General features: G+C 39.6%; 2 protein-coding genes, 1 long non-coding RNA gene and 1 pseudogene across 4 annotated transcripts; 2 read left to right on the forward strand and 2 right to left on the reverse strand.

Moving 5' to 3' along the window:
* Positions 1-3,188: 3,188 nt before the first annotated feature.
* LRRC1 (leucine rich repeat containing 1) lies at positions 3,189-132,184 on the reverse strand. The gene is made up of 14 exons (XM_012441631.3): positions 131,774-132,184; positions 85,180-85,297; positions 47,738-47,816; positions 43,957-44,046; positions 30,726-30,782; positions 30,393-30,456; positions 29,939-30,013; positions 27,422-27,566; positions 24,560-24,678; positions 22,858-22,941; positions 13,256-13,371; positions 7,619-7,791; positions 6,573-6,709; positions 3,189-4,688 (listed from the first exon to the last, which is right to left on the reverse strand). Exons 1-14 carry the CDS (start codon positions 131,930-131,932, stop codon positions 4,530-4,532), a joined length of 1,575 nt encoding a protein of 524 aa, XP_012297054.2. The 5' UTR covers positions 131,933-132,184; the 3' UTR covers positions 3,189-4,529.
* A 12,080-nt stretch (positions 132,185-144,264) lies between these two features.
* LOC105709632 (peptide chain release factor 1, mitochondrial-like) lies at positions 144,265-160,388 on the reverse strand (annotated as a pseudogene).
* A 77,721-nt stretch (positions 160,389-238,109) lies between these two features.
* On the forward strand, positions 238,110-245,371 carry LOC135268361 (uncharacterized). The gene is made up of 3 exons (XR_010336714.1): positions 238,110-238,275; positions 243,809-243,973; positions 245,139-245,371. It is a non-coding gene; the product is annotated as an uncharacterized LOC135268361 (long non-coding RNA).
* A 23,292-nt stretch (positions 245,372-268,663) lies between these two features.
* Positions 268,664-288,090, forward strand: KLHL31 (kelch like family member 31). Of its 2 annotated transcripts, none has more exons than XM_012441620.3 (3): positions 268,664-268,901; positions 278,506-279,710; positions 281,396-288,090. In XM_012441620.3, exons 2-3 carry the CDS (start codon positions 278,539-278,541, stop codon positions 282,126-282,128), a joined length of 1,905 nt encoding a protein of 634 aa, XP_012297043.2. In that variant the 5' UTR covers positions 268,664-268,901; positions 278,506-278,538; the 3' UTR covers positions 282,129-288,090. The 2 variants fall into 2 exon arrangements, with proteins under 2 accessions (XP_012297043.2, XP_012297042.2); XM_012441619.3 differs by having other exon boundaries at positions 268,664-268,851.
* Positions 288,091-288,358: the final 268 nt, after the last annotated feature.

The following is a 288,358-nucleotide window of genomic DNA, read 5'->3' on the forward strand; positions in this document are numbered from 1 at the left end:
CATGCTCCAAGTCAGGCTGTACTAATTTATTTGTTCCAACAGGTTTTTCTCCCTGGATGATCCATGTCTTAAATTGACTCGTCCCTCCTGATACATGAAACCCTCCTCTGAGAGAAAGAAGACAGAACAATGCAAGAGGTGAAAAAAGAGATGTTATGAAAATCCGGGGTGAAATAGAGATAAGGCAAAATGAGCACTAGAGACCTCAGCTTAGAAAACCAAGGATATGACAAAGAGGGGGACATTTTCTGGAAAAGGAGACCCTTTTCTCAACCAGCTGTCTAATGGTTTCCTGGTTTGATCTAGTGTTACCTTCAGGATAGCTAGTTAGTAAGCCTGGTTAAAATGAGGAGGTTACCATGAGACCATTGCTACATCTACCATTACCTGCATAGGTAAGCACACAGGACAAATTAAAATCACCATCCATTACATAATGCAGGAGTCTCTATATAAAACCACAGGTGAAACAGTTTTCAAATGAAGTTTTCTCCATCAGAACTAGTGTGGGTCCTCATTCCTGAGAACACTACCCATCTGATGACACTCTGTTGGCTTGGCGGCAGGAACTGCAGAGCTTCTAATAACACTACTATAACAAGAACAACAGCATGACCTGTAATAGCAGCCACCCACTTCCTGAGAGCTTATGTTTTATGTATCCACTTAATCCTCACTCTAAGCCTATAAAGAGTATTACTGCCCCATTTTAGAGATGAAGTGCCCAAGGCCCAGAGGGATTAAACAGTTTGTCCAAACTTACATGGCAGGGCTGGATTCAAACCTATATCCATATGCATGATTCCACTGGCATGCTATGTTGACTCAAAAACTAACTCCAGAGCAGTTTTAGAAAGCATATTTGCTCGCTTTTCCAGAGCTTTGTTTTTAAATGCTGCATTGTGCAGTCACTTTCTTATAGATGTATTTTAAAACATGATATATGTTTTAAATACACACGTAACACATTTGGTTCCTTATAAATGCCTTAGTCTTGTGTTGCTAATTATTGAAGGTGAGTGATAGCTATAGCAGGGTCAATGATTCTACTTTTGTTATGTTTTGAATTTTCTTTTTTTTTTTTTGTATGTTTTGAATTTTCTATGATGTTATCTGTTTTTTTTTTTTTTTTAATTGGCTCTCTGGAAAATTGGATGAGGTAAGACAACAATAATGATGAGGTGAGATTTCAAGTCTCCATGGATGTCAGTGAGTGGCAGTGTCCCTAATCACCTTCTATTAATAAGCAGCTCCAATGCACAGTCTCTTGTTTGACAGCGCTGCTGCAGCCTTGCCACACACCAGCAGCACGTCCAGAGCAGAGCATCAGTCATTTTCTTTTTCTTTTTTCTGATACAGAGACTTGCTCTGTCACCCAGGCTAGAGTGCAGTGGCACAATCTTGGCTCACTGCAACTTCCACGTCCTGAGTTCAAGCAATTCTCCTGCCTCAGCCTCCTAAGTAGATGGAATTACAGGCGCATGCCACCACAGCTCATTTTTGACTTTAGAAGAGATGGGGTTTCACCATGTCGGTCAGGCTCGTCTCGATCTCCTGGCCTCATGATCCACCTGCCTCGGCCTCCCAAAGTGCTGGGACTACAGACGTGAGCCACTGTGCCTGACCAAGCGTCAGTCATTTTCACCAGGGCAAGATTGGCTGTTCAGAGTAACTCTCAGAATCAGAATTTTCCCAGCCTCCACCCCACTCACTAAGCATGTCTTGTTGGGTGTGGTAGATTTCACAGGTGATGGCAGAAGTGCTGCTGTGAGAGGCTGGTGCGAGTGATCCCACCTTGCCTGCTCACCTCATTGACAGCCAGCTAGTATGTTTTGAGACAGAAAGACTGGATCGGTCAGGACCAGTACTCCAAACTTTCCAGAAAACAAATATACAAACAATATCCAGGCAAACATTTTATAATTTCTTACCAGTCCCTCTTTTCATTATCAATGACTTTGATTATTTTACTTTCTTTCATTTTTTTGGCTATTTTACCCACTGAAACATAATTTTCTTGCTAAAAAGAAATAACTAGCTATGGGGAAAACAAAGTAGTTGAACAGGTCATACTAACCTCCTTTCCTGCTTTCACCTGTCACTCCCACAAGACAAACAGCTAGCCATACATACACTGTACTCCTCCCTTTCCTAAAGGAAGGGCTGGAGGGGGTGGGGGGGTCACTGACAGAGAAAGGTATCCTTTCACACAATCAAGTTTTTCTTATAACTACGAGAGGCACTTCTTGGAAAAAGCTTGGCATGTTCTCAAGGTAGAACTGTCTGGTTGGTCCTGTTTCCACTGTGAAGCTTCAGTTTGCTTCCAGCACCCTGAAGTTCCAGAGCATTGCAGTGTCACCAGCATAAAAGATTAAGATGAAAGTGACATTTCCCTCTCAAAGGAAGAAGGGAAACAAACAAAATCCCCCAAACTGAAAACAAAAAGCAAACCAAGTGAACATGAACTAATGGAGACAGGCCAAAGGAAATAAACTAGGCGCATGACATTTCCTAGGAAAATTTAAGCACACGTACACACCATTCTGACCACCTCCGGTCCACTAAAGCCATGATGAACTGATAGCAAAGGATGGGCTTTATATAAAAACAAACAAAACACGCCATGCACGTTCTAGTTGTTCTTCCACATCAAGACAATTCTCATTAAATAAAACCAATTTGCTTATATATAATATCAGTCCATGAGTTAGTGGCATCATCTTTATAAGCGTAAAACAAATTAGAGGATGTCAAAAATCTTAAAATAGAGACAAGAAAACTGGTATACACAGATTACGGAACAAGTATAAAACCGACTAGCCGAAACTCACATACGTGTTACGTACTTTCAGCTCCATAGTTTAAAAAATACACACATATTTACATACACACAGCCTAAACAGCCAAGTGAACCCAACAAATAAATGTATAGAAGTAAAAGAAAGTATTGTATTTGGTTGGTTGAAAATGGGTTTCTAAGAAGTACAATTGGCCAGATAGCCACAACCCAAAGTTATAAGCCAGAGTCAAAGGTAATTCTGGGTTCTGCCCTGTGTAAATGCAAGTGGGAGGTTACTCATAACTGACGGGTAATTTAGATATTTAATAGACCAGAGCACATTGTCAAAGAATTTGGCTACCTGCTATCACTTGAACATACAAAGTAATAATTTTTAAAAAGCTGTATGGCCAATGTCCAGGATGAATTTATTTCATGGAGAAAAAAAACAAAAAACAAAAAACATGATTTTCCTAGACACCACACAGTGACTGGCACTTTTCATTTCTCTTTTATCACAGCATACAAAAAAGAAATCAACAGAAACACACCAAAACTTATCTCAATATCCCTTAAATTAGCAGATTTAAAATTAAATATTGAAGCAGTATTTTGTGATACTTTGATTCAAACTCTATTTACAAATTAAATTGCACTTATAAAGATAGCAACATTTCTATTTTGATAGTAGGTTATTTTGCTTTATTGTGGCTGTATATCTGGATATAAAACTTTTAAAGCTTTCTTGAATAAAAATCATTATTTTGCAGTACATAATTTATATGCCCACTGAATGTCTGAACCAGTTTTCTCTTTTTGTACTTTTCTGCTCTATTTTATTTTACAAATGGCACATACCATCAGAGTAGGCAGAGTCTGACACTGAGCTCATTATGAGAGACTTATTCAGAAAAAGTTAAAGTATAAGAAGTAAAATATTAGCAGTCAAATCCTTTGGTTCATATTTTCAAAAAAAAAAAATCAACCGATATAATTACAAATCATTGATAATTCATCTTTTTGGTTAAAAACAAATCCACTGGGTAGGTTACTGATGAAAATGCAACACTGCTTTAAAATACGACATTTCTATTCTCATCTCACTGCTGAAAGATGCCATTGTTTACAACTGATTGGACATGACACAGGATACAGTAAGGCACAAGTGGATGGTACAATAAAAACAAATACTTTAGGACTTGTTTTTCTGCACAAATACTAAAATATGTACCGTTTTCAAGATAAAATAACAAAAAAGAAATACATATTTTTGTTATGAAATACCTATACAAAATTTTAAAATTTACACCATCTGAGCTGCCAAAAAAGGTTTAAAAAGTATCCATTTTTTCCCCATACATAAAACTATCTCTCATCAGTAGGTCCAAGGGAACGTGGGCTCAAAATGTCCCAGTACTTTATGGAAGGGAGGAGGATAAAAATTCCCCTTTCTGTTCTCCCTTACCCCAACATAAGACAAAAACAAAGGTCGGATGTTTACAGTAGTGTATTCTACTTATTACAAATAACTGAAATTTAAAAAAAAAATCATGCCGGGAGACCACTGGTGCGCTGACTGGCTGCGGGTTGAATAAGGCACTTCCTGGGAGACAGCAGCTTCCCCACACTCCACGGGAAGATGGCGCGCCAGGGCTTGTGAGGACAAGGAGCACGCGAGGCTCCTCGGAAGCAGACAGGAACGTCTCGACAGCAGAGGAAGACACAGGAGGTAAAACTTGGAGGTGAAACTCTACACAGAAGTGGTCACTCGGTCAGTGGCATGATTGACCTCGTTTTTGTTTGAGTCCAGTCCTTTAGCAGCATTCATGTCATTCCGTAAATTCTCCACTGTCTTTTTCATGTTCTTTAACTCCCCTGGGTGTGGGGTGGCTCGCCTTAGAAGGGTTCTCTAAAAACAAACAGTGGAGTGAGTGCTTTGGGTTTATTCCATTACTTTTTCAAAACATGCAGCTTCAAGGCACTGGCATTCCAATACAACTGTTACCTTTTTAGAAATTAAGAGTTAAAGTAGGTGGAAAAGCTTTCTTTGGAGTTATGTGGATTTATCAACTGCTCACTGATGGTTAATAGAAAGGGAAAGGGAAAGTGTTCCATATAACTTACCTAGTTACAACAGAAGGATTACTTTTAGAATACAAGAACACTTTAAAAAATATGAAATTACTGTAAAATAAAAATAAGTCTCCATAAATAGCAATAACATTTTTAAATTTAGGATATAATTGTAGGGTGTGGGGAAAGAAAAAGATAACAGAGTAAATACACATTTCTAAATTAGAGTCACTATAATGTTCTGCTATTACCCAAAGCAATTCTGGCTTCTTTCAACCCTTGAGGCATGGGAGTTAAAGAAAAAGGAAAGCAAGAGGCAAGCATTTCTTCTCTTATTTTGCAGTTGTGTGTACTATTTCTGTGACCTACTGATGAAAGTTCTCATTCTTCTAATAAAGACTGAAAGTTAAGTATCAGGGTATGAGTAATTTTTAAAATATTATTTAATATGTTACATGATCTTTAGCTCATAAAACAGCATGTACATCTTTTAAATGGCCTATCCTAGTTTGGGGGAAGCAAACTAGGTTAACAAAATGCTGGAAGAGGCAAGGAAGTAACTGATGATAATCACACTCTTAGAAGTCTTGAGGTAGGCATTAAAGAGTCATTGACAGTGAAGTGATTTTGTCACACCTAATTTGCTTATTGCCCTTTACTACTGTAAATGCCTAAAATCCCATTTGGTGACAGCTGGGATAATAAAGCTATAGGCAATAATATAAAAACTGCCTTTGTTTTGGGGGCTGCAAGTACTCCCTTTAAGCTCTGCTTATGAAAAATCTCAATTAGTACAAGGAATTTAAGAAGCCAAAGTCAACTGCTAGGAAGATGTCAAGCTTTCTCACCAACACCTAGAGATGCCGGATGTCTGAGAGACATTTTCAAGATGAAAGTAAGGGTGACTGGTAATTTCCAATTTCTGAACAAAAACTTGTTAAGTAATCCAACTAAGATCATAAGCCCTCTACAAGAAGGCGAAGGTGAGCTGGTTATATGAAGAAGACACAGAGGTCTGGCACTAAGTCAAATCATGGTGAATCGATGGAGTCAACATGGGAAGAGACAGCATTCACTAGGAACAATAAAAAAGAAAAGATTCTCCATGTTAAGAAAACAGTGGGAGTGGGAGGGGAAATTATCACAAATAAAGGAAAAGAAGCACCATAAAAGCAGCACAACACAATAAGAGGCCAGGTGCAGCGGTGCACACCTGTAGTCCCAGCACTTTGGGAGGCTGAGGTGGGTAGGTCACTTGAGTCCAGGAGCTGTAAACCAGCCTGGAAAACATGGTGAAACCCTGTTGAAAATTTTTGTATTTTCACCCTGGACAACATGGTGAAAATACCAAAATCAGCCAGGAATGGTGGCAGGTGCCTGCAGTACCAGCTACTTGAGAGGCTGAGGTGGGAGGATGGCTTGAATCCGGGAGGGCGAGGTTGCAGTGAGCTGAGATTACTCTACTGCACTCCAGCGTGGGCAACAGAGGGAGACCCTGTCTCAAAAAAGAAAAAAAAAAAAAAAAAACAACCAAGAGTTCTGTATGCCTCATTTACCTTTTGTGACTGAATACCTAGAATTACCTAGTTTTGTCTTGTAAAAAAATTCCTAAATGCTGAAGGCAAAGAAGAGAAGATACAAATTGAAAATAAAGAATATCCTTATTAGGTGCCATTCTCGATCTTAATTCTGAACTTCCACAGAATCTCCATTTCCATACCGTCTCGTTGTCTTCTTCATCTTTCTCATCCTCTAAAAATCGGATTGCACTGACTCTGTTGACAGCACGCTCATTCCAGGCTTCATCAGAGACATCATTTACCAAGCTCTCCAGCGCACCACAGCGAGGCAGATTCTCTGCAGTGACAAAGACCACATCAGCAGGGAACTGCAATTCATGTGACTGGTAAATGCTATCAACTTTGAGGCTGACAAGGCAGAATCTATATGGAGGACCAGGGGTAGAACACCAGAAATAAGGGGGAGCAAGTTTGGCTTTAAAAAACAAGCAAATACAGAATTCAATAAGAAAAAGAAAAAGGCCTGGGACAAGGTTGCCCCTTCTTTTTTAATGATGTATAATCGTATTTGAGATCATATCAAATATCTGCTAAATTAATGTTTAATATTTCATCACAGAATGTCATAATTTAGAGCCCCTTTTAAAATAATTATTTTATACAACTTCAAAACTGTTCTGACAGTGATGTGGCTGCACATGTTGGACTTTGCTCAGTAACACACTCTACCATATTTCTCTCTAGGGCCTGAAAGTCCTCCCCCTGGGACTCCCATTTCCTGAGGGCACTCTGGTTCTCCTCCACCAACCCCAGCTCTCAGCAAAGGGTTTACTACCATTTTGATGTTAATATGAATATTCTGTTTTGCCACACAACTTACAAAACAAAGATACAATGACTCAAAATAATTCACTGGCTTAAAAACGGTGTGCCAGAGGTATTAAGACTAATCCTCTGAACTATCACTCGGTTACCACTTTTTGAGGTATTATATTTTCAGCCTTAGCAATAACTCAAAACCAAAAGGCTGGTTATGGAATTTCAGACATGATAAACAGATATGAGTGGCCCTTCTTCTGCAAGGATGTAGGGTAACCGTCCCGGAAGAGTCCCACAATGGCCTCACCTGAGCTGGCTCTAGGTGCAGACTGGAAATAATACAATCACATGTGGAAGTAAGAGGCCTTATGGACAGACATTACTCATTCTTATGGCCCTGTGAATACTGTCCTTAAATTAAATTCACCTTGACAAGTAGGTTCAGAAGGCAGCTGAGGAAGTAAGACACAGGTTAAAACCTTCTCTCCTGTGGTGTAGTCTGTGTCTGTCTGGAATGTAAGCAGAGGCTGGGACTGGTTGTCAGATAGCCACAGAGCCTTCAACTTCAAGGCAGTCAGGGATAAAGGCAGATGCAACAACCTAATTTTTAAAAAAAGGAGACATCACAACCTCAAATTTTATAATCAAATCAATCCCTATCAATAAAATCAGGAAAAAAATTTAAAGGACCTTCCTGAGATCGGATTCAAAATGTAAAAATGATGTTATGTTAAGACACTTGACATACTCTTTGCAAGTGGACTCTTCAGTAGGTTCCTGTGCTTCCCTTTTTCCGCTCTCACTTCTCCCATTAGCACCTCCAGATTATAAGGCAAAAAAAAAAGAGGGGGACATTATAGGGCACATTTTTAGGGTCTTGTTCTAGGTTTCAATGTAAAGAGAGAAAAAACAAGTCAAGGTGATTTTGGAAGGACCCAGAGGGATGAGTTCTCTACCTCCGATGGCCACAGCCTCACTGACAGGGCTAGTGTGAAGCTGTGAAATCACCTGTTTCATCAGGAGCACTTAATGAATCAGGCCAAGAGGGAGTGCCTGGGGTGCTAAAGAGTTTAAGTTGCAGCCAAAATAAAAATTAAACACCACTTTGCATGGACTCCATTTGCTTTCTCTAGGGAGATTATTTCAGGTATTCTATTCTAAACCTTTATCTCTCAGTTTCTAGAGGCTCTTACTTCTCAGGTTCCTAGGTGACAATTAATATCTACATCAGACTATTTCAGTTTCAAATGAGGTAGTACGTATAAAAGTACTTTAAATGTTATAATATGGCACCTAAAGATTAGTTTTATATTTATGTTTGCACAAAGATTTCACAGACTGGCTGCAACCAGTAGAATCTATTTAGTAAAGATCATTGCCAGAAATCATAGGTGCACCTATATCCAGTTAACATTAGCAGGAAACCTCCTTATACATCTTACCAACAGATTAATAGTGAATTATCAGACACACATACCATCTGAATTGACAGAACTTATGGGAAATAAACTAGAACTCTCTAAAGATATGGAAAGAAGCTGCATTCCAATAATACGAACTAATCAGAGTAAAAGCTAGGCATAAACGGGTTAAGAGTATTAACAACAAATGCATTATTAGGAAACTGTTCACAGTAACAATACATTTTGCAAAAGATTTCTGGGTTAGTTTCAAATCTGAGAAAATATTTTCTTTTCCTTAACAATCAGTCCAGTAAAGGCTTAGTCCATCTCATGCCTATGTATTGGGCGCAATACTGAGGAAGTACTGTGAAGCTGTAACTTAAGTGGGAGTGAGGTTCTTAAGCCAGTGCATCCATGAGAACTGCACATGTTAGAGTACCCTTGGAAAGACCATGAATTGTACAATATTTCACTAACGAGAGCCATATTGGGTGAGAAATACATATTTTTAAATCCTAGAATCCACCCAGTGCCACCATGTGCTCATACCAAGAGAAGGACACCTGAGGGAACCTAAGGGAGCAGCAGATTCACAATTCTATGTCTTCTTACTCTGAGACATTTGTTCGTTAAGGGATAGAACTGAACTATCTTGTGGTTATACAAAAATTCTTTCTCCTCCTATCCAAAGGATGTTGCATACATATAAATTCAAATGTAAGGAAGTTAAAAACATGTATTTTCCAGGTTCTGTGACAGAATTTTTTTAAAATAGCCATTTTATACTGTTAAAGCTTCAAGTACATTAAACTCTTTTATTTTATTGAACAAAAATATAATTTCTTTTAACTTTTTCTCCTATATATTTTAAAAGAGGAATCAAGCTAACACCCACTAGAATGTTTAAAGTTTCAAGTATTGAGCAAGACACAGTCAGTATCTCTACCTGTCTTACTCATGAGAACACAGAGAAAAAAATCAAGACCTGAAAACTGGCACAAAACACAGATACTCAAACATGGTCATTGTAACTTCTCAGACTAATAACTGGCTTCTCAGCTGAATGTTAAAGCAGAGTATAAATAAGAGGCTAAATAAAGCATCAATAATATTAATAAATAACAGCTTCTAAGGATGACAAACCATATGACAAAAGCCAAATAAATTACTAGACTCTACAATAACAAATCTTATCATCATTAATGAGTTGCTTGAAACACCAGTTTTGCTGCAAAGAATCAAAGTGTCAGCTTGAATGTGACTGCTGTGACTGAATCCACACCACACATGAGCTGCCCACTGTCTTGTGGACAGAGGCATTGCCAGTGGTGTCCAAGAGAAAAAAAATGTCCTCTTCCCTGAACAGTCTGCCCACAGAGATTCTGCAGGCTGGCTGATCTTCTCACTAACTCACTACAGCCTGGGGGCGAAAAAAGACACACACAGGCTTTTCTGTCTCTCTTGGGTAAACTATTCCAGCTACAAGTCAGGAAATAGATGAAAAATATATTCCTGCTTTCCAAAGGAGCTAATAATACATTTTTGGTTTATTCTGGTACCTTCTGTACACTATACAATCAACACACAAGACACCACAGCCCTTAGGCATCTCTGTGTTCTATTTAGGACCACGTCCCCCAGAAATAAAAAAACGTGTGGTTACTATTCACGCCAGTGGTACAAGGACTAAAGCAAATGAATAACCATACTGTCAGTCTCTTGTCTCCAGTTATATCCATGACCAGCCCAGCCCCAACTGACCTTCCATGCCTGTGAACTACTACAGCAACTACTTTCTCAAATTTATTTAATATCTAAGCATGGCCTACTGATTAATATTAGCCAGTGACTGAATACATCTTACAATGTGATGTTTCATGTTTCTGTTACCTTCTGCTAGAAGTTTTAATCTCAAGCAAAGTTTTCAAGAATGTTTAAAAATACATATAAATTGAGAACATAACTGGCTAAAAAATTAAATAATACTAAAATATCTAAAATGAAAACTCCCTGCAGCCTCAAGTCTCATCTAGGAGAACTACTATTAATATTTGGGTATAATGCACAAATAAGTAATGATTTTTTTTCTTTTTTAGGAAAAAAAAAAACATCAAAATGAGAGCTCTACTGTTGAATATTTTCCCCTTTCACTCAGTATCTTGGGTCTCCTTCTGTGTCACTGCACAGAAAAATAATATCTCATTCTTTGAATTCTTAGTATTTCACAACAGTATGCTGTTGTCTTTTAAATTTTTTAATTTAAATCTTCAGTTTGGGTAAAACATACATACATAGTACAAAATTCAAAAGTATAAACTATTTCCTATTTTCTAATTAACAGCTGTTGTTTCTAATATTTGGTACTACTAATATTTCAAGTAAGGAAGATCTTCAAATACCCAGTTTTGCACACTTGGTGGATATTCCTATGGGAGAGAGTCTAAGTATTAAGGAATTTTGTGTTCTGTGCCTGAGTAATTGACAATATAAGACATCTTTCCCTTACCATCACAGATGGTTTAATATTTAGTTTCCAAGTGACAGGTTATAGTCATCCTTGCTATAATTTATCCTACCAAACTGCAAAAGAAAGTTTCTGGAAACCCACAGTTTAGGCTTCCAGCTGCCTTGTGTTATTTTCATATACTTGAAAGAAGAGCAGAAGCTTCTGTTGTATTTAGTATGATTTCCCATGGTATGACATTTCTGCAAGTTAAAAGGCTGACAAGGTAGCCCTTTTATAAAAAATTAGTTTCTATTCTGATACTTTAAATAACTAGTGATTAAATATTTTAATGGGTTTAAAATTTGGTTATGAATCTATATATGCAGGGATGAAATGACACACTTAACTGACTCAAATGAGCTATGTAACTCAACTTATGTAACTCAACTTTTTAATTGGGTTTTCTCCACCCTAGGCCAAGCATAATAAAAATTTAACTTTCTCTTTTTCTGAGAACTGGGGAAATGAGGCTTTCACACGTATAAAAACAGTTTTTCGGCATCATAGCCATCTTTCTGCTTAAGAATTAATGATGCAAATTCATGCTCACTAGTGTGTGAAGAACCAGCGAATGTGGACTCATTGAGTTTCTACTGCTAAAGATGAAAGATCAGGAAAGAAGTATGCTTCTCAAGCTGTAAAGGCTCATGTTATGCTTAGTTCAGCAGAAATCTGAGGTTCAACTCAATTTAATCCTGGGTTCCAGAAACCAGTTAGTGGTCTTAAGAATCTATCAAGATGTCCTGAAAGCATTAACTTTTAAAAGGTGAGCACTCCCTGAAGCTATAACTCACCTCTAGATTCCAGCTGAGAACTGCTGTTTGTTTAGCCCTGCTGTCTATAATCCATTAGCAAGAATAAAAAATGGTGGCCTGTGCCTGACCAAAATGACCAACTAATCAGCACTCAGGAGACAGCCGCCCACTCTTTAGACTGCTGGCCTTTACCATTTAAGATCATTGATCATCTTCTCCCAAGCAGTTGAACCTTTTTCTCCTCTCTAACCATATCACAGTCAAAAGCAATTTTTAATTCCTTTTGGCAAGGAAGTCTGTGATATAAGCCATTCTGCAGTGGCCTGCTATTCATCCTGTAAATCTATTAACATTTTCGCTCCATTGAAAATATTTACCGGGCATCTGTTATGTGCCAGGCACTGTGATGGAACAAGTGATACAATGACACATAAACCAGAGTATCTAACTTTAGATAACTTCAGGCTTAGTAGGGTTACCCACACGACAACGGGCAATTCTCATATGGTACTGTGACTGCCATGGTAGGGGAAATTCCCCAAATGCAGATTCAGAAAGGAGGCATTCTGGAGAAAACAAAGCTTGAATGATGAAGAAGACAGCCAAGGAGCCAGAGAAGAGGGTCCCTGATTAAAAAAAAAAAAAAAAAAGCCTATTTCTGTTCACAGAGAAGGCACATATGACATTTGGGGTGCTGAAAATAGCTAAGAATGACTGAAACAAATGTATTCCACAAAGATGAAGAACAGGCATATTCTAGAAACTGGCATTCAGTCCAACATGACCTCTGCTCTGCAACTTGAGAAATGGTGATGCTGTGAGCCTTGGGGATACTAGTCTGGCAGCTCTGAACTTTTTCTGGATTATGAATCATTTGGAGATTCCGACATTAGCTGTAAACACTTCCTTAAATACACAATTTTGTTTGTATTTTCAGGGGATTCAGAGTCACCAGCAGATTATATCAAGATCCCCTAGTTAAAACTGAGTTCAAACTCATTTGCGCTCACTTTGCAGGTGAGGAAACTCTGAAGCCCATGAAGACTTCCAAAAGCTACTTGGAAGAGCTAAGCCACAACCCGAGTCTCCCCATTCTCAGACCATAGCTCTTTCCCTGACATCATTGTACTGTCGTTCTGGGAAGCATTTCTACGAAAGTGTCCACCGACACTTTGCCTGGGCAAGAAAAACCACCATGCTCAAGTTTTCCCTGACCCTCTCTGCTCCACTGGGCTCAAGCACTCTACCCACATATGAAGAACTCCCTGGGGTTTAGGGCATTTGAAAAATTGGGATTATATTCTGTAAGATGAAGCGAAGACAAAAATTGAAGATGCACTGCAAAGACTGGGATAGATGTGTATTTGTTTCTCAAGCAAAGCAAACCACAACAAGCTTACCTGTTCCCTGCCAGATCCAGGACATGAAGTTCTGTCGCCTGCGACACCTCTGCAGGTATCCGAGTTAGTCTATTGTCACGCAAACAGAACACAGTGAGGCTGCAGCACCCTCCAATCTATGGTGAGAAAGAAAATACAGCATGTTTTTCAGTTTTCTGGGGGAGATGGAGTAGGATCAGAGTAACTTGTTTACCAAACAGTATAAAAAGGATGCATAAACTTATACTACATAACTCACTGGTCTCACTGATGACCAACAATCATTAATTTAAATCATACAAAACACAGCCCTGTATGTTCATAAAAATCTCTGCAAAATGATAGACATACATGTTCTAAATTAAATCAAGAAAATCAACGATATAGTTTAAAAATTTTATTCTTAAGAGGAGTCATTTTTCCACTGCTGATATCTAACACAACTGCGTCTGTGAAATATGTTAACCAAACTATACAATCCGGAAAAATACTATGTGGTAATATAGAAGTTTAACAATTCTAGTTTCAAAAGTTAGGCCAAAGGTGATACTGATGCACACACAATTCAAGACTTCCCCATTATATTCACTTCAGCATTCTCAGTGTTCCTTTTTATTTTATTTTTCAAAAAAGAGGGATATCTTACAGATGATACAGTACATTAATTTCCACCATACATCTTTTAATAGTTTTTGGTCATTCACAAATTAATGTGGTAAATTCACTCTTTTTGATGAATGTAAAATCAACAGTATTTTCACAAAAAGTGAACGGAGTAAATCTATACATCCATTTCTTCAGCTATGTTCTGCTCACAAAAGCACACAAATCAACATCGGCATCCACACCAAATTTGATTATCTTTTTTTTTTTGCAATTTAAAGGTAACTGAGCTTTGTATGTGTCTGGTCTTCAAAAAAGAACATAAGCACACACACACAAAAAATCCAGTAATTCTCCTAAACAAATTGGTGGTGGTTTTTACAGTCAGGAAAACTGAATCAAGAGGGTGGAAAAATAGCTCTATCCCAGACACAACATTCTGCAGGACTCCATAAAGTACTACATTCTTCTTGTATTCACTCTCCTGACTAAGGGCAACTGCTAGAAAAGGCTCATGAAGGAACCTATTGATGTCTCTCCAACACATGGAAAAATACTACTGCAGAGCCTCCCGCTTGAGGAAGAGAACAAGACTCGAATGGTCAATGATATCTGAATATATCCTCTGCCCTTTTCTATTTATACATGTGTTTAATATATGTATATAATATCCTAAGAAGCAGAATGCATATTTGTGAATGGCTACATAATTACCTTCATACACAATCTTTTTATTTTCTCCCTTAAAAATGTATTAAACCACATTAAACATTTCAAAATAATGTATTAAACCACAATATTTAACCATAATGTATGTAAAAGAAAAATAAATACATAAGTAAATGTAGACTAACATTTGCCTCTGGTCATGCAGAAAGCACCCAGATATGTAGAAGGGCTTTTAGATTGTCCCCTTTAGTCCCTGCATTCATGTATTTTTCATCCCAGCAAAAATGGTCTATTCATTATACTCTAATTTGAAAAATTGGGATTTTAAATTAAAATGGTCAGGTTGCTGGCAGGGGGTTTTAATTTAATTGGGAAATTAAATTAAATTAAAAATGGTCTATTCATTATACTCTAATGAATAGACCATTTTATATTTTTATAAATAAAATATTTTTTATCAAAATAAAATATTTTTTATCAAAAATAATTTTATATTTTTGATCCCACTGTTTTTAATAGAAACGCCTTTCTTTTTAAAGCTTACCAATGATCTAAAATTAGCTAAACATCCTCTATTCCTCCACAGAGTCTTCACAAAACCTTTTGGTCCACATAATAAAATGCTCTCTGCATTTATTTCATTATTACGATCTAACTCTCTGACAGCACAAAATACCACATGAAGAACCCTAAGATCATTTAACTGAGTTACTGTTTAATTTGTACATGTTTATGTACACTCAGGGTGCTTGGCATGTATAGTATTCATCCTATCTACCCACCAAACACAGCATCTCTGTCCACTAAATTTCTCATTTACATATGTTTATACATTTTATTTACTTATTTGTGAAAGACCTCTACTTAAAAGTTATCTGCCTCTGTGTGTAGCAGCGAAGACAACAAAACTCTTTATTTGTTCCAGTAAGAATCACCAGAGTAGCCTCTCCTAGGTTTTATAAATGTGTAGCCCCAATATAGCGTCCCATAAGAAATGTGCAACTGGATTTTTCTATGGCTGAGCACATCCTCCCTCCCTTGAGGAAAGGAGTCATCAGTTCTACTCAGGTGCCCAGAAATATCATGGAAGGAAAGCAATCAAAACCCTGACCCTTTTGACGATCAATATTAGTAGAGTCTGATAAATTTAGACAATCCTGACAAAGATCTATTCATAGGAAAGAATGACTAGGTTCCCCTGGGACACCCTTCCTGCACCCCTACTCCAGGTCGAGGAGCTCTGAGGGAGGCTGGGGTTCAGGGGTATGGTTACATGCCCCGAGGGAGGGCTTCCAGGTCAGCATTTGGCTGAGGCTGAAGATCACCCCCTGCCAGCAACCTGACCTAGCTTTGAAGAAACAAGATTTATGTGTGACCCAAGGAAGCAAAGCAGATAATATTATTTATATGATCATCCGGATGGGACAATTAGCTCCTGGAAGGCATATGGAGCTGGGACTGCACTGTACTTCTGGGCATCTTGTCATGAAGCTGTCCACTGCCCTCCCACCACAACAACCTGCAAGATATCTGTTTTGGGGCCCTACTGCTATACCATGTGAACATTTTCAATTTGTATCATGTGTATATACATAGTCAAAAAATTAACTTAATTAAAGTGGGTCAGAGGGAACTCTAAATAAATGTTCTGAACAAGTTAAGATCCCGTAATCATTTGGGAAGACATAGTGTAAACTTCAATGAAGTGTGTGAGCTGTCTACTGTGTTTATTGTTTCATTTTTCTTTTTCCTTTCCTACTCTAATCTCACACCCATTTGAGACGTCAAGAGGTGGAAAACAATTGCATACAAGAGCCTCTTTGGCCCTCTGGGTTGTCAAAGCAGGCAGTATGACCTCCTGATCTCTATTGTCTGTGGTTTTTTTAAAAACAATGCCAACAAAGAGCACATGTTGTTGCAGAGTGTGCTAGGGATGCCTTAGTCACCCGACAGAGGCATATGCTGTCCCAGCAAACATTCACACAAACACAGCCCTCTTTCCAAATCAGCCAGGAAGGGATGGCACAAACCACTGGTTTTTAGAAAAGATTATTAAGCATTCAAACCCATAAATGAAAAGATATAGTTCCTTATAGACGTCAGAGGGAGATGCGGTATGATGGAGGGAAAGATGCTTTGAGATCATACAGACCTGGGCTAGAATGTAGGCTCAGTCATATGTTTTGTGGGTTTGTGTATGTTACTTTAACCAAAAGTAACAATAAGGATTAAATTAACTGAAACCACATATATAATTTGGTGCCTATCATAGAAACTGGCCTATTGCTGCTGCCAAATAAATGTGGTAGCTTTTTTTTTTCCCCAGGAAGTAAAAACCTCAGATCCAAATGATGAGTGCAATCAACACCTGAATATCTACTATGTTCTTACAACTGTGCTGATGCTGGCAGTCTCTTTCCTGAACTTACCTGAATGTGTTAAAAAACCCATCTCCTTAACGATGTATCACAGTGACATTTTGTTTTAATAATAGTGAAGACTGACATGAGTTGAGCATTTTACACATCATTCATATATATTTTGGCTTTCCCTTTTGGGTTCAGGAGGCAGAGTTTACAGGTTCCTTAGTGGTCGTCAGGACAAAATGTCTGTATCACTTAAAAGTTCTGGGAAGCAGAGTCACTGTTTAAATAACTTATCACCAGTTATATAGGAAGCTGATATTTTTAAGCCTCCCTTAAACCACATAATAGCACCTTCCCAGAATACAAGGGGTTGGACTTGGATTCTCTGAGAATTATAGAATATAGCTGAGAATCTTTGTCCAGCTGTTTTCTATCTCTCTTAATTCAAAATGATACTGTCCTTAGCTGTTAGGCACTGATCTAACCTATCTCAAGAAAATAGGATCTGCAGATTATTGAGCAAACCTCTGCTCAGGTCAACTTTCACTAAGTATTTTGCCTGCAGGTTAGCTCGCCCTAGAGGGAGATCATTGGACAGATTCAGTGATTCTAAAAGGGAGCCTATGTTAGTCATCTTTGTTTATATTCCATTTTTTAAATGCTTACTTTAAGTGTAAGGGAACTTTCACTTTCCTTCAGTATATTCCTTCTAATATTATTTGTAATATAATTTAACTTACATCCCATTGGCAAAAAAAGAAAAATGTACAATAAGCAAAATCTGGCCAAAATGCAATCTGAATAGAAATAATATGAAGCATAATTTTAGAATCTCGTCATCTATGGCATAATATTCAAATGTTTCCTACTTCATAAATATTTTTTGAAATCTTGTGGCTTTGAGATACTTTGAATTCTGGGGCCACTGACATCAAAATAGCTACTAATTGCTATGGAATTCTTTTTTTTCTGATTATAAAAAAGTACCTCTGATTGATTAGAAAATAAAAACCATACATACACACACAGGAAAGCACAATGGAAAAAAAAATCAAATCTTACCACAAAACAGTATTAACACTATGAGGTACAATCTTCCAGTACCACTTGCCATGCATTTGTGATTATACATATGCACTTTAACAACGATTCTAAGAGGACTCTTATTGACCACATAGTTATTTCCTTCTATGGATGTATCACAGATTATTCAAGAAACTTCCCAGGTTAGACAATGATAGTTAGGTCTACCACTTCTTTGCTGTGTGATTCTAAGCAAGTTACTTAACCTCTGTCAGTCTTAGTTTCACAATCTGTTGGACATTGATAATGATTTATCTACACCTCATAGAACTGTGGTGATAATTAGATAAGAATAAGTGCAAAAGCCCTTGGTACTGTGCCTGGCACATGTTAGCTGTCCCTTTGTACACTTCGTACGGTGCCTGGAACATGAGAGCCGTTCCTATGTATAATGTGAGAAATATTCTTGTGCATCATTCTTAGTGTATATCCATGAATGTTTTCCTTGAAGTGGAATTGCAAAATCAAAGGGTATACACGTTTCTTAAGTTTTTACTGTTATCATATTCCCTTCCAGAAAGTCACAATAATTTATATTTACATGATAATATACACTTCTCTCCAGCCTTGCCAAAATTTGGTATTATTAATTTTTTTGAGTGTGAATACTGATGAGGCTGAAATTGTTTCACATTAGTTGCCATTTCTATTTGTTCTTCTGTTGATCGCTTGCTGGTTTTTGTGAAATTTTCTTTGTTTTTGTCCACTTTTCTGTAGTAAGTACATCTTTTCCTCATTGGTATAAAGAACTTCTAATAGAGTAAAGATAGATCTCTCATTTAAAATACTTAAATATCTCCCAACCCCCTTTCAAAAAGGTAAAGGCTGTCTTACCTTCTTGAAGATCAGAAATCTAATTTTCCTGTCAACAAATCCATCAACTATTTTTTTATGATGTATTTCAAGTTTAAGAATGCCTTCTCCATCTTGAAATCTGATGGCCAACTATATTTTATCTCATATTTTTATATTCTATATTATGTCTTTAATCAATAATTCATTTTAGAACATAATGGAAACTTATACTAAAAGAATTTTAAATTGTAAGAATAAGAAGGCAGAAAACTATCCACGAAGTGGATATCACCACCATTTCTGAGTATCATAGTAATATTTATGGGTAATTAATATTTACAGGTTGCCTGATTAAAAAAAACTTTGGTGAATGATCTGCAAATGCTATCTTGTCTCATTTGATTGGGTACGTGTGGCTTAGTTGACATCACTTCCATTTGGACTTAATGGAAACAAAAAGAGAAAAGGACTCTAAACTTGGATATAAGCTCAATTTCTTCTAGCCAGAAACTCTTTATGGTCTGGCTCTTGTTCATCATACTCATGCTCACACATATACCACCAACTCCATCTATCATGAATCAATCATACTACTGCACAGTATGTTCCTTAACTCTTCTCTTCACCAAAACTATGAGTTTTAAAGGAATCTCGTTTTCCCAGAAGTATATATACGTAAGCAACAGGATCAAAAATATGAGACACAAATAAATGACTTAAAAAATCAGAGGCATGCCAGGTGTAGCAAATAAAGCAAATCTAGCCTTTCTATTAGAGACAGATTTGTGCCGACAAACTTAAAATTTAGTGAAGACAGATGAGCTGCCAAATGATGCCTTTTAGAATTTCTGAATAACTTAAAATGTAATTCACAGAAAAGCATTCTTTTGAGAGTGAATAATCTGAACAAACATGAAAAAAAAAACATAACAAAATAAGGTTCCAGGCCATGCAGTCATTTAAAAAAACAAAACAAAACTGAATTTAGAGTTTTGAAAATGTCCAATATTTTACAATGAACAGCACACAAAGCAGTCAGCCAATTTGAATCTTCATGCATTTAAGAAGCAAAATGGAAGTTAGAGATGCAACTGTGGTCTGAACAATACTTACAAGATAACAAGTTTACCTGACTTTTCTAAATTTCCAAGCAGCTAACAATTAAGAAAACAAAAGGCATTCATTGATTTGCAAATGTTTACTACAAATAACACCACAAAACACAAACAGAATCCATTATTGTGACCCACACAGTACAAATATTTTCCCCTCTAACATTTGGGGAAAAAAATGCAAATAAACGCTGCTACAGACTAATGAGCTGTGGCCTAAAACTGGCAACACACAATACTAGAAGAAAACTTTTTTAAAAGAACAAAATATGGGAAGAACTACACAGCATACCAGACCAATGGCAATTAATACAACTATGGGTTTTTGGCATATGAATTGAATCGGTCAGCATTTCAGTTTAGATATGTATGCAACTTAACTGTTGAAGAGAAAGCAATAAATTTTTGGAAGAATCCAATGGGGAAAATGCAAGATTTGACCAAATGGCATCAAGCTTGGAGGCAGAGCTAGCATACACACAATCACAGGGCCTACCACACTCCCTGCATAAAGACTCATGACGTGACAGTGCTGCCTGGGCCAACGTGATGCAATGAGAGGTCAGGAGCTCTCAGTGGTCTGGCCGCTCAGCACCAATGGTCAGAGGCAAGCACTCAACCATTTCGGCTGGGCATCAAACTGTGACCCTCAGGAGAATTGCAGACATGTGCTCAGCACGTTTCCTACTCTGGGAGCTGAGTGTGTGTGAGTAGGAGGTGAGCCAGAAAAGATCCAATTCCTAAAAGCCTAACATTCTCTGCTTTATCAGAGAACTGAAGGGAAAGGCACAGACTATTTCTTTCTAAAACAACAGAAGCCAGAAAATGCCAGATGCCAATCATAATTTCTTGGAGAATTATTTCTAAAATGCCAGATGCCAATCATAATTTCCCAGAAAATGGACAAAATATAACTAAAATGATTAAAGTCAGAAATATTTTCATAATATTTTTACTTTTCACATCATGAAAAATTGTCCTAGTAAATTTAGTGGACATATAGCATGGACTAGACATAACCATCTAATCAGAACATGTGTGTGTTTTAAAGTGAAAAGAGGACTGATGGTGAAATGATGGTGAAAGTTTTATGAAAGTACATGTCCAAAGTTCTCGTCTAGAACATAATCTTGTGAAAGAGAGAGTCAGAGGGTCAGGGAAGCTGGGGATGGGAGGTGAGACTTGCTGGGAATTAACATTAAACCTGAAAGTGCTCTCCTCACAGTCTGCCTTGAAAATACACCTGAAATGTATTAATTTTCTGTAGTGTCCAAACTGAAGCTACTTTGGCCTTTTCTTAACAAATCAGGGGCTTGCCTTACCTCAGGGTCACACAGATGGAAAGGCTGGGCTGCGCCTGCGTTACCTAATGGTCACATCTTAATTGGGAAACTCATCTTTGGAGTCAGGTTCTACCAATTCCTAGGTGTGTGAGCCATAGTAGGAAAAACTACTCACTGGCCTCATTCTCCTCACCCATAAAATGAGGAAATCATCACTGCAAAAGCTGTTGTAAGGATTCAACAAGTACAACAAATATTTGAAAGCATCTAGTACAGTGCCTGGCATTAAAAAAGAAAGAAAGAAATCTTTTCTACGTCTATATGTGTGTTTACATGTCCAATCTACTATCGACGTGCGACTGCTATTCAGCAAGAGCAAATTTAATTGTTGAGAACATCAGTTCTGTATTTTGGTTTATTGCTTAGACACTAGAAAACAACTTTTCTAATTAGTAGAATCTCTTAGTTGTGTCCCAGTTTAGCTGAGAAAGAGACTTAAGTCTTTTAGCCAGAAACGGTTTACTTAGATGCCAGTGTTCATATTAAGGATGTTTCAGAATATGATCATGTTTATAGTAAATCGTCTCATGTCTCCATTTAGAAATGCTGGCCACCCCACCCAGGGAGAAGACTGGGACACTGTGGGCAGAACATCAAGATGAGGAAAGGAAAGAGGAAGTTCAGATACCCTGAGACATGGCCCGAGGAAAATAAGAACCCCTCATGTTCTGACTGGTTGGACAGCAGCTTTGAAATTATTCCAAAATGGATGTTAGAAAAGGTCAAAACAGAAATATGAAGCAAACTACACCTGGCCAGTGATCACATCATACAAGGAAATACCATACCTTTCTAGATGAGGACCCAGCAAAGAAGAAGGGTCCAACAGCTAGATTTAGGCCTTATGGCCAATTAAAAAAAAAAAAAAAAATCAAGCTCAGTATTATCTTTCTCCAACCAAGCTCTTCTAGTGCCCAATAGAAAGTATGCCTTCTTTTTTAAACAACACACTAGACACTTTGTTTGACCCACTATAAGCTTCCTCCTCATTGTCAGCATTTCCACCTCCCTTGTCAGAATTTAAATGCCTTAAGTCCACCTAGCTACTCTCCACAACAGATGGTGACGTCTCATTTTCTCATGCTTAGACTGCTGACCAAAAAAAAAAAAAACAAACAAACGAGGAAGCTGGCTTTAGCCTCTCAATTCAGCTTCCTCTATTGTGTACCCCTTTGTGAATAGTTTGTTCACTCTCATTCATCCAAAACATGAACATGCCCAAATGCGCCATCTCTGCCCAGAAATATGGTTGTATTAAGATCAATTTTTATAATTCCAACTGTTTATGGGACAGAGCTTAATTTTACATTAAATTCAAAAATCAAACCCAAGGCATCCACTTCCTCTGCCAAACTCCCAAATTATCCATTTCTGCCAATGGTGTCACCATTCTCTACATGTTAAGGCCAAAATGTCAATCTCTTTCTTACTACCATTTAAAATCCTATCAATTCACCTTTCCTAACTCTCCTAATGCTACTGATGACCATTCTTTGACATAATTCCTCCAGTCAGCTTTATACTCACAGATTAGAGTTCACACCTTTAAAAAACAACACATACATCTTTGCAAAGCATTTGACATTTTTGATCCTTTATGTATTACTATTTCTTCATAATTATTGTCATGTGATTTCTCTAAAAGCACATACCTCTTTTGGTAAGGACACTAATTTATTTCTGTCTGCATTCAAGTTGCTCAACTTCTTTAGTTTTCCAATGCTTTTAGGTAGGGTCTGTTAAAATGACAATTTCATCATTAATTTAACACATAATTTTAACGTGGCTTATAGTATATAAGATTTTTGCAAGGACCCAAAAAATATAATCTCATCCAGCAACAGAAGCAATAGTTCTTGCTGAGTATTAGATATTTGTAGTGTTCACTTAGGGGGCGCAACATTAAGAATTTTGAATTTTTGTTAAAATGATACTCTGTTTTAAAAGAATGAAGGCAAAAGTCGAGACCTGGGAAAAGGGAAACATCTTGTAAAGGGAAATAAATGCTGTTCAACTCAAGTAAGTGAGAATTTGCACCCTCAAGATTCATTCCTGCCCCACCTGCACCTTCAAGTACCACACTGGGACAGTGGCTTAGATGCCAGTGGAAGGCAGAGCACTGGAGCAACAAGGCAGGGAATCAGCACCTGGGGCAGGTGCCGCATGGGCAGGGGAAGGTGAGGGCTATGGGGATGGGCGAAAGGTGAGCATCCTGGAGTGGGGAGCACAGCTCTATCAGAACCAGGCTGGCGTCCACATGGGGGTCTTCAACACTCCAGTACAATCCAGGGGTGAATATTATTTTTAGAGTTGTCACGATTACTATTGGTAAGCCTAAAGTCACAAAGCAGGACTGGAAGATTTGGTAGCTCCCATCACATCTGCCAGAGCCTGGCTGCTTGAGCTGCCTGGGGGCTGCTTGGCTCCCCACCCTCGTCTGTGCGCTCCATCCTACCTTGCTGGCCTTTCTGCTCTTTCCACCTAAAAGAGCATTACTTACTCTATTTATAGAGAAAGGAGAAAAGTGAAAAGGAAAACGAAAAAGAGGGTTAAAAAAACAGTGGCCAAATGAAGACAGAGAAAAGAAGAGAGAAAAGTAGGAGAATAAACTGAAGAAAAGAGAGTGGCTGTATGACAAGTGAAAGAGGGGGGAAGGAGAAGTGACAGCTGAAGGACTGACAAAAGCAGAGGGGCAGCAGGACAGGGAAAGACAACTGAGGTCTGCTGCCACCCTGCCCATCCACCCTTTGCCAGGGGGTACATGCATCGCCCCTGCTCTTGTCTGGTGGAAGCCTGGTCCAAGTGGAGGACCCCTACAGCCCCCTCCACACCCAAGTTCTTATAAGAAGCAGCCTTAACCAGAGCCCATCAGATGCCATCCTCTAGCTCCCCGATCAAGGGCGTTTCCCAGCCCCAATCCTGCCAAGGCTTTTCCTGGCCAATCTCCATCTCTTTACTCTTCTCTCCTGCTCTTCCCATTTCTTCAAAGAACCCAGGGAGAGGCCAGAGTAATCCTGACAAATATTCCCGGTGGTGGTCTCTGGGCACCACAGCTGGGGCATCAACACATCCAGCGAGAGCAGCTTACCCCACACCTTACTAGAGACGTCTGTGAGGCATTTGTTCAGTTCCTGTATTCGAAGCACCACAACTGGGACACAGGCTCAAGATGGAAACCTAAGCACCACTTTCTTTGCTTAAGCAGGTTAAAAAATGATCTTTAGGTCATATATTTGCTTTGCAAGACCCTTTTGGGATGTAATGTGAGGAACTTTCCATTTAGTCCACTCAAATCACAAGTAAGTAGAATCTGCACTAGTAAGTCTTTATGATATATGCGCAAACCACACTCACCAGGAGCTGATTTTCTGTAAGAACTAACTCAGTGAGACTTTCACAATCCCCAACTGCTTCAGGCAACTGTGTGAGTCTATTCTGATCCACCTTCAAGATTGACAGTTTCTTTAGTTTTCCTGTAAAAGCATTATTATTATTATTAAATTTATTAGTAACAGTTGTTTTCCTAATCACTGCTTGGAATTTCCTATCTGCTGTTCTTTTCATTTTAAAGCTACTTATTTTTTCTTCATCCAGCTTTTCACATTATGAAATTCTATCATTTTCATTTAGATCACTAAAGGTTGGGAGTTAAAATAATTTGTTTAGAACATTAAAAACATTCAGCAATTAGAAACAAAACATTTAAAAAAGCATAAAAACATCGCATCAAAGCCAAGAAATTTACAGAAAAACAAAATAGCTTTCTCTGCATGGAGGTGTTTCATGCACAGAGGAGACTTTCATTTTACTACAAGAATTATCCTTACCATAAACAAAAAAATAAATAGTTTATTAAATCACCTATGAATGAAAATGACTCAGTGAAGATCCCTACAGTGAGGTATTTCTATAGGTGCAGAATAAAGCGGTAACCTCTGGAAAGCCATATTAAGGACAGAGTCTATTTCACTCAGGGCTAGAAGACTTGATGTCCTGGTGATACCCACTGTCCAAGGGAAAGAAGAAGAAGTCTTGCTGCAGCCTCCTTAGAGTCTTCACTAGCAAAGTCATTCAGATCCTCACTTCAACAAGTCACATGATTAAGCCTACAGAGCAGGTGCCCTTCATTCCCTACTGAATGGCTAACACACTGACACTTTCTCCACTACATCAGAAAACAGTCTCTTGGCTGGGTGGGGTGGCTCATGCCTGTAATCTCAGCACTTAGTGAGGCTGAGGCCGGTGAATCACGAGGTCAGGAGTTCGAGACCAGCCTGGCCAACGTAGTGAAACCTCGTCTCTACTAAAAATACAAAAAATTAGCAGAGTATGGTAGCACATGCCTGTAGGGACAACTACTTGGGAGGGTGAGGCAGGAGAAGCGATTGAACCTGGGAGGCAGAAGTTGTGGTGAGCCAAGATCATGCCACTGCACTCTAGCCTGGGCAACAGAGTGAGACTCTGTCTCAAAAAAAAAAAAAAAAAGAAAAAAGAAAACAGCCTCTTTCCTAACACAGACATAAAGCAGGAAAGAAAAATACTCAAAGTTATATCTTGCCTTGTGTACAGCCACAGGGCAAGATAGGAGAACTAACCAATTCTTAAGCTCTTTATTTAGCATAATCAATAGCCTAACACTGTCATTGGAGGGTTTCCACCTACCCTCACTGTCAGGAGACCCACTAGCATTTTCTGCAGGGTATACTGAATAGCACAACCAAGCACCTAAACATCTTACCCCAAGAGAGAAGTCTCTGGCAAACAGTCTTCAAGCCTCGCCTTGAATACTTCTAGTGACAGGGTACTCATTTCATCACTGTGCAACCCAAACTAATTTGTACCATATCTTTGCTTTTTTTTTTTTTTTTTTTTTTTAAGAGACAAGGCCTCTCCCTATTGCCCAGGCTAGAGTACAATGGTACAACCATGGCTCACTGCAGCCTCAAACTCCTGGACTCAAGCAATCCTCCCCCCACCCCCTGGGCTTCTGAGTAGCTAGAACTACAGGTGTGTGCCACCCCACTTGGCTAATATTTTTATTTTTTGTAGATACGAAGTCTCACTATGATGCCCAAGCTGGTCTTAAACTCCTGGCCTCCCAAAGTGCTAGGATTACAGATGTGAGCCATGCCCAGCCATTTTTGCTTTTTAAAGCTCTTTCTTAAATGAAATTGAGCTTCACAATCCTTTCATTTTGCCCATTTAAACAGAAAGCTGTAATATATCTCTTTCTCTGGCAGACAGTCCTTTAAACTTTTGAAGTCAGCCATCTCATGCTTGCTGCTGCTCATTCCAAGCAACAAAACACACCCAGTCTCTACAACCCTTTCATATGCTATAAATGATTCTCAGTGAACATCTCTGCATAGAGTCAAAATCCCCATTGATTTTCCAGCTGCTTTTAACCAAAATGCAATATCTGAATTTCTACTGAAATTTTCATCTTGACCACATACCATGGGAGAAGTGGTCCTCTGCCATACAACTTCTCCCAATACTAAACATCTTGCAAAAACTTCCTTTGATGTTTTGAACAAAAGTTAAAGACAGCAATCCTATGATAACTCCATGGTTAAATATAGTCGCTTACAACTTCTAAGTGGCTTTGCTCCAACGGAGCTCCCAAGTCCGTATCTGTTTATACTTTCTCTGCGTTTATTTTCTTACATTGGACTAAGCTCCTTCATAGTAAAGAAAATGTCTGGATTGATTTTTTTTTAAGAAAATAGCACAGGATGATTAAAGAATTATCAATGTACTAAAAACGCCTCAATTCAATTACACCACTCTTCCCTCAGCAGCACCTTCCCGGGGTCATGCAATAAGTCAAAGTTATTTTCTCATAAACTATTTAAAATACCAAATTAGAAATTTCTTAGTGACTGCTCATATGCCTTAAACACAGTTTATTATTTGGGGTAATCCCTCATGAAATCATTGAGAGAAGACACAGATGAAATAGAAATGAATTGATGATTAAAAGTATCACAGCAGTAATAGATACCAACCCAGGATGACAGACACATCTGCATATAGAGAAACTTCTGTTGTAATAAATACTCTTTGCTTTCTTTCTTTAAAAACAAATAGCAGGGAGGCTTTAAGGAGCCACATCCCCAGCATCTGAAAATGGTGAACAAAGGATCAAAGTGTGTTCCGAACGCTCAAGACGACAGCAGGCAGCATCTTTAGCAGTTAGTTATTTCCAATGCTTACCAATGCCATCTGGAATAGTTTCTAATAAGTTCTGGGAAATGACTAAATCCGTTAATGAAGTCAGGCCACTGATTTCTTCAGGAAGTCTTTCCAACCTGTTTTCAGAGACATCTAAGCACAGCAGGTTCTTCAGATTTCCTATTTCCTATAACAATGACATGGAAAAATAAACGCACACTTAAACCTGCCACAGTGCAGAGGCATTTGTTTCAGTGATTTTTCACAATCAAATCCCAAAGCAGTCCTAAGGATGTTATCTTTAGCATGAATCCAAATGTGAAAGCAGGGCCAAATTCCTAGATCCCCTCCCAGTGAATGTGGGAAGTTGTACGAATCACAGACACGGAGCTGGGGAAGGACGCAAAGCCCTGTGTCTTTCAGGCAGGTCAGGAATCATTCCCACCTAATAGGTGAAGATACAGGAGAACAAACGGCTGCAAGGTCACACAATTAGAAAAGAAAAAGGAGGCTAGAATCCAGCTTTTCAAGTTTGGAACTATCTCTAGTAAGCAGCTTACACTGCAGGGTGACCCTGGGATTTCCTCTGGTAAGAATCTACCTGATTTGTATTTTCTTCCATGACAGGTAGCACTTGTTAGCACAAACATCAATGCAATTGCTCCCCAGCAAAACTGGAACATACAGATCTATCCATATCTTTAACACTGAAAGAAATATACTGCCTTTAGTGAAAACAGTTTACCAAGATAAGGTAAAGTACCTCTATGAGTCTAACATTCTATTCAAGACCACCTTTCCTTCCAGTCCCAAAGTGCGAGCTTTCTCTCTTATCACTGCCCTTACTTTTCCATTCCACTTTCCAGTATTAAACCTTACTCTCATTACTCCCTAACCTGGACTGCCAGCTCTGCCTCTTGGGCTCTAGTCTTGACTCCCCCTACCTGAGACCATTCCATAAACTGTGCTTCCTCATTTCCTTCCTGAAACACAGCTAGCTCTAGTCCTATAATCGGACCACCTTTTATTCAAGAAACATCTTGTGGCTCCCTGATTTCGATGTAAGTATGTAAGTACAAATTCCTCCATCTATATTTAATTTGGTCTGATCTCTTTTTTTCAGTGTATCATCTACCTGACACTGCCTTATGATCCTGTCCCTGTATGTCCTGTCTAAAGGAAACTAGACTACAGTTCTACTAATTTCAGGCCGGATCCCTGAAGCTGTTCCACTCTTCATTAATTCCTTTTAACAATGCTTTTGTATCTTTCTCTTTCCATCATCACTGAACATAAGAAAAACCATTCTAATTATTTGAGTTTTTTGATGTGTTTAGTGCTGATTTAACAAGTTTATACTATAGGAGCAAACGAGATTTTTAAATAACCATTTATAGCACAATCATTAGAATTTTAATTTCTTTGTGTTATCACACTTTGCACAGTCATTTACACACATCTGAACATACATAACTCTTTCCCCTTTATGTCCCACACCTGATGTTTTATTACTTTCCTTATAATGTCATGGTATTTTTCTCCCATCCTTTGACTTCTAAAGTAAATAGCATCTCTCAGTCAGGATTTCCCACATATTTCCTAGAGAAATCTAAGTACCAGTCGAACTCTACCCACCAGAGTTGCTGATCTGTCTCCTTTTCCCAACTGTAGCCAAGATCTCATCAACAGACTTAAAGTAGTTCCTTAGTTCCATTAGTCATTAGGTGATGTTATGGTAACTTCAGTGCTATAACTATGACAATTAAAAATTTACTACTGCACTTTCTTCTAGTATTAGGGTTCCCTGCATTGATATGCCATTCCCCACTAAAAGTACAGAGCCCTTCACAACTGGTCACATGAAAAACTGGCTGTGAGAGACACAAAAAAGAAAAATTCAGTAACAGCTGGTAAAATACAGGAGGAAAATGCCTGTTGGTTTTTGTGTGTTTTAGGTTTCTCAGTTTCTGTCTCAGAATGTGAGCCTGTCTGCTAAGAATCCACAAGATGACTATGTGCACAGAAGTCTATACAGGACTCCACTTCATTTGGGACATGGTTCTCCCACTTGGGAATAGTAGGAAAAGCCTAAACCCTATGACATGCCAGCTAAATCATAGCAACATTTGGAAAAATATGAAATAAAAGCATTTAACATTGCTTTTACATGAACTATTACAGGGCAAAACGTGGTCAAATTATCCCAAAGCACCTGGGACATCACAGAGTGGCAAAAAGGCATATCATCAGAAACATGGGTCCTGGCAATTTACTAATCTGCTGGGCTTGAAGTAAGCTATATGGGTAGCAAAGACAAAATAAAACACAGATTTCGCAAACTAAAGGAAATATTTACTATATTTAGAAATGGTGGGTGGAGGTTTTCAGTTTTTATATGGCAATGGAGAATGATGAATGCTCAACCAAATGTGCTTTTGCAATCAACGTTTTTGGTTTTCAAGATCCTTTTATAGTAAACCTTATGTGGCAGCAGGAAATACACAAAGCTTATTGTTGCTGTTTTATGTTTTGGGGAGATGCTGTGAAATTACCACTTACCTGAGGTAATTCTGACAGTTGATTTCCATCCAGCCAGAGATCTTTTAGACATAAGAGGGCTCCGACTGATTCTGGCTAAAACAAAAAAATAAAGTTATGGTAACAAAGATTCAAATTTCAGTCTTTCGCGAAGAAAGAATCTGAATTCATCCGTTAACAACTGGGTACCTTAGCAGATGTTTATTGGTACTGCTCTAACGTCAAGTCCCCTTCCTCAAAGTGCCCAAACTTTCCCCAAGAATGCCAGTTGTTTCCACCTATGTCCATCATCTCTAGCCTTCCCCACCCACGGGTCATAATTCCTAACTTGTGTGAAATGAAGCTCGTTGCCTATTATTCCCAAGCTACATCTTTGGAAATACTGGCTTCATAAGGATCCCTATAGGACTCCCCCAAATACTGTGTGATCACAACTAAAAACAACATTAAATTCAAATCTCTAATACGGACTTACCAAACTATGTATTTCATTGTTTCCTAAATCAAGTTCTTCTAGTCTCCGCAGCTGGGTAAGAGAGCTATTTAAAAAAATAAAGAACACTTAGAGAATACTTAGAAACGGTGAGCAATAGAGTATCCCTCACCTGGACTAGCTTCAAAAGTAAGACTCATTTTGATTTTTATGGTAGAAAATATTGCACAGAAAGGACTGTTAAGAAAAGGCTGGCTGGCATCCCCAAACTTCCCAACACACGAAACATTTCTGACGTAATACTGTAGTCCTAGTTTTTTAAATACATCAATTCATTCTGTACAAAATCTCTTCTTCTTTTCCCCAGAGACTCACTCAGGAAGATATGTAAGAAGATTCTCTCTCAGTTCCAGTGAAGTCAGGTTATAAAGACTAGAAATGAACAGAAGAAAAAAAAAAGAGTGTAAGACAAACTCCTGAGATTCTTCCTACTCCCCCCACCCATACACACACACTAGACAAGTTGCGTCACTTAATAAAACCTAGTAGGTCACTTCTTAGGGTAAAAATACCTATCACCACCACCCCCTACACCCATTAAAAACAATATCATCTCCACCTCTCAAATTATAATCTTAAGATATTAATAAAATAATTAACAAAAGAGTAGTGCGTCATGACTACAAGGCACCTTCATTCAAATGTGATATGCGGAAATAACTCATCAGCCAATAAAACACAACCACCCCCAGGACTGAGACAGAAGCCGAATGTGTGCTTCTAGACTTTCGAATGACAAAGATGCACTGTAACCATAAAAACAGTAGCACCTTTAATCTTGGAGAGCTCAGAGCTCTTCTTCCCAATATCAGTGAGAGACCATCCGTGCTTTAAAGTAGTGGGCATCTCAGTACAAAGAGTCCAAGCTGATCTACTTAAGATCGTAAATTCATGGGGCAAGCGGCAGCTGCACTAAGGAAGTAGCTTCCATGTAAATGCACTCAGGATCATGTCATAATGCATCTCGCACAGTGCCTGGAACACAGACTGATTTAATAAATGGTAGCTATAATAATGTTGCTTTTAGTCTTATTAAACTCTAGAATGAGGCTCTCTTCATCAGATTCTCCAGCCTCTCGGGTGTAATCCAGTCTCTTAGCAGCACAGTGGAATGGGACAGATGTTTGACAGATGGGTCAAATCTTGACGGGCAGTGGCAATTCTGCATCACCAGACACCCTCATGAAGTTGTGCTGGCACCAGCAAAACATACTGCTTCAGAAAATAAGTGACTCAGTCTACTGCCCCTACAAGCACTGTACTAAACTACACCAACCAAAAAGTCACATTTTGCTAATATCACCATAGTAACATCCAGATTTGGAGGAATTTCATTGCTGAGTGCACAGAACACAAGGAGTCAGACATTATCCCAACACTAATCTGCCTTAATCCTCCATTCTCCCTCCTTCCAACAAAAAAGCCACAATCACGTGTACTAACAAAACTGGTTTCATAACATCCAGAAATGTAAACTTAAATGAACAGTGTATACACATGCTTAAAACCTGTTTGCCAGAAAATATATTTTAACTGTACTATGAAATGTACAAATCCTACATCTCCTTTTCCAATGTTACAAAACTGACTAATAGTTTTCCTACTTAAAGCAAGAACAAAACTTTCAATCTTTTTTTAAAAATCAAACTCCCTGCCAATAAGTGACCATGGTTTAATACCAGTGTTCTTCAAATCAAATATAACTTGGTGCAGAGTTGCAGTTCTCTGGTTCTACTTTTTTTTGACCAAGTATTTACATAGAAGAAGCAACAAAGGGAGGGAGAGGAGGATGAGATGTACACCACCCAGTATCGCCATCCAAAAGCAATCTGCAAATAATTGTAAATCATAATGTTACTTGAAAAGTAAAAATTTAAAAACAAAGGGCTTTGTTTTCAGTTTTAAATTTCCATGTAACATCTAACCAATTCTATCAAGAAGACAATAATCCCTTGGCTATTTTCACATTTAAGTTTTAAAAATCAATGTTAGGATTGTCATTTTATCTATTCGGTATCCATGGCCTTCACACCTATTTTAACAAACCAAGGACGCCCACTAATGAAAGAAGGAAAGTGTCCTTCTTTGCATCACAAACTTGACTCACTGGGCATCATCGAAAGCATCTTGCAAAGCAGTTTCACTCAGCCTCGTGCTGAGTGTTGTGCCAAGTTTCCACAGCCATGGTCTCAGTATCTCCTGCCTGAAACATAGACCACGGCATCGGGGGAGAAACACACCTGCTAAGGCAGGAGGAGCTGTGCAGGGTGCCTTCTGTGAGCCATGTTATCTGGTCAGTAGTGACCCACCAAGTTGATAATGCTACCATGACATGATTAGGACCGTGAGGTTTTGTGTGAGGCCTATTTGTTAGAAACAGACAAAACCACAATTCAACTCTGGCCACATGCCAAAGCTCCTGCCCTCACCCTCACTGACTGAGGCATCTCCAGGTGTCTCCTTTCTTCAGAACTCTCTCATTTAAATTTTTAAAATACCTCTCAGTTTTAGGTACATACGTTAAGTCTTACCTTCTTAAACACACCAAGAGACACTGAAATTTTTGCTGTTTGATTTTAAGAATATGGTACACATTTTAAAATTACCTTTAATTTTTGTCTTGAGGGCAAACGGCATAGGCCACAGTTACTATAAGCAAACAATACTTGAGCAAAAATACTGCTGAAATGCCCCAGATTTGTGGCATAGTTCCCACCCCTATCATGCTAACACCCAGATAGAATACCCTGTTAAGTAAAAAGGTTCTGGCTACAAAACTTCTTAGTTCCTACCATTTGGGGGAAGTAAAGTAAATGTGGATGTATGGGTTTTACATCAACAGCAAAAGATATATTTTTACAATTTTTCAAAAGTAAAAATTAACTTAAAGTATAGGCTAAGTATCCCTTATCTGAAATGCTTGGAACTGTTAGTGTTTCAAATTTCGGATTTTAGAGTATTTGCAATATACTTAATCTGTAATCCAAAATGCTCCAACAAGCATTTTCTTTGAGCAAATGCTTGGCACTCATAAAGTTTCAGATTTGGGTGCATTTCAGATTTCAGATTTTTGGATTTGGAGTGCTCAAACTGTATGTAAAAGGAATCCTTATATTCTGAGGTAATACTTCCCCAATTATTTAAAACTATTTAAAATAAAGAAACTTGGCTATTATAATCAGACTCTATAAACCCACTGATGAAAGCCACTCTAAAAAGAGCACATGGAATCTGAGGGGCCTGAGGCACAGGCTTGAATCCTGCCTTCCCTCACTAACTAGCTAGGCTTGCTTGGCTGAGGTGTTTACTGCTGAATCTCGATTTTCCCTAAAATAAATGTAATCATATCTATTATGGCAATTAGAGCATACTACATTTTCCCTTCAAGTTAACAAAGCCAATTTCTTGCCTTATTTCCTTAAGATAGCCTTTGTCCCTGAGTGCAGCTGGGTACCTTACAAATGTGTGTGCCTTGAGTCAGGGTCTTCAGAAAGATTGCTGTAGATGCTATTAATCACGAAGTCATCTCCACTACTAACAAACTCTTTGAAGGACAGCCCCTATATCTGGCATTGGCCTATTTTTAACTTAACAAACATTATCCATAACTGGACTGGAAGAAATAGAAAGCAAACAAAGGCTTTGACTACAGACTCCTACCTCCTATATGAGCCCAAACCTCACAGCATAATCTGGACAAATCAGTCTCAGTTCTAAGCATCATTAAGTGATTCTAGAATGAAACTACGGGTTTGGGTCATCACATGAGTAGCTTTCCTTGGGCAGTCCTATACCAAAATGTAGAATCCAACCAGCCCACTCTAGAACATGGTTCTCCAGACTGTTGTAGTGACAGAGTTGACCTAAAACAGATCAGCCTAAGAAACATGCTCCTGAGCAGCTTAGGGAGAGGGATCTGAACTTAATCCTGTGTACTGAAGAGCCCAAGCTTTTAATCGCGAGGTCAAGAGAGACAAGAAGACCCAAACTCCACAGGCCTTTATACATTACTTCAGCTAAACATGGTATTACAGAGATACAAGAAAGAATCAGGCATTTCTAATATTTTTACAAATGTGATAAAAAAATTAAACACTTTAATAGTTCTACTAATAATATTGGCAACTTACTATATGACAGATTTTGTTGTAACTTCTTTATGAGCATTAACTTATGGGATGAGAAACTAAGGCATGGAGAGGAAGCTTGAACAAGGTCTCACAAAATTGTCAAGTAGAAAAGCCAAGATTCACTAGGGAATCTGCATTCTTAACCACCATGTTGTGCCAACTCTCACTTGAGCTTGTGAGTCAATTTTGCAAATAGGTAATAGGTAATAACATATTTATGTACACATTGTGTGTGTGTGTGTGTGTGTGTGTGTATATATATATATATTTTTTTTTAAAGACAGAATCTCACTCTGTCACCCAGGCTGAAGTACAGTGGCATGATCCTGGCTCCCTGCAACCTCCACCTCCCAGGTTCAAGCTATTCTCCTGCCCTCTGCCTTCAAAGTAGCTGAGACTACAGACATGCGTCACCACAGATGAGTAATTTTTGTATTTTTAGTAGAGACGGGGTTTCACCACGTTGGCCTGGCTGGTCTCGAACTCTTGACCTCAGGTGATCCACCTGCCTAGGCCTCCCATAGTGCTGGGATTACAGGAATGAGCCGCAACCCCAGCCAATTTACATACATTTACAACAATATATTCAGTAAAGAGCTCCTTCTGCCTTTTTCCCCCATCAATCCAGCTTCCTACCACCAAACCATTATCACAGGAAATCACCTTAAAAATTTAAAAAAAAATTTCATATGGATTTATGCAAGGCTTTCCTCAGGTGTGAATGTATATAGTTTCTCTCTCTCTCTCTCTTTTTTTTTTTTTAATAAGGAAGGTAGCATTCTATATATATCCGGCACTTTGCTTTCCTCACTTACCAGATTTTTTTGTTTCATTTCTTATTTGTACATACCACTATTTTGTAAACAATTACACAGTATCTTACTGTCTACGGACACCTTAATTTTTTTAACTAGAACCCTATTAACACATTTCAACCTTCAATTTTAATTTCTGACAAATTAATTTCTACATAAGACTACGGAATGATCTCTTCTTCCTCCTCCTACCGAAAAAACATGACTTTCTATCCTCTCTGTCAGCTCCTACCATTTTTACCACCAAAGCAAGTTGGGGACAGGGTGATACACCTAACAAGCAGGAAAACAGTGCATGAAGTATTTCTACTCAGCACACTAATTCTTAAGGTTTTACACAGTTCATAATAACAGGGACAAAAGCTGCACTCTTTTGTAAGTCAGAATGTAGGCCAACTGTATTTTTAGGATTCTATTTCAGGGACTGGATGGTTACTTTTAGGAATTTACATCTGTTCTCCACTGTTTTCAAAACCCTTTTTAATTCACTTGTTGAGTTCACTGTTTTTCCATTTTAGTGGCCAAAATCATTAAGAAAATAAAGAGTAAAATAAATTAAGGTAGACCAAACAAACAAGTGGTAGTCTGCTGTAAAACCATTAATATATAAAACAACAACTACTTATGGTAACATTATTTGATTGGGAAAAACTATAATGGGGGAATGAGGAGTTGCTGATACATTCATACTACTTATACTCTTTCAACATCAAGTTATTATTCAGGAAACCTCTGGTTACAAATTTTCTTATGGAGGCTTTGCTCTAGAAAACTTTTTAAAAAATCTTTGTTTGTTTTTTAAATAATAAGTATTTTACAGTAATTCCCAGGCCTCAAAAAAGAACATTAAATATGGTAATAGTTTTCAAAAAGAAGATATACTCCTCTTAGGCAGATGCACTTCTAATATAATATAGGTAAGCTGCCCAGCACTAGGCCTTGTGAGTGGGGGCCACGTGGCTCACTTAGTTCAAACTCACTCAAATTAAGGTCACCATTCCCAAGGGCAGCAGAAGACATAAAATCAGACCCATATGCTCTAGTTCAACCTTCCAGAGAACCTAGGGCCTACTCACTTGTTCTACTTCTATCAGTGACTTGTAATAATTAAATGTTTATTGATAATGACCATTTAGTGACTGAATAACTGTTTTGTGTACTGGACTATTTCATTACCCATATTACTTCTCCTCTAAGAATGCTATTTTTGGAGAAGACAATTCAGTTAAACAGGGAGTAGAGATATTTAGGCTAACATACTTTAGGGTATTTGTTTCTTTAATGGTAAAGGATAGGGAATCTCATGGAAGGGTATACCAAGTAAAGACAAAGCAGCATGCTCCCAGACACAATCATAGGCTTCTCAGATCTTCAAAATTTTTCATCAGATGCCACTGGAGTTTTTGTGTCCTCTTGACCTCCACTCTCACTCTATGTCACTTTAGCATTTTGGAGACTCTATGTGTACCTGCCTGATCACCAGGTGCAAGTAATTAAACAAAATGATCTTGGCACACTACTTATAAGGTTACATTACAGAGTATATCCTGTAAGAATAAACTAGGTCTGTTTCCCAGGTATAACATCATCCTTCGGCAGTATCCAACTTCAAACTTGCCTAAGGTCCATTCTTTTTCCTAAGATATAATTCACAAACTATGAAATTCACCTTTGAAAGTGTACAATTCGGTGGCCTTTAATATATTTATTCAGAAGGTACATAAACATCACCACTCTCTAATCCAGAAAATTTTCATAATACCAAAAGAAAGTTCATACTCATTAGAAGTCATTCTTTATCATCTTCCTCCACCTCACAATCCCCAACAACCAATAATTTAATTCTGTCTCTATGGATGACTATAATAGGTACTTTGTAAAAAGTGAGTCATACAATATGTGATTGTTTGTGCCTGGCTTCTTTTACTTAACATGTTTTCAAAGTTCATCCAGGAATAATATTTCATTGTATATGTATGCCACATTCTGTTTATCCACTGACCCACTGGTGAAAATTTTGTTTTTTTCTACCTTTTTGCTATTATGAATAATGCCAATAATAACCCTGCTATATAATGCCCGTAATAACCCTGCTAGATTTTCAATTCTTTTGAGTATACATAGCTAGGAAGGGAATTGCTGGGTCACATGGTAACTATGTTTAATTTTAGGGAGAACCTCCCCAAACTGTTTTGTAAAGGGGCTAAACCATTTTACATTCCCATCTACAACATATGAGGGCTTCAATTTCTCTACATCCTCAACAACACTTGTTAGCATTTATCTTTTTAATTATAATCATCCTAGAGGGTATAAAGTAGTATCTCACTGTGGTTTTGACTTGCATTTTCCTGATGACAAATGCTGTTAAACATCTTTTCATATACTTATTGGTTTTCTGTATATCTTCTCTGAAAAAATGCCTATTCGAATCCTTTGCCCATTTTTAACTGGGTTGTTCTTTTACTATGGAGTTGTAAGAGTTCTAAATATATTCTGGTAAATGGAGTTGTAAGAGTTCTAAATATATTCTGGTAACTAGACTCTGGTTAGATATATGATTTGCAAATACTCCCATTCCGTGGGTTGTCTTTTCACTTTCTTGATAGTGTTCTTTGATGTCCACAAGTTTTAAATTTTGATGCAGTCCAATTTTTCTTTTATTACACAGACTTTGGTGTCATAGCCAAAAAACTACTGCCTAATCCAATGTCACAAAGATTTACCCCTGTTTTCTTATAAGACTTTTATAGTTTTAGCTCGTATATCTAGATCTCTGATTGACTATGGTTTAGTTTTGTCTGGCGTGAGGTAGGGGTATAACTTCATCATTTTGTATGTTCATAGTCAGTTGTCCCAACAGCATTTGTTAAACAAAGACTATTCTTTCCCCACTGAATTGTTTTGATACCTCTGTCAAAATCAATTAACCATGTATGTAAAGATTTTGATGGGGCTCAAGATGAGTCTGTAGATTGACCTGTAGAGTATTGCTATATTAACAATATTAAGTCTCAACCCATGAACACACATTATCTTACCACTTAGTCTTCTTTAAATCTTTCAGTGATTTTTTTTTTGTACTTTGCATGTACATGTCCTACATTTCTTCTGTTAAATTTATCCTAAGTATTTTATTCTTTTTGGTGTTTTGTAAATAGAATGGTTTAATGCTGATACATAAAAATATAACTGATTTTTGTTTTGTAATCTTGTATCCCGCTATCTTCCTGAATTAATTGATTAGCTCTAATAATTTTTACAGATTCCTTAGGATTCTTTCTATATATAAGATCATGTCATCTGAAGAGTAACTCACTTTTAAAAAGTAAAACACAAAGTGTGTGGCTTACTTGAATAGAACCTGAAACAACTGATCCCAAGAAAAATATTTTCAGTATTAAAATGTTCTTTTGAAAGACAAATTCATTCACACATTATACCAACATTTCAAAACTCCTTACAGCAAAATTATTCTTCCTGACCTTACCAGTGGAATCTTCCAAGTGTTTATAGTGATAGTAAAGTAAGAAGCCATTGTTCACTAGGCACTGTTTTTAAGGGCATGTCTAAAATATCATATTTGTTTTAATTCAGATAGTTTTCTGAAAGCCTGTCCAAGACTTGGACCTCGACTCAGTAAGACCTCACTGCATGCTCTTCCATGCCAACCGGCAGCTGCAGTGATATAAAAGTCATTCACATAATTATACACCAACTTTTTCTAAAGCAGATTTAAATAAGGCTTTAAAAATTGCAAATATGCAAAAAGGTTCATGAAACAATGTTGGGCCATGAAAATGGGGAGACACTAATGTGTTCATTATGAGAAGCATGCAGTCAAGAAAATGCAGCATCTTCAAGGAAGAAACTAAGTTCAAATGCCAGCTCTACCACCCACAAGCAGCGCACACCTGGGCAGATCACTTATCTCCATTTCACAGAGAAAGCTAATAAAGCTAAGGATGGGTAAAGCTAGCCTCAGGAGGAAGGGTGTATGTGCCTCAAAGAGTGAGACAGTGTATGTGCCTCAAAGAGTCCCTACCCGACTGATACTGTCAGCATCACCTCTCCCTTCATCGCACAGAAAGGAACACAGCTGCTCTCACTGGTCATCAGAATTAGCTCTAAGCTTACTGGCAACAAAGGCAGGAAAATAAATGTTAGAACTGTTATTAAAAAAGAAAAAGCTTACCAGTTCTTTTGGTAAAGCATTTGTTTCCCTAAAAATAATTTATTGTCTCCCTAATGGCTCCTTGTATCAGATATATTAAGCAATATTAATAGACAATAATTACTTTTTGTTAGAAGGTTTTAGAGCAACATAAGCTGTTTTTTTAAATAGTTGCTTCTTTAAAAAACTTTTTCTAGAAATTGAGTACAATCACATTAGGCCAAAAAAGTGACGATGCAGGAACAGACTGAAGTGGTCCTAGCATAAAACTTCCAGAACCTGAACTTGATGGCCTATGTTGGAAGCAAGTGGAATGAAAGAGGCAATACTCTGTACCTTGTTATGTGTATTTGTTTAGTATGTAAGAACAATGCCAGGGTAGGTACAGACACAAAGAGAGCTGGACAACCAAGGTCCCTGCAGTATCAGAGCACAAGGTGATCCAAGTACATACACCAGTTATATACATGCAATTAAACAATGAACAACTACACTTCTGTGTAAAGACAAAGGACTAAAGTACTTATTGTGTCAGGAGTATGAGGTAGGTCAAGGAACCTCCAAATCTGGGATTCATTTCACCTGTCAATCACTGGAAAAGGCATGATGAAAGATGTAAAATTTCAATCATTAAATGAAATACCCCAGCCAGTTTGGAAAGAGACAAGGCAGGTAAAAAATTTTAACTTCACCTGAACTGGAATAAGTGGGGTGGAAAATGAATAAATGAACACAAATTATTGTAAAATAAAAAATTAACAAAGTATATGAAAATCATACAAATGCACAAATAAATGATGCAGTACAAAAGTAATCAGTGAGCCTACCCTATTCATGATTGTCTTTGAAATGCACCATAGGAAGTGCTCCTTAAAATTTTTGCTTTGTAAACATGTATTCCTTGATTTAACCCACCACCATTATAACTGCCATCCCTCACTGGTTCTCCAAAAATTAGGTAAATAATTACCTTATCTGTTTTTATTAATCTTTCTTAAATGTATGTATAGCTCATATTTATGTCAGTGTTTAATATTAGAAGTGTTTTGGGGTTTTACTCAGAAGTTTGATGATGCTTTTGTGATCAGATATATGCCATAGTAACTTAACTCTTGTTTATATCAATTAGCCTATGGTAAACCTGGCTTCATAATACTTGGTTTCACTTAATGTCACAGTTTTCAAGAACCTATGGATGATGTTATGTGAGGACTTAGTGGAAATAATTGGAAATATTTAAGAATGAAATAAAAATATGTATTCTTTCAACTTATATGTATAATTTTTTTCAAACAGCTACTAGGTTGTTAGGACATAATCACTTATTGTGATGATTGGACCTACTTAATGAACTGTTAGATATTTCCAGGAGTACTAAGAGAAAGTTACTGAGCCCATAAGGGCCCAAGGAAGCAACTGCCCTATGCCAATGGCAGGGTGGAGTATTAAAAAAAAACACAGAACTGGGACCTGGAGAGCCATAGTTCAGTTCCAGCTCTGCTATCAACTCATAAAAACTTCTTCAAATTAACTGACCATAGGCAAACCAAACACATGATGGGAGAGATGTGTGCAGGTGCCCCCAGGTTCAAGGCACTGCAAGTCTTACTTGCTCCATCTATATAAAGGTTTTTGCCCTCCCATCCTAGTCTCAGTACCCCTGCCGATCCTGAGGGGGCCCAAGTCCTTGAGATAGCCAAAGCTTTCCCAATCAATGCCAAGTACTGTGCTAGGTACCAAGAGGAGAATCGAAGTTCTGTCTTCACTGATGCTTGAAAGGCCGACGCTAATGTGGTTTACCCATTTGACCACATAAGAAGAGGTAATTTACACAGAGATTCCACCTCAGACTCCACAAAGATAACAGTAAGAATCAAGCATTTAAATGGCCATTCCATGTCCTTTCAAATTTTGTGGAATATTAAATAGATACATCTTCTTTACAAAACAATTCTATCTCTGAGAAGTACTGGTTACTAAATATTGGTTAACTAAATGTGTTAAATGCTCTAAAGAAACTATTTGGGAATCCTTTGAGAAACGAATGAAGCCTTCCCATGTGGAAAGCTTGCAAGTTTCAAATAATAATTTGCTTAAAATGCAGTACACTGATGCATATATGAGATTTCCTCAACAATTCACTGTTTCAGCTGTTTCAAGTGCCTTTTCCACATGGTCTTGGACACCAGGGGTGCCCAATCTTCTCAAAGGAAGAATTTGTTCTTTGATTGCTTCTTTCTGGTATATGAGAAAAGGCCAGTACTTGAGCAGGCATGAATCGTAAATCCAATAGGAAGAAACCATAGTTTCTTGCTATGGTAACAAAATGATTAACAACTAAGAATAGAAAAGTCTCTCTTTTTCATTTCTTTTCACAAACTGACCTAATAAGAATCAGTTAATTTTAAGCTCAAAGTGGCATTTCATTCAGTAAACAATCAGTATCTACAATGCTATAATAGTAACAGAAGCTGATTAAGTATACAACCCAAACAAAACAAAACAGAACAAATCTTGAACATCGACAAAAACAGGTACAGATATTAACAGAAAATATGTAAGAATGAACATTGTAAAAATTTGTTCTAAAATAATAATTTCCTTTAAAATAGTACAGTAGAGGGTGAGAGGGACACTCTGGTTTAATAACATATTGTATCTCAAAGCATTAAGCCTTTTCAAAACGATACAAAATGGTGGAAAAAAGGAGAGGGGCAGGAATCAGAGGCTAGAAAGGAGGACCATCTGGCAGCTGTAGACTAAGAATGAATGGAAGGGAGGGTAACAAGGAAATTAAACTCCAGAGATCCTGAGGAGCAACAGGAGGACAGTGTCAGCTTGGGTGTTTAAATGGCTACTATATTTAAGAATTTTGGCATGGGGGTGAAAAAGGGAGATGGGTCTTGCTCTGTCACCCAGGCTGGAAATCGATGACATAATCATGGCGCACTGCAGTCTCAACCTTCTGGGCACAAGTGATCCTTCCTCCTCAGCCTTCCAAGTAACTGGGACTGCAGGCTTGAGCCACCAGACCCAGCTAATTTTGTTTGCTTTTGTAGAGATGAGATGAGTTTTCGCCATGTTGCTCAGGCTGGTCTTGAACTCCTGGGCTCAAGGAATCCTCCCACCCCAGCCTCCCAAAATGCTGGGATTACAGGTGTGAGCCACTGTGCCCAGCACAAGAATTGTTAAATTATAAATATCTGACATTTGATGCAGCAAAAGTGAAGTGTACATGCACAAAATTCACACCACTGTTTTATCTGCAACTGACACGACAAACCTAGAGTGTATTCAGGGCTTCTTGTCTTCTTCCCCCCTGAGAGTTTAAGGGCAGTTTTTAATTAGTAAGTCTAATGGCATAAAGATAAAACATCAGTGTGCATTTCAGAAAAACACCAACTTGCAGGCTGAACAGGTGTCAGCTAGTTGTCTTCTGCCTTAAGTGGAAGGAAAGGAGATGGGAAAAGGTGTCTGCAAATCCTCTCATACACCTCTGGAAAGAGAACTTTTGCAGAACAGACACGTCCGATAGACTGTGCTCAACTGCTTACTGTGGTTCTCAAAGAGCAAGTTTCTGTTTTGTCTTAGAACTTATGCAGGACAGGTACAAACAAGGAAAATCATTTATGATGCTAGGGAACACTCGTCTACCGGGTTAGGGCAGACCAGTCAGACTTCTGTTTTAAGTGGTTAAGCATGAGCTATTCCATCAACCTGATTTAACCCATGGTATGTACTGGAGAAATAAAAAAGGTCTGCAAAGATAATTCAAGATAATTCAACTAGTTCGTCTGTGGGAATATCTAACAGAAGATTTATTCACCAGCAGACATTGTCTTCAGTGGATTCTACTTCTTGCCATGGCTAGGTCCTCTACAACCTCTAAGCCTGCAACATGGAATGTGCCCAATCATTCCATTCCTCTCCCAATTCCACTCCCACTCTCCAAATACACCATTCTCATTCCCTATTCTTGGATCCACAGTTCACAAATACTGTCTGTCAGACATAGCTGTCCTTTAGAGGCACAGAGTTTACGTTTTTAGTGGAGTTGTTTGTTGGCTCTCCAGCATGGTTTAAAATTACTGAGTGGTTGTTTCTACCAGTATTTACTGGCCACCTACATGACACATAGTACTTGGCTTAAATTACTACTTTGCCATCAATCAGTTTAAAGAGCACTTCCAAACAATTTAGGATTTTTACTAGTAATGAGTAGCAGCACCTTTTTAACCAATAAAATTTAGGGACAATTAGATGCAAAAAACAGAGGTGGCTGGCTATAATCTTTCCTGAAGGTTATATTGAAGTATGAGTAAATGGCTTTCTCAGTAGACAAATAGGAGCTTTAAAAGGGAAGGAGGTTAGAGCTGATGATATAAACCCCCTTTACTCTGATCCACCCAAACGTCACAAAAACTTACTTGCCAATATTTTCAGGTAGAGACTGCAGTGAGATGTCATTTACAGAAAGACATGTTAAATTCTCTAATTCAGGAAAGCTTTTTGGCAACCTAAAACAAAAAGAAATCTGTAAATTAAAAGAGAAAAGTTCAAGTACAGTACACACCAAGCATAAATATAATGATTTATTCTATGTGCTAATTGAAATAACCTCCTAAAAATGACATTATATATGGTATGTTTGCCTTGTCTTCCTATAAGTAAGATACTTGTAAGGAAAAAATGAAGACTTCATATACATAATACATCTACAGGGCATGATAAATACTTATCTTTTTATGGTGATCTAGAAGTAACTAAAGTAGAAAGATACGCAAGCTCTAAGAATAAAGGCAAAAAAATGTTAAGACTACTGAATACTCTGTGAAAGAAAATGATGAATTATTGCTGTAGCTAGAAGTGCCTAAGAGTAAAAATATTTTATTGATTAGCAGAAAATAAAGAGAAAGTTTCATCAGCCCATGAGATTATAATAAAATACAGGACAGCTACTGCATAATTATTTTTCTTCCTCTAGTTTATAATACCCAGGGGAAAGCTACAGATTACTTAGAATTGATCCGCTGACAGACAATTGCTACTTTCTTAACATTTTTCTTTTAGCTCTATTTAAGTTGCCAATCACTTGAAATCATTTTATGTTTTACTGTGTTCTACACAAAAGGATATTTTTATATGTCCCTTAAACTCTACAGAATAACAACGCTTCAAAATAAAATCATTATTTAAAATTTACAAAGGAAGTTTAGTTTTAATATTTCTATGGTTACCATATTTATGGAGGGAAGAAAACCCTAACTAAAGGCAAAGGATCTCATTGCATCTAAAATGCTGAAGGTTATTAAACACAGATCTGCTAATACAGACAACAGAACATATAAGTATCACTTTTCTCAGTGAGGGAGAGACTTCTGGTCTCTATATTACAATCTTTCATTTTTATCTTTCTACGTTCCTTTTAAAAAAAGTCTACATAACAGTTTGATATTTAATATAGGTTAATTCCAAACTTAAAACCAAATCCAGGCCCAAAAGATCAGGGTATTAACTAGAATATTTATAATCACTGGAACTGGTTCTGAGGAACAATTAACAGAGGTAAGATTTTTACTTATAATTCAAAAGATGCAACTTATCTGTTATGCCTGAGTTTTTACTGGAAAGTACATATCATTTTATAATTTAAAAACTAGCTAAGATTTTCTTAAACTTAAGAAAAATATAGTTTTAAACTGTAGATTTAAATAGCTGCTTTTTTACTGGCTGCCATAGTAAGAACTAAACTAGTACAGATGTGACGAGGAAGGACAGACCTAAGGTCAGGAGAAATGAACTGTGGTCCAGGCTTCCCACTCATTAGCTGTATGATTCTGAAAGGTAATTTAACCCACATGTGCCTCAGTTTCTTTAGCCATAAAATAAATAAGCCAAACTAAGTAATTTTTAAGTTCCCTTCAACTCTCAGATATCATCTTAATTCTTAACAAACAGCACACCTACCAACTTAAAATGGCTTTAAGAAACCTGCCAAATAGAAAGCCAGAATAAAAACAAACAAATAAAAAACAGCAAAACCTCACACAATCCTGGTGTGTTCCAGTTGAGAGAGCACTGAAATAATAGTAAAGTCAAATGTCATCAGACATTAGAAAAGGAAAACCCAAGAAATAGAAAAAAGGAACAAGCAACTCAGTGGTTTTAAAAAAACTTAACAGCAACAGAATGAGAATTTCTCAGCTTGCCAAACCCTGTAAGCTCCCTTAAGCTTAGTTCAGTTCAACAAACATTTACTGAGCACTTACTCCATTCCAGGAATGATAGTAGAGTTGAAGATACAATAATAAATAATAGAAAAATACAAGTAACTTCCTCAGGTTAGTCAAGGAGTCTCAGTCAGAGAAATAACTTAAGGGTAATTTCAAGTGTTATGAAATAAGTACACATAGAGCATTATGGGAGCCCAGAAGAGGGGCCTGTGGGGAGCAATCACAAAAACAACATGTGATGCTCGAACTGCATCATAAGGAAGGTGAAAAGGTTGGTGCTGTCAGGAAGACAGAGGCATGAAATGAACTAACTAGAAGCACTTTATATTACAGCAGAGAATGATGTCCAGCACAGGCAACTGAGGGCAATGAAGATTGAGAGAAAGACCAAGGTCAGATGCAGGGGCAAGAAGAGGCTTGCAGAGCACATGGAGGAGTTCTGACTTTATGTTACAGAGATGGGAGCTATAGAAAGGTTTTAAGAAAAGAGACAGCTGAATGAAAGATGATGAGGAAAAAGGATAAGGTTGGAGAGACAGTGATGAGTGAGAAAGCTAGAGTATAGCTTACTAGATAACTATTTTACAGTAATAAATGTTACATGTAACAATCACTACAATTCAAAGGAGGACAATCAGAAATAGTCTTAAAAAGAAAATGTGACCAGGCGTAGTACCTCACCCCTGTAATCCCAGCACTTTGGTAGGCCTAGGTGGGCAGATCATGAGGTCAGGAGTTCGAGATCAGACTGATCAACATGGTGAAACCCCATCTCTACTAAAAATACAAAAATTAGCCGGGCATGGTGGCACGTGCCTGCAATCTCAGCTACTCAGGAGGCTGAGGCAGGAGAATCGCTTGAACCCAGGAGGCAGAGGTTGCAGTGAGCCAAGATCTCGCCATTGCACTCCAGCCTGGGTGACAAAGTGAGACTCTGTCTCAAAATACATACACATATATATATTGGCAATAAGAAGGTACTGGAAAAATAAAACTAAATAGTGCATTCTCCAGCACTCCATACCCAAGAAGGCCCAAGCAATTTTGAAGTGGGTGAGATGCGTCAGAAATTTTAATCTTAAGATTTCCTAGATCAAAAGAAAAAAGACAGAAAAGAAGGGAAGAGTACATTTCCTCTGAGGTTCCTTTTAGACTTGAGAAATCTTATAAATGGACCCACCTGGCCCAAAGAGACCTCTAAAACAGACTCCCAAGGGCTATCTCTGCATTGCCACGTGGGCACAATTCAATTACAATGGCAACAAAAAATGCCTGGAAGCCCATGATCAATGGACTCATGACTAAGCCAGAAGCCACAAGGAACAGCTCACAGCAATGCCACTCAGCCATGCCTGGGCAACAGACTGTGTCATACCAGGAAGGGTAAAGCTGGAATCAGTAAAACTGACATGGTGGCTTTATTTGCAGGAAAAAAATCAAAGAAATCCCCAAAGCTATTGCTAAGGAAATAATGAGGTTGATGGGTTTTTTTTTTTTTAATGAAGTATTAGAGGACCGTTGAGACAGTAAAAGATAGTAAACATGTTTCATGACTAGAGAAAAAAAATAACTGTAATATAACATCTCCTTGGATAACTTTGGTGTAAGCTCTCTGGGAGTTTAGAACCCTGTCTTATACCACAAGACAGAACAGATCAATAGGGGATTTATAAACTACTACAATTCTTCACATTGCTTCAGAAATGCACTCCTCATCCTGTTTTGTACACTTCACTGTGCTACCCCCTCTCCCTACAACATCCTTTGAGGTTTCTATCAATAGAAAAGCATGCCTTTCATTGTATCATTGTACAGGGCTATTTATAAAGAAGTATCTGTGAAAGTCAACCATCCTTGATAAAGACAGTGATCCATCTAGGTACCTCCAAGATAGTTAACCTGACTGTGTTGTTTGCTTGGCTCTCAAAAAAGACATCCTTACTACTATAGATAGAAAAGTAAGCAGAAAGCTTACCTCATCAGTGGGTTTCCACTGAAGTCAGCGATCTGCAGTGCTTTACAGAATGAAATGCTTTCTGGAATTTCAGGAATATCTGTAGGAGTAGAGAAAATGTCTATCATTTGCCACCATTATGAACAGTTTTCATCATTTCAAGATGGATCACACTCACAAAAGAATATCTGGAAATTCCTATCTCCATTCAAACATGACCTAGATTTAGAAAGTATTTTAATACATTTATATGTGCTTTCCTAACATAAGATATATTCTCAACAGAAGCACATTAAAGAAAAATATTAAAAACATCAAATATTAAAAACTAAATTATAGCTATAGGAGGAATAAGTTCTAGTGTTCTATGGCAGGGGTCCCCAACCCTTGGGCTACGGACCAGTACCTGTGAGGAACCAGAATGCACAGCAGGAGGTGAGCGGTGGGCAAGTGAACGAAGCTTCATCTGTATTTATAGCCTCTCCCCATCATTTGCATTACTGCCTGAGCTCCACCTCCTGTCAGATCAGTGGCTGTATTAGATTCTCATAACAGCACAAGCCCTATTGTGAACTGCCCATGCAAGGGATCTAGGTTGTGTGCTCCTTATGAGAATCTAATGCCTGATGATCTGTTTCCCATCACTCCCAGATGGGACTGTCTGGTTGCAGGAAAACAAGCTCAGCATTCCCACTGAATCTACCTTATGGTGAGTTGTATAATTATTTGATTATATATTACAATGCAATAATAATAGAAATAAAGTGAGCTATAAACATAATGAGCTTGATTTGTCCCAGAACCATCCCCAACATTAGTCCATGGAAAAACTGCTCATATGGTTTGGCTGTGTCCCCACCCAAATCTCATCTTGAATTCCCATGTGTTGTGGGAGGGATCTGGTGGGAGGTAACCGAATCATGGGGGCAGGTCTTTCCCATGCTGTTCTCATGATAGTGAGTAAGTCTCACGAGATCTGATGGTTATTACCAGGGGGAGTTTTCCTGCACAAGCTCTCTTTGCCTGCCACCATCCACATAAGATGTGACTTGCTCCTCCTTGTCTTCTGCCATGATTGTGAGGCCTCCCTAGCCAGGTGGAACTGTGAGTCAAATTATTTAACTTCTGTCTTTTGTAAATTGCCCAGTCTTAGATATGCCTTTATTAGCACTGTGAAAACGGACTAATACAATTTGTCTTCCAAGAAACCAGTCCATGGGGCCAAAAAGGTTGAGAACTGCTGTTCTATACCACTGTAAGATGACTACTGTTAACAATAACATATAGTAAGGAGTTTCAAATGGGTGAAAGGAGGATACTACAAGTTCCTAAGACAAAGAAATAATAAATCTTTAGATGAATATGCTAATTACCTTGATCAGATCATAATACATTATATGTATCAAAACACCACTATGTAGCCATAAATATGTACAATTATTTAACAAACCAATTAAATAATAAAATAACAAAAAACACCACTACCGTCATCAAGTCCCACCATTCTATCAAAAGCACTGATGGCATTCTGTCGTAATTACTTTCTTTCCTTATGTTTTCAAGTGCTGTTATCAGTAACAGGTGTTCTAAAGTAGTGTACTTTTAAATTATTTTTTTTCTGATTACAAACATAAGTATTTGGAAAATATACAGAGAAGAAAATAAATACCACCAACACTCTCATCACCTAGCGGTCCCCTTTTTATTGTGGTTTTTTTAACAACTTGTCACATACACATACATGTGCACATACATACGCACACAAAGAATATGTATACAGATGTTTCACAATACTAAGTTAATGATTATTTTTTTCACTTTATAAGCTTTTCTCTCCTGTCATTATTTTTCCAAGTAGTTTGCCATTCTTAATGGCAGAAAAGCACATTGTATGATATTTCCATACTTCATTTAATCAATCCCCCATTGTTAGGCATTTAGGTTGTGTGAAAGTTCCTGACATTAGTATTGTAAGATGACTACATTTAACAATAATATATTAAGTTTCAAACGGGTGAAAGGAGGATATTGAAAGTTCCTAACACAAAGAAATGATAAATGCTTTAGATGAATATGCTAATTACCTTGATCTGTTCACAATACATTATATGTATCAAAACATCACTATATACCCACAAATATGTACATTTATGTGCATTCCTGATTATTTCCTTAGGCTAAGTTCCCATAAGTAGAATTACTGTGTCAAAGGCATTAACATCTCTACAGCACTTGAAAAATATTGTTAAATTGCTTTTGCGAGGAGCAAGTTACGCGAACTTATACTTTCATCAGCTTGTACAAGATGCCCTATTCAACATCTTTCCTCCTCTTTTCTTTCTTTTACATTTTAAAAAATGCCAATTGTATTGGTAAAATAGTATTTTATTTCACATTATTTTTATTACTAATGCGGCTGAATATTTCTCCTCATATTTACTGGCCAGTTAATACTGTGATTTTTAAATGACCAAAATTGTTATTTTAAATTCCTCTCTTGATACAAAACTTGAGGTTATAGTTTTTAGGCCTTTAAAAGGTTAGTCTGCAGCATTTAACTTCAAATATTCATTTATTTTGGACATTTTAACATTGAGAAGGGCTAAAATAGAAAGATTTCTCCTGGTCCCTGCTGTTTCTTCCACCAGTCTGACTAATGCAGTCTGAGCCAAAATATACTTAATGTGTCTAAATTGTGGGTGGTGGGGAAAGGGGAGAATTAAAGGAAAAAATGGACGTCTTGCTCCAACAACCTCACAGTAATCAGACGCTACATGAAAACTTTTAGTTCAAATTTAAAAGCGTAAAACATTTCCTCACACTATTTTCTGTCTTGCATGGTCAAATGAGGTAGTGAAAAACAAACACTATGGTCCTAGTTTATATAAATATAATCACTTATTTATGAAAGTAATAGCACAAATATATTAGCTTATTTATGAAAGTAGGACCATAGTGTTTGTTTTTCACTAATATATATACATAGCTTGTCCACAGTTGAATCTGGAATAGATTTTTAAAACTCACAAACATTTGTGGGCTGAGTACAAATTCAGTTGTAGCAGCACTTTTATATACATTATCTTATTTAATCCCCTCACAATAAATTATTTTACCTTTCATTATACAAAATGGACACAAAGGCTCAGAGAGATGAAGTGACTCACCCATCACTATAGGTCTATGTCACTGAGTGCTGGCCCTCCCATGCTCAAGTCATGGCATTGCCATGCTTAAGAATAAACAAACAAATTCATTACAGGATTAGCATCACTGTTCAGGCAAGTGAGGCAGTGACATGCCATTGGCTTGCCATGGTCTGAAAAGTGCTGGTCATACTCCAGATAGTCTCTCTTCTTATCACTATTTCTGGTCCTGAGGAGCAGTCTATAAGGCTCAAAAGAGGTGCCTCATTATCTCAGCACAATAAAGGCCATAGATGACAAACCCACAGTGAATATCATCCAGAATGAAGAAAAGCTGAAAGCTTTTTTTTCTAAGATCTAGACAAGACAAGAATATCTACTCTCACCACTTTTATTCATCATAGTACTGAAAGTCCTGCCCAGAGATATTAGGCAAGAGAAAGGAATAAAGGGCATCCAAACTGGAAAAGCAGAAGTTAAATTGTCCTTGTTTGCAGATGACATAATTTTACATATAAAAAACCCAAAGACTCCATAAAAATCTGTGAGAACTGGTAAATAAATTCAATAGAGTTGCAGGACACAAAATCAACATACAAAAATCAGTAGCATTTTTATATACCAATTGTGAACTATCTAAAATAGAAATTTTAAAAAATTAATCCCATTTATAATAGCAACAAAAAATAAAATACCTAAGAATAAATTTAACCAAATAGGCAAAAAATCTGTACAATGAAAACTATAAAACACTGATGAAAAAATTGAAGAGGACACAATAAATGGAATGATACACTGCGTTTATGGGTTAGAAGAATTAACATTATGGCCAGGCATGTAATCCCAGCACTTTGGGAGGTTGAGGCAGGAGATCACTTGAGGTCAGGAGTTCAAGACCAGCTTGGCCAACATGGTGAAATTCCGTCTCTGCTAAACATATGAAAATTAAGCTAGGCACGCTGGCGCATGCCTGTAATCCCAGCTACTCTGGAGGCCGAGGAAAGAGAATTGCATGAACCTGGGAGGTTGAGGTTGCAGTGATCCGAGAACATGCCACTGCACTCCAGCTTGAGTGACAGAGCAAGACTCTGTCTCCAACAAAAAAAAAAAGAAAAAAATTGTTAAAAGTATCTATACTATCCAAAGCAATCTATAGATTTAATGCAACAGCTATCAAAATATCATTGATATTCTTCACTGAAATAGAAAAAAAAATCCTCGAATTCTCTTTTTTAGACGGAGTCTTGCTCTGTCACCAGGCTTGAGTGCAATGGTGCAATCCTGGCTCACTGCAACCTCCACATTCTAGGTTCAAGTGATTCTGCTGCCTCAGCCTCCTAAGTAGCTGAGACTAAAGGTATGTACCACCATGCCCAGCTAATTTTTGTATTTTTAGTAGAGACAGGGTTTCACCATGTTGGCTAGGATGGTCTCAATCTCTTAATCTCGTGATCTGCCCTCCTTGACCTCCCAAAGTGACATTACAGGTGTGAGCCACTGCACCCAGCCCAATGCTCTAATTCTTACAGAACCACAAAAGACCCCAAAGAGCCAAAGTAATGCTAAGCAAAAAGAACAAAGCTGGAAGCAACATACTACCTGACTTCAAAAGGATGCATAGAAAAGGAAATTCTTACGCACTGTTGATGACAATGTAAATTACTATACTACAAAGCAATAGTAACCAAAACAGTATGGTACTAGCATAGAAACTGACACATAGACCAATGGAACAGAATAGAGAACCCAGAAATAAATCAACTCACTACAAACTGGGTTCAGTGTATACTGCTTAGTTGATGGTTGAACCAAAATCTCACAAATCACCACTAAAGAACTACTCATGTAACCAAAATACCACCTGTTCCCCAAAAACCTATGGAAATAAAAATTATTTTTTAAAAAGAGAAATAAATCCACTCATTCACAGTCAGCTGATTTTCAACAAAGGTGCCAAAATCACACATTGGGTGTGCTGGAAAAACTAGATATCTACATGCAGAAGAATGAAATGAGATCCCTATCTCTCACCATATACAAAAATTGATGCAAAATGGGTTAAAGACTTAAATGTAAGACCTGAAACTATGGAACTACCAAAGGAAAACAGGGGAAATGCTTCATGGCATTGGTCTGGGCAAGGATTTCTTTGGATAAGACCTCAAAAGCACAGGCAACAAAAGCAAAAAGCAGGTTAGGTGTAGTGGCTCACACCTGTAATCTCAGCACTTTGGGAGTCCAAGTCCGGCAGATCACCTGAGTTCAGGAGTTTGAGACCAGCCTGGCTAACATGGTGCAACCCTGCCTCCACTAAAAACACAAAAATTAGCTGGGAATGTTGGCACATGTCTGTAATCCCAGCTACTCAGGAGGTTGAGGGAGGAGAATCACTTGAACCCAGGAGGCGGAGGTTGCAGTGAGCCGAGATCACACCATTGTACTCCAGCCTGGGCAACAAGAGCAAAACTCCGTCTCAGAAAAAAAATAAATAAATAAAAACAGATAAATGAGATTTTATCAAATTAAAAAGCTTCTTCACAGCAAAGGAAAGAAAAACTCAACAGAATAAAGAGGCAACCTACAGAATGACAGAAAATATGTGCAAACTACGTATCTGACAAGGGATTGTTAATATCTAGAATACAGAAAAAACTCATTAGCAAAAAAGAAAAATCCAATTTTTAAAAATGGGCAAAAGATCTGATCTGAATGACATTTCTCAAAAGAAGATATACAAATGGCTAACAAGTACATGAAAAAAATGCCCAGCATTACCAATCACAAGGGAAGTGCAAATCAAAACCACAATGAGATATCATCTCACTCCAGTTATTACAGCATTATCAAAAAGACAAAAAAATAACAGATACTGACAAGGATGCAGAGAAAAGGGAATTCTTATACACTGTTGATGGGAATGTAAGTGAGTACAGCCAATATGAAAAAACTATGGCAGTTTTCAAAATGGAACTACCATATGATTTGGCAATCCCACTATCGGATATATATCTAAAGGATATGAAATCAGCATATCAAAGATATATCTGCACTCTCATGTTTATCACAGCATTATTCACAAGAGTCAAGATATGGAATCAACCTAAGTGTCCCTCAACAGATGAATGGATAAAGAAAATGTGGTCTATTTCACACAATGGACTACTATTCAGCCATAAAAAAAGAATGAAACCATGTCATTTGAGACAACATAGATGAGCCTGGAGGACAACATGTTAAGTGAAATAAGTCAGGCTCAGAAAGACAAGTATCACATAATCTCACTCAGATGTATAATCTAAAAAAGTTGATCTCATAGAAGTAGCAAGTTGAATAGTGATTAAGAGAGCCTAGGAAGTGTAGTGGGGTGGAGGCATGAGAAAAAGGTTAATGGGTACAAAGTTACAGTTAGATAAGAGGAATAAGTTCTTGTGTTCCATTCCACAGTATGCATGGTAACTAGAATGAACAATAATATATTAAATTCAAAATAACTAAAAGAGAAGATTTTGAACAATCTTACCATAAAGAAATTATCAATGTTGAGGTCACAGATATGCTAACTACCCTGATTTGATCACTACACATTGTATAAATGTATCAAAACACCACACCTGCACTTCATAAATATGTACAATTATTATGTGTCCATTAAAGATAAAACTATAAAAGATACCTCCTAATAAATTATAGCACTGAGAGAGAAAAATTTGAAAAGAGGTGTCTCACAAGTACTGAGGAAGAAGATGAAGCCATACATTAAAATATAAATTTTACAGTGGCTTACTACTACATCAATGAAAAAAAAATCAAAGAAGTAGAGGGTAAAGACATAAGGTATGTCTATTAGGTAGAAGCCTTTAATATTACTCAGAATATCAGATGCATCTCTGAGACCTGAAAAGATGGGCCAACCAAGAAATCACATGAATAGCGGCTGTAAGAAATTCCGGTGGAGCCGGTCTGGAATTCAAGGATCAGAGGATAACAAAAACAACTGCCACAGAACACAGCTGGACTAAGTCCAGACACAGCTGACCTAGAGGTCTGCTTTATAGGAAGGTGAATTCTCTCTCCAGGCTAAATTGCTTATATGCATAAAGTAGCAGATAGTAAACAGAACGCAAGTCTCCTGACTCCCAACACCACTTCTTTCCATCACATGCATGTTTCTGACTTGACCCTTTGAATATATTTGCCTGTAAAATAAAAACTTTAGACAAGAAAGGCAATAGTGTTGTTTTAAAAGTCTTGATTGGTTTGCTTTAAGAGCAAGATGCTTACCCTGAAATACTTAGCTAACATGTCAAATCCTCAGGGACACTTTCCTTGAAATCCAAGATTAGACTGGGCTTTCCAGCTCTCAAGTACCTTGGGCTTCACATTTGTAAGATCTGTTACAGTTTTAATTAACTAATTGTTTGAGGATGGTAAATCTCTCTTACTAAACGCTAAGGTCCCTGGGAAGAGAGACCATGTTGACCTTGTCAGTTGCAGTTTCTCCAGAGCCCACACAGTATTAAGCATATTGTAAGCAGTTCACAGATTCTGAAGGAATGCATAAGAAACTATATGCAACAAAGACTGTATGAGAACACTGTTCTTTCATGTGGTACATATTATTTCTATTTTACCACTAAGAAAACTGCTTAGTGCCAGATCTCTTACCAGAGATACTATACAGCTTGCGGGTTATTTGCAGCTGAAATCACTTTTAACTGATACCCAAATGTTCTACTGAGGACAAATGTGAGGTTTAAGACTAAACGTATGAAGAAAAAAAAATCTTCTCAATGAAGTCTTGCCTGACCACAATACCCCATTAAAAATTGTAATTTGAATCTTTTCCCCCAGGCTCCACCATTCCCCTCTTTGACATTCACATCCAATTTCCAAATCCTTTTGATATTCTCTAATTATCTTTCCTATCCATCTTTTTCTGTCCACTCCTATTATTATCAAGCTAGTTCAGGCCCCGATCATCCAGATGATGACAACAGCCTTTTAAATGGTCTCTCTCTGTATTCAACATATCCTCCATCAAATTCGAACAGCCATAAAAGCAATATCTGCACCAGTTTTCTGCACTTATTAGGTTGGTGCCCCTGGGTCAACTACTTAACCTATCCGTGCCTCAACTTCCTTATCTGTTAAATAGATAATCGACAAGTATTTTTAAACAATACTAGTATATCATAATGTAAGTGCTGCAGAAGTTGAGAAGGAAAGAAACTAGGCAAAGAAGGACTCTGTTATGCTTTGAATCAAATAAGAGCAAAGGAGAAGCACAGGTATGAATGTGATATTTGATGCACAGTGAGGAGAGGGTGTTCCCTAGGGAAAGATGGTACAGTCTGCCTGCAACAGCCAGATATCAGAACGAGAGCATCTGGAGAGAAGGCTGGAAAGATCTCTTGATAGCAGATTACCATATGCCAGCTTGATCTATTTACAATTAATCTAAGAGGCAAAGAGTTCCCTCTCCTATAAAAAAAGATGATACACCTCCAACTTACGATCTAAGTAGGATAAAAGGGCGTAAAATAAATGGCACACTAGAACACTGGGGGAGGGGTTCAACAGAGATGACCACCGTTTTCCATCCAAGGCCAAATAATTTGAAGAGTAGCATAATATTGGCTGGGCACAGTGGCTCACGCCTGTAATCACTGCACTTTGGGAGGCCAAGGCGGGTGGATCACTTGAGGTCAGGAGTTTGAGAACTCCGGGTCAACATGAGGAAACCATGTCTCTACTAAAAATACAAAAACTAGCTGGGCATTGTGGAGCATGCCTGTGATTCCAGCTACTCCTCCAGATTCTCCTGCTGAAGCAGGAGAATCGCTTGAACCCGGGAGGCGAACGTTGCAGTGAGCTAAGTTTGGGCCACTGCACTCCAGCCTAAGGGACAGAGTGAGACTCCGTCTCACAAAAATAAATAAATAAATAAATAAATAAATAAATAAATAAATAAGTAGCATTACTAATAGAAATAACATTTAGAGAATTTTTGTTAGTTTTAACTATTTGAGAAGCAATAATGATTAAACTCTAAATAAGCATCTATGTACATAAAAGTATTAGAAATAGTTAGTATACTAATAATACTTGGTACTATTAATGAGACTTTCATCTACTCGTTAAGGAATGTAACCCAAAACTACTACATGCCAACTCTCAGTTCAAGCTTTTACATAAGGTGAAACAAAAAAAAAAAATTTTTTTTTTTAAGTCAGGGTCTCATTTTGTTGCCCAGACTAAAATGCAGTGGCGCAATCGTGGCTCACTGCAGCCTTGATCTCAAAGGCTCCAGTAATCTTCCTACCTCAGCCCCGCAAGTGGCTGGGACTACAGGTGCATGCCACCATGATCAGCTAATTTTAAAATGTTTTGTAGAGAGAGGGTCTCACTGTCTTGCCCTGGCTGGTCTCAAACTCCTGGGCTCAAGCAATCCTCCTGCCTAAGCCTCCTAAAGTGTTCGGATTGCAGGCGTCAGCCATCACTTCTAGTTAGAAAAAAAAAAATTAATCATATTTTTCATTAATGCAAATTGGGCTTGTTCTACATACACCAAGAATAAAAGCATAAAATTTGTTTTATATAAAATGTCTAAGAATGATTGTAAAATTAATCTTTTTCCTACAACTTTCTTAAGCTAACCTTTAATTCTGACCCATTCTAAGCTATCATTATTTTTGAATTAGAATTGCTTTGAATTAGTGAGATTTATAGTCATACTTTAAAAATAAAAATATGAGGCTGGGCACGGTGCCTCACACCTGTAATCCCAGGACTTTGAGAGCCCGTGGCAGGCAGATCACGAGGTCAGGAGATCGAGACCATCCTGGCTAATACAGTGAAACCCTTTCTCTATTAAAAATACAAAAATTAGCCAGGCATGGTGGCACGTGCCTGTAGTACCAGCTACTTGGGAGACTGAGGAAGGGGAATCGCTTGAACCTGGGCGGTGGAGGTTGCAGTGATCCGAGATCGCGCCATTGCACTCCAGCCTGGGTGACAGTGTGAGACTCCATCTCAAAAAAATAAAAACAAAAATAAAAATAAAATAAAAATAAAAACATGAAATGTGTAGTTTAACAATATAAACACTATACAGCCTATACACACACGAAAAAACTCATCATCAGCCTTAAGCTCTGTCTGTGCAAAGTGTCCTTCAACATCGCCAGGAGAACAGTCCTGGCACCACTTACCAGAGGGTTTCTGAGACAGCATATAGCTTTCATAACAGATATCATCACTTAAAAAGTGATTTAAAAGAACATTCCCTGCCCTCCTGGCACTTATATTCTTTCCTCAGCAGCCATTTTTGAACATGCCAAGCTGAGATTCCACCCCACTCAATCCTAAAAGTAATGCCTTAGATTACTTTGCTGTAAGAAATTAGGGCATTTTTCCCACATCCCCAGAATCCTTAAGGTATATAACGACCTTTTCTGAAAAGCTATCAACATTTTAGAGTCCCTCCTGTGATGGAGACAGACTGGATTAAGTGAATTCTCAAGTTTCTTCTAGGTGTATGTGAGTTTATAAACTCCTGGTCATTTCCTTTCAGGAAGGACTATGGGCAGACAGCATCTGTTTGGTCTATGACAGCATAATAAATTCTTTTTGAATAAATCAGTTACTCACTGGCATCTCTTCTTGTTCTACACAAATAGTCTCTCTTCTCTCCTGGCTTCAAGACCCATCTGATGCTAGCAAATTATAATACTACGCTCCTTCCACTGGGAATACCATGAAATGCAAAGCAAAACAAAACTTAAGTCTTACATATTTTTGTGGCTCTTCTCTAAGATCATCAAATATTTTATGGCATTTGTCAATAGAAAGTTAAATTTAAAAAAACTAAAATGGCTTAAAGAAAGCAAATTATTACCGTCTTCAAGTAATGTGTCTTTTTGTAAAATCACAAAGGATAACATTTTAAACCTCAGGACCTATGATATGGAAGATAAGTTGAAGTTTTGCTACTGAAAAGGGGCCAAGCGCTGTTTAAGCAACTATTCACACTTACTGCATCGGCATGACTCTCCCCACAGTAAGATGCTGTGTTCGCCTAATTAGCACAAGGGGCTAACAAGGCCAGGGTCCTGGATTTGGTCCAGGCACAGACCAGTTTCTTTCTCCTGGTTCCAGCTCCACTGCACTCAGAGGGCCCTATACCACCTTGATCATAAAACTGCAGTGGCAGAACTTCACTGAGACTTAGTTTAAGGCACAATTCTAAACCCTTTGCACAAATGAACTCATTTAAACCTTCACAAAAACGTTAAGGAGGTGCCATTCTCTGAATCAGCAAACGGAGGCACCAAATGGGTAAGGGCCTTGCCCAAGTTTACACAGCTAGTAAGCGGGAAGGCCAGGATTTGGCCCTATGCCATCTCAGTCCTGACCCACAATCTTGACCATAAAGCCATCTTGCCTCTGAAAAGAACCAGTAAGGGTCAAGAGACACACCACCTGCCAAAGCCAAGGATAATGCTGTCTCTGAATCTTCAGCAGCTCAGTCTAAGGGAATCAGGGAAGAAGTGCATCATCTGAAATTTTTTCTTCACCTAATTCTTCAGATTAAACTGGCCAAACTAAGATTCATTGTCAAGATACATAATTTAAAAAATCAAAGTAACAAAGAAGAAACTTTAAAATTTTGAACCCTATTTAATTCTTTAGTATGATTAATCTTTATCAATTTTGGATCACAACTTAGTATTTCAGTACACAATGTTAAAATGTTTCACAATTATTTCTTAATGTAGCACTACTGACAAAAAGGCAAAATAGTGTCTTACATTTTCAGTTAAATTTTCCATGAATCCCCCCAAATAATGAGGCCTTCCATGGTGCCCAATAGTCCTTGTTTGAAGCATTTTTCTCAGCAGTGATTATCTATAGAATCTTTTCAATAACTTTCCCACTAGATGTATCCTCCACTACATCAAGAACCAGACCTATGTTGTTCTCCACTGTGCCCCACCATCGCCACAGTGTGGGGCCATGGTAGGCATTCAACAACACGTACTGACTAATCCTACAGAGTCGGGAATCAAGACTGACTCCACAGCCAGCATCTTCATTTAATACAGGTAAACTTCAACCACTTTGGACTTCTGTTTCCTCGTGAAAGGGATTTGGAATCTCTCTCTCATCCACCTCACAAGTCTACTGAGAGGTAAAATGAGAATATACGTTATAACTTGGCAAAGTACACAAATGTACAGGATTAAAAGAAGGGAGAGAAAGGCAACCCTCCCCAAGTGGCCCAGGATGGTTTTTATGTGTGGATCACTTTTCATACCAACTGGTAAGGCCTGGGGCATATGCCTTGTTGGTCTCCTCTCAACCTGGACTCACTCAAACCAGAGGAAGGAAACATCAAGAACTCTGTCAATATAGAAAGAACTGAGTCTTTAAGTACGTTCCCTGTCATTAGGATCCAATATTAGATCTTTAAAAAATATGTAACTATGTAAGCAATCAAGAATTTGAAGATAGTACCTCACTGCCACATCACCGATGTTAAAACAAATCAGAGACAAACAAAAAATAATATGGCATAAACAAATGGTACCCTCACAAATAAAACTGCTCCACAAACCGCCCCACAAAGAGGTCCAGATACAGAGGCAACCCTAACAGGAATCAGCAATTGCATGTGGACATCAAAGACTAACAACCTTCTGCACTGACATTCTTTACACCACCTCGGGACTTGTTCAAGATAACCAATTTCCCCATTTGAGTCTAATTACATTTGTGTTTTGAGTGTTTAAAGAGAAAATATATAAGATGTTATCTACAGGTAAGCCCACTTGGGTTGTCCTTCTCATGCAAACTATTAACATCTGTATTGAGCACCTTCTATATTTACCAATAATAAAGTGCTATGGATAATGCAAAAGAAAGATTATATAGAACTTGATCTTCTTCCCATACAATACTGTCCTCTACTATGACAGGAGAGGAATTAATACAGCAGATTAATACTCTTGCTAGCACACTGAATTCTCAAAATGCTAGAGCAACTCCTGCTAAGAAAATGTGCACGATGGCTCATCCCGGCCTATGCTGAGCTGGCACCTGTGCTCTAGGTGGCTACCATGGTATCAAGAGTGCAAAGGCAATCGTCTCCTTTCAGCCATATGGACACTTCATATTTTTTAAGCACAATATTTCTATTTCCAATGAAAATTTGGAATTGCTTTGCAACTATTGATTGCTCAAAAAAGCTTTTTTGAAATTATAATCACCTGATAGCTGGTGTCACTGCCACTTTAGACATAAGCAGTAAGTCCTAGGCAGTGGGAGAAACAGCAGGAAAAGTGCAAAGGGGAATTACTTCCCACCAAGCCCTCTTTGACTATATGACTCCAAATAAGAACAGCTACCATATTTGAGGGTCTGTTATGAACCAGGTATCAGGACTGCCATTTTGCATGCATTATCTCTAATCTTTGCCACAAATATTGTGAGAGATAGCAGGAGTCCCATTAACAGATGCAGAAGCAGGCTTGGAAACATAAAATAAAATGTCCAAGGTCATTCTGCTGACATGTGAAAGAGCAGGGCTGTAAAATTCCAGCCATCTGCTTCGCGGCCGAGGAAGACTGCAAAGTAACAGTTGAGGGTCTGAAGTCAGATTTGATCAGCTCCAGATACACTGCAGGAGTCAAAAATGCTGGAGGAATGCATACGGAGAGACAAAGTGAGGAGTCAGAAACACAAGCCCGAGGTTCCAAGATGCCATTTGGTACTCATTTTACACAGAGATGGGAGTGGATGAGCAGTGTGAGGAGAGAGGAAGCTAGTTTGCAGGAAGTGAACTTGCTGTTATGAGGAAGGGAACGAGATATGGGCTTCTGTAGAGACACAGGAGGCAGAGGGGAAGAGAAGAATTGTAGAGCAGTCCCAGAAGTCAAAAAGCAGAGACCCCCAGAGGGTGGATCACTGCGGCAACACAACAGGTAAAACAGATGCAGGCCTGGCTGTCAAGAATTTGCAGTCACCTTTGAGAGGACAAGGGCAGAGTGGTTTGAGGGGATGCCAAACTATTAATACAAAGATTGAGAAGGCAGCGGATAAAGAGGAGGCAGACAGAGTGAGCATAAAACAGTCGTCAAATTCTAGTCAGAGACACAGTATTCATGGTTGGCAAAATGAAAGAACAGGAGAGAAAGGTTTTCTGATAATAAAGCTGAATTTATATACTTAAAGGAACTGTTGTTTAATCTGAGATTATACCCTGACTAGTGGGTTGAAATCTCTTTGTCTTTTACTAAATAATGGTGATAGTTTTTATTATCAAAATAAAGAGTTAGCAATCCTGTGTCAGATCCCGTTAAAAAATTACACTGTTCTATTAAATCTCCACCTCTGAGAACATGGGGTAGGGTATGCCTTCAAAAAGCCTGGCAATCAGAAGGCAAAAAGGGCAATAGCTTGAGGAGAACACCAAGGTCAAGGGAAAGTCCATTCTGATGTGTCTGGGTTTGATTCATCTGAAAAATGTGAGCAGCTAGCAGAGAGGTAGACAAACCAAGTCCTTCTTCAGAAGGCAGCAAGGACAGTCATAGAGCTGAAGGGAGGACTTGAACATGAAGACCTGAGAGACCCATCTACGTGGAGAGATGGAAGAGGAGCCTGGGAGCAGAAGATCTGTAACAGTGTAAGAAACCCCATACATCGAGAGAGCAGGCTCTTGGGATGAGATTCATTCATCCACAGAAGAAGCAAACGGCAAAATCTCATGATCTTAAGAAGGAAATGAGCTGCCACAATAGGAAACCCTTCTTGGCAAAAATGAACACTGCATCCACTTGGCAATGCTATGCAGAGGGAGGAGGGCAGGGAAGGAAGGGCCACATTGGCAGAAAGCATAGGATCCTATTATGTATGTAAACCAGGAATCCAGACCGGGCCAAGGATGGAATTCAAAAGCTACAACAAATAAAACAACTAGCAGTGAACAGAACAAGCATGTAAAAAGAGATGCTGACAGGCTGTAGTAAAATACTGAACGCTGTGACTCTGGGTACATTCAGTACATCATATTGCTTCATTTAGAATTATTTACTACTAGGGTAAAACAAAGTCCTTGTGTGCCAAACAGACTGGCTGATTAAGACAGTTTGAATGCTGTGCTGTGGGCTGCTTGACTCAATCCTGCTTAAAAATATCTGGAATTGTCAAACAAGACTAAATATGAATGTATGAGCCAAGCCTGCATTTGCTACCACAGCTGTTGTTCTGGGTGTGCAGGGGAAAAGAAATGCTAAATGGAGAATTTTTTTCAAATGCATCCCATTTATCATATTATTCCAACCACCACAGACTCACTAAGGAGGCAGCCAGCCTTATAGACAAAGCCATAATGCCAAGCAGCCTTTCCAGGGCACACGCAGGCTGAGTGGCATGGGTGTCTCCATAGTACAGGAGGGGAGGCAGGAAAGAGAGAGGCCCTTTGTAAAATGTTGTTTTGTACAATTCTTGGCACTTGCACTGGCAAAAATTTTTCCTAATCAAAAACGTTTTCACCTAATTCCAGTCACAATTGCCAATATAACCCTTATACCTCAGCTTTTCCTCCCACACAGAGTTGGCTTAAATAAACATGTCTTGGGGTACAAAATGCTGATTCACACATACAAAAAGTAAAGATGAATTCCAGAATATTAAATGCTAGGTTTTGTATGGGATAAAATGCAGAAAAAAATGTGGACAGTTTGGCACTTTTTACTCTTCTTCCAGAACTATATACATAAACACACACACACACACACACGAATCATATTATTCAGGTTAATGGCTACTTCAAAGAAAACAGCAATCAAATATCAAAAATGAGGGGGAAAAGTTGTATTCATCAGATACATACTTTTCACTCAAAATTACATCTCATTTTAATGATTCCCATTTAATATGGCCAAAATTACAACTACTGGTATGTTTATACCAAAATTCTCTAGAGAAATGAAGTCTTCCAGTAGATGAATGCTTTGATGCAGAAATGAAGTCTTTAACTTTATCCCATGTTTTCTCCACCTTCCTTAGGCCATGGGAACCCTGTATTGCAAATAAGTCTCTGTGGTCAGGCTCACTCTTTCGGCATGAATTCTACGGTACCAGCTTCCATGCCCTCTGTGCTGCCTTTCTAAGCATCACTTAACTTTCCAAATAGGATTTGTGATTCTTGTCAGCTGGGATAGACATCCTACTATGTGTTCTCTCACATGCCCACACCACAGTGTTTGTCAATTAGAGACTCAGCCACAGGCTTAATGACTCGTTCAGACCCTGAAAACATTCTCTGGGTAACACACGGAGTAGGTGAGAGGAGGGTGCAGGGCCAGGAGTGAATGCACTTTTCCAGAAAGGCACGAGAAGTCCTTTGGCCCAGATAAACCAGCTAGAACACTGATTCTCAACAGTCTCACCAATGTTTTCCAAAGCACATCCCTAATCCAGATTTAGTATAACCGCTGGCTGTCCCAGAGCCTGGGGATTCTCAAATGTCAGAGCACAAAAGAAGCATCTGGTCCACTGAAAGAATGAATGGTCTGGTCCCACTCCTAGCAATTGATTCAGCAGATCTAGGATGAGGAGAAGGAATTTACACTTTAACCCAGCATTACTGGATATTCAGATAAAGGAGGTCTAATGGCAACCTCTAAAAAACACTGAGGCATTTAACTTCAGTGGTTCTCAGCTCTGGCTGAGATCAGAGTCATCTGGGACCACCATCACCTGAGAGTTGGAAAAGTCAGCCTGGGGTAGGACTTGGGCATTGTTGTTAAAGGAGAATAACAACAAAACCTACAGGCAAGTAGGTGAATCTAACACGAAGTTCAGAACCACTGCCAATGAGGACCTGGCCATTTTATCTTGTTTTTATTTTTAACTTTTATTTTAGGTTCAAAAGGTACACATGCAAGTTTGTTACATGGGTAAATTGCATGTCGCAGAAGTTTGGTGTACCAGGTAATCAGCATAATATCCAATAGGTAGTATTTCAATCCTTACCCATCCTCCTACCCTTCACCCTAAAAGTGGCCCCAGTGTCTACTGGTCCCTTCTTTGTGCCCATGTGTACTCAATGTTTAGCTCCCACTAATAAGTGAGAAGATGCATTATTTGGGCTTCTGTTCCTGCATTAATTCCCATAGAATACTGGCCTCCCACTCTGTCCATGTTGCCCTGCCCATCTTAGTGTGGTATCTGACAGTTACTCATGGCTCCCCATCCACACTTCACCCCTATAATAAAGCTATTTCTGCTCTTACATGCAAGCAGATCCAGCTTTTAGAGCCTGCACTGAAGACTTTGTTAAACTGCCTCCAATGGGAAGTAACAATAGCAATGTGACAAGAAAAGCTATTTTGTTTAGTTGTGGATGGGGAAAGGAGGTGGTGGGAAAGGCATGAAAAGCAGGACTGTTTGGATCTAATTTAACTGCCTTCTCATTTTGAAATAAAACTGAATTTAAAAAAAATCCTTCTTCAATAACACAAGTACACCTTTTCAAAAGTAACCCTTTAAAAAAGAGGTTAAATCAGAAAATGGAATACAAAAAAGCATTCTAAAAAGAACTCAAAAACATGTTCACATTTTTCAAAGAAATACTATAAAGAGCTTAAGAGCTTAAAAATTATAAGTTGTCAACTGACAGATGAAAAGGTAAAATATTTCTAATACATTTAAACTTCTTAAACATATCAGAACGTACACACTGAAATTGGCATTATCCCCTTCAAAGTATTCATCAATGAAGCATGCACATACATTCTTCTGGCACTGCCACCGATTGAATGTTTTAGAGTCCTTTTTCAGAATTATAATGAGTGGTGCTTCTGATGTACTGTTATAAGAAAATTTTGCAGAACCAGTGCTATCTCATGAATTATAGAAAATTCAATACTAACAATCAGAATAAAATATGTAGTGTGTTTCAGCTGAATCTCACTCTGAAAATGATATACTGTGGCATACTGGATCAATTTCTGTGTCCTAAGGCAATTCTCATAGACACTGTCATCCAAATTCAGGGTGAAAGGGAGAGAGAAGGTGAAATGTTTGCTTTTGCTGAGGTGGGAGTAACCAGTCACCAGTTCTCTCTTAGTCATTGGCTATGGTTGTGACCAGCATGGACTCTGGCCACTTCAGGCTGCTGTTTCATGTTAAGTGTTGAGGACCACAGACAGATAGTGTTCTCCCCGCTTCTAAAATTCTAATATTGCCTTTATCCCATTGTGTTTCCAAGTCTATTTCACTCTGGAATTTTTTTAAAAGTTGTAAAAGAAATGTACGGTCATTATAAAAAGTCAATAGAAACAAGTAAAGGAAAAGTCAACAACCTGCCCTTCCCATTTCCAGACTCTCCCTGCCCTGGCGGAAGGTTGGCAATGTTGGTGTCACAATGGCCTAGTAATCCAGGTCATTAAAATAGATGCTTGAATTTTGAACTGGGCAAAAATCATTTTCTGGACTTAGTAAAGCCATTGTTCCATAGATTTATCTGAAAAAGATCATAATGTAAAGATATCCTTTTGGTCTAAATGCTATTTAGGGTCTTGACCCAGTCAGGAAATGTTTAGGTTCTGTCATGTTATTATATGAGTGGCTCCTAGCTGCAATTTAGAGTTGCATGAATTTTCTTAAAAATTAAAATGCAGACTCCTGGGTTCCTGATCTGGAAATCTGGATTGCATATGCCTTAGGTGAGGTAGAAAACGGCAATTTTACAAGAATTCTACGTAGGTGGTGGTTCCAGAGCCTGCTTGGAGAAATGACTGCTCCAAATGAAGGAAAACAGGCCATAATCCAAAATCTAAGTAAAAAGAATTCTCGCTTCCATCATTCCTGAATGTCCTTTTTTTCTCTGGTCTGATAATCAACAGGACATTCTGATTTGCTGAACTTCGACATATTTTTCTCTATCTTTTTTTCAAAACGACAGAGGCAGCTTTGCCCACATGGTTTGAATGTCTCTGTGGATAGGACCGTATTTTGTCCTCTCTTAGTCAAGATTCTTCCTTCTGCTATACTTGTGATAATATCCCAGTGCCTGACATGCAGAGTGCATAGTAAAAATTTAGTTCTAGACTATATAGAACTAAGATAATAACTAATTATAAGATGTGATATTTATAATACATTTTAAGTTTTTTACATTTAAATAGTAAATTAGTTCTAGACCTACATAGAACTAATATAAAACTAATTATAAGATGTGGTATTTATAATACATTTTATTTTAAAGAGGCACTTTAAAAGAAGCATTTTTAAAACTTAAAATATACTACAAATATCACATCTTATAATTCCACGGATGTTCGAAGCCCATCATCTTTGATTTATTCTCTACCAGTCATCTACCAGTTTCTAAATAAGATTAATTTTATTTACATAATTCAAGAAATCTGTGCCTCTAGGCTGAATAAAGGGGCTGTAGACCCTATACCTTGGCACACAGTGCCATCCATATAATAAGCTTCCTACAAATCAAAAAGTGACAAAAATGGTGCTCTCCTCTTGTATCCAGATTCTCTCTAAAATTATAATGAAAGGAATGAAAACAATGGTCCCAAGGGCAAAGCCTAAGAAATCAACCCATTCACTCATTCCATTCACTCACTCATTTATCTGATTATTCAAGCAATTGATATGTGATGGGCCCTGATTATTCATGTCAGGCCATGTGGCAGAAGATAAGGAAGCAAAGGTGAGTAAAAGAGAAACAGTCTCTGCCCACTATGATCTCATAACACAGTGAGGGGGAGGGTTGCCATAAAAATAAGCCCAAAAGAGTGTGACACCAACACTGACAACCCTCCACCAGGGCAGGGAGAGTCTAGAACCAGGGAGATCAGTCTGTTGACTTTCCTTTTACTTGCCTCCATTGACTTTTTCTAATGACCATATACTGCTTTTATAATATAATTTTTTATTTTTATTTTTATTTTTTTGGAGATGAGGTTTCTCCATATTAGTCAGGCTGGTCTCAAACTCCCAACCTCAAGTGATCCGCCTGCCTCGGCCTCCCAAAGTGCTGGGATTACAGGCGTGAGCCACTATAATTTTTTTTTTAAATCCCGAAGTGAAATAAACTTGGAAACACAATGAGATAAATGCAATTATTAGAGTCTTAGAAGGAGGGAATACTATCTGCCTGTTGTTCTCAACACTTAACATGGACTAACAGGCCTGAAATGACCAGAGCCCACCTTGGTCCTAACCATGGCCAATGACCAGACTCCAGAAAGAGATAACTGGTGACTGGTTACTCCCACCTTTTGCCTACTGGGTCTGCCTTTCAGTGACAACAGCAATGACAGGATGGCTTACACCCATCCAGACACTGATCAAACACGTACACATTATGAGCAGAGTGTTATGAAATTCGTCCATTAATTATATCATTGTTAGCTGTCCAAGACACATACCGTCTGCATAATTGCTCATATCCCTTAGAACTGGCAGATCCAGCAGGAAACAGTGATTGTTGCTGTTTCCTCCAGGTAATTGTGGATATGTTTCAAGCTTTCCTCTAATCTCTCAAAAAGAGTCAAGGGAAAAAGCATAAAACAAGCAGTGTGTGCTGTGAACCACTTTTGACACTGTCTTTGCTGTCACAGATGACTTCCCAAATGCCAGATCCAATGGAAACTTTTCAGTGCATGTTTATTGACCACGCTGCCCCATTTTACACCACAGCCCTTCTGAATGTGCTGCCCCACCTTAAGTTCCATGATAAAAGCTCTCGAAAATTTCCCTGTTTCCCTGTTTGCTTCTTCCCAGTCTGTTACTCAAGTTCCTTTTCACCAGTCCTTCAACAATGGTGCTCCCCAAGCTTCTGCCTTTTCACAGCTTATGCCTGGGCAGTTTCATCCATGACAACAGCTTCATCCATTAATCTGCACACTAGCTCCAGCCCATGCAATCAGTCACCTTCATTAAGGTTTAACATGATGACCTCTGCTCTGTCATTCTGTTGCTTGCCCCACACTGTACCCAGTCCCCATTGCTGACCAGTCTTCCTGCTGTTACTTCTCAGAATCTTACAAGGGCCTCTCTTTCTCTGCTTTCCCTTGAGCAGAGATATTCTGCAAACTCATCTGCCCTTCTGACTCCATGTCCTCTCCTGACTGACTTCATTCATACCTGTGGCTTGAACCATTACCGACAGAAGGATGACTCTCAAACCTGAGAGTTTCTCCCCTGAGCCTCAGAACTTTATATTCATCTGCCTACTAAACAGCTCCATCTAGATACCCCAATGGCATCTCACCCTCCACATGTCCACAAATAAACTCATCTTTTCCCCTCAGACCTAATCGTTTCTTCAGCCTCTTCTTGCCTGTGGTGGGAAGTGGGAACTTATCCAGACCCAAAACCTCTCCCTCCCACTCTAGCAAGCTACCGGCTAGTTGTACTCATGTCTGATCCAGGGTCTTCTCTTCTCCTGATTCCCTCTCTCAAGTCCCTCCACCCCTCACAAGGATGCCTGGCCTCCCACATCCAGGCTGTCCTTAATCAACTTCATGCTCTTTGCTAGGGCCAGGGTGATATGTAAGCCACTCCCCCTGCCTGAAACCCTTTCATGGCTCCCCATAGCTTTCAAGAAAACATTCCTTAGCGAACACGCAGGCCTTTCGTGATCTTGCTGTCATCTACCTCTCTAGTTGTATCTCCTTTCATCAGCTCCAGTAATATCTTGCATTTCCCCAAATTCATCAGGCTATTTCAAACCTTCAGACATGCATTCATGCTATTTCATCTGCCCAGAAAAGACCTTCTCACACTTCTTTGTCTCTATGTGCAACTTGCCCCTCAGAGCCTAAGTGTCATGTTTTCCAGGAAGTCTTTTTGATACCACTTACTTCCCCAAAAATGATGGAGCATGCCCCACAACCTCCCAGCTCCTTCAGGCACACTTCTGAGACAGGACTTCCCACACTGTCCTGTGTCATCAGGGATAGACATGGTCCTTCCACCCTTCCAGCCTAAATACCTCAACAGCCACTGCTAAACTGATTTATCTCTAGCTCCTAGCACAGAACCCAAATTCACGGCACTGGTTAAATGTTCACGAAAGAATAAAACTCATTCTAAAAATTGATTTCTATCCCTATGTCCCTTATCACAATGAAGCATACACTCTAGCCAAGACTTTCACTAGTGCTTGCTGTGCTATTCATAATGAAATATGTGGCCTTTATAAAACCATTCAGGACACAGGCATAGGCAAGGATTTCATGACTAAAACACCAGAAGCATTGGCAACAAAAGCCAAAATAGACAAATGGGATTTAATTAAACTCCAGACCTTCTGTACAAAAAAAGAAACAGTCATTAGAGTGAACCGGCAACCAACAGAATGGGAAAAAATTTTTGCAATCTACCCATCTGACAAAGGGCTTATATCCAGAATCTACAAAGAACTAAAACAGATTTACAAGAAAAAAAACAAACAACCCCATTCAAAAGTGGGCGAAGGATATGAACAGATGCTTTTCAAAAGAAGACATATATGAGGCCAACAAACATGAAAAAATGCTCATCATCACTGGTCATTAGAGAAACACAAATCAAAACTATATTGAGATACCATCTCACGCCAGTTAGAGTGGGAATCATTAAAAAATCTGGAGACAGATGCTGTAGAGGATGTGGAGAAATAGGAACACTTTTACACTGTTGGTGGGAGTGTAAATTAGTTCAACCATTGTGGAAGACAGTGTGGCGATTCCTCAAGGATCTAGAAATAGAAATTCCATTTGACCCAGCAATCCCATTACTGGGTATATACCCAAAGGATTATAAATCATTCTATTATAAAGACACATGCATACGTATGTTCATTGCAGCACTGTTAAAAATAGCAAAGACCTGGAACCAACCCAAATGCTCATCAATGATATACTGGACAAGGAAAATATGGCACATATACACCATGGAATATTATGCAGCCATAAAAAACAATGAGTTCGTGTCCTTTGTAGGGACATGGATGAATCTGGAAACCATCATTCTCAGCAAACTAACACAAGAACAGAAAATCAAACACCACATGTTCTCACTCATAGGCAGGTGTTGATCAATGAGAACATATGGGCACAGGGAGGGGAGCATCCCACACTGGGGTCTGTTGTGAGGGTAGGGGAGGGACAGTGGGGGGTGAGGAGGTTGAGGAGGGATAACACAGGGAGAAATGCCAGATATAGGTGACGGGGGGATGGAGGCAGCAAACCACCTTGACATGTAAGAACTTTTCTTTGAGTTTATCTCTTTCCATCTGGATCCCTAAGGGAGGACAGAACAGTTGCTAGCACAGTAAAGAAGCATTTTGGAGATATGTATAAACTCAACTGGCAGTGAGAAAGGGCTCCAGAAGACCAAAGCATCTGCTCAGAAAATGCCAATGAACTGCAAAAAGGAGCCGTCTATACCATGCTACAATTGGTCAAACCTGAAGGCTGACTAGTTTGAGACAAGACTCAAGGGAGGGCCCTGATCTAGAGGAAGAGCAGAAGGAATTTATCTTTTCCAATGACAACATGCAGAACTCCCAAATACAGCAAGGACCTAAAAGGGACTGGGGTGGGGTGAGAAAGGCCTTCTTTTTTTTTTTTTTTTTTGAGATGGAGTCTTGCTCTGCTGCCCAGGCTGGAGTACAGTGGCACGATCTTGGCTCACTGCAACCTCTGCCTCCCAGGTTAAGCAATTCTCCTGCCTCAGTCTCCTGAGTAGCTGGGATTATAAGCGTCCACCACCACGCCTGGCTAATTTTTGTATTTTTAGTAGAGATGGGTTCTTACCATGTTGGCTAGGCTGGTCTCTAACTCTTAAGCTCCTGATCCAGAGGAGGGCCTTCTTAAAGCAAAGGTGATTGTGATAAAACATGTTTCTATGGCATTTGACTCCACTTATGGCTAACGTCAAACAGGCACAGGTCCTTGCCATGCTGTGGCCCATCACTTTCTACCCAAGTAAACAGACAGACCACAATACAGGCAGCACATTCAATGTAAGATGAGGAAGCAGGAAGTTCCAAAGACTCCCTCAGGTCCCCAGGTGCTTGCTGCTGTGCTGACTTCATTTAGGCCTCTGTAGAGAGATCTCAGTCCTCCTCAGTCCCTCAGGTGTTACTTGGGTTTCCCCACTGGCTCTGGGCTGCCTTTTGTGCTGGGCGTGTGTTGAGTTACTGGCACTCAACCTCCCAGTTTTGCCTAATTTGCTCAGACCCACTTGTTCATCTTAACCCAGCACTCATTCATCTACTCCCTGAATGGAAGGCCTGTTTTTTAATATTTTGTAACTCCGTTAAACAAAGTTAAATACTTCAAGACATCAACTGTTAATGTTCATGGTATAATACTTTCACCAGGCACCTCTACAAGCAGAGGGTATTGTTAGGTAAATACAGGCCTGATTGCTTCAGAGTACCTTTTAAAAGCTACGCATTTGTTTGGCCTGCCTCTGGCCACATTCTTTCCCTCTATACCTACATGGCCCTGGGGGTAACTGCCTCCCTAACTTATTTCAACACAGTACAGACTTGGAAACTGCTTACTCACCTCTTTCTTCACTCTGGCTGACTTTTAACTTATCACAACCTTCTGGAAATCCCCCCCGTCTTGTCGATTATATACCATACACCAACCTAATAGCTTCCTGTTGGTGTTCATGTTACAGAAAAGGCAAAAGTTATTGATTAATCTGCCTTTTTAAAAAACTTGTGCTTAAGTGCAAATAACAACACAAGAAATGCTTACAACCTATGTTAAGTGAAGAAAAAGCAAGATAGGAATATCTATTTGTTAAATGATCCCAATTTTGTAAAACAGAAATGAAAAGATAAAAAGATAAATAAAATGTACAAAAACATTGATGATTATTTCTGGGTAGTGGGATATAAATGTTTTTATACTGAGGAGACAGAATTATTATTTTATAGTTCAATAAACTTGAGACCAAAAACCGTTCTACTACTCATGAGTCACACAACCAAAAGTTTCTAACCTGAGACTCGGTTTTGTCACCTGTAAAAAGGAGATGGCAAGCTTATTTCTTGGAGACAGTTTGAAGATTAAATGAGATAATATAATACATATCAAGTACTTAGCCTCATATCTGGTACACAGTAATTACCTAATAAATATGTTGATAAGAAGGATTCACACCGTTCTCTTTGCTTTTCAGCAATGTTTCTTTATATTTCACTATTAATTCTCAACAAGGAACATGCACTTTAAAGAACATAAACCAAAAAATACACAATCCTAATAACTGATTTCTGTACCCTTCTTGGAATGCTCTTTGTAGTCTTCTCAGGGATAGGTCAAATGTAACTCACTTCGTTGACACCAAGTTAAAACAAGGACACCTGCTGAATTAACGCTGCTCTATATTGCAGGGAAGAACTTCAAAGAGGGAAGCTCACTGGCTGCTTGAAGCAGAGGTTCATGTAGTATACCACCAGTGAGACAAAACTTGGTAGCAAACCAGGTCAGAGTTAACCCATTGCTAAGTCAGTCAGTTTGCCCAGAGAAGACAGGGCTATGGAAATGTGCCACACTAAGAAAATTTCCTTGTCACTGAGTGACCAATATAAATGCTAATGGAACTAGGTACTGATGTCACCACATCAGCATCTCACCTCTCCTCGGCATCCGTATCCCAAAGTTAGATGTCCCATCACAGTGCTTACTGAATATCCACACCCTGAGAAAAGACCATGGGATGATTTCATCATCACTCATCAGAGACGGACAAAGTCACCTTCATAGAAGAGAGAAACCTGCTTCCAAGGGACCTGGGATACTCATGTTATCAAATCTCTTTACTTTTCCTTCAAATGTAAAACCCATACATTCCTAGTTTTTGTCTTTCCTGATTATCACTACACGTATGGGAATGTTTCAATCTTTTGCCAAGACAGCATAACAGTTACCTCTGAAATGTTATATCAGATCTTTCTGAGAAAGTTCTTCTGCTTTGTATTGGATGATACCCCATTTCTAGCCATAAAAGATATACGGCCACATGCGGTGGCTCATGCCTATAATCCTAGCACTTTGGGAGGCCGAGGCAGATGGATCACCTGAGGTCAGCAGTTCAAGACCAGCCTGGTCAACATGGTGAAACCCCGTCTCTACTAAACATACAAAAATTAGCCGAGTGTGTTGACAGGAGCCTGTAATCCCGGCTACTTGGGAGGCTGAGGCAGGGGAATTATTTGAACCTGGGAGGCAGAGGTTGCAGTGAGCTGAGATGGCGCCATTGCTCTCTGGCCTGGGCAACAAGAGTGAAACTTTGTCTTAAAAAAAAAAAAAAGGATTTATGAACCACCTGTTACGATCTGAATGTTGGTATTCCCCAAATTCATCTGTTTAAACCTAATACCCAATGTGATACTATTAAAAGGTACAGCCTTTGGGAAGTAAGTCATGAGGACTCTACTCTCTTGAATGGGATTAGTGCCCTTATAAGAGAGGCTCAACTAGAGGAAGATGGAGCAATAAAAACAAAATAAAAGGGGGTAACACAAGCTCCCTTGCCCCTTCCATGATGTGACGACATGGCAACAAGGTGCCATCTTTGAAGCAGAGAACAAGTCTTCATGAGACACCAAATCTGCCAGCACCCAGATCTTGGATTTCCCAGCCTCCATACTGTGAGCAATACATTTCTCTTGCTTATAAATTATCCAGTCTAAGGCATTTTGCAATAGCAGCCCAAACAGACAAAAATACCACCTCTTAGGGTGGGCCACTTCTACAGGTGATTGAACTTATTCACTAGTGGTTTTGTGGCTTTCTTTTTTTTGCAAGTTTAAATGTCTTAGAATAACATTTTCCAGTTTTTATCTTCAAATTCAGAGGGTAACAGTCTATACACTGTCCATCCTTTCTCTCAAAATAGAATAAAACTGACACCTCTGCCTTTATCATCTTCGGTAAACTCCAAAAACAATGAAAAACACCACTCCTCCTGGGTTCCTTATCTCAGGTCTATCACTAACTAGGAGTATGATTTGGGGCACATGAAAACTTCTTCAATGCTCAGTTTCTTCATCAGCCATCCCTGAGATGCTAATAGCCACACCTCACAGAATTTGTGTGTGGATTAAATGGCACATGTGGTGAAGCAGGACAATGCCTGGCATATGGTGCACGGTATCTAGAAGTTGTCTTGAGCCAAAACCTCACCTTATCACTCTATACCTCACGCCTGCTTGTGTCCTCAGCCACCCTGCATTCTTACCTGCACAGTCCTCTCACAGTCTTAGTTCTGATTTTCATGACCCAAAATGAAAGATGATAGAATTACAGCACCTATACTGAATGCTCATTCTATACAAGGCACTGTTCTAAGTAGTTTATGTTAATTTTTCTAACAAAAACATACTTTGAATTTAGTGGAGGTATTTACATGCACAGCCTCTTTTAAGAGTAAAAAAACCTCTATAAGGTTGGTGCTATTAAAATCATTTAACAGATGAATAAAATGAGGCAGACAGAGGTTAAGTAATTTGTCTAAGGTAGTGATCCTTGGGCTCACACACTTATAATGATGACATATTTCCTAAAGCGAAGTACTTCAAGGATTCCTCAAACATAAACCTCTAGTTTCTAAAATATACTTTTTAAGAAGGCAGTTTTTAAAACTTCAAATAAAAAAGTCACAAACACTTACATAGGTTTTATGCTATTAACTTATCAGTGGCCATCAATCATGTTAACTTATGTCTAGGTTTATGCATTTATGTGCAGTTGCGGAAAGGCAGGCTACCCTCTCCTCTTTGGACAGGCATCTTGAGTTTCTTATAAACATGTTACTAGGAAGTTGTGAAAGTACAATGGGATTGTGTGTGCGTTTGTGTGTATCTATGTGTGTCTGTGGTGTCTATGTTTACTAGGTGTGATGGTTATTTTTATGTGTTAATTTGATTGCAACACAGGATACCAAATTAAAACATTATTTCTAGGTATGTCTGTGAAGGTGTTCCTGGATAAGGTAAGTATTCAAATTGGTAGACTCAATAAAGCAGACTGCCCTCCCCAATGTAGTGGGCATTATCCAATCTGTTAAGAACCTGAATGGAACAGACAGTGGAAGAGACAGGAATTTGGCCTTTTTGCTTCATGCTTCCCTGTTTGAGCTAGAACATCATCTTCTCCTGCCTTTTGCCTGGAATTTGCACCTTTGGCTCCCCTGGTTCTCAGGCCTTCAGACTCAGCCTGGAATTATACCACTGGCTTTCCTGCAGAGGGGAAACCCTGGAACTTCTCAGTCCCCATAACTACATGAATCAATTCCTATTAGATCTCTCAGAGAGAGAGAGAGATAGATTTATTAGAAGTCGATTCATATATGTCATACATATGACAATATATATGAACATATATATTGCCATATACGTATGTATGGTGTCCTATTGGTTCCGTTTCCCTGGAGACATTTAATACAGTAGGCTTGAGTGTGATCAATGGCATAAAACCATATAATTCCAGCATTCAATTAAGTGCCAGGTGTAGCAGATGATGTACTGGTCATTAATGGTCATAGTTCTTCTCCTCTTGCAGCTAACTGAATTTCCCAGCTCCATTCAATTAAGTCAGGGACATAAACTTGGCTGTAGACTGTTGATTGAAATGATGTATACTATCTTGTTGGCATAGTTCATAAAACATTTCCTATGTGCAATTCTCTGTTTTCTTCCCCTCCCATAAAGACTTTGTAGCTGCTAGTTGAATAAAGATGTGACATCACAAGAAGAAAGAAGCCTGGATCCCTGAAAAACTATATGGAGCACAGCCTCTTACCACCTACTTCCCCAGGTAATAAACACACACACTCCGTAAACTGTAAACTGAACAGCAATAAAATTCCTCACTGCGTTAAGCCACTGAGATTTTTTAAACAATAGTTAGTCTATGCTAATGCACAGAACTTAACATTTCACCTAGCAGAGCACACCATTTGCAACACAGTAGTCAGCTAAACAATAAAAAGAGAAAGAATCCCATGACAATTTATATGACTTTAATTGTTATTATTATGTACTGAGTTTTAGTTATTATGTTCTTTGATTTTTTTGATGAACCTTAAAATTTTCAGTGAATAGTTAACAGAGAAGCACTAAGATATTTGCATTTATATTGTTGACTCCATAAAGCTACAACAAACATTTGAAAGAAATTTCTAACAAACGACAATGACAACCCAACTGAGAAATCCACTCATTGACTCCCTCTACATTTGCTACCAAAGTATAAGAACTGTTAGACTGCTTCTTACCAGCATTGAATCAAAAACGCCTTTTCCTTCTTTCATGTCTTTTTCACATCAGTTGCTACTGATACTAGTTACTGACACTTTCTGAACGTAATGAGCACTTCATTTATACCACAATATAACAGTCATTATATTTGTCTGTTGTACCTATGGAGTTGTTATTTCCTTAAGGGATAGAACAATTTAGCATAGAGCCTTACATTTTGTAAGTACTCAAACAATATTGCTTGAAGTAAAAAAAAAATGTGTTATTATTGAGATGGAGTCTCACACTTTCACCCAAGCTGTAGTGTAATGGTGCAATCTCAGCTCACTGCAACCTCCATCTCCCGGGTTCACACGATTCTCCTGCCTCAGTCTCCCAAGTAGCTGGGATTACAGCTGTACACCACCACACCTGCCTAATTTTTTGTATTTTTAGTTGAGACGGGATTTCACTACGTTGGCCAGATGGGTCTCAAACTCCTGATCTTGTGATCTGCCCGCCTCAGCCTCCCAAAGTGCTGGGATTACAGGCATGAGCCACCATGCCCAGTCAAAAAATTATTATTATTATGAACTACAGTTCTTAACGGTAAGGATTTCTTAAAGTACCAAAGTTTTAGGCTTTTTCAAACTGAAAAGAATAAAGAATCTTTTTTTTTTTTTTTAAGACAGAGACTTGCTTATCACCCACTCTGGAGTACAGTAGCATAATCATAGCTCATTGTAACCTCGAACTCCTGGACTCAAGTGATCCTCCCAAACCAGCCTCCCAAGTAGCTGGGACTATAGTCACACACCACTATGTTTTTAACAATCATTATCATTATTCACTTTGAGCCGACACCCTAGTTAGATCAAGGACTTATTCAAAAACTTATAAAGCTAATTTTAAAATCATATCATTTCTATATTTAATCCTCAAATTGCAGTTCTCAGTACTGCTTTTCATTCCCTCTTTCCCTCTTGACTTAAGTCCCTTTCCAAGAGTTGTTTTTTCTGGCTTAGTAAGAGGAGAACACTGTTTGCAGTAGTGCGAGCATGTTGCTGTCACCATCCTGACAAAAAGATGCCATCCAGCCTTCAGCTGCCTGGAGGCTCAGCACCATTTGGCTCAGCCAGATTCACATGACAAAATGAGTGACCTCAAAATCCAAATGATGCGAGCACTGTGACTGGAAACCATCAACCGGATACCTACAGAAATTGCCTGATTAAAAAATAAGCAGAAACTATCATCCCATATGTTAGGGTTTTGTTTTATTTCAGAAGAAAACACTGCAATTATTTTTCCTTCCATAACTTAGCCTGTTTGGTTTTAGAAAATTCAAGATCTAACACAGAACATAGCATGTACAGATAAAGTGAATGAATGAGCTAGGGAGAGATGGAGGTAGGAAGATAAGGAGTTATTTAAAATAGATAAAACATTTAGAGAATCTGTAACTGAATGAAGAACTTCTTGACCTGAAAAACATATTCAGAAGTGTTGGTCTCAAACTCAGATCTATTACAATCTTGCCAATTAAAAAAAAAAAAAGAGTAAGAGACAAAAGTTATATAACCTACAACTTATTCACCAGTCACAACTTTTCTGATTACAGAATATTAACAATATTAACAGAATAAAGAGGAACAGTAGTTTACTCTTCCATATATATGTTCTGATGAAGCAAGTGGAAAGAAGACCACTTGACCCTTTGAAGGCAGACCAAAAGACCCTTCCAGATGGGAGCAGAAAAGGAATATGGAATGGCTAGAAGAAAATAGGTAAGAAGTGTAAAATATACTTATAAAAAGAGACGTATTTGTAAAGTTTATCCCAACTTTTTCAAGGTTTGAAATGGTTTCCATATATCTTCATGTTTAAACAATGCTCACTGAAATTTGCAGAATGGAAAGGTGATTAGAAAACATCACAGAAGCCTGATTTCTCTTCACCCCCACTTTAAAGATAATTATAATCTGGAATTAAAATGTGTGTAGAAGGCAATTATATATTTTTTCTATATTAACTCTTCTTCCTAACAAAAGAGAAGGTAAGGCTGGATACAGGGGCTCATGCCTGTAACCCCAGCACTTTGGGAGGCCAAGGCAGGCAGATCACAAGGTCAGGAGTTCAAGACCAGCCTGGCCAATATGGTGAACCCTATCTCTACTAAAAAATACAAAAATTAGTCGGGTGTGGTGGTGGCACGTGCCTGTAGTCCCAGCTACTCGGGAGGCTAAGAAAGAAGAATCACTGGAACCCAAGAGGCGGAGGCTGCAGTGAGCCGAGATCATGCCACTGCACTCTAGCCGGCAACAGAGTGAGATTCCATCTCATAAAAAAAAAAGAGAGAGAGAGAGAAGGTAAAAGTTAAGGCAGAGAGGAGGCTCACAATGGGAAAGCAGAAGTACTTGCAAAGCAAGAATGCAAGCTCTGGGCTCAACACTGTCCAGCCGGCCAACCTAATGTACAGTGAGCACAGAGGCATGCCCTCTTTGCTGAATGTCTCCTGTGATATTTTAACAATGGCAGTGACAAGGAAACTCTCCTACTGTAATGTATGAAGTCCAGTCACTGGGGCAGTTTGCTAAAGAAAGTGCTAAATTTGGGCCCAAATTAGGCAGCAAGAAAGGAGAGAACAGTGGCTTAACTGTGGCAAGTCTGAAGTCCACATGGGTAAAAACTCCCTTCTGCCACACTTCTGGTGTGTGTATATAAGTATTACAAACAAACAAAAAAGGCTAATTGTTCATAACTAAGTAGGAGGACTTTTAGGCACACTAGAGTTACCACTTGCCAGAAAGGACTCTTTTCAGGGCATAATCAGAATTACCACAATTTGATGCTATCATTTCAGCAGGCCTCGAGATTAGTTTTAGATTTTATGAAACAAATCCATAGCTACGGACCAAACATTGATCAGCATCTCGTGGTTGGACAGAGGACAACTAACCCAATCATGTACTTGAAGTCCAGTCTCTAGAAGAGGGTGAGACAATGTCCCTACTGGTAGGCAGTCCACTTAGCCTGCAGTGCTGTCCTGGTGCTAGTGATGATTGTACTAAAACTATCTTACATTTAAGTTCTTGTTAACTCAAGTTGACAAAATAATTGGTGAAAGTATGCAGTCTCTGGACATGTTTTTTCTATCTGCAGTTCTATTTGCCCCGTAAGAGAAAGAGACTCATGACCTCTTTGGCATGTCATGCTAATACTGACAAGTGTTTCCTTACCTTCAGTCATCCCTATTCCACCTTCACAATTTTTGCCATCCTGGTGTAGCCCTTGCATTCTTTATTATTTGTCTCATTCTTTTAAACTGACTTTTAAAATTTGGATGAGATTTATTTTTAAAGGAAAATCGTTTTAAATCACTAACATGAATTCAAAACTATTATCACCACTAGATATAGAACATAAATATAACAAATACAATATGGTGTTATCAAATTTTACAGATGCAATCCAAAAGGAATAAAATTGAAAATAAAAGGATAATTTTCTCACCATGACTCAAAATTTAAAATTGCTGTTTTGCAGTACCACTTAAAATCATCTCCAGCAGTGCTGGTAGTATACGCCTTACACTTTAGGAAAAACTGAACTAAATGGATAATGATATAGTACCGTGATGTAAGTCAAATTACAGCATAGACTATAAAATTCAAATTACTAACCCTTGAGGCAGGAACCATGAAGCATTAAGAAAGTCTCCCCTAGATTCTTGAAGAGCAAGATCCTACTATGTGATAATACCACTTCTCACACAATCAGAGGTCATTTTCCTCAAGCAGCTAATAATCAGTGAGCAGAGAAAGCGGATGTAAGGTCCAAGCATTGAGGGATATGCATTTCACCACAGAAAACTGCTGCAGAACTTAATTCTAAGTCTGTACACTTTTTGTGAGACGGAATGTTACCAGCAAATTCAGATATCTAGTTCATATACTCCAATCTATGTTCAGGGAAAGCACCTAGTTTTTTGTTTTGTTTTTTTCTCTCATACGTATTTCAGACATTTACCTGTTTTTTAAAAACAACAAAAAATTCACCAAGTTAAGACATGAGAAGTGTGTTGCTTTCCTCAACTCTCACTGGGCTTGTACAGGGAGCAGGGTCTTGTTCCACTCCGCAAAACAAGGCCCAACAGCATCAGAAGGGGCCTGCCCAAAGTTACCACGTGCTGACAGCAGAGCCAGGGCTCCACGCCAGGGTCCTCTGTGCTGAGCAGATCTAGGCATTCTGGGGATGAAACCACATGCACTGCGCCCATCCCACAGTGCTCTACTTGTCCCTCAGGAAAAAAAAAAAATTCTCACAGCCTAGATAATCCATAAGCGCTACCCTCCTTTTCCCTAAACTCACGCTTCTCTTTTCCAACACAGCACACAATTCCCTTGACTTTGTGCCTGAAATGTCAGAAAACAAAGCCACAAAAGTCAGTGTTTGGCGGTCTTGGCAGTCCTTCTTGGCCCAGAAAATGAGCCTGTAAAACTTCTCTCTTCATTTACAAACTTTTTAAAAGAGAAATGCAAAACCTGACTTTTCTCCTCACTTGAGCAAGGAAACATCAGGAAAGGTCAAATTTTGCTTTTAGAATCAAAGCAAACTTGAGCTAAAGTCAGCTCTAGCATCTGATCCTTTAACCAGGTATGGAAGGATGGAACGGCTGGAAGATCTCCCACCTTTCCATATGGGAGGGTGCAGGGGTGCCTGAAGGGAGTGAATGTGGGCTCCTAACCACAGGAAGCCACTGAAGGCAAGTTAGCAGCAAGCCTACAGGTGGTGATGTCTAAGATTTTTCTCCTTGGTGTAGTTGGGGGACAAGCAGAGTTGGCATTCCCTAGGAGCTTTTTAGTGATGCAGAATCTCCAGACCCATTCCAGATCTACTGCATTAGAATCTTCATTTTAACAAAAGTCTCAGATAATTCCTTGCACATTCAAGTATGATAAGCATTAATCCAATGAATTTGATACCAAATAACCTTCCCTTCCTCCTCCATGGCCAAAGCAATGCAAAATCAAGAACTAAGCAAGGTCCTATCATGACAGTGACCAGCCCTGGTTATAACCCTGCTACAAACCACTCGGGCTAGGTAGGGACCCAAAGGAACAGCCTCTGACCAGAAAGTGGGCACTGTCAGCTGGGGCAACAGAAGACCAGAGACCCACACAGGCCTCCAGGCACCAGCCACAAATCCTCACAAATGCCTGCACCTGTACAAATTCAGGATCCCACATTGCCTCTCCAAATCCAGGCTTTGTGACTTTTATTTGCCTGCTCAGTTGCCTAGGGTATTCACATTGATATGATTTTATCTGTCCAAAAACTGAGAGAGGAAGCATAGTGAGATCTACCCGACCAGGAAATGGCCCAAGCCTCCTGTACCTGTTGGTTACAGTATATGGTGACCTTGTTCTTCTGCGCTGTCATCTGTGCAGATTCATTCACTCTTTTAACAACCTCCGGGAAAGCCCTGAACCTTCCATGTCTTCCCCTTTACCCCGACATCTAACACACACATCATGCTACTGAGCCAGAGCCAGGCCCTGCCAAGAAAGGAAGGGAAGAGTTAACTACCTCTCAGCATTTCTAAGACAGCAGGATAAGAAGGTGAAAGTTCTGCAGGATCCTTCACAAAACTCCAACACTTGCAGCAGGAAAGGTTGAAACATGGCAAAAAAAAAAAAGAGCAGGGTAGGTGTCACAAGGAGCAGAAACATTTTTGTGTCCTAATACTGTCTTCAGCGAAAGCCTAGTTTCTTTTATCAACGTGCTGGAAGGTAAAAGTGGACACACAGGAAGAAGCATGCAGCCCTTCTTTCTAGCTACAAATATCTGAAAAGAGCTGATATGCGAACTGATGAAACTGGCGACTGACCAGCGCTGACTTCCCATGGAGCATCCCAATAGAGTTAATTATGGACTGGGAACTTTTGAGTTGTATGGTTTCTTTCCTCCCAAATAGAGCCAAAACTTTTCATCTTTCTTAAGTTTTTCTGGATCCCTGTTTATTTCTAATACCCATTTCAAATTTGCGATGTATTTCTTCCAATTTTGTGACTTCTGTGACTGTTTTACAAAGTCACTGCTCCCTTGCAGAGTTAATAGCTAGTCATTCTTTATAACGTAGATAACTGCTAAGACAAGAGAATCATTTCAATCATGTATACCCTGGGTAAGTAGTATACAGGCTAATTTCTGAGGCAATTCTGGCCTGGCCAGATCTCAGATACCCACCTCACCCCATACTCCAGTGTAAGTGAAGCTGCTCATCAATAACATTTGTGCTGAGGGGCAGAGCCATACTTTGTACTGGTTGCCATCCACCTCCCAGGGAAGCAAACCTTTAGAGTGGATGGTGACCTGACATGTACCCTATGTCTTATGGTTGGCAAAAAGAGGTAAGTTAAGTCAACTTATCTTACCCATTCCTCACTGAGAAATCCTTCACTGGCAAACAAACGCTACAGCGGGGGCAAAAGTCAAACAGTACATAAAGAGAAGTTATAAAAAGAGGCCACAAGCCAGTTCCAACAAAGCAGGTCAGTGAGGAGGGAAGAACAGAGGACCCACAAACAGAAGTAGACACACTGGAAAAGAGAGGCCATGAAACCCCGAAGGTAGTGTCAAATGCAAGCTTGGTGCCGCTGCTTTTGGTGTATGTTAATTCCACTTCCTTCCTTATAATCAAATCCACTTTACCTAAGTAGATCTGGGTTCCCTGCAACCAAATAAACCACTCTAAAACAAGCCCCCACTGCCCCTCAAAAGTTTTGGGTTTTTTTACTTTTTCTAGTACCTTCAAAGTAAGAAATAATTTTCATGCAAAATAAAAGTATGTCACGATCACATGGCTAAGCCAGAAGACAGTTTTTAATTTTTGTAATGTAATAGATAACAGCAATTTCAAACCTATTAGAAGTTGGCAAAAAAAAAAAAAATCATTTTTTCTTCACTGTGTTTTCAACCAAGTACTGATTACCACTGCTGCATCATAACAACGATCCACAGAAGAATACTATGTCTGGGACCTGAGGTTTCTGTCAAAGACATCAGACTGAAACATATAGACCTAAAGATAATTGATTCAGAAGGAACTTACAGATTTTTGTAGGAAAGCAAAAGCAAAACACAAAATAAATCAACTGTGTAATAGTAGAGAAATAAAGGAATTACTTTTTAATAAATAATTCAGACCATATTTGAGACTTATCCTGAGGAAATTATACCAGGGTCCTTACAAGAACTAAATTCCATCACTAGATAGGACCACTGGCAATTGCTTCTTTAATTTAATAAATCAAATATGCTATAACAAGGAGCAGTACCCATCCATTTGGGAAGTACTCTAAAGGGTATAAAACTCAGGGTTAAACCAAGGTACCCATTTAGAAATGAAAGGGATTTGAGTATCCCGTTAGGGTATCTATTAGGATGCCCTATTCAAATGTTCAATAAAAATGAATCAATAGTGGGATCTGGAAATCAAAATAAACTCACAAATATACCACACAAATTGAAGTGGGCAAAACCACCAGCAGCCTAATTAGAAACAAATTAAGACAGAAGATGCCTGAATGCAAGCAGTTCTGTTCACTACAGGGAAAGCATACCAAGCAACCAACCCACAGGCAAGAGAAACCAACCCTTCCCCAAGACAGGTTTCCCTTGCCATAGCAGCACCCAAGCATTGCACAAAAACCATGCCACCAATCCACAATATCATGTTCAGCAAAATGAGTGGGCAAGGTTAAATGGTTTCCCAGACCACTCTCTAACTCTAGGAATCAACTTACTCGGAGAAAGCTGTCTCCTAAAATTTGTGTTATGAATTTTTTTTTTTGAAAAATGCCTATAATTTAACTGACCTATTGAAAAATGGCATTAATTTCATCCCAAGAATCATATAGTTTTCCCAAAACTATCAGAGAAAGCACCTCCAATAATACTTATCTAGCTATATTTACTAAAACTGCCTCCAGCATCTGAAGAAACAAAGGGGCAACCCAAGTGGAATCTTTTCTTACCATTTCGAGACACGTCTAGTTCCACCAGCTGCATGAAGTTTGCTATTTCTGGAGGGAGCCGCTGAATCTCATTATCACTAAGTCCAAGCTTTCGTAATTTGACTAGCTGGAAAAATTGCTGAAAGACAAAAGAGTTTCATACAGATTTCACATATATTTGTATCATAAACTTTTGGGCTACTATGAAATGTAAAACAATATCTTTTAAAAACTAATGAAGATTGTACCAACATCAATTTCCTAACTTTGACTGCCATACTGTAGTTGTGAAGACGTTACCATTGGAAAGAACTAGGTATAAGTTACCTCTCAGTACTATTTTGAACTTCCTATCAATCCACAATTATTTCAAAATAAAAAGTTTTTAAAAATTAATGAGCAACTTAATGAGAAGAGCAGTCACTCCTTTAAGCTCTCCAGTAGATAGAAATATCAACTTATGAAAATTGACATTAAATATGCAATGTCAAATAGACATATAAAAATGTCTTTTAAAAATATTTTTAAATACTTAAAAATTTTTTAATATTTTAAAAAGATATTTTAAAATAAATTATTATACATGAAAAAGTATAATAAATATCCCACAAATGTGTACAGACAAAAAATATATTTTTGACCAATGTAAAAAAGTCTTTACTGGATACTTCCATCAATCATGGCAGACTGAATATGTGCTCTTTCCCCACACTTTTTAAAAACTGTACTAAAATGACACAAGGAATTTATAAACAGATGAACATAAACGTAATGTGAAATAAGCCCATGAAGACAAAAAGTACAGAAAGCAAACTACATACGCAACAAAATCCTTTAAGCTAGAAAACAGAGGGATGAATGGTAACTAATAAACAAATCAAAACAAAGCTGAAATTTAATCCTGTGGGAGTGAGTAGCCAATAAGAAACTAGGTCTAGGTACCTCTGAGGAAAGGAGAACTGATTGAAAATTTATATAAAGAACAGTTAAATTGCCATATTCTCTTCTCTACCTTGCAGAGCCAGGCAGGAGCCTGGAAATTTTCCCTCTATAGAAAAGTTAAGTCCAAACACAGCTAAGCACAGCTGAAGGCAGGGGTAACGTAACCCTGCTAAAAACAGGGGACTGAGTCAAAGCCTGGTCAGTGAGATCCCACCCTCTCTTCTCCCTGCAGCCTGGCTCTTGGGCATGAGCACAGACCTGCAGACACTGATATAGAGAAGTTTCAGGTTATAAGCTTCAACAACACATGGAGCTCCCCAACAGGCCCACTTCACCTCATCTCCAGCACCACATGCAAGAAAAAGAATGTGCGTGTACACACACACACACACACACAAACACATACCCCACATCTCAGAGGAAACAAATATGACGCAGGAAGCAGGAAAAAAACTTCCTCAAGCAAAAAATAATATCCTCAGAGAAATCACAGAAGATGAAGCAGCACAATGCCATAAAACGCATAATTCAAATAATTAAAAATACCATTTCAGAAAGTGAAAAATATTGTAGCATTGATAAAAGAATCCCATAAAAGGGGTAAAAAATAAAGTTAGTAGAGCCCTCAAGGGTGAATAAAAAGATGAAAAGATGGGAAAATGGGAGAAAAAAGAGAGGAAAACTAATGGACCAGCTCACAAGGTACTACAAAATAATTCATAGTTCAAGAGAGAAATACAGGGAACTGCAGGACATGCCTTTTCTGGTTTGAGAGGGCCCAACATGTGACCAACAAAATGAATGAAAAAAAGGTTCATTCAAGTATTCAAATAATACTATAAAATGTTAGAACTCCAGAAATTAGATTCTAAAAGCTTCCAGAGCCTGGGAAATAAAGGAAAAAAGTCATAACAAATAATTGGGTATCAGAATGGTACTGGACTCAAAAGCAACTTGAAAGTAAGAGGGCAATGAAACGATGCCTTCAAAATTCCAAACAATCATAATGCCCAACCTAAAATTATATACCCAGCCAAACTATCAATTAAGTATGATTATAGAATAAACACATTTCAGTCACGCATGGTCTCAAAAAGTTTAGCTTCATTGCACCTTTCTCAGGAATCCATCAAAATATGTAAGCAAACTTAAAAGAAAAACAACCTGAGATCCAGAAACAGAGAATCAATAAAACAGAGAAAGGCAAAGGAAATTCCCAGTATAAAATCATGACGGGAATTACAAGATGTTGCTTGAATATCAGGCCCCAAGAGCAACCCATCTACACTGGAGCAAAATATGACATCTCCCAGAGAGAGGTTTTGAAAAAATAAATAAAATCACACCCAAGGAATTATCTCATATATTTGGAAGTATCAAAGGAGATTTACAACTCTTTCAGAATGTTTGGTAATAAATTAGAAATAGGCATAGAGAAAACAAAGCAAGCAAAAGGAAAGAAGGTAATTAATTCCAGTGAAAATATAAAGTCAAAAATATATAATCACAATATAAAACTTGACTAGGAACAATACTTACAGTCATAACATTATAATATCTATACCTGTAAAACCAAAATTTATGTTATGTCAATATTGACAGAATGGGAAAGAAACTGTAAGAACTAAAGCCTCATCTTTCATAAAAAGAAATCCATAAATAACTCAAAGAAGAAAAGAATCAAGCTGTAAAAGTATGCCATTTAGCAATATGGAGGCAAATATTCATAGAAATGGCCAAAAGCCAGAAACTGGAATAGGGAAGGAGGCAAGAGGCTGCTGTTATTCATTGTCACACTAAACAGCTTATTAGATTTTTTTAACTATTTGCATACATTACTTTGCTAAAAATAGAAATTGAATTTACAAACAAAGAAGTCTCTACTGAGGTTACAGGATGCTCCAAATGTTAATTTTGTAGGATGCTAACACTTAATAGACTTCATCTTTGTTTTTTTTGTTGTTGGTAAAAAAGACTGTATATTTATGTAACCATACAATTGCCTTTTGGAAAGCAATTGGGCAATACGTAAAAGAAAAAACCTTTTCAAGTCCACCGAAATACTTCTGGGCATCTGTCCTCATAACTGAAAATAATGCACAAATACATATTTACACTATTATGGGTAAAAATAAAAAGCTAGAAAACATACATTTCGAATAAGAAAAATGATTGCATATTATTAAATAATTCAATATTATGCAACAATAAAATAAATATTATAAAGACCATAGAGCTGGAAAAAGATTTACCATGCAAATATAACTAAAAAAGAAAACAAAATTGCAGACACACGACATTAAAAAAGCATGGGCTCATGTGGACTGACAGGAAGAGAACAAGGAAGAAAAAAGCAGTTATGTTAGGTGGTAAGGATAATGCATGAATGACTTTACTTTTTAATTAAAAAATCTGATTATTTAAAAAAATAAAATGAACTATAAACCTCAGCAAATGAATGCTACCAATTAGCTATACAAGATAATGAAGAAAGTGCTCAACAAAAGGACTAATCCTTTGGATTTCTTTACTCGTGCAGTTGAGATTTAATTTCTTAAGGAAAGATATTGAAGTGTCTTTATACTGGCTGTACTAAAGCATCAGCCAGCACAAAAGCCATTCAATAGAGTCACATATTTGAATAATTGAGCTTATGCCAATTGTTCAGAGTCTGACAGTTTCATAATACATCAATGTGTTTACTCAAGCATGAAAAGCTCACTTTGTTTTCCAGGAAAGGCATAATACCAAAACTACAAAACCCATCACCATTTCCACACATCCTGGGACCATTCAGAAATAAGACAAGAAATCAAGTCAATAAGGTACTTAGATGTACAGTGAATAATAAGTTCACTTTACGTCTGTGGAAACAATAACCTACAAATCCTCACATCCAACAGAAGTCATAACAGCAAGCAAATTTAAGGTTTGGTTCTGAATGTTAACAGCATCCTCCACTAGAGCCTGTCACAAATACTACTTTATTCAACTTGGGAAGTACATGCCAGATGTAAAAACAACCCCATCTGACATGATCCCAAATGAAACCAGTAATTCCTTAATCCTTCCCTCATTATCCTGATGTGATCTTAATATGGTATCCAAAGATCAACACAATGCCACGGAAACTGTATGAAATTCTCAAATATTCAGCTTCCTCGGAGAGTCAGGAAAAATAACTCACGAAGCTATAAACCCTTCTGCCTTGTCTTTGAGATCAGCCAGAGCACATGAAAAACAATTCCTGTAGCTGCCTTGGCAGGACGCCTCAGCGCAGTGAAACCATGTGACAGAACACACAGACACCATTCTTCAACTCTACCATGTTTGATTATAGCTCACTGACCCACTTAGAGCACATTCTGTACAATTATATGCAAAGGAACCCAAATTGGCTTGGGTTGTTATGCTACGCCCATCTTCTTATAGCCACCATTGCTTTTAGTAGATACAGCCTTTAATTTGGCTAAACAAAATGTTCTCCCATTCTCCATATCTGACAAGATTCCAGTCCTTCTTTTCTGGTAGAGTGTTAGTACCTCCCTTCCACTTTTTAGAAAGGCACAATAAAAATCTCAGTCCTAGAAGAGCTGTATCCTCTTTAATTATCATTAGCCAAGGATCAGTCAATTGTTCCTCAGTTGCCCCAACTTCTTCTACATAATATAGAGAAAACATAAACCATTGTTACAGATTCACTTGGAGAACACTAGTGTAAAGAATGCTATCAATTCCTGAAAAATTGTGGGACTCCTAAGTATAATGACACCAAATTTACTCACAGATTTCCTTCCCGGAGACATTCTAATCTATCACATAAATCTTGACCCCTTTTCATCCTACATAACTCTCATCCCAACCCTACTCCTGTCCCCATCAACCTAGACTGCCTTTTTGGTCAACCACCTGTATGTGGTTGTATGGTAAACCAATGGTTCTAATCTCGAGGTAAGATGTACAATATACATCATTTGTACCATCTGGCATTGTTCTTTTCTGTGAGACTTGCAAAAAGTGACTGTGACTTTATTACCCAGAAATTGTATTACTAGGTATAGATCTTTTAAAAAACGTATCTTTTTCCAGAATACATATATAAAAATGTGCTTCGATTATTTATGATACTCCTAAACTGTAAAAATCCAAACACCTATAAATAGTAGATCTGATAGAGGTATTATACATTATTACAATGAAATCCTATACAGCAATGAAAATGAAAGCTTACCATTAGTCACAATATGAATAAATCTTACAGATAATGAATAAAGCCAGACACAAAAAATGCATACTATATTATTTCATTTATATGTTGAATAAATCACCTGAACTATTTTGTTTACAGATGCATAGAGATGCATACAGAGGCAATAAAACCTGTAAAGACAAGCAAAGAATGATTCCTATATAATCAGGTTAGTGGCTACCTCTAGATATGAGAGGGAGGATTATGATCAGGAAGAGCATGCAATGGAAGCAGAATACACAATTTGATACAAGTTTTTAGAGTCATGGTAATGTTCAATTTCTTAACCTGAATGGCAGTGACAGATGTTCACCTTATAATTTGCTGTAAGCTGTACATTTATGCTTTAAGGACTTTTCTATATGTGTGTTTTATTTCACAACAAAAAAACTTTTTAAGTTGTATACTACTTACTAATCAGCAAGGAAAATGCCAGTTAGCACCAAGAACATCCAATTATTTAATTCATCACAATTAATAATAATAAAAAGAAGTGGCATTCGATCTAGAGGAGGAGGAGGGAGAAGTGACCATTACAACCAAAGCAACAATGATACTGATAATTATACAGCTATACTGAGGGACACTCTATGTTTGGCAGTGAACTAAAGACTTTACGTGGATTACACTTTTTAATCATTCCAAGGTTGCCACAGTGCTGATACCTACACATACAAGTTAGCTTTTACTGCATAACAAACCATCCCAAATTGGGTGGCTCAAAACTACATGGATTTTTTCTTATTTCTCACATTTCTGTGAGTTGGTTAGGCAGTTCCCCTGCCACTCACCTGGATTCATGCATCTACATTTGGCTAGTGTCAGAAGGGCTGGAAGATCCACGTCGGTCTCACTCTTATGTCTGGCAGTTAGTGCCAGCTGTGAGCAAGGGCTCCTCTGTGCTCCCCAAGGCCTCTGTCCTCCTCCCTTATGCTAGAGTGGCTTTCTTACATGAAGCTCTCAGAGCAGCATTCAAAAAGGGCAATGGCAGAAGTTGCAAGGACTCTTGGGGCCTGGGCTTGAAATCTGTATGATGTTGTTCTTTCTGCCATACTCCACAGGTCAAAGCAAGTCACAAAGTCAGCCCATATTTAAGGGAGTAGGGAAATCGTTTTCATTAGTAGATGGAAGGAATGGCAAAAATCACATAAAAAGAGGCAGGGGGTAGATTTAATGAGATAGAAGCTTCAGATATGCCACAGAACACACATAAAAACTAGGTAGATTATGTACAGAACTCTGTGGTTGATTACAGAGTAATGGCTTTTCTAAAGCAAATTAGAAGAGAAAATACACTGAATAAACTTTGGCTAAGATTCTTTATATATGAAAAAGATATAGACAAAAAAAAGCCAAGAAATATTCTCAGAATAGTGAAAGAACTAGTCTGGTTAAGGTAGAGAATTCAAATAATCATACGTCACATCCAGAATTTGAGTTTGAAAGGGTTTTAGTAAACACTCAAAAATCATACGTATTAAATGAGTGTGAATGAGACACTTTTTTTCAGTGTGTTTGGTAGAGGTGTGGAATAGAAATATCTCTGGGCGAATCAGTTAACTTCTCTGGTCCTCTTGTTTTCCTGTGTAAAAAATAAGCATTAAATGATAAAGGGCTCTTTGTAGCTCTAAAAATTATAGAATTGCATTTCAAAATGCCTTCCATGTACCAAAAGAAAAATGAAAATCCTATTAGCACACAATATAACATTAAGCATGAAGTTAAAATGCATAAAATTACAGAAAGTAGATTAGCGGTTGCCTAGGAAATGAAAAATGACTGCTAATGGATAGGAGGCTTCTTTTTGGTGACGAAAATATTCTAAAATTGATTGTGGTAATGGTTGCACAACTGTGACTACATTAAAAACCAGTGAATTGTGCACTGTAGGTGAATTGTATGGTATGTGAAATTACATCTTAATGAAGATGTCAAAAAATGCACAGAATTAGCAGACATTAATGAAGAAGAAATTCCTATTAGTAAGAAAAGACTGGGCTGGGGATACACAGATACTTTTATTTAACTGAATCCCTATAACCAAGTGAGGTAGAGTTTGTTTAATCTCCAGCTAACAGATAAGGAAACTGAAGTCCAGCAATTTTATTGGCTTCCCTGACACTGCACACCAGTTAATAATATTCTTTAAGAAAAATTCCCAAACAGAGCCTTGCTGGAGAATCACAGAGTACAAATCCTCAGGTAACCACCTGATAAACAAAAAACACTGGTGTGAAACTACATTCTAATCAGCTAACCAAAACTAAGTCATGCTGGGGGTGGAGGCGGGAGGGTAAGCTGGGAAAGAAATAACTACCAGAATTACCAGCGCTGTCAGATTTCATCTTGATTGACAAGTTGCAAGTGGAAGAAAAGAGCATGCTAATGAAACCTACATGTGAGAGCACATAAGTGGGGTTGCTGCCAATCCAATTCAGCCAAAGAGAACAGACATGCAAGAAATCTAGACAGGTAAGAATGAATCAGCTTCTAGAGGATCAGGGGCACAGAGACATAACAAACATTCAGATAAAGTCTTGGGCAAGGGAAGGCTGAAAGAAACAGGGAAGCAGAAGACAGAATTTGATACACGTTTATAATATGATACAGCATAAGGGCATACAAAGTAAAAAGCCTCAACTAAGTCCAGTTTCTCAAGGCAAAGGGGAAGGTATCACAGAGCACCAGGACAGTCCTGGTGAAACTCAAAAAGATGACACTGTTCAACTGGGAATTAGAATTTTAATAATGCTGAACAATTTTCAGAGACACAGAACGGAATTTAAGAGAATCACAAATACTTAAGAATTTGAAATACTGATTCACAAAATAGAAAGTTTATATTCATATACTAATGAATATATGATTATTCATTAGTGATAGACAATAAATATGAAATAAGATAAAGGGTTTAATCTCTGAATAAAACTAACCATTTCTTCTATAATCTGAAACAGGAAGATAAATTTTTCCCTGCCCATCTATTTGCCCAAAAGACAAATACATGAAATAGATCACAGGGGGAAAAAAGCCTCTTCAAATCTCAAATGTAATTTTTAATAGGTTCATGTTTCAGAGGCACAAGTACACTTTTCTTGATGCAACAAAGAAAAGAATGCTGACTCCCTTCCTTCCATGGCCCTAAAAAGCTGCAGGTGAACCAAATTACAGAGAAGCAAATTAGTTTCCTTTAAGTGTTAGCATGTGTGTGCTTAAGCATTTATAATAAAGATACTTCCATTTATTTTGTTCAAAACATATTTCTCCTTCTAATTTTTCTGGCCTCCCCTAATAATTTTATCCTCTCATTTGCTGGTATATCTCTGAGGTGCTTTCACGCATTATTAAGCTGTCACCATTAATGATCCCAAACAAAGATATAAATGCTCCAAGCTTGCCCCCATAATTAAAATAGCTCAAGGGTGAATCACTTTGAAAACCAAGAAACCAGGCATGTTTTCTGTATTGTGCTATGATCAGAAGGGTGGACTCAGACTAGTAGTGGCAACTGTAATCACTTGGAGAAAAGAAGCTTTTACTAAAAGCAAGATGAATCAGGACAGTATTACTTTACTGGTAACTTGACTGAAGGGATGAGCTTTGACCTGGGAGAACCAGACTGATGGCACAGATGGAGAACCGGTGAGAGCTGGACTAAGCAGGATTGCCACCGCAGAGGGAAAGATCAACTATGACAAGAGAAAAAAGATATCAAACTGAAACTAACAATAGGGGAATGATTAAACACAGGATGATAAATACATACAATGAACTATTATATGGACATTAAAAATCATGATTCTGGAGAATATTTAATAATATAATAAATATGTTCTAGGGTTAAGAGAAAAAATGTAAAATTATATATATGTACAGTATAAATTCTATTCTATTTAAAAATGTAATCAAAATTTTAGGGGAAAAACTGTTTAAAAAAGATAAATCTGCTGAGAAAAAAGAACTTAAGCCAGATGACTAAGATCATTCAACTTTTTGGTATTGATGTTTTGTACCACAGAAAATCAAAGATTCTACTTATGTAGAAAGGGCTGTTTTTCCTGCACATTTTAACCAAATGTATCATCAAGTAAAACTTGAAAAGTGGGGGTATAATCTGTTTACATACAGAAAAAAGAAGTTCTTTCAATAAGCAGTCTAACAGATATCCAATAAAGTTTATTAAAGTGTTTTTATATTTTGATGTAGGATTTTCAATAAGGTTGCATTTTTCACACTTTGTACTCAGGAAAGCATTACATGACTTAAATGGAATAAAATTTTGTTTAGTGGGCATTGTGCCATGGATTCAATACAATTTAATCCAAACTAACAGCAACAACAAGCACTACATACATACTGTGCCTACTATGTACAAGGTTTGAAAATGGAAGAGATTACAAATAAGAAGTAGTCCTTATTGCAAAAGGACATCCAGGAAATAACACAGGACAGGTGAATCAATAATTAAAATACAGGGTAGAAAATGAAAATCATAATGAGGCACAAACTGCCATAAAAAGGTAACAAATGGCCCTTGTCATCATAAATTATATCTGTTATGCTTCTTCCGAGAAAAAAATAAAAGTCAATTAGGCTATTTTATGGTCAGTTACATCATACCAATAGGATCAAAGATTCCTATGAGGCATCAAATAAGAATGGATTGTTCAGAGGAACTGTGTTAGGAAGATTCTTTCTGAATTTTCTCAGCAAATACGCCAACATTAAAATCAGGACTCTGAGTACCTTCTGATGTGACAGGCCTAGCAAAGAAAAAACTTCCGTGGTCAACACTGACAAGTCCTAATCATGGATGATAGAATACTTTAGGATTACCTAAGCAATATGTTGATAGCACCCCTAGCCAAGGTTTGATGTTTCTGGACAGTAAGCAGGAAATGCAAGTGTCAGGCACTGATACAGTACTTCAAAAATTAATCTGAGTTGACAGATTACAATCACTCTAGAATGGCCCACAGGCTGGGTGCAGTGGTGGCTCATGCCTGTAATCCCAGCACTTTAGGAGGCTGAGGGGGCGGACCACAAGGTCAGGAATTTGAGACCAACCTGGTCAATACAGTGAAACCCCATCTGTGCTGAAAATACAAAAATAAGCTGGGCGTGGTGGCGGACTCATGTAGTCCCAGCTACTTGGGAGGCTGAGGAAGGAGAATCACTTGAACCTGGGAGGTGAAGGGTACAGTGAGCCAAGATCGCACCACTGCATTCCAGCCTGGGTGACAAAGCGGCACTCTGTCTCAAAAAAAAAAAAAAAAGAATGGCCCATTTTCTAAGGCAACATTTAATGGCACTTTGAGTGCATACAAATTGTGAGTAATAGAAGAAAGAAAAGGACTTTATCTCTTACTCTGAGTAATGCTGAAGATGACCTAACTGTTTTAAACCATTATCAGGAGATCTTGAAGGGTCAGGGAGGGACCTGACTAACCAGTTAATACAACTTACTGCAGCCAAGAATTCATCTCTTAACAAACTGCGAGATGGATTAAGCCCAACAATGGTAACCTTGATAGTGCTGTATTTATTCAGGAAAGTTTGTTTCAAGGAATGCCAAAGCACTTTTGCAAAAGGGGAGGAAAGGTATGGTCAATCAATATAATATAGCAAACACTAGGAGAACAAAGAACCCAAGCATCAGGTGCATAAAGACTGAAATCCCACAGGATTCCAAACAATTTAAATATGCAACTTGGCTTTTTGCGTTTACAAAGAAGTCATGTGAACCAGATTGATTGTGTAATGCTGTTTGTTCAGATTGTTAGGCCCTAACCAGATTTCAGGTATTTAGAAATATAATGATCTAATTACAACTACTGTAGAATTTAATAGTGGAGAAGGGCTTAACTTGCCTCAAAACATCTTCTAACATATTCTAAATATAAATAAACCACAACATATATTGTGGTATTTCCATAATCACAATTTAGGATTAAAATTGTGTGATTTTATTTATTTATTTTTTTCGGCTTCTTTTTTTTTTTTTTGAGACGGAGGATTTTATTATATTGGTGCAAAAGTAACTGCGGTTTTTGCCATTGAAGATAATAGCAAAAACCACAATTACTTTTGCACCAACCTAACTGCACAAGGGTTCCTCTCCACCCAGATAGGCTTACATTCCGAAGTGTTTATAGCTCCTCTGAGAGGCAGCCTTGTACCTTGAAAATAAATCTTCTCTTACACTTAAATTCATACTAAATTCACAGTTTCCTACTGGTTTACCAAAACAGTTCAGCAAAAAGACAAGATGGAAAAAACTGAGAGTATATTTCCTAGCAACTCGCAAACAGTTATGCAAAAACAAAACAGATCTCATGCTGATCACCACATTTTGGCTTCACAGACAGAACTTAAATATTAAATTCTAATATTAATCCAGATGAAGAACCACAAAGACAAGGCCTAACTGCAAAGTTTTTGAATTGCCCTACTGTTTAAGGAACAAGACAGACCATCAGTATCCAACAAATTCTACTCAACTCCCATGTCCTGAAGTTACATCTGATTAGATGTCAACGTCTAACAAGTCTGCTTGCTTTGTGACAAGAAAAGGCAAAGCTCTTTCAGAGCCACTTCTTTAAAAACTGTTCCTTTCGACAGTCTTTGCATTTGATTTTTACTGTTTACCAGCAACCTAGGTAAGAGGTGGAACTAACACTCCTAGTTTTCGTCTAATGTAAGAATGTGCAGAAATGTTGGGTAGTGGCCCGCAGGCCACCCAGTGAGCCATCTCACTACCACAGCATCTAAGGACACAGTTCTTTCGCTGCAACTCAGCTCTTAAAATACACTCTGGCAGTGTGCTTGTATTGCTGACCAGCTGGTTCCTCTATAGAAACACTATCTAGTGAGTACCCTGTTCAGTACATCACCTCAAGAGTTCTCTGAGTCAGAAATACCTCTTTGTGACAAGCAATCAAAAAGAATATTCAAGAAAAGGGGAATGCAGGAATTCTATAGGAAACTCCCAATCATAATCCCAAAGTAAAGCTTTCGAGAAACAGCACTCCCTCACCAGGAAGCAAGCAACAGCTCCCACGTATTCAGACCAAAGGGCACAATCCATTCTCAGTAAGCTCCCAGGACAATTTGCTGAGGTAGCTCAGTGGTCCCAAAAGCTTCTTTGATACCACCTCCCCAGGTTCCTACTCCTAGCTGAGAGTCCAAGTTTTTACCCAGATGTGTATAATAAAAGAAAACGAGATCATCTGTCTCATGGCTCACTTTATCATATCATCAGTACCAACCAGGGAGAAACCTGGTCCTGGTACCATGGCCCCCTTTTCTCTCTTGACAGCACCTTCCGCAGCCTGGTATTACACAACTCATAAAAGATTTCTTTTAATGAAGAACATCTCATATGCACGAGTGAGAGCAATTTAACATTAAAATGCTTTGTTACTAGACAGATTTTGAAAGTCTAATTTCAAACACTTTACAACTCTACTTTTTACAAGAACATCTCTAAAATAATGAGAAATGCCTCTCAAGTGCCAGATATTAGGCCAGGAGCTCTACATCCGTAATCTCATTTAATCCTAAAAGCAACCCTGAGCCAGGTAGTTACTATGATTTCATAAATGATCAAACTAAAGCACAGAGAGATTACGTGCCTGGGTCCAGATTACATCAATGTGTCTGCACCAGGATTCAGACTTGTGTTCAAAGTCCCAACATGTCTACTACAAAGAGCAGGGCAAAGAAAGTGCACTATGGAGCCCAAAATCTATAAGCCCAACTCCCCAGTATACTGGATGTTTCTGTGACCTCATACAAGTTACTTAATACAGTGAATACAGGTTTTCAGAATAGTATGTGGCATATGAGAAATGCTTAATATATGTTAGCCTTAATTATTACTATTAAATCACCACATACCACATCTTCCTATATATCCAAACTACTAAAATTTTTCAAGAGTAAAAAAATTAGATCCAATGACAACACCTTGTTGCCTGTGGAGTATACTGCTAGGATGAGGCTAAGTGCTACACAAGAATCATGCCAACACATTTTAAGACTTCCTTCATTTCAAAAAACAGAGAAGGACCACAAACAAAAAGATATTAAATGCAGAAATCAACAGACTGCAGGGACCAAATGTTTAAAGGGTCTCAGGACAAATTAACAAGTCCAGCAACCCAAACCAAGTATTCAAGCTACTATCCAAACATAGCATGTAAATTCAAAAAAATTGTTTTTCATACTATCAGAAAGAAAGCAACGAGTGAGCTAAAACATACATGAATGGAATGGAAGGATTTCAGGGAAGCTCAGCAACTTAGCCAGTGCAAAGTCAGTCAACATTGAATGAAGGGTGGACCTAAACTGTGCACAAAAGGAACACAGGGAGAGAGGGGAGGCCTGGATCCTGCCCAGGAGAAACAGCTGTACACATTGGAGGATGGAGACAAGCCCGGCTAGGCCAGCCCCTCCGGTGTTAGTTAGCCTGCCTGGTTCAGAACCAGATGGGTGCTGCCCTGTGACAGGGCTCCCAGGTCCTGGCCCTTTGAATAACTAACAGCAAAGCTTTGAGCACCCAATATGGCAAATGAACTTAACTAGACCTCTGGGCTCCCTTCCAGTGTCAACAGCCTGTGATTCTCTATTCTCTAATTATGAAAAGAAAGGAAAGCAGGTAAGAGAAATTACATATGTTTCCTTTTTTGTTTGTTTGTTTGTTTTTGGCCTTTGAAATAAGGGCCTCCGAACTAAGGGCCTCCAACTCTCCAGTAGGTTCTGTTCCAAACATCCATTTGTAGGTCAAAGCTGGAAACTCGGAATGCACTTCCGCATGCATAGAACCATTATATATTGTGATTAAGTCTTTAATAACGCCTATAAAAGTCAGTCTGGCCCCTAATGCAGCATAAAAAGGTCTTCTCAAAGCTTTCCAATGGCTATCCACTGATTACAGAACAAAGGACAAACTCCTCAGCTTCATATTCAGGGCCCTCATGACCTGGCACATAATAATAACACCATCAACATTTTTGTAGGTTTTGAGAGCTTATAAAATGCTTGCTCATATCTCACGCTACCAACACAACTGCCCAGTGAGCAATCATTATCACAAATTGAACTTTGAAAGACAAGCCATGTAAGATATCAGAGCCACACCTTCAACAAGCCTCTCTGGCTTCAAGTCCAGTGTCCTTTCTAACTTCTGCCCCACAAATATATGTGGCCTTTCTGACTTCATTTCCCACACCCACAGGCCCATGCACCCCATGTTCTAGCTCCAGTGAATCATTCACTGTTCATTACGCCTTTCCTGTTCCTAACAACCTTTCCCCAGCTAGCAGCATTTTACTCATCCTCAAATGCCATGACCTCTCTGAAGCCTTTACACAATTACCTGGGCAAAATTAAAGGTGCTTCTCCAACGCATTTTGTCTCTGCTTCTGCAAGAGATTAATGAGCCCCTGTAGTAATAAACCATATTACACATACCAAGTCATCCCTCAGAATATCTGCCACAGTTCTACTCAATAGATAATCAATGCCAGTTGTCCAGTGAAGCAACATGACACTATTTCAACTATTTTTTTATGAAAGTGTTTATTCAAAATGCATTTCAAGTTCCAGCTCAGGATATTTAGAGCACATCTATGCTTTGTAAGCAACTTCATTCCCTACCCCCACAACTTCTAGGCTGGAAAACAGGCAGAGAGAGTAGCTTTTGGGTCAGAAGAGAAAAAACCAAATCTGCCACATTTTAAGAATTACTGAGGCAGTTATTAAGCATATGAAATCTGAGTACATAATCTCCAAGCACAAGGGTTTGGGAATACAATTGCTTAACAAGCGCTCCCAGTTACTTCTTATGATCAAGTCAGGTTTTGGAAACAGTGGGTAAGATCACTGGGTCGTGAGCTTGGATGCACATTAGAGTCACTCGGTTTAAATACACCTCATGCAAGGTAGGGCTAGGGTTGGGCAGGTGGGTTAAAACACGTATTTACAATAGGGGCATTATAGTCATCCAGAGAGGAAAACTAATGGGGGGAGGGAGAATGTTAAAAAAAAAAAAAAAAATCTCAGCTGGGCGTGGTGGCTCATGCCTGTAATCCCAGCACTTTGGGAGGCCGAGGCAGGCAGATCATGAGGTCAGGATTTTGAGACCAGCCTAGCCAATATGGTGGAGCCCCATCTCTACTAAAAATACAAAAATTAGCCAGGTGTGGTGGTATACGCCTGTCATCCTAGCTACTTGGGAGGCTGAAGCAGAATTGCTTGAACCCAGGAGGCGAAGGTTGCAGTGAGCCAAGATCATGCCACTGCACTCCAGCCTGGGTGACAGAGCAAGACGCTGTCTCAAAAAACAAACAAACAAAAAACATAGCTATTACAATGGTTTGTGTTTGTTCAAAGGGCCACAGTATATATGCAGAATACAGTACATCAGTAATGTTAAGATTTCATAATGGAATGGGGAGATTACAAAATATATGTCTGAAGAGGCATGGACAGGGACCTAATGAAAATAAGGTTGAGGAACTCTGGGTTAAGATGATGAAAAATGTCAATCACTCTTGACATTTGCATAAAAGAAGATTTTCCCCTTACCCCAAATACTTGTCCTACAAGTATTTTACTTGCTCTGAGTTGAGTAAAAATTTGCTAACTGAGAGACAGTTCAAAGATGATATGGACATGAATGCTGGAGCCTGACTACATAGGCACCTTCAGAACAGGGCACCTTATCAAATACAAGCTTTTAATATGTTATCTATGGAGAGTAACAGAGGCTGTCTGTTCCCCTTTTGTGGTCTCTCTTCAAGGGGGCAGTGGGACATCCTTTGTTATTTCAAGCTGGCTTGGAAAGACTGGGGAGGTTCCTCTAAAACATAAACCAAAATGAGGCCCTAGGTTTCAAGAAGGTATAGCCTCTTTAGGTTTACAAAAAAAAGTTAAAATAAAAAATTCAGATCTGTTTCAAAAGGAATGCCAGTACAGCTGTGATGATCAGAAGTCCAAAAAAAAAAAAAAAAAGACAGATATGTAGAGGAGATATAAAGATCATGCCTCAGCAAGCCCACATGCAGGCAGAGTGCTGGCAGGAGTGGCTGGCAGCCCTAGCAAAAGGATGCTCTGATCTAGTGTGTTCTTTCTAGACACACTAGAAAGGTGGACACAATGGTCATCACAGACCAGGAAGGATAGGAATGAAAACTGTGAACATGTCATTTCTCTGCTTGAAAAATCTTTGAGGACACTCAGCCAGTAAGTTACTCAAATGGGTAAAACAAGCCAACGATAACAGCAGAAGCAAAGTGAAAGAACACAGCAATAGAAAAAGAAGGCCATAAAAAAGCACAGACCATAAAAAGCAGAAAGAACAATCAAAAGGATATAAAAATTGTCATTTCAGGACCAGAGAGTAGCTTAAAGATTATCTAGTCTGTGGTAATAAAAGCTGGACCATCACCTGTTCTCCACTAGCGCCTATAAACCAGTTCTTAGTCTGCTCCATTATCATCAGACTCCTGGGCCCCACATTACTTAGTAGGTCTGCAGTGAGGCAATGCATTGCAGTTTACAAAGTTCTCCAGGTGACTCTCAAGGGCAGCCAAGTCTGGGAGTCACTATCAACTTTGGAGACAGTCCCCTTCCCTGTTTCTACAACTCCAGGAACATATAGTACACGTATAATGTTTATAAAATCCCTTATTTCCCATACCAGTGACTTCTCTGCTGATTTCCACTGTTAACTTTCAAAACAGTGGCAGTAGAGAGAGTTCATCAAACACAAGAGGGAGGGGCTGACATAGCGCCCAGGCTCCTCAGTCTAGCAGGACTGACCACTGCCCAGATTAGCAGGCTCTTACACAATTATATCTTTAAGGCAAGGCAGGCAAATTTTAGAACTAGGTCACTTTTCAAAGATTTATTCCTCTACATAGACCCACAAAACTCCACATCCAAAGTGCATACCTCCACCATGACATAGTCAATACTTGGAACTTCCTGCCATTATGAAGTACACCTGAAAACCACATGAACAGAATTTCAAAGGAAAATTCAATTCTCTCTCCCCATGCATGGCTTACCAGCAACACTAAGTAGTGCAGACAGGACACTGAAACACACACTGGAACGCACCCAGACAGCAAGGCTAGTGATGAGATTTCGAAGAGAAGATTTGCAGGGAACATCAAATGTCCTTTGAATATGTAAAATCTGTCACAAGGTGGAAGAATTAGACTTGCTCAGCATGGCCAAATACCAGAAAACTAAAGAAAGAAAAATGTTCCCCTACATATGGAGCTAAAATGTGTCAGGGTCTTCTGGGGATACAGTGAATTCCCCATCCAAGCACAGGCCAGGTGACACTTAGTATGGTTTTACCAAAAAAACTAAAAAACTGGATGGTTGATCTAGAAAGTGACTTCTTGACCCTAGGATTCTGCAAATTCAATTTCCATGCACATTCCCCTCTTCCTACTCAAAATTTACCAAGGTTCTTAGATAACAGCACCTGATATGCACTTTGGCCTATAATTAACTAGCACCAAGTACAGCATTTGCATGAAGCAGAAAAGCAATCTTCAGGTTTTCTGGGTTCATAAAACAGCATCCAAAATTCAAGTTAATTGGAAGACAACCTTGGAAATACCATTCTGGACATAGGAACAGGCAAAGATTTCATGACCAAAACACCAAAAGTAATTGCAACAAAAGCAAAAATTGACAAATGGGATCTGATTAAACTAAAGAGCTTCTGCACAGCAAAAGAAGCTATCAACACAGTAAACAGACAACCTACAGAATGAGAGAAAATATTTGTAATCTATGCATCTGAGAAAGGTCTAACATGCAGCATCTACAAGGAATGTAAACAAATCAATAAGCAAAAAAAACCCACCACCATTAAAAAGTGGGCAAAGGGCATGAATAGACACTTTTCAAAAGAAGACATACATGTGGCCAACAAGCATATGGAAAAAAAAAGTTCAGCATCACTGATCATTAGAGAAATGCAAATCAAAACAACAATAAGATACCATCTCACACCAGTCGGAATGACTATTATTAAAAAGTCAAAAAATAGGCCAGGCTTGGTGGCTCATGCCCGTAATTCCAGCACCAAAGAGGCTGAGGTGGGGGGATCATGAGGTCAGGAGTTCAAGACCAGCCTGGCCAACATATTGAAACTTTATCTCTACTAAAAATACAAAAAATTAGCTGGGCGTGGTGGCAGGCACCTGTAATCCCAGCTACTTGTGAGACTGAGGCAGGAAAATCACTTGAACCCAGGTGACAGAGGTTGCAGTGAGCCAAGATCGCACCACTGCACTCCAGCCTGGGCAACAGAGCAAGATTCCATCTCAAAAAAAAAAAGTCAAAAAAAAAAAAAACAGGTGCTGGCAAGGGTGTTTAAAAAAAAAAAAAAAAGGACACTTAAATCCTATTGGTGGGAGTGTAAATTAGTTCAACCATGTGGAAAAAAGTATGGCGATTTCTCAAAGACCTAAAAACAGAACTACCATTCAACCCGGCAAACCCATTACTGGGTATATAACCAAAAGAATCTAAATTGTTCTATCATTAAGATACTTGCAAATGTATGTTCATTGCAGGACTATTCACAATAGCAAAGACATGGAATCAACCTAAATGCCCCTCAATGGTAGACTGGATAAAGATGATGTCATGCATATACACCATGGAATATTCTGCAGCCATAAAAAAGAATGAGATAATGTCCTTTGCAAGAACATGGATGTGGATGGAGGCCATTATCCTTAACAAACTAATGCAGGAGGAGAAATCCAAATACGGCATATTCTCACTTATAAGTGGGAGGGGAACATACGGACACATAAAGGGTAACAACAGACACTGGGCCTTCCATAGGTGGAGGGTGGGAGGAGGAAGAGGGTCAAGAAAAATAACTAATGGGTACTAGGCCTAATACCTGGGTGACAAAATAATCTGTACAACAAATCCCTGTGACAAGAGTTTACCTGTATAACAAAACTGCACATATACCCCTGAACTTAAAAGTTAAAAGAAAAAAAAGGTTAAAATATGATGTTACAGTCCCTGGTTAATTAGGAGAAAAATAAAGGAAGCATTGACCAAGTCAAGTAGCAAAAACTTTAGCACTACTTTTCATGAGTATTAGAAAGGAGGAGAAAAGAAAGGTTTTGCAAGACAATTATCAACTTGGCCTTTTCATGAGGATCCATGCCACAATCTATTAAGTTATTTAATAAGGGAGTTCATGCACTCCCCTCATGAGTTACAAAGAACTTTTAAATATGAAATTTTGATTCCTATCAATAGAGTCCACATTATGAAGAGCTTGTTTTATTTTTAAATTTAAAAACCAAGCCTCACAGACAAGAATAGCATTGTGACTGGTAATGACATGTCCGAGGGAAGGGTTGTGAAGCCTCAGACCAATAGCATCCTATCCAAAACTTAAACTCCAGAGTCACAGTGAGGATCAGGAAACCTGGAGAATTTTGAAAACCTTAATAGCTCAAAGTTGGGAGATGTGTCCAAACATCCAAGCTATTTTTGTGTATTTGTGATGCCTCCGCTGGAAGAGCCACAAAGATGGTATCATATGACAGCATTTGCTCTGACTACCCTTTCCAGGACAGGGGAGGGCGTACACCTTAACAGGACTTGGCCTTCCTCACTCATGGGAATATGCCTACATCTCCCAAGAATATACATCTGGGTTAAATGTCTGCAAACAGTTGCAGAGAATGAATTCTTTATGTAGACATTCTTCCCCCACAATATGAAGAAGCATATTCTACCAGGACCAAGAATGGAAAAAAAAAATGAGTAAGAGAGAATTTAGTTAGAGTCAGTGAGATTTCAATTCTTTGCCAGCGACAGATGAGGTGGCCATTTGTCTGGTAATCCTGCATGAACCACAGTCAAAATGTGAACCAACTGCTTCACTGTCCACGAATTTATCAAGGCCTGGCCTACTGCCCAGCAACTATATGAGCATTGGAAACCTGCCCTCCCCAGCAACCATTAGTAAGACATCCTTTCACTGCTCCAAGTCACTTACTTATAAGATAATGGAAATGCCAACAACTTTCCTGGCTCTCAAAATGCTAAAGCTATCCTCCTGGGTTAGGCTATAGCAACATTGATGGAATAAACCTCACATTAGTTCTCCCTGACCTCCTTCCTTCCAAGGGTGTACTTCATTAAAATGTACTTTCTCTGGCTTCATGTGGACCTTTATTTCAGAGATGCCATCTGTTTAAACACTAAAGAGGCAAGTATAAACTATGTTCCTTGGTCTCTCTCTGGCATCTGAGCCTTTGCTATTGCTGTATCCTCCCCAACTCCTCTGCAATTTTCCTCCCTCGATTGCTATGTTCTTCTTGTCAAGGATCTGTACTCCTTTCTAGCCACCTGACATTTTAACACTGAAGGAGCTATTCTTACAGGACTTAGAAATACACAGCTAGGGTAACAACAAAGAGAAACAGTCTCTCAGCACGTGACAAGTACAGTAATTATATTTTCTTTAACAAGTTTTATTTCAATATCACCACAGACAATGCCCAGATGCTTTTGACTGATCCCATTCAAAAAGCAAAAGAACATAACAACCTCACCACACCAATAAAAAATTAAAAAAAAAAAAAAAAAAAAACAGAAACAAACAAAAAGAAAAGAAAAAAAAAACTAGCATTACTAGCATTAGAAGGCAAAACATTAACCTTCAGGTCCTTTCCAAAGTCAGTTGCAAAATGCTGCGTCTATAAATGGTCCAAAGCAGCTACTGAAAAAAATTCCCTTAAAGCCATCTTTCATAGTGCAGGAGTTCTAAGAATCTGAGAACGTCTACCAGAGAACAATAATCTGGGAAGGGGACAAGAGAAAATGTATTAAGAGGAGAAACACAAGTGATTACTTCTCAAATAATAATCATGATGGTCCAATAATATAAGAGCAAATGAGGATAAAAACAGAGAAGTACTGCCAACATAAATCACGCACACCTCAGCGTGCAAAGGGGGCTCTTTGTGACAGGCACTCCTGAGGCCCTGAGCCGGGCAACTTAGCCATTATGCATAGAAAGCACAGTGCTGAGGGGCCCATGATAATTTTCAGGGCCTTCAAACGATTATTTCTTTTAAAATCAAAAAATATATAAATATAATAAATATTTAAAAAGAATATTTGTCTAGTGCAGTAATAAAATATAACCCATAATTTTTTTTAGTGGAGAAAGAAGCCCATTAAGGCAAAGTGCCTATGCTGGGGCCCAGAAAAGTCATATGCAGCTCTGTCTTTAGAGAGAAAGCAGATGCTAGCAAGGCAAGTTGCTTAAGGTCCAAGGTGGACACAGGAGAACCCACAAAGCATTCAAATGATGTACAGCATTACCACAAATGCTTTTCTGCAGTGAGAGCTGAACAGTGAACCCTGCATATCACAACAGGCATAAAGGAAAGGAAAAAAATAATTGTTTGCTTTCCATTTTTCAAAGAAAGCAAGTTGTAAGTGGCACATTCACAAGTGCTCTCTGGAATAATAAAGAGAGAACAAGCTGTGATACCTTAATAAAGAACAAATAAGTCAACAGGTTCTTGAGATCCTCCTATGTGGCTGGCACTGTGGAACACTACAGTAGGAGCCCATAGTGCCCCCATAGTAAGTGTTGACATTCTAGTATGTGGCCCTGTTCTTTTTTCTCCTGGTCATATCTGCTTCACTTTTTAAAAATATTTACCAAGTTTTAATTTTACATGTACACTTCAAATACCAGAAAACTAACAAAGAAAAAGTTCCCATTTTTCTAAGAGACTTCAATATCTTATTACATATGTTACATCACAAATAATTTCCTATGTCCTTAAGTGGAAAATCTGGAATTCACTAAGGTAGGTGAAAACCTGATAACCCCTCTTACAGTATCCTGAACACAATGCAGAAACGTGGGCTGAAGGATAAAATGGGGGCAGGGGGGTTCAAAACTGGTTAAACAATCAAAGTCAATTCATAGAATGCTGATTAGTGGGCTCAGGACTTGATGATCTGCTTGTTGGAGAGTATGATGCAGGCTTCACATTGTTTGATATTTTAACTTGTGAATTTGATATTGACCAGCACTGTGCCTACGATGCGCAAAGCTCCATACTAGATGCTGCACACACACTGCTTATCTTACCCTGTTAACAAGCCTGTGAAATAGAGAATTTTCCACTTCATATCTAGGAAGTCATATGGGGATAGAAACTCAAAGAAGTTAACTTGCTGAAGAGTATATGGCTAGCAAATGGCAGAAGTTTGAATTCAGTCTCCAGCTCTTATTTTCTTTCCATTGTATGACATCTTTATTTCATTTTCAGAGTTCCTGAAACTAGCCAGTGAGGTGTATGACAATCAAGTGGAAAAAGATCTCTTTAAAGGCAGCTGCAATGAAGCTAATGTGCTAATCTAGTAAGATTAAATTTAAACCTGAGAAATGTGAAATCTTGCATTTAAATCCAAAAAACCTAACATTCTGTACAGAATCATGGAGACCTGACCCAAAGGCAGCATGCATGAACATGCTGGGATGGATTTAACTAGAAGCTCAAAGTGAATCCAAGAGTTATGCATACCAGCTGAACTATAAACTCAACATGAATCCAATAGTTTTATGTACATATACATATATATACACACATATACATACACACACACACACACACACACACACACACACACACACATATTCATATGCTCTAGAACTGCATTCATAGAAGTATTAAGCCCAGGATGAGGGAGCTGACAGTTCTCTGCTCTGGCTAATAAATTTTATTTGGGATAGCATATGTGGTATCTCTTTAGTAGCACAGCCATACAAAATAAACGAACTAGAAAATCTTTAACTTTATATAGATAGGGTAGGGTGAGTTCATGGGTGGACAGGATGGCGGCATACATCCTTCAAATATATATAGAGCCTCCCAATGTGCTCTTTTCCTTCCCATTTGACTTTACATTCCTGTGGTCCACAGAGTGGAGGTTTCCCACTCTTTACAGATGCCAAGTAGACAAAGTACCTCCTCAATCCAAGACTAAATAATTTAAGTTTCTGCTAACAGAAATATAGACGTTTCCCCAGGAATCGGTATGTATTCACTTAATAAGTATTTAGGCATTTCTGTGAAAAGAGGGTAGAAATATAATGTCTTCTTCAAGTACTTTTCAAGGCCCTTAAATGACATGTACCTCCTCCTCCTCCCTAGTTCTACCTGCCAGAAGCATACATCCAGGTAAGGATCAGAAGATAAATGTGATGGGCAACAGGGGCTGTGTTAGGATGTAAACCCGGAAAGGCTATGCTAACTTCCTTCCTCCAAAAGGCCTTTCTATTTTTAACCTTCATCGTGGCATCATTCTGCCACTTAACTCACCTTTCTGACAAGACACTCAAGTTATCATCTGACCCTTAACTGCCTCTCTCTCTTCCACAGCTCTTAGCATTTCTAGTTTCCAATCCCATAGAGCTTTAACTCAGGTTCTGATCATCCCCCACATGGGTCACTGCTGTCACCTCTCCACTCTTTCAGCCTGCAGTGCAGCTAACTGTGCTGTGACCCCCACAGTCCTATACTCTTAGCTACTATGAAGGTCAGTGCCTCTCTGACAACTTGAAACTCAAGGTGCCTTCATTGTATCAAAGCATTTAGCTGCTCTACATGAGTTGCTATGCTCTGCTTTGAGTGATTCACACCCCAAAAGATAAAAGCATTTATGAAATGAAATTAAATGAGGTGAAGTATCCACCACCATTTCCTAGAAGTAAAAGGAAGTAGATTTGGCAAATCACTTCAATTACCTTGATACCTATTCTGGAGAAGATTCAAGGGCACATTTTTTAGAATTTTAATTTAGAAAGCATTTTTTACTTAACCCTACCCCTGTTACCTTTCTCCATGTTCATACCATAACTCCTCCCCCCGTTATCTTTCTCCACGTGCATACCATCGTACATAAACATCCAGTCACACACAGACTTTAGCATTGTTTTGTAAAAACAGAATCTCACAGAATCTTATCTGCCTCTTGCTTTTCTTACATAAAAATGTATCAAGAAAGTTCCTCAGTGACAAATAATAAAGCTTTATCTAATCTTTGTAAGGACTGCACCATAGCCATGTAAGTAGTTACCACAATTTATTCAACGATTTCACTGACAGGCATTCACTATACTTCCTTTCTTTCTCCTTTCTTTTTTCCCATGACAAAAAATGCACTATTGATACAAAGATCCTTCCATTTCTATCTTGATACACTAGTATTTCTATTTATAAAATAGAATGCCATAACTGGAATTATTAGGCTAGATTTTTAATTTTAATAGATAACACCAGAATGACTTCCAAAAGAGCCCTATCATTCACATGTCTACCATTGCCCTACATCCCAAAGGCAGGTTTTGTTTTAAAAAAAATAGCCTGTATGTATACAAGCATGAATACAGATTATCTCTGGAAGGATGCAAAGGTAATAAAAGAGGGGCCTTCTCCTTAGAAAGGAAGCACAGACCTGGGAAAGGAATGTAAAGAACACCCACTTTTCATTGTACGCACACCTTTTGTGCTGTATGCATGTCTTACCATGTCCATATAGTACACATTACACATGCAAAATATAAAATGCTCTTTAAAAATTTGTAGACATTTCATAAAAAGGGCCGATCATATAGCACACATAGCATTGGCTATATGCAATTAAACGATATGAACTCAAAATGCATAGAATGTAGTTTAATCATTTTTTTAGTACCTACATTACACTAGATTCTAAGGATGCAATAACTGAGGCAATCTGCAACAAGGAGAACATGACGTACGCTAAGTAAAAATAAACAAAACACAGAAAGACAAATACCACGTGTCTTAACCCACTATGCCTATAGCATGTGGAACCTAAAACAATTCAGTTCACAGAAGCAGAGGGTAAAATGGTGGTTACTAGAGGCTGAAGGTAGGGAGAATGGGGAAACAATACTCTCCATTCTTAAGGGGGTATAAATATAATCCCCATTCACTCTTAAGGGTACAAAGTTTAAGTTAGGAGAAATAAGTTTTATTTTTTAGGTCAGTTGCACAGCATGGTGAATATAGCTAATAACCGAGTACCGTATATTTTAATATCACTAAGATAGTACATTTCAAATGTTCTCATCACAAAAATGTTAAATATTTGAAGTGATATGTTAATTAGTGTATTTACTTTGAACCCCATAAATACATACAACTATAATCTGGCAATATATAATTATTTTTTGAGATGAAGTTTTGCTCTTGTTGCCCACGCTGGAGTGCAGTGGTGAGATCTTGGCTCACTGCAACCTCTGCCTCTTGGGTTCAAGTGATTCTCCTGCCTCAGCCTCCCGAGTAGCTGGCATTACAGGCATGAGCCACCACGCCTGGGTAAGTTTTTGTATTTTTGGTAGAGACGGGTTTTCACCATGTTGGCCAGGCTGGTCTTGAAATTCTGACCTCAGGTGATCTGCCCACCTCAGCCTCCCGAAGTTTTCGGATTACCCAGTCAATATATAATTAAAAAAAAAAGAAAGAAGTGAAGAGTCTCTTCCCTCAAGTAGCTTAGTCTCACAGAGAAAAAGGGCTGTGTGCCAGATATGCACCGTGCCAGATGATGCTGGGGTGAAGGATGCCCCCAGGGCTCATGAGGGAGCCAGCGAGGTAGTATGCAAGTGGGTCATCAGACAACCAGTATCTCGGATTGAAATTAGGGGTTGCAATTTAGGTGGGGATTATGGGTGACTTTTTAGTCTATATCATTAAACATTTCTGTATTTGTCAGAGTTTCTTAAAAGGGCATCAATATCATGTCCATAATTGGGGGTCAAAAATCTCTTTCAAAAATATCAGCCAAAATGAATGTTTTTAGCTCATAAATTGAACCATTAATTAAAATTCTGGCTACCTTCTTTGTCTTCAGTGAAGCTAATGGGTTGAAATGTTTTAAAAGGGAAAGAGAGCTGGATTTTTAGAGGAGGTTCCGACTTTCAGATTGTTCAGCATATATAAAAATATTCACAAGAAGTTGCAGAGGAATTAAAAATACAAGGAAAGAAGAGGTGTTATGCACATTTTTTATCCATCCCTCTAGTCCTCCATGGGATTATTTTGAAATAAATATTCCCTTTACAAAGCATCCTAGAAAATATATAACATCTTAAATAAGGAACTTTAACCTACGATTTATATATTCTGATTGTAAGAAAACTATATTCAAAGGCAACGACTACAAATGTTGCCCTGTTTTGATTTGGGTAACTCTAAAGCAACATTAAAAGGCTTTCTACCGATTTCTATAGTCACCCAGCACTTAGCATTTCCATCTCAGTGATTTCTGTTTCCCACATTTTTCTTTCACATGAGATTCAAGAGGCTTTTGAGAGAGATACCAAGGGGTTCGATTTCAATCTTAAAATATGTCTATATATTCTGTCAGGTAAGGAACTCTGAATTTTTAACACATAGTAAGTAGAGAACATAGATCCAACATCTATTTTGTAGTCCAAGACTAAATTATCCTGAATATAATTACCAAGCCAAGAATCAGGAAACATACCACACAGAAAAAAGTGTGCCTTTTAGTACTGTGCTCACTGTAATTTATATACTAAAAATACCTAATAAATAGCCCAGTGTCAAAAGCACTGAAGATTAAAGCCTCTTTTACTTTTTAAAAAAGTGCCTCTGAAACTGGAATTATTTTAGACACACCTTCATGCATTTGCCAAAAGAGCTCATGTTATAAATGCAAAACTTTCAATTAAAATTTTAAATGATTAGCAAGAAAAGAATGCAGAGTTATTCTACTTCAAAAGTTACAAAGGGGAGATGAAAACTAAAAGCAGCAACATGCTTGGGTACTCGTTAAACCTACTTATATCCTGGATACAGGAAGCATTTTGTTTTGACAGCAGTATGGGCCAAGACCAAAGAATTATTTTTCAGTGCTAGCATTAAAAACAACAACAACAAAAATTTTTTAAACTAGCCTGCCTCTCTTCCAGGAAGATCAAGATCATACTCGTCAAAACAAAAAGTTTCACAGGGATGACCATCTTTATACAGCAAACTCTTATCTTCACAACTGAACGCAGGAGGAGAGAGAACCGGCTTATGTTTGTCCACTGAGAACAAAAATGCCCTAAATTCCCTACAGGCTCAACATGCCAGACCAAATCTTACAGTCTGGAGAGTCTCTGGGCCTTGGCAGGACAAAATTCAACTGTCACCATGTTTCAATAACCTAAGAGGAGAGGACTGGACCTGCGGCAGGCTTTGGGTACCACATCCTCAGGACAAGCTCACTGTACGTGCATATGCAAGTATGTGGAGGAAAAGGGCCTATGGGTAGAGGGGAAAAGAGAACAAGAAAAAAATCTCAAGTAATGGCCCAGGAAGGGGCCCAAGAAAAACTCATGACCTAGAGCTATAAGCCATGCTTGATGAAACATCATTCTCACTTAAAGGTGAGAAAAATGAGGCTCAGAGATATAAGTAGCTTTGCTAGATCATGTAACCATTAGAGGGTAGAGATAAGACAAGAACCTAGGCCCATTCAACTCCAAAGCCCACTGCGCCACTGTTTCTCATAGTGTGGCCCCAGGACCATCAGCATCGGTCACCTGGGGCACTTGCTGAAACTACAGATTCCTGGTCCCACTCACCACCCCCTCCCCAATCCCAACATAATAGGTGAGAAATACTGGAGATGAGGCTCTAGATTCCATATTTTTTTAAAAGAACTCCCCAGGTGCTTCTTTTAAAGAATCAAGTCCAAACCACTGTGGTGCTCCCCACACAAGTGACCAGCCAGAGAAAGACAGCCCAGTTACTTATACACAAGAGGTTTGGCGGTAAGCCTAATTTACATGTATGTTCAACAATTATGCTGCCACACAGCCACATGCATATCATTCTTTAAAATCATCACTTAGGAAAGCCCACACCCCAATATTCCCTCATCTACAATTTCCAGAGCTCAAAGCACCCAGAAAGACAGTAATGCAGGTTTCAAAGTCTATCTTAGTATTTTGAAGGCCAAGAGAAACTGCACATTTATCTCCAAAAGACTAACCAAAGGTCTAACTAAAATGTTTGGAAATAAGACAATTTAACTGTTAGCTTAATAAATATAGCATGTTTGGAAGCAAGGTTTTCAAAGCCATGCTGGTAGCACATACTCCGACCAGGCTGCGCTGTGCAAGCATCTGTGCACCTCCTTGTTTGGACCAACCTTGAGAACTCACTGCTGAGGAGAACAATAGACACTGTGTCAGTACTTCATAGTCACATCTCTTATTGTTTAGACTTAGTTCTTGGTCTGTCTGAACCATCAAATGTAAACATCTTCAAAGAAACAAAGATTTCCAAACACCAGCAATGGACGGATATGTGTAGGTCCATGAGGATAATTTGCAAAGAGGTTCAATGGTGTTTTGAAATTTGAGTAAAACCTACAAAGTGATTACTTTGAAGGGCAAATATGTGTCAGCACCTTTTTATCTTCTAATTTTTTTTAAAAGTTTCACTACCATCTAGTAACAACTCAGTTAATTTACTAAGTTTAAAAACTAAGAAAATAGAAGACTTTACTAAAAAAATCAATACAAAAAATATTTGACCTACACATTACTTTAGCCAACTAAATTGAGCTGAACCCTATAAAAGATGGGTCAGACTTAGAGAAGTAAATGAGCAATGAAGAGAAAAGGGAGTGGAGAAGAAAATGCTGTGAATGAGCAAAAAAGGAAGTACGAATCAAGAAACAAACAATGAGAGCCAAGGGAGACTGTATAGAGGACAGGAGCAAGGGTACAAGGGTTTCAGAAGGAGCTAGCAGAATTTCCAACACAATCTGCAGTTCCTTTGAGCCACAGGCTTCAGATTACTATCATCACCTATTAGCTCTCACTGAAAAACTAATTTAGCTACTTGCTTAGTTCCTTATCTTTAAAGCCTCCAAGGGAGATGAGATGACCAAGAAAGCAAGGTGCTTCAAGACTGTTAGAATTCAATTCAAAATCACCTCTCCACTGCACCTCCTCACAGGCCTAGGACCTGTAGAGGTATCTAAAGATTAGAGGGTGCAAACAGGCACCCCACAGAGTCAAACCCAACCTGTATACCTGATTCCTATAGCTCATAGTGCAATTTTCAAATAGTTGAATAATTGTCTATTTTTAATTACTGAACACTTAAAAATCAGGAAACTGCATATAAAAACTGATTTTCAGAAAAAATAAAAACGAAAACACTGAGCAAGGCAGTAACGGAAGCCCCACCTCCCACCTGGCAGGGTTGGGCAGGGACAGCTGTCCTCTGTAGAAGGGGCGTGCACTCTGGTTTGCACAGGTTTGTCTATAACTAGCCCGCCCTATCCTACAGTTTGCCCACTTGGCCCTGACTCAGGTGTTTGATTTTGTGGCTCCTCATGGAGCTGATCCACCCAGCAAGCAAGCAAAGTAACTCCTGGGCTCCTTTAAGGGCAATGACCATCACACTCATCCAATCCACATGGTCCACTCCTGAGTCACATCCCAGAATATGGCCTCACCCACAGCTGCTTCCTCTAATGAATCTTCAACTCCAGTATCCTGGATCTGGCCATGACCTCTCCCATCCACTATGCTTCTGTTCCATTTTTCTCTCTGCCCACCCACCCCTACCGGAACTCCCTGCTCTCTCTGTCCAGCATCCCAAGTACTTTTTCATCAGCATCCTCAGTGGCCCCATCCCACCTTCTCATCCAGCCACTCCCTATTTCATAGGTAGAACCAGCACCCATAATCCACCTTTCGCTATCCTAAGCCTGTATAGTTGAGCACTCTAAAGGAAAAAAGAAAATGCGAAGCCTGGCACCACCAAAAGTTCCTGCCAACCCTAGCAACGCCCATTAGCTTCACCTCCCATTCCTTCCCCTCCACCACTCCCAAAGCACCCCATGCTCCACCTCCATCTCCCTCACCTACACACTGCCCTATCTCATCCTGAACTGAGAAAACAAAAGCCACCAGCTTTGATCTTTTATTTATCCACAAGCATCCTTCCCCTCTTTCTTCAAATTCTGAAGGTAGGACCCAGTCACTCAAACCAATAATCCAACTATTATCCTTCACTCCCCCAACCACAGGACTCTCGGCTTCAAATTCAGTCAGTCACTAAATTCTGTCTTGGTTTGCTTTCTAAATATTAACCCTATCTCCTCCAGTCTTGTTCCCCTCAAGCTACCCCTAGGCTGAGCTCTCTAAATCAGTGTCTAACAAGACACTCCTCTACCTACAAAATAAAAGTCAAACTCCTTAACTTGACTTTTGTCGAATAAAGTCAAGGCTACCCATGATGGGGCCTTATCTCTTGACACCCTCTCCTTAAATCCCATGCTTTCAACAACACTTGGCTCGGGTACCACTGCCTGTGCATGTGATGCCCTCTACCTCCAGAAAGATCTTGCTGTTAGCTTCACAACACAGGCTCACCATGATCTGATCTGCTCAGGTGTCAACGCAGGGATTCTGCACTTACTTTTGCATCTCCAGTGCCTAGGGTTCACAGCAGGCCATCAATATGCATTCGCCGCATGAAGATTTCAAGGCTGCCACCCAATCGACAGAGCCTATCAAATTAGTACCTTGCATGTAAAAGCCTGGGCCTTTGTAGTCTAGCAGACCTGGACTTAACCCTATCCCGGAATTTTCCGAGCTGCGTGTCCTAGGCAAAGTGCTCAGCCTCAGTTTTCCTATCTGTAAAGTGTGCCTTTAAAAAAAAACCTCACACATAAGGCTGATGTGACGGCAGGACAAAATCTGTGTAAGTGCCTAGTTGTACACGTGGAATACTGTAGGCAGCTAATAAAGAGCTGCTCTTGGTATTTTTAAAGTTATAACAGATGTTTTATTCAACCCTTCCTATCCTGTGTGTGAGCAGCTCAGGCCTTCTGTTTTGAGAGAAAGCTCCCTGCCTTTTGGCCATTTTACTCCTCATTAACACCTTGACTAATAGGCAAGAGAGAGAAGAAACGTCCTTCTGTCAACATGACTAACAACACATTATCTTTCCGTGCTACTGTTGACCCTCTGCCAGCAGGACATGCTGACTCAGCCCGCATCGGTGGCCTACTGCTCAGGTGGATAGCAAACAAATGTTAACACGCCTAGCTGGAGCCAGCGCTGTGGTCTGTGGCCCACAGAGTTCCTCCCAAGACGGATGCCCGGCTCAGACAGAAACTAAGACTGTGCTCCTGGCATCACTGGGGCCTCAGAATAACTCGTTCTACCAAGGCACTAAAAAGGAGTGGTCAGACACAAAAGAATGTAGAAGTAACTGAGGATTTATGTATCTAAACTACTCCACACAAAATATATTTTTAAATGAGAAAATATACTTTTTGAGCATTTCTGTGATTAAGGCACTGAATTTCCCAATGCCTGGGGCAGAAACACATAAGTCCCTGATGATAAGCTCATGGAAAACAAACAGATATACAGCTAAGTCCTGTCCTGATGAATCTCATTAGAAAAGTAAACCTCAAAGACTGGGGGAGCAGAGAGACGTGGACAGACTGTAGACCTGGGAGGGCTTCACAGAGGAGGCGGCACTGACATTGGAGAACAGTATTCTGAGCAGAGTAGACAGCACTGAGAAAGGCACAGAGGCCAGGAGAGCTAGTCCAATCACTGAGTAACAGAAATTTAACAAGTCCGAAACAAAGTGTACTGAGCACTCTAATTTTTATTATACCCTATTCACATATGTTTTTGTTCTCTCAAAACTTCTCACACAGGTAGTGAGAATGGAATCTAGGGAAAATGTCTACATGTACGAGCTTTTTGTTTTTTTTTTTTAAGAATACTTTGAAACAGAAGTCATTCCTGCTAGAGATTTTTCCTGAGCAGATGGCCCTTATCTTTTTGGCAGAAAACATAGGGTTAAATGAGAGATACAACATTTATCTACTAATCCCTGATGGGAAAGAAGGGTATCTGCAAGAACCAGGCAAGCTCTCACCGTCTGCCTGCCTGCCTTCCTTCCTGCCTGCCTTCCTGCCTGCCTTCTTACAGCAGACACTGCAGAGTGCCTACCCCACATCTGTTTCCAAGCCCTTGTTCCAACTATTCCTTGCCTACCTGCTTCCTGCTACAGAGGCAAAATTTAAAATAAAATCAAAAAGCCAGTCATTGTCAGCCTTGCTGGTGGCCAGGGCTGGCCTGTGACTCTGTCTATCCCTTTCCTCTCTGCTCAGGATGCCACCATGGGAAAAAGTCATGGGGACGTCGCACAAGTGCCTGGCACTGCCCCTACCTTCAGGCTTCCTGATGTGTGAGGTCACTAAATACCTGTTTCATTAAAGGTATTTTAGGTTGAGATTTTTGTTATTTGCAGTCTAGAGTATTCCACATACATTCCTCTGTCTCTCCAGGCAGAACCCTCCACTAAGGGGAAACTACCAGTGAATTGAAACCATAGAAGTTGCTTCTCTTGGACCAGATTTACCTTATACCTAAACCTGAAAATTGAAATAAACATTTTAGAATATATAAACCTTTTAAAAACTATATAAAGTACACATTGCAAGTAAATATCTTCTGCTCTACCTACCTTACCAAAACCACCTTTATACAAAATTTCTCTTTAAACAGTAAGTTACCAAAGAGGGATGGTGATGGGGTAAGGTTGAAGAGCAGAGATCTGATTCACTTTGTTACTGGCCCCATGCAATTTCAGTGAATCACTACAGTTACCAGCGGTGCGGGGCATAAATAACACTGCTCCCTTCCTCCTCCTGCCATTTTGCAATGAAATTATCAAAAAATCAAGGTGTGAGAATCAGTATAGTATGTTATTAGGTTTGATGAATCTATTGTAAAATGCTTGTTTTCCCTTACCTTTTATTAGCATCCATTTGTAACAGCACTGAAATATGTATAGTTCCAGAAAGCACATCAGAACCTCTTTATGTTACTGACCTTTACAGTTATGACTAATGATTTCCTCATAAGCTAATCACTTAATAAACTTTGAGAACTGGAAAAAAGCAGTGTAACAGCTGAATAATTATGAGCAGACTTATAATGGGAGTGCTGTCATGAGATAACAAATGCTCACTGCTGTTCAGTGAGCTTCCTATTGTTTTCCCAGACGGATGTGCTTTGACTTTAAGTATGTATATAAAGATTCAACTGTAAGTTACGTGCTGAAAGTAAGAAATCCAGCACCAAAGAATGAGTGTCACTAATCCTTGAAAGATCATGCTTGAATGAGCTCATTAATATTTAGTGATCCCATTCTTTAAATTATATTTCAGCCCCGTGCTTTTTCTTTTATTTGTATTTATTTGTTTTTGAGACAGGGTCTCACTCTGTCACTCAAGCTTGAGTTCAGCGGTCATGGGTGTTCCTCTGTTCCCCTTCACAGAACAGACGCAACTCATGGCTCATCAGGTGGCTTCTGGTGCAGATAACACTGTCTCCCCAGGTCTGACCTTGAGGCAGGAAGGTCCAGTGATAAGGAACACTGGCTCTGGAGCTAGACTGCATCACTTCAAATCACAGCTTTGCTACTCTGCTACTTAGTAGCTGTGTGGCCTTTGCAAGTTATTTACCCTCTCTGTGTTCCAGTAGCCTCATTTGTAAAATAAACCTGTTTATGTGAAATATAGCTATGGTTGTAAGGATTAAATGAGTTAATCATAGGAGTGCTTATAGCAAACTGAGGCACATCGCTCATAAAATGTTAACTATCATTATTATAATTATCAATTACCCCCTAAAATCTAGGTCTCATAAAAACTTATGCCATGACTCAAGTACCTTACAGTTCCTATACTGCAGTTCCCTTTTCCAGTCCTCCCTACATCAACAAATAATTCTGCCACCCCCTCCCCATCAATAAAACCAAAAATCTACATCCTGCAGGTATTGTCCACTTTGCCCCCAAGCTATCTCACTATTTACTGCTACCACCCTAGTCAAAGTCACCAGCAGGCTTCACTAAAACCTTTCAATAAAAGCCCCCTCTCCCGGTCTCCCTGCTTCTTCTCTTCCTCCCTACAGTCTAATCTCCAATCAGCAGGCAGAGTGAACTCTCTAACATAAATCAGGTATCTTACAGGCCTATGATCTGCCACACTTCAACTGATGAAAACCCATCCAATCTCCTCACCAGACCCTCCAGGCCCTGCCAACATCCTCACCTGGATTTCCTACTGCCCACGCCACAGGCTCCAGCCACACTAGCCTTCTTTCTGCCCATAAACTCACTAAGCTCATTCCCAAGACTTTGCAGGAAGCTCTCCATATTGACATGGCTGCCCTGCTCCACTGGTGCAAATGTCACTTCCTTAGAGAGACCTTAAATAGAAATCTCCATTTGCAACACTCTCTACAGCATTCTCCTGTTTTGTTTTCTTTATAGCTTTTGTAACTACCTGAAATTCATATTTTCTTATCTGTTTTCCATCCTTACCTAGAATGGAAGCTCCATAAGGACAGAGATTTCTTTGGCTTTCTAGATAGAGCAATGCTTGAAGTGCAGCCAGCACTCAATAAATGAGGGAAGGAAGAGGGAGGGTCTGTCAGAATCCAGTAGAAACCCATCCCTAGTCCCCACTGCTGAACCAAGGTGCCTCTGAAGCCTGACACTAACATCCCACTAGATAAACCAGCTATTCAGCAGGAGACTTTAAAGCTATAGCCTTTGATCCTAACATACTTGCAAAGCCACCTCAATTTGACAGTGACCCACAGATATTTCTAATGGTCAGTTCCCAAACTATAATCTCCCAGCTACTCAAACCAACACAAAGGGAAGTTTCAAACAACCCCTTCTGAATTGCTTGATTTCATTTAATAAGGACACAAAAAAGATCCCAGCCAAATTCATCCATTTTGCCTCATTTTGAAAACCTGGGAAAATGCATCTGACAAAGGAGAAACATTTCAGTGTTCAAAGGTTGTTGGGGGTGAGGGAGTGTGAGTGTTTTAACCAAAGAAAATCTGCTGATCTTTTTTCCTTAATTGGTTCTGGGAATCAACAACTGACCACAGGAGGGTAAGTGTTTGGAACAGCTTTTCCTTATTATCAAATCCTTGATTATAATGATTAAGCCTAGATTTGTGGTTCTACTAAACCTCACGAAGCAACCTCACAGAGTATGTGCACAACTGTAGCAACACTCATCAAAGGTTCACACTGGGACATCAAGTCATAAAATTAGCATCAGAGAAGGTCAACACACAGAGGGACCTTGTTGACACCACTCAGATAAGGAAACTGAGGCTCAGGACAGTATGTGATCCGCCCTAGGTCACAATGCAGGGCCAGGACAAGAACCCAGGGCTGACACCCAGGCCAGTGCCATTTCCGCTCCATCATGTTGCCACCCATACCCACAAGAAATACAGACAGCCGGCTCTTCTTGGTGTCATCTTCGAACTCTCCTTCACAGGTCTGGTCCAAAGCCATTACTAAATCCGCTCCCCAAAAGGGCTGAAAAGTTCCCCCAAAAGGCCCGAAAACTTCCCCCAAAAGGCCCTTCAAATATGTATTCAATGTCTGCTCTGTACCAACCACCCTATTAAGCAGCAGGAATGCAAAGATGCTTGGCTTTAAGAAACTCACTTTGATGAGGGGCAGAGATGATTACAAAGATACAGCAATCAAGTCAGAGGTGTCCCCAGTGACTGCAGAGGAGACGGGAGGGCTTCCTGGAGGAATGTTAGCTCTTGAGTTCTGTCCAATTGGATGAGGAGCAGTGAGACAGGAAAAGAAGTGGGAAGAGTACTTCACCGAAGGTGGAACAACAAAAAACAAAGACTAAGAAGCATGAAACAATACGTCAGCAACTAAGGGCAGCTAACTGGGGCTGAAACACAAGGCTGAGGGAAGGTGAGGTGGCAGGGGTAGGCGGAGGGCAGAATGCTGCCAGACCGCATCCTGCAGGTGCGGGAAAGCCACCAGAGCAGGCAGTCTCTGTCGCATTCATGTCTTAGAAAGATTACTCTGACCAAGTATTGAGAAAGGATTTGAAAGAAGCACAGATGAAGTGTGGGCCTCTCCCACAAAAGTCATTAGTCAGTATTGATAACAATTATCAAACTGTACTGGGTACTTTCTATCTCCCAGATACTGTTCTCAGCAGTGTCTACAGATTAACACATTTAATTTTCATACAATTTCATGAGGTAGGTACTATTATTACCTTCTTTTTACTGATGAGTAAACTGAAGTACAATGAAAGACAAGTTACCTATCCAAGGTGTCGCAATGAAGAGGACAATCTCCTAACAACTATGCATACTTTATCTTGCAGTAAGGGGATCTGGCCTGAATGGAGACTTCAGTAGAAGATACTGAGGTTGGAGTGCTGATCCATGCAGTCATCACAAGTTAATGCCCAAGCTTTGTGTCCCCAAACATCCTGCACACCACCCTGCCCTCTTGCTCCAGAAAGAGAACCAAGTCAACCCAGAGTAAGAATCTATGCTCCAAACACAGCATTTGTCACCTCACAAAAGCTCCCTGTCTGCAATGCCCTCCTTCCTCCCCAGCCTGTCTAAGCCCAGCAGCAGTGAAAGCTGGATCCTGCTTTCCTACACCTCAAATGCAACAAGCCTCTCACAAGGGCCCACAGCAACTCTTGGCATGCACATTCCTGTGCCAAGAATTAGATGTTAGTCTTCCAAAGATCTGGCACAAATACCTGCTCAACTGACTAAAGCCTACCCAAGGCCTTTTCTAGACCTATGGAAAAGAATTGCAGTCAAGAATAATGGGCATAGAGATTAAAAAAAAAAAAAGATAGCCTCTAGGCCTATTTTTCAAGCTCTTACAAGGATCACAGGACTTGGATGTCAAGAATCAGGAATGTGCAGTCCATATCTTCATTCTCCTTTAATACATGACTTTACCTCTCTAGACTTTAGGTTTTTAGATGAAAATGACAAAAGACTAGATTTGTACAATGTCTAGGCCTCCATCCAACTCTGACTAAAAACTGAAAATCTAGCAATATTTTGTAAAGTACATATCCTTCGGTCCAGCAATTATGCTTCTTGAAATTTATCTTAAAGAAACATTTGCACAGGTATATAAAGTAATATATACGAGAACTTTTAATCTAGCATGGCTCATATTTGCAAAGAATTAGAAACTATTTAAATATTCAGTAGCAGGAGAATGGTTAAAAAATAAGTAACAGTGGTATAGCCAATACAATGGAATACTACAGCACTCATAGCAATGCTATAATCCTTCTATATATACCGATATGGAAGATATCCAAGATATGGTGTTGAGTAAAAAGAACAAGCAGCAAAGCAATTTATATAATGGGAATCCTATTTTTGTTTTAATAACAACAAATATATGGCGATGCATGACGAGGCAAAAAATCCATAAGAATACATCCTAAAAACAAAAGGAATTTTAAATGTCTTCACCACAAATAATAAATATGTGAGGTGATGGGTATGTTAAGTCGACTGATTTAATCATTCCACAATGTATACATGTATCAAAACATTACATTGTACCATATACATGTATGCAATTATTTGTCAATTAAAAATAAAATTAAAAATCTTAATATAATCAAATTGTTAAGGGATGGTATCATTTCAAGGAAATCAAGTGAGTCTTCTTTCTTTTTTGTTCTTTGAATTATTTTAAGCATCCAAAACATACTATTCTTATAATAGGATAAATACAAGACAACATCATAGCTCAAGGCCATTTGCAGTAATAGCATGGGCCTCAGAGGCATTTATCCAACATCTTCCAGATCAAGTCAAGCAGTCAGAGCCCATATCACATCCTGAGAGGTTTGAAGCCACTTTCTGGCCCTCACAACTGCTCATTTGATTCAGGCGCCTGGTTCCCACCACAAGCCAGTGGAGAGCCCTCCTGATTATCCCTTCTCAAAAGTGGGGGTGGACTGCGGAAAGAGAGGTGACTAGGGTGGCCAGATGGACAGAGTCCTCTCAATCCAGCCACACAATCAAGGAATCAGTCTAGAACATGCTGTAATTAGGTGTAACACCTCCTTCCACCCCCACCACATGGCAAATCTATTCCATGGGGTTTTTAGAAACAAAAACACCAAAATCTTCCAACTGAGTCAACTTCCCTGAAATCTAAACATTATAGTCTAGATCAAAATAATGAGGAGGGAAAAATTTTAAATACTACATCTTATTTTAGAGTCCAAGGTATTTTACACTATATGCACACACACTCTCTCTCTCTATTAGATCTTCTAAAATACCACATGTAATAGTAAATTACCATTCCTGTCCACTAAATGATACCCAAGAGAAAGTTAATGGACATCCAGAAGTTTCTCCTATGCATTTATAAAGCTCTGGCCCATGGTCTCATCACCCCTCATAACTAACTTATGAAGTAGAGGCCAAACATTTCTAGCCCTGTGTTCCGGGTAGAGTCCTAAAATAGGTGAACTTGCTCTAGACTTCAGTAAGCAGTGAGAAGCCTGCAACATTCACTGGATCCTCACCCAAAAAGAACAAAACACCTCATTCCATGGCAGAGCAAGACCATGTTTGGGATCTGTCATCATCGCAGAGAAATGTTTACACTGCTATTTCTGATACTCTTGTGTAAATCTCAGTAATGGCTTACCCCTAAAATCTCAAGTCTGTAGTAAAGGGTCCATTTTAAGAAAATCCCAAGTACCTGCTTGTTACAGTACAGAAGATGCAAAATTCTGGCAAAGGGGTAAATGTACTGGAAGCCTGTGAGGTGGAGTCAAAGTGCTCCCTTTCTGCTGGGAACCCAGGAAAAGGGAATTGGGGGTTGTGGAAGCAGGCTCATTTTGCTGTTTTACCACACTGAAAGCATGACTCAATCTTTTGTCAACTCTCACAAAGTTTCATTACGCAAATGGTTTGTTTTTCTCCAAGACTTGAGCTACTTTTTAAAAAGATACACAGGCAATGAGTTTTAAGTTACTCTAGAAATAATAAATATTCTCCAAGTATTTGTCTTTGAAAGCATCCTCTACTCCAGCACAGGATGATGAAACTAAAATTCACAGTATAGAACAAACATAAGTATGAATTCACATTACTCAGAAAACTAGAACCCACAGGGTTACCAGGGTCACTGCTGGTACATTTTTATAAATTTAATGATCACATTCATCTAGACAAAACCAAAAATAAGCAAACTCTTCCCACCCATAATACATCTGGTTGTCCAGCTTCCTCCCAAGCCAATGCCTACATAGAAAACTTGCCAGGTTTTAGTGAGCATCTTAAAAGTTGAACACAAGGGCATGCCACAATCAATGAAAGTATGTCTACAGAAAGGGGGACAATGCTTTGTATTTGGCGTCCCACAAATTTGTGAAGCACAGTGCTTTGGATAGCTCAGCACAACACAAGGCAGCATAGCAGAAAGAGCACCAGATGAGAAGGGAGAGGCTCCCAGCGGTGAAAACTTTAATCGTGTCATCTCCCAGAGTATCCCACAGGTACTCTCTCTTCTCCTCCAGCCTACACCACTGCAACGGGCCCCTGCCTGGTCTCCCTGAATCTGTTCTCTCCTCTGCCCCAGAATGATCTTTCTAAAAACAAAGATCTTACCATACTTCACCTCTGCTTAGACACCTTCCCTGAGGCTCCTCTGCCTGCAAGACAGAGTTCATCTCCTTAGCTGCCATGGCATTCTGCAGAGGCTCTTCACACCACCATGCCTCCGTGCTCCCAGGCGGGCAGTACAACATACCAGTAAAGGCACACATGTGGCAGGAGTTTCATGCTTGCTCCACAACTAACCTTGACCAAGTTTCTTAAGCCCTTTAAATAAGTTTTTTAAGACTCAGTTTCTGCATTTGCCAAGCTGAAATCATAAGGGCTACAGTGAGCTATTATTCCATTTGAAAGAAATTATCTATGTAGAGCACTTCATACAATTCTTAAAACTCAGTTAACTCTCAGAAGCAGTGACAGTTACAATTATTATTAATACATCACAGAAACTCTGTTTCTTAATTGAAAAGACTCTAATCTCCACTAACCCATTATAATTATTATTAATATGTCACAGATAGTCACTAAAAGTTTCTTAACCAGAGACTCTAATCTCCACTAACCTTAGACAAATGACAATTTCTCTAGGTCTCAGTTTTCTCACTTTTAAGTATCAGAGGTGAGGAGAGGTATGGGGTGGGGGTGGGGGACTAACACAGAAAACAATTAAATGCTAAACTGTGTGATAGTAACAGGGTATCTGAGACATGCGAAGTGTTTCCCTAACTTGAGAAATGTATAGATCAGCACTATAAAAGGGGAAATATTCCTTTGGATGCCCTTTCTCCTAAGCATTGACTTAAATTACATTTATTACAATGTTATTGAAGTATGTCCAAACATAAAACTAGGTTATGTCTTTTCTATGCTTTAGCTCTCACAAAATTGTAAGGTAACCACTTTTTAAATCGGATAAAAACACACAAAAGAAAGCTCAACATTAATTTAACATGACAGATAACAATGATGCAATTTTGCAGACACTGTATGGCTGTGTGCAATATATTAAATACGACAGTAACATGGAGCAGGTAGCCTGAATTCACATTCTGCTTGCTGACACCACTGCGGATTGAGACCCCTTCAGCTGCCCAACACTTTTGTCTAACAAATCGCCATGAAACCTTTGTTCATATAACCTTCAGCCATCTTCTGACACCAACTCATCATTTCTGTAATAAGTTCACATCTGTTCTTCCCCCATTAGCTAGAGACAATTAAAGAGTTGCTCAAACACAGTCAATAAAGTCTTCGGGCACTGCTCATTTATAAGGTCATAAAGATGTCACAGAATCTGTGATTTTTAAAAAAAGGTATTATTGAAAAGAACATTAAAAATATAATTCTGGTTTTAAAAAATAACTTACAAACTCCCAGAAAAATGTCTTCAAACTCCAGTTTAAGAAACAGTATTTCAGCCAGGCATGGTGGATCTTGCCTGTAATCCCACAACTTAAGGAGACCAAGGTGGGTGGATCACTTGAGGTCATGAGTTTGAGACCAGCCTGGCCAACACAGTAAAACCCTGTCCCTACTAAAAATACAAACATTAGCTGGGCGTGATGGCAGGTGTCTGTAATCCCAGTTACTCAAGAGGCTGAGGCAGGAGAATCGCTTGAACCCAGGAGGTAGAGGTTGCAGTGAGCCGAGATGGCACCACTGCACTCAAGCCTGGAAAACAGGGAGACTCTGTCTCAAAAAAAAAAGAAAGAAAGAAAGAGAGAAAGAGAGAAGAAGGAAGGAAGGGAAGGAAAGACAGAGGGAGAGGCATTATTTTAAAATAAACAGATCTTGCAACGGTATCCAGAAAGATGTTAAGACATCTCAGATCTAACTCTGTGCTGACACTTCAAGTGCTTTACACATATTCTTTAATAACTATAACCCTATAAGATAGGTAGTACTCTAACACCTGAGGAAACAGAGGCTTGAAGAGAGTCTCCAAGTGATGGGGCAGCATTTTGAACTATCTGAATCCAGCACCTCTGCTCTCTGCCCTTTTAAGACAGGTCCTAAAGAGCCTCGGCAGAAGACAACCAACAATGGACAATATAAATCCAGATGAAACCAAGCAGATGGGAGTGAGGGGGTAAGAGAGGAAAGATGGCATTGTGAAAAAAGAAATGGCAGGACTTGGCAACAAAATGGAGAGGAGAAGGAAGGATCTGAAGTAAGTCTTTGGACCTTTGAGAGGAAAAGAATGGCTGCCCTGCCCCCTAGAAATGGAACTTCTGGGAAGAGCAGTCAGTTTGGAATATGAGACCTAAATTGAAACATGGTTGGTTTAAGGCAAAAGAGACTTTACCACAAGTGGAGATGGATATTCCCTTAACAGATCACAGCTGGAGATTTTAAACTTGAAGTCATATCCATAGAAAATATGTTTACAGTGCATGAAGATTCTTTCAAAGATAAAGCAATCAGAGGTGTCCAGCACAGAAGACATAGGAAACAAAAACTAGCAAGACAAGGACAGTGGATTCTGAAAGAAGAATTTGTGTCAACAATAGTTTCAATAGATTGGTGCACAAAAGTCTGACCATAGGAAGGGAAATTATGATGGCTAGGAAACACGGGCCACCTACCCATCTTAGGACTCATTCATGCATCTTTGTGCCCACTATGTGTCCATTCATGAAGATCTCTGCCCTCATGGAGCTAATGTTTTAGTCAGGGAGAGAGACAAAGAAAAAGAAGGCAAGTATATGGTCTGGAGTTAGGTGATGATATGTGCTCTAAAGAACAGGAAAAAATAAAGCAGAATATGAGAAGGAATGATGTAGGGGGGCAGGTATTTGAGATAATGCCATCTGTCAATCAACAAAAGATCAACTGAACTCTAAGAAGAGATGGCAAGGTAAAATTCAATTTTTTAAAGCTACGAAGACTTGAGTATATTCATTCAAAATACGTGCTGCCTACTACTACATGAAGCACTATATTGGTGCTGGAGACAGGAAAACACACATATTTGAAGGTATCTGAGAATTGGTGCACACTGAGGAGAAAAGCAATGGCATGTGAAAGGCTGAGGAAGTACAGAGGGGAAGCCAAGGTTCCTGCAGGGCAGGTAAGACAAAAGTGTCCCCCTGTGAATGGGCTTTTCTTCTGAAGTTGCTTCTAATTTGAATATTCTGACTATATTAGAAAAGGATAGATGCTGGAGCAGTGATATGCTTAAGGGAAGGGAAAGCAGCAGAGGGAGGAAGATTTTTATAAGACGGCAACATTCATTCAACAGATAAATAATGGTTTATTGAGCAACATAAATAACTGTTTATTGGTACCTACTGGGTGCAACAAGGCTGAGATTCTGTGCTCAACAAAGGTAAGCAATAACACACAGACATCTCAAGAAGGTTACAGTGAGACTGCCTGTGTTAGCACGAGCCAAAAAGGGTAAAACTGCAGGTAGTGGAGGAGGAGTAGGTGGATGCAAAAGGGACGGGGTATCACCCAACTGGAACCAAGCTGAAGATGAGGGTTCTGATGCAAAAGGTTAAAAGATTAGGAAAGTAACCATCAAGTCCACAGCTTAGGAGTAGTTTAACTGTGGTGTCCTTTCCACCCCACACTAACCACATCTGGATTAAAATCATCTGCTTCTTCACAAAGCTGTGAATCATGCCTCCTTTAATCTCTATATTCCCAGTAACTTGCAAATAATGGAGGCTCAACAAATGCTTGGCTAAGGCCAAGTTACAATGACATGAGTAAAATAGGAGAGACTAGGCTGGGCGCAGCAGCTCACGCCTGTAATTCCAGCACTTTGGAAGGCTGAGATGGGCAGATCACCTGAGGTCAGGAGTTCAAGACCACCCTGGCCAACATGGAGAAACCCCGTCTCTACTAAAAAATACAGAATTAGCTGGGCATGGTGGCACATGCCTGTAATCCCAGCCACTCGGGAGGCTGAGGCAGGAGAATCGCTTGAACCTGGGAGGCGGATGTTGCAGTGAGTCGAAATCGTGCCACTGTACTCCAGGCTGGGCAACAAGAGCAAGACTCCATCTCAAAAAAAGAAAAAATAGGAGAGACTAAATAAATGAAGGTTTGATGGGTATGGGAAGCAAGACAGAAGATTCCTGCTAGGTGTCCAAAGCACAGCTGGATGAACAGGACCCACCAGCAACTGCATCTAACTTGCTGGATAACCCTGAGAAAGTCACCTCAACTCTGAATCTCAATTTGTGAAATGAGGATATTGACTCAAACCAGAGGTTGCAGGCCTTTCAGTGGAAAGAAGGTGGCTGTTATTACACGAAAGCGTGGAGAGAGTGCATATCTTTGCTGTCTGGGTAATGGGTATGAGCTTCCCCTTTAAGATGTGCTTTCAAACAAATTATAGAGAGAACATACAGCTGGTATGGCCACCAAAATAAGGACCCTTGAGGTTTATCAACAAAAGAGACCTGCTTTGATGTGGCAGGTAAGGAGACAGGGGTTTGGAGCAGGAGCAGCAGACAGCAGTGGTAATAAGTTACACAGATCTCAGAGGTGTGACAACAGACAGCCCAAGGACAGACTGGATGGAACAGATACATTTGTTTTCAAGGTGGTTCTCATTTGTGGCATGTACACACCCAGGCACCAAGACACACCATAAGTCAGGGAGAAATAGATTTTACACAACCTAAAAACTTTAATACTAATTTAAGAGCTGTTAGCGCAATAATAATCCATTAGCAAGATCACTTGTAACCTTTGAAAAGCTTGTTTATTTACCATATTTACAGAGTGCCCCAGACTATATTTTGAGCTTCTGACAAGTTTCCATTTAGGATCACAGAAATACCTGACATTTTGGCTTGGCATTGGAAATTACATAATTTCCCATGCCAAACTGAATTCTCCAACATTACAGGAAAACCCACAAACCCTGCAGAAGGGAGTGAAAAGCCAATCCAGTCAAAGGAAATCTTCCAGTTCTACAAAAGAAAACAAACAAACAAACAAATACCACAAAGAGCAATGAATCATTTCTAGTGAATAACTTTTCACTCAATCTTTAATAATGTCATTCTGAAGCCCTTAAAAGTATTAAATTACATATTCTATATTTCTGGTGATATCACTGCCTAAAATTATACAACTTAAAGCAGTGAATGAGCTGATGATGACTGTTAAGTGAAATCTTTAAGGACATGAAAGGCCAGAAAAAAAGCATGTGCTTGAAAATGCCTTCGAAATAATAAAAGCCTGAGGGAACTGGATAGCTTTGCTGCTTCTAAGCTAAATAAAGCTTGGGGGGCTTTACAAAGGTCCTAGTGAGGATAATCTCTATGATTACACAGAGCAAACATCCAATCAATTCCACATGAACCAAGGAAGTTAATCCAAGAAGAACACCACTTAAAATATTGAGAAAAACACACAGTACTGATTCTTTAAACGCTCCATCAGCGTTGGAGAACGTATCAGGTCATTCTGACAAGCCAGAACACTTGACTAGTGTTTCTGTGACAATGATTTGGCTTGTGTTAACTGAAGGACAAGCAAGATATTTGAGTCCAACGCTCAGGCCTTAAACAGGTCCGATCCCGGACTCCCAACAGTCTCCCTACTTCCTGCACACCTTTGGATTATTACACACTGACTTCCTGTACACACCTGGTTTGGGATACCTTCTCCCTGAAGGATTACTCTAGCTAAGTTCCCAAGGCAAGCTCAAAGGACTCTCCCTACTCTCGGCGGCAGTGGAGTGATTACTTTACGTAAAAGACTCTGAAAAGATAACACATCACCACAAGGACAGAAGTAAGCAGGGAGACTGTGGCCTCTCCGGGAAAGGCGGCTGCAAGGCTGGCCCGCGGGCAGAGCCTCTGCTGACGTTCACCGCGGCTCTCACCACGCAACAGGTCCACGCAGGCAGGGCCCGGGCGGCTGGCGGCTGGGCACCTGCCCCCAGCTCTCCAGGCCCAGCTCTCCCCTGCCCCCATCCCGCGGCCACCGCGTAGCCACGGCAGGCCGGCAGGCCAAGCCCACCCGCGATAAAGCCTGGAGCACATTCCTCCCAAGATGCCGAGATAGTGCTGCCCGCTTGCGCGCTGCCCAGGTCACAAGGTTCTCCCCGACAAGCCTCTGTCAAAGGAGAGGCCCGCCCGGCTCTTCGTAGGGCCCTGGGGAGTGGAGTGGGGCGGAATGCGGTGCTCTGCAGCCTCCAACAGAAAACAGCCCGTGTAGCCTAACTTCTCACCTGCCGGGGCACAAGTGGCAGGTGTCAATACCTAGACATGGATCTAAGTTACTTAACAGTCCAAAACGTTTCTCCAATAGCACGAGCTCTAGTGACTACAAGAAAAATATCCGGTCACTTTGAATAAAATGAAAAAGAACTTTACTGGGGAAGGATGGAGGTAAAGAGACACGAGGAGAGGCCGGGCACGGTGGCTCACGCCTGTAATCCCAACACTTTGGGAGGCCGAGGCGGGCGGATCACAAGGTCAGGAGTTCGAGACCAGCCTGACCAACATGGTGAAACCCCGTCTCTACTAAAAATACAAAAATTAGCTGGGCATGGTGGCGCGCGCTTGTAATCCCAGCTACTCAGGAGGCCGAGGCAGGAGAATCGCTTGAACTCGAGTGGCGGAGATTGCAGTGAGCCGAGATCGCGCCACTGCACTCTAGCCTGAGCGACAGAGCGAGACTCCCTCTCAAAAAAAAAAAAAAAAAATGGAGACACCGGGAGAAAGAAGCAGGTGAATGCATAAAACAAGTAAGGTTCCCTCCCGCTGGACCCGGAGGTGGAAGAGGCAACGAGAGAGGCGGGGAGCGGAAGGGACAGCAGACGAGCGGGCAGAGCGCGCAGGTGAGGCCGGACCCTCACTCACCTCGGGCAGCTCGCGGAGCTGGTTGGCGTCCAGCAGCAGCTCCTCCAGGCTCCGGGCATAGCGGTAGATCTCCTCGGGGATGTAGACCAGCGAGCAGTGGCGCTTGTCGATGGTCTCCACATGACGGTTGCACCGCCACAGGGGGATGCAGTGGAACATCGCCGCCCCTGCCGCCGCCGAGTCAGGTCCCGAGCGGCGGCGACCCGGGCTCCAAGCCCGCTCTGCCCGGCGGCTCGGCTCAGCCCGCTGCCCTCTCCGCGCTCGTTGTTGGTTCCCTTGCTCGCTCGCTCCTCGCGCCGGGCTTCGCGGTCGGAAGCGCTCCAAGGAACCTCGGGCGGGAGCCCCTACCCCGTCCCAGCACTCCCGCCCGCCAGCCGGTGCGTTCCCTCCCACCCTCCAGTCTCCGCCACCGCCACCGCCACCGCCGCCGCGGGGAGCTTCCTACTCCTAGCCGCCGCGCAAACTGAGCATGCGCGCCAGTGGGTGCGCGCCGAGGGTGTTTCCCGGCCCGAGGGATGCTCCTCTCCGGGTTTTCCCGGCTACCTCGATCTGGAGAGGGTCGAGGGACCTGCGGGCCGGCTGCCCGGGGTCTGCTTACTCCGGTGGGGACGGGGGCTCGTCGGGCCCTTTGAGGAAGGCAGACTGTGAAAAGGCTTGGGGCAAGGATGAGGCAGAGTAGAGGCGGCCTGAACAGAGCAGAACAACTTTTGATTTCTAGTTTTATTTAACTCGCACTCCCCTTCTTACTCCCCTTCCCCAAAACAACTTTCTCTTCCGGGGTCAGGCAGGACCGCCCCGAAGCGTACCTTGCGCGCCGTGGGCGCCAGGCGCTACGGGATTCCCTGTAGTTTTGAGGTGTTTGCGCCGCCCTCGCTGCTGCTTTCGTGGCTGCCCTTGTGCCCGCTGCTCACGGCTGCCCCAGAAGTGTGAGCGGGCCGCGCCCGGCCCCTGCCGCGCCCTTTGGTCCTCGGGCACCGCCTGCAGGCTTTGTAACCTGGGAGCACACCTTCGGTCCTCACGGTTTATGCAGTGAATGACAGTAAATCCTCTCCGTACCACCAAAGGCATAGGAGTCTCAGTCTGCGAGATTCTCACAGATGTAGATGCACTCCGCCAGCAGCCCAACTGCAGAAATAAGCCGGCAGAAGCGAGTTTCTGAGCCGGATCCAGCCCGGCCCAGACGTTGGCCCCTGACAACTACCCGGGGGTGCGAAGGGAGGAGCGAGGAAAGAGGGGCAGATCGAGGCTGCCAGGTGAGCATCCTCCATACAGCTCCTGCTTTTCTGCTGCAACCCCTGTCCCGTCCAGCCCGGATGACCCAGGAGGCTCGCTATTGGGTTATCACGACCATTCCCTCGCGCCGATTCATTTCCCGCGGACCACTTTGCCTGTAACTGTTTACAACACAGTCCCCATCTCCGAATAACCAAATTTTCTCTTTTCGCGAAGGGTTGCTCAGGTCAAGGTCAATCACAATGATGTATTTTTCCTCGGGGGCTCCTCTGACTCCTCACTTGGTCGCCCCTTCGTCCCACACTTTCCTTTTCAAGCGTACTTAAACTTCAGGTTCCACCTGTGGCCTCTGCCACTCTGCCACGCTGGCTCCCCCACCCTCACTCCCGCCTTCCAGCTGCTACAGCTAAAATCTGGAGCCGCGGAGTTTACTTTTCTATAGAAGACAAAGCTGAGCATGCTCAGTAGTCAAGGCAAAGTTTGGTCCAAAACTAGTTTTTGCATTAGACTCTCTATTGGCTCCAGACTCTCCTGTCCCATTGCAACCGGGCACAGGAGGGTTTCCCCGGTGAAATGGAGAAGAGGACACTTGGTCTTTTCAGTTCTACTAGGAGGGCTCCATTCTTCCCAGTCAGTAAGGAGGGGTCTGACTTTTAATTTCTACCCCAGCGTTATCACCTTAACTCTCTCTCATTCCAGTAAATCCCTAAACTCCTGTTACCCTATCCACTTCACCCTCTCTTTTGTTTGTCCTGATTTGATTCCTGCATTCTCACAGAGGGCTACCTGGACTTGAACCTCCACCCGCCTTTTTACATTTCAGAAACATATGATGCTCATTTCTGCCACCCTTCCTAGAAAACTATGGTTCCTGACAGAGACGTGTGGAAAGGTAAGCAAGTTCCTGTCTTCAAGTTTTCCAACTGCTTTAAAAAACAATTTTTTTTTAAGGCTGGCTCCCTTCGTTTAATCTAATGTTGATTTCCAGAGATTATCACACTAGATTATTTTAATGAACACCAAATGTATTTTAAAGATGTGTCCAGTTTTTAAAAAATTCAAACCTCCGCCGGGTGTAGTGGCTCAGGCCTGTAATCCCAGCATTTTGGGAGGCTGAGGCGAGCGGATCACCTGAGGTCAGGAGTTTGAGACCAGCCTGGCCAACATGGTGAAACCCTGTCTCTACCAAAAATATGAAAATTAGCTGGGCGTGGTGGCAGGTGCCTGTAATCCCAGCTACTGGGGAAGCTGAGGCATGAAAATTGCTTGAACCCAGGAGGCAGATGTTGCAGCGAGCCAAGATCCTGCCAATGCACTCCATCCTGGGCGATAAGAGCGAAACTCTGTCAAAAAAAATACAAACCTCAATGAGCATTTTTTGTGTGCCTCTCCATGGTGCTTCAGCTTCTCTGTATTACTATTTTTGTATCACCTTAATCCAAAAGAGATTGTGACTTCTTAAGCAATAGATACTGTCTCACTTGCTTTGTAGGTCTGGGAAACTGCCACAATGCCATATGCACAGTCAATGACCAACAGTTTTTGTTGAATTAATTCTGTGGGTAGTCAGTGGGAGAATTCTTGACATCCCTTGTTTCTAAGGATTTGCCAAGAATTTGAAACAGTGTAGTAAGAGAGAAAAAATGGAACACTTGTCAGCTACAAAATAGGGAAGCAATTAACTTTTTATTCACTTGAAGAATTTTAGGGTTTCCCACCTGATATAATATCTAGTTTCCTCTACCACATACAAATGAGTTTGACTCAATTTAAACAAAGTTTAAAAAGACCACCTAAATCAATTTATTCTAAGAATAATGTAATTCTTTTATTCATTTATACTGTGAGCTGTGTTTTCACAGCCTTTGGTGTAAAGAGATTTGTGTTTGGACTCTTGTTATGCCACTAGCTTTGTAGAAATTGACAGTTTACTTAACTTTTATAAACCTCAGTTTTATCATCTCTCAAATGAGGATAATGGCTCGTGGGATTGTTATCTGGATTAAATGAAATAATATATGTTAAATGCTTAGTAGAGTATCAGACGCACATTATTTTAATCAATAAATATTCATTATGCACTTTATTAGCCAACCTCCAGGAAGTTGGGGGCAACATCCACTATCTCCTGGTTGATCTGTGTAACCAACTTTCTCTCTCTCGGATCACTCACTTTGGGGAAGCCAGCTGCCATGTTGAGCAAATCTAGAGTGCCACATGGCAAAGAATTGCAGACTGCTGACGACAACTAGCAAGGGACTGACAATTCTTGCCAGTAGTCATGTGAGTGAGCCATCTTGGAAGCCAATTATCCAGCCCTTGTCAAGCCTTCAAGGACTGCAGCACCAGCTGATAGCTTGACTAAAACCTCATGCTAACCTCTGACCCAGGACCACTCAGCTAAGCTATTCCTCACTCTTGACCCTTAGAAACTCTGTGAGACGGTAAATGTTTGTTGCTTTAAGCTGCTAAGATTTGAAGTAATTTATTACACTGCAGCAGATAACTAATAAATGTACATACCTTGCACCAGACATTGTGCTAGATACTAGAAATGTGTAAGAAAAAACAAGATAGGTCTTAGCCTCATGAAGCTTACTCTCTAAAGTTAGGAGAATGATAAATACTTAGTGGTTTGTTGTTGTTTTATCATTATTTTTTGAGCATGATATTATTAATTTTCTTTAAGTAAAAGTCCAAAGTGGTAGCTTATAAGATAGGCTGAAAATAGGAATTCAGAGGTTTGGGCATGTGAATTTTAATGTAAGATACCACTACCTAACCACTAGAATGACTTAAAATTTAAAAAAAACAAAAAAGACAATCCCAAATGTCACTGAAGATATAAAGCAACTCAGCCTGGCAGAGTGACTCACACCTATGATTCCAACACTTTGGGAGGCTGAGGCAGAATGGGGTGGGGAGATTGCTTGAGACCAGGAGTTCAAGACTAGCTTGGGCAACATAGGGAGACCCCCATCTCTACAAAAAACAAAAAATTAGCCTGGTGAAGTAGCCTGTGTCTGTAGCCCAGCTACTCAGAAGGCTGAGGGGGAAGGATCACTTGAGTGTCGTAGTTAGTTTGAGGCTGCAGTGAGCTGTGATCGTGCTGTTTTGGTTACTACCGCTTTGTAAGATATTTTGAAGGTCAGTAGTGTGATGCCTCTAGCTTGGCTTGCTTGCTTGTTTGTTTCTTTTGTTCAGTATTGGTTTGGCTAGTTGGAGTCTTTTGTGGTTCCATACAAATTTTAGGATTTCTTTTGTACGTCTGTGAAGAATGTCATGGGCATTTTGGTAGTGGTAGCATTGAATCTGTAGTTTGCTTTGGGTAGTATTGTCATTGTAACAATATTAATTCTTGTAATCCATGAGCTTGAGATGTCTTTCTATTTGTTTGTATCTTCATTAATTTCATTCTTCACTGTTTTGTAGTTTTCTTACAAAAGTCTTTCACCTCCTTAATTATATTTATTACTAGGTATTTTATTTTTTGTAGCTACTACAAATGGGATTGCCTTCTTGATTTTATTTTCAGTAGTTCATTGTTCATGTATGGAAATGCTGCTGTTTTTTAATATTGATTTCACATCCTGCTACTTTACTGAATTTGTTTTATTCTGTTTTTTGATAGAGTCTGTATGTTTTTCTATACATAAGTTCATAGAATTTGCATACAAGGACAAATTGATTTCCTGATTTCCAATTTATATGCCTTTTATTTGTTTCTCTTGACTAATTGTTCTAAGACTTCTAGAGGTATGTTGAATAAGAGTGGCGAAAGTGGACATACTTGTCTTCTTCCAGTTCTAAGAAGAAAATCTTTTAGCCTTTCCCCATTTATTATGATGTTAGCTGTGATTTTGTCATATGTGGCCTTTTTTATTTTGAGATATGTTCCTTCTTTGCTTAGTTGATTGAAAATTTTTATTGTAAACAGATGTAAAATTTTTATCAAGTGCTTTTTCTGCATCTATTGAGATGATCATGTGTTTTTTAGTAGTCCTTCATTCTATTGATATGATGTATGACATTTAATGATTTGCATATATTAAACCATCCTTGTATTCCTGAGATAAATCACACTTGATCATGGTGTATTATCTTTTCAATGTGTTCTTAGATTGGATTTGCTAGTATTTTGTTGAGGATTTTTGTGTCTATGTTTATTAGGAATATTGACCTGTAGTGTCCTTTTTTTGTTGTGTCCTTGTCTGTTTTTGGTAGCAGGGTTATGCTGGCCTCATACAATGAGTTAGGAAAAATTTTCTCTGCTTCATTTTGTGAAATAGTTTGACAAGAATTGATACTAATTCTTCTTTAAAGATTCAGTAGAATTCAGCAGTGAAGCCATTTAGTCCTTGACCTTTCTTTGTTGGGAGATTTTCTATTACTTACTAAATCTTGTTACTTGTTGTTGGCCTGTTTGAGTTTTCTATTTTTTCTTGCTAGAATTTTGGTAGATTGTTTATGTCCAGGAAATTTTCTATTTCTTTGGGTTTTTAAAATTTATTTTCATGTATTTGTTCATAGTAGTCTCTAATAACCCTTTGTATTTCTGTGGTATCTGTTATGACATCTCCTTTTTCATTTCTGATTTTATTTATTTGGATCATCTCTCTTTTTCATTAATCTAGCTAATGGTTGGTTGATTTTATCTTCTCCAAAAAAACCCCAACTTTTTGTTTCATTGGTTTTTGTACTTTTTTTCTCTCAATTTTATTAATTTCTTCTCTGATCTTTATTATTTCTTTCCTTCTAATAATTTAGGGTTTGGTTTCTTCTCTCTTTTCTAGTTCCTTCAAAGGTAGCTTTAGGTTGTTTATTTGAAATCTTTGTAGTTTTTTCATGTAGGCATTTATTACTATAAACTTGCCCCTAATACTGCTTTTGCTATGTCCCCTAGATTTGATATATTGTGTTTTAATTTTTATTTATTTCAAAGAATGTTTAAATTTCATCTTTTATTTTTTTTTTTTCTCCATCCATTGGTCACTCAGAAGCCTATTATTTAATTTCCATGTATTTGTATAGTTTTGAATGTTCATCTTCTTATTGATTTCTGGTTTATTCTATTGTGGTCTGAGAAAATAGTAAGTATGATTTCAGTTTTTAAAAATTTGTTGAGATTTATTTTGTGTTCTAATACATAGTCAGTCCTGAAGAATGTTCCATGTGCTGATGAAAAAGATATGTATTTATCAGCTGTTGAGTAAAATGTTCTGTAAATGTCTATTAGGTCCATTTGGTCTATGGTGCAGTTTATATCTAATATTTCTTTCTTTATTTTCTGTCTAGACAATCTATCCAATGCTGAGAGTGGGGTGTTGAAGTTCTTAACTGTTATTGGAGTCTATCTCTCCCTTTAGATCTAATAATATTTGCTTTATATATCTGAGTGCTCCAGTTTGGAGCACGTATACATTTACAATTATTATATTCTCTTGCCAAATCAATCCCTTTATTATTATGTAATGTCCTTCTTTGTCTCTTTGTACAGCTTTTGACTTGAAGTCTGTTTTGTCTAAATATAGCTACTCCTGCTTGCCTTTAGTTTCTGCTTTTATGGAATACATTTTATTTAAGCCCTTCACTTTCAATGTGTTTGTCCTTAAATGAGGTGAGTTTCTTCTAGGCAGCATATAGTTGATTCTTATTTTGTTATTATTATTCAGCCAGTCCATATCTTTTAAATGAGGAATTTAATCCATTTATATTTAAGGTTATTATTGATAGGTGAGGACTTACTGTTGTCATTTTACTAATTATTTTTTAGTTTTTTTGTATATCTTTTGTTCCTTACTTCCTCTCTTATTGTTTATTTTTACTATTGAGTAGCTTTCTGTACTGGTAAGTTTTGATTCCTTCCCTTTCTCCTTTGTGTATCTTCTCTGTCAGTGTGTTTTATAGTTTCTCATGTTTTCATGGTGGTGATTATTGTTCTTTTCATTTCCAGATGTAAGACTCCTTTGGGTATTTGTTACAAAATTGGTCTAATTGTGGTGATTTCCCTTCATTTTTACTTGTCTGTGAAAGATTTTATTTTCTTACTTTACGATGAATGACTTAGCTAGGTATGATGTTTGTGGCTGCCAAGTATTTTTCTTTCACTACTTTGAATATATCATCCTGTTCTCTCGTGGACTATAAGGTTTCTGCTGAAAAATCTAATGGAGATTCCCATATATATGACTGAAAACTTTTCTCTTGTTGCCTTTAAAATTCTTTCTTTGTCTTTCACTTTTGACAATTTTACTACAATTCTGGCTTAGAGAGGATATGTTCAGGTTTAATCCATTTGGGGTTCATTGAGCTTCCCACGCCTGGAAACTTCTCCCAAGACATGAGAAGTTTTCAGTTATTATCTCATGAAATATATTTTACTCACCTTTTTCCATGTTTGTCCTTCTGGAATACCCATAACACCAGCAACATTTGTCCACTTGCTGGTATCCCTTAGATTCTGTAGGCTTTCTCCATTCTTTTTCTGTTTGTTTGCCTTCCTTTATTTCAGAAGACCCATCTTCAAGTTCAGAATTCTTTCTTCTGTTCCAATCTGTTGTTGAACCTCTCAGTTGTATTTTTTTTTTTTATTGTACTTTGGGCTCTAGGGCACATGTGCACATCGTGCATCCTACAGGATTGTTGCATAGGTACATGCATGTCATAGTGGTTTGCTGTCTCCATCCCCTCTCTACCCCCGTCACCTACATCAGGCATTTCTCCCAGTTTTATCCCTCCCCAACCTCCCCACCACCCACTATCCCTCTCCTCCCCTCCCCTCCACCCCCCTCTCACCTACCCCAGTGAGTGTTGTTCCCTTCCCTGTGCCCAAGTGTTCTCATTGTTCGTCACCCGCCTATGAGTAGAACATTCGGTGTTTGGTTTTCCGTTCTTGTGTCAGTTTGCTGAGAATGATGGTTTCTAGATTCATCTATATCTCTACAAATGACATGAACTCGTCATTTTTTATGGCTGCCTAGTATTCCATGGTGTATATGTGCCACATTTTCTTTGTCCAGTCTATCATTTATGGTCATTTGGGTTGGTTCCAGGTCTTTGCTATTGTAAACAGTGCCACAACAAGCATACGTATGCATATGTCTTTATAACAGAATGACTTATAATCCTTTGGGTATATACCCAGTAATGGCATTGCTGGGTCAAATGGAATTTCTATTTCTAGATCCTTGAGGAATCGCCACACTGTCTTCCATAATGGTAGAACTAATTTACACTCCCACCAACAGTGTAGAAGTGTTCCTATTTCTCCACATCCTCTCCAGCATCTGTGTCCAGATTTTTTAGTGATTGCCATTCGAACTGGCGTGAGATGGTATCTCAATGTGGTTTTGATTTTCATTTCTCTAATGACTAGTAATGATGAGCATTTTTTTATATGTATGTTGGCCTCATATATGTCTTCTTTTGAAAAGTGTCTGTTCATCTCCTTCACCCACTTTTGAATGGGTTTGTTTGTTTGTTTTCTTGTAAATCTGCTTTAGTTCTTTGTAAATTCTGGATATTAGCCCTTTGTCAGATGGGTAGATTGCAAAAATTTTTTCCCATTGTATTGGTTGCTGGTTCACTCTAATGATTGTTTCTTTTGCTGTGCAGAAGCTCTTAAGTTTAATTAGATCCCATTTGTCTATTTTCGCTTTTGTTGCCATTGCTTTTGGTGTTTTATTCATGAAGTCCTTGACTGTGCCTATGTCCTGAATGGTATTGCCTAGGTTTTCTCCTAGGGTTTTTATGGTGTTAGTGCTTATGTTTAAATCTTTATTCAATCTGGAGTTAATTTTTGTATAAGGTGTAAGGAAGGAGTCCAGTTTCAGCTTTCTGCATATGGCTAGCCAGTTTTCCCAACTGGCTAGCCATTTGTTAAACAGGGAATCCTTTCCCCATTGCTTGTTTTTGTCAGGTCTGTCAAAGATCAGATGATTGTAGATGTGTGGTGTTGCTTCTGAGGCCTCTGCTTTGTTCCATTGATCTATATCTCTGTTTTGGTACCAGTACCATGCTGTTTTGATTACTGTAGACTTATAGTATAGTTTGAAGTCAGGTAGTGTAATGCCTCCAGCTTTGTTCTTTTTGCTTAGGATGGTCTTGGCTATGCATGCTCTCTTTTGGTTCCATATGAAGTTTAAAGTGGTTTTTTCCAGTTCTGTGAAGAAGGTCAATGGTAGCTTGATGGAGATAGCATTGAATCTATAAATTACTTTGGGTAGTATGGCGATTTTCATGACTTTGATTCTTCCTAACCATGAGCATGGAATGTTTTTCCATCTTTTGTGTCCTCTCTTATTTCCTTGATCAGTGGTTTGTGGTTCTACTTGAAGAGATCTTTTACATCCTTCGTCAGTTGTATTCCTAGGTATTTTTTTCTCTTTGTAGCAATTGTAAATCAGAGTTTGTTCATGATTTGGCTCTCTGTTTGTCTGCTGTTGGTGTATGGGAATGCTTATGATTTCTGCACATTGATTTTTGTATCCTGAGACTTTGCTGAAGTTGCTTATCAACTTAACGAGGTTTTGGGCTGAGACTATGGGGTCTTGTAAATATACAATCATGTCGTCTGCAAATAGGGACAATTTGACTTCTTCTCCTAATTAAATGCCCTTTATTTCTTTTTCTTGCCTAATTGCTCTGGCTAGGACTTCTTATACCATATTGAATAGGAGTGGTAAGAGAGGGCATCCTTGTCTAGTGCCAGTTTTTAAAGGGAATGCTTCTAGTTTTTGCTCATTCAGTATGATATTGGCTGTGGGTTTGTCATAAATAGCTTTTATTATTTTGAGACACATTCCATCGATACCTAGTTTATTAAGGATTTTTAGCATAAAGGCTATTGAATTTTGTTGAAGGCCTTCTCTGCATCAATTGAGATAATCATGTGGTTTTTGTCTTTGGTTCTGTTTATGTGGTGGATTATGTTTATAGACTTGGGTATGTTGAACCAGCCTTGCATCCCCGGGATGAAGCCTATTTGATCATGATGGATAAGCTTTTTGATGTGCTGTTGGATTCGGTTTGCCAGTATTTTATTGAAGAATTTTGCATCAATATTCATCATGGATATTGGCCTGTAGTTTTCTTTTTTAATTGTGTCTCTGCCAGGTTTTGGTATCAGGATGATGTTGGTCTCATAGAAAGAGTTAGGGAGGATTCCCTCTTTTTGTATTGTTTGGAGTAGTTTCAAAAGGAATGGTACCAGCTCCTCTTTGTACATCTGGTAAAATTCGACTGTGAACCCATCTGGACCTGGACTTTTTTTGGTTGGTAGGCTATTAATTGCTGCCTCTACTTCAGACCTTGTTATTGGTCTATTCAGGGTTTCAACTTCTTCCTGGTTTAGTCTTGGGAGTGTGCAAGTATCCAGGAATTTACTTATTACTTCCAGATTTACTGGTTTATGTGCATAGAGCTGTGTGTAGTAATCTCTGATGGTAGTTTTTTTTTTTTTTCATTATGCTTGAATTTTTTTTTTGTTTTTTCTTTATGCTTGACTATTTTCAAAATAAAAATTAGGGAAAACATTTCTCTCTCATGTTTACATTCAAATAATTCCATTGGCCTTCAAACTCTAGCTAGTCTTTCTTGGCATATAAATTATTCTCTGAGGAGTATCTAAAATAGTAATTTCTCTTTTTTTCTTTTTCTTTTTCTTTTTTTTAGATGGAGGCTCGCTCTGTCACCCAGGCTGGAATGCAATGGCATAATCTCAGCTCACTGCAATCTCCACCTCCTGGGTTCAAGCGATTCTCCTGCCTCGGCCTCCTGAGTAGTTGGGACTACAGGCACAAGCCACCATGCCCAGCTAATTTTTGTATTTTTATAGAGATGGAGTTTCACCATGCTGACCAGGCTGAACTCCTGACCTCAGGTGATCTGCCTGCCTCAGCCTCCCAAAGTGTTGGGATTACAGGTGTGAGTCACTGCGCCCAGTCATTCCTCATTTTTAACTTCTAACTTCTTCAGAACAATTACTAAATATATCATGCCACTTTGTATTAGTGGGTGATTTACATTTTTAAATCATTCAGTCAACTGCAAGCTCTTTAAGGTAAGGTCTGGATTTTATGTAATGCTGCACAAAACTGATCTCAGTGTATAACTCATATTACACCATGTCTGTTAGTGGTTATTAAGTTAAGTCAGCAAACAATAACTTTTTTACTCCAGCTTGCCAGGAGGAAAAAAAAATAGAAGTGAAGCGGAGAGTCTATCTAAAATATCAGCATATTGTTTGTACAGAATAAAATTCATATAGCAATCAAAGAGCTTTACAGTCTCTACCTAGATGGTCATTGTTATTGAGTGACTCATATTCTTCATAAATTTTATTTAAAAGTTGCAGTCTAAGTCTTAACTTTAACATGATTAACAGTATTATGTTTTTTCTTTGTGTTTTGAATTTTTTTGTATACATGGGGTTTATTTTGCCCAGGCTGGTCTTGAATTCTTGCCTCAAGAGATCATCCCCCTTTGGCCTTTCAAAGCACTGGGATTACAGGCATAAGCCACCACTGTAGGCCCAAGTACTTTGTCTTTAAATAAGGGGTTTATAAGTAAGTGTATAAATCATATATCACTAAATTTTACCATATTTTCCTGAAGTAGTAGATAAAAAATAATTTTTTGAGACATAGTCTTGCTCTGTTGCCAGGCTGGAGTGCAATGGCATGTTCTCTGCTCACCACAACCTCTGCCTCCTGGGTTCAAGCGATTCTCTTGCCTCACCCTCCAGAGTAACTGGGATTATAAGCATATGTCACCACGCCCAGCTAATTTTTGTATTTTTAGTAGAGATAAGGTTTCACCATGTTGGCCAGGCTGGTCTCAAACTCCTGACCTCATGATCCGCTGCCTCAGCCTCCCAAAGTCCTGGGATTACAAGCATGAACCACCATGCCCAGCTGAAAAATACATTTAGATTAATTCATAGATGGATGGGGGAAAAAGGCATATAACGAGAACAAGTGACCTGTCCTAAATTGCACAATCAATTCTCAATACTTTATTTCTCTTTTCAATGACACATGCTTGTTTTCTACTTGATGAGTTGGATTGTACTTTACAAGAAACCTAAAATAAGTCGTTAGGTCAGAAAATGTAACTTTGATTCATTAAAAAATATATATTTATGTGTAATGTATTCTTATAACTTTAATTTATAAATATTCATAAATATTTCCGTGCTTCAGTCTATCTCTTGATATAGGTCCATTTTATTTATATAATCATAAATAATAAGTCAGTATTTATTTTGGCGACTTAAGGTTTTCATCCAAAAGTTCAACAAAGGCTTCTTCATCTGCTAATTGAAGTAGTCTCTGAATTAGCTGATCCAGGCCCGTCCCACCACATACAAACTCCTTAATATCACGAACTTCATATGCTATCCTTTGGTCAGTGACTCTATCCTGGGTGAAATTATATGTCTGAATTCGCTCTGACTGGGCTCTTGTTCCCACCTGCAGTTTTCTAGTGCTGTGTTGCTGACACTTGTTTTTCTCGATGATCTGCTGGTAGAGTCTAGCTCTCAGCACACTCAAAGCTATTTCTTTATTTCTTATCTGTGATCTTTCTTGTTGGCATTCTACTACTAGTCCTGTGGGTATATGGACAAGTCTGACGACACTATCAGTTGTATTAACATGCTGCCCTCCTGCTCCTCTGGCTCGAAATGTATCTATTCGCAAATCCTTGGGGTCCAATTTCACATGTACCTCATCTGGTTGAGGAAGGATAATAACCGACATTGTTCCTGTGTGAATGTACTGCATCCTTGAGGACAGGCCCACTTTGGGGATGCGCTGAACTGGTGAATCCCACCCTCATACTTCAAATGCTTATAGACACTGTCACCAGAAATTCGAGCAGCTGCATGATGTAGTCCACCATAATCTGCTGGTGTATAATTCAGAAGTTCAAATTGCCAGTGTTTATAGCACGAATAATTCTGGTACATGTCAAATATTTCTCGGGTAAATTGTTGGCAGATGTCACCTCCAGTAGTTCTTCCAGATGTCACCTCTAAAATAACATCATTTTTGTCGTACTTCTCCTTTGGCACAAGGCTCTGGAAAAGCTCACTGTACAACATGTTGATTTTTTGATCAATGGTTTGCCTTTCTTCCAGTGCAAGTTCTTGTAACTGCTTTTCATCTTGTTTATTTAGGCTTTTACACATTGATTCTAATTCTTCAATTGCTTGTTCAGCCTCCTGAATTTCTTGGTAAATGGCTGCAAGAGGTGCCAACTCAGCATGCCTTCTGTTCAAGGACCTTCAGTTCTCTTCGTTCACAGAGAAATGCTGCAGACATTGCTCAACTGTTTGGTAGTTTTTATTTCCAAGGAATCGGTGGTGATTCCCCCTTTATCGTTTTTTATTGCATGTATTTGATTCTTCTCTCTTTTCTTTTTTATTAGTCTAGCTAGTGGTTTATTTTGTTGATCTTTTAAAAAAACAGCCTCTGGATTTATTGATTTTTTTGAAGTTTTTTTTGTGTCTCTATCTCCTTCAGTTTTGCTCTGATATTAGTTATTTCTTGTCTTCTGCTAGCTTTTGAGTCTTTTTGATCTTGCTCCTCTAGTTCTTTGAATTTTAATGATAGGGTGTTGATTTTAGATCTGTCCTTCTTTCTCATGTGGGCATTTATTGCTATAAATTTCCCTCTAGACACTGCTTTAAATGTGTCCCAGAGATTCTGGTATGTTGTGTCTACATTCTCATTGGTTTCAAAGAGCATTTTTATTTCTGCCTTCACTTCATTGTTTATCCTTTCATCATTCAGAAGCAAGTTGTTCAGTTTCCATGTGATTGTGCATTTTTGAGTACTTTTCATAATCCTGAATTCCAATTTGATTGAGCTGTGGTCTGAGAGACAGTTTGTTATGATTTCTGTTCTTTTGCATTTGCTGAGGAGTGATTTACTTCCAATGATGTGATCAATTTTAGAGTAAGTAAGATGTGGTGCTGAGAAGAATGTATGTTCTGTGGATTTGGGGTGGAGAGTTCTGTAAATGTCTATTAGGTCCGCTTTGTCCAATTCTGCATTCAAGTCCTGGATATCCTTGTTGACTTTCTGTCTCATTGATCTGTCCAATGTTGACAGTGGAGTGTTAAACTCTCCCACTATTATTGTGCAGGAGTCTAAGTGTCTTTGTAGTCGTTAAGAACTTTCTTTATGTATCTGGGTGCTCCTGCATTGGGTGTGTATGTATTTAGGATAGTTAGTTCTTCTTGTTGCATTGATCCATTTTACCATTATGTAATGCCCTTCTTTGTTTCGTTTGATCTTTGTAGGTTTAAAGTCTGTTTTATCAGAGACTAGGATTGCTACCCCTGCTTTTTTTTGCCCTCCATTTGCTTGGTAAATCTTCCTCCATTCCTTTATTTTGAATCTATGTGTGTCTTTGCACATGAGACGGGTCTCCTGAATACAGCGCATTGATGTGTCTTGACTTTTTATCCAGTTTGCCAGTCTGTGTCTTTTGATTGGGGCATTTAGGCCATTTACATTCAACATTAATATTGTTATGTTTGAATTTGATCCTGACATTTTGTTACTGGCTAGTTGTTTTGCCCGTTAGTTGACACAGTTTCTTCATTGCATCGTTGGTCTTTACCACTTGGTACGTTTTTGTAGTGTCTGGTACTAGTTGTTCCTTTCCGTGTTTAGTGCTTCCTTCAGGAGCTCTTGTAAGGCAGGTCTGGTGGTGACAAAATCTCTCAGCAATTGCTTGTCCATAAAGGATTTTATTTCTCCTTCACTTATGAAGCTTTGTTTGGCCAGATATGAAATTCTGGGTTGAAAGTTCTTTTATTTAAGGATGTTGAATATTGGCCCCCACTCCCTTGTAGCTTTTAGGGTTTCTGCTGAGAGATCCACTGTGAGTCTGATGGTCTTTCCTTTGTGGGTGACTCGACCTTTCTCTCTGGCTGCCCTTAGGATTTTCTCCTTCATTTCAACCATGGTGAATCTGATGATTATGTGCCTTGGGGTTGCTCTTCTTGAGGAGTATCTTTGTGGTGTTCTCTGTATTTCCTGGATTTGAATGTTGGCCTTCCTTGTTAGGCTGAGGAAGTTCTCCTGGATAATATCCTGAAGAGTGTTTTCCAGCTTGGTTTCATTCTCCCCGTCACATTCAGGTACGCCGATCAAGCATAGATTAGGTCTTTTCACATAATCACATAGTTCTTGGAGGCTTTGTTGATTTCTTTTCACCTTTTTTTCTCTAATCTTTCCTTCTCGTTTTGTTTTATTGACTTGATCTTCAATCTCTGATATCCTTTCTTCTGCTTGATTTATTCAGCTGTTGAAACTTGTTTATGCTTCGCAAAGTTCTCTTGCTGTGTTTTTCAGCTCCATCAAGTCCTTTATGATCTTCTCTAAGCTGGTTATTCTAGTTAGCATTTCGTCAAACCTTTTTTCAAGGTTCTTAGTTTCTTTGTATTGGGTTAGAACATGGTCTGTTAACTCAGAGAAGTTCGTTATTACCCACCTTCTGAAGCCTGCTTCGGTCAATTTGTCAAACTCATTCACTATCTTGTTTTGTTCCCTTGATGGTGAGGAGTTGTGATCCCTGGGAGGGGAAGAGGCATTCTGGTCTTTGATGAATTCATCCTTTTTGCTCTGGTTTCTTCCCATCTTCATGGATTTATCTTCCTTTGATCTTTGAAGTTGGTGATTTCAGGGGGAATCTCTGAGCAGATGTCCTTTCTATTGAGGATGGAGCTATATCTCCTGTGTAAGGTTTTTTTGTTTTTTGTTTTTTGTTTTTTTTTGGCCTATAAAGGTGCTGCTGGACTCTCACAGATTCAGTCAGGCTGCTGCATAGTCTACCCCTGGAGTTTGTTTATGCAGGTGAGATTAGCCCTGCCTTCCCAATGGCAGGCATCTTTCCTTCTCTGAGCTTGATCTTCCCAGTTGAGGTCAAATTGGTGTATTCACTGCAAAACCCTCTAGTGCACAGGCTTCAGTTTGTTGGGTTTTGTGGGGGTGAGACCTGCCAGGCCATATGGCCTGTTTCCCTGCTTTCAACTCTGCCTCTTTCTGTGGGACTGGTAGTTCCGTCCCACTGGCATTAGTCCAAACTTTCACCCAGGTCCCTGCCAACAACTTGCGGCACCAGGCGGGCTGGAGCTGTCTCTCAGATTTGCATCTACAACCCACAGTCCCCTCAGTCCAGCAGGGCTCTCATGAACCGTTGGTTGCAGGAGGGATGAGGGAAGTGCAGGTTCCAAATCAGTGTCCAACCTTCCGAGCCAGCTGCACTTTCCAGGTGGGGACATGCCCCGCCCTGTCTCAGATTGCCCTCCCTGGGCTGCTCTTGCCCTGCTTCTGCTCACATTCCCTGGGCTATTTTGACTGTCCTACCAGCCCCACTGAAATGAACCCAGCACCTTGCTTGGAATCATGGAGTCCTCTAGCCCTCTGCATCTCACTCACTGGGAGCTGCACTCCAGAGTTGCCTCCTCTCAGCCATCTTGGCAGAAGTCCCTAAGTTGTATTTTTTATTTCCTTCATTGAATTCTTCAGCTCTAGGACTTTTGTTTTGTTCTTTTATATGATATTGATCTCTGTTGAATATTTCACTCAAATCATGAATCATTTTCCTCACTTCATTAAATTGTCTGTTTATATTTTCTTGAATCTCACAGAAATTCCCAAAGATTTTTTTTTAATTCTTTTTCTGGCATTTCATGTATTTGCTTATTATTGTTAGTGTAAAATTACTATTTTTCTTTGGAGGAGTAATGTGTCCTTGCTTTTTCATGTTTGATGTGTTCCCATGTCAATTTCTGTGCATCTGGTGGAAAAGTCACTTCTTCCAATTTTATGGAGTAGGTTTCATAGGGAAAGACTTACTCATATGAGTGGATCTTAGGATGCAGGTTTGGTGGGATGCATTGGCCTTGGTTCTAGGTGAATTCACTAGTGTAGACTTCATGAGTTTCTTCAGTTATAATCCACACTAATGACGTGTTACACATAAATTTGACATTATGTCCTTTGAGAATAGTTCAGCCAGGCTGGTGCAGTGGCTCACACCTGTAATCTCAACACTTTGGGAGGCCAAGGCAGGCAGATCACTTGAGGTCATGAGTTTGAGCTAGCCTGGTCAACATGGGGAAACCCCATCTCTAATAAAAACACAAAAATTAACTGGGCATGGTGATGTGTGCTTGTAGTCTCAGCTACTTGGGAGGCTGAAGCAGGAAAATCGCTTGAATTCAGGAGATGGAGGCTTCAGTGAGCCAAGGTCATGCCACTGCACTCCAGCATGGGAAAGGGAGCAAGACTCTGTCTCAAAAAAAAAAAAAACAAAAAGAAGAATAATTCAACCAATACTTGTGAAGACACTACTCTTTGGAAGTCCTAAGCCAATCACTATGTGAACTGATACCAGACAGTTTAATCTTTCTCAGACATGCTGTATCACAAGAATTGGGGAAAATTTACATTAAAACTACGAATTTTCACTTAGGATTTAAGGAAAGTTCACTTGACAGGCTTACTTCGGATTTTTTAATGTCTTAAGCAATGTAGAAAATAAGAAACTTGACATTTATAAGTAAAAACTTAAACCAATTTGAATGTAGCAGTAGTCCCAACTACTTGGGAGACTGAGGTAGGAGGCTCCCTTAAGCCCAGGAATTCAGTTCTGGCCTGAGCAACATAGCAAGATCCTTAACTCTAAAAAAAAGAAAAAGAAAGAAAGAAAGAAAGAAAGAAAGAAAGAAAGAAAGAAAGAAAGAAAGAAAGAAAGAAAGAAAGAAAGAAAGAAAGAAGAAAGAAAGAAGAAGAAAGAAAGAAAGAAAGAAAGAAAGAAAGAAAGAAAGAAGAAGCAAGAAAGAAGAAAGGAAGAGAAAAGAAGAAGGAAGGAAGGAAGGAAGGAAGGAAGGAAGGAAGGAGGAAGGAAGGAAGGAAGGAAGGAAGGAAGGAAGAAGGAAGGAAGGAAGGAAGGAAGGAAGGAAAGGAAGGAAGGAAGGAGGAAGGAAGAAGGAAGGAAGGGGAGGGAGGGAGGGAGGGAGGGAGGGAGGGAAGGAAGGAAGGAAGGAAGGAAAGGAAGGAAGGAAAGAAAGAAAGAAAGACTACACTTAGTATAAAAGCCACTGAATTATGGATTCAGTGAGTCTCAGTCTTGGCACTTCAACAAAATATCATTGAATTTCATATGATTTTCCTCATTGGTTTCTCATCTGTGCATCTCCAACAAGAGCAGATGGATATAAGGTCCCTGACAACTCTTAAAACACTGTAACTCTTCTTTCTCAAAACATTCTGCTAGAAATACATTTCAGCATAAGTAAATGGCATAAAGTCCACCACAAGTAAATTATCCTATCAAGTTTTCATTTTTGTAAGCATTTTATTTTGCAATTCATGGCTAGGATACCTCTGTTTTTCCATTGTTATTTTTTTATTTCCCTGCTCCCAAAGTAGCTGTCATCATCAAATCCATTTACCTCAGAATATTCACCTGTCCATAGTATTTTATCTTCCTTTTTTGTATATTCATCTGGCTCCTTATTTCTTTCCACTGAGAAAGAACAATACAAAAGAAGAATTTGTTTAGGATGGAAAGTTATAGACACTCTATTGCTGTAATAAAATAGATTATCAGTAATTCATAGAAATGGAAGAACATGAAATATCATACTTTCATTGTTGCATCTATTACATATATATAGACATAGATATAGCCTGCTTGGAGATTAATATCTATATATACACACACATACACACACAATATATATATATTTTTAATAATTATCAATAAAACTTTAATGTATATTTAAATCTTTTTGCTGCTTATATCTTACATACTTTAGTATTTATATCATGTTTATTATAAACCTGAATGGATATAAATACCAAATTTGATCAATTTCATCCCCTTTAGGGAGGGTGATGCAACTAGGCAGTGCTATAACTAAAGGCAGCTAGCAAGAGAAAGGGGGAAAAGGAGAGAAGCTAAATCATAGGCAGGACATTTTGCTTTGTAGAGATAATTGGAGCACACTGTGACTTAGTTGGAAATAACAAACAAGTTTCCCTTTCGGTAAGGGCTGAAAGTAGTATTTTTATTTCCTCGTGACTTTCTACCTAATCTTTAGCGCTCCCTGAGGAAGGAAGCTGGGTATGTGTGTGTCTATAGACTGAAAAAAAAAAGTGTAAAATGTACCAAGGGGACAGCCTTAGAAGAAATGGTTTTTAAAAAACAAATGAATCAAAGAAAAAATATAGTTGTAGATAGACTAGGAATGGAAAGATAGTGTGATAACTTCTAAGTCTATGCAAAAGAAATCATTATCACTATTATCATTATTATTATTTTCTAGATTGTATTGAAACTCTATTACTGGTATAGCATGTTAGCCAGTTTAGCAATATTTATGTTCCAAAGGTATGTAAGTCCCTTTTATAAAGGCAAGACTTACTTTTCTATAAAAGGTAATGAAATGATGGCCAGGCATGGTAGCTCATGCCTGTAATCCCAGCACTTGGGGAGGCCAAGGCGGATGGGTCACCTGAGGTCAGGAGTTCAAGACCAGCCTGGCCAACATGATGAAAACCCATCTTTACTAAATATACAAAAATTAGACGGGCATGGTGGCGTGTACCTGTAATCCTAGCTACTCAGGAAGCTGAGGCACAAGAATTGCTTAAACTTGGGAAGTGGAGGCTGCAGTGAGCCGAGATCATGCCACTGCACTCCAGCCTGGGCAGCAGAGTGAGATTCTGTCTCAAAAAAAAAAAAAAAAAAAGAAAGTTATGAAATGAGATTGGATGGCTCACGATCCTCAGATTATCTTTGTAAGACTATTAAAACCATGTGGTATAGGCAGACTCTAGTGTGGTCCCTATGATCTCTACCTCTTAGTATTTATGCTCTTGTAGGATTCCCTCCCCTTGAGTATTGACTCACTTCTAATGAATAAAATACAGCAAAAGTCATAGGATGTCATTCTCAAGACTAAATTATAAAAAGACCATGGTTTCCATCTTGGGTGCTCTGTCTCTCTCTCTCGGATTACTTGCTCTGGGGAAAGCCAGCTGCCATGTCCTGAGATAGCCCTACAGAGAAGCCCACAGGAGTAAGCTTAGAGTAGATTGTTATAATTTGGGTATGGTTTGCTTGTCCCCACTAGTCTTATGTTGAAATTTGATCCCCCATGTTGGAGGTGGGGCTTGGTGGAAGGTGTTTGGATTGTGGGAGTAAATCCCTTATGAATGGCTTTGTGACATTCTCACAGGAATGAGAGAATTCTCACTCTTAGTTCCCACAGAACTGATTGTTGAAAAGAGCCTGATACCCACTGCCTCTCTCTCTCACTTTCTCTCTCCCCATGTGATTTGTATACTTTTGCTTCTCTCCCGCTTCCTCCATGAGTGAAAGCAGCTTGAGGCCTTCAACAGATGCAGAGCCATGAGCAAAAACAAAAGAAACAAACAAACAAAAAAAACTTTGCTTTATAAATTATCCAGCCTCAGTTATTCCTTTATAGCAAAAATAAGTGAAGACACAGATCTCCTAAAGCATCTCAGCAGCAATGTCAGTGAATTTGGAAGCAGATTCTCCCCCAAGGTTGAGCTTTGAGATGACTGTAGCTCCAGCTGACATCTTGACTGTAACGTCATAAGAGATTGACCTAAAACTACCCAGCTAAGATAGTCCCCCAGATCTCTGGCTCAAAGAAAATTTGAGATAATGTGTTTGTGTTTTAAGCTGCTAAGTTTGAGTAATTTGTTGAGCAGTAATAGAAAACTAATGCAAACCATAGCAGATAACATGTAATATAGCTGAAATGCTGTATAAGATGTAGTAGGAGAGTCAGAGTCAAGGTGGGCAGGAGAGAGATGAAAAGTACTCACTGAAGACCTATGTTGTGTGAGACACTATGCCAGGCACTTTACAGACATAGCTTATTCCCATTACACCATTGCACGAGTATCATTATCCTCATGCTACACATGAGCAAGCTAAGGTTCAGAAGGGTTAAATAATTTTCCCAGCATTACACAGCTAGTAAGTAGCAAATGCCAGCTTTTGAACTCTGGTCTGTCTAAATCTGAAGCTCCTACTTCTATTACAACCCTAACTGTAATGAAAAGGAGATCAAATAGTCTATAACACTGGTAATGAGTGAAAATGTACCCAGCTGAACTTTTCAGACGCATACCAAACATTTTATGTGATAAGAACTGAAGTAGGGTATGAAAAGAGTGCTGTAGAAATGTGAAGAAAGCAACATCTCATTCTGCTTGTAATGTGCGAGGGGATGGAGGAAAAACCCCACAGAGAGGATTGCACTGGAAATTAACAGCTCAGCCTCTCTGTTACCCTTGGGAGAAGTCAAGATCTGAAACCAGATTGACATGAGATCAGACCCATTACCAGCTCTGTGGCCTGGGCAAGTCACTTCTTGCATCATCCTTTTCTTATCTGTACTGATTAAATTAGGCAATGCACATAATTGCTTGGCAGAGTCAGGTATATAGCAAGCATTTAATATTCATTCACGGTCAACAATACTATTGTTACTGTGTTCTCTCCAAAACTGATTCTTTTGATAAACGTGTAATTACTTACACTATTTTTTAATGCTCATCAGTCATAGTGACTTTTTAGGGGAGGAAAAAATATTCCCCTATAATAATTGGGCAAAAGTTGAGGTAAAAAAAAGAGAGACAGAGAATATAAGAAAAGGAAAAGGGGTAAAAACAAAAGGTTGGTGTTTGTTATATAAGATTGAGGCAAATGAACAGGGCTGAGAGCAGAGGAAACGAAGGAGTCTGGCATGTGGACTCTCCGAAGAGAGCAAAGACTGTATGTTTTATTCATATTCAGGTTGCCAAGAACAGTATCAGGATCACAATCATTCATTGAAAATACAATGAACTCATTCATTCTTCCGTTAACTAAAATCCGCTATGTGCCGTCATGCTTCCATGAGGATAGCATTGCAGAGCTTATGTTCTAACAAGGCAAAACAAGCAATCAAACATACTATACAAAATAAAACTACATATGTAAAGTGTGAATATATTTGGAATATGATAACCGCCAGGAAGACATTAAAGCAGAAAAATTGGTTGGAAGAACATAGGAAGGTGGTGTGCTGCTTTAGCTAAGATGATCAGGCGAGTCCTAGTTAAGGGAATACTAAGAAATACTGGAGACAGCACACCCCTCTTCAGTGCCCTTCCCTGGCCCTGTCCAGGAGCTGTAACTTACTCACCCATGTGTTGAACTGAGGGAGAGGAAAAGAACAACAAAACTCAGTGTTGGTTACTTGAAGAGTATGTCATCTGAAATGTAAAGGCTATGATTTCTTTTGCAGACAGTTAAAAATGCAAAATAATCATTTATGATGAAAGAATATGCTTTACTTATCTACCCAGAATTCCAAACATGTAGTTCTTCATCTACATTGATCTGTAGTCTCCCTGTATTGTTGAAAGGGCCGCCTGGGACTACAGGGAGGCAACTGAGGAGCCTAGGTTGTACTTAGATGACCCAAGAGGGAGTGCCTCCTTAAATGTTGTACCCTAAGCACCTGACTTGCCTCACCTTAGTCCCAGCCCTGATTGATTGCTTGGGTGGTTCTGTTGGATGGCTGAGTTTTGCTTTTGCATTGTAATTACTTTTTTTAAATTATATGTGCCTATTTCAAATGTCAAAAAATTTAAGAAGAAAGTAATAAAGCATCTCAATTCCTACCATACAGAAACAGCCAGCATTAGCAATTAGCAAACATTATTATAGACTTCTTTCTGTGCATATACAGAGACAGCAGTTGATAAATGTATGAGCATTGTAAATAGTCAAAGAGATAAACAGATATAAATAGAAACTATTTTATAAAAACATGATGTACCCTTCTGCCTTTCTGCAGAGCAGTTAGCTCTTCAGTGTGCTGTGGTTTGAATGTATGTGTCCCCCAAAATTCATGTGTTGAAATCTTAACCACTAAGGTCATAGTATTAGGAGGTGGAGCCTTTGGGAGGTAACTAGGTCATGAATGTAGGGGCCTCATAAATGGGATTAGCGCCCTTCCACAATCTATTATATGATGTGTCACCAGACACTGAATCTGCTCCTGCCTTGATTTGGGACTTTTTAGTCTCCACAACCTTGAGCAATAAATTTCGGTCGTTTACAAATTATCTAATGCGGGGTATTTTGTTGTAGCAAGCTGAGTGGACTGACACAGTGCCTTAATTTTAAATATGAATGGACAACCAAGGATGACATGACATTTCAGGAATGCCTTCAGTATTAAACAGAGCAACCAAGATTACTGGAAAAGAAATATGTTAGAGGAGATAAGAAAAGAAGATAACTGGAATTCCACTTCTGACATAACAATATAAAAGATTCTATAAACCAGCTGCCCAGCAAAACTTCTGAAAATATTTTTTGTTAAAAAACTCAACCATTTAAAATCTCTGGAAATTATCCTAAGGCCATACAGCAAATGAAGAAATAGTTATTCAAGGAAACCTACTAAAACTCCGTAAGAACAGAAAGCCTGTGGTACTTGAATTAAGGCTCACCCTCTCCCCTTCCCACTTCAGACAGGTTCAGCCAAGAACACTGGTTTCCTCTCCTACAAGGTTGCAGTCAGTATTCCCAGAGAGGCAATACATTATTTTCCAACTCATTTCTGAGGCCGGTTTTACACTGATATCAAAAACAGATAAAGACAACAGAAGAAACCCATAGACCAATATCTCATAGGAGCATGAATTTAAATATTCTCAACAAAATACAGGAATCCTATAAAAAGACATTAAAAAGCAATGCATAAACATATAAAAAGAAATTTATATGTTAAAATAATGTAAAAGAATTATAAATATGTAAAGCAACATGTAAAGAAAATTCTATACCATGACCAAGTGGGACTTCTTATTCCAAGAATACAATGTTATTTTAACATACAAAAATCAATTAATATAATATGCCATATCAATAGAATGGTTAAAACCACACGATCATCTCAGTACACATAGGAAAGGCATTTGTAAAATGCAACACCTTTTCATGATAAAAGTACTTAAACTTGGGATACAAGAGAACTTCCTCAACATAATAAAGGCCATCTATTTTAAGAAAACACGCAGAAAACATCATACTTTATGGTGAAAGAATAGATGCTTTCCCCCTAAGATCAGGAACAAAATAAGAAGGTCTACTCTTGTGGGCCACTTCTTTTCAACATTGTACTGGAGGTTCTAGCCAGAGCAATTAGACAAGAAGAAGAAATATGATGTATCCATATTGGAAAGGAAGAAGCAAAATTTTCTCTATTCATAGATGGCATGACCTTGTATATAGATAATTCTAAGGAATTCACTAAAAAACTATTCGAACTAATAAACAAGTTCAGCAAGGTTGCAGAATACAAAACCACCATACAAAAATCAATTATATTTCTATACCTTTGTAACATAAAATCTGAAAATTAACCTTCCAAAGATGAAAGGTTGTGGTTTCTCATCTTCTGGTCTGCATTCAGCAAGACTAACACTTAAGTATGGAGATAACAAGGAGACATTTTCCAACATGCAAAGCCTCAGAAATTCTTTCCTGTCTTAGGAAATTTCCAGAAAATATGCTGCACAAAACAAAATAGGACACCACAAAAGTAAAAAAACAAGAATGTAGGAGATCCTCAAGAGACATATCTCATAAAGCAGACCTAGAAATCAACAGGGAGTGGTTAGAAGAGGGCAGAGGGCTCTGTGAGAATCTTACCCAAAAAAAAATGATGGCACCAGATAAATATGTAGTGCTTTTGAAAAACAAGAACAAGAAATAAACAAAAAAAGGCCAATAAAATTGAGTGATTGTTATAAAGAAGATACTGGAAAATAAGGGAAAGATACTTAAAAAGATGAGAAGAAATTTGTTAGCACACAAGAAAGAGTATAATCATAGGATACTACTTGGTTCTGCAATGACATTTACATGAAATTATTCTTTATTAATTTAACTAAAAATGATGTAACTATATTGGATAGATGAAATGGGAATATGGAAGAATAAAATCTTCACTTGTAGCAGAAGTTAACCTTTCTCAAATTTACAAACTGAGAAAATGTAATATAAACACATTATTTAGAGCTATGACAATATTTATTTTTAAAACATAGCCAAAATTGCTAAAGATGACTGTTTTGGGGAGGTAGAGACTGATAAGTGCAAAAGTGACTGTACTGTATTATAAGCTTTTGTATTAAATAATAAACATTTTTACCAGAGTAAACATATTTTGATAAAAAGTTTCATTAATGTAGAAAAAAGAAAAACTAGCCGGACACAGTGGCTCATGTCTATAATCCCAGCACTTTGGGAGGCTGAGGTTGGGCAGATCACCGGAGGTCAGGAGTTAGAGACCAGCTTGGCAAACATGGTGAAACCCCGTCTCTACTAAAAATACCAAAAAAGAAAAAAAATAGCCAGGCATGGTGGTGCACGCCTATAGTCCCAGCTACTCAGGGAAGCTCAGACAGGGGAATCGCTTGAACCTGAGAGGCGGAGGTTGCAGTGAGCTGAGATTGCGCCACTGCACTACAGCCTGGGCAACAGAGAGAGACTCCATCTCAAAAAAAAAAAAAAAAAGAAAAAAGAATCTGAAAAATGATTATCAAATATATAAGGATCTACAGCATTTGGCCAGGAGAATTTTCAATATTGGTGTTGCCATTCACCCATCACAACATATTAATGCAGAAACATATTAATATGTTCTCTAATTTGGGGCAAAAAGAGGTTAATTTGTTGTTATTCTATGACAATGACTTTGTCAGGTACCAGACCTGTATTCTGAATCTACTTAACTCTTTTCTCATGGTGTTATTTTACTTGTTTCTTTATCTTTCTTTTGTATTTTCTGTAGAAATGAAGTTAGGTATAAAGGCTTGCTGTGGACTAAATGTGTTCCTTCAAAATGTGATACTATTAGAGGTGAGGCTTCAGAAGATGATTAATGGGATTAATGACCTTATAAAAGGGATGCAGGAGAGCCCTGTTTTTCTTTTTAAGACGGAGTCTCACACTGTTGCCCAGGCTGGAGTGCAATGGCACAGTCTCAGCTCGCTGCAACCTCTGCCTACTGGATTCAAGTGATTCTCCTGCTTCAGGCTTCCGAGTAGCTAGGATTACAGTCATCTGCCATGATGCCCAGGTAATTTTTTGTATTTTTAGTAGAGATGGGGTTTGACTATGTTGGCCAGGGGCTGGTCTTGAACTCCTGACCTCGTAATTCACCCACCTCGGCCTCCCAAATTATTGGGATTACAGGCGTGAGCCACGTGCCTGGCATAGAGAGCTCTTAGTCCCTGTTACCCTTCCATCTCTTTTACCATGTAGTAACACAGCATATGTTCCCTCCAGAGGATGCAGCAATAGTGCCAGATTGGAAGCAGAAACTAGGCCCCCAGTAGACACTGAAACTGCCGACACCTTGATTTTGGACTTCTAGCCCCCAGAACTGTGAGAAATATATTTCTTTTGTCACACATTACTCAGCTCAGATATTTTGTTATGGCAGCACAAATGGAATAAGACAAGGCTTGATTAGATTCAGGTTAAACATTTTTGTTAAGCATACTCCAAAGGTGGTGATGCTGTATACTTCATTTTACAGCCACAGGAGATTGGTGATGCTAAATGTGGTTACTTGAATAAAGTGGTGGCCATCAGATTTCTCTATTTTAAGGACATATTTGTTTCTTTTTAAAAACTAAGTAATTTCCACTGAGCGTGGTAATCCTGTAATCCAGGCACTTTGGGAGGCCGAGGCAGGCGGATCACGAGGTCAAGAGATTGAGACCATCCTGGCCAACATGGTGAAACCGTGTCTCTACTAACAATACAAAAATTAGCCGGGTGTGGTGGCATGCGCCTATAGTCCCAGCTACTCGGGAGGCTGAGGCAGGAGAATCACTTGAACCCCGGGAGCAGAGGCTGCAGTGAGCTGAGATTGTGCCACGGCACTCCGGCCTGGCAACAGAGCAAGACTCCGTCTCAGAAAATAATAATAATAAGTAATTTTTAGGGTGATTCAGGCACCACATTAATATTCTGTTCTCCACCTCACAGTTTTAGCATTCATTAATGATTCTTATCTGCATCGGTTATATTTCAATAAGAACAGCAAAAAATGATTTTGTAGTCCTATTGTTCCTCCTAAATTGTTAGCTGGCATTCTTCTCTGAAGAAGAGCTTTCTCTCATTTTCTGGAGATGAAGATCACTGAACTTTAAAACTTCAGCCTTTCTTACCATTGCTATCTTCACCAGAGCTGCTCCTTTATGGTTTTGAAGACTGTATTTTGCATAACTTTGGGGATGGAGTGCCCTTGTTATAGTAGTCACTGTAAACTTACAATAAAATTATGGCAGTTTTCTGAAAAACAGTGGGAAAGTGTTTTGAGGATGGGGCCCCTTTTTGGTGTTCACAGAGTCACATTTGGATTAGTTGCTGGAATTTATGTACCCCTGTCTCTGGGCACTCACCTTGGAATCTTGGAAATCAGCATCTGGAAGCCATTCCAGAGTCTGATCTATTCCCTGGATGTGCCCCCTTCCCCAAGACTCTGTCCCACTAGACATATTTCCCCCATTCTTAACTTCTTACCTATAATCCTTTACTACCTGCTGGAAAAGCATTGAGGCAACATTGTCAATAATTTGGGGTATTTTTTGGTGTGGAAGAAGAAAGAGAAGGTACCTGTCATTTTCTGACCCTAAGGTCTCTGATGTTTCATACATTCTCCATGTATTAGGCTCTTGACTCTTCTGTCTCATGTAGGAATAAATAGTACCCACCATTAATTTCTGTATCTTCTTATGTTTCTAACAGACTATAATTCTACAATGCCATACATTTTGCAATGTATTTATAGGCAACAAAGAGAAATTGCACATCTTACTCAAAAATATTTGCACACTGAGTCAGTACTTCTTGGTGAGAATAGTTCACACCTAGTGAAGGGGAGCAAAGTGAGCTCATTCCTAAGGGCTCATTAAACGTCTGCAAGGTCACTCTATTGCTGGCTCACCTAGAGCAACTGTCTGCTTAAAAAGCTGTCACATCCACCCACACTTTGTGCTTTGTGTTAAAGCAATTCACAGAGTGACAGAAATTTTTCAAGTTTTTTCGTTCCCTTTTTCCCAGGGAAGTTGTTCGCAATTTGACAGGGCCGTTTTGACACAGCATGGCTGAAGGCTGTTGCCTCCAGGAGGGCTCAGTTGTTTTAGAAAGAGGGTAATGGTTACCTCCTTCCACTTCTCCTGGCTACCATTTTTGTTGTTAAAACTTTTCCAGGACTTTTGCGGGTGGTTATTTCTTCTTGTACCATCATGACATCTTCCTTTTCTCACCATGGATGCTGTTGCAGTTAATTAAGCTCTGCGCTCCAAAATAAAGACAGAAGTGGTGGTTACATTGCCATCAGTGGAATGCCACCAACTCTGTCCCTATGAAATTTAGAGAAACTCCATAATGATTTTTATTTTTGTTTGCTTTTAGCAGAATTCAGTTCATATACGCATGAAGCATTTCAGTTTAGAAACTAGAAGACAGGTTTGAACCACCCTGGCTGTCTCTCTAAGTCAAGGGTTTTCAACCTTGGCACTATTCGCATTTTGGACAGGATGACTTTTTGTTGAGGGGGTGGGAAGGGGAGGGGTCCCATGCATTGCAGGATGCTTGGCAGCACCCCTGCCTCTACCCACTAAATGCCAGTAACACCCATCCTCCAAGTTGCCAAGTTGCAACAACCAAAAATATCTCTAGATATTACCATATGTCCTCTGGGATGGAATGGGTTGGGGGTGAAGGGGTGGGAAAAACTGTCCCAGTTGAGAATCACTGCTCAAATTGAGAAAATATTGGCATGGATTGTGTTCAATTTACAGCATACATTTTATTGTTTCATTCTTTCCTTTGAAAGTCTCACAATGTCTCTGCCTTACTTACATAAATGTATAATAGAAATAAAGTTTTTAATCGAACTTACTTTTCTAAAGAGTTATCCAAAGTGATTCCCAATGAGTTTGACCAACTAAAGGGGACACAGAGAAGAGAATGCTTTTATTCTGTTTAGTATGCTAAACAATGCCAATTTATCCTCAGTGGATACCTTTAAAATGCCAAAAACAAATTGAGAAAAAATAAAAATTTGTGCCATTATGCCGTAATACTCACATTCTGTTACTTTGCTTTGAAAAGTAAAATATTTTTGGAAACCTTAGTTTAGCAATAGCAAAATATGTTGGAAACGTAAATTTAATAGCAATTTGGCTATCATTAAAACTAGCTTATTTTAAAGATTCCCTCTAAAATGTTTATTCTAGGGCCTAAGTTACTTCTCCAGTGATGAAGGTTGGTACTATCTTCCAGGCAGCCTCAACACAGCTTCACATTTACGGCTGGGAACACTGAAACACTTTGTGATAAAGCAGTTTGACCAATTAAGTACAGTGGCTGTATCAGGAAAGATCTCCTGAGCCCTGATCCAATGACTCTTTCTACCTAACATCTGCTTCAGATATCTGGGAGTGGCAACAAAGGCCTAGGCTTTTTAAAGAGGGATGGGGTCCATGCCGAAAGGGATAGTGAGAGGAGAAGGGAAATGGTATAGAGATTTGTCATTTTGCAATTTGGCTCAGGCTCACACTGTCCCATTGTCAGAAAGCAGTTTTATTTATATCTGAGAGTTCACTGTTGATGTCCTTGTGTGTCTAGCACAGTGATTGGGACATAGTCAGCATTCAATAAATATTTGACAGATAACTACTGTGCCACCAGTGCAGATCCTAAAAGGTGGAGGAAACAGAAGAGGAGGAGGAGGAGGAGGATCTTTCAAATGCCAAAAGACAGCCCACAGGGAGGATGTTCTGACTTTCTCTCAGCCTAACAGTCAATACAAGTTCAGTTGCCTGAAGCTTCTCTTGTTTTGTAGAAGAGTTTAAGGATTCAAACAAAACTTGCAAGGGTATCTCAACATAAGCCAGCACTGGGGCCTAGAAAATTTAGCATCAGCTGCCATGTGTTTAACTACTATCTTAAACTGTCCTCAAAGCATAAAAGTTAATATAGGCTGATGCAATTAGGTCTGGCTTTGAATCCCAGCTCCGCTGGATGAATTTGGGCCAGTTATGTCAGGATCTCAGTGTTCTCATTTACAAAATAAGAATAAAAACACCTGCCTCATTGAGATGCCATTGGCATTGCAATAGATAATCTATAGCACATAGAAGCACATCTATAACATATACATATTACTTAGTTACTGTAATTATAATAACTATTATTATCTGAGGTTAGGAGGGAGGGCATACAAAGAAAGATAAGCACCTTGAGGCCCAATCAGGACAACCAGACTAAAATAACAGCTCAAAGGGCAGAGCTGGATTCAGTAGGTCAATGATGAACACTGAAACTAGATTAATGTATAGAGTATATGGCTTAAGATAGTGGAAGCTTTTACCATCATTAGGGAGAAAGCAAATGTTAGGACTTGCCTATATATGGGCTGTGGGAAGAGGAGACAGTAAAACAAAGCCAAGAAGGAACAGAGGAGGAATCAGGGAATCCAGCACCATAGAGGAGAGAGTTTCCAGTGGAAGGAAGTGGTCAAGGGGATCCACGGCTCTACAGGGGTCTTGGCAATTAGGATGTCTCTGATTAGCTGGAAAGGAGATATTTTAGCAGAAGTCAGTGGCAAAAGGTTGAATGATAGTTGGGGTGAGGAAGTAGAAACTGACGATGGCATGAGGAAACCGAGTGCCTTAAATAGGCAATAAAATTGAAAGTACATAAGCCCTTTAGGATAAGAAAGTCCTGAGTAATAGAACTGGAGAGAGGAGACCAAAGAAAAGGCAGGTAAGAGAAGATGCTATTGAAGGGACCAGCAGTGGAGGAGCAAGTGAGTTCTAAGACTGAAAGCATGGAAGGAGAAGATGAATTTAAAAAATTAAAGTGCTGAAGAATTTGCTAAGGTGGGCTGGAAGGAAACTGATACTCACAGGGAACATCTTCAAATTCAGAGTAAAGTCATGCTGGGGTTGTTTAGAAAGGGTGAGAGGCTATGGCTAGAAACTAGTAGGGTAAATGCTGTAGGGAGCATAATAGAAAATTAAGAGAGCTGATCCAAGGATTGCTGACTTTAGTGAGTCTTCAGCCTAAGCCACTGAAGATTAACTTTAGATACTTTGCTTCAGACTCTGCACAATTGAGTGTAAACATAGTGGGTGGCCACAGGCCACTCTTTAGAAAGGAGGCAGAACAGTCAGCTAGCCCACTGTGTCTTGCAGCCTACACTCTGTCTATTTGGATACTTATAGCATGACCCTTGGCCGTACTGGGCTCTTCTAGACCCAAGCCCTGCTCACGGCCTGGTACTAAGTCTCAGGTATTTATGTGATTCCTGGAATGTTCTCTATGGACTCAGTCTGCATCATTCTTGATCCACAGCTGAAATGTTGCTCGGGTCCTGGCCTTGTTCCTAATAGGTCTGGCTGTGTTTTCATAAGGCTGAGTTATTCTTTGAGCATTAGCTGCTTTTAACTGGCACCCATCAACAACACCTACGTGGGCACTGGAGTTAACCTTTTAGGTGCTAAATAAATCTTGTAGCTTCCAATGGATTTGCTCCACATTTTTATATTATTTTATCTAACAGTACCAGACATTGGAGCAGGAGGACAAAAATCAGGTGGTAAGAGTTAGGCATGAGGATGGGCAAAGTAAAAACTGAGAAATGTATGTGGAGTGGTTGGTTTCTGGGATGCTACCATAAAATTCTTGAAATAAGGGAAGCCAGAATATGGGTTATGGTCTAAAAGAAGAGAGAATGTCAGGATGAGTACAATGTTTAGTAAGATTTGGAAAATGTACCGGAAATAGCACAGGACTTGGAGTTTAGCAAACATGGGTTGAAATTCCAGTTGTATGACCATGAATAATATACTTTGCCTCTGTGAACCTCAGATTTTCTGTACAAATAAATTTGGCTACTGAGTTAACCAAAGCTTATTAGTTTCCCTTTCCAGAAAATGAGATTAATAAAGTCTGCCTTGTATGGTTGCTGTGAAAATGAAATGAGAATTGATGAAAAACATCCAACCCACCCCTCACAGAGTGGGTACTCAAAAATTAGTAAGTATTAACATTGCTACAAAAAAGCACGAATGATCAGAGGAGGGAATTCTGAAGGTCTTTGATCTTGGCCAAAGTCAGTTTTGACTTCATTATACATAACGTCAGTTTGGACTAATTAAATGTGAGGAAGAAGCTACTAAACGCATAGTAAACCAACTGCATGCAGTTCTCTGGATTGCCAAAGAAAGTGTAGTCTCAGCCAAATCACATGTTTGTGTGGAGCAGGAAGGAGTGGGATTCTGCAGTTGTACCAGACATTGACTCACTAGCCTTGAAACGAAAGCCCAAGCCGGGTTTAAACTTGCCCTGTCTGCCCCCTCAGATCAGCTTGCTTTCCCATTTCCCTGTTTCCCCTGCTGCTTCTACCCCTGGGGCCATTCATGGTTAACTCCCCTCTTTTCCCCTCCCAGCCACTGCACACTGTGCATACTCTCCAAGTCTTTCACATCCTCTCATTTGGAATCATTGAAGTCACTGCCCAAGTTCATGTCTTCTGCCCTAGGTCTGGGGCTCCTTTCTACAGTCTTCCTGGTGGTCTCCTTTCTGCACTCTTTCTCCTCTAACATCCTTAAACATTGTTGCTGCTTGACAGTTCTCTCTGCAAAAACTTTATGTATCATAATACATAGCATGAAGTCTAAAGCTGTAGCCTCACATGAAGACTCAAAATTGGGTACCTACTTATCGCTTCAACTTGGTTTAACAGCACCTGCCAAAGTTTTGAGTCAAGGGTCTCTAAACTCCCCATAGGTGTTCCTACCTTTCTGCGTTTGCTTACAGGGTACCCGGGCATTGTTTTTATCCCCAGCTCTGTTTATCCTAAATGATGCTGATCTTATGAAGCTGTGCTGATTTTACTTTTCCTTCCTGAAATTCTCTCCCAGTACAGTATTTCAGCCCAAATGATTTTTTCCCTCCTTAAAGCCTTAGTGTATGTCTTCTACAATAGAATGTCCCCATTTTCTTATTAATATTATAGAATATTAAATAAGTGTTACACGAAAATGGGTTTCACATCCAAATAAATAGGAAGCTCCCAGCTAACAAAAGGTATGCAGATTGTATTGTGGCAGAACCTCCCAGAGTCTTTGATATGTTACTATGCATGAAGAATCTCCAAAGAAGGGCAGAGTATGAGTGTTTCCCCTGCTTAATGGAACCGTGGGACACTCCTCACAGAGCATCTCATAGGACTAGTGTTTCTTAGAAGAATTTTCTGCACTGCTTATGCAACACATCATATGCTACCTTACATTTTACTCTTTGCATTTAATTTCAGCTTCCTTACTTCTAGAGTATAGGAAACTATGGGATAAGAATAAAAATCTTAGCCATATGCCCAGGAGATGGCGTATAGATTTGCTGATTATTTTTAAAAACATAATCGACGTATCAGCTTATCCTTAATTTAGGGCCACCACAGCTGATTGTGCAGACTGAGAACATAACAATAGTAGGGGCAACAGTCACCTTTACTACAAGTGAATGGCACTTCTCCAAAGAGTGCACCATCTAGACAAATATACCCAGCGCTCTGATCTTGCAACTGCGGTGCCCAGGAGTGGTGTCTCTGTGTTTTCTTCACATCCATCAGGATGTAGAACACAACAAATCCTCACATACTCTCACATGTTCTACTGACACAAAATCATTACTTGGTGCCATACACCGAAGTTTTTATGGGAGAAAGAGCAAAGGGAGTTTATATCATATACCAGTGAACATTTTAAAAATTAGTCGTTAGATATTTCCATTACTCTGAGGACTCTTCAATTTTGCCACTGGTGGGCATTTTTTTTCTCTGTCCTAGGTACACAGAATTTTCTCGTTTAAATTTTGATTTCTTTGAAGCACTGTAACAATGCATAGACAAAGGAAGTAAACATCCACAAGCCACCATGGAAAGTCTTTATTACATCAAGGAGGAAAAGCTAATGTTTGAAGATTTTTCAGGGATAAAGTAGAAATGCTAACAATACAAACCAACACGGGAAACTATTTATGTTGGTAATTTATAACTATCTATACATATCAGTTGGCTCAAATGACACAGCGTGGTAATGTCTATACCAGGTATTTCAAACAATTCCTGCACTGAACTGATAGAGTGTGGTGTTCTACCTGTTTGAATTTGTTAGCTCATAAATTGCTAATAGTAGTGTATGTGTATCCTAAGCACTTCCAGCAAGAAAATTGGGGGTTGGGCTGGCAGAACCCTGTTAAGGGGCAGAATTGAGGGCTGTTCTCACCACTGAAACATGGGCAGAGAACTTTAAAGTTAATTCAGGCAGGTGCAGTTTTTACCTGAGGTCAACTAGGAGTGGGAGGTGAGGGTCAATATGTGTCAGGAGCACCCAATTTCTCAGCCAATGAGTCCAGAAAATAATCCTCTCATACCTCTTGCTTCTCATGCAGGCGCTGTTATAGGCTAATGATGTGCTGTTATAGGCTTATGACATGCTGAGAGGGTGACGCTTCAGGCTAAAGAAAGCTCAAAGACAGAAGCCTAGCAAAAGTAGAAACACCCTTCAGCTCTGACCCACTGGAGACCCAATGGGGTCTTTGGACCATTTTATGAAGCAGTGTTCAGTCAAACCCTGGAGCTCTGCCCAGAAGGAGAGAGCTTTATGCTATATGCACTCTATCCACTATGTTACAAGTTCAGCACTTGTTCCTCTGGCAAAGTCACTTTATTGCAAGATAGAAAAGGCTGGCAAAATATACCATCTTATAGTGCTTAAGGCCTGAGCTGGTAATTAGTGCAAATCTGCAAAAAATATTTTACTAAGTCTTTTAGTTACTCATGGGCTAATTCTAGCTAAAGGAAACTTCTTTTGCTTCTTTTAACTGTGTTCATATAACAATGAACCGTGCATGGCAGGCAGGAAAGGCATTGCAAGCTTGTCTAAAGAAGGATGCTGTCATTCAGAAGAGGAACGTGAGTGATGAAGTTTTCTCACCCCCTTCCATAGTGAGATCACATAGCTGCAGTGTAGTTTTGGACCCATCCACATACAAGACTGTTAGAAATCTCCTCAGTCTAGGAAAGCAGAGCTCTTCATAATAGAATGCAGTTTGCTGGCCTCTCTGGAATCCAGTAATTCCTTCAAAGGATGTAGTCTTCACTTGGGTTCTTGGGTTCTATTCTCTGCTCCTCAGATCTGTATTTTTCTCTCCAGCTCTGTGGGTCTCTGAAGGGCTCTTGTTTGGCCTGCATTGCCTATAAGGCAACAAAAGTGGTAATGTCATTAGGTACAAATAGCAGAAAAATTCTTCTCAATATATAAGTAATGCTAGCTCATTGTAGAACATCTGGAAGCTATGAAAGACTATTTTAAAGGATGCCTATACTCATGCTTTTTTGCAAGCACCACCCTCTAGCTGGAAGCCAACTGACACAGTTCATTACAGCATCTCTCCAGGTAGAATAACACTGTGCCTAGGAAGGAGAAAACTTGTGTGCGACCTCAGCTGTCACCATTGCCTGCACCACCCTGGCTAACCAGGACCTGGTCCTGAGTCTGTCTAAATGATCAGTTCATTAGTACTACGACTGGCATTGAGAAAGCCCACACACTAAGGCTGTGCTAAGGAATATCACAGAGTCTATCAGAGCTGGTACTGGCACCCACTGCTGGGAAACCTAAGGACAAGTCCCATTGCTGGATTCCTTGCAGACATTCCCTAGCACCAGCCTGGAGTGTGGCAGCCCCACTGGGTGAGTAGACCCAGAGGAACAATTGTATTCACAGTAGTCTGGCCCTCAGGGAATCGTATTACTAAGGGAAGGGGGAATACGCTACATCAAGGGAACACCCCATACAGCACAAGAATCTTTGAGTCCCAGATCTTTCTACTGGTAGGAATTTTCTTCCAGCAGAGGCACAGTTGCAGTACTGGGCCCAGCAGGTAAAGTCTGTAGCTCTATCACAATAGTAAGGCAGCCCTGGTGCTCATAAAGGGTCTTGTAGAAGGGGACTTCTTTTCTTCTTTGTCCACCACTGCAGACAAAGCTGGGGTTTTTCCCATGGGAGCTCAACAGGGGTGCAGCTATATACTGCCTTTCTGGAACACTTCAGGGTGAATGCATCCCCATAGTAGAGCACCCTCCAGGTTCAGGCTTGCATGAGAGGTAGAGTCACAATTTCTCTTTACTTAGAATATCGGTATTCCTGCAGATGAAAAAGAGGTGCTTGTATGATCTGAATAAGCAGAACACTGGGTCAGGAGTGTGTCTAGGAGGTAGTTAGCTTTCCTGCTGGCCTGGCAGGGGAGCTGAGGTGGCTTCTATCTTTCCTCCTGATAAGACCTCAGTGTGTTTAACTGAGCGCTCCCCCAACCACCTCTATCAAGGCTAGGACCACTGTTCACCATTGCACATTGCATTTACCCAACTGCTTTAGCCATAGTTGGTTTTTACTCATGGACACTCCCCCTATTGGCCTGAAGCCTGAATTATTCAACCCAGTAAATAAAATACAGGGGGAAAAAAATTAAATATACCTGCCATGAGGCAATGAGATAAGCTTCAAGAGACCTCTGCCATTCCAACCCCATAGGAGACAGTGAAGTTGCTCATACACCAAGTACATTGTGACTATAACCAGCATCTGAGAAAGCCATCATAAAAAGACTCTCTATAACTAAGGAACTCATATAGAGTCTTCACCCCTGAAAGCACCAAGAGCCAAGTGAGGCCATCATAAACATAAACATTAAAGGCACATCATTAAGGGGATGGGGAGAATAATTTTTTTAAAATAATAACATGGTCAAATCAAAAATAAATTCAAGAATAATTAGAAGAAATACTCTACCCAGATGAGAAAGAACCGGAAAAATAATTGTGGTAATATGACAAAACAGGGTGCTATAATACTCCCAAAAGATCACACTAGCCCTCTGGCAATGGATCCAAATCATGATGAAATCTTTGAAATACCAGATAAATAATTCAAAAGGTTGATTATTAAGCTACTCAAGGAGATACCAGAGAAAGGTGAAAACCAACATAAAGAAATTGAAAAACCAATTAGGATATGAATGAAAAACTTTTTTTTAAAAGAGAGGTATCTTTAAGAAAAACCAATCAGCACTCTGGAAATGAAAGACACACTTAGGGAATTACAAAATGCAGTGGAAAGCTTAACAATAGACTAGAACAAGTAGAGGAAAATTTTGGAGCTTGAAGACAAGGCTTTCAAATTAACCCAATCAGACTAAAATAAAGAAAAAAGAATCAAAAGAAATGAACAAAGTCTCCAAGAAATATGGGATTATGTAAAGTGGCCAAGCCTAAGAATAATTGGTGTTCCTTAAGGAGAAGAGGAAGCAAAAAGTTTGGAAAATTTGTTTGAGGGAATAATTCAGGAAAACTCTCCTGGGCTTGCTAGAGATTTAGATATCCAAATGCAAGAAGTTCGAAGAATCTCTAGGATATTCACTGCAAAAATATCATCATCAAGGCATATAATCATCAGGCTACCCAAAGTCAGCATGAAGGAAACAATTCTAAGAAAAGTGAGACAAAAGCATCAGATAGTCTAAAAAGGATAACTATCAGACTAACAGGTGAGTTCTCAGTAGAAACTTACAAGCCAGAAGGAACTGGACTCCTATCTTTAACCTCCTTAAACGGAATAACTGTCAGCCAAGAATTTTGTATCCATCAAAACTAAATTTCATAAATGAAGGAGAAATAAAGTTATTTAAAGACAGACAAATGCAAGGGAATTTGTCACTACTAGACCAACCCTGGAAGAAATGCTAAAAGGAATTCTAAATCTTGAAACAAAAGCTCGATATGCACCAAAATAGAAACTCTTTAAAGCATAAAACTCACAGAGTCTATAAAACAATAATATAATGAGAAAAATTAAGTGCCTAGGTAACAATTAACATGATGACTGGAACAGTACCTCATATTTAATATTAAAGTTGAACTTAAATGGCCTAAATGCTGTACTTAAAAGATACAGATTGGCAGAATGGATAGAAATTATAAGCCAAGTATCTGCTGTCTTCAAGAGACTTACCTAACATGTAAAAATTCATATAAACTCAAGGTAAAGGAGAGAGAAAAAGATATTCCATGCAAATGGACCCCAAAAGTGAGCGGGAGTATCTATTCTTATATCAGACAAAAAACAGACTTCAAGTAGCAACAGTGAAAAAAAAAAAAAAGACATAAAATAATCAATATGACAAGAAGATATTACAATCCTAACTTTACATGCACCAACATGGAGCTCCAAGATTTATTAAACAGTTAATATTAGACCTAAGAAATGAGACAGAGAGCAACACAATAATAGTGAGAGACTTCAATACTCCACTGACAGCACTAGACAGATCATCAAGACAGAAACTCAACAAAGAAACAATGGACTTAAACTACAATCTAGAGCAAATGGATCTAACAGATATTTACAGAACATTCTACCCAAGAACTGCAGAATATACATTCTTCTCATCAGCTCATGGAACATTCTCCAAGACAGACCATATGGTAGGCTATAAAATAAATCTCAATAAATTTTTTTTGTTTTTTCTTGAGAAGGAGTTTCGCTCTTGTTACCCAGGCCAGAGTGCAATGGTGCGATCTCGGCTCACCGCAACCTCTGCCTCCTGGTTTCAGGCAATTCTCCTGCCTCAGCCTCCTGAGTAGCTGGGATTACAGGCACGCGCCACCATGCGCAGCTAATTTTTTGTATTAGTAGAGACGGGGTTTCACCATGTTGACCAGGATGGTCTCGATCTCTTGACCTCGTGATCCACCCGCCTCGGCCTCCCAAAGTGCTGGGATTACAGGAGTGAGCCACCGCCCCCGGCCAATAAACTTTTAAAAATCAAAGTCACATCAAATATCTTCTCAGACCACAGTGGAATAAAACGAGAAATCAACTTTAAAAGGATCCTCAAAATTATACCAATACATGGAAATTAAGCAGTCTGCTCCTCAATGTTATTTTTAGGTTAACAAATCAAGATGGAAATTTAAAAATTCTTAGAAATGAATGATAACCTCTGTGATACAGCAAAAGCACTGCTAAGAGGAAAGTTTATAGTGCTAAATGCCTACATGAAAAAGTCTGAAAGGTCACAAATTGGCAACCTAATGTCACACCCCAAGGAACTAGAAAAACAAGAACAAATCAAAGCTAACATAAGAAACAAACAAGCAAACAAAGACCAGAGCAGAATTAAATGATATTGAAACAAACAAACAAAATAACACAAAAGATCAATTAACCAGAATACTGGTTCTTTAAGAAGAAAAATTGATAGAACATTAGCTAGATTAATCAAGAAAAGAAGAGAGAACATTCAAATAAGCTCAATTAGAAATGAAAAAATGAAACTGGAGACATTACAACCAACAGCACCAAATACAAAAGATCATTTGAGACTGCTATGAACACCTCTATGCACACAAACTAGAAAAGCTAGAGGAAATGATTAAATTCCTGGAAACATACAACCCTCCTAGATTAAAACAGGAGAAAAAAACCCTGAACAGACAGAGAAAAGTACCATGAAAAAAATCTTTGTGAGGCTTGATGGTGTGCTGTACCTTCAGTATTTCCATGAGTTCTGGTCCAAATTCAAGAAATTAATCAACTGAAGAGCTAAGAGTCAAACAGGAGTTTGACTCCTAGTCCATCAAGTTAACTGGAATATTATATTTCTAGTCCTTCTATACAGGAGCACATTATATTTCTCCACTAATTTAAGTCTTCTATTAGATGTCTCAATGTTGTTTTTTTCCTTCTCCCCCTCCTCCTCCTCCTCCTCCTCCTCCTCCTCCTCCTCCTCCTCCTCCTCCTCCTCCTCCTCCTCCTCCTCCTCCTCTCCTCCTCCTCCTCCTCCTCCTCCTCCCCACTCTGCTCCCCGCTTTGAGGCAGTATCTTGCTCTGTTGCCCAGGCTGGAGTGCAGTGGGAGTCATGGCTCACTGCAGCCTCAACCTCCCACGCTCAGGTGATTCTTCCACCTCAGCCTCCTGAGTAGCTGGGATCACAGGCCCACCCCACCACATCTGGCTAATTTTTGTTTGTTTGTTTCGGTAGAGTTGGAGTCTCACTATGTTGCCCAGGCTGATCTCAAACTCTTGGGGTCAAGAGATCCTCCTGCCTCGGCCTCCCAGAGTGCTGCGATTACAGGTGTGAGCCACCACACATGGCCAAGTTTTATCTTTTCCTATGGACTTTACATATTTTAATAGAAATTTTTCATTTCTTTCCAAGCAGCTTTTAATACTACTTTGAACTATTCTTTGTCCTTTGCACTAAGATCATTCTTACAAATAGATCGTATGTTACCTTAAACAATTTATTTCTTCTGATTATGCTTGATTATGGACCTTGAGGATAATAGGAAAATGAAGAATTAAGTCCTAGAAAAGGTTGCAGAGAAACTATAGAAAATGAGTATACAGTGTCTGAAATGGAAACTCAGAAGGTCCCTTTATGTGGGAGACACAAAGCTCAGGTAGATCAAGTTTCTTATCATAACTTTGCTAATCACTTTTGGATATGAGACGCAAAGACGATGTTGGTGGCCACTAGATCAGTGTTTTCTAAACTTTGCTGCGCATAAGAATGATCTTAGAGTTTATAAACCTCCCCATGCTTTGCTCATGTTGCACCCTTGCCAATTAAGTCAGCTGGCTGGGGATGGGGACCAGGCATCAGTAGTTTTTAGAGATTCCCAGGTGATTCCAATGTGTGGCACAGATGAGAACCAGCATACTAAATAATGCATTGCTTAATATAGCAATTATAAGCTCCTGGTTTAACTATTTAATAAACCCAACATTGAGTTTACCAACATTGAGTTTCTTTGCTTAAAGTGAGGCACATGTATAAAGTATGTGATACTACTAATAATTATTCTTTCTTTCTGTGTGTAGAAAAATGGAGACTTGGGGGGCCCCCACTCCAAACTTACTAGATCAGAATCTGCAGCGAAATAACCTCCCCAGTTGATTCTCTCACACATTAAGATTTGAGATGCACTTGTCTGTCTCTCCCTCCAGGCTGTGACTCCTGGAAAGCTTGGACTACACGAGACCATTCGTGTTTCCCAGTGGGGCCTTACAGGGCCTTGCAGATGGGAGAGCTTAAGAATTGTTTTCTGAATTGAATCATTAGTGAGTGTGCTGCTGGCTCAATGTCAAAGGATGGGATGCTAAGGGCATTGTTAGTACCAAAGAGAGCATAAACATTTCTTAAATTGCTTCCAGAGTGGCTAGTCCTTGTTTAGGTGACAGACTCCTTTGAGAATCTCATGAAAGCTAAGGACCATTTTTCTGTCTTTACAAAATTCTTCATACAGGTGGTTCACAGTCTCCAGATGCCCATAACATGGACTCCCTATATCCATGGCAGATAAATATTTGAGTCTAAAGTAGTCACTGAAATCTTGAGGCACGTATGAATCTTTCTATCATCTTCAGAATGGACAGCAGGTGGAGCAGGATATTTAAAAAGTACTGATGGCAATTTAATTAAAAAGGCTAAACTGAAAATAGTTTTACAAGGGCATGGCAAAGATATTTATTTAGGTTTTTGCACAAGTCTCAAAGAAGTGTTTTAACTAGCACTTTGGTTCTCTTTTTTCTTTGTACTGCAAATTTTAGTAACTTCCTTTTAACTTTAAATAAATCTATCATCTAGAATGACCGTGAACTTTAATAGAAGAAGAAAATCATGACTATTACCACAAATACCCAGACCCAGTCTAAAATAGATCAGGCAGTCTGTATAGAAAAAAGAAGTGGAAACGTTTGCTTGCATGGTCTCCACACCCAGGCAATTAGTTCAGTTATTGAGGCATAAAGCAGAGGGAGGAGAAAACATGTCAAATGCTACTGTAACATATGCGCCTGGGAGTGGGGTTGGCAAAAGCTTATAAATTGGGCTTGGCCCACAAACAAAATTTAGTTGAGATTGGCAATAAAAACATTTTCTAGAGTTTTGCTGTCTTTGCTGATTTGAATCATAATCTGACACATAGTATTTGGGCAATAATAATCTTATTACTTATATCTCATTTTATTCCATACAACATGTAAATTGTATTTTATGGATTTGTATGCCAAAAAAGGAAATTAAAATTTTGAATAAAAGAATGAATAAAATAGGTCAAATGAAAAATAAGTGGGAAAATGATGAGATAAAAGAGAAGTCAAAAACTGCATGCTGTAGATTCTATATATATGAGATATGAGAGCCATTAATTGCTAAGACATGAAGGCTATGATCTTGGCTGTAAGATTTCTTATATCAAAATAATGATTGTATTCCTAGCTCCCTAAGAGAAAAACAAGTCTATTATTCCTGTAACTGAGATTAAAGAGAAAGTGCCTCATGTATTATCATAAAGAGGAACTTTATTGAAGCTGAAGCTGACTTCAATGACTTGACAATAAATTTCAAGGAAGAACAGACAGAGCACGTTTTTCTTATCCACTGCAAAAGACTATCTGAGCTGCCATGAGACTGTCTCTCTTGACCCTGACTCTTGTAGAGACAGAGTCTAGGTACACTTCAATAAAGAGAGGTCTATGTCCATCTCAAGAAGCCAGACCACAGCTGAGACCTTGGTTATTAGAACTGCAACTTGGTATTATTTCTAACATATTTTCCTGAAAATCAATAAAATATAGTAAAGATTAGTGATGGAATAACTGTCAGCTCTCTGCCTATTCCTTGGGTAGAACCTCAGTCTAAGAAACTCAGACTGGCAATTTTTCAAGGCAGAAAATGTGGAATAAGCTAATAGGACTATAATTTATGGAAAAGCAAAAGATGTTACTTAAAAAAAAATGTTCAGTCAGTGAAGCCTCACTCACAGTGCTAACAGGATAAAATATGGGTGAGAGTTTGGACCCACCGTCTTGATCAGAGTGACCCCACTCTGGTGGGGGTCACTCTGGTGAGGAATCTCCACCAGGTGCCACATTGAATTAGAGGTGAGATATTGGTTTGAGGGGTTTTTTTGTTTTGTTTTGTTTTTTGTTTTTTGTTTTGAGACGGAGTCTTGCTCTGTCCCTCAGGCTGGATTGCAGTCGTGTGATTTTGGCTCACTGCAACCTCTACCTCCCAGGTTCAAGTGATTCTCCTGCCTCGGGCTCCTGAGTAGCAGGGATTACAGGCGTGTGCCACCAAGTGCAGTATTTTTAGTAGAGACATGGTCTCACCATGTTGGCCAGGCTGGTCTTGAACTCTTGATCTCAGGTGACCTGCCCACTTCAGCCTTCTGAAGTGCTGGGGTTACAGGCATGAGCCACCGTGCCCAGCCATTGGTTTGAGTTTTTACATTAACGGTGTTAATTAGCATGTCAGTTTCATTATCTTTTGCAACTTCTACATACCGTTTATACTGTTAATTACTTAATTTTTTCTTGAAGTTGGCTTTAAAATTTTATCCTAAGCAAAAAATATTTATAATTTTTGTGTAAGATATAGTTTTCTAACACACATTATATACATATACATATACACATATATATATATATATATATATATATATATATATATTTTTTTTTTTTTTTTTTTCAGACAGAGTCTCGCTCTGTTGCCAGGCTGGAGTGCAGTGACACAATCTCGGCTTACTGCAACCTCTTCCTCCCAGGTTCAAGCGATTCTCTTGCCTCAGTCTCCTGCATAGCTGGTACTACAGGTGCGCGCCACCATGCCTAGCTAATTTTTGTGTTTTTAGTAGAGACAGGGTTTCACTATGTTGGCCAGGATGGTCTCAATGTCTTGACCTTGTGATCTACCTGCCTCAGCCTCCCAAAGTTCTGGGGTTACAGGCGTGAGCCACCGTAAAATGTTTTTAAATAACTCCATGAACCATATAAAGTTGTTTCTAACATCACATGCAATGGAAATCACAACTTACAAAATATGCCAACACTTTAGATGAAGCTTGGCTGTGGCTTAAAACTACAGACAGTGGAAACAGACTGCCAGGGTTCTAATGCCAGCTCTGTTCCTTATTAGCTGTGAGACACTGAGCAAGTCACTTAATCTTTCTGTGCCTCAGTATCCTCATCTGCAAAATGGGAGTAATATTACTAGTATTTGCCACAGAATTATTGGGAAAACTAAATGAATTAATATATGTAAAGGAGTTCTCTCAGGGCTTGATACTTAGTAAGATACTTACTGCCATTATCATTAAAACACAGTAAATAAGATAATCTTTGTTCTAGAGAAGTTCAGGCTGTTGATTCTGTAGAACTGGGGAAAGTCAGCTTTTTTTGGATAACCCCATGAACTAATCCACTCGTGTTTCACTGAATTCATACCTGAGATGCCTAGTGCTAAGAGTTACATTTAATATCAAATTGGATGGACAAATTCCTCTCTTCGCACATGGCTCTATTACACCTAAATTTAATTAGATAATAACTTATTTATAAGAAGATTAAAAATTTAATTTTCCCTTGCTATTTGTTATTGGCTGATAAATTGGCAGATGTAAAGAAAATGGGAGAAGGAAAGAGGAAAGAATAAGAATGGAAAGAAAGGACAAAGGTGGGAGCCAAAGGCCAGGCCTAAGAACTTCAGGAAAATTGAACCAGTAAGCTTCGAAAAGTTGTCACAGGGTTAAAATAACATGTGAAAGTGGCTACTTCCGGGTAGTAGGATGAATTTTATTTTCTTCTCTCTGCTTTTCTTTGTTTACTAAATTTGCTACAATAAGCATAGTTTGTTTTGATAATGAGAAAAAAGTGAAAACTTTTTTAAATTAATAAAATGTATCCTTAGAAAAATTCCTTTTCTTTCTTTTTCTTTTTCTTTCTTTCTTTCTTTCCTTCCTTCTTTCTTTCTTCTTTCTCTCTCTTTCTTTCTTTTTTTTTTTTTTCTAAGTCTTGCTCTGTCACCCAGGTTGGAGTGCAATGGCGTGATCTGGGCTCACTACAACCTCTGCCTCCTGGGTTCAAGTGATTCTTCTGCCTCAGCCTCCTGAGTAGCTGGGATTACAGGTGTCTGCCACCACACCCAGCTAATTTATGTATTTTTAGTAAAGACTTGTTGACCTGGCTGGTCTCAAACTCCTGAGCTCAGGTGATGCACCGGCCAGGAAAATTCCAAATACAATGTTCAGGAAGAAAGGAATTCAAATGAATAATAATTGAATACATAGCAGAAGAGAAAAACTGTGACAGGGTAAAATTTAATGCTTATTCATTAGTAAAAGACTACCAAGAATCTCAGATGCATGACTTAGTAAAAGCATTCGCATCAAAACAACTTTCTCAGAGTTTTCTGCATTATTGATGTTATCGTTGCTTGAAAAGTAAGAGATTCAGCCCATGAAGATAGTTAAAGAAGTGGGAGGCTGGGGGTAAAAACCATAAATCTTCAAAGGCCCACCTTCTATTCTGATGGTACATATGTGGGCTTTAACCAGCAGTGTTCCTTTGGGAGATTTTACTTGTAGAGTGAATCATGAGCCCAGGGCCAGTGAGTGCCTGCCCATGGGAATCTTAGTTTCCAGAGTCCTGGACCTGACCTTGAGGACTGGGCCTCTCCTACCTTCAAACTAAGTTGTCAGGTCTCAAAATGTGGTATGGTAGTACTTTTCTTGAACCTCCAAAACTGTATTGCCATAGAAGCTATGTTATGATTGTTTAATAGGATTCTGGGCTCCTTTGGGTTTTCAAGGATATTTTGCATCATTTTTCTCATTTAAATCTGGTATAGACTTAGTAATTTTTGTTTTCTTGATTTCTCATTGCCAAAGAGAAGAGTATTGACATCTTTCTATCAGCTTTGAGAAGGTGTATTAAAATATCCCACTGTGATTTAGGGTTTGCCAATCTCTCCCAGTGGAACCAATTTTTTTCTTTGTAAGTGTCTTTCATGTCTCTGTTGTGAAGTACAGATAAGTACATGTTTGTTAGAGTTTCTTGGATTATTCCTTTTATGACATATTACGTCTGTCTTTATTCCTTGTCTTATGGTGACATTTTGCTTGGGAGGTACAAGCCCAGGGCAGTGCAGGTGAGGAAGAAAGGAAATGAGATGAGTGAAAAGGCAGTGAGTTATCACGCTGGCCACTGCTTCTCAGCCAACTCAGAAAGCGCAGTATTTTGCTGAACACAGGTCTGTTCTCTAGCATGAGGGACTTTCTCCACAAAGCTTGCAAGAAAAGAAAGAATGAAGAATTGATCTGCCTGGCTCCCCTTCTCTGTCTCACTTACCTTTGATTGAGTTTCATCCCATTCAAACCTAGTTCCTCTGCATTTCAGTGTTGTGCCATCTGGCTCTTTGGAGGCTCCCCAGAAGCTGACTCTAATGCCCTGAAATGTGGTTGTTCATCCAAACCCAGAGTGGAGTAGGGTGGAGTGGGGTGGAGTGGAGGCATGTGGGTGAGGCACCAGTCAAGAGAGCAGCAGGAAGCAAGTGAGAGAATCTGGGAAGGTAGGAAAGGTTTGTGTCTGGCACATCCTTAATAACATATGTTCTCACCTAATAATATTAATAATACACTGGAGTCAATTCAATAAGACTGTCACCCCCACAGAAAGATTGACAAACTCAGAATCAGTTTAAGAAGTGTGTGTTGAATGCATTCACCATGTCCAAGTGACCATGTCAGGGCTATGAGGGGAAAGTGACGTGCAAGACGGGATCCTGGGCTTCATGAAAAACAGGGAGCCTCCAGAGGAAAGATTTTGGAGTAAACAGACCTGGATTTGAATTTCTGCTCTGCCACTTATGCTCTGTGAATTTGAAAAAAAAAATTAATTTTCTAAGCCTCAGTTTCCTGGGGATAATAAGAGTGTTTGCATTATAGTATTGTCACAAAATTGAAATGAAATCACAATTTTAAAGTAACCGGTACATTTGATTAATGCTAAATGCTGTTTCTATCTCACAAGCTCAAATCTAGGGCTCAAGACAGATAACTACAAAAAGAGCCATTATAGGCAAAAACAAAAACAAAAACAAAAACAAAAACCATGGGGCACTGAGAAGGGAAAGGATATTTCCAGCAGAGGAAGGTCAGGGAAGGTTCCAGGCCTGTGGCAAAAGAGAAAGAAAATTCTTTCCCCTTTCCTGGTGCATGGTCAAGCCCTGAACAACTTTATTTGACAAATTTGGTCTTTGGCACCTTCCTTCTTTGTGTACCCCTCTCCTGCCTCCATCCTTTGTTTCTTCTCCTGGCTGTAACCCTGCCTGCATTTCCTGACCTGGAGGAGCAGGCAGAGGGACCATGTTTTCCCAACCCAACTCCCTTGCCTTTGGAGGTGCTGTGATTCGTTAGAGCACAAACTGATTATCCAAACCCAAATCAAGTTCAAGTGACTGCTGGATCTTTACCTTCCTAATAGCTTGTACCTCTGCCTAGTTGAAGCTTATTTCACAGAGACAAATCTCTAATCAGAATCATCCTCCAGGAGAATAAACTCGTTGAAATGGCTCCCACAAACTTTCCTGGTTTTGTAGGGTCTTTCTCTACTTTTAGAGCCATGGGCTCTCTGGAAGCTGTGAGAGTTTCCACAATGGCTTTCCTAGAGTGGCTCTGGACAGCTAAGAACAAAGGTTACCTTATAGGTATTAGGTGTTTACAACTCAGGGACTGTTTGTCAGAAATCACAGTCACTAGAATTTCCATACTGTTTCCTCTACATTTTTCCATCATAAAATCTCCTCTCTAGCCCCATTCCTTTCTCAGCATTTTCCTCTTTGTCTTACCACATGTTCTACATATTAAATATAGCATCCACATATCAAGTTTTTGGTTAAGGAGAGGCCTAGAGTATAGCAAAGGTTTTAATTTCCTGTTTGGAAGAACACATTCTTCATGCAAAGAACATGTGAAAACAAACTCCTTGTTTAATCAGATAAAAGGGGTGAGGCATATAAAGAATTGTGACACAATTTTCCTTCAGTTAGTCATTTCTCCTACTTTCCTGGCTCATCTGAATATTTCTCTACATGAGTCCAATATGGAATAGCTCCTCCCTTAATGTTATTTTCACCTGATAGTTTAAGAAGTCTGTTAGTAAGGAGTGACAAGGCAAGCCACACACATCTTAGAGGGCACTTTGAGTTTAATTTAACAGGACCTTCCAGTAATGCTACAGCCAGTTTCTAAGGACCCTCCTTCCTTGTCTTTTGATGATGGTGGCAGATTTAGGAATGAGCAGGGGCAGTGTGCTATTATGGAAAAACACTGACCAGCATTGGAGCAAATTGGCTGAACCACTTACTAGCTGTGTGCCATGGCCGAGTTACTTCATCTTGTGCAGCCTCCTTTTTCTTACATTTAAAAAGTAAGTGGCAAACCCTACTTTGTGAAATCAATGATCAGTGAGATCATTTGACTCGTAAAACATTTGGATACCTGTGTACCAGACACTGTGTTAAGCACTGGGGATATAGATTTGAGCAAGATAAAGTCTTGCCCTCAAGTAGTGCAGAATCTTATAGGTGATTCAAATCTCGTAGGTGAGTCAAATATGTAAATCTGCATAGTAAATGTAATTATAAAAGTATATTCCACAGTCATTCTCAAGATGTGAGATTTTATCAGCACACAGAGGGAGCTTTTTAAATTATACACAAAACCACACCTCGGATCAGGGCACAAGACTCTCAGTAATTATCACTTCTGTTTTTTTTTTTCCAGAATTATGATGTTTTTAATACAAAAATTATCACTTCTTTAAAACTACCACTACACATATTTAGCAATGGAAGTCATGTGGTTTGAGTCAGCCGTCTCCCATTTTCAGAGATGGAAACTCCCACATAACCCTTTCCTATCCCAACCCCTAGAACCTCTACTCCATATAATATCCTTGGGCAACATAAGTTACAACCTAATTCCAGCTTCTACTTGCTTTCTAATGACTGTGTGAAATCTGTATCTTCAGTCCTCATTGTTCTGCTGAGCTCAAAAACAACTGTATACTAGTGAACAGTTATCTTCTGGATGATTCACAGGTCCCTCTCTTGTGATAAAAGCAGCACTGAGCTCAGGGCCCTCCTCCCTTCTGCTAGTAAAGCCATTCCTCCTGTATTCCCCATTGTAGTGGCAGAATACAGGATTTACCCAATCTCTCTTGAAGTAATCTTAGATTCCTTCCGTCCTCTGCACCATTTCAGTCAGCCACCAAATCCTAGAAGTGCTATTTCTGAAATTATATATATAATATGTATAATTTATATATACAATTTCTCTATATATACAAATGGATGCACATACATATTAGAACATGTATATAATATATATGTATATGTATACATATCTCCAACTCTCTGTTCTGGACTATTACAATGACCTTCTTGTCTACTTTGAAATATGCTGTCTAAACTCGTATGTGTCATTCCCGCAGGTAAATATCATCATGATGTCATTCCCAGCTAAACTTCTTCCCAGGGTTTCCTCTCCCTTTTCTTAACCCTACCATCTCAAACTGGGTCTTACTCATTCATCTTCTTGCTTGGTCAGTTGAGGTAGAGTGAAAAATTAGTATGTCCTAGGAAAGGAGGACATGTAAAATTAATAACAAATGATTCTTCCATATAAAAAATTGTAGAAGAAACCATCCCACAGTGCAGTAATTTTCTGTCTTTTTTGGAAGGCACCAGAAGGGTCAAACACCATAAAAGATATTTAGTGACCACTTATTGAATACCTATGATATGTCAGGCACCAAGCCAGTTGCTTAAGTTGCAATGATTAAAATATATGGTTTCTGCACGTGAATTGAGAAAATTATGATGAGTTTTGAGTTGTATATGTATAAAGTTATTGCTAGAGCATGGAGCTCTGACAGCTTGAGTCAACTTGAAGGTTGAGTAGGAACTTGATAAGCTGTGGTGGGCTACATGAGGAGATAAAGGATCCAGGAGTTAGAGCAAGAGGAAGCATGATGTTTGGGAAATGGAAAATACTTCATTGCCACAAGACTGTAGAGTGCTCAGTGGAGGATGATCAGAAGAGCATGAGTGAAGGAGTGGGCTGAAGCATTCATTGTTCATTTATTCACTTACTAACATGTTCATTAACAAATATTTATCAAATATCCTTTCCAGAGTCTCCTATTAGCTCTGTCAGCCCCATGGAGCTATGCCTGGGTCATGGCTTAAGTTGAGAACTTCAAAGTTGCCCATGAGTAGGTAAAGATTCTAAGTGAAGTCATCACTTGTCTATTGCTTCCCCCTTCCTGGACCTCCACTTCCAGTTCCCCTAACATACCTTTAAGCTCTTAAATATTCCTCTGCAGTATCCTAGCCACAGATGAGAAATATCATCCTTTAAATGAATTAGAAGGAAGGGAAAAATATATTGAAAGAGAAAAAGCCTCAGCAGTTACACAGAAGCCTCTTTGCTACTATAAATATTTAGGACGGGAAGGCACATGGTTTAAGCCAACTCCCTGCCACACTCAATGTGTAGTTTTCATGTTTTAAACTATCAATGTTTCAATGTTCAATCGTTATTCTTGTGCTGGCAGTCCTTTCTTTGTGTATGTGAGTTTCTCCCTATTAAATAAACCCTCTCTTTTGGAAGAAACCTTATAGCAATGACTATAATTACAAGCCAAAGCTGAGCTGTAAAATGCAATGATATGACAGCTTTTGTGATAGAAAGGGTGGAGAAACAATGAAAGCTTATAATTTTCTTTGAGATGTCTTGAAGTTTGACAGCAGCCCCGCCCTTATGATGTAAATGTGCAGTGACCTAAAGTTTCAGGAGAGATGAAGCCAGAAAGATATGCCAAGTCACTGCCACAATGACCACCAGTAAACAAGCAAGGGAAGATTCAGTGTAATGCTGAATTCTCTGACTTCTTCAAAAGGAATAGTCTAGAATGGTATTCCCAACATTTCTGAATATAAGGGCTCTTTTTAATGCCAAAACTTTTCATTCCTCACTTGAGATGAGTTGTTCTTTTAATATCCATCATTTGAGGACATACATGATGATAATATGCAATTAATTTGTTATTACTTTGAAATAAATTATTTTGCTTCATTAATCATAACAGCATTTATAAATACCTGAAAAACAAAACATACATGTTTTTAAAATATTATTCAGTCTACCAACAAAGCTTGGCCCCTTTTGCATTTGATAACAATGGCAGCAGTGCAGAAACTCTACACCTATCCCACATAACAGTCTCAGACCTGGGACAATGTGTTCCCCGTATTCATTTATTTGTTCACTTGTTTAGTTGTTTCTTTTCATAAAAAAAAGGATCGGGGCCTACTGTATTCTCAGCATCATGCTGGAGGTCATAGATACAAAATCACCTGGAACCTGCCCTCGTAGAACTTAAGTCCAGTGGGGAAGACAGATATATAAATCTGTAAAAGTGCAATGAGCACAAAAAAGCATGGGAGGAAGTGGTTAGTTCTACTGGGTGAGAGTAGTTAAAAAGCATTTATCTGGGAGGTATATATATTAGTCAGCTATTGTCACAATAATGTTGCACAACAAATCACTCAAAGACATAGTAACTCAAAACAGTCATCCTCAGGCTCATGTCCTCAAGTCAACAACCAATCTGCTGGGCTGTGCTTGGTTTCAGGATTTGGGCTTCAGGCTCTGGGCTCCAACTGTAAGCTGTAGATTGGGATCAGATCCACTCAACATGGCTCTCATCCTCCCTGGACCAGAATATGTGCTTGTTGTGGGTCACTAAGAGCGAGAGAGCCCAACTGTGCAAGAACAGTTCAGGTCTCTGCTCTTCCTACAGCCGTAAAAATTCCATTGTTCATGGCAAGTAACATGGTCAAGCCCAAAGCCAGGGGACAGGGACATATACTCCACCTACCTTTCAGCCATGCATGGATGTGAATCTACTGGAGGGAAGTGAGGAATTAAAACCAAAAATTCAATTTACCACAAGAGAAAACTCTTGATCTGAAAGATGATTACAAGTTTATCTGGTTTATCTAAACATCTGAAATGAGGATCAGGAGAAATAAATAAATATTAATACATAGTATTTGGCCTAACAGAAATGTTTTGAGGGAAAGTAGTTGGGACTGTTGTAAAAGGTGCATGCTCAGTGTCTGTCATGAAATACACCAGGGCCATTAGTATGTAGAGAGGCGCACAGTCTATGTGTGCCAGAGCTAAATAGATCTAGAGAAAATTTAATGAAAGACCTCATACTGCTGACTGTAGGCCCATATTGATCATGCAGGAGCCATTTGAACCCAATGTCCCTAATTTGATGACAGTGACATTAAAAAAAAAAAAAGTAGAACTCACATACGATGCTGACTTCAGCACCAATTTATTCCTCATGCTACTATCTTTAAAGTATTGAGGTTGTAGTTTGTATAAATTTTCTATTGTCCCCATAAACATATCAGCACAAACTTAATGGTTTAAAAGCAATACAAATGTATTACTTTACAGTTCTGGAGGTGAGAATCCTGAAATAAGTCTCATGGGCCAAAAACAAAGCTGTTTGCATGTCTGCATTTTTTTCTGGAAACTCTAGGAGGTTACCTGTTTCCTTGCCCTTTCCAGAGTCTAGAGTACAACTACATTCCTTAGCTTGTGGTTCTTCAAAGGCAGCAGTGTAGCATCTTCAGATCTTTGAATCGGAACACTGCCTCCCTCTTCCACATTTAAATGACCCTTATGATTATATTGCCCCCCCCCCAGATAATCCAGGATGATCTCATTTTAATAACAGCTGGTTAGCAACCTTAATTCCTCCCTGACATATTCACAAATTCTGGGTATTAGGCTGTATGTATCTTTGAGAGGCCATTATTCTGGTTTTGGTTCTGGTCATTTATTCCAGTTTTTCCCGGATGTGGCTCTTGGGGGAAAAAAATAACAATGCTTCATACTAGTATTATACCTTATTACAAGCCGAACATTTTCTTTGTTTTTTTTTTTTTTAATGATCTCACTTTTGTAAGCAGAGAACAATTTTATGGTGAACGAATGGAGCCCTAGATATGTTAAATGACAATATAGTATAGCATAGTAGTTACTTGCTGCTTTTTCAATTGCCTGGGAGTATTCCTCATGTACCTACATTGGTCTTTACCACATTCCTTTGCAATTGCATTAGCCTCCTCTTATCTGGGGATACCTTTCATAACCCTCAGTGGATGCCTGAAACTAAGAATAGTGCTAAAGTCTACATACACTATGTTTTTTCCTATATTTACATACCTATGATAAAGTATAATTTATAAATTAGGCACAGTAAGAGATCGACACTAATAATAGAACAAGTATACCACTATACTGTAATAAAAGTTATGTGTGGGAGCGATGGCTCACACCTGTATTCCCAGCACTTTGGGAGGCCGAGATGGGTGGATCACCGGAGGTCAGGAGTTCAAGACCATCCTGGCCAACATGGCAAAACCCCATCTCTACTAAAAGAAATACAAAAATTAGCCAGGTGTGGTGGTAGGTGCCTGTAATCTCAGCTACTCGGGAGGCAGAAACAGGAGAATCACTTGAACCTGGGAAGCGGAGGTTGCAGTGAACGGAGATCATGCTACTGCACTCCAGCCTGAGCAACAGAGTGAGACTTTCTCAAAAAAAGAAAAAAAAGTTATGTGAACATGTTCTGTTTCTCTTTCAAAATATCATATTGTACTATAATCACTTAATTTCAGACAGCAATTGAACGTGGATGACTGAAACCGTGGAAAGTGAAACCTTGGATGTCTGGGAGGAGTTGGGGTTACTAACATATTTGTTACATATCTGTATCACCACTTTAAGGCAGACATAGAGTCATTTTAGCTCTGTGCCTTAGTAGAAAAAAAAAAGGCGAAAGAAAATTACATTCCTTAACCACTCACTATGTTCAGTACGTGCCACAAACTCTATACGTGATTTGTAATTTATTCTTCCCCAGGTAAGTAAACCTGGGCCCAAGGTCACAGAACACACAGCTGGAACTCACACCAAGACCTGCTGGACTTCAAAACCAGTGCTCTTTCCCCTGCTTCCGATGGGACAGGTGATCACTCAGCTTACTCTTGAAGAGACAATGTGGGCTACTGCATTTCAATATCTGAAATGAAGCCTTGTAGAAACAAGTAGCAGTAACCAGACAGCATTATTTTTGTTTGTTCATTTGTTTCCAAATGACTTGTGACTTTTCTAATGGAGAAAATCTTCAACCCGAATCTTAATTCTACCAACAATGAGTGTGTGCCTTGGACAATTCACAGCCTGTCTGAGCTGGTTTATTTTAGGGTGAGCGAGTTGGAGTAGGTGCCCTCTAAGTTTTCCTCTGTAATTTGAGACATTTTGGTGTTCACACAGCATAGCACATGAAGAGCTGGGACTAGAATACAGGTTTTCTGTGTTCACAAGGGGAAGGCTTTTCCATCATCCCTCCTGAGTCTGTGACATATTCCAGTTTTAAGGCAGAGCTATGAAACCAGAAGTAAATGATTAAGTTTATCTCTCTATGTCTACGTGTTATTCTAGCCCAATAAACCATGACACTTAAAAATAAAACAATTTCAATATTTCAAAGATATAGAAAATTTCCTTTAACCATTTTTATTGTTTTTGTAAATAAAAAATTATTAAATGATTCACACATGTTTTTTAAATGGGAAGTAACATGACACGCATGTACCACAATACCCAGATTTAATAAATCTTTACATTATGCAATATGTTTCAATTTTTAATAGAAATAAAACATCACAGGTAAAATCAAAGTTTCCTAATCTTATATTTCTTCACACACTTCCCAGAGGAAAATGACTATTCTGAAGTTAGTTGGTTCTCTTCCTTAATTTTAATGTTTATTTGTATTCATAAGACATTTATGTAGTCTTGTTTTAAGTACTTTTGAAACTGATATAAATGGAATCATACAACAAAGTTTATTTTGCAACCAAATCATTCCTGCTGATTCCTCAGCAGTTTTTTTTTTCACTGCATGTTTTGGTTGCAAGATTTATCCATGTTAAAATGTATAGGTCTAGTTTATTAATTTTAATTATTTTATTTTATTGTATCACCATAACATTTATTTTTTCTTTTCATTTTGAATTTAATTTTTTTTAGTATTTAAACAGTGCTGCAATGAACATTTTTCCTTATATCATATCAATCTCCTTGTTCCTGTGAGCTTCTCAAACTATGACCTGAAGATCATTACCAATTTATAACTAGTTAAGTACAGAAATTGACAATACTAATTTAGAAAATTTAATAGCAGTCCAACTGAGTACTTTTATGTCTATTGAATCTAATTATACAGAATATTGAGGTTTGTATTTTGTATATCTGTTTTAAAGTTTTATTTTATTTTATTTTATTTTATTTTTGAGACAGGTTCTCACTCTGTCACCTAGGCCAGGGTGGAGTGGTGCAATCACAGCTCATGCTAGCCTCAAACTCCCAGGCACAGGTGATCCTCTCACCTGAGCTTCCCAAGTAGCTAGGACTATAGGAACACACTACCACACCTGACTAATTTTTTTATTTGCTATAGAGATAGGGCTTTGCCATCTTTCTCAGACTGCTCTCAAAATCCTGGGCTCAAGTGATCCATCCACCTCAGCCTCCCAACATGCTGGGACTACAGGCACGAGCCACTGTGCCCAGCCGAAATTTTATTTATTCATTTGCATTGTATTTTACAAACATATTGATCCTCAGCAGGTTGGACATATTTTTAGAAAACCTGGCTTTTTATTACAGATAGTTTGAGATTTTCTCCATGGTTTCTACCTGCAAGTGGAATTTCTGGCTTGATGAATAAGTGCATCTTTAGGTCTAAAAGCTATAAACAAATTGCACTCCAGAATGGCCAAACCCATTTTCAGTCTCTTCTGCAGTGCATGAGTTTCCTTTTCCAACAGTTACATTATCAAACCTTTAAATCTTTCTCAATATGATAGCTGTGAAATAATGTTTTATTTTAATTAGCAATTATTTGATTAGTAGTGAGGTTGAATATCTATTTATATGCTAATTGCATTCCCAGTTACCTGACTTTTAACAAGGCAAATTTCCCAGTTTGCAAGTATGGGTAAAAAAATCTTTAAAAATATAGCTATAGCAGGTAAAGTATCATAACAGGTAAAACCGGTTTTTAAGAGGAAAAGCCTAGGAACAGCTAGTTTTGACTTGATGGAGGACAGGAAAAACCAGTCATAGCAAATGAGTGCATGGACAGATAACTTTAGAGTATACATGTCTTTTCCGGTATTTTGGTTTTGGGACAATCCTTCCGTCACCATTACGACATTTCAGTGGAGCAATTTTCACTAAGAATTCTGTACCTGTTTTCCCCTTTTGATCATCAATAATTTTCTGGTGCTAATCAGCTCAAGGGCACAGAGAGGCTGAGTACCTCCATGAGCTTCATTATTTTCCATGATCTGACCTCTCATTCTCAGCCTTTGAAGTTGGATGAAGGAAGAACTCTGAAAAAAAGGTGCAAGGATGTAGGTCCAGGCCCTCCTTCCAAATCACCCTGCCTCAGCCTGAGAGTTTTTTTTTTGTTTTGTTTTGGTTTTTTTTGAGACTCACTCTGTTGCCCAGGCTGGAGTGCCATGGCACCATCTTGGCTCACTGCAACCTTCGCCTCCTGTTTTCAAGCGTTTCTCCTGCCTCAGCCTCCCAAGTAGCTGGGACTACAGATACGTACCACCACACCCAGCTAATTTTTTTTTTACTTTTAGTAGAGTCGGGGTTTCACCATATTAGCCAGGATGGTCTCAATCTCCTGACCTCGTGATTCGCCCTCCTCGGCCTCCTAAAGTACTGGAATTACAGGCATGAGCCACTGTACCTGGCCACCTGAGGCATTTTTTAAAATGCCAATCAGAACTTATGCTTCCATGCTTAAAACCTATCAATATCTTCCAAAAGCATAATAAAATTGGAAATGCTTAGCGTGGAGCTTTCCTCCCTCTTCTACCTGGTCTCACCCTCCTTCCTCCTAGCCTATATGAAATTGCCTGGAGAGTCCCAGTTTATGTCAAACTGTTTTGCACTTTCATTCCTTGGCTCAAACGCTTCCTCTTCCCAGGATCGCTTCTTGCCCTTCCCTGGTTGGCATGGTACACCTCTTCTCCTCATTCATAAGTCAGCTATCAGGCCTCTCCCAGGAACAACTGATTATTCCCCTTTGTATGCTCTGCTAAATTAAAATTTCAAAACATGTACCCCTTTGTAAAATGGACTTTTATTCAAAGTGCACAGTTCAGTGAATTATTACCAAAAGAACTACTGGTACAACCGCTATCCTGGTCAAAACAGAACATTATCACTCCCTCTTCCCACTAATTAGTTTTGCCTTTCTTTTTTTAGTACTTTATATAAATGAAATCATATCACATGCACTTTCTAGGTCTGGTTTCTTTGGCTTAATATTATAATGTTTACCTGTGTTGTATACAACAGTTCATACATTTTCATTGCTGTATTGTATCTGATTTATGGCTACACCACATGTTGGTTTGTTTTTTAAGATTGCGGATAGACATTAGGATTATTTTCATGTTGGTGCATTACAAATGTTGCTGTTTTGAGCATTCATACACATGTCTTCTGATGCATATGTATGTATGCATTTCTGTTGGACATATACCTAAAAGTGGAATTGCTGGGTCATAAGGTATATCATATTCAAATTTAGTAGGTACTGACAGTTTCTCAAAGTGGCAGCTGTATCAATTTATACTCCCCCCAGCAATTTTGCTTGTAGTTGGCTTTTAACTTTAGCTATCTTTTTGAATATGCAGTGGTATCACATTGTCATTTCAATTTGAATTTTCTCTGATAAATAATTGAGAATTTTTTCATATAATATATATATTTATTGGCCATTTAGATATTCTGTTTTCTAAAGTGCCTGTTTATATCTTTTCCCCTTTTTTCTATTAGATTATCTGAATCTTACTGATTCTTTAGGAGTTCTTTATAACTATTTTATTTATTTATTTATTTTTTTTGAGACAGAATCTTGCTCTGTCACCAAGGCTGGAGGACAGTGGTGCAACTCGGCTGACTACAGCCTCTGCTTTCCTGGTTCAAGAAATTCTCCCACCTCAGCCTCCCAAGTAGCTGGGATTACAGGGGTGCACCACCATACTCAGCTAATTTTTGCATTTTAGATAGAGATAGGCTTTCACCATGTTGGCCAGGCTGGTCTCAAACTCCTGACCTCAGGTGATCCACCCACCTTGGCCTTCCGAAGTCCTGGGATTAGTGAGATACCATGCCTGGCCTATAATTTTAATGTAGTCCAATTTATCAGTATTTTCCAGAAAGCCCACAGAATCGTAAGAAATATATTATCATTTTATGCCACTTAGTTTGGGGGGTTTGTTGTAGAGTAATAGATAAGTGTAGCAGAAAAGTACAGAGAGGCTTTTATCTAAGAGAGCTGATTTATCATTTGGTATCTCAGAAAACCACAACATTTCCAAAAGAACTGTATCAGCTTGAGCTGAAAGAGAGTGAGACAGTTCAAAATGAGAGAAGCTTCTGGGTCCTCGAACTTCTATGGGGAGTAAGCAAGTTAAGAAAGCTTCTCAGTTGCAAGCATGGGTTATTTCTAATGAAAAAGGCAGGACGTCACGGAGGGCAGAGGCAAGAGCCCCAAAGGTGTAGCCAAGAGCCATGGAGAATCACTCCCAATGTAGCAGGGCTGGCAACATGCGCTCAGAGGACGCTGGAATTCCTGGGGAATGGGTGACTGCTCTGTGCCTCCTATTCATGCCCCTCTTTTAAATGCAAGTGTCTATCTGTTTATCCTAGCCCCATCTTATGAATATATGTTGTATATATATAGGAGTGTATTTGGGTGTTGGTGGTGAGGTTTGAGAGAGCTAGTCTTTTTCATTCACAATCTGTGCAATTCAGTATCGGCACCCAAGGAACCATACCCAAGGAGTAGTGCCAGAGGGAACACATCTGAGGAGCTCCATCTGGACTTGAACATGATTTAGATGACAAGACGCTGGACTTTGAGCTGGTGCCATAATGGGATGAGGCTTTGGGAGTCTAGATTCTTCACCGGTGAAGAATGTAAAACATAAAAGGCCAGGACATGAACTCCTTAGCTCATCTCCAAAGATGGCTCTCAGTGAACCACACCTCGTGGAATTCATGTCTTTGCATAGTCCCCTCCCACATTGAATCTGGGTTAACTTTGTGACTTTCTCTAACAGAAGTGACAGAAGTAACAACATAATGTATCCCTCCATTTAGTTAGATCATCTTTAATTTCTTCCAATAATGTTTTATAGATTTCTCTGTAGAGGTCTTACACATCTTTTAGATTGATTCTTTGACATGTGACTTTTCTATGCCGTTGATATATGATATTTTGTTAAAAATGTTTGTTTTCTAATTGCTTGTTACTGGCATATAGAAACTTAATTACTTATAAAAACTAAGTACAGGACTTTGTTTATTGACTATGTATTCAGTGGCCTTTTAATTGTAATAGTTTTTCTGTAGGTCTTTTGGATTTTCCTACATATATAATTATATATGAATAATGACAGATTCATTTCTTACTTCCAATCCTTTAATAGGGTTTCTTTATTTATTTTTCTTGCTTTGCTGCACTAGCTAGAACCTCCAATATAATATGGAATCTTTGCCTTGTTCCTGATTTTAGAGGAAAAGCTCTTAATATTAAGTATGATGGTTTTAATGGGGTTTTTCTAGATACCTTTGTGAAGGCAAGAGTTTTTTAAATAAATGAATCTTGGTTTTATTAAAAATGTTTACTGCATCTATTAAGATGGTCATATGATTTTTAAATTCTATTACTGCAGTAAATTACATTGATTTTTCAATTAAAAAAAAATTTTACATATGTGAAATAAACACACTTTGGTCATGGTGTAATATTCTTTTTGTGTAACACTGGATTTTATTTATTTATTTATTTTAGAATTTTTGCTTGTATGTTCCTAAGAGACAGTGGCTTGTTATTTTTTTTCTTGTGTGTTCTTGTCAGGTTTGAGAATCAAGGATATGTTGGTTTTCGCAAAATTACTTGGGAAGTACTTGCTCTTTTTCTATTTTCTGGAGAAGTTTTGTAAATTTGATGTGATTACTTCTTTAAATATTTGGTAAACTTCACTAGGGAAGCATCTAGAACAGAAAAAAATTTAGTTATGACTCAATTTCTTTAATAGATATAGAACTATTCAAATCTGTCTATTTCCAACACTCTTATTTTGACACATTGAGATTCTCTATGAATTTGTCTATTTTATCTAAGTTTTCAAAATTATTGGCATAAAAGTCACATGGACCTCTTAGGATTTTTTTAAATGAGCTTTCGTTCTTGAAATTACGTATTTGCACATTTTCACTGTCTCTCTCTTCTTGATTAGACTGGCCAGATGTTGGCAATTTAAGGCTTTTTTTTAAAAAAAAGATAAAACCTCTGGATTTGTTAAACTTAATTACATGTTTATTTGTGTTTTTTCCATTGGTTTCTAGTGTGCTGTTTGTAATTTACTTTATCTACTTTCTTAGAGTTAAAATTTGCTGTTCTTTTCGAACTTCTTGAAATGGATGCTTAGATAATTCATTTCCAGTTTTTCTACTTCCCTAATAGCTTTATTTAAGCCTATAAATTTCCCTTGAGGCATAGATTTGGATTCAGCCCATCCATTTTGATATGTTACATTTTTAATATGTTAAATTTAAAATGTCTTCTGATTCCTATTGTCATTTTTGGTTTGACTTATTGAATCATTTAGTAGTGCATTATTCATTTCTAAAACTGTGAGGTTTTAGTATGGCATTTTTGGTTTTTATTGCTTGTTTAATTACGTGTGGTCCGAAAACATATTCCACATTATTTCGGTTTCTTAATGTTTGTTAAGGCTTCCTTTATGGTCAAGCATATGGTCAAATTTTTTAATAATATTACAAAGGACATGTACTTGAAAAAAAATTCTTGTCTGTTGTTCTTATTAGTTTTCAACATGTATATATCAATTAGATTGAATTTGTTAATCACCTTACATTTTTACTGTTTTTTGGCCTGTTTATTCTATTTATAGTCTTTACTGAAAAAGGAGTGCCACAATCTCCCCTCATGATTATGGATTTGTCTAATTCTCCTTTTAGTTCCGAAAATATTGTTTTATATATTTCAAGGATTTGTTTCTAGATGATAGCTGCACCCAGTTTGGGTTACACGTGGTAAGTGATAGGATTCCAAAGAACCACTGCTATGGTCTGAGTGTTTGTGTCATCCCAAAATTTATATGTTGAAATCCTAACCCCCAAGGTAACTGCATTAGGATGTAGGGCCTTTGGAAAGTAATGAGGACTCTGCCCTCATGAATGGGATTAATGCTCTTATAAAAGAGACCCCTGACAGCTGCCTTTCCCTTTCTACCGTATGAGCACACAGTGAGAAGGCCCCATTCATGAACCAGAAAGTGAGCCCTCACCAGACACCAAACTGGTTGAGCCCTTGGTCATTGACTTCCCGTGCTCTAGAACTGTAAGAAATAAATCTCTGTTGTTGATAAGCAACCTAGATTTTAGTACATTGTTGTAGCAGCCCAAAAGGACTAAGACAGCGACTCCACTAAGCAAGCCTGTGTGTAGAGTCATCAAAGACAGCTTGGAGAAATGGACAGATTGCTGGCCTTGAGCTCATTTTTTGCCCTGTGGGAGCTAAAAAATATCTCTTAGATGCTGCCGGCCTTCCTCTGGTTTGGTACATGCTTAGTACATTCCTGCCTCAAGGCCTCTGCATTTTCCATTCTTTCTCCCTAGTATACTCCTCTAGGTAACTTTGAGGCTTGAATCAGAGATAGATGTAAAGCACATGAAATAATACCTAACATATATGGTTAATGAAAAAGAAGGGAAGAAATGTTAGGAGTTCAAGTGAAAGAAGAGCTCCATGAAACGTGGTTAGGATTTACCTAGAGAAAAATGGATTTGTGTGGGGGATGGAGAAGAACATAATCGTCAAGTAAACAAACGCATGGAGCTGTGAAGGTGAGAGTTTCTCTAGACACCTCACAATGAGTCTAGAGTTCAAGTAGGAAAATGGTAGGTGGTAGGCGATTAGGTAAGAAAAGTAAGTTGAATCCCAAAATAAAGGGTCATGAGGAATAGGCAGAAGGTGTTAGACTTTGCATCCTGCCTCCTCCTCCTAGACTCGTGACTTACCTCCTGACTAGAACATGAGATTCCTGAGGGCCTGTCCAGTATGATGCTTTGCACGCAATCTGCAAGCAACATTCCATTTATTCGTGGCTAAACACTCAGGCCCTGGGGTGAAACTCTCTGGGTTCAAATCCTGCCCCATTACTTCCTGACTGTATGGCCTTGGGTAAGTTAGTTAACTTCTGTACACCTCTGTTTCCTTATCTGTTATTAAAAGGGGAGGGGGTGCTAATCAAGGTAGCAGGTTCACTGGGTACCTTGATTAGCCCCCCTTTTTGTTCAGTAAAGGTTTGATGAATGTTTCATATAAACCACTTGCTATACAACCTGTCACAAAATTTTGTACAATCAAGTAGCAATGTGGCAATGGCTGGAATTTTGAAGGATGGATTGATTGAGATGGTTAGAAATCATATATGTGTTATTCTATAACAGTTTATTTTCCTGATTGATGTGTTTTGTAGGCAGCTAGCATGGGCTGAGTATGTTATCATCAAGAACTAAAGAGACTTAACTAGAGCAAGTAAAACAACACCCGAAATGCAATGTACATATATCAGAATGCTTTTCAGTTCTGGGTTTGTGTTCTAACTTGCCTTTAAATGTGTATTGAAAAGAGTTTGACAGATGGGCAGAGACAACACCATTACTGAGAAAAGTCACTTGACAAATCCTAATATTTCAAAAAGCCACTCCATTTGTGGTACTAAGATTAAATTAAGACAGTGCCCTGGGAAAACACAACTATGCCAGGACTCTCCTCCTACTGAATACTTCTCATGTCTAAGCTTTATGTTTTCAATACTCATTTCTAGGTCTATTTTCAGTTGCTATACAAAGGATTAATGAAAATAACTCCATCGAATGTGATTAATGTCTCAGAAATCTATCTCATCCTAGAATTTATAAGACACTGGCTTCCTACAGAAAGGCCTTCAAAACAATAAGATAAAGAAAATAAAATCATATCTAAGTTTAAAAATTGAAATGTTGATTTTGATATTGTATTTGATAATGAATTTTGGTCAATGCATGTTTATTTTAAAAGAAAACATGCACAACAGCTTTCCTACTAATAGTGGTAGGAAATAACATAGCTATTTAAAATACTCAATTTATACAAATTAAGATGCAAATGTTGGTGTTATTCACTTAAAACAGAGATGAACATTTAACTCTTAACATGCACTTTTTTTTTTTTTTTTTCGAGACAGAAACTCGCTCTGTCACCCAGGCTGGAGTGCAGTGGCATGATCTCGGCTCACTGCAACCTCTGCCTCCTGGATTCAAACAATTCTCCTGCCTCAGCCTCCCAGGTAGCTGGGACTAGAGGCATGCACCACCATGTCTGTCTAATTTTTTGTATTTTAAGTAGAGACAGTGTTTCACCATGCTGGCCAGGCTGTTCTCGAACTCCTGACCTCATGATCCGCCCACCTCAGCCTCCCAAAGTGCTGAGATTACAGGGGTGAGCCACCGCGCCTGGCCAGCGTGCTCATTTTATCCTTAATCTATTATCAGTAATATATTCTGTTGCTTCACCATTATCATAAAAGAAACTGATTTCCTTTTCTGGCAAAGAAAGGAAATAATAGTATTAACCTCCCATGATTATTATGAAAATAAAGTGAAATTAAGTAAACAATAGTGTTCAAACTATTGAGAGGATGCAGTTACTCATCAGTAATATTAAAAGAGAAGGAGTACACTGAAATTGTTTTTCTTCTTTTAAGACTTATAAATGAATATATGTGTACATACGTGTATATATACTTGTTAACTTGAGCAGAGCTGTATAGCTAGCTCTCTATATTACAAAATATATGAAAACTCAGCAATTTAGTATAGAGATTTTTCTAATAAAAAGCACTTTTTAAATTTCAAGCATTTGCTTTGTTTTCTAAAACCATAACAGCAAATTTTTATTTATTATGCCAGAACATAATTAGTAGTTATTCGAGTGAGCATAGACAGGATTACATAAAAACAACAGGTGCAAGAACTCCTGGATAATCTCATTAATTGCAGAGGCTCTACGGATTTGGAGCAAGAGGTCCAAAATACCCCAGAAGCAGGTGTTCTAGGTCTTCTTATGGCTCATGTGGGCACTTGGAGGTATTTGATGTGGTGGATAACAGCTTGCTTAAAGACAAAACTGAATAGGACAGCTGTCAAGGGCATTAGTGGTATGTGAGGGGTTGAGGACTGGAAAATAGAGAGGTTTACGGAGAGCCCCAGCCAGGGCCACCTCTGGTTAAGTTGGTTTCTGTGTTCTCGAGACCCTCTGTCTGCTCTGGTTTCTCACTTGGGTTTCCTGTGCTCTCCGCCTGCTGTCTGAATCACATTGCCTTCCTGTCTAGGTGCTGCTTCCTACTCTTCTCATGGCTAACTCCTTCTTATTGTTTAGGGTTCAGCTCAACTGTTTACTTCTTCATGGAGGCTGATGCCTCCCAGTCTTCATCTTATAAGTGTGCAGCTTTTATCACCATCTGTAACTATATTACTTAATCATCTATTCACCGTGTGTTGCAGAAGGTGAACTTTATGAGAAGGAACTGCATATCCAGCAGTTTCTGGGTCGTAGGCTTGCATCAAGTAACTGATGAATGAATGAATGAATGAACCTCCAGGATTCCTTTAGTCTACCGTATTCTGCTTGATTATCTATTCCCTCAAAAGGCATTACGATTGTCCTGTATTCTCTCAAGCACCCTATTATAACTTTTTGAGTTAGTAGCGTGTTCACCAAGGCTAATCCTCTTTAGCATGTTAGCCAGCTATGACAGCCACTTTTTCACATAACAAGATGATTTAGCCAAGTTATAAACTTTGGGATCTATTCGTAAAAGTATATCTAGGGGTATACATTTCTAACAATATAGAAAAATGTAGAGCCTCCCATTATAAAACATCTAGAAATGCTGGAAAAATTATACCAAACATACGTTTAAAAGCATAGCTGAGTTTATGAGATAGTTCAAGAAATGTTCGGAGCTAAAACTGAAAAGATCACTGAAAACCAGAGCAGCACAGAGGCAGGAAGCCTGTGGCTGTCCTGGGAGGGAAGTGGGAGACAGGAAGGGGGCGCCATCGCACTAGCTCAGAGCCAGTGCATGCATGGAGATGGCAGATGTGGTCCTGGCTCCATGTATATATATAAGGTTGGGAGCTGGAACTGAGACGCCAGTAGGGGACTCTTGAAGGACTCTATTTTCAGTAATTGAGAGGTCCTTAAAATAAATCCACCCACTGACAGGGAGATGACAAGATAGTTTGTTTATTTCAGTCTGGGTTCTGTGTGAGGAAAAAGAAAGTCTTCCCTGAGAGTCCTTTATCAAGACCTGCCCCCACATGGATTCAGGGCTTGTCTTTTATAGCTCAAGAACTCTCCATCAAACAATTCATGTAAAAATGAAGCCTGCTTTCCTACCCATGGAGCATTCGACAGAGGCAGATGTAAAACTTTGCTGCAGGATCACACCTTCAATACAGGCCTCACAGGATCCTCACAGATAAAAGCTCACTGTTGATAAATTCACAATCTATATGAAACACTCAAGCTACCAGAAGCAAGAGGCAGCAGATACTACAAACAGCATGACTGGATGCGTAGGAATTTCCGGTGAGTCAGACATGGGCAATGAAACAGGTATCTTTAGAATGATTAAAGACGTAAAATGATAAAAAAAAAAAAAAAAAAAAGGGAGAAAAACACAACTGCAAAGTTGACAGAATAAACAAATACAGTGCTTAGCAATGAAAAGTACATTAATTGAAGCTGAAAACATAATAGACACACTAGAAAGAGCAAAGAGAACTGGAAGATATCATTAGCTGGAATAGCATTAGCTGGAATATATGACTGGAATAAGCATTAGCAAACTGGAAGATAGCTCTGAGCATGAATTCCAAAGAGATTGAGATGAAAAGCATGAAAAAAGAGAAAGAGCTGTTGAGGATAAAATGAAAAGATATGCAATAGAAGTTCCAGAAGGAAAACACGGATAAAAATGGGGAAGAGGCAAAATTTGAAGACGCAACAACTAAGAACTTTCTAAAATTTTTGAAACATAAATGGTCAGGTTCACAAAGTTTAAGAAGTCCGGATCAAGAAAAGTGAAAGTAAGTTCATTCCTAAAGACACTGTAGTGAAACAACAAAATGTCAAAGGCATAGATCTTAATAAGCAAAAGTCAGCCAAAAAATGAACAATAATTACATTGGTGTAAGCAACACGGTAAGTGTACTAGTATCTTCAAGATGCCGAGAGAAGATAGTTATCAAACTAAAGTTCTATGTCCAACTAAACCATCATTAAAATAATAATTGAGAGTGCACCCCTAAAGGATCCTACTCGTGGGTGTAATTCAGAAAGAACAAAGCTGAACTCAGAAGGAAGGAGTGAGATGCAGAAAGGTACAGTAGGCAAAGAAACTAGTAAAACATAAATAAATCAAAATGGATCTTGATTATAAGAAGCAGCGTCATGATAGTGATTGATTTTGTGGTTATACAGTAGGATAGAATTACAACCAAATGGAAGAGATTATTGGCTTAGAGTGTTCTAAAATCTTTCTGTTCTTTGGAAGGTAGATAGAGATATTTGTTAACTTTAGACTTTGAAAGTCACATGTGCATAATCAAACATGTGACTTTGAAAGTCACATGTGCCTGATTTGTTAACTTTAGACTTTGAAAGTCACATGTGCAAGTAAGTATCACCACTAATAGAAATGAACTGTAATTTTCGAACCAGTAAAGTGCTCTTAAAAAGCGCTGTGGTCTAGCGCAGTTGACAAAGTATTTCACAGCACCAGAGCCGACATTCTTATACCTGTTTTATGAAAGATCCTCCCCCTCCTCCAAGCTGACTTAGAGATTTTCTCCTCTCTGCTCTTGGGTATCTTGGCCAAACCTTTAGAGCAATTGTAATGGCCAATTACTTGGGTCAATTTCCTGTGCCTGCCTCCTCATCGTGTCCCAGTGCCTGGCATATACCAGGCACTCTCACATTGGAAGAAGGAATAGATATGATTTGCTAAAAGTCACACAGCTATCAGGTGGCAGATAAAAAACAGGGACCTAGATTTTTGCTCTCCCAAGTTTGTTCCTTCCTTTGAACCAATCTGAGAAAAAAAAAAAAAGTATATAAAAAAAGTTGTATTTTATGAACACAGTAGCTGCTTGATTAAAGGAAAAAGAAATTGCTCTGAAACGAAAAGCAAATGAAGAGAAATAAATTTCATACCAGTAACTATTGTCAGTCTTCTGTTAAAAACAAAAAAGAAAAGAAAAGAAAGAAAATCCACACGTTGCAGGTTGTGCTGGTGATGGAGCCAAGTCCCAGAACAGGCTTTTGGAGTGACTGCCTTTTCCAGGGAAAACTTGACCACATTCACCTCAAGGTAGTCTCTACTGGGGCATGATCCTAGGGAACTGAGAAGGCCCTCACCCACCAGCTTATCACTGCTAGGAATTAAAACCTTCAAATATCCCTTGCTGCAATACCGTACGCCTCAGGATTGGTGATCTGCTAAAGGGATGGAGGGTGGAAGGGCCGAGAGCTGGCTGAGAACTTGCTCATGGAAGATTCTGCATTGAAATAGCAAGGAAAGAAATTGAAGGGAGAGTAGAGAAGCAAAATAGTGAAGATAGCAAATGCTTGGGGCTGGCTTTGTTCAGATTTTCAGCCTCAGTAACCCATATTTTCAAAATGGAAACCATATTTGACCTTCTCTTATCTCACAGCAAGATTGAAGACTAGGGAGGAATTGGATCTTCTGAGATTCTTTGACTAGCACCAGATGACTGCATTAGAGTCTCTGAAACTCAAAACTACGTGATCCATGTGATATTTTCTCCAACTCTGTCTTATCAGTTATAAAGCCAAGAGAAGCAGATAGAGAAGGAAAATTATCCTGAAGAAAGCTTTCCTTCGAGAGTAGAAAGGTAACAGATCCTGGTAAAGGGAGGTAAGGAATGAGGGCAGGCAGCTCTGGACAGGAGGGAAAGGTAGGAGCTGAGGGGGGGTTTAGTTTGGGTTCATGTCTAAATTAACTAATCATGCAGGCACAGTGGTTCACATCTGTAATCCCAGCACTTTGGGAAGCTAAGGCAGGAGAATCACCCAGGAGTCCAAGGCCAGCCTGGGAAACATCATGAGGCCCCATCTCTATTTTTAAAATATATATATGTAGTTTTTTTTTAATGTTAAATAATAAACTTACTGATGTCAGAGCCATATGACATCTAGGTATATGCCTTTAGCAAGAGGATTAAAATTCTTTTTTTGAGACAAATTTCACTCTTATCACTCAGGCTGCAGTGCAATGGCACAATCTTGGCTCGTTGCAAACTCCGCCTCCCGATTCAAGCAATTCTCCCACCTCACCCTCCCGAGTAGCTGAGATTACAGGTGCTAATTAATTTTTTTGTATTTTTAGTAGAGACAGGGTTTCGCCATGTTAGCAAGGCTAGTATCGAACTCCTGACCTCAGGCGATCGCCCACCTCGGCCTCCGAAAGAGCTGGGATTACAGGCGTGAACAACGGCATCTGGCCTAAAATTCATAAATACAACCTGTTTCATCCACTTAAACAATCCTTTCTCTCCTTTACCTATCTCCCATATAAAGAAACATCAGAAAGAAAACATACTCTGCAGAAAGAATAAAAGAAGTTAGACAGAGAGAGAGAGAATTTGTTTACTGTATTTTCAGGAGTGGACTGAGGAATTTTGGCAACAAGAATATGTAACATTTCTGCCACACCGGAGTGACTAGGGTTAATTTTCTACTTCAGCCTTCTACTTGGAGGTCAAGGTGAAGTTCTCTGTTCTCATTCATCTCCTTTGACACTTTTCACAGGATCATGGAGCTTTACCAGAAAGGGACTTCAAAACTGTCATAACATTTTAATCTCCCCAGGCCTGGGACAAGGTGGAAACCTACAGGTTCCCAAGGAGATTGTTTTCATCATTCGCATTCCAGCCAAAACTTTAATGCTGTAAAAGGAAAGCGTAATGTGGAGCAAGAGTTCCTGCTTCAGCCTGTTCTGACTCTAGCTCTCCAGAGCTCTGATGAAGTCCATTGTGATCTAGCATTTAAGAAAAGAGCTTTCTCTCTTAAGTCTTGCTGCTATTCATCCTGACTCAAAGTGCATGGTTTAATACTTGTAGCTGTGAATACCTGCATATTTCCAAAGGCCTTACTGTACACATTTATTAGGAAAATCTTTATTTTCTCCCAAATGCGTTCGAGGTGAGAAGAATCCAGTAAATAGTTATGCATTTCATCAGACCGGATTAGGGTGGGGATTGCCATCGTTGTTTGCCCAAGTGAACTGCTGTTGTAAAGAAGCTCTTTCCAAAACGTTACCTGTGGGACTGCTTTCATGTCTTCATTAACAACAGACACTTGGCATTAGTGAAATAACTACTGTGTTAATTAGAACTCAGACTTGCAGCCTATCCTCAGCTCGTAGAATAACCACTGTTTTCCTTTGACCTAATTACAAGATGGTCTTAAGCATCATCATTTTGTAAAAGAAACCATGACTACAAATTGCTTTGTGAGCCATGCTCATCGTTGGGACTCAAAATGTGTCTGCAATTTGGAGAAAGTGTCTGCAGTTTGCCAGCAAAAATGCATTCCACGGGAAACAGTGTCGTACACAGGCAATGGGAATAATCTTTTTTCAGACATTACACACTTTACTTTCTCTTACCTTCTGCATCACATAGCCCCTATCAAAAAAAAAAAAAAAAAAAAGTGGTCCGATCAGAACCCAAATATCCTTTTATTTTGTCAACAGATTTTATGTGGTAGGTTCCCTACAGTTGCTGGTTTCAGTGATGTTTCAGATTAAATTGTCGTTTCTTCCCCTAAGCCCTAACAGCTTTCTATCGTCGTGACCGATTAGAAAACCCAGCAAACAAATAAGCAAATTGCTACACCACCACTATCAACCACGATAAAACTCAGAAACAAAAATATTTTCTTTAAGTCAAGGAGGGTTGATAAAATACCTCAGGATGTACTGTGGGTCAGGTGCATTGGGCTACATTGGGTCATTATTGTAGAATTTTATTTGAATATTAATCCTGAGAGACTATAATGCCTAGAGCCTTACTCAGCCCTGATCTCCCCAAATGCCCCAGTAGCATAAGGAAAAATATCTACAGGAAGCTTGTCCAACCCCCAGCCTGCAGGCCACCTGTGGACCAGGACAGCTTTGAATGCAGCCCAACACAAATTCGTAAACTTTCTTAAAACATTATGAGATTTTTTTTTTTTTTTTTTGCTATTTTTTTTTTAGTTCATCAGCTATCATTAGTGTAATGTAGTGTATTTTATGTGTAACCCAAAACAATTCTTCTTCCAATGTGGCCCAGGGAAGCCAAAAGACTGGGCACCCCTGATCTAGGGTATAAAAGATAAAACACATTTCAAGTGGCCTATGGGATGCTGCCAGGACCCCCTTCGAAATTTCTGGTGCTGAGGGCTCTCTGTTCTTAAACACACAAACCTCCTTCTGGGGAGGTGTTCATGCTAAATGTGACTACAGACCCTTGAGCAAAGAACTCCCTTATAGAAAACAGTGGCGGAAAGCTGAAATAATAACTGGATAATATACATGTTGTTATACAGACTGGCATTCCGATACCACTCTGGAGAGCGTTCACATAGCAGTTCCCAAAGAAAATTTTTAAAAGTGTTCTGCAACAGGGCCACCGCTAGAGGGCAGAGCAGACCACTTCCGTTTTCAGACGCTGTCTCCCGAGGGGAAATTGAAAGTTCCCTCGCAGGTTGGGCTGAATGCTGAACAGACCTTCAGACAAAAGCATCTCCACCCCAGCACCTTACCCTTCTACAGGTTAGGCGCAGAGCGGTGAGAGGACAGGCAAGCACTATGTAAACTGCACTGAAACAGGGTTTCACTAGAAGAAGAGACTCTTCCAATGAAATCTGAAGTTTCCTAATTTTGATGATGTTTATTTATTAAAATATTTCAGCCCTTTCCATGTGCCAGAGACTGTGCTGAGCACTGGGGATATAAACCCAAGTATTTCTTTGTTATTTTCCTCTCTATGCTTACAGTGGAGATGGAGAGACACACAAGTGAATTAATCAAGAGACTATAATGTCCCAAATGGAATATGAGCTCAAAGGAGGGGAATTGGGATTTCAGGTGGGGTCAGCAGATGGGATGGCTGAGAGTGCTGGAGACTCAAAGTCCAAATCAGAAGTTACTGGAGAGAGACAAGAAAAAGAGGGATTTTTGTTTATTTTTTAAGAAAGTGTTTTCAATATAATAATATATAACAGAGAAAAATAATATCCAAATGCAAAATAAAAGAAAAAAAGCCAATAGCTAGTACTAAAACCTGTTGTCTTTTAACCATAAACTTCTAGTTTTTAGAAAGTTTGGGGTAAAAACAACTTAGGAAGAAAACAACATAACCTCATTGACCTGAAATGAATCCATTTGAATATCATTTTTATTGTGTAAGCAGAGTGACACCCGAGAATGCCACGGACCAGACTGGATAGTCCTCTAGGAATGATGAGAGCTGACGGCTGCTATGTGAGGGTGGTCTCCTCACAGCAATCATGCTGGAATGTCCCCATTCCTCCGACACGCCACCAAATGTACCTGGAATAATGAACACTAATATGGTTCTTAGGGAACTTCTAAAAAATGCAGATGTTCAGCTCTCTACCTCCCTGCTCTGAATCAGTGTTGGGAAACTCTCTAGGTTATTTTACAGCGCATTCAGGGTTGAGGCCTACTGAGTTATACACTGACGGTATTTCACAGGGGAAACACAGATGCCAGTTAGGGACGCGGACAACATCATTTTCTTTTAGCACCAGGAAAGAATTGAACTTTACTTTTATGTAACTTTTTTTTTGTTTTGAGGTTACAGTCTACACCTCAGTTTTGTTTTGTTTTGTTTGTTTGTTTTGAGATGGAGTCTTGCTCTGTCACTCAGGCTGGAGTGTGGTGGCGTGATCTTGGCTCACTGCAACCTCCACTTCCTGGGTTGAAGTGATTCTCCCACTTCAGCCTCCCTCCCTAGTAGCTGAGCTGGCAGGCCTATACCACCAAGCCTAACTTTTGTATTTTTAGTAGAGACAGGGTTTCACCGTGTTGTCCAGGCTAGTCTTGAACTCCTGACCTCAAGTGATCCACCCGCCTTGGCCTCCCAAAGTGTGTGGGCCACCACGCCTTGCCTTACGTAACTTTTTAACTTGCACTTCAACACCTCAAATAGTTAGCAGGTAAAATCTGTTATCACAAAGAAAACAATATGAAAATAGAAATGTTTAGATAATCTTGCAAGATGTTCATTTTTACTTTTTTCATGAGTCACTTTATAATTTTTAAAGGGTCCCCCTCAGATAGGCATTGGAAAGCCCCTCCTTTGGTCTCTCCCTTCAGAATCCTCTGGGTGCCCTTCTGCCCTTCCTTGAGAGTCCCAGCCTCATCTCTGAATAACAGAGACAGAGTTACTGGCTCCTGAGGCTCCCTCTTGATGGCAAGCCCTTCTATGCTTTCTTATGAAGAACGTGTGCTGATGGTTAGCAGTTTGGAATTCTTCATCTTGGAGCATCGACAAGGGTGGGGCATGGTGGTTCATACCTGTATTCCCAGCATTTTGGGATGACAAGGCGGGCGGATCACCTGAGGCCAGAAGTTCGAGACCAGCCTGGCCAACATGGTGAACCCCCATCTCTGCTAAAGTAAATACAAAAATTAGCTGGGCATGGTGATGCATCCCTGTAGTCTCAGCTACTCAGGAGGATGAGGCAGGAGAATCGCTTGAACCCGGGAGTGTGATAGGAGGGTGGAGAATCATGTGGTAGGAGGTGGTGGTGATGGTGGTGAATCTGGCCCAGCCACATCTTTTTTCAGCTCACCAAGGGTGCTGAATGGGAGGCTAACGTCAAAGGGGCTGCATTCCGAAACAGTTGGTCCAAACCGGTGTACTGTATACAGCAAGATTGTCTCTATTTCGGGGGCACTTTGACTCAAACGGGTTCAAGAAAGCTGCTGAGCGTTCAAGTTGATCCTCTTCTGGTCAAGAGGCCGAAGCGAGGGAGAACTCTAGCAAGAAACAGGATGGTGAGAGCTGAAGGACTGAATACAGGCAGTCCCTTGCTGCCGAAGGCCGGGGAGCCACTGCGCAGGGCAGAGCAGCCCCGCAAGTGCACGATTTGGGGAGCGCAGGATTTCAGCAACTCGAGGAGTCACTGGGAAGCCTTTCGTAAAACAAGTATAGAATAAATTATCCAGCAAGCAAGTTTGCTTTGGAATGTGACCAGGAAAATGGTAGACACTAAAGGCAAAAGGTAACATTTGCTTTAATAACTTTGAGTAATGAGACTTTTTTTTTTAGATGGAGTCTCACTCTGTCGCCAGTCTAGAGTGCAGTGGTGCAATCTCGGCTACACTGTAACCTCTGCCTCCCAGGTTCAAGCGATCCTCCTGCCTCAGCCTCCAGAGTAACTGGGACTATAGGCCCGCGCCACCAAGCCCGGCTGATTTTTATATTTTTAGTAGAGACGGGGTTTCACCATGTTGGCCAGGCTGGTCTCGAACTCCTAACCTCAAGTGATCTGCCCGCCTGGGCCTCCCAAAGTGCTGGAATTACAGGCATGAGCCACCGCGGCCGGCCGAGTATTGAGACTTTTCTGCAGTGAACATGGAAATAGGCTTCTTCAGAAGTAAGGAGAGGAGGGAATTTTGAGATTATTTGTAACGGTGATTTATCTCAGTAGAGACATGGCACATGTCCACTTCAGGGAAATAAAAGGAGCTTATTAGGGGCTGCAGTGGCCTTCCTAAGTCTCATGAAACACTTCCAACAACTTTCCATGCTGCTTTCCCTAATTTCATGCAGCAAACTATAAGAGACACTTAGGGACTGGGATTTGGTTCACATGAGAACTAGCCCAAGAACCAACTGCATGTGGACCAAGCAGCACCTCCAGGAGTAATAGACAGCATTCAACCTCCATCGCTTCATTTTGATGAAAATAGAGTGAGTTTAAGGAAGGCTTTTGGTAGCACATGTTTTCTGTCTATTTCATAATGCTGATATTTCTATCAGTCTTTGTTGAATGTTTCTCCTCTAAATGCAGAGAGAATGGAAAGCATGAAAAGTGGATTCTAACTCTCAAAGAGTTTCCAGAGTCCTGAAGAAGCTGGAAAGTGATTCGGTCAGGTTTCTAACAGGAATCAGATGGTGTGCCCAAGTTAGGATCATTCCGGGATGGTTTATTTACCAGTGCATGGACAAGGTGCAGGGGACCCTCATGAGATGGTTCAGGAAGTAGCTCAAAGCTTTAGCAGCAGAGCTGTTACTACCCCCTGAATCTGAGGGAGCAAAGGGAGTACTCATGAGGTTGCTGAAGAGAGAGCCCTGGAGAAAAGACCAACTTGTGAGGATAATGATCTAAGGTTGCAGCCAGCCCCAGGTGACCACACAGCCCTTTTGTCCCCTCCCTCCCCCTTTCCTTTCCCCTCCCCTTCCTCTCCTCCCTTCCCTTCCCCTCCCCTCCTCCTCCCCTTCTCCTCCCCTTCCCCTCCCCTCTCCTCCCCTTCCCCTCCCTCCCCTTCTCCTTCCCTTCCCCTCCCTCCCCTTCTCGTTCCCTTCCCCTTCTTCCCCTTCTCTTTCCCTTCCCCTTCCCTTCCCCTCTCCTCCCCTTCCTTTCCCCTCCCTTCCTCCCCTTCCCCTCCCCTCCCCTTTCCTTCCCCTCCCCTCCCCTTCCCTTCCCCTCCCCTTCCCTTCCCCTCCCCTCCCCTTCCCTTCCCCTCCCCTCCCCTTCCTTTCCCCTCCCCTCCCCTCCTTCTCCTTCTCTTCCCCTCCCCTTCCCTTCCCCTCCCCTCCCCCTCCTCCCCTTTCCTTCCCCTCCCCTCCCTTTCCCTTCCCCTCTCCTCCCCTTCCCTCCCCTCTCCTGCCTTCCCTTCCCCTTCCTCTTCCCTCCCTTCCCCTTCCCTCCCTTCCCTTTCCCTCCCTTCCCCTTCTCCTCCCCTCCCATTCCCTTCCCCTCCCCTTCCCTTCCCCTCCCCTCCCCTTCCCATCCCCTACCCTCCCCTTCTCCTCTTTTCCCTTCCCCTCCCTTCCCTTCTCCCTTCCTCCCTTCTGTTCCCCTCCCCCTTCTCCTCCCCTTCTCCTCCCCTTCCCTCTGCTCTCCTCCCCTTCCCCTCCCCTCTCCTCCCTTCCCTTCCCCTCCCCTCCCCTTCCCTTCCCCTTCCCTCCCCTCCTCTCCCTTTCCCCTCCCCTTCTCCTCCCCTTCCCCTCCCCTCCCCTCCCTTTTCCCTCCCCTCCCCCCCTTTCCCCTCCCCTCCCCTTCTCCTCCCCTTCCCTTCCCCTCCCCTCCCCTCCCCTTCTCCTTCTCTTCCCCTCCCTTTCCCTTCCCCTCCCTTCCCCTTCCCTTCCCCTCCCCTCCCTTTCCCTTCCTCTCTCCTCCCCTTCCCTCCCTTCTCCTGCCTTCCCTTCCCCTTCCTCTTCCCTCCCTTCCCCTTCCCTCCCTTCCCTTTCCCTCCCCTCCCCTTCTCCTCCCCTCCCGTTCCCTTCCCCTCCCCTCCCCTCCCTTTCCCATCCCCTCCCCTCCCCTCCCCTTCCCATCCCCTCCCCTCCCCTTCCCATCCCCTCCCCTCCCCTTCCCATCCCCTCCCCTCCCCTCCCCTTCCCATCCCCTACCCTCCCCTTCTCCTCTTTTCCCTTCCCCTCCCTTCCCTCCTCCCTTCCTCCCTTCTGTTCCCCTCCCCCTTCTCCTCCCCTTCTCCTCCCCTTCCCTCTGCTCTCCTCCCCTTCCCCTCCCCTCTCCTCCCTTCCCTTCCCCTCCCCTCCTCTCCCCTTCCCTTCCCCTCCTCCCCTTCTACTTCCCTTCCCCTTCCCTCCCCTCCTCTCCCTTTCCCCTCCCCTTCTCCTCCCCTTCCCTTCCCCTCCCCTCCCCTCCCCTTCTCCTCCTCTTCCCCTCCCTTTCCCTTCCCCTCCCCTTCCCCTCCCCTTCCCGTCCCCTTCCCGTCCCCTTCTCCTCCCCTTTCCTTCCCTTCCCTTCTCCTCCCTTCCCCTCCCCTTTCCCTCCCCTTCCCCTCCTTTCCCCTTCTTTCCCCTCCCCTTCCCTGTCTCATTCTCAGAAGACAAGAGCATTGGTTGATACAATCCTTTCAGCTCAGCCTTCCAGGAGAGACATCAAACTGGACATAATAACACTCACCTGAAATAAGACATGAATGTCACTGCTACTATTTGTGCAGAGGTACATCTGGCAACACTGCAGGCCCATGTAGGCAGCGTGCACAGAATGATGAGGGCTAATGGCTGGCATGTAGGAATTGGTTCCTCACAGCAATCATGGTAATAAAATGAAGTTGATCTCCGTCTAAATGCAGTTCTTTGTCAATATGTCTTTTCTCTGGCTGCTTTTAAGAGCTTCTCTTTATCTTTGATAATATGAAATTTGATTATGATGTGCTTTAGTGAGGGTTTTTAAATTAATTAATTAATTTATTTTTTGCTTGGGGCTCTTCCAGCTTCCTGGATCTATGGAACAGCACACCACATCACATTATCATATCACTTTCGGAAAATCTTAGTTAGAATCTTCTCCCCCATTCCCTTTTGTGTCCTTCTGGAACTTTAATGTTAGATCTCCTTGTTTTGTTTTTTGTTTTGTTTTTTTAGCCTGTTCATGATATTTTCCATTTATTTTGTGTCTTCATACTGTAGTCTGTAATTTCTTCAGCTAACTCAGTACATGGAGACACTCTCTCTGCCTGCACCTAATCTGTTGTTAAATCCATCCACTAAATGTTGTTTCCATTTGTTTCCTGTGAGGGTGGCCGGAGGAGTGAGTGTGCAATACGTTTCTTTTGAAATCTACCTAGTCAGCTAACACTCTCTTCCCGGCATGTAATTCTGATTTCCTAATTTCTTCCTCAAACATCTAAATCATTCATATTCTGCAAACACAAATATTAACATCTGAAATCTTTGTAAATGTGATTCCTCTGCAGGTTTTCTTAACTAACTCCTGCTTATTGAACTTTGCTTCCTTTTAAAAAAAAGTATTTGCTTCTGTGAATTCATGCTTCTTGGAACATTATCTGCAGGAATGCTGTGACGTCTGGGTTGTCTTTGGTTTCCCCAAAAAGAATTGGTGTTTGCTTTGGCCGGGAGTGTAGGGGAGGAGAGTGCTCGCTACCAGCCTGGTACCGCTTTACCTTCCTGGCTTGGGATTTAGGATGCCATGCAAGCAGTGTGAGTTGGAGCCCCAAACATTCATGGGAGCTTTTTGTTTGTTTGTTTGTTTTGTTTTCTTGAGATAGAGTCTCTCTCTGTCACCCAGGCTGGAGTGCAATGGCGCGATCTCGGCTCACTGCAACCTCTGCCTCCTGGGTTCAAGCAATTCTCCTGCCTCAGCCTCCCAAGTAGCTGGGATTACAGGCATGAACCACCACACCCAGCTAATTTTTGTATTTTTTAGTAGAGTTGGGGTTTCACCGTGTTGGCCAGGCTGCTCTCAAACTCCTGACCTCAGGTGATCCACCCACCTTGGTCTCCCAAAGTGCTGGGATTACAAGCAAGAGCCACCACGCCTGGCAGGGAGCTTATTCTTATTACACATTCTTAGGAGAGGTGGGTTTTGTTTGTTCATTTGTTGTTTTCCATTTTACTTAGAAGAAAGGTCGAGACCAGCAAAGGTTCTTACTTTCAATCTTTGTGGGCAGCCCTTTGAAATCATGGCTTAAATGGGGCTTTCTGAACTGAATATCCACCTTGCAAGGTCCCTGCCTCACATGTGACCCTGCATCCCATGTGGCTCTTGAGATCAGAGTTCTAGGTCCCAGTGCGTGGAAAGATGACCTTTGAGCCATGTGTGGCCTCGGTGCCGTTTCCTCTCTGCATCTGTGCCATGTATGTAGTCATGCGCCAACTGCCTTTGAAGATTTACCTTATTCCCTTGTCACTGGGAACTGTCCATTTTAAAAGATTTTTTAAAAGTCTTTAGCATTCATAGTTAGGTTAGCAGTGATATTTTTAGGATGTTTTCTGCAATATTCTCAGAAACTCTCAGATCTGAAATAAGAGATCTATCATAGTAGCTTTTTAAAAATTATTATTGCTTTGTGCTGGATACTGGCAAAATACTGAATGTCTTATCTCATTTAATCCTTAAAACAATCATATGAAGAAGGAATAATCAATTCCACACTTTATAAAGGAGAAAAATAAGGTTCTGAGAAGTTAAGCTGCCTGGAGTTATGCCATAGTTATAAATTGATAAAACCAGTTTGCCTGATGACCAAGTCCATGTTTTTATCCACAATAAACACAGTTATTATGATGCCATTTTAAAGCCTTGGAGATTATTTAGTAAATGTTAGCACGTCTCTTCTTCCCTAAGTGCTCAACCAAGCTCTATTTTTTTTTTTTAACCACAGCAAAACTTAAAACAGTCTGTGTCAGTTAGAGTTCAGACAGAAAAACAGAGCCATTCCAAGTCTTATAGGGATATGAGGTTTCATACTGAAATTGGAGCTCACAGAATGGGAGAGGAGCTGGGAAGTACAGGAGGTCTGGATGGAGAGTTGGAGGATCAGAGAAAGTCACTAACTGCCTCAGGCTGCAGCAGCAGCTGGGTGGGAGGGCGACAGCTTGTGGAAAGATGTGGAGAAGCTGTTTGCATGGGCCACCAACATGGGACCACCAAGGAAGAGCTCACAGAGAGGCCTGTGGAAACTTCCACTGCCATGGAAACTCCCAGTGCTGTGTGCCTCAGCCAAGTGCTGGTTGGTGGGCTTCGGCTGCTGTTGGTTGGTCAGATTGCGTGAGAAAACGGGCTGGATAATGAGCAGAGAACAGCCAGGCCAAGCTCGTGCCTGCTGGCCCCTCTGTGTCTATAGGTCACTGCATCAGCACCACAGCCTTCCAGGAGTAATGGCCTCTTGCCCACATCTGCCTTCCTTCAAGTTCTTCTCCTGTGGCAATTCTTACCCAGAACCATAGACAGAAGAGGATCAAACAGCCCCTCGCCTTAGGAGAGGCAGTGCTGATCCGTCTGCAGACAATCCAGCACACACAGCTCTGTGGCATCTAGATCAGGTGGCCCTTCAAATGTTCAGGATGTAATGTAAATACATGTTTAAATAAATAAATAGAAGGGACCTAGGTAAACTAAAAAAGCTTCTACACAGCAAAAGAAATAATCATCAAAGTAAACAACCCACAGAATGGGAGAAAATATTTGTAAACTATGCATCTGACAAAGGACTGATATCCAGAATCTATAAGGAACTTAAACAAATCAGCAAGAAAAAAAACAAATAGGCCGGGCGTGGTGGCTCGTGCCTATAATCCCAGCACTTTGGGAGGCCAAGGCAAGTGGATCACCTGAGGTCAGGAGTTCAAGACCAGCCTAGCCAATGTAGTAAAACCCCATCTCTACTAAAAATACAAAAATTAGCTAGGCATAGTGGCACGCGTCTGTAGTCCCAGCTACTTGGCAGGCTGAGGCAAGACAATCGCTTGAACCTGGGAGGCAGGGGTTGCAGTGAGCCAAGATTGTGCAACTGCTCTCCAGCCTGAGTGATGGAGCAAGATGCTGTCTCAGAAAAAGAGAAAGAAGAAGACACCTGCACACATATGTTTATCACAGCACTATTCACAATTGTAAAGATATGGAACCAACTTAAGTGCCCATCAACCAATGAGTACATGAAGAAATTTGGTATATATAAACCATGGAATACTACTCAGCTGTAAAAAAAAAAAGAACTAAATTTGTTTTTTGCAGCAACTTGGATGGAGCTGGAGGCCATTATTCTAAGTGAACTAACTCAGGAATGGAAAACCAAACACTTTATGTTCTCAACTATAAGTGGGAACTAAGTTACGAGTGCACAAAGGCATACAGACTGATATAGTAAACTTTGGAGACTCAGAAGTGCAGAAGGTAGAAGGGTAGGAAGGAAGGAAGGCATAAAAAAACCTATGTATTGGGTGTAATGTACACTACTCAGGTGACAGATCCACTAATATCTCAGATTTCACCATTGTACAATTCATCCATGTAACCAAAAACCACGTATTCCCAAAAGCTATTGAAATAGACAGATGGATAGATGATAGATGCATCTATATCTCCCCTATGTATAATATATAATATAATCTCTCTGTAATAAATACATGTTTAAAGCACAGTGCTACCTTTCAAATTTTTAAAAAATCAATGAGTACTGTATTTGAAAATGCATTTGATTTGATATCAGCAACGGAATTATGACACAAAGTTTAATACAACTTTTGGACTTAGGCCTGATATTTATCAATCAGCTAATTACCATTAGGCTGCAAGACAGTCTTGCTGTTGTCTAAGAAAAATTCAGGAACTACACGTTGAAAGATTTCTTAACACTGTCATTTGCAGACTCAAGATAACTCCCATTCTCAGAACCTTGAAATAAGTTATAATTTCGTCTGACAAGATCCATAAAGAGGTCACCTTGAGTTAAAATCATTATAGGCAAATATTTTTACTGTGGATATCCTGTGTCCCTATACCCTGTTCTTATTTTGTTTTGTTTTTTAATGCTTTCAACCATTTGGTCTTCATAGAAACAAGTTCCAAAAGGTGAAATATTAAGTATTACCTTAAATACTTGAGTCAAATTTCCTATTTGCCTAAGTGAAGCCGCCTTAGCCACTCTGTGTATCCCAAAATATATACAACTCGCCTGCATCTGGTTAATCAGTGAGAATTGACCCCATCGTGTTCAAAAGTCAAGAAAAGGGATTCAAAATTGAGAATAAGTCTCAGATACCTTCCCAACTTAATACTGCCTTAGGGAAAAAACATCTTTCAGGATGACGGAGACTCTTCTAATTTATTATCAACTCGCTGACGTTTCTGGAAGTATTTCTCGTTCTGCTTTCTGAGTTCTCTTTTCTGATGCTGAGAGACTTCTGAGTGTATTGCTTTTTGGATTTAGTTTTTCATGAGGAAGACTCATTTCGAAACCAAAGCGTAACAAGTGTTTGTTAAGGTAAATGACTGAATAGCTAAGCAGCAGCAGGTCGCTGTGTTTTCCGTCGCCACAGAAACATGAGCACAGTGACCTCTAGTGGACACACCATAGCCAGAAAGCCTAATGCTCAAAGTGGAGGTCATTCATTGAATGAATCATAAAAGCTCTTTTATTTTTTTCTTTTGATATGGAGTTATTGTCAGATTCTTCCAAGAATCCTAACTGAGGCAATGGGAAAAGTTACCCTTTCTCTCCATACTTCCTCTTCAATCTCTTTTCTTCGTATCAATCAGGAACTTTTATTAATGAAAACTCTCCAATGTGGCTGGCTCTCACTCCATCACGGGCTCCTCATTTCCCTCCACCTGTGCGGACTGCACCAACATCTAATGCAGTAAGGTGGCGGCCTGGCAGGTGCTTTCATTACTGTGAGGCTTAATGAAAAACATGTGCTGGCTTTGCCCTAAGCCGCCTGAATCAGAATCTCTAGGCGGGATCTGACAATTATTTTCAGAAATCCACATATGAGTCTAATACCCTTATAAAGGTCAAAGCCCACCATTCTCTGCCTACACCATTTTACTTTAATTAAAATATTTTTTATTTTAATTCTTAATTTAATTTTTAACAGATAATATAGTTATGTGATGCCAAAAACAGAAAATAAACACAAATATTTTTGTATCCAGCAGAACATTTCCCTACAATTCTCTCATCTGTCCAGTCCCCCATAAACAAGTGCACTACGGGGCCATTGTCCAAGGTGGTGTCCTGTCCTCTTAGGGTTTTTCTCTGCTGCTACAAGTGAATACAAATATAAATTACCATCTTCCCCATTTTTATACAAAAGGTAACGTACTATACGAAGCAAAGAATAATATTATGTACAAAGTTTTTATGCTTTGCTACTGTTTCCCTTTTGGATCTTTTCACACCAGTACATAGAAAGCTTCCTCATTCTACTTTTCTAAAGCTGTGTGTCATTCCTTTCTATGGGCATATCATATATGCAAACCAGTTCCCTGTTGAGAGATACTGTTTCCCCCACCCTTTTGCTATTGAACAATGCTCCAGTGACTGACCTTGCACATAGATAATTTCATGTGTGTGCCAGGAAAAAAACTTCCAAAGTGGAATTGGTAGATCAAAAATAATTTATAATAATATAATTTTTAAAAATAAAATAAATAATTATTATTATTTTATTTTGGTTTAATTAAAAAATATGTTTGATCTTTGTACCCGTGTTCCTGGCTCAAAGCTTGGGAATTTGGAATTTCCTGACAGGAGGATATTTGGTTATTCATAACAAGCCCTTTTTGACTGTACCTGAGTTTATGCTAAAGAGGTGACTCATGACAAGGCCCCGTAGCTTCCAGATGGGAGTTGGTCACCAGAAAAGCCAGGCAGGTGATTCAGGGGTTAGAACTTTTAACTCTACCCTCTGACCTATGGGGAGGGGAAAGAGACTAGACATGGTCAGTCTTATGACCAGTGAGGTAATCAATTGTGTCTACCTAATGGAACCCATGTAAAACCCTTGGACCATGAGACTCGAAGAACTTTCCAGCTGGTGAACACATCATGTGCTAGAAGCCCTGTGTTCCCCGACCTCATATCTTGCTCTATCCATCTCTTCCATTTAGATATTCCTAGGTTGTATCCTTATTATAAAACTGTAGCATTCTCAGCGAGTTCTGTGAGCCATGCTAGTGAATTGTTGAATGTGAAGGAGGTCACATGGGATCCCCCAAATTTGTAGTCAGCTGGGCAGAAGTACAGGTAGCTTGGGATACCTGAGGTTTGTGGCTGGTGTCAGACCTGAAGGCAATTTGGGGACTAGGTCCTTAGCATGTGGGGTCTGTGCTAACTCCAGGTATTTAGTATCAGAATGGAATTGAAGTGCTGGGCACCCAGTTGAAGTCATAGAATCAGTGTCAGAACACCATTATCACAATCCAATATGAGGAACCTTTGTGGAGTGATGGAAATCTCAAATCTTCCAGTTCTTTACTTACCTGATCCCTTTGCAGCATTAGACACGGCTGCCCAGTCTTCATTCCTAAAACCCTCCTCTATTGGTTTCTGAAAACTAAACTTTTGGCTTTCCGCCTACCTCTGACCACGTCTTTCCGGGCTCCTTTGCAGGCTCTCCTTTATCTTTTTGTACCTAAAATAGTTCTCCAGGTATCTTTTCCCAGGTCCAATCTCCAGTGCATTGATGACTTCTAAATTTGTATCCCCAGTCCCCCAGACTGCTGATGACCAACAGTCCACCAATTTCTGGTCATTTCCTCACAGATGCATTGAAATCACTAAAATGAAACTCTCCATCTCTTCGCTTTACTTCTGTGCTCTCTGTTCCAAACCTGCTCTGGCTCATGTATTCCGGTCAACGGGAACTACAGCCATGTCCAAGCAGACACCCTATTGGAGTTGTCCTCTGTGATTTGCCCTTCGTTGAAGGCATCCTAATTAGTGCAGCCAACGTTCTGCCAAACAAGAGGAATTGCCTCTTGTAGAAAATGTAAAAATAAAACAGAACATTTAAATGCAAATGAAGAAGATTTAGTCATGACTAAAGTGCACAGGTTAGGAAAGTGCTCTCTGGTGGACCAAGGCATTACCTTGGACGCTAAGTCATGAAGCAGAGCCTAAATGGACTCACTTTTACAGAAGACCACATGCTTCTCCCAGAGATGGAATTAAGGCAAGTCCAAAAACTTGGAGGCTACCTATTCACCAACCTTTTTTTAAAACAAAATTGTAATTTCTGCAGGATGCCTATGTGATCACAGTGCTAAGTGATTTATATACATTGTTTCATTATTGCTCACAACAAGGCTGGGCGCGGTGGCTCACACCTGTAATCCTAGCACTTTGGGAGGCTAAAGCAAATATTCACTATGCTTTCCAGGAATTTGAGACCAGCCTGGCAGACGTGGTGAAACCCTGTCTCTGCTAAAAATACAAAACATTAGCCAGGTATGGTGGCACACACCTGTAATCCCAACTACTTGGATGACTGAGGCACGAAAATTGCTTAAACCTGGGAGGTGGAGGTTGCAGTGAGCTGAGATCACACCACTGCCCTCTAGCCTGGGTGACAGAGTGAGACTCAGTCTTAAAAAAAAAAAAAAAAAAAAAAAAAAATTCTCATAACAACCCTGTAATCTAAGTGTTGTTTTCTCCCTAGGGCGGTCTAACTTGTCAATTCAATGGCTTGAATTCAAGTTTACCACTAAAACCTGTAGCCTGAACCATACGGTGACCAAGGTCTTTTTTCTTTTTTTTTGGTCACAAAGGTAGTCCAAAAGGTTATCTGACAAATGCTACCTCCCTCTGAGTTTTTTAGGCTAAGCCAATAGCATCATTCTAACTGCCCCATGGTTTTTATTCTGTTTTATTATAAAGCAACGATTCATACAGTTAGAACTCCCCAGAGTTAAATTCCTTTTTGTGTACTATTAAGCAAAAATAGCCAAGTGCAGGATAGCATAATTACTTTTGTACACAAATATGTACTTTACAAATTGATACTATTTTAGGATATTTGCTTTTTTTATAACAGAATGTTGGGGATAAGAAGGGAATGGGGATGCAGCTAATCCTTTCAGTTTTGTACAGTTCTGTGCAAATTAAATTTGTAAATGGGTTAAGTGGATGGAGGGATCATGGTCCATGTTTTGGCTTATTTTCATACCTCTTGGGATTAAAAAATCAAGATTTATTACTTGAAAAACTACCTTTTAGAGTCACTCTCAAAGTATTTTTCTACAAAGAGCCTTTTCAATAAACATCTTAGGAAAGTACAGAGGGTGAAGCGGATTTCATGAGGAAGTCTTCTTTCTGGGTTCTGACGAGGTGTGTCATTTAAATGAACAATTCTACATGTCACCCTCCACCTGAAAAATACTGAATGCTCCCAGAGTACCACGAACAAAGATCCTCTTTGTCCTTGAGCCAAACCCATATGTAGTTGCTTTGAAAAGTTCAGAGAAAGAGTTGACTACAGTGCTTCACCACCGAGAAACAATAAGACCCTGGCACGCTCTTGTGGTTGGGGTGCCCTTCACTCTTCCACCTGTCGAGGAAGAGAGACTTTTCGATCTATTTTCTTAAAAGCGGCCTTGCAACTTTATAAAGGTGTGTGCAGAAGTACTTCAACTGAATTTATATTGGCATTTAGAAGACTCGAAGATAAAATCTTCACATAAGAAAAATACTATGTTTTCTTATTACTTATTATTGAGTAATGAGACAGTTCACTGAAACACATGAGAGAAGTATGTTTTACGTGTATGTGGTCCTACTGCATATGTTGAATACCTTCTAATAGCTGTTCTGAATATTAAGTTTCAAGCCTTTTCAGTCAAAGGATATAATTTATAAGAGTACCCTTAAGGAGGATGTGGAGGTCAGATGTTGGGCAGGAAAGCAAACAAACAGAGAAACTAACAAATTTTCACTATGCTTTCCAGGAAAGGGGCATTTTATCTGAGTCCTGAAGGACGAGTGGCAGTTAACTAGATTAAAGGAGGGGAAAAGTAGAAAATATTTCAGGCAAAGAGAATATCCTGTCTGAGGTCCCCAGCCATGAGGAAAGACAGCAGTATACCAGAAACTGAAAGCAAGCCATGGAACTCAGATGGCTTCAGGGACAGTGGCCCCCGAAGAGGGCGACCATGGAATTGTAGGTTATGCTGGTTTTGCCTCTATCCAGAAACTGACAGAAAATCACCAAAAGGTTTTCAATAGGTGTGGGAAGGTTTTTAAGACGTTGTCAAAAAGTCAGCAGCCGAATTTTGTCCCTTTGTGGGTAATCCTCTTTCACCCTGGCTACTTTTTCATTATGACATGTTTTGTGTGGATTAGTTCTCTTCGCCAACTGTGAAAAACCAAAACCATCTCTTCAAGTATTTTTCCTTTCCCCTCTTCACTATCTCTTCATTGAGAACACTGTCTGAATGCGTGTTAGATCTACTTACTTTGTCTTAATCTCCCTATCAGGTTTTCCATCTCTTTTTCTTTCCGTACTGCATTCTGGGAAATTTCTTCAGAACACTCTGGTTCACTAATTCTTGAGCCTACACGAATCTTTTCCTTTTTTTTTTTTTTTTTTGTCATTTCTAGATGTTCTATTTGCTTCTTTTTCAAACTTCCATGTTCATCTTCTTTATAATCCTATTCACTATTCAGATTTTTCAGTTTTTCCTTCATTTTTAAATTAAGCTTTTAGTTTTGAGATAATTACAGACTCATGTGCAGTTGTAAGAAATAATACAGAGAAATAATACAGAGAGATTCCATGTGCCATTTACCCAGTCCCCTCAGTGGTAATGAAACTATAAAACGTGTTGTAAAACTTTAGCACAGTGTCACACTAGGACTTTTTTGTTGTTGTTGTTGTTGTTGTTGTTGTTGTTGTTGTTGAGATCAAGTCTTGCTCTGTTGCCCAGACTGGAGTGCAGTGGCATGATCTTAGCTCACTGCAACCTCCGCCTCCTAGGTTCAAGCAATTGTCCTGCCTCAGCCTCCCGAATAGCTGGGATTATAGACATGCAGCAACACGCCTGGCTAATTTTTGTATTTTTAGCAGAGATGAAGTTTCACCATATTGGCCAGGCTGTTCTCAAACTCCTGACCTCAAGTGATCCACCAGCCTCTGCCTCCCAAAGTGCTGGGATTATAGGCATGAGCTATCACACCCAGCCTAGGACCTTAATTTTTAAAAAACATATTAAACTACCTTTTGTGTGTCTGATAGTGCCAATAGTAGAAAGTGCTGTGTGGGTCTTTTTAAAAATTATTTACTTATTTGTGTTAATTTTTATTCATGGTATCTTTCTTCCTCAGGTATCTCATAATTTATGATGAGGAAATTTTTTTTTTCTTGGAACTTTATATGGTGGGACTGACTTAGATTTTTCACTGAAGCTGATTCCAACAAAGAAAACTGCCTTTGCTTCTGTCTGGCTCGTTGTAGCATTCCCAACCCAGGTCTCCTTTATACTAAATTCTTGGCGAGAGGTATTTTTGGATGACCCAAATAGTATGAATTTAGGCTGCAAATCCACATGAAGGCTGAGTTGTGGATGCATAGAAAGAGTCTGCTGGAGTTGGTGAGACTCAGGCTTACATCTAGTTCACTCTTTCACAAGGAGTTGCTGAAGACAGTGTGTCCAGAACAGCCCTTTACTTGGTTTAATACTCTGATATCACCATCTTGAAAACCTTAATATCTTCTTACCAAGTAGGCCACATTTTCATTTTGCCCTGGGGCCCCCTATGTTATCTAGTGGGTCCTGCAAGGGGTATAGCCCTTTGGGTATCCCAGCTGTCTAAGGCAAGGTTACCTGTTGGATGGGACTTTTTCTCCTGTACCCTGTAATCGGCACATCACCACAACCCAAAGCTCCCATTTTCTAGTTTGGTAAAAACAACTTACATGCTCTTAATACCCCTCTATCTTTCTGTTTTGACTTTTTCCTGAATGCCCTTCTCTTTTTTTCAGGTCATCAATGCTTTTGGTGGCTAGTTTAAAATCTTGCAATGCTGTCTCCCACTGCTGACTCCTCTTCTCAGGAAAGCCCCTACAGGCTCACTGTTCCCTTCACAGGATCACCAGCATCCTTCTCAATGATGCCCCTTCTATTGCCCTTCCAACTCCAAATCTAGAAGACCGTAATTTGCTTTCCGATATGTTAAGGCATTAGTTCTATCTCCTGATTTTTTCAGGGTTTAGCTCTTTGAATTCTCAAAAGCTTTTCTTCTTTCTAAAATCACTGCTTTTGTAAATCGAAAGCTCTGCCTTTTGAAATCTCTATTATAAGATTTTGAAATATGCTTAGAAATTGAAAAGGTAAATACCATTTTTTTCTCTTTGCATTCCTCCTGTAATAATTTAGTCTTCCCTGGGGAAGGGGTACCTCTGAATCAGTGGTGTGAGGGGAAGGGGTTGACAAAGCAAAACCTTGCTTTATGAGTCCCACTGTTGTCCCACCACACATTGCATGAGTGCTTGGAGTCTCCGAGTCCAGCTCCACAGCTGAACATCCCAGTTACAGGAGCAAATATTAATAAATTTATATTTTGGATACAAGCCAGCTTGAGTTGAACTTCTTACCTTACAACTGAAAGACTCTCCATTAGTCCAGTGGTTGACCAGATGGTGGATAGTTACCAAACCCTTTTCTCAAGAATCCAACCACAGCGTTGGGGTACTGTGAGCTCCAACAGCTATTTATTTAGTGGAAATGGCAACAGGCAAAGCCAGTTTGTGACGTTTAAAGTATGGCTTTGAATTTGCGCTTTCAGCTCAAAAAAGAAAAAATTTACAAATGTGTCAAGCACTGAAAATATAAAAGTTAGTTACATTTATTGGAGAGCAGAGTGAGACCAGATATATTCTCCCAGATGGTGACAGCTCAGTGCTCTATCAGGTATTTCAGGTTGTTTGGGGGATATACATCATTATGGCTGAAATCTCTGGACACTAGAGTGAATTCATTAAAATGAGATGAACTGTATTTCTCATTTCTGCTTTACATTTGGATAAGCATCCTCTTCCATTTTATCAGAAACATAATCTTAAGTGGAGTTTAGAGGAAAAAGCACCTGAAAGCATTGCTTTCTGAAAATCTATGTAAAAGCCCAGGAAATATTTTTCTATGGACTCAGAAACTTGTTGCTTCTTCAGAATACTACATCTCTTTTCTTATTCTTTTTCTTTAGTATATTTAAATTTTAAAAAATTATTTTGGAATTTTTCTCCTTTTGCCTGACTTTCTGGATAGAAAAGTCCCACCATTTCAGTTCTTCCACCTTATAAAGATTTACCATCTTTCTATTTCTCTCTGTGCTCTGATTGAGTGTGACATCCATTCCGAGGTTTTGAAGAATTCTTCTCATCCCTTGGGTGTTCTGGGAGCTGCACCACACCCCTCTGGGTAATTTCCTCCTTGGAAACAGAGATTCCATGCTTCAGCCTTCCTTGCCTCCCTCAGGAGCAATTAGAACCACATACTAAATGCCACGCAAATAAACACTACAGTAAATACAGAGCTTTACCAGAAGCAAAGCTGTAAGTAGCTTGATGGAAGAAGATAAGGACTTGTGGATAAGAAACGGTAAGTCTACAGGGTAAGGAGAGAGGACAGGGACATTCTCAGAGGTTGCCGGTGGAGAGCAGGTGCTGGCTCTGTGTGAAATGCAGTGGTGCCAGAGGTTTTATTTTGCACAAAGATTAAAGAGAATCATGCAATTAGGATTTTTAGACAGAACAAATGACCAGACAGAGCTCAGAGTACGAATTTGGGATTGAAAGCATTTCATGTACACTATGGTGTTCCTCCAAAGCTGTGCCAGTGGAAACTCTAATGCTTGCAGTACAAAGCAGTCACTTTCTGGAGGGGAAACTGTGTGTGAGCCAATGAGACTTCTATATTTTACTGACACTTCTCTGTTGATAGACATCGAGATGACTCATAGGCAGGAAACGTGCACTATAGCACAACAGACCAGCCTTGCATTGGCTCTCAGGACAGCCCTGGCTTCCATGCTAGCTTCTGATTTGTTTTTTATTTTAAATTTGTTGTCCTCAGGGATTGCCTTAATACCTTGGAAGTTCAGCAATGCATTGAAAGATAAGTTTGCTGGAATTTATCCTTTGTGTGGATGTTTTTAGCAGAATGGCATTTTCAGGACATCTGGTCCTTTCATCCTCTGTTTTCTGGCTTCTGTAGCCTGCTCTACACTCAGCTCCCTGTTTTCTGGGAGGTCTCTGGGCCTGGGAGATGTGAGGCTTGGTTAGTTCACTGAGAAGCATTCAGACAACAGTGTCCTTAAAATAACCACAGAACCAAAGCAAAGACAATAAAGAACACTGGAAAACAAAGGAATTTGTTCTGAAGGCAAGAACTCCCTAGCATAAAGGGCCAACATCCCTTCTCTGAGAAAAGCTAAAACCGAAATGACCTATCAAGTGTTTCAAAGACAATTTCATAGACTGTAGTACAGCATCATATTGTAGTAGGAAACCATGGAACATGGTACTAGCTATATTATGGATTGCCTCCACATCAAGCAGAAGCTAAGATCAGAACCGATGAAACACTCACTTGCATTAATTAGTTAATTAAAGTAATAGCAGAAGGTACAAGGAGGCCCTAGCAAAGCCATGAGACTCCCACACGGCCACTGGAGTCTGGATTGAGCCTACCCCACGTCAGCACTTCCCCTCATTTGCTTCACTGTCCCCAAGGAAAAAATAATCAATTCTGCCTTCAGTGACAGGACAGTCAACACACACCTGACCTTTTCTGGTAAAGTAAATTTTTGCCAATAAGTTGCTATGGCTTTAACAATAGTTTGCTTCCTAGAAACAGTTAAGTATTTTCCTGATTGCAGTTTTCAGGTTTCCGGGGTAGATAGAAAACCACGAGATGGCAGTCACATTTTATTGTGATCAGTATACTATTGACCCTATTCCAAGAGGTGGAAATTGTAGTTTCATATCATATTACTTAAAGTTCGAACAATTAAATCATGTTGGACTTTCTGGATAATAAATGAGAGCCTGTGTAGGAGGAATTTATTGTGAAAACAAACATTTCCTCAAACTACAAATATCTTTTTCTTAAGATTAGTGAAATATAAGAACACCCACTATTTCCAGTGAAGATTTCACCTTAAACAACCAGTCAGATGAGAATCATGCATTACTTGTATGGCATGTCAGGATGATAAACTACACTATGTAACTTTTAGAAAGAATGAATCACAAAGCTGTCTTCCTTATAAGAGCTGCACAGCCTTCTGGAGAACACTTTGGCTGTACTCAGAAAAAGTCTGTGGATCCCCACGTCGTTGGCATCGGGGTGGGATGAGCTGCTTTGACAGTGAGCCTGATCCAGAGACGGTGAGACAGACACCAGAGAGGCAAGCGGTGCCTGGCCCTGGCCACAGGAAGCCAAATGGCCCCAGCCATTCCCTGGGGTTGGCACGCTGACTAGCGCAGCCACAAGAGGTGTTCTCAGTCGCGGAGCGGCCTGAGGATGGCACAGGCTTCTAGAGAGACAGTGTACATCTTTTCAAGTGTTCTGCCTGTCTCCCTAAGATACATCTGGACTTTTGGTGAAATCTAGGAACATCTGAAGCCCAACCTGATTAACACTTAAATTGGAACCCAAACTATTTGTCTTTCCAAGCACAAAACATGCGCACACACATACACACACTTTTTTGTTGTAGAAGTATCACAAGAGAAACAAAACTCTGGTAACAACTAAGATCTCCCCACTTGTGAACATGGGGAAATTTTCTAGAACCACCACTTGCAGAGTTTGTGGGAGTCCTAGTTCTGGTGCTGGTTGATTTTCATTTGCTTTTCCATCTCCATCCTTCCCTGCCTTGCTCTGTGCACCCAGAAGATGACTTTGCAGGTTGCATCAGCTGAGCTCCTTTGCTTTCTGGCCTGTAGGTTGGGTTTGGCCAATGGAAGCACTTGCAGGATATCAGATGCCGGACGGGGAAAGAGGAAGAGATATTTATTTCCTGTACTTCCTCACTGCCTTGCCATGGCTCCAGCAGCGGCACATTCTGCAGTCATGGCTCTGGGCAGGCAGCCTCCCTTCCAAGATTCCAAGCTCTCTGTGGACTTGGGTAACACAGTTATTGCCCCTTTACCCCTCAAGGGCTAGGAGTGTAAAGGCTTCTCTCTATTGCTAGTTCCTGGATGCTTCATCTGCTCTCGCTATTTCCCTCAATGCCTCAACCCACCTCCATCTTCTTCATTAAACACTTCTTGGTTAAACCCTCTGAGGGTGTCAACTTTTCCTCTTGGTGTCCTGTTGAACATACACACCTTCCCATAGATTTCCTTAAACTCCTAAAAGTCATGTTGTCATATGTTCATTGCTACCCAGGCATTCCTGCTCCCTCACTTGTAGATCTAAAAAATAAGCAGCTTCTCTACTAGTTTCTAAACAAAGCAAAATTTTAAGAAGTCATTCATGAGTTATATTAGCATTCACTGGAAAGCTGAGGACAATAGGAAGTAGTCACATTACATACGACAGTAGACAACTTAAAAATCCACGTTAGATACATCTAGCCTAGTGTATGGACCATAGATTCTGGAGTTAAGTCCATGGACCAAGCTCTACCACTTCCTTGCCACTCTGATCTTGTGTCAAATTACATATTTTCCTGGTCCTCAGTTCTCTTCTCCCTCCTTTCCTCCCTTCCTCATTCCTTCCTACCTCCATTCTTTTCTTCCTTCTTCTCTCCCACCTTTCCTCACTCCCTTCTTTCTCTCTCTTTTGTAAACTGCGGTGGTCACAGCTCTTATCTAGGATTCTGAGGATTGAACAGGTTAGTGCATGTACAGTTCTTAGGTGCCTGGCCATATTAAGGACACTGTCTAAGTATCAGCTATCATTTATTGTATTATTATTATTAGACATTCTCCAAAATCCTTCTCAGCTGGGTTTCTTGGCTTCACTTAGGCCCTATATCAACTTGCCACCTTTTTTTCACAGCTTTCTCATCCGTATCTCCTTCCTCTCACTTGTTTTCTTTTGAATGGCCCCTACAATGGTTGGAAGAGCAGCAAATATTTTTTGCCAGGGTCCTATCTCTGTAAACAATTTGAGTCAATCAAAATCAGTGTGTCAGCCTCATATTGACTGCTCAATCTTATGCAATTCCACAAAGGAAATACTATGTTGGGCAGTAAGGATGATCCACTTTCCAAGCCTCCCTCCTGGAACTGGGATCTGGTCCCGGGGACCCAGGAGAATCTGTAAGCACAGTCCTCTGAGCTCTTCAGAGCATCTAGTCAACCCCACAGGTAGAGAGTGTGGGATAGACAGTCAGAGAGTACCCCAAAGAAGAGAAACAGAGACCAGGGCCCAGAGGAAAAAACCTGGGGCCTCATGCACTTCCTGGTCTCGCCACAGTGCAGCCCACCCAGAAGGCTCTGCCAGCTCATCAATCAGAGACACCAAAGGATGACTTAGAAGATTCTTGAGGAAATCAGCAAAGCTTGGGCTCCTCTGAGGCGCAGGACTGGTCTCCTCACCCACTTCCTTTTTGATTGCCCCAGAGAGTCTCCTCCCTCTAGAAAGCAGAATAATTTTTAATGTTCTAGTTCCCAATCCCAGGCTTCCTGAGAAAGTCAGGTTACTCCATAGACAAAGGTGCCTGCCATTTAGAAGGATCTAATCTCTTTATGGGGCACTTGCAATGATAAATTTTTGACAAAGTCAAATGAGAAAAAATAAGAAGATGAAGTTACCTTTAATTCTACTACCAAGAACTATCACCTGGCAGCATTTGGGCATGTGGAGTGTTCTGCAGCTTGAGCAAACAGGTAGGTCAAGATGTGCAAATATAAAAAATTGTTTCTACTACATAAGACAGGACATCCAATTATATTTGAACTTCAGATAAGCAACAGTCATTTTTTAGTATAAGTATGTTTCATGGAATATTTGAGGCATAGTTACACTAAAAAAGCATTATTTAAAATCCAGATTTAACCAGGTGTCCTGTATTTTTATTTGTAAATATGACAACCTACATTGTTAATTGAAAAAAAGCAAATTGCCAAATCTTATGCTTATATTGAGTCTATTTATGTAAAGAAAAAACTATTCTATACATAAACATGCTTATGTACATGCACATGCACTCCCATAGATATAAAACTCTGGAAGAATATACACAAAACCAATGTTTCTTGGATGTTGAATATAGAAAGGAAAGAAGATTTTACTATTCACTTTACACACTTGTTTTGATTTTAAGAGACTGGGTTTCACTCTGTCACCTAGGCTGAAGTACAGTGGCATGATCATAGCTCACTACAGCCTCGAACTCCTGGGCTCAAGGGATGCTCCTGCCTTAGCTTCTGGAGTAGCTGGGATTACACCATGCCCTGACAATTTTTTTTCTATTTTATTATATACCAAGTTCTCGCTATATTTTCCAGGCTGGTCTTGAACTCCTGAGCTCAAAGGATCCTCCTGCCTCAGCCTCTTGAGTAGCTGGGATTACAGGCAAGCCACTGTACTCAGCTACTTTACATGCTTCTATGTTATTTACATTTTAAAATTAAGCATATTTTGTGACAAAGCATTTTAAAAGATATAATGGATGTAATACGGGAGAAAATACTTATAAAATAAGTGAAAAAGCAAAAGGTAAAACTGTATATATAGTATAATTACATCTATAATTATTAAATATCCTTTGTAAGAACATACACTAAAAAATGAACTGGTTCTTGACATGGTGATGGAGGCTACCTCATATACTGTCAGTCCACTCAAGTGGTACGTATTTGATTCTGCTGTTTGACTTGCTTACTCCTCGTTCAGGTTATCTGCAATTTACTGATAGAAGGGAAGATGGAAAGCCCACAGAAAACATACTAACTCCTAAGTAAGGCCTTAGGCTGTGAGCTCATGGATCAAGTCCAGGCTGGCATTATGCATTGGGTTAATGCTCAGTTTCTGTCATGGTAATACCAAGAGTCCCGGGGAGGTAAATGTCCTCAGAAGAGTTGGAAAAATTGAAGACTCTTGGCACTATTTCAAAGGCTTTTGGTTTATTCTGAAAACCTAAAATTGTGTCTCTAAGGCACTAGAACTTTTATATATGAGTAATCTAGTGTTGAGAACATGCTATTGATCTTTCTCACTTTTGCTTCTAAGGCTTATGATGACCGGTTTACATACACATGTTTAAAAAGCAAATCTAAGCAAGCAGCTTTTGAGATGTTCTATGTCCTTTTTTTTCTTTTTTTTTTTTAAAGAAATGGAACTGTTTAACAAATGGAGAGCTCTATAATTTAGTGTTGAGAACATGCTATTGAATGAACTTTCTCATCTTTGTTCACAGAAACCATCATGTAAAACTAAAACATTTGGTTTTACCTAATATTGGCAATTGTATACATTTAATTTTAATCTCTACAGGTGACACCCAGCCATGAACTTGACCGATTGAGCCTTTTGGTAAACATCAAACCCCAAAACTTCTCCAAATTTTATATGTTTCTATTTCACTTGATAACATACTTTCATTTTTGAATCCTCCAATCTCTTGCACCTCAAAATAGTCTCTCAAGCAAACCATTTGTTCCCTTCAATTCTATTTTTAAAATGGCTTTCCTTTGGACAGGGCAATTAGAGCAGCTGCAAGAGTTGCTGTTCGTTCATGCCTCACAAAAAGTCTTCACATGTGAGGGACACCAAGGCCCTCCCTGAGCCACTCTGAATGCAGCCCTAAGCAGGTGAACCCTGCTGACAGAGATGGAGGGTCCCCTCTCAACCAACTGGTGCCAGGTTTAGAAATATTTACAATAAATTTGTGGGTACAAAAAAGGAATAATTTACAGCAGTTAATATTAAAAATTACTTTTTAATGACATATTATCTGATAACATTGAAGACTTAATAGAAGTGAAGAATCTGTTTATGCTTGTGTTAGGTTTTAATTAAAAGGGATTCAAATACAGATCCCACCCTTAGGAAGTTGCTAGGATGAGACACAGAACAAGGGATACATGTTATATGTAATACTTAATATTTCTGCATGCTGTGTACTCTCACCTGCTAAGCACTTTCACCTGCTTTATCACATCTTCTCAACCACCTGATGACGTGGGTTGCTGGGAAAACAAACGAGAACAGCAAGAATTGGTCACCAGCAGATTAAGTGATATTAAAACACGTGAAACATCATTTCATCATTTCCTAGTCCAAGGCTATGTGATCTAATTTTAAACGCCAGTTAAATGGAAGCTCAGGGGAAAAAAGGACATGTACTCCCCTTGCTGGGTGTTTGGTAACCCAGCCTGCACCTCTCTCCTGCCAGCAGCAGCCATGGCAGGCTGCCTGTGCTGCTGAAGTTTATCCACAAGATCCACGACTCTTCTGGGCACCTCCTCCAAATGGCCACAACCAGCAGTACCAGTTTGAGTTTACGAGATGAGGGATAGAGGTAAAGGCCAGTCTGGAGTTAGAAAAGCAGGTAGTCACCAAAGCTTGCTTCAGAAGAGATCAAATATTTGGCCCCATTTCCAAGCCCATGGTAAGCAATTTTTAAGCCCTAACTCCATGAAAGGAACCATATTTCTTCCCAGAAAGTAACTCAGGCATGGAGGATCTGGCTTACAATAATGTGACCTCAACTTATATTAAAATACTTTAGACTCTTGAAGGGCTTTAGAGCAGAGTTGTCAAAGGATGCAGCCATCCATATGTCTTCTTGTTTTGATGGTAGTGTTTAGATCTTGCTTCCTACATAAACTTGAGAAATAAATTAGGACTAGAGACCCTGCCTGAAGTCCTTGGTGCCTCCCCGAACACATGGCAGTGCTGGGACACAATGCAAGTTCAATACACAGTGCAAGTTCAGTACATCTTGGCTGAGTAAATCCTAATTGTTAATTCATCATGGTGCGTTCTAATGTTAAGGCAGAATTAAAAGACATCCGTGTAGAGAATGTGTTCTATTTTTTCTGCTTGGCAGGCACAGAGTGAAAATTTCCCTTTACACTTTCCCTTCACACTCTCCCCTCCCCCAGAGCCTGCCATCTGTTCTGGAATATCAACATTCATGCAGGGTTATCCCTAGTGAGCCTTTTTAGACAATGTTTTGTCATGAACTATAAGTAGCAATGATCTAGAAGAGAGATTAAAGATGAATTTACTAATTCTCCTTCCCATCCCACCTGAGCAGTACAGTACAGATGTGCCACATTTAGTCATAAAGCTGAATAACCCCCCAAAGAAGTGCTTGTGAAAAAGTGCTGTATGTAAATTCATAATGCCAGCTTGCATCACTCTTTCAACTACCTGATCATCTTCACTCACCAACAGAATCCATGGATGTCACACAGGAAGTGTTTACTGGGCAGCTTCTGTGGGCAGGTATGGTGAGCAGGTACAGTGGAGGATGAATAAAACACTGACATTCTCCACAGACCTTACAAAAGGCATGGAAGATGAAACGTAATTACAATACAAGCAGGAAGTGATAACGTACAGAAAGAAAGATACACACACGGTGGTATAGGAATTCTTGCAAGAGACCAATTCCTATGTTTGGGAGTCAGGGAGAATGTTTTTGGGGCATCTGAACTAAGCCTTGAGCAATAGGTAGAATTTCATTATATACAGTCAGGATCCAGTAGGGAATAGCAGAAGCAGAAGCATAAAAGAAAGAAATTGCACGAATATGGGCAAAAAATAGTGAATAAGTAATCTGGTTTCATCAGCATGAGGGTACATCAGGAGGAACAAGAGGAGATAAAAGTGAGACTCCTGCTAGATCAGGAGTCAGATTCTGTTCAATTACAAGCTATAAGTTTAGACATTATTCCATGGGCATCTTGGTGCACAGTAGTGACCTTAGAGCTTTGTTTGAATAAGTCTGAACCAAGCCAGGCACGGTTGCACATGCCTCGAATCCCAGCTACTTAGAAAGCTGAGGTGGAAGGATTGCTTGAGTCCAGGAGTTCAAGGCCAGCCTGGGCAACATAGTGAGTTCCTGCCTCAAAAAAAAAAAAAAATCTTAACCGGTATGTGAGCTGATCTCCAGGTATGACCCCATGTGGAAGCTAGATGACAAGGAAGCCTATTGATGCCTTGAGGAGCACAGAACAGGGTGAAGTACAAAGCAACATCTGACAGAGCACATGCAAGATGTTCAGCACAATAGATAGTGGAGCCCAATTTGATAAATGAGCAAACTGAGGCAGAGAGAGACTAAGTTGTCGAAAGCTATGTTACTGTCAAATACCAGAGTTAGGATTTGAACCCAGGGCCATCTGACTCCAAAACTGTTGCTGTCAACTAATATTAGCTTCGGCATCATTGGAGAAATGTTGACATCTTGTTTGGCAACATAGAAATGCAATTTAGTTCTCATGGCATCCACTCCATTTCAGCAACCAATCTTTAGGTCAGGGTGGTAGAAGATCCAGAGTGTTGGAGACTGTTCCTATAAAATGAGAGGTTGGGTCCCAGGACAGATAAGGAGAAAAAAAACAGGTGCTGACCATCAACAAATATAGTGAGGGCCAGGCACAGTGGCTCACACATGCAATCTCAGCTATTTGGGAGGCTGAGGCAGGAGGCTGATTGAACCCAGGTGCTGAAGGCTGCAGTAAGCTATAATCTCTGCACGCCAGCTTGGGCGACAGAGCAAGATTCAGGTCTCTAAAAAAATGAATGAATGAATGAATAAATAAATAAATAGGGGTTTCAGTGCTGGAAGATAAATAAGAAATAACAGTACTAGTAATAATAGCATTTTAGTAATGATTTATATGGATCGTCTAAATTTTCATAGCAGCTCAATGAAGTATATGTAATAATGACTATCTAGAGATAACTTCTTCCAAGGTAACATGTATCCATCATGTTGAGTCAAAATTTGCTTACTTTCAATTGGCCTCCATGAGCTCTCCCCCATGGCCTCCCCACCAGCACAATATTGTTAGCCCCTGTGCCTTCCACATCTTAGACCCCTACAGCTACCTTCTTTCTCTCATGCCTGGAAACCAGCAGTTCTGGTTCTATTTTTTGGCTAGCAACAAAAATATTAGGTTGCTTGAAGCTGGAAGTTCAAGGGCAGACTTAGACATGTCTCTTTTTTTTTCTCCCAGTAACTGGATTTTTCTTCCGGTGGGTTAAATGCTTATTTTAATTTCGAAAATTTCCATCTCTCATAGCACCTCTCTATTGTGAATAGGGATTGTTGATGTTGTTTGAGGTTTATGGTGAGCCAGGCATGGCTCTTATTTCCTTATCTCTGTTTAAGCTCATTTAATCCTCTTAAATAACTTGATGGGATGGTATTATTGCCTGCAATGCTGATTGGGAAACAGGTTCAGAGAAATTAATTATCACTTGTTTCCTAGTTAGGTAAATATTAGAAGCAGCCAGAACATGTATTCTTGAATCTTAGGGTTGAGTTAGGGCTTGTGTATGAGCCCTATTGAGTTCCACAATACAGAATATTAATTTCATTGTTGTCTCTATTCTAGTGCTTGATAGATAACATTCCAAAATGCATGGAAACACACTTAGCCACTTTTAAGAGTCAGATTTGCAGACCTACAGGCTTATAATCTCTCTGCCGGGAGCATCATATCACGTGAGACATATTACATGACCCATATCACTTGCAGGCGTAAGCAGCACAGTATCCACGCTACCATATTGCAAAATCATATTACTTAAAACAGTTGCCTCAGGCAGGCGGTGATTTGTGACTGCCAAACAGCATTTTAAACAACAGGATCCCCTGAGACATTTGGTTTAACTGGATTCATTTAATTTTTAAATATTTTTAAAATATTTCTACATGCTCAAAAAGTTGCCTTATCATATTTGGAATCAATTCAGATATTGGTCAAACTAACAATGATTTATTTGTAGTAAGGTGTAAGTTCATCAAACCACAGCTCCCCAAGGAAGCCCAATGACTTAGCATTGCCTTTCCATGGGCATTAAATTATGTGATTCTTTTAATGAAATGACAGCACTATGATCTGAATGTTTGTGTTCACAAAAATTCATATTTTGAAATCCAAATCTCCAAGGCAATGGTATTAGAAGGTAGGACTTTTTGGGAGCTAATTAGGTCATGAAGGATTAGGGCCCTTATAAAATAGGCTCAAAGAAGCTCCTTCACCTCTTTCACCATGTGAGGATACAATGAACCAGGAAGTGGGCTTACCAGGCAACGTGATTTTGAACTTCCCAGCCTTAAGAGGCATGAGAACTAAGTTTCTGTTGTGTATAAGCCATCCAGTCTATGGTATTTTAAAGGGAATGGACCACACACGCGCGCGTGTGCGCGCACATACACGCACACACACCTGAGATTACAGTACTTTGTTCTAGACATGAGCAAAAAAAAAAAAAAAAAAAACTATTCAGGTAAAATAAATTGATTTGCATACTAAGAAGAAAAATTAAGAGGAATTCCTTCACTAATCGGGGAAAAAATAACAACTTCTCTTTTGTGAAATTCTCTTTCGTGCGAAGTCTAAATGATACTATCTTTGTGCTTTCTTCTGATTGTTCCTTTACTGTAAGTTCCTAGCAGTGGAACTGTTGTGTCAAAGGGTGTTACTGGAAGGCTTATAATACACATTCCCAAACTGTTCCCCAGAAAGATGTTCCCCAGCTTTCTATAGGACCACTGGTTTCTGATACTCTCACCCTGGCTGGTATTATCCTAATGCTTTTAATTTTACCAATAGGAAGTGTGCTTAAATTCTGCTTGGTGGTGGAGGGATAAAATTTATGCTGAGGAGCAAAATTCATGCTAATAATGTAGAATTTTATTTTTCTTTCTTGAGAAAGATATTAAATAACATAAAAACACCATGACAAGAAGAGAGAGAACATGGAAGAAAGGAGCTTTATCTGAACCTTTCATGGCACTTTTCCCTTTGAACAATGGGCCCTGCATTTTGCTCTGGGCCCCACAAATTATGAAGCTGGTCCTGTCTCTGCCTCTTCCCCTCCATCCTCACTGCTACTTCCACAGTTCAGGGCAAAATCCACCTCCTGCACAGGCTCAACAGCCTCTTACCATCTCTCTACCTCCCATCTTAGTACCCTTCCGCCACAACACAGTCTCCAGTTTGCAAAAGTAATCTTTAAAAATGCAGGATCTCCTGGCATCTTCTCTGCCATGTGCAAACTACATAATAAAGTTTTAGCGACCAGCTCTCCAGCCTAGCAAGTCCTTGTAAGATCTAGCTTCTGCCCTGCTCCAGCCCTATTATTTTCCAGTGACCCCCGTGCCCAGCCACAGAAGATTTCTCTCTGCCTGTGCATTCCACGCTCTCCTGATGCTGATCCCAGCACCGCTCCTTCCTCTGCCTTAAGTGCTCACTCCCTGGCACTGGCTCCATATTAGGAGCTCATCCTTCACATCTCAGCTCAGGTGATCTTATCTGGATTGCCTTCTCAGATGGGCAGTGTGCAATATGCAATTTAAACTGTGCAAATGCCAGTTTTAAATACAAATATGAGCACTCAATTTTGTGTAGAATCACCAAAATCACACGAGTTGTATTTTGTGGCTTATCCCGGCAGGTGCCTGGAGCTGGCCAAAGAGACAACTATAGGTCAGATTCAGGAAGGTTGGAAGGAAAAGAAGAGGGTCCCAAGGCACAGAGCTGGCCGAGGGAACACTACTGGACACTACAGCACTCGTGGGGCTAGTGCAGATCTCCACAGCTACCCAGGGGTCTCATTCCACAATGTAGAGCGTGAGTGTGTTTGCTCTGTCTGATAGCTTCTGGGCTCCCCTCCCACCAGCCAATGAGTCAATGTGCTACCCCCATCAGGGTTGAGGTCTGGAGAAATCAAATCAGGTGGCTGCCTTTCCCACCAGCCTACAGCCTCAAACCCTGGCAGACAGGTAACTCCCAAGGATCTTAAACCTCCATGCCAGGAGGGGCTGGGTACTGGATGGGGGTAGAAGGGAAGCTTGCTCCCACCTAGAGACAACTTCCAGCTGCCCACCATGGACCTGCTAGACTAGACCTGCTAGCCTGGGACAGGGACAGCAGCCACAGCTTGTGCCTGACCCATCTGACCCTGAGCAGGAAGGTGAAGGCTGGGCAGCTAGGGCACTAGGAGGAGGCACAGGAGAGGACAACCCCAAACCCAACCACTGAAGAAGATGGTAGGAGGCTGGATCATGCATGAACCCAGGCTCCTAGCCCCCTAGCACACGCTCCATTGCCCCACTGAACTTGACTTAAAAAGCAGAAATGTGAAGAAAACATTAAGAGTTTCAAGATAACTGCAGAGCATTAAACCCCAAGTATATAAACTTGCTGAGAGCAGGGCCCAGTCCAGGTGCACAGGTTGGATGCCTGTGAAGCTGGCCCTGGACAGAGGTACTTCAGAGGTAAGGATGCTAAGGTGTGGGGCTTCATTGTGGATGAGTGTTTGGTGGGAGGCATGAGGTCTGTGAAGAGAGAAAGGATCCTATGATGACAACCAGTAGTTTTCTGTCTTGGGTGACAGACGGATGGTGATGCCATTATCATTACCCAGATGGGGAATGCAGGAGGAACAAGAGTGTTTTTGTGTTTAGCTCCTTCAGAGTTTGGGTTCTCTACTTGCCTGTTCTCCACGTACACTTCCATATTCAATGGACAGTTGACTTTCAAAGAAAAACAAAAGATTCCTAAATAATATGTGAGACTTGAGCATGTAAAAAATTCCATGGAAATCTCTTGACCCAGACTGACACCTGAGTAACAGAAAAATTAAATTAAGCTATTCTTTAACTTAACACTAAAATTAAATTTTGGAGAATTTCTCAATGCTTTTAAAAGGAAAGGAAAACATCTTGCCTTGTGTGACTCTCCTATTTCCTCGGCATACTCAATAGAGACATATTCAGGTTCAATGTCTGGGTCATAGTAATAAATTAGCTGAAAATAAAATTTCTGCTGAAATATTAAGCATGGAGATACTAATTCACAATGACTTAAGGTGAAGATTTTCTGAAGCTTTCTGTATTTTAAAAGTAGGCATCTAAAACATGAAAGTAAACGTGTCATTCACTCATATATTTATTCACTTAACAAATATTTGTACTGAGAGCATACTGTGTGCCAAGCTGGAGGTACAGAGCGAAACACAGAGCATAGGCTGTTCTGGTATAAGAGCATTCTCATGGTGAGAGACCTAAAAAAAAAAAACCTGAATACATTAAAGTAGTTATTTATGCCTAATTTACACCTATATTTTGGTGAAATACAGCTCTGGATTCCAGAATGGCTCTGAAATCAGCCATTTCTCCAAGGAACCCTGATTCCTTTTAGTAGAATTTAGAGCCTTCTTGCTAAAGGAGTGCCGCTGCTACTGGGTTCTCAGTAAACAGAGCTCTATCTATCTCATTATCTGCACAGGCACACAAAATAAATTTACATCAGTAATGCCAACTCTGCTCAAACACCACAGGGTTCATTCTGTTTTTCTCCCTTTTCATATTCATATCCCTCTTCACTGACAGAGAGAAACTTGGTGCCCCTTATTTTTTATCTGCTTACCTACCTAATCAGTCCCTCCCTATAACCAAGTTCTTATTGCTGCTGCCACCCTCCCTTACCACATATGCTCCCTTCAGGCCACATCCATGCTAGGCCCCACTGGTGAGTGGGAACCTTTCTCGCTCTGCCTGTGCCCTGATGGCCTGCACTGAAGCCAGCCACTGCATGGGCACCCTCCTCACCCTGCTTTGGCATCAACACCCTGAGTCAGGCTGCTCTCCTGTGGGTACCTCTTCCTTCCACTTGAACTCCAATGTGAACCAAATAATAGGCCACTTACTCTTCCATGTGGACAGCCTCCTCACTTGTCTTTGAGCCTGCAATCATATCTACCTTTTCAAACAGGTGATACGAGCAAAGAACAAAGACCAGCCAGCTAGCATATGCATTATTTAAGGGAATAGAGAAGGAGAGGAAACTGCATGTCAAACAGCTCCTGCCACAAAGCAATCTTTCACTCTTTAACTTTTCTCCCCTGTACCGCCCCAGTTTATTAAAGACATTCATCTTCCATTAATCAAATTGAAATTTAACTAACAGCAGTGATCATTGGTAACCAGGGCAATAAGTTAAAGGACATTCTGTACTCCAAACTCTTTTTTTTTTTTTTTTTTTTTTTTTTGCCAAAAATAAGCCAGGTTTACTAATCCTGTGTTGCTGTTTTTCAGAAAATTCCTCTGGGGTCAGGTTGAGCTACAAAGAAAGCAAGTTCTACTTCAGTCGGCCCCTTGTAAAGGTCTTTTGTTTGGCTGGTTTTGTTTTATTTTTATCTGGAAGACTCCCCAGAGCTTATTACATAAGGAGAATAAGTTAAAACTTACTAAAAGTAGACTGATTGATGGAACCCTGAGAAATAAATAATCTACTGACTTTCCAAAGATCCTTTAATGTAAAGCAGGGTTCTCTATTTAATGACATTCTACCTTTTTGATTCCTTTCACTATAGTCATGCTTGATATGAGTGCCTGAGAACACTTGCCCTTGACTTTTTCCCTTGACTTTGCTTTCCAACCTAATCCTAGATTTCCTTCCTAACATAATTATAAACTCTGGGATTCCCCTTGAGACCAAGGATGTAATCCTAGTGTAACTGACAGTCTTCAGTGCCCAGACATCATCTGTCACAGCCTGGAGCACATATGGAGAAAAAGAATGGGGCGTGTGTGCACAGGTATGTGTGGAGAACCCACAGTACATAGCCAACCTTCTCTCTCTCTCTCTCTTTTTTTTTGTTTTTTGAGATAGAATCTTGCTTTGTCACCAAGGCTGAAGAGCAGTGGCACGATCTCAGCTCACTGCAACTTCCACCTCCTGAGTTCAAGCGATTCTCATGCCTCAGCCTTTTGAGTAGCTGGGATTAAAGGCGTTTGCCACGTCACCCAGATAATTTTTGTATTTTTGGTAGAAAAAGGGTTTTACTATGTTGGCCGGGCTGATCTCAAACTCCTGACCTCAAGTGATCCTCCCACCTCAGCCTCCCAAAGTGCTGGGATTACACCATGCCCAGCCCGCCAGCCATCTCTTCCTATCATTGCCTGAGTCACTTTAAGTCCCGTATTTGCCACATCCTAGGCATGACTTTGAGAGAAAGAGAAGAAGATTTAGAAGCCTCTTTTGCTCAGCACTAGACCACAATTTAAATTCATTATAGACGTGGTATATGTGACCCAAGCATCAACCCCAAATCTGAGGATTTATGTCAGGATTCTCTCACTGGCTCTATGGGCTGAATCCAGCCCCTTAAAAATGTTTGTATGTGTCCAGCAGAGCATTTAGGAAGTGAATGTGAATGCCACCGGCAGGGTGTGCCCTCCCGAGGCTGGCCCAATGGCTCCCATCTCTGCTGTCCTGCATCAGCCACCACACCCTTTCTACATACATTGTCTGTTGCAGGGGACGTGACGTAGAACCACACACATAGTTTCCTTTATTTATTACACGATCTTTTCACCCATCCCTGCTGTTTCAAGAGGCCTTATAATGCTTTTTTCTCTGCCTCTCCTTCCACCTTTTATCATGCATTCCTTTTTACTGTTCACTTAGCCACAAAATCCAATTGTTTTAGAGCCTGGCTCTGCCCATAGGTTTTGTAGACAGGGAGCCAGATTCAATTATGAGACCTGGCTTTATTCTAGACTCTGCCCTGATGGGTTGAGTGGCATTGAGCAGGTCACCCAGAACTCCAGCATCTACTTCCCCATCCCAAAGCAAAGGGACGGGAACAGATGATCTCGATTTCCTACCAAGTGCCACATGGTGCACTCTCAGATTTTTTTGGCCACAATCCAAATAAATGAAAACAACAGAGAAAAGGTAACATCTATATTCACTCAACATCTATTCATTGAGAAAAAAGTAAGTGCTGGGGATACAGAGATGAGTAAGACAGATAAGGTCACTGTATTAGAGGGACACAGCACACAAAAGAACAAAGAACCACAGATAATGGGTAAGTGCTCTGCAGGGAGTAAAGCATGCTAATCTGAGGAAGGGTGACTGAGCAGGGACTGAGGAGGTCAGAGAGGATGTGTCCAAAGAGATGACATTTGAGCTGTGACCTGAGTGAGAAGTAGCAGAAAGCCATACCAGTAATATTCAAGGCAGAGAGAACACCAAATGCAAAGGCCACGGGACGTGTTCCAGGAACAAAACCAGGCCAGTATGTCTGGAGTGCATTAGACAAGGGAGGAGAATGTACAAAAGGAGGTGAGCAAAGGAGGTAGAGATCGGATCATGAAGGGCTGTGTGGACACTGACAATAGGAATCCACTGGAGGAAGGTAACAGAGAAATGACGTGGAAATTTCTGTGTCTACTGAGTGCATATGAATGGGAGCAGGGAAGCTAAGGCAGTGGAGATGGAGAAAATAGGCAAATTTGGTTATATTTTGGAGGAAGACCTGGCAGGACTTGCAGAAAGATTGTTGCGTTGGGGGAAGAAGGTGAGTCATTCAGAATCACTCTTGGGTGTTAGGATTGAGGAACCGAATGAATGCTGTTCTTACAAGGATTGATATTAGCAGAACTTCCAATCACAGGCATTAAATCCAATACCTCTTCCAAACTTCTCCTTACATCTCCTTGCTTATCTCATAAATATCAAAGCTTTATTCTGCCATCCAACACATATTTATTAATTGCCTATATGTTTCAGGCACTATTTTAAAGTAACATAGCTATTTGGTTAATTTTAGTGTGGTTGTTTAAAACAGCTTAAATTGGAGCCTACTTAATCGGTAACCTAAGCTACTGGTGAAATGAATTCTTTTTTTAGTATTGGCAGGCATTTGCAACAAATGAAGATGCCTTAGCTCAGTGCCAGCTGTGAGCAAATAGTTTTGGTTCTCGATTTGTGCTAATCTGGAAATTCACAGGAAATAGCCAGGATAAGGCTTGGGAATGTCTTGTCCTTGTTAAACTCTGTCCAGCTGTACTGCTCAGCACTCACAACTGAAAATTTTACTTCCTGGAGAGGAGTGGCGCAGATTCTACTAATAGCCTCTTCTGGAGGCTGCTAGAGGAGGATATGCTCAGTCCAGTCAGCTCCTTAGAAATGGTTACACTCGTTGCTGCTTTTGTAGATTACAGCTCTCAGCATGCTCTATGCAGTGTTTTTAGGTATGCACATCTAAAGCTCAGCTCACCACTTATTAAACCTCAAGTTATATGGAGTCACACTAAGAATTGAGACCGTTTACAACTGAAGCAAAAGAAAAGTAAAAGCCTGTTTAACTGACTTGAAGAAAAAAAAAACTGCACACAAACCGTGACTTATTCAACTGTGTAAATATTTCTGCTCCCTTGGGATTATCATTTTAAGATTCTTGTGATAAGCAGGTGCAAAGCCATTCATTGAGGTTGGCTCACTTCCAAATGGTAAAAGCCCCATCTAAACTGAGCATTTTTAGCTGCCACTTGCAGACATTTCAGCTCATTTCCACTTGAGCAAGGCCCAGGCTCACGTCCAAGTTTACTCCTAGCGTTAGTCCCTTGTGTGATTGCAGCTACATTGTAAAGTTGTCTACTTTTCATGCTCGAATGGCTCACAAACACTTCCTCACACCCCAGATTTCACCCTCCCAAACTCACAAAGTGATAGCTATTGTACCAGAGTAATAGGATATCGGGTAAATGCTTTCTCCTGTTGTAGAGAATTTTGCTTAGGCTCAAAGAGGAGGGAAAAAGGCACTACTACATCCTACATTTAGCATCTGAGGCCAGCCACAGATTTGATAGAGAAACACCAGTTGAAGAACCAGTTCTTTGTGCCCCAACTCACCCACCCCTATCCCAGTCATTATAAGAAGATAATCAGGCAGCAGAGGGGAAGGTAGTCTCCTCTCCCAGGATCTGGGCAGAAGGGGAGTTTTGCTTCCCTTTCCTCTGTTTCAATAGGTCTAGCCAAGCTGAATCAGGGAAAGAAGAATTGAGAGAGATGGCAGGGCTGAGAGGGAGCAGCAGAGGAACCACCTACACATCCACCATTTGGCATGGCAGGACACGCAAGTATCCCTTGAATATGGTGGGGAACAAAGTTTACTAGGACTGATTGTCTTTCTGATAACTCTCCCAAGAGACAGCCACCCAGTGGCAAGAGGTAGCAAGGGGTGAAATAGAGAAAGCGTTGGAAAGGACATCGTAGGTGTTAATTTTATTGCAATGCAGGTAGTCCTCAGTAGCCTCAAAATACATAAATATTAGAATATGGGGTTTCTCTGATGTCTACGAAGTAGGAGGATAAAAAGTGACTAGGACGGAGGAAGTACTTATTGATATTTCAATTAGTTTAAATTTAAATACTAAAATTGTTATTAAATAATTTATAGATAAGAGCATCTCCATACTCACCCCTAATGGTTTTGTATATGGTAACGAGCAAGTGCTATTTATTGCCAAAGAATATTCCCTTGTTACCAAGGAACTGAAATTACCTTTACCAGGATAAAATTCTTCTTGAAGCTTTTTAATTTGAACACATGAAACACCTAAGATTTTCTCTTATGACCCTGTTAAGAACATTCTGGGGTTGAATGTGCCCTTTGAAGGTAAGCTTTTCAGGTTCAAACTTTCAGGTGACAGTGGCTTCATGCTACTGCTGTTCTAATGTTTGATATCAATGAAAAGACCAAACAAGTTCCACTGAAAAATATATTTTCTGTAAATTGGATCATCTCTCAACCGTATACATACAACCCTATATGCATGTTGGAGTTTTTTGTGTCATGTCACTGCCATCAGGTTGACATCTCATTCATCATAGGCTTGTCACATTCATTGCATTATGTCTATGGACAAATTAAAATAGTTTGGACATCACATAAATTGTGAGTTGGAGTCAGGAATGCAAGCCATGCTTAGTATGTAAAAATCATGGGAGTGTGTATGTGTATGGAATAATTTTATTATAGCATATATTTCCACATATATTTGCAGAAACAGATTCTATATGTTTGTACAAATACAGATTTGAAAATAATTTACACCAAAATATTCTAATTTTAACCTTTCAAATTGATTTTGTGGTATGGACCAATATGATGTTTACCTCACATAATGCCCACTCTACAAGTAAGGCACACTTTTGTCTTTTTTTTTTTTTTTTAATTATCAACATTTTTCCCATATATCCTTTTAGACTAAAAAATAATCACCAGTGCTTGTATAATAGAACGGGATTTCATCAGTAGCATGCGATAGTTAGGAGAAAGCTTGGTTGAACTATTGTGTGTGCCTACTTAAGTTTCTCAGTAACTGATATTTCTTAGTCTGGTCCTTTTAATATATATGATTTCAGAACTTAGATACTATGTTCTTAGTGTGACAGTCAGTCTGCCATATGGAGTAATAATTTTGATTATTTAAATTTTATGAATGATGCAAGGGAGACCAAAAGAAAGTTTGAATAGTATACATGTAACTAACCTCTTTAAAATATATTTAGAATCCAACAGATCCTTCAAAAACATTCTTTTTTTAATTGCATTTTAGGTTTTGGGGTACATGTGAAGAACATGCAAGATTGTTGCATAGGTACACACGTGGCAGTGTGATTTGCTGCCTTCCTCCCCATCACCTATATCTGGCATTTCTCCCCATGCTATCAAAAGCATTCTTAAATTTGTTGCAGATGAATGGGAAAAATGCTGAACTTCATGCTTTGTTGTTGTTATTGTCAATTGTATTACAGCATGAAAGCATTTTTTTTTTACAACGCAAACTACTAATTTGTTTCACTTTTCATGTCAAACAAATTAGATTTCATGGTGTAGTCACTGTCAGTCATAGGCCTGAATAAATCCTACCCCACTCCATGCTTTCTTATCCCCCTTGCCCTATTTTATTTTTCTGTATAGTCTTGAACACCATCTGACAGATGACAAGAACCACCCACGGGGCAAGAGGACCCCAGAGCAGGGCTTGCTGTTCCACCTTCCCGGAATGCTTCTTCCACATGGCTCCTACTTGTCATTCATTGCTCAGTCCAAATGTCATCTCCTTGGAGAGGCATTTGCCCCTCTGGAGCCCACGCTCGGAGAAGGAGTATTGACACAAATGGGTGGGGTAATGAGGGAGAGGGCAGGCGCTGGGGTGGGCCGTATTTGTTTATTACCTGTTATTTTTCTGTCCTCTGCATTCTCTTCATGGGAGAAGATGTTTTTGCTTGTTTTATTCATTGTTTACCCTGCCTCTAGAACAGTGCCCTATCTGCAGCACCAGAGACAACCAGTAAATAGTTGTTGAGTTCACGAGAGAAAAAATGAACTGGGCTTTACTACCAGAGACAGGTTTAAGACCAACCTACCCCACGTACTTGTTGCAAACTGGATGAAGTTACTATTTTTATGTTGGAAATATCTTTTCATCATTTTTCTGATCATAAAAAATGATACATATTTATTATAAGATAATATAGAAAACCATAAGGAAAAAAACCACAATCCCAAGTCTCACCCAAAATTTTTTAATGTTTTTAGTATTCAACCTGTAACGTCTGAGCTTAGTTCCCACACATGAGAAATTCGAATTGTAGCAATTAATTTGCAGAACTGTTGTGGAGAACAGAGATAATGTATAAAAAATGACTTTCCCTAGGTGCTCAAGAAATCAGTTGCTATTATTTGTCTAGATGGAACACAAGCGTATATTTACCTCCAGACCCATGGGAAATACTCTGTAATTTTGAGACAAATTCAAAAAACTTTAGCTCAATTTTCAGAGGTTTATAGGAATTAATATTGTCAAAAACAGTTACCATCAGAGATTATCAGATCCTAAGCGGGAACTTCTAATGCTGCTAGTGATACTAAGTGTTTACTCTGTACCAGGCTTTATGCTAAGTGCTGTTTTCAGGTGCTTTCTCATTTAAGTGCACAGTATCCATGTGCAGTAGTTACTATTATTATCCTTGTTTTACAGATGAGGAAACTGAAGCTTAAAGAGTTAGGTAGTAACTTGTTCAGGTCATAGGGCTTGAAAATAAGGAAACCACTGTCTAAACCCTGGATCTGACTCTAAAGTCCTAATTCATGGAACATTTTGGAATAATATTCAGATCGAATGTGTTATAAACAGGTGGCTGTCTACATGCAGCCTGGAAGGATGCCAAAGTAGGAATAATGCCCAGAGGATCAGGGGGATCTGTGTCATGATTAACAGACATGAGCATTCTGTTCCACCCTGCTATAAATTTACAGGAGGATTAATCAGCCAGTTGACTTTTATCCATATGAATCTGGCCTGTAAATCCTGATCACCACTAGATAAACTGACAAATATATCATTCCTCAGACTCCAAGGTTCAGTTTCAGACTTTGAACTCACAGCGACTCCACTAAGGTGCAGGTTTCCACTGAGGCCAAGACAGAGCCTTTGCCCTATCTCAGCAGCAGTGTCAGTTATCTCATCGGGAAAGCAAGAAAGATGATTAGAAAATGTATAGTTATGGTCAAGAAAATGTTTTAATGCAGTGATGAGAATTGAATTCCTGACATGTCAATCAGCCCGTAGTGCTCTCATGGAAGGATTCTTTGACTGGCTGAGCATGCACAGATCATATTGATAACGAGTCTGTTTGGAAGCCAGAGCACTCAGAAGTACCCCAAATGTGTCCTCCTCTGAACCCTACCCTGCTTTCACCCTTGGGCCTCTGAACTCACATTCTATTTATTGCTTCCTGCTTCACCAAGATCCCAGTATTCTTGTTTCTAACATCAGTCCAAGGCCTTGCCTTCTATTCTCCATAGCTCCCTTTTCGTGAATGCTTGCTCTTAGTATTCTTTACCTTAGACTATATCTCATTCTACATTAATGCAGAAATTGAACTTTCTTGAAAGTGCACACTCAGAAAGAAGAAATATTGTTGAAAGAAATAAAAGGACTTTGGCATCAGACTAAGTTGGATTGGAAGCTCCATTATTGACCAGCCATGCAGAGTTGACTAAGTCCTGGGAACCAGTTGTTTTTCCTGGGAAAATGGAGGTAATTACTTCTTATCCTGCAGGCTTATTGGGACTAAATAAAATAAGGAATGGGCAAGGGTCTATGGCAGTGCTGAGATATTTTAGGTTCTTAATAGTCATAGCTTTTTATCTCAGAGCTGTTTACATGACTGTCTAGACCAGGGGTCAGAAAATTATTTCTATAAAGGAGCAGAGAATAAATACTTCAGACTTGTGGGCTCATATAGACTCTATCCCAACCACTCACCCATGCCAGTAAAGCTAATTGGGTATGTAAATTTGGACCAGGGTTATAAATGACTTTTGGATTTCATAATGAAATTGCAACCCAATACTAGACTTACTTTAGTTCAGTCACTAAGAAATTCTCTAACTCTTTCTGTTTCTCCTGTAGTCTTACGTACAAACATAGATCAAAAAGCTTCTTTGTACCTCATTCTGCTTTTAATTTAGAGGAAAATCTATGCTGTCTCCAAAATGGCATAAACTTTCCTTAAATCTGTCCAGCTTACCATCTCAGGAGTGAGGGGCCAATGTATAATAGTTTCCTGCTAGTCCTAGAATGACTCCATGTTGCACTACTGGTCGGAAAAAAATAAAGGAAAGTGTGTCTATATGCCTTATAAGTTTTATTTTAAAATTTTACAAAAAAAAATTTCACATACATGTGTGACTTGACTTTTTACCTTCAAAAAGCCTGCATATATGACAATCTGGTTGCACAACATTTCTTTCCTCAGGCTGAGCTGAAATGTAACCCTAGCCAAGGTCAACAGCAACCACCCAAAGCATTTCTTTCTTTCTTCTTGATTAAACAGTTCATCATGACTGGCTAATAGCCCTGGAGATATCACTGGGGCAAAGAAAAAAAACAATGTCATAAGCTTTATAAAATGACAAGAAGCAGTGCTATCAACCTTTTATGGAAACTCTCACCACAGACCTACAAAGTGTCATTTAGCCTTTAGAGGAACTCTTCAGAATAGGTCATCCCGTTTTATATTTAAAGATGCCAGGATCAAAGGCTATAGACAGCTGCCCAAGTTCATCTAAATAATAGTTAATCATATTGAATTTAATGTCTGAGACATCCCAGCTCTGGATGATCTTGTTGCTTACACCACACCAAGATGCTCCTTATAAAGACTGGGAAAGTAACTTTATTTATTTATTTTTTTTTATAGAGACGGGGTTTCACCATGTTGGCCAGGATGGTCTCCATTTCCTTACCTTGTGATCTGCCCGCCGTGGCCTCCCAAAGTGCTGGGATTATAGGTGTGAGCCACCACACCAGGCTGGGAAAATAATTTTATAGTGAGAAACTTTGAAATCTCCAACTTTGAATTTACCCTATGTTTTCTACTTAAAACTGCTTTTGCTTTACCATCAGCATTCATAAACCACTTATTGAATTCAATTGTGCCTAATTTTTTTTTTGTTAAAACAAATACTTCAGCTACAGCGTGGGTTATATAGGCTCTCCTGAAAAATCTAAATGTTTCTTCCCTATGATAAGTCTATCAAATTCTCAAAGAAACTGATAGACAAATATACATTTAGAATAATATTCAATTACATATTAGGGACTCCCAATGTCAATGAGTAAATATTGCCAGAACATTACATAAAATATTATTAATAAAAAATTCTTCCTTACATTCACATTTGCTCATTTTATTATACTTTTAGGAATTCTGGACAGCTGCAGTTTATGATTAAGAGAGATAGGAAAGTGAATTAAAATCAATGTCAATTATAACATTGGCTATACTTTGGAAACACCTAGGGAGCTTTAAAATATACTGTGTCTTACACCTAGAGAATCTGACAAAATTGGACTGTTTGAGGCCTCCGTATCAAGATTTTTTAAAGTGCCCCCTTCTTGTCAAGGTAATTCTAAAAAGCAGTTGAAAATGACCAAAAATAATTTGTTTCATTAATTTAGTGGTAGAAGAAGTAAATATATAGAGAAATACCACTAGGAAAATGTTTAGTTGAGGTAAGAAGATAATATTAACTTGAGAAGTTCTTTTAATTTTAAATATTTTTTACATGATACATGAAAACAAACTTTTAAAAAGGGGTGACTACTATCTGCCTGGACTTTTCTAAGTGCCTGACATGTGCTATCTCATGTGACCAAAATTATACTTTAAAAAAGTATAGCTTTAAATATATGTATGTATACACACACACACACACACACGTGTATATACATATAGGAAAACTAAATACAAATGAATCCAGCACTAAATTTAAGAAACTGGAAAATAACAACAAATAAAATCAAAGAAAAAAGATAATGAAGGAAGAAAATAACAAAGATAAAAACAGAAACCAAGAAAATGGGAAATTTAAAGCAAAAAATGAAGAACAATTAGTGAAATCAAGATTTGAAAAGAAAAATACCATAGACAAATCTAATCCAGCAAACATGATCAACACAGAAAGAAATAGAAACAACATTAGAGATTTAAAAAGAAGAGTCTGTAACTACAAGTACAGTGGAGAATTAGACAATTACAAGAACATACTACAGTCAACTTAATACCAATAAGTTTATATAATCTATAACATTTTTCTTAATTATCTATAAAACCTTAAATTATTAAGATTAACTCAAAAAGACAGAATAGTAATAGAACAAAAACCATAGGAGAAAACAAAGAAACAACTACTCACCTACCGCTCATAGAAATGCACACTTCACAATGAAGCATGAATTTTTTCCCATTAAAGGAGACTTCCTAGAAGTCTCACTGCAAACTTCCCAGAACAACTCATTTAGTCCCATGGTTAAGAGAGTCTGGGAAAGGTAATCTTTTAGTTGGAAAGGAAAAGAAAGGGTGGAAAGGAAGAAGAGAACGGTTACTGGGAGGAGGCTAGAAAAATTTGCTACACCAGCAATAATCAACTAGATAAAGTAATGGAAGAAAGATACCGTAGTAAAAAATTAAAAGTCACAAAACCACACCAATAGGAAATGCACATTGTATTATTTTAATTATGGAACTTTGTTGAAGAACAAAAGGAAGTCCTAAATAAAAGCATTGGCTGCTTCAGTATTCAAAAATGTCAACATGTCACAAATTAATCAGTGAAGTAAATACAATGCCAATGAGAATTATAAGAGAGTTATTTTAGAGAATTTTTTAAGATAGTTGTAAAGTTCACACGGAAGATAAAATTCGCAAGAAAAACAGTGAGGTGTCAGTTGTCCTCCAGATATCGTAACACACTCTAAAGCTATTATAATTAAAATAGTGTGGTAGGCCAGGCACAGTGGCTCACGACTGTAATCTCAGCACTTTGGGAGGCTGAGGTGGGTGGATTACCTGAGGTCAGGAGTTTGAGACCAGTCAGGCCAACATGGTGAAGCCTCATCTCTACTAAATAAAAATACAAAAAATTAGCCAGGCATAGTGGTGGGCACCTATAATCCCGGCTACTCAGGAGGCTGAGGTGAGAGAATCACTTGAACCCAGGAGTCAGAGGTTGCAGTGAGTGGTGATCACGCCACTGCACTCCAGCCTGGCAACAAAGAGAGATTCTGTCTCAAAAAAAAAAAGAAAGAAAAGAAAAGAAAAAATCAGGTTAGACCCATCATGCTATCTCATTTAATTCTCACAACTTCACCAATTAATGTTATGTAGAAATTAGAGCATTTAACTAGGGAATGACAGACGTAAAGAAATAGGGAACATAATGCATAGTTCTGTCAGTTGACATATTTAATTATGTTTTCTGTTGCTATCTCACAAAAAGGAGTGAATTTTCAGACATATAACTTCTGTGTTATCCCCTCTATTAACGCAGTATATGTTATTCACAATAGTTCGGAATCCATTCACTCACTTACTTGAAAAGTATTTGTTGTTTCCTGATCAAAGACACTTCTAAGTGCTAGGAGTAAAGTCGTGAACAAAATTTAGTTCTTTCCCTTGTGGAGCTTGCTTTAGTAAGAGACAAATAATAAATAAATAAGTAGTGATAATTACAATGGAAATAGGGGAATAGGGTGTGCCAATGGGCAAGACCCTTAGATGCAGGCATGAGGAGCCCTGGGCCCCGCACATGCCTCCTATAGCCATGACCCACCTCATGGGGCTGGAATTCTGAGAGCCAGGAGGACATGCCTACATGTAGCCCGCAGCACTGCCTGACTGACAGTTACGCTCCAAGTTGCCCAGGATCACGGAATTACCTGTACTAAGAGAGGGCCTGATTGGCCTCATCCTTTCAAAAATGAAGCTCACCACAGGTCTGTGCACCTGTAGGCCCAATGGGAAGTGAAAGGTAGCTTTTGAAGAGGCGTGTTGAGGGCGCTAGGACAGGCTAACTGAGGTGTTCACATGTGTGTGCATGAAGCTTTACTGGACCTTAGACATAGGATATGTGGGTCTCCATTTATACCTTTGTCCAGCCCTGCATAAGTCTGAGGCGGGTCTGGCCAGGGGAATTAGAGCTGGGGGTTTCTATTTTATATAAGCAAGGCAGGGAAATCCTCTGTTAAGGTGAATAAGTAGAGAGTTATGGAAAGAAAGAGCATTTCATATAGCTAGCAAAATGAACGCGTGAGGATATCAAATTTCAATCCAGAAGAAAAAGCAAATCAACCCATCCAAACCCAAACTGTATACACATTTGTGTAAAGGAGTCACATGAGAAATGTTCTTAGAAAGTTTTCTTAAGAAATCTCAATTATGTGGATCATGATCTATTCAGCCTTCTAAATGGAATTGTAAACCCCTAGCAATCTCCACATCACCTGCGCTGTAAGAGTGATTCTGGCTGAAGCCTGAAATGGAACGGCTGAGTGTGCAGTGAGGTCAGCAGCTATGTGTGGTGCGAAGAGAGGGTTTGTTACACTGAACTATAATTGGGTGGTAGAAATGTCACCAAGCCAGGCTTGCAGCAAAAGATCGGACCAAAATGAACTCAGTAACTCTCAGCAGCAGAAGTTACATTAGCATTTCTGCACATTAGTGAAAAGCACACAGCTCCTTATAAAACAAACTCCCACCAAAAGAGCTTTGCATGTTGAAGGCATTTATTATTTTAGAAAGTACACTCAGTTAGTTACACTGTATGATTACGATTATGTAAAAGAAACTTTGCAAATTATAAAAAGAGTGAAAACTGATACAAGCAAAATGGTACTAGTCATGGGGGTAATTTTTTTAGATTTCTAATCTTCATTATTGACTACTTATGAGTTTCATAGTTGAAAGTAGAAATTTTAATGAATGAATTTTGTCAAATCAAAGCTCCATAGCTCCAAAGATAATTCATAAAATGATTAGACTTTATGAAACTTTGGTAAGCTGCTTAATTGGGAGAAAAATATACTTAAATCAGTAGCTATTATATATTGGCAATAATAATTAGAATGATGATTTGGAAAAGGATATATATATTTACATATATGTGTACATATTTAAAATACATATGTATAAATATGTGTATATGTATTTATGTATATATGTAAATACATATATGAAGATAAATATAGGCTGGGTGCAGTGGCTCATGCCTGTAATCCCAGCACTTTGGGAGGCCGAAATGGCCGATCACCTGAGGTCAAGAGTTTGAGACCAGTCTGGCCAACATGGCAAAACCCTGTCTCTATTAAAAATAGAAAAATTAGCCGTACGTGGTGGCATGTGCTATAATCCCAGCTACTCAGGAGGCTGAGGTAGGAGAATTGCTTGAAGCCAGGAGGTGGAGGTTGCAGTGAGCCAAGATCGTGCCACTGGACTCATGGGCAACAGAGTGAAACTCTGTCTCAAAAAATATATATATAAATATATATAAAGATATATTTATTCCTGGATGAATATATATGTAATATATATTCATGTATATAATATATACATATTCATCCAGAAATAAATGTAACTCTTGTTATGTGCAAATCTACATTTGTGAAGACTATATAAAATCTTTATCTGAATAAATGAAGTGGCATACCTTGTTTCTGCATGGAGCATTCAATACTATAAAGATGTCAATTTCCCCCATACTAGTGGACCATTAGAATAAAATTTCAGTAAAAATTCCATTGCAGCTTTGCTTTAGAACCAGATATGGGCATTTTAAGTCCATCTAAAGAAAAGTAGAAAAGAAATTTGGTTTTAAAAAAGGGAGAAAAACTAAAAAATAGTAACAGACTTGTCTTTTCAGAAGTTCTAGAAAACTACAGAAATTCAAACAATTTGGGGCAGTCATGGAAAAAAAGGGATGAGAGGAGAAGATGAGATTTCTATATATGAGATTTCTGTTATTTAATAAATTCAATGATAAGACTTCTATCATTTAATAAAGGGGGCATTTCAAATCCAGGATTAATGATGGTCTGTTCAATGAATGATGCTGAGAATGGTATTTGGTAGTAAAAGACCCAAAAAAGGCCTCTAACTTCAAGTCATAAATCTACTTTGTATACAGAATATATTTTGCATATGGATTAATAATCACATGAATTAATGAGTGACAGATCTGTGCAAGTAATCGATGGAAAAAACAGGGATGTATATTTTATAAATTGGGGATGAGGAAGTCTTTCCTAAAGTAAAATAGAAGTCATGGAAGAAAATTGACAAACTTGACATAAAGAAATGAAACAGTTCTGTAAAATATTGTAAAATAAATTTAAAAAGTGAACAGTAGGCCTGGAGCAGTGGCTCACACCTGTAATCCCAGCACTTTGCAGGGGCCAAGGTGGGAGGATGGCTTGAGTCCAGGAGTTTGAGACCATCCTGGGCAATGTGGTGAGACCCTGTGTTTACAAAAGATTAAAAATTAGCCAGGCATGGTTGCATGCACCTGTAGTCCCAGCTGCTACTTGAGAGGCTGAGGTGGAAGGATTGCTTGAGCCTGGGCGGTCAAGGCTGCAGTGTGCTGTGACTGCACCACTGCACTCCAGCCTGGGCAACAGAGCAAGACCCTGTCTCAAAAATAAAAGTGACTAGTAGGCTGAGAGGATGACATTTGCAGCATACATAAGAGACAGATAATATAAAATAGATAAGCAACCAAATAACTAACAGGACAAAAGGATACAGACAGACAAGCCATAAAAGATAGATACTAAGCCTAATGGATATATTAAAAGATTTTCATCCTCATGCATTCACCATGACACACAAATTAAAAATCACTGAGAAGCACATTTCATATTTTGTGTTGCTTAATACAGAAAAGATTGATAATATCCAGTATTTCAAGGTGGTGGGGGAAAGGAGGCGTTTTTATATGTGATGGTACAAATGTAATTCAGTGAACCTTTTATTTGAGAATAGCTTTTTAAATAACCCAGCAATTTCACATCTAGAAGTCAATTCTACAGAATGACTTATACACATACACATGGATATATGCACAAAGCATTATCTGTTAAACTGAAAAAAATTAAAGTCAACTTAATGCCCGTCTGTGAAATTATGGTTTCACTCTGCTATGGAATACAATGCATTGTCTGTAAGGATGAAGCAGATTATAGTAGTGTGTACTTACTACAAAAGAAATTTATGATACTTCATGGAGTTAGAAAAGTGTTGCATAAGGGTGTGTGATTATATTTTACATTAAAAAATTCTTGATAAAGCAGGAAGATTTTTATCTTTTATTTTGTAAACTTGTATATTGGTTCAAATTCATTACTATTGTATTTTTAAAACAAATTTTTTTTAATTAAAGGATTTGAAACTAAGTATCACTAAGTCAATCCACTTCCACAACTTTTCTGACTTTCCTGGAGGAACAATTATCTCTACTGTGTTTACGAAAGATTCCTGGAGAGCTTTTAGAAAACAGGGATGCCTGGGCTCCATCTTAGAACAGTTAAGTTAGGATGTTATGATTTTCAAGACGTGGTCTGCAGACCAACAGCAGCAACAGTATCTGGGCACTTGTTAAAAGTGCACAATCTCAGGCCCCACCCTAGACCTAGTATTTCAAAATTTTCATTTAAATAATAGCCCCTGGCTCACGCCTGTAATCCCAGCACTTTGGGAGGCCGAGGCAGGTGGATCACGAGGTCAAGAGATCGAGACCATCCTGGTCAACATGGTGAAACCCCGTCTCTACTAAAAATACAAAAAAAAATAGCTGGGCATGGTGGTGCGTGCCTGTAATCCCAGCTACTCAGGAGGCTGAGGCAGGAGAATTGCCTGAACCCAGGAGGCGGAGGTTGCGGTGAGCCGAGATCATGCCATTGCACTCCAGCCTGGGTAACAAGAGCGAAACTCTGTCTCAAAAAAAAAAAAGAAAATAGCCCCCTGGTGATTTGTTTGCACTTTAAAGTTTGAAAGGTACTGACAATTGATTGATTGCCTATGTGACCTACAACAAGTTACTTAATTTCTGTAAATTTCAGCTTCCTCAACTGTAAAATGAAGGAAAGTATTATCTGTGAAAGCGAAATGAGACTTTATTCATTTAAAGTGTGCATAAAGTGCCCAGTGCCCTGCCTGGCACATGGTAGAAACTCAGTCAATGGTAGCTTTTATGATGGTGTTTATATCTCAAGTATTGGACCTAAAATAATGATGCCTCAGTAGATTGATGTCCACTTACCAACTCCCTAGATAATCCTGCATGCTCTGTCTCTCGGTAAGATCTGCAGACCGATGATCAGGACACATGGAAGGCTCACCATGAGCAGACTACTCTCCAGTACAGCCACGTGCTTCTGCTCCCACAAATTCTATGTGCCTTTACCAAGAGTCAGCTGGGCATGTGCTCTGCTGTTTATGCCAATAGTACTTGTTACTGAATTACATAATTTAATTAAATATTATATAAACCAATGATGTATGAGTACAAAAAGAGTGGTTGTTTCTATGAACCACTAAATTAAATGCTTTCAAAAGCCCTTTTACAGTTGTCTCACCCACACCCATTTCATTTCCAAAAAAGGGTGTGGGCGAGACAACTGTAAAAGACAAGAGAAAATAAATCATATACATCTTTAACCATATTCAGGTTGTTTTGCAAGTTTCTTAACATTTTCAATCCAATGTGAGGAAACCAAAATTGGAACTCATAGTTGCTGTTTTATGGGTGAGTTTAAGAAAGATCTGTTCCCTGTGCCCACACAAAAGGTCTTGGCTCTACATCAAAAGATTGAGGATACGTGTACATTTATGTGTCTCCAGTTAAAATAAAATGCATCAGATATAGATAGAAATCCCTTTTAAAGATTTCCCATGTGGTCCACTTACTGAAGGTTTGGAGCTCAACAGGCTACAAAGAAACCATCATCAACTCTCCCCAACTCCTCCACCTTTATCCCCACTGCATGGGCTGATTCTTTCCTTTCCCTGCCCTTATATGAAGTCTCAAGCAGATCTCCCAGTTACTTACAGGTATTAAATATCCTGAGCTCACCTTTGGTCTTAACAGAAGTCTTATTTTAGTAACTATAATGTCCAGTTTAGTGTAATAACCAATTCCAAATTTTTTACCCTCCCTGGGCTGACGCCTGAGTTAAGCCGAAAAGCCTAGAGTGAAGGTCTTGGGAGTCAGGGGCTAGGGGTATTAGGGTATGGTTGGCGTCTTTTCCTCTTCCGATGCTTTCCCTCACAAGCTATGTTTCCATTCCCTCCAGGACTGGGTCCAGGGCTAGGGTTATGCAAAGTGCACATGGATGGAACCTCTGTGATCTGGCGTTGCTGCTCATTGAGCTTGAGTACTCAAGGTGGACTTTCATGGGGTTCTTTACCCCATGGGAAATACCCACTGCAGTGTCCATGATGAGGACAGTCACTCCAATGCCTGGCCACTTTCACTGCCAACACTCAGCCTTCTGGCTTTCAGTTTGAGAGGTTCTCTCTAGAAGGTATTTTTATTACCCCTAAAAAAGCCTTCTCAAGAAGGCTTCAGGCAGGTTTCCTGACTTGGACCCACAGAGCCAAGCTGAAAAACTCACATCCTTGTCTTATTGTTGGTGAAACTCCAACTTGCTCTAGTGCCTCTGTTTTCCTCTTTGCAATTAATTAATTGCAGCTCCAGCCACCATAGCTTACCTCTAGGAGAGTCAGACACCAAGAGTCTCCAAATATAGTTGTACAGATTATAAACATTGTTGTCTGTGTGAATGGGACCTTCTAGAGTTGTGCAGTATACAACCTGAACAACCATCCTCAGAGTTCAGACGCTAGTCCACTGAATTCCAGAGGATATAGATCAAGTTCTTTAAGTAACTCCCCCAAAGTCTTTCTCACTTGGATTCAGAAAAGTGAAAGTACACTTCTTCCCTCACCAGAAGAACAGGAAAATGCCACAATCCTCCAAAAACTTTCACAATAGGAATCATCGATTCTCCCTCTCTGATCTCTTTAGTCTTCTCAACTCTTGGCTACATCTTAAATCTCTTCTAAGAGTCACAAAAACAGTTGTTTTGCATAGGACTCTTCGAAATATGAATTAATTCTGTTCTTAGAGCCTAGCCCTCCCACCCCCACAGATGGGACCAAAAGTGTTCCTGTTAGACCTTTAAGTGACTTTTTAAATAATCTGACCAACTGTGGACCCAGTTGCTGCTATACGTGGAAATACTATATGTAGGAGAATTAGCCAACAGGAAGAATTCAGCCTTGCAGAAATCTTTCACAGAAATGCTATTTTCTGTGAATACAATTGAGATAACCTTTGAAATATCTATCAGAAGAAGTCTAAATAGAGAAGAAGGCTGGGCTGAGGGACGCCATTGGTATACAGATTGACTTTGAATGTTCACATTCACTCAAATTATGTTATCATTTCTGTTAAAACTCAGTTTGGAAAACATGAGAAAGATACAAGAATGGAATAGTCTTAGCTTCTTTTACTGCTTTATAATTTATGATGATTGTGCAAGAAGTGTCAGGCCAAATATTAACCAATTTGCCTCATGCAAGTGCTTTGAACTCTCTCAGAACCATGGCCCTAAACCACTGAGGATGGGGCAAGAGCCATTCGTCAATCTTATTAATTCTGTCTTTTCTCTTGTCAAGTAATCTCTTTGGCTCATTGGAATCCATGTCTCTCTAATTCTACAAACCTACATGTACCCTCCCTACAGAGAAGACTCTGTATCATAATTTTACAAAATGCTTTTGATTAGATATAAGAAAAATGATGGCCTTCTTTGTTCAGAGAATTTTTAAAAGGGTGACATTTTATCTGTCAACTATTATTTTTGCGAATTTCATACTGGAAGAGGTTTTGACTCTGTTGCTGTGCTGCTCTAGTTTTGGGGATTATCAAGCTAATGCCTTTAGACCTCTTTAGAGGTTTCACACTGTTTGCTGATTTAAAATATAAATAGGTGAAATTATTGATGCTGTTGAACTTTGTAAAAATTAGTTTTCTTCTGCCCTTTGAAAGACACTTAGTCTTACAGTCACCTGGAGGTGGCTGTATGCCCCGCTGAAAACTGGCGAGTGCTGATAGTAAGGAAAGGAAGGAAAACAGGTGTTAAGAGAAGCAACAAGCAGCCTCTGCCACAATGTTTTCTCCCTCTTTAGCCCTCTTCTCATCCAGACCCCCAAATTTGCCAAATCAAAGGGATTTTCTCACTCAAAGAAGCATCACTTTCACAACCCAGCAGAGAAAACTAAAAATTCCAGTCACCATGACAATCGCTGCTTTGGTGGCAGCCATGTGATGTCGCAGTCGAACACATCCTGCATTCAACCACTACACACGGACACCCTTGCTTGAGCTATGGATGGTTCCCCTTCCACAAGGTCAGCCACGTATCCCAAAGCAGAGCACCATGCCTGGCTTCTCAAGGGCTTTACCCCTCATTCCTGTGCCGCTCCAGAACCGGCTTCCCCGTGATGCAAGCTCAACCCAGGGACCAGACCACCTCTTCTCTCCCGCTGAATTCCTCATTAGGTCCTTGTCCTTTTCAGTGAGCTTTATATGTTGGGGGTTTCAAGGTCAGCACTACACAAAGCAAATTTCCTTCGAGCTCTTCAACCTGCAGTAAAACTACACGGCCACTGGGTGGAAAACAACACCTTGTTAATGACCCTGAAATCCAAAGAGCAGGAGCTGCAAACACGTGACCTGTGTTTTTGTTTCGTTACCATGGACAATTTTGAAAAAAACATTAGTTGCCAACATTTACTGGAACATTTCACACAAAAAGCTGAATTTCCAATTTGTATTATAATAGAGAAATTAGAATCTCTCTCCACATTCTGGGCCTGAATTCCTGCGTGGCAAAAGACAGTTGAAGTGTTTCCTGGTATTTTGTGATAATAAATGCATTTGAAAATGTGGACCCTGAAATTGTACAGCAGTGTCCAGTGATAAGGTGAATGGATAAGCTTAAAAATAACTTTAAAAAGATAATCCTGAAAGTAAAATTCAAACTTAAAATTATCATTGCGGACTTGTAGACTCCCAATAATGCATTGCAGATTCCTTCCCCAGAATGAAACATACTCTTATGGAGTCCCCATCGTTCACCTGGCAAACTCCTCCAACTCCTTCTGGACCAGCCAGGAGCACTGTCCCTGTACTGAAACTGCGCCGGATTCCCCAGGCCAATTCTCTGTTTCCATTATGCCAAAATACTACTTACCCTTTTCTCATTCCATAGTCATCATTCATTTGTCTCCACGACTCACCTATGAGCAATTTGAGGGGAAAAGATGATCATTTATAGTGTGTTCCTAGCAGTTGAGCCATAATAGCTGATTAAAGTTTATTTAATAGCATATCATCCTTCAGTCTCTGATTAAATACCATTTCTAAAAAGAAACTTTGCCTGACTCAGTCAACTTCCCAGAATCCCTGTTATGCCTCTCAGAATAGAATAGACTTCTTCGTAATGTTATAAGGAGGGTAATTGTTTTAGGGCAATTATTGCTTTCCCTACCAGATCCATGAGGCCAGGGTCTGTATCTTCCTGTTCCCCTTTGTATTCCCCCCTTTGCCTAGTACAGTGCTGGGCAGTTACTCTCAAGTGGTTGGATGGCTCATTCACAACAGTCCTGGGTCATGAGTCTCCTGCATGATGATTCTGCAGTTGCCACTTGCTCCTGTATGCCTATCACCACCACCTGCCTGTGTCTGCAAGTTCCGTTAGGAGGGTCCCACGCCTCCTCCTGCGCACCTCAGTATGTCCAAACCAGTGCCTGGTTCAAGGCCTGTGTGTATGGGACATCTCCTAGGCACCACTTCACACCCTCTCAGCCCCACCTCACACTCCACCACCTTCGCAGCCAGTTCTGCACAAACTTACACTGATTTTGTGTAGGTGCAATCTGCTAGTGCCTCACCTGGGTGCAGGCTACGTACCTCTCTGTTCCTGTCCTTGAGTTTCTCCAGCCAGAAGAGTGGGACCCTGTGAGACCTGCCTGGACACAGAAGCATGAGTGCAGAGTGTTAATGTTAGTGGGGCCTTCCGTAGCCAATGTGGACAGTTATGAGACCCACTTTAGAAAGCTTCTCAGGAGATCCAGGGGGTTGGAGCACTGTCGCAATACTGGCCAACTTCATAATACATCCTTGTACTGTCTTTCCCTCCTTCCTTCTGTCCCTGGCCTCTCACTCCTGCTCCCTGGAATCACTTCTCAAACTACCTGTCTCTGGCTCTGCTTTTAGGGATATTCAGGTCAAGACATGATGCAAGTTGTTGAATGAGCAAGTGAATCAATAAAACTATAACCATGTTGGATACATAAGCATAATTGGGTCTCCAAGAATACTGTAAATGATTATTTGCATTAGTGTAGCTCCTGAGAACAGAATTATCTCCAATATAAACAAGTAAGAGAGATTTCTATCCCAAAGAATCCATTTAAAAGAACTCACTTATCAAAAAAAGAAGAAGAAGAGAACAGTGGTTGCCAGGGTGTGGGGCAAGGGAAGAATGAGGAGGGTACAGTTTCAGTTTGGGAAGAGGAAAAATTCCATCTTTGCCGAGTGTATGATAAAATATATTGCTTGCTAAGAACGATGGCAAGGAAAACCTAGCCGCCACCCCTCACCCAAGTGGAAAACTGCCTGGGGCATTCTAAAGTAGCAGAACAGTATATGTATATCATACACCGGTTAAAACAATAAGCACAGGATATGAAACCCTGCCCCTGTGGCTCCCTCGTGGAGAATGCTTTCTGCTTTGTCCGTGATCAGCGGTAAGCAGGCACCAGCTGCCTACCTAGTTTGTCTTGGTTCTGTGAGAAAACACAGAACACCTGTTTGTTGATAATAATCCCCTGTTCAGAGAGAATAAATACATGAGTCAGCATCTGCTCGAGGCTCTCAGCCTGGAATGCCATCAGCCCCTGAGGCTCTCAGCTGGGAAGGCTGTTGGCCCCCGATACTCCCACTTTGCTGTTCTATCTGGGTGTCTGCTTCTTAATTCCTTCAGCACCACCTGGGTGGGGTCTACGGCCGAGCTGGTCTTGGTACATCTTCCTGGGGATGGATGATGAGGATGGTTGCACAATGGGAATGTACTTAATGCCATTGAACTATATATACTAAAAATGATTCAAATGATACATTTATGATATGGATATTTTACCACCATAAAAATTATAAGCATAATATGACCATAACCATTAAAAAACACAATGGACGTAAAGAAACATTGGCAGGAAATAAATACAAATGTTGATAATTCCTGTGACGCTATGAGGGTAGAGTTTCATAATATATATTTTTTAGTTTCCAAACTTTCTCCGCCATTGTTGTATTCTATTCCTAACCTAATAGCAGCAATTATTAGTAACTATAGTAATACTTATTAAGAATTATAGTATTAATAATTTTGTTTTTCTTGACATGGCCTTAAAACATACATACATACGTAAATATATATAGGCTAACACTAAACTTTGAATACGAAAGAATACATCATTAACTAGACTACTTATTTTTAATAATAATAATTTAATGATGATATTGTAAAATTTTGTTTTGTTCTATTCAATTTCCCATTAATTGAGACTGAATTTTCACAGGAGCTGGAAATTAGACCATAATCATCACATGGCTTGTTTTTATAAAGGATGGGCTGATAACATACTATACGTAAAATGTGAACATTAAAGGAAGTAGCGTGAAAGGCTCTTTATTAAAATAAGGCTAAGTCCATTAATGACTCCCTTAATCTCTTTATTGTCTTACATTTTTATGATTACTATGTATTTTTATCATCATTGATTCTCTCTTAACACTGGTATTCGTCTTTTAAGGTTACCAATGCTTTCTTCCTCCACAATTTTGGATTTAACTAAGTGTACTTATCCCTGGATATTTCCCTAAATTTAGTGATCAGTGCATTATACTCTATGAAACACTCCACTGAATCCTGCTAGGAGACAGTATTCTGGAATTCCAACCCAATTTCATCATGGCCACAGTTCCCGTATTCCTGGGCAAATTGTTTTACTTTGCTTATGACTAACTTTTCAAGAATAATTAAGACAAAACTAAGAATTCCTATATGCATTTTTCCAAGGTTATTCTGTAGAATACTTGTGCCACATGACAGTCCCATAAAATTAAGTCTTTTGATCAAATATAGATGGAAAAAAGACTGCAGATTTATCCTTGGCTTAGAGATCAACAATGCAGAATAGCATCTAAAGGCTCTGAGAAGTCTTTCATTAAAAAAAAGTAATTTATCTGTTTTGAGATATATATATATAACAGACTGCTGGACTCTTTTTTAAAATATAGTATTAATTTTAACATCCCTTAGAGTAAAGACATTACCGAACATACTTTAGGAGACACCGATTTTACATAAACAGAAGTTACTAATTCAAGAAAAAAAGAAAAGACAAGATGATCTTAGTGGAGCAGAGAACTCCCTGTCATTGCAAAACCAGAAGTGGTTAGGTGACTGCTTGCTGAGGATATTCTAGTCCAGTCTCCTACCCAGGGAAGTCACTTTTTTAAAGGTGCTTCTAATTTTAAAATGGTATAACTATTAGAAAATATACCCTGATGGGAAGCTTTTCATGGCAAACTCAGTTACCTTCATGACCAGGCAAAAAAGAATAAAATCACCAGGGCCTGGTACAGTGCAAACAGTGGGTGGGTGACGGGAACTGTGAAGAGAGGGAACAACTGCCCTGTCTAAAGGGAGCAGTCACCACTCAGCTTCAGCTGCCGTTCCCATGTAGAAGAACAAGCCTAACATTGCTAGATAGTATGATGATTCATGAAAAGCCTAAAATTTATATGTCAATGGAACATTCCTTAGTTTTGAATATTAGTTCAATAAATTAGAAAATGAAATCACTGTAAACAAAATACTCATGTAGGCCAAATTCGGCCTACAAGGAAATCGTTAGGAGTCCTCATGTGTTCAGATATGGGTAGCCCTACCCTAAATAATCGGAGACGAAGAGGATGCTGGAATTCCTCTGCTTTTCTCCATTCTGGTTAACTGGTCACCCACCTCTTGCTGTGCCTATCTCCTTGACTGCTTAGGAACCAGCTCGATTGGAACATGTTAAAAGAAAAAAAAAAGGAGTTAAAATGCATTGAGTGAAGACATGAAGGGACACCTATGCAGAGAAAGCATGGATTTCAGAATAATAGATATTATTAGTTATAATAATAGGGTTCAGCACCACCTGGGTGGGGTCTACGGTAGAGGCATTTTTCTTAGTGTTGAGTTCTTTCCAGCTGTTTTCCAGGTAGTAAGGAGTCACTGTGTTGCCTAAAAGTACTCACAGACTGCCATCAAGCTTTCAGAATGTAATTTTAATATTGCCTTCTGTTCAGAAATAACTCTTGCAATTTAAAACTATCTTAAGACAACATGTAAAATTGATCTCAACAAGCATAAACACAAGCCAATATGGTTTTAAGATTTTATGATTTGGGGTCTTAAAAAAAGAATAGGAATAATAAATGATTACTAAGGTTCTACTTCAAAGGCATAACATAGCTCTTCTCAGCTTCTATAAATCTTCCATAATCATGTAGCTCTTGATCAGAGTGAATCAAGCAGAAATAATTTAATAGAGTCAAAGCTCAGACTGTAGCTAAGTGGGTGAAATGGGACAGAGTGGCAGGGAAGCACTGGACGGGCCATCTCTTCGTTAGAGCATAAGTGAAAGGGAATTTTTTATTCCTTTAATCACGTTTTTAAGAAAATTTGACAATGCAACTAAAGGGTGAGTGATCTTTGGGGTCTTGTTTAATCTTGCTTCAATCTTGTTTAATTCTAGAGTTAGAGGGTCATTAAAACAAGCAAATGACTCATCACTAGAGTGACAGACTTTCTGGAGCATTGCTCGAGTGTTCAGGCACCATGCTGGGGATAGAGATTAAAAAAAAATGAAGACCAGGGAGGAGAAAAACACATTGTTACAATGTGGTAAGTGCCAGAAGAGACAGATACACACAAGACATTACAGAAACACAAAAGGAGGCACTTCACAGGCTGGGAGATGGGCAAGGGTCAGGGAGAGACAGGCAGTTCAGGGAAGGAGACATAAGAAGAAGGCAATTGGTAGAGGAGGTATGCCATTCAAAACTTGTTAAAAAAAAAAAGAAAGTTAAACCATTTTAACTCGGTGTGGCCACATGAGCCACTCTCTTTTATTAAGGCAAGTGCTCGGCCAGGACAGCAGATTCTCTGAATAATAGGTTCCTACATGCTAAAAGAGTTGACTCTTCAATGGTGCTACAGCACATGAGGAGTCTTTGGTGTTCATATGCAGATATTTCTTATTTTTTTTGAAAGAAATATGTTTCCTATGTTTTGAAATCTATGCCATACTTGGTAAGTGCTTGCAATAAATATGTTTTCTCCTTTGCAAGTGTGTCTTTACACTAGAATGGTGCTGCTGCGTCCAGAATGTCACAACGGAGCACGTGGTTTGCAAGTGCCCACTTACGTCAAGAACCTCTTAACTATATTGAGCACAGCCCAAGTACAACCAGCACTTCTAGATACTATTGGGCTAGGCTGTATGAATTCACCAGATTAGCTGCAGTTTCCATCAAAGTTTGTATTTCATTGATTGGCCCCATGTTTATTTTTTCAAAGTAAAAATTCTATCAGACTTTTGAACACATTATCTTGTTGCTGGAATTATCCAATGCTTCTCACTTAAAATTCATATTTTTGAAATAATGAAACATATTTCTCTGTTTCTCCTTAAAAAGGCAATGTTTCAGCCAGGTGCGGTGGCTCATGCCTGTAATCCCAGCACTTTGGGAGGCTAAGGTGGGTGGATCACCTGAGGTCAGGAGTTCGAGACCAGACTGGCCAACATAGTAAAAGTACATCTCTACTAAAAATACAAAAAATTAGCCAGGCGTGGTGGGTGTGGTTGTGGGTGCCTATAATCCCAGCTACTCAGGGAAGCTGAGGCAGAAGAATTGCTTGAACCTGGGAGGCAGAGGTTGCAGTGACCCAAGACCATGCCACTGCACTCCAGCCTGGGCAACAAGAGCAAAATTTCAACTCAAAAAAAAAAAAAGAAAAGAAAAGAAAAAGAAAGGCAGTGTTTCCTGTCTATTGTCAGAAAATTATTGGAATCCAGACTTTCCTATCTCTACTCTTCCCACTTGTTTGGGGAGTCACTAACAGCAACTTTTTCAGACAAAGATTACTTCTGCCACATAAAAGATGAGAAATGGCACTTGTCCCCTGTGACTGATCCCTGAGCCAGCCATTCTTAGTGAAGACAGATAAATTAATATTGATGTAACACATGTCAGCTGCGATCTCCCATAAAATTGGGTCGACCTTTCTAAGTCACAGCCATGGGGGAACTCTGTGCCCTTGCCAGAATTTCAGAGAATTTCCCAGGTCATAGGCTTATGTCTGTCACCTCTAACTCCAAGTTACTGCTCTGCTGAACTCCCCCTCACAGCCCAGCCACAGCTCTCCCCTCATGTCTGCTCTGTGACAACTGGGGTGACTTCTCATTCATTCCCAATCAACACACTGCTCAGGCATTTATGTATAGCAGACTTTACTGAAACTTTCATGCTATGGAAAGCACTTGCTGCAACAAAATGCAAACAGCTGAAAATGAATCATTAGGCACCTTTATGGTGGCAGGCCATTCAACCACACAACCATCAGCAATTCCTTTTTATACCACTACGGCTTCCTGTGATGTAGTTCAGCCCTGTCTTCTGCAAGACTCCTACCGTCTCCATGCTTCTCTGTTTTCCAGGCTGTCTCTTCTCAGGTTCTCTCCCTCAGATCCCCTGCAGTTTATTATGCAGAGCAGCTGAGCTCCTGATCTAGCCAACTGAGCAACCCAGGAGGAGAGAATGCTTTGAAAGGGTTCTGGGCAGCTCACAGAACCTCCATTGTATGATCAGAGAACCAGGCCAGAAAAAGGGAAGGAGCAACAGAAAGAAATAGCTCTGCAGCCAGGGTCAAGGCCAACAGCTCCAGACACCAACAGCTGCCCCCATGCCGCAGTTTCATGTCCTAAAGCCTCCTGCTCTGGACCCAATGATGCCACCACTGCCCCACTGCCAGTGCTGTTCCTGCAAACCAGTGCTGCTCATACTGCTCAGCCCATGCAACCCCCACTACCAAAACAGCTTCCTCTCTGCCTGCTTCTTTGCATCACTAGCTCCCAGTTTCTAGTCTGGATGCAGGCATCTCATCAGCCAAGCCTATGTCTTGTGCCCATTCTTGCCATAGCTGCAAAGGAGCCTGGCACATGAAGCATCTGGTTTTTGGCTTCTGTGGTGAAAGAAAGACTCTGCTTTCTGCCTGACCTCACACAGTGGGAAAATCCACAACCATAGGAAAGGGATTTGGATGTAGGGTAGCTGGAAGTAAAACCCATCTGCTTCACCTTTCCACTGTCTACTTGACTCCTGGCATTTCTGGCTCCTTGAGGACTTTGTACAACCAAAGGCTTGATATAGTCATTGTTAAAAGGTCATCTTCTCAAGTCTCACCTTCTAAGAACCTAAATCTTGGACAATTTTGTTCTTTTAACCTTTCTTTTCTTTTGCCTGAAATGAAATTGCCTATTTCATTAACCCCAATTTTAGAAACATGAAGATCCATACCCAAAGTAAATGAAACTGTTCTCAGGTGTGCAGGGTGTAAGTCATTTATTTTCTAGCTATGATTTAAGAGCAACTTTCAGACAACTTCTGTCCCTAAAATTCAGTTTTTATTTTGAACTATTTCTGATGTATCCTGAGACTGTAACAGAGAGAGCGGTCACAAGAGGAATGGATGTTCTATGGATTCCCAAAAGTTGAGTCTTCCTTCCAAGTTTTCTTTACACCTGCACCATTCACACACCTGCGCTATTCACACACTTGCACTGTTCATACACCTGCACCATTCACACACATGCACTGTCCATACACCTGCACCATTCACACACATGCACTGTCTATACACCTGCGCCATTCACACACATGCACTGTCTATACACCTGCACCATTCAAAACATGCACTGTCTATACACCTGCACCATTCACACGCTAGCACTGTCCATACACCTGCACCATTCACACACATGCACTGTCCATACACCTGCATCATTCACACACATGCACTGTCCATACACCTGCACCATTCACACACATGCACTGTCTATACACCTGCACCATTCAAAACATGCACTGTCTATACACCTGCACCATTCACACACTTGCACTGTCCATACACCTGCACCATTCACACACATGCACTGTCTATACACCTGAACCATTCACACACATGCACTGTCCATACACCTGCACCATCCACACACATGCACTGTCCATACACCTGCACCATTCACACACATGCACTGTCCATACACCTGCACCATTCACACACATGCACTGTCCATACACCTGCACCATTCACACACATGCACTGTTTATACACCTGCACCATTCACACACATGCACTGTCCATACACCTGCAACGTTCACACATATGCACTGTCCATACACCTGCACCATTCACACACACGCACTGTCTATACACCTGAACCATTCAAAACATGTGCTGTCTATACACCTGCACCATTCACACACATGCACTGTCCATACACCTGCACCATTCATACAGATGCACTGTCTATACACCTGCACCATTCACACACATGCACTGTCTATACACCTGAACCATTCAAAACTTGCACTGTCTATACACCTGCACCATTCACACACTTGCACTGTCCATACACCTGCACCATTCACACACATGCACTGTCTATACACCTGCACCATTCACACATATGCACTGTCCATACACCTGCACCATTCACATACATGCACTGTCCATACACCTGCACCATTCACACACATGCACTGTCCATACACCTGCACCATTCACACACATGCACTGTCCATACACCTGCACCATTCACACATATGCACTGTCCATACACCTGCACCATTCACACACATGCACTGTCCATACACCTGCACCATTCACACACATGCACTGTCCATACGCATGCACTCTCCAGTATTAGCCCGGTGTGGCTACTAAGTGCTTGTAATAGGGAATATCCAAGTTTCAGCACTTGAAATATGCTAAAAAATGTAAAAGCCAGACCAAATTTTGAAGATGTAATACTTATTCTGAATGTAAAATATCTCATTACTAATTTTTATATTACTTACATATTAGCATTTATTAAAATGACATTTATTTAATATTAGCATTTATTAAAATAAATGTCACTTGTTTCTTTTTACTTCTTAACTGTAACCCCTAAGGTCATTTAAAATTACATGTGTGGCTTGCATCATGTTTATATTACACTACTCTACACACTGAAATGCACCTATACATTTCAGTCAGTATGTAGCCCTGAAGAATCCATACCACAAAACAAGATGTCTCTGAGACCAAACAGGCACAGTTATACTTTTTGAATTATCTTGCATGAACAAAATTAATCTATTCATCATTCACTTAGCAATGTTCTAGATTAAGTAATTAATTAATTAACCATTATTGGGAATCTACTATGTGCCATACACTGTGTTGGAGAATGGGACAACTGTAAACAAATCAGACCCAGCCCCTGCCTTTGTGTAAAGTCAAGTAGTTAAGAGAGCACACTTGGGAGCCTGACAACTTGGGTCCAAATTCTGACTCCATCCCTTACCAGCCATGTGATCTGGAACAAGTTAAAACAGCCGTACTTTTCTTATATGTAAAACAGGAATTTTATCTGGCTAAGATGCTGCAAGAAATAAATTAGTAAAAGGCAAACGGAAGCAAATTATGTTAGTCACCTAGTGCTGTATAACTGAGCAGCTTGCATCATGCTGCAAGTTATACAAACAAGTTATAAAAACAATATGCAAGTTATAAAACAACATGCATTTATTATCTCACTGATTCTTTCGATTAGGGATCAAGGCAGAGCTTCCCTAGGTCCTCTGCTTTAGGCTCTCTCACAAGGCTGCAATCAACATGTTAGCCAGGGCTGAGGCCTCATCTGAAGGCTTAACTGGGGAAGGATTGACTTCCAGGTTCACTAAATCATGATTGTCAGGATTCCTGTCTTTTGGGATATTGAACTGAAGGCTTCATTTTCTAACTGGCTGTTCCTTGCTTGGGCATCTCCAACCTGGCACTTGACTTAATCAAAGCCAGTAAGAGAGAAAGTCTCTCTGCCTTCATGGAGCTTAGATTTGAGCTGGCTGTATGGCAGAGGGTAGAGGGAGGTTGGTGGAAGAGAGACAGGCACTAGCAATGGAAACAAATAATTGCTCAATCTAAATTCCATTAAGATTACATCCCCAAATTACAGAGTGTTCATTCTAAAATGCCAATCTCATCATGGCCCTCTTTTTTTTTTTACTAACTATGCTCTAATTGGTAGGCTCATTGCTTTAAAGATAAAGACAGAATTTCTTAATATCCACTATAACCTACTGCTCCATGCTGTGTTTCCAGTGCGTCTACCATAGCAGTAGCTGAATGCTTACACAGAGTAGCTACTCTGAAAATGATTTTTAAAATGTCTTCAATTTTCCATATTTTTGCCTTTTATTTTTCCACTTGCATTCATATCTTTACATTAAATGATATTTTATTGAAAGGAGCATCTTAGTGATATTCCAGTAAAACTGGAATTAATAGCCTTGAACACTTGAAGATGATAGTATTGGTACCAACATCTTCTTGAAGGCCCTGTCCATCATTATATCATCATTATCATAAATACTGATGTAAAGCTGACTTTTGTTATCATAAAAACAAGATTGAAGGCTGAGGCAGAAAGATCAATTGAGACCAGGAATTAATTTGATACCAGCTTGGGCAACATAGTGAGACCCTGTCTCTACCAGAAAAAAAGATGGAATGTTCTGACCCTTTACCCAAGTCAAGAACCTGGGAAGAAGTAGAATTGCTTAGAAGTGAACCATAATATAAGCTTCTTTAATTTGCTTCTGGCGGATTCTGTGCTGGAGATGTATGGGTGGAAGCAAAGAATTTTTTTAAAAAAATCAAAATAATTCTTCTTCTTAATAAATTGGTGGGAATTCCAACAGAAGTAGTCACTAGACAGATGCTATCCAGTGAGTTGAGAGTCTCAGGAGAACTGGAGGCTGGTACATGTAGAATCAAAGAGCCTGAGAGTTGGAAAGACGTCACAGGTGATGCAGTGCAAGCCCCCAGCCATAGAAAGAGTCTTTTAATGTTGAACCAATCCCGCAGCTTCTTTTACTTCCACCCTTCTAATTATAGAGAACTGGCTCTTTTACAGGACTGCCATTGTCATCATTAGAACCCAGCTGTTATTTGCACTCTTCTTTATTTTAAAGTATTTCCCCAGAATTGCTGCACATTAAAATTTTTGACATTTTAGGCGACAGAAATTTTCATTGAATCCTCTTGCTGTGCAACAGTCCCCACACACTTGCTCTCAGGAGTCTCACCTATCTTAGAAGTCCTCTCTGTCATACTTCTCTTCGGATGTCTCCAACATGCACCGCCTCTGAAGTTTTTTTGTTCCAGCCATCTTCAGTAGGATGAAGAGTAAGTTCTCAGAGTGCCAAGATGGCAAAGCGATGCCTAACACATCGTCTGACTAATGAAGAATAATTAGAACATTATTCCATGATCTATTTTTCTATTATTGTAGCTTAATATCACGTTAACTTTGTAAGCAACAATTTCACACTCTTGGGTGCCCGTTGAAAGTTTGTAGTCAGTTACAATCTTTGAATTTTTGTTTCACATGAAGTGTTGCCAAAGCAGATATTTCCCAACCTGCGTGTGTGCTAGAGTGTGTGTTAATCTCAGACCTCTCTGTGATTACTGGAAAATCGCTGGCCGTAAACCTTACTTTATTAAACCATAAAATAACCCTAATAATGTTAGAACCACATGTGAGGTGCTGTAGGAAGTGCCATGTCTGGTAGACATGTGCTTCTCTTGTAAAGAACAGGCTATTTATAATCACTATCTTCTCAAAAGACCGTAGGTGACCAGGCTAATTACCTTTCTAAAAGCTCATTTTTAATTCACAGCCTTCCTTTCTTTTTACTCTACTGGAATCCCTACTTCCAACAATTAAACACCCATCGAGTTAATTTTCTTTCCTCTCACACAGGTTGACTGAGCTCTTGACTTTTTTTTTCTTTTTTGGAACAGCTGGTCAGGTCAAGAAACCCAACCCCTCTCCACCAACCGGAGCCCCGCCCCCTGCCCCCGGCTGGCCGGGGAGTGGAAGGCCAAAGGCGGAGAGGAGGGCGCTCGCTGCAGCTCCCCGCCAAAGCGCAGGCTCGGCCTGCCTTATCCAGTGGGACGGCAAAGGGTCACTCTAAAAATTGCTGCAGCCGGGTCTTGTCAGGTGGCTGCTGGTGGCTCCCCACCGGATTTTCCTTCTCCCTCTCTCTGTCTCCACAGATCCCTTCCCAAGAGGAGTCTCCTGCTAAAACTTCATCATCTCAAGTTGAGCTGCCACTTCACCCAGGAGGGTAAGGAGCTGGGACCATTAGTGGCCAATTCCTGCCTTCTAGATCCTGGGGTGTGTGTGGATGTGTGGGTGGGAGGGAGAGGGTCGGCTGAGTGTTTGCGGTTGTAGAGGTATTTTACTGAAGTGAGTCTTCAGCTGGGTCAGGTGGTTCGTGTCCCTAATCTGAAGCTGGGAGGCAAAAAACATTTTTTTGAAATCTGAGAACTATAATGTGTTAGGAGAATGTCACGGTAACAGAATGCACGAGAGTGATGCCCTACAAACGTAAAACCACCTGTAATTTCTAACAAAAATTCTCAATCTCTAAAGCTTAAGATATATTTTTTTCTTTCACTACTTTATAGAGAAGGAGAAGGAGAGAAAATTCTTAGGCTTTGTTCACAAAGTTTAGAATTCTACCTTTATTTTTATCAAAAATCTTTTAAATATTTGGTACTGATCAGTTTGGATGAAATGTTACCATTTTATCTAAATTCGAGGCACAAAAATCAGGCATCTCTGAATTCCCAGAAATATAACCTATTGACAAAATAGAAATATCCTTCCTGCAAAAAAATTCGAATTTGTTATTTGGCTAAAAAATAGGTTTTTGTCTTAAATGTGCACATATCATCATGCTGACATACATTTTATATTAAAAATCATGTTGGAAGTATAAGGTAAAGTGGAAACCTCCCCCCGCCCCCAAAGTTGGACTTAAAATGGCAAGCAACAGAAGCCAGGAGAGTTTCTATTCCTGGAGGTTAGGGCTGATGAGCGCCGACAGATGCAGTGATAGGAATGTGTCCAGGACAGGGAGCAGGAGCAGCTGATTCGCCCCTTTGGCAAAAAGACATTCTGGGATCCCAGTTCATACTGACATGAGAGTGACAGTGACACTTTAGCACACGTGGCTTTTCAGCTTGCCCTGTGTAGACTCTCTCCCAGGAAGCATGAGTGCAGGGCCATGGGAAGGAAAATGACCTTAAATGTGAAGTAGTAACTTTTCTGTAACCAGTTTTGGTAGCCTTCATCTGGGATCTGTTTGGGGCCAGGAACTTTCACATGGAGTTGCCCACTTACAGACAAGGGTCCAATTATGTACCATTGCTTAGAGGCATTATTCTCAGTCCGGTGGTTCTGGATCTATTTTGAGTATGGACCTCATGAAAACGCTGAGCCCACTGTGTGGAAAGTACACATAAACACATGCACGCAATATGTTTCAGACTGTTCCACAGGACTCATGAACTCACCTGATACCTAATCCAGATCAGGAATGCCAGGTACAAGTCAGGTCACCCAGCTACGTTTGAATTTCAGGTAAGCCACAAATCATCTTTTAGTATAAGTATGTCCCCAACACTGCCTGGGACATATTTATACTAAAATATGATTCATAGTTTATCTGAAGTTCAAGTGTAACTTGACATTTTGTATTTTCATTTGCTAAATCTAGCAGTTCGGACCCAGATACATAGATCCCATGTGAAGAAACCCTGTCTCAGTCGATTCATCCCTATCAGATAATGAGTAGATTCTACAGATATGGAAGGCCATATTAAATGGAGAATTGGTGTAGGAACAGATTTTGACAATTCTGACAGCAAAAGTAAGCTGTATATTCATAATTCTCTGCAATATTATGCAAGAAAAAGTAATGGATCTCCTTTTTTGACAAATGATTAAGCTGAAATCCTAAAAGGTTGGATGTTCTGCCACACGTCTATCAAGTGGTTACAGCAGAATGAATACCAAAACCCAATTTTCAGTTCTATGATGATCAAAAAGGCATCAGTCTTAAAACTCAATTTGTAACCCCCTCTCCCTCCAACACACAAAATACTAGGAAAGAGAAAGAGCCATTTTACTAAAGGTTTCAACAAAACCCAAACAAAAACTTTTGTACTGTGTCTTTGTGTCCTATATCCAGCCTTAGAGAATAGAATTATAGTTAACTTTGTGCATAGAGTCTGTATACTTTATAGGGAAAAGCTAGGCACAGCCTATAGCTAAGTTGAACCACATGAAATTGAAAATATTTGCTTTTAATTTCATATTCAATCTAATACTTCTAAAGGAAGTGCTTGATTATCTGATCAACAAATTTATGCAAGCCCTCCTTGGCCCTATTTTTTTGGCTTACCTAACCTATTGGATTTTCACATTCTTACTACTCTTAATAGGATAAAGAAATCCACAGGATCGATGAGTTCCCAAACAAATTTATTTTACTTTCAAAAAGGTAACTCTTTTATTCCAATATTTGGAACCAGAAAGAACCATTTCATGTTCTCCATATAAAAATTTTTAATTTTATAAACACAAGCTGTAGCTTGCACTGTCTCAATCTTCCCATGTTAGAAAAAGCTAACTTTTAACCTACTACCGTTTTTATCCTACCCTGGATTTAAAGAAGACAGTATAGGGGGCCAGGGTTTCCATGGGTTTGAATTTTTGCTCCAGTACACACTGCACACTTACTTATGTGATCTTGGGGTTTTTTTACTCTTTCTCATTCTTAACTTCTTCATTTGTAAAATGAACATAATATAACCTACCTTTTAGGATATCTGTAATATTTAAATTAAAAAAATAAAATTATGTAAAAGTACTTAACCCAGGGCTCAGCACACAGTTTATCCTCAATTAATAAATGCTATCTATATAGCTGTTATTTTAGGTGAAATAGAGCTATCCATTTACATTAAATGCATAATACAGATTCCTGCTTGGTGACGTATATTTAGGAATTACTATACTTAAATTTGGCAAATACGAAAGATGATGAAAAATGTGATGATTTACGTAATTCTGCCCAGCTGCTTATCAGGTGTTGAATACATGGCACTAGAAATGGCCCAAGAGCCAGGATCTGCAGCAGGCATGGGAGGGGAGTGTGGAATTGCATCTCTGTTACCCTTCTGCCCAGTTTCTAAAGGGCAGGTCTTTCAGGGTAGTCAAGAGTCTGCTCTAGGTGACAGCAGATGGAGCAGAGGGAGGGAGGCTGTGGAGTTCATAGCCAGGGAAGGGGAATTCTCTGGGCTTCCTCCACAGAATGAAAGGATAGCTCTAGTAGCAGAGGGACCTTCTACAACCCTTTGCATCCTGTGCAAAGTCTCTTCTTTGACCCAAAAGGGAAGGGACTGGCAGTGCCTCCAAATAGCTGTTCATCCCATTACACAACCTCAGCTGCTGTGGCTAAACCTGCTCCTCCTTCCAGAATTCCTACTATGGTAGGAACTCTGTGAAAAGTACAAGCCACCCAGAGTCCCGGCGGAAGCGTGTAAAGTTCTTCCTCCCTTTGATCCCAAAAGGCAATGTGTTGGACACCCTCACTAGGTAGCCAGGCAGAACCAAGCCTACTGTGGTTTAGGAGAAATGGAGAAACAGCCTTCACACTCTCCCAGCCACAGGCAGCTTAGCAAAGATGCATGCCCTGCCATGCAGACCACAACCCGAGCCAAAGCCCTCCCTGGGGTATAGTAGTCACATCCTGGCTGATGGCCCTGGCTACCAAGTTTGGGGACGCCCTGAGCAGCTGACAATAAGACATTCACTCTGTTAAAAAGAAAAAAGAGAGAGACTTTGTTTTTCTTTTAAAAAGAGTAAGTAAAATCCTCCTCCAACTTTACAAAGTTAAAATACAAATAGAATAAAAAAGAATGGAATGTTTTCAAAATGTATTGTTTGGCATCTAAGTTATACTCTATATATGAACACATATATGCAACTCATTATTATAACACCTCTTCCTCACTGCCACGTTTTGACCGCCATTGTGACCATGATTGACGATGGCCTAGGAGTGCACAGTGAACATTTGTATCATTGTGGAAAAACGCAGTGAGAGTTCCTGTGTGAATTGCTCTGACTACATGTTCACATGTGACCTGGTTACTGGGTAATACGTTGTTTAAAATACTCAGTTTTTCTCTAGTCATCTTCTCTTAGCCCACACCGTCAGCCTCAAAGCCCAGCACTACGACCAAATGAGTAAATGGAAGTGAATTAAATTCTTCCACGTTCCTTTCTTGCACATACATATTACATTGCCAGCCTTGTGTGACTTCTTTCCTTGAAGATTGCCCTTGCTCTTAACTTAAACATGACTGTGGAAAAGTCCTGGTTGGTCAAGTGGCATGCTGTGTGTTTGGGTGGATATGTGTTTCTGTGCACCCAGTCTGATGTGCCTTGTGTCTGTACTCCCCAGAAAGGCTCCAATGTGAGGGGCCTGGAGAGTCTGTTGAAGCCTTCCCTGTATGTCCCATGAGAACATAGCCTCTGGGTTCTGATCCCCCATGAAGATGGAGCTAGTCTTTTCTGCAACAGGGCCTGGAGCACAAGATGCAGCTTATTGATTCTCTTTGTTTGTTTCTGAGACGGACTATCACTCTGTAGCCCAGGCTGGAGGGCAGTGGCGCAATCTCGGCTCAATGCAACCTCCGCCTCCCAGGTTCAAGTGATTCTTCTGCCTCCTGAGTAGCTAGGACTACAGGCACATGCCACCATGCCCAGCTAATTTTTGTATTTTTAGCAGAGACAGGGTTTCACCATATTGGCCAGGCTGATCTCAAACTCCTGGCCTTGTGATCCGCCCGCCTCAGCCTCCCAGCTTACTGATTCTTACTGGCCTACAGTCCTCCTTAAGTTGAGAAAAGCAGTGGCTTTGGGAGATGCAGGAGCAGGGCCACAGGCAGAGAATTTATTAGGACATAGGAACAAATGAACAACTCTGTAGCCCTAAAGTCAACATCAGAGCTTTGCTCAGCTTCAAAGCAATGACCCTGATCCTCAGGTTCCTCTGAAGGGTTTGCAGCAGTGTCCTTATTGGAGGAGCATGGCACAGACTGAGAACACTTGGGCAGGTGGATAGACAGCCTTACCTATGAGTTGCAGACCCAGCAATGAGATATCATGGTAGCTCTAAAGAAAGACTGAATTTATGAGCATATCTATGAAAATTTGGCCCCAAGAAAGTTGTTTGCAGGCTTTGATTTTAACAGTTTCTCCTTCCCTCCCTCCCTCCCTCCCTCCCTTCCTTCCTTCCTTCCTTCTTTCATCTTTCTTTTCTTTTTTTGACAGAGTCTCATTCTGTTGCCCAGGCTGGAGTGCAGTGGTATAATATCAGCCCACTGCAACCTCTGTCTCCCGAGTTCAAGTGAGTCTCCTGCCTCAGCCTCCTGAGTAGCTGGGATTACAGGTGCACGCCACCACACCCAGCTAATTTTTGTATTTTTGGTAGAGATAGGGTTCTGCCATGTTGGCCGGGCTGGTGTTGAACTCCTGGCCTCAGGTGATCCACCCACCTCAGGCTCCCAAAGTTCTGGGATTACAGGAGTGAGCCACAGCACTCAGACTGATTTCAAGTTTCTTAAATGGTCTCCTGCCTGTTCCTCTCCCTCTCACCACTTTAGAGAGAGCTAAATAAGCCAGTTATCACTAAAAAGTGATTTCACAGGCCCTAAAAGCCTTAATTAATAAATATATATAAATACATATGTGTGTGTATCTAACTATCTATTGTCCCATATTGCCTCCTGTACCTCATGACTGCTTGTCCACGACGTGGTGGCTTTCTCTGATTCAATTCACTCGAAAGCTTAAACAGGCTCCTTTCTTTATTCCCAAAGAAAACTGACAGAGGCTATTGCTTTTCATGAAAATGGTTCAAATTTTTTTGAACACTCACTTTTTGTCAGGTACTCTGCAAAATACTGTTATAGACATTTCCTCATTAGGCTTTCATTGACAACCCTAGAGGCAGGCACTGTTATAATCTTCTCTTAAGAAATAAGTCAATGGAAACTGTAAAAGGCTAGGTAATCTACCAAAAGTCACACTGCAGGTAAGCAGTAAAACTGATATTTATGTTTTATTTTCATTGTCGTTCTATTTGAAATATTATCAAATTTCCCTTTCTCCTGTGAGTTCTTCTTTGACTTGTGGATTATTCAAAGGGAAATTGTTTAATTTTCAAATATTGAAAACTAAGTGGTTTTTCTAGATAGCTTATTGTTATTAATTTCTAATTTAATTCCATTTGGATCAGAGAGTAGGCTAAAATACTAACATCCCTCTGTAAATATTATGTGTATATCAAACAAATTGAAATAGCCAAACAGCTACTGCCCTGAGCTTCTCTGAGTCCCTCCCACCCTTCCACCCTCTCCTGGGTCTCACTATGATCTAGTAACTGAAGAATTACACAGTGTAACCCAGGGGTGTCCTCTGGGACCCAGCCCCGGCACTGTGGCCTGAATCCATTTTATTTAGTAGGTGTCCTGTTTCATCAGTAATTAATATTTTAAAAATTGCCTTTACATGCTACTTATGAAACAACGTCTTAATGATGGATGAACAGAATAGTTAGTGTTTCAGTCTGAGGCACTCAGATTACTCTTCAGCCTTAGGATTTCCTCTAAAACAATGAGCATTTACAAGCCCCGTATTTATATGAATAAAAAAATTGGCCACAAGAAATGTTCCAGAAACACAGACAGGACTTTTCTCCCAAAATTTACTCTGCTGTGCTTACCTAGCTTCTTATTAACATTTTGCATTTACCATGTCTCGTCTTTCTAATGTAAGTTACATCTTGTACTGCTCCATCATTCCCAGCACTGTCCTGTCCACACCGAGACAGATATCTGATAACTGCTTCCTGGACAAATATTCAAAAGTTTCTCCCAGAAAATCCAACAAGGAGACACTCAACACATAAGTTCATGCATTTGAACATTAAAATGATAGTGGGTTCATAATCTATTTTCACAAGGTAAGGATGCATTTTGCATTGTTTGCAAAAAAGAATGAAGAAGGATCTATATGCTACTCTCTTGTAAAAAAACATAAATGTGAATATGACAATTGGAGTTTAAAGAAGAAAACAAAAGCCCTGGAAAAGAAATAAGCCATCTCTATTTTCTGCCTGCCTGCAACTCTTCTTCTGCATGGATAGGAGCAGGAGCAAATACAATAGAAGGGCTATACGATTACTTAAACATATACACCAGCCATCAAATTGAAAACCTTTCAAGGAGAGCCAAAGCTGAGTTTTACCCCTCAGGATGAAATTACAGTGGGATTTAAAACATACACACACACACACACACACACACAACAAAGACAAAAATTGTAAAACACCTAAATACCTAAATGCTTATCAATAGGATAATAGTTGAACAATGTATGATATACCCTTACTATGTGATAGTATGCTCCGATTAGAAAGAATGAGGTAGATTTATACATTAGTTCTGTGGAAAGATGTACATCAGTTACTGCTAAGTGAAAAGAGCAAATTATTGAATAATTAGCATAAACCTGTTTTGATAAAAGTTTTCTGTAGTGTTATGTTGGAGCTGGCTTGCACTGGCTCACAGGAGCTGATTGTTTAATTTTCAGAAATTTGGCAAGTTGATTGTTAAGCAGTCGATAGCTTGAAATCAGCCATGACGAGTGTATTTGCACCAAAGAAATCATCAGATTAGGCTGGGCGAGTTGGCTCATGTCTGTAATAGTAGAACTTTGGTAGGCCGAGGCAGGTGGATTGCTTGAGCCCAGGAGTTTCAGACCAGCCTGAGCAACATGGTGAAACCTATTCTCTTCAAAAACTACAAAAAAAGTAGGAAGACATAGTGGCATGCACCTGTGCCCCAGCTATTCAGGAGGCTGAGGTGGGAGGATTGTCTGAGTCCTGGAAGTCGAGGCTGCAATGAGCCAAAATCACATCATTGCACTCTAGCCTGGGTGATAGAATGAGACCCTGTCTCAAAAAAAAAAAAAAAAAAGTTAAAAATACTTGCCTTTTAAAGAGTTGCTATTGTTTCATGGTTTTTATTTTTTCTATATTCTGATATTTCAGTCTTTTCTGGCTTCTGGATTTTGTGTCAGCTGAGAAGGGCTTTCCCTTCCCTACAATATAAAACAAAAACAAGAACCCTAGCTTGTTCTGTTCTTATATAAGTTTGTGTATGTGTGTAACTTACTTAGATATTTAATTCATCTGGAAGATTTTTTAATGAATATATACAGTAGGAAATCAGTAGGAAATCAATTGACCTAATGCTATCATTACAAGTTCTTGCTCATTGATTTTTAAGTGCCATATTTATTCTAACATACACACACATACATTATATAAATACGTAAATATGCACACACATATATACTGTATATATCTACACACACATACACGCATATACATATATGGGTTTCTACCCTTTATTTTGTTCTGCTGAATTTATAGTTCTCTACCTCTTATCTTATTCCACTGAATTTTTTTTTAATTCTTGATCCAAAATTTTTAGTTCCTGTAATTTTTTATACCTGGAGAGAATTTCTTTATTTTTAAACAAAATTCCTAGATATTCTTTTATACTTGCTCCCTCAGTTAAACTCTGAAATCATTTTATCAAGTTCCAGAAAGAAAAAATATCATATAGAGGTAGCAACTAAAATTTCACTGAATTGACATCCATCTCTTCATATAGGAATGTAGAGTCCCTCTCTGTTAAATCCTCTGGCAAAATCCTATAGTATTTATCATATGTGTCTCACTAAATTCGAGTCAAGTATGTGTATCTCCTATAACAGGTTTTATTGCTACAGCAAATAAAATCATCTTTCCATAATATTTTCTACATTTCACATGGATTCCTGAATTTTAGTATTTTACTGAGGAAAACCTTCAGAGTGTTTATAATTCACTTTTTCATGAGAGTAAACTAAGCCCTTTAAATTATATTTAACTACTACTCTACTGTATAGCTCAATCAGAAAATGTTGGCTGGGTGCAGCAGCTCACATCTGTAATCCCAACACTTTGGGAAGCCGAGGCAAGAAGATCACTTGAGACCAGGAGTTCAAGACCAGCCTGGCCAACATGGTGAAACCCCATCTCTATTAATACAAAAATTAGCTGGGCATGGTGGTACACGCCTATAGTCCCAGCTACTCGGGAGACTGAGGCAGAAGAATCACTTGAACCCGGGAGGCAGAAGTTGCAGTGAGCCGAGATCATGCCCCTGCATTCCAGCCTGGGCAACAGAGTGAGGCTCTGTCTCAAAAAAAAAAAAAAAGAGAAAAAAAGAAAATGTGGTCACTTTTTCTGTATAAGTACTTGGCAATACAGTTATGGAGAGGTCTCATTTGAAAACATCAATCTTTCTAGAATTGTCTTCAATGCTTCATGCTGAAGTTAACTGTAAAATGTGCATCTACTTTAATATGTCTTTAAATCTATTTTTGAAAATTAATCTATTTTGTGCCATATAAACTATTATCTTATGAAAAAGAAAAGTTTCAAGAAGCTGGGGCGTTGGGGGAGTTAAGAGTCTGTGGCCTGAGGTGTCTGCTCTGGGCCGGGATAGCGGGCACCTCAGGCAGGTGGGTGATCTTTAGCACAGGTGCCGGGGTCTTGCCTTTTCTTCCTGTGTTAGCCCTGTGAAGTTCATTTAGGAATTTTTTTTTTTCCTGTTAAGTTTAAGAAATAATCCTAGTGGTTTTTCCTTATTACCTAAGCAGTATATTTTTATTATAGCAACCTCAGAAAAGAAAAATAAAGGCATAATTTTAAAAATGCAAGAAAAAAAGAAAAAGAAAAGTTTCTTAGTGTAGTATTTCAAAGTCTAAAGCATAATTAAAACCATGCCATTTTTTTTTCTTTTTTTAGCAAGCTCTTGCCTGTGACAGTGTATTTGCCAACATGGCACCCAAAAAGAAGATTGTCAAAAAGAACAAAGGTGATATCAATGAGATGACTATAATCCTAGAAGATAGCCCCCTAAACAAACTGAATGCTTTGAATGGGCTACTAGAGGGAGGCAATGGCCTTAGCTGCATTTCTTCTGAACTAACAGATGCGTCTTATGGCCCCAACCTATTGGAAGGTTTAAGTAAAATGCGGCAGGAGAACTTCCTATGTGACTTAGTCATTGGTACCAAAACCAAATCCTTTGATGTTCATAAGTCAGTGATGGCTTCATGCAGTGAGTACTTTTACAACATCCTAAAAAAAGACCCGTCAACTCAGAGGGTGGATCTCAATGATATCTCACCGCTAGGCCTGGCCACTGTCATCGCGTATGCCTACACTGGAAAGCTCACTCTCTCCTTGTATACAATAGGAAGCATTATTTCTGCTGCTGTTTACCTTCAGATCCACACTCTTGTAAAGATGTGCAGTGATTTTCTGATACGGGAGATGAGTGTTGAGAATTGCATGTATGTAGTTAATATTGCTGAAACATACTCCCTGAAAAGTGCAAAAGCAGCAGCACAGAAATTTATTCGGGATAACTTCCTTGAATTTGCAGAATCAGATCAGTTTATGAAACTTACATTTGAACAAATTAATGAACTTCTTATAGATGATGACTTACAGTTGCCTTCTGAGATAGTAGCATTCCAGATTGCAATGAAATGGCTAGAATTTGACCAAAAGAGAGTAAAATATGCTGCAGATCTTTTGAGCAATATTCGCTTTGGTACCATCTCCGCACAAGACCTGGTCAATTATGTCCAATCTGTACCAAGAATGATGCAAGATGCTGATTGTCACAAACTTCTCGTAGATGCTATGAACTACCACTTGCTTCCATATCATCAGAACACCTTGCAATCTAGGCGAACAAGAATCCGAGGTGGCTGCCGAGTCCTCGTCACTATTGGGGGACGTCCAGGCCTTACTGAGAAGTCCCTTAGCAGAGACATCTTGTATAGAGACCCTGAAAATGGATGGAGCAAGCTTACGGAAATGCCATCCAAAAGTTTTAATCAGTGTGTGGCTGTGATGGATGGATTTCTTTATGTAGCCGGTGGTGAAGACCAGAATGATGCAAGAAATCAAGCCAAGCATGCAGTCAGCAATTTCTGCAGGTACTTGATCTTTTATTAGGAACTGAAATGGTTCAATATTATAGGGAAACAGCCCTAACATAGAAGTAAATTAATCATGCTTATTAGCTTAGATCGTTGGCTCAGTAAACCAACAATAATAAAAATGCCACCTTATGTATGTTCAGCACTTTATATTATATAAAGTGCATTCATATATATTATGCACTATAGATTTCTGAAACAAGCCTGTGAAGTGGGCGGGGAAGATACGATTATTCTGATTTTATATATGAGAAACCTGATACCCAGATAAATTATAACACCAGTAAGCAGCAATTCACATTTGCTCATTTCTAGTTGGGTACTCTTCACAATACACTGACTTTTGACAGAAATTAAGTACAAATTTAGTTTTTAACACTAAGTAGTAAGAAAGAATAAAATAATGCAAAATTTATTTTAAGTGACTGCTACTGACAGCTGTCAAATTCGTAACTGACAAATACAATGAGATCATTAAAATTGTGGTAGCTAATTAATTTGAAATACTTATTTGAAAACTGAATAACAGAAAATGTGTATTTTTGACACATATAGAAAGAGTAAAAGCATAACACATCCTTCAAAAAAATGGAATTCAAATCCCATATTTTTATATATTTATGATAAAAATTAAACTTCCATTTATATGAAATGTTCAGAAAGTCATGCTTATATCATGGTAGTAGTATAAAGTCAAATGTAACTAATGAGCAAGATCTGAAAATTTGTGTAGTATTTCATCAAAAATATTCTTTATTATTCCATTGTGTGTATGCATTTAAAATGACACAATTAACTAATTTTTAGTGTTTAATTTGTAACTATAGTTAAGTTTAATTTGGGAGTTAAATGGGACAAAGATGAACATCAGACTGAAGGAGTGAGTTCTGTATTTACAGTACTTCTAAACTACGTCAACAGGAAAGGATCAGTTCACTTTGCTTGTTTTCTTTCTGCTGAAAAGACACCTGTTAGTACTCAAGTCGAAATCAGTTTCAATGCTTATACATGGATAGTTCCAAGCACTGAAACAATATATATATTTATCCCTAAACTAAAAAGTCTTCTTTATAAGTGCTGAAAAATAGAAGAGTATACGAAGTTAAGCCTTTGTTGATGCTTTTAGGCATGAGTTCCATTGATCTCAGTCTAACAAACAAGACGTGGTGGAGTGGCTTGGCTTTACTGTCGCAATGGCCAGGATAGGTGTAGGAATAAGGGGTTTGTGAGAAGTGGAGAAATCCAAAACAGTGAGAGGCAGCTAGAAATGGCTGGCATCTGAAGATATGCAGAACTGACTTTAATATGGCGGTGCCCACCTCTAATCGCCACAAAAGCCACATCTCATAAATCCCACTGGATGATAGATATTTGAATATGGAGGAAAGAAGGACTGAAAGTTCAGTCTCTGGGCGCTTCTCCAAGTGGCCTCATAAAGGGAGTGATCTTATAAACAGAGGAGGGGCGGGGGCGAGGGGGAGTCAATGCCGGCTTTGCCTTTTCCAAGCGTCACACATTTTTACTGGCTGAGCGAGAAACGCCAGCCTCCAGGTGAGGAGCTGGGCCAGGTCCCTCGCCTCCTTGCAGGGGGAGTGTCAGGCTTCCCACTCATGGTTTGCAGAGTAACAGGGGTTCCCCAGCCGCCGCCGCCAAGGCTGTCACACATCCTCTGCCATTTCCAGATACGATCCCCGCTTCAACACCTGGATACACCTGGCCAGCATGAACCAGAAGCGCACGCACTTCAGCCTGAGCGTGTTCAACGGGCTCCTGTACGCCGCGGGCGGCCGCAACGCAGAAGGCAGCCTGGCCTCGCTGGAGTGCTACGTGCCCTCCACCAATCAGTGGCAGCCGAAGACGCCCCTGGAGGTGGCGCGCTGCTGCCACGCCGGCGCGGTCGCCGACGGCCGCGTGCTGGTGACCGGCGGCTACATCGCCAACGCCTACTCGCGCTCCGTGTGCGCCTACGACCCGGCCAGCGACTCGTGGCAGGAGCTGCCGAGCCTGAGCACACCCCGGGGCTGGCACTGCGCGGTCACGCTGGGCGACAGAGTGTACGTGATGGGCGGCAGCCAGGTGGGGCCGCGCGGGGAGCGCGTGGACGTGCTGACAGTGGAGTGCTACAGCCCCGCGACCGGCCAGTGGAGCTACGCGGCGCCGCTGCAGGTGGGAGTGAGCACGGCGGGCGCCTCGGCGCTGCACGGCCGCGCCTACCTGGTGGGGGGCTGGAACGAGGGCGAGAAGAAGTACAAGAAGTGCATCCAGTGCTTCAGCCCCGAGCTCAACGAGTGGACGGAGGACGACGAGCTACCCGAGGCCACCGTCGGCGTGTCCTGCTGCACCCTCTCGATGCCCAACAGCGTGACTCGGGAATCCCGGGCCAGTTCGGTGTCTTCCGTGCCAGTCAGTATCTGAGCCCAGGTAGATAGATGCGGGGACGCCGGAAGAACACGTTATTTATTTATAGAGCCACGTGGTTAACCCTTGAGTTCGCGAAAAGGAAAATATTTAACATTTACTACACTGATTGTATGGTAAAATATGTCGAGTCACATGACTTGATGGCTTTAAATTCCTGGTATGGCATAATCTACCTCTGTGTCTTCTTTTTTTTTTTTTCTTAGCAAAATCCAGGGCCATAGCCAACAAAAGAAATTTATTTCAGTGGCCACTGGGTGGCAGACGGAATTCGTTACAGGTACTCTTCCAAGGCGGGGTGTTTCCTAAAAGTATAGCGGTTATACCCACATTTGAAATTTTTTCCTCTACACGTTAGTACACTTGAGGTTTATGTAAGTGATTTCATGTTCAAAAGTCTATTTTCCTCTCTCTCCTTTTTTCTTTACGAAGTTGAAGATATTCGTATAGGTTTTATTTAAAAATGAAAATTATCAATATCCGTAAAGACTTAAGATTTAATTCTGTATTTCAACGCAATTCCCCCCTATACTTGATTGAGTAAAGGATTTTGAAAGATATCCCATGACAACGTAATAAAGCTTAAAACAAAATTTGACTGAAAAGGAATAGGGATTCCATACAGGGGCTGTAAAGTTAATAACCTTTGTGTTAGCCAACATTCTTCTTCCTCCATACCTCAGGCCCCAGTGTATTTTCTGCCATAATCCTGCTCTCAGTGAAGGAATCGCTATTAGTCATTTAATTTATAGTGTAAATTTAAGTCATTTGGTTGTTTCAACTAGAAGTATTTGCATTTTATCCCTTGTCCTCTATTAAAGAAGAATTTCAAGTACCCTGGGAGCCTTACCCTCACCCTAAAGGTTACACCAACCTGTTGAAAGGCAACCTTGGCCCTATTGTACACCCTGGGAAGATCACCAAATAAAACTATGTCCCTAAAGACCATTAGTCTGAAGCTTAGATAGCCTGAAGTTTATATAACCAAGAACAATAATTCGATTTGCCCCCATCTTTTATGTGACAGTAATGAAAGAAATATTTGGAATTTGTAGATTTGGTGGAAACTGGATGAATGGGTTCTCCTATTGGTAAATGCCATTGTTTCCCATTTCATATGGATCTTCCTGATTTCTTAAGTAAAAATCAAATACGCATCTCACATATATAAAAATATATGCTAATTCTGTCCTATTTTTATTAATCTCATCTGCTCCAAATTGGCTTTATAAATCAAAGTGTATCCACTTGATAGCATTTTTCTTACATGTTTGCCAAGTTTTGGGGAAAGGGAACGACTGTAGTAAATGATATATATTTTCCTTTCTTATAATTTATCACTTTATTCTTTGACTGTTTTGGAGAGGAAGTGGCCTATCAATCATGGGTTATGTGCAATTGGATTTTGAAAAATAAAACAAGCTATTTAGAAATTGAACATGAGATATATGGAAATATAATTTGGTTTTCATTAATCTCATCCTCTCCACCTTGTGTAGACAGGTTATTGCTAGAGTTATGATGTTTATTTCTAAAATATTTTATTTGAACTGTGAAAAGCGGTTCATATAGTACCCTTTGTGGAACAATTTTATATCATTGCCCCTTATGAAAAGTTTAATCTCTGAGTATTTAATGGTAACACTCAAGTAAGGGCTACAAATGCTGTAAATTAAGAACAAGGCATTACTAGTGTAAAAACACTGGGCTGTTTCCTTATCCCACATAAAGAATATTTTACCTTGCTATATGTGGATGCGGTATATTACCTTGGTGTATGTATATGTGTGTATATGCACACATTCATACAACTGAGAAGCGTATAGTGTATGGCTAATTTTTAGAAAAAAAAGGTGTCTTATTGTGGATTACAGATCATAAGTGGGCAAATAGACATAATTCCTTGATGCATACTAATGGATGTGTTCCCATTGATGTTTTAGAAGTATTATATGAAGAGGAGGACCTAGGGCTTGAAATAAATGAGAATCAACCAATTGTAACATTACATGATGGAATACTGAGAAGAGATCCTGAAACTAGAGGGTTTTTTGTCTATCAAAGCTTGATAAAATAGGTTGTGCAAAAACATGGCAGTGACTTTCTAGAGATGAAACTGGAGACATGTTAGAGCTGGATAAATCATTTGAAATTATCATTTATTTTCTGAAGTGTTTAAAGACTCAGAAACCACGTATTTGAGCTTACCAGATTCCTGGGTGCATTGCCGTTCTATCTTCTGCTTCAACAGTTAGGAAAATAAAGACCAATATGAATTCGGAATGTCAGAATCTCTGACATAACACAATGGTGAGGAGTATGGAACATAAGGGTTGGTGAAAGCTCCATATCCTGGAACATCTTGCATTGCCAATTGAAATATATAAAAGTATTCAGAATCAAAATAATGTGTGTCCTTTTTCATGTGTAAGGGAAACATATTCGTTAAACCAACTATTGAAGCAGTTGCTCCTAGAAACCTTGTTTCTCCAGATTTCCTAAGCGGAAAATTTTTAGTATGTTTTAAGCTTATATTCAATTACACTCCCAAGTCTTAGGATCCAAGCATATACTTCCTTTTATTTTTTGTTAAAGAAAAGGACTTGTTATTTTTGTAATGTCTGAGTCCTGTAATCAAATAAAGCATTAGTTCAATGTATCAGAGAAATAGCATGTTACCTAGCAGCTGAAATAATAAAATTCAAGCTCTCTTTTTCTGAATGGGCCACAGACCTGCTGAGAAAGTCTCCAGGAAGCCAAACTTTAACATAGTTTGTCCATTTTTAGTTAGATTCTTGTGCCAAGTTGTCATCCCTGATGCACTGGCTGCTTTCAGTGCACTGAATGAACTTTATTTTTACTTCCTATGTTGTAAGAATGGTTTTGAATAGAAGGTGAGTGATGGTACAGATTCATGTAATTTTAAAACATGATTAGATGGTACTGGAGTGTTATGAGTGAGGAGGTATATAATTGAGTACTCACTCATAAGGAAGTGAGTACTGAATGGTTCTATGATTTAAGGTAGAGCAGCAGTTACAGTAAGTGTATTTTACAAACATGCATGGAAATAGAGGTTTACCAGGAAATATGCACATGCTAAAAGGTCAATTATTTTATTTTATTTTTTTGCTGGTTATCCTGGCCAAGTCTCTTCAGAATTCATCCAAGTTACTAAATGAAAGAAACTCAAATCACTTCATTAATTTTTCCCCTTAGTTACAACCAAATAAATTTATATAATCTCTCAATGAGTTAGATCCCTATTCCAGCCACTGATGAATATGTTCTCCAGCAAAGGCAGCATTAAAAGGAATTACTTTTCAGTATTTCTTTTCATGTCAATAAAACCTACAGAATAATTTTCCAAACAGTCCTCTCTCTCTTGCTAATTTTGAGAACTAAACTCTCTAAAATAATAAAGATTTACCCTCCAGCACATTCATTGGATAAAGACCATTAAATTTGCCCTCTCAGGGAATTTGAAATAAATTACTTCTCTTGGATATTCTTTAAAAACATTTTATTTATTCAGCAAATTTTGGCAAAAAAGTTTCTTTGTTTGCTTAAAACATTCTTGGTACTATATAAGGCACAACAAACTAAAATGTATGTAGTGTTATTTTGTAATCTCATCACTCTCAGTAAAGCTGTATTCAATAAGAGCTTAGTCAATGACTAAATATGGACAGTTTTGAAATATTCTTTCTCTGATGATTGGGGTTTTTTTTTTTCTCTACTTAAGTTTTCATGATGATTCACCTAGACAAAACAACAGCAGATAACAAGTAATTGAAAAAATGTTTCAACAGCTTGAAGACTAGTGAAAGAAAAAGGTATAAAATATCAGTAGAGACTTGCTTTGTAAACTCAAAAAAAAAGCCCAACTCTGGTCTAGCTTAGCCCTGACTATTTACAAGTCATAGGTTAAGTGTGGTTTCTCTTCCTGTTTCCACCCTGACCACAGCCAGCTTGTCACAGGTGCACCATCATTTGCAACAAAACATTTTAGGAAATAAAATCTCATTGTTGTGTGGACCAGCCCTCGCAGCCTTTCTCTTCCACCTTACTCCTCCAAATGAGCGGGTAAAATGTAACCAACATAAGATGCTCAACCTTTGATCTAATTTAGTACTTAAACAATAACATTCAGTTGAGACCATCATATCTAGGAAATTCTACATGGCAGGATTACTTTTCGTAAACTTCTCCAAGCCCTGTAATCATATAAATAGACTAGACTAGCCTCAAACACAAAACAACTGGTGCCACATTCCCAGTTTTGAGCATACGGCCAGATGCCCCAGAGTTTCTTTGCATTTTCTTTAAACTCCCACGTTACTCCAAGCTTCCCTATAGATGTGTACGCCCTCCCACGACAATCTTGGGGATATCTCCACTCTCAGTTACAGTGGGAAACTAAGCAGGATTTATTTTTGCTAGACCAGGTATAGACGTGATCTACATCAATTCTACCCCTCTCCTTTTCTGGCAGGAAAGGGTGCCATGCCCCTGCAACCAAACTCCATGTGGACCCTGGACCCAGCCTCTCTGCTGAAACGGCTTTGCTCTCCTTTTTAAAGAAATGAAGGAAAATGGAAAAAGAGATCAAGAAAAGAGGATAGGAGTGGAAGAGTTGTCTGGGCTTGTTCTTTAGAAGGAAAAAGGCAAGGTATAATAGGGGATCTGAGTACATGTCCCCTCACAGGCTTCTGTGACCTGTTGGCTTGCTATAGCCCAGTGGGTGCTGCTGGGTTGGGGTGGAGGCCCACAGCCATCTGGTCTACTTAGATGAAAGGGAGCTAAGAAAAAAGTCTTCATATCCAAAAGGAAAAGTAAAGTTTTCATATAGCATTGTCTCTGCACAATGAATGGCTAGTCATCTTCACACCTGGTTATCAAAGCAGTAAGGAGCTTCCCAGCCAAACTGGGAAGAGCTTAGTCAATGACTAAATATGGACAGTTTTGGAATATTCTTTCTCTGATGATTGGGGTGTTTGTTTTTTTCTCTACTTAGTTTTCATGATGATTCATTTAGACAAAACAACAGCAAATGACAAGTAATTGAAAAAAATGTTTCAACAGCTTGAAGACTAGTGAAAGAAAAAGGTATAAAACATCAGTAGAGACTCGCTTTGTAAACTCAAAGACAAGCCCAACTCTGGTCTAGCTTAGCCCTGACTACTTAGAAGTCATAGGTTAAGTGTGGTTTACTTTACTGCCTCCCCTCAGCCACACTGCTCTGGCTCTGATCACACCACAACAATGCTCTCCTTTCCTGGGTCATAAGACATGTACTCAGCTCCCCTATTACACCTTGCCTTTTTCCTTCTGAAGAACAAGCCCAGACAACTCTTGCAGCGTTTTCTCAATTCAGTGCCCTTATGGGTCAAGAGCATGTATTAGATGTGTTCTGCAAGCCCTGAGTGTTTGCACAAATCTGGTTCCCACCAAACATCAAATAAACCCATTTAACATTAAGAATTGCCCTCCTTACCCGTCCCTCCCTGGGTCTCCTTGTTCTTCTATTTCTGAAATCTTAATTCTTCTTTATTTTTTTCAAGTTTTCCTTTCTATTTTTCCTTATAAGTTTCTTACAGTAGCTTATACAACAACAAATAGCATAGAAAAACTACTGGATTCAATTGATCATCAGGAATAAGTTCTCAGAAAAACACAGGCAGAAAAATGAGCAAGAATCCCAAATAGAGAACTTTACAAGCTGTGAAACTTGGTCTCTTGCAATCATGTTACTGCTCAAATTAGAGACAATCTTATTTCTGTCTATTGGAGCAGCATTGTGGCACATCAGCAGGCAATGGTGATGTTGAGAACAGCCGCAAAAATAAACAATCGTATGCTCATGAAGAACTGCCTACAAAATGGATACCTTTCAGAAAAGTGTATACTTAAAAGACCCAGGAAGTCAGGATAATAAAGTTCTGTATTTATAATCTTTTATATGTCTTATTGTGGCTACTATGCTTAAGTAAAATAGCTACAGAAAGAAAAAAAACAAACAGAAAAGATGACAATATCATAAAAATGTAGCTGTCTATTTTGGCAGCTATATTGCAGAATTTCTTGACTATCTTTTAATCAGCTGGGAAAAAGTCAATAACTGTATGCAAATGAATAAACTGTCCATATCAAAATACAAAAGTACTATCAATAATCACCTCTGACTTTCAGATTTAAATTCAGTGCAATTGACAAATGCATCACTA

This window comes from Aotus nancymaae, unplaced genomic scaffold (assembly GCF_030222135.1).
Source record: "Aotus nancymaae isolate 86718 unplaced genomic scaffold, 86718_ANA_hifiasm-v0.15.2.pri h1tg000040l, whole genome shotgun sequence".
Lineage (NCBI taxonomy): Eukaryota > Metazoa > Chordata > Mammalia > Primates > Aotidae > Aotus > Aotus nancymaae.

What these genes read in the sequence shown, in the direction of transcription:
- LRRC1 (XM_012441631.3), bottom strand. Translation starts at nt 131,932, where the DNA reads ATGTTCCACTGCATCCCCCTGTGGCGGTGCAACCGTCATGTGGAGACC. An exon ending in ACTAGACGTGTCTCGAAATG is followed by an intron (nt 47,817 to 85,179) that starts GTAAGAAAAGAT and finishes CTACTCCTACAG; the next exon opens with ATATTCCTGAAATTCCAGAA. An exon ending in TTACAGAAAATCAGCTCCTG is followed by an intron (nt 22,942 to 24,559) that starts GTGAGTGTGGTT and finishes TCATTTTAACAG; the next exon opens with ACCCTACCTAAAAGCATTGG.
- KLHL31 (XM_012441620.3), top strand. Translation starts at nt 278,539, where the DNA reads ATGGCACCCAAAAAGAAGATTGTCAAAAAGAACAAAGGTGATATCAAT. An exon ending in GCAGTCAGCAATTTCTGCAG is followed by an intron (nt 279,711 to 281,395) that starts GTACTTGATCTT and finishes TGCCATTTCCAG; the next exon opens with ATACGATCCCCGCTTCAACA.